This window comes from Ursus americanus, chromosome 7 (assembly GCF_024610735.1).
Source record: "Ursus americanus isolate L20-20 chromosome 7, mUrsAme1.1.p, whole genome shotgun sequence".
NCBI classification, from domain to species: Eukaryota; Metazoa; Chordata; class Mammalia; order Carnivora; family Ursidae; genus Ursus; species Ursus americanus.
This window is the reverse complement of record NC_142133.1, coordinates 85,791,078-86,079,435: the sequence shown is the minus strand read 5'-3', so window position 1 is coordinate 86,079,435 and position 288,358 is coordinate 85,791,078. Positions and strand designations below refer to the sequence as shown.

The 288,358-nt window shown below is 44.8% G+C and overlaps 4 protein-coding genes, 1 long non-coding RNA gene, 1 other non-coding gene and 3 pseudogenes across 12 annotated transcripts; 3 read left to right on the top strand and 6 right to left on the bottom strand.

Moving 5' to 3' along the window:
- Positions 1 to 3,829: 3,829 nt before the first annotated feature.
- Positions 3,830 to 9,071, bottom strand: LOC123786611 (histo-blood group ABO system transferase pseudogene; annotated as a pseudogene).
- A 30,688-nt stretch (positions 9,072 to 39,759) lies between these two features.
- FAM110C (family with sequence similarity 110 member C) lies at positions 39,760 to 47,482 on the bottom strand. 2 transcript variants are annotated; one of them, XM_045788876.2, is made up of 2 exons: positions 46,287 to 47,482; positions 39,760 to 43,084 (listed from the first exon to the last, which is right to left on the bottom strand). In XM_045788876.2, exon 1 carries the CDS (start codon positions 47,282 to 47,284, stop codon positions 46,319 to 46,321), a length of 966 nt encoding a protein of 321 aa, XP_045644832.1. In that variant the 5' UTR covers positions 47,285 to 47,482; the 3' UTR covers positions 39,760 to 43,084; positions 46,287 to 46,318. The 2 variants fall into 2 exon arrangements, with proteins under 2 accessions (XP_045644832.1, XP_045644831.1); XM_045788875.2 differs by having other exon boundaries at positions 39,760 to 42,475.
- Positions 47,483 to 67,878: 20,396 nt separating this feature from the next.
- On the top strand, positions 67,879 to 83,892 carry LOC123786612 (syntenin-1-like; annotated as a pseudogene).
- Positions 83,893 to 91,853: 7,961 nt separating this feature from the next.
- On the bottom strand, positions 91,854 to 119,533 carry LOC148109744 (uncharacterized). Of its 3 annotated transcripts, XR_015725377.1 has the most exons (5): positions 118,916 to 119,533; positions 118,415 to 118,526; positions 118,169 to 118,254; positions 94,642 to 101,864; positions 91,854 to 93,497 (listed from the first exon to the last, which is right to left on the bottom strand). It is a non-coding gene; the product is annotated as an uncharacterized LOC148109744 (long non-coding RNA). The 3 variants fall into 3 exon arrangements; XR_015725378.1 differs by lacking the exons at positions 118,415 to 118,526; positions 118,916 to 119,533 and having other exon boundaries at positions 94,642 to 98,385; positions 101,700 to 101,864; positions 118,169 to 118,404; XR_015725376.1 differs by lacking the exons at positions 118,415 to 118,526; positions 118,916 to 119,533 and having other exon boundaries at positions 118,169 to 118,404.
- A 21,541-nt stretch (positions 119,534 to 141,074) lies between these two features.
- Positions 141,075 to 180,266, bottom strand: SH3YL1 (SH3 and SYLF domain containing 1). Its single transcript, XM_087863904.1, has 11 exons — positions 180,218 to 180,266; positions 179,428 to 179,554; positions 165,459 to 165,569; positions 162,679 to 162,792; positions 160,611 to 160,675; positions 157,602 to 157,714; positions 156,580 to 156,708; positions 154,819 to 154,987; positions 154,077 to 154,155; positions 148,342 to 148,398; positions 141,075 to 141,922 (listed from the first exon to the last, which is right to left on the bottom strand). Coding segments are annotated over exons 2-11 (1,029 nt in total). The 5' UTR covers positions 179,429 to 179,554; positions 180,218 to 180,266; the 3' UTR covers positions 141,075 to 141,731.
- A 6-nt stretch (positions 180,267 to 180,272) lies between these two features.
- Positions 180,273 to 197,118, top strand: ACP1 (acid phosphatase 1). 3 transcript variants are annotated; one of them, XM_045788880.2, is made up of 6 exons: positions 180,274 to 180,417; positions 185,905 to 185,978; positions 186,227 to 186,340; positions 194,419 to 194,480; positions 196,613 to 196,718; positions 196,876 to 197,118. In XM_045788880.2, exons 1-6 carry the CDS (start codon positions 180,306 to 180,308, stop codon positions 196,951 to 196,953), a joined length of 546 nt encoding a protein of 181 aa, XP_045644836.1. In that variant the 5' UTR covers positions 180,274 to 180,305; the 3' UTR covers positions 196,954 to 197,118. The 3 variants fall into 3 exon arrangements, 2 of the variants coding, with proteins under 2 accessions (XP_045644836.1, XP_045644835.1); XM_045788879.2 differs by lacking the exon at positions 186,227 to 186,340 and adding an exon at positions 186,066 to 186,179; XR_006778004.2 differs by lacking the exon at positions 196,876 to 197,118 and having other exon boundaries at positions 180,273 to 180,417; positions 186,066 to 186,340; positions 196,613 to 196,687.
- On the bottom strand, positions 186,573 to 186,940 carry LOC123786592 (large ribosomal subunit protein eL33 pseudogene; annotated as a pseudogene).
- A 1,608-nt stretch (positions 197,119 to 198,726) lies between the features above and the next one.
- On the bottom strand, positions 198,727 to 206,257 carry ALKAL2 (ALK and LTK ligand 2). Of its 2 annotated transcripts, XM_045788883.2 has the most exons (5): positions 205,831 to 206,257; positions 204,411 to 204,464; positions 204,251 to 204,331; positions 201,429 to 201,494; positions 198,727 to 199,356 (listed from the first exon to the last, which is right to left on the bottom strand). In XM_045788883.2, exons 1-4 carry the CDS (start codon positions 206,081 to 206,083, stop codon positions 201,430 to 201,432), a joined length of 453 nt encoding a protein of 150 aa, XP_045644839.2. In that variant the 5' UTR covers positions 206,084 to 206,257; the 3' UTR covers positions 198,727 to 199,356; position 201,429. The 2 variants fall into 2 exon arrangements, with proteins under 2 accessions (XP_045644839.2, XP_045644837.2); XM_045788881.2 differs by lacking the exons at positions 198,727 to 199,356; positions 201,429 to 201,494 and having other exon boundaries at positions 204,196 to 204,464.
- Positions 206,258 to 263,389: 57,132 nt separating this feature from the next.
- On the top strand, positions 263,390 to 263,496 carry LOC123786614 (U6 spliceosomal RNA). The gene has a single exon (XR_006778010.1). It is a non-coding gene; the product is annotated as a U6 spliceosomal RNA (small nuclear RNA).
- The last annotated feature ends 24,862 nt before the right edge of the window (positions 263,497 to 288,358 follow it).

Below are 288,358 nucleotides of genomic sequence, written 5' to 3'. Positions count from 1 at the left end.
TTGCCCCTGACCCAGCTCCTGCCTTGGATCCTGCACCTGCCACTGCTGCTGACCCTGTCCCTCCCCTTGCTCCTGTCCCTGCTCTTGCACCTGTCCCTGCTCCTGTCCCTGCCCCTATCCCAACCCCTGCCCCTACTCCTGCTCTTGCAGGGCTCCCAGAGCCACATCCAGAGCCCACAGCCCTGCAGGAAGAGCTCCTTGTGCAATTACCCTTAGTTCCTTCACCCGAACCCGACGTCCCGCCAGAATGTTTCATCCCCTCCCCCTATGTTCTTTCTCTCTGGTACATATTGACTGTTACTTTATCTTTTCATGTTCTGTATACTGTTTATTATATGTTTTAAGTAAAATTATCTATCTCCTTGGGCATTAGCGTTGGTGCATAGCCTGCTCTCTCCCCTTCCATCCTCCCTCAGGCCCTCCCTCATTCAGCAGAGGATCTGGGGGCCCTGCTGTGTACTGAGCACTGGGGCTTCATCAGTGAGCACCCCCCAACCCATACCATCATGTCCACTGTGGGAGGTGACAGGGGTCACCTCAGGGTGAGCAGGGGTGATGAGCACCAGGAATCTGCTCCTGAAAACAGAGACCAGTTGCACAAAGAATGGAAAGACCCATGCTTAGCACTTCCTCTAGAAAAATCTAGTCCTGAAAAGTAGGTATATCCTAGACTTAACGCAATGTGAGTTCTCATGGCAGGTACGCACTGATTCCTAGAACCAACGAAGAGTAAATCATCCAGTGTTGATGGGGGTTTGTGACACACCTTTTCTGACCAAATGACAGCGATTCAGCCAACATCTCCAGAGCCTCCGAGGCTTCCCAAGGCCTCTGCAATCCTCTGATTCTTCCATCGACCTCCTTGGGAATCTCTGTCCTGTTGTCTTCCTTGTCGCCTGCCTCTTCTGGAACCCTTCTGTGGCCTCCCCACCAGGGCCACCCTCACCGGGATTTCCCGTGACCCGTGGCTAGGTGCCTGCATCCTGTGCTTTGTGCAAGGCCTGTGTGCTCACTCTGGGTCACTTGGCATCTCCCCTTGCAGCGGGCTGCATCTTCTTGCACTGAGTCTCCTCTGAGCAGTCTGTGAGGCCGGACTGTGCCCATGTCACGGGCACCGAAGCGTGAGTCTAGAAGGTCCAGATGACCCACTCCCAGTCCCAGCATGTAGAGAATGGGCCGAGGGTGGTTCCCAAGCAGAGGAGGACTTGGGCCCAGGGGGCCTGAGGGAGGGCATGGCATAGTGAGCCTGCAGAAGGAGAGCGAGCACCGTGGCGGCCTGGGTGCTCAGGCCTGCTGGGAGACCAGGTCCCACATGCACTGGCTCTGTCCCCAGGACTGGAGGCCATCAGGGTATCCACACTCCCAGGCTGCAGGCTGGCAGTGACTTGCAGGGGGGAGGCACCGCTGGTACAAGAGAGAGCCCTCCACAGGGAGGAGGGGGCAGGCGCTCCCCCAGCAGCTAGAGGAACTCAGGGTGTCCACACTCTCAGGCTGCAGGCTGGCAGTGACTTGCAGAAGGGAGGCACCTCTGGTGCAGGAGAGAACCCTCCCCAGGGAGGAGGGGGCAGGTGCTCCCTCAGCAGCAGGTGCACTCCCCAGGGCTGAGGGGGCATCAGCAGACAGCAGTGGCTGCAGCTGGGGTCTCCATACAGGCCCCTGCCTCACGCCCAGCACGAGATTGGATGGCCTTTGTCCCCGAAACACAAAGTCTGGCCCAAGACCCCTCCCTCAAGCCCCCACTCCCAATCCTTTGTACTCAGCTCAAGGGACAAGAAATGGCCAATAGTTTAGGTGGTGTTGGGTGCACAGGGACATTTGCTTTTCTGGCCCATGCTGTTAACACTGCTGGCATTTTAAAGATCTCAAGGCTTTGATTCAAAAACTGTAGGACGGTAGCTTTGTAGCTTTCTGGAAACCTGTCTCTGTGCCTTGCAGCCCTCCCATCCCACCAGCTCTGCTCAGAATTCCTCCAGGCCACAGACCCACAGTCTTGGGTCCTCAGATGGCCCAGACGATGTGATCCAGGTGGGGCAGCAGGACACACTGTGGATTTCAGCAAACCTCCCCCCCCATAAAGTGAGGGTACCACTGGGCGAGCTGTCTGAAAACAGCCAGGTCAGGGTTCCAGGAAGACACCAGAGGCACAGGAGGAACTGGGGAGCATCTGAACGTCAGGTGGGGACAGTCAGAGCTTCCAGGCCCTATTCCCTAACACTCCTCATCACTCAGCCTTTCTTCCAGTGAATCTGCTTGGTTTCTGTTTGCCCCAACTGTTACCCGTTGCCCTGGGCAGCAGAGACTCACATATGCCTTTAAATGTTTAGGACATTGAATGCCCTCCAGTAGCCACCTCACTACAGTTGGTGGTAAGCAAGAAGTCACTGAGGTCTCCAAGGGTCTGGACTTGGTGTTTCCCTCTTCTGAGATGGGGACACCTGTGGAAGGTGCAGGTGGCCGGCTGGTGGGGGTTGCAGGCACCTGACATGGACAGATGGGGTAGATGAGGCCCAAGGCCCCGGGGGTGTGTGTCCAGCATCTGGACTGAACAGGTCTTCAAAGCTGCAGATTGGTTGGTATTATCTGCAGGCTGAGAAAGAAGATGAGGGGAGCAGAGGGGAGCAGAGGAGGCTTAGCTTAGACAGGAGAGGGCTGAGCCACTCCTTTGGGGGAAAAGTGGGTCAGGTCCAGGCTCATGGGGACAGACCTTAGGCCACTGTGTTACGTGAAATAAGCCAGTCCCTAAAGGACAGATACCGGAGGACCCCACTCGTGAGGGACGGAGAGCACTCCAATTCACAGAGGTGGAAGGAGCTGCTGGGTGCTGGGGCTGGGGAGGGGGAATGGGGGTTAGGGTCTCGTGGGCAGAGGTTCAGTTTGTAATGACAATGAAGTTGTGGCGATGGATGGAGGTGGCAGGTGCAGAGCAGTGAATGTACGTATTGCCACTGAATTGTACCCTGAAAAGTGCTTAACAGTATCAGTCGTATGTCCATTACACCACAATAGGAAAGTAGTGAGTCAGGAGGACGGGGCCATCGCGAGTCCCAGGAGGGCCCTGGAGCAGGGACCCTGTATCTTGGTTCTCGCTCTCACGCTCTGCCCCTTGTTGGTGACCGAGCTCACAGTAGGCACTCAGTGAATGCTTGCTAACACATAGTGCAGAGAGAGTCCACAAGTGCAAACCCTCCAGTGGGCACTGAGGGATCCCAACAGGACGCACATCCAGACAGAGCCAGTGCCCACATCTCACAAACACCAGCACAGAAATAGCCATTTAAAACCAAGGCAGGAACCAGAAATAACCCAGAGGGCTCCATGCTCCTGGAGGCCGTGCTAGCGGTCACAGCCTCTGGCGGTCAGGGGACTGGGGGTCTGAGAGGAGGCTCGGCGCACCCCTGACCCTGAAGGCCCATGGCTGCCGCAAGGTGCAGGGACTGGGAGGAAGACCCAGCCAGGGCCCGTTCTGGCTCCAAGGCTGCTGCAGGGCCGCTCCCAGCCCACCAGGCGATGTCTGTTTAGAACCAGGGAGACAACCTTTTCCCTCAATTGTTCTTTTTAAAGATGGTTGCTCAGCATTGACACAGAAAAACATTCGACATAAAACTGGAGCCGTTCGCAGCTGCAAATGACCCAGAAATGATCGAAATGCACTGACCACAAAGAAAGGAACTTGTGCCCCAGGCAGGCCTCCTGTGCATGGGGGCAGCTAGGGGCCCTGGACATGCCCAAGCGGGCAGTGCTGGACTCCACAGTTGAGGGGACAGAAGAAGGAATCTGCTCTTATGGCTCCGCTCAGAGAGGCCACCCTGACAGAGACGGGGCGAGCCCCTCATGTGTTCTGGATGTCCTGGTGATTCCTGGGGACTGCCCGAATCTCAGCATCTTCAGGACCGGGGTGGGGGGAGGACAGCCCAGCAGCCTCAGGTCCCACGTGGCCTCCGGGGCTTGGTGGGCTTGTGGTTCAGGTGGCTCTTGTCAGGCCACATGGCCTCCATCCCATTGGCCAGGTTGACCCCCATTGCCTGGTGACAGGCCAATGTCAGTCAGTGAATCTCCACCACTGACCCCCCCAAAAAGGCCCCCATATAGTAAAAGTTGCCCTGGTGCCTGGGGTTGTGGGCCTGGGACTGCGGCCGGCGCACGTAGCTGAAGTTCTCATTGGCCACCCAGTAGAAACTGGGGTACAAAGTGACAAAGGGGGGGACAGGATCTCCACACCCACATGACGCGGAACTTCACGTCCACATCCGTGCACACCAGGTCGTCCACCTCACGGAGGAAGCGTTGCTCACAGAAGCAGCTGATCATCGCCATGTGCTGCATGGACACATCCTGCCAGAGCGGGGCACCGCAGACCTCAAGGACCACCACCCTCTGGCCTTCCCGGAGAGACACAGGCCCAGCAACTGGTGGTTGGTGAAGACGTACTAGGTGATGCTGTGTCCGCCATGAGGCACCACGGACCTTGAGGAGCACCACCCACTGGCCCTCACGGAGGGGCACAAGAGTATGGCAGCTGGCTGATCGCTGAAGATGTACTAGGTGACGCTGTGTCCGCCATGAAGCACCGCGGACATTGAGGAGCACCACCCACCGGCCCTCACGGAGGGGCACAAGGGTACGGCAGCTGGCTGATCGCTGAAGACGTACTAGGTGACGCTGTGTCCACCATGAGGACCACCGCCCTCCGGCCCTCACAGAGGGGCACAAGGCACAGCAGCCAGCTGGTCAGTGAAGATGGACCAGGTGACCCTGTGTCCACCATGAGGACCACCGCCCTCCAGCCCTCACAGAGGGGCACACGGGCACAGTAACCAGCTAGTCAGTGAAGACGTACTAGGTGACCCTGTGTCCACCATGAGGAACACTGCCCTCCGGCCCTCACAGAGGGGCACAAGGCACAGCAGCCAGCTGGTCAGTGAAGATGTACTAGGTGACGCTGTGTCCACCATAAGGACCACCGCCCTCCGGCCCTCACAGAGGGGCACACAGGCACAGCAGCCAGCTGGTCAGTGAAGACCTAGTAGGTGACCCTGTGTCCCACCATGAAGTGCTTCTTTGCCGTCTGCAGGACCAGCTCCAGGAAGACCACATAGCTACGGGGACAGGGTGAGAGGAGGGTCACTGCCAGAGGCTGGCAGCAGGACCCTGAAACTGAGGGCCATAGACCTGTGTACCTTCTTCAAGGGGTCAGGCCCTGGGCTGCTTTAAGCAACAGCCACTCTCCTGGCCTCTCCTGAGTGAGTCTGCCCATGGGGCCTCCCTACCTTCTGCTCCCAGAGATGGGGGCCATCAGCACCCCATCTTACAAAGGGGTGCCTAAGGCTTAAGAGGTTGGAAGCCCATGCAGCCACACATGGACTCCAGCATGCTGGAGCCAGGAACACGCCCCCTGTGCTGAGCTCCCGGGCAAACCCCCAGGTCCTGTCCCCACCTGCCAGGAGCAGAGCACCTTGGGGCACAGCCCTTGTTTCTATGCCCTACAGTAGAACCAGCAGGGCCGGCCACCAGCCCCATTTTGTTTTGAGTGGGATGTCACCGGCCCCCACAGAGCTGTCTCCACCTCTGTAAGGTCCTCCCTTCAAGGCTACTGGGCATCCTGCTGACAAGGTCCTCAGTAAACCCCTGGTATTCCTAGGAGGGGTCACCCTCGAACTCCCCCAGGTCAGGAATCAGGTCCAGCCCATGGTCAGGGAAGGGGAAAGAGGACCTCTGGAAGAAGAAGGAGCTTGCTTAGGCCCCAGCCTTGAATCCAAGGGTGTAAGCTTCCAGGTCCAGGTCTACATCTCCCCAGACAAGAAGTTGGGAGTCTTGTCCAACCACCTCACATGACTGGTCCCCCTTTGAGGGGACTACCTGCTCCCCACCATAGGGACAGCAGCTCCCCCATCATCAAGCAAGTTTGGTGAGCCCTCTGAGACTGATTTTTTATGCAGACACTAAGGCTACGTCCTTACACCTGCCCCATCACGGGCAGGTTAGCAAATTGCTCACATCGGGAAGGCGGGCACTACATTTAAATAGCGGACAGGCACATTCAACCAGCAGACATGAGTCAGGTCATCAGGGGGCAATTCGGGGCCCAGCCAATGGGGAAACAAGCCAAACATGAAGCAGGGGGAGAGAAGAGTGCTCCTGGGAGAGGGCACAGTGAATGCAAAGTCTTGGACTCAGGCCTGAGGCACATGTGGGACAATCATACCCCTGGGTGGCCCACAGAGGGGCAGGCTGTGGTGGGAGGGGTGAGGCTGGAGAGGATGGGCAGGAGGGGAGCAGACCACAGAGAGGCCCAAATGTAATGTGTCGAAAAGATCACTCTGGTTACTGGAGGAGAATGGGCTCTGTGCAGAAGAGGACAGGGAGACCCCTAACCCTAACCCAACCATAACCCTAACAACCCGTAACACCAATCCTAACCACTAATACCAACCCCAATGAAATCATCACAAAATCAGCAAATACATTCCTACACCTGTCTTAAGATAGATGTAAGAAGCCTGATCAGAAAAATTGCAAAACCAAGAGCTCTTAAATATATTGTACATCATAAGTGTCTCTTCACAAACATCTCAAAGATTGTTCAATATAGTGAAACCAAGCAATGTTATACTCCGCAATAAATTTTTGAATAAAAACATGTGGTCATATTAATTGATGCAAAAAAGGTTCTAACCAAAATCCAAAGTCTGTTGCTGATATGAACACTCATGAAAACAGGAATAAGGGGTAATTTTTTTTTCAATAAATCTATAGCAAACACCATGCTCAAGTCTGAAGATTGACAGCTCTACTCCGAAATCAGGAACAAGGACAGGATGCTGGCTTTCACAGAAGGGTAGATACTGTGTGATTCCACCTGTATGAGGTGTCTAGAGACAGAAAGTTGAACGTGGCTGCAGGGCTGAGAGGAAAGGGGAATGGGGAGTTAGTGTTTCATGCATACAGTCTCCCTCGGGGAGAAAGAAAAAGTTCTAGAGAATGATGTACCACCGTGTGAACTCAGCTAAGGCCAGAGAACTGTGAACCTGAAATGTTTTAAGTGGTAAATGTTACTATGTTTAGTCACAGTGAAAAAATGAAGGACTGATGCATGTCACCACATGGATGGACACTGAAAACAGCCCAAGCGACATAAGCCATCCAGACAGGCCACCCAGATTGGAGCCATCTGTGCTCCTTAAATCCATCAGGGTTGTGCAAATACGGGAAAGTCTTGGGAGCAGTTGCAGAAGAAGAAAACTGGATCCGAATGGAGGAGGACATTTCAGACAGCGGGGCAGGTGGCGACAGTTCAAGTGGACCTGTGGTCTGGATTATAATATGGAAACCGAGATGATTTCCTCGTTCAGGGCTATGTGGTGGTTCCACGGGAGAGTGTCCCTGTTCGGGGTAAAACGCACTGAAGTATCCCGTGTGAAGTGGCAAATGTGGTAAAGAAACGACAGCTGGGGAGTCCGAGTGTGGAGATAAAGCGTATTTGTGCTGCTGTGACAGGTTCACTGCACCTTGAAATCATCGCAGAGTCAAGTACTCTTACAAACAACCAGGTCAGCACCAGGTCACAGGAGCTGAGACCACATCAAGCTTCCTGATGGAGGCCAAGTCCTCCCAGACCCGGTTCACCCACCGCGGAGAGGCCACTCGCCAGTGTAGGAGGCCACAGGTTAGCAAGAGACTCATAGGAGGATGACATCGGGGGCCCCTGTGTCTCGGGTGCAAGAGAAGCAGCGGGATCTGGAATTCGAATTTTCCACAACGCTCCACCAAAAACTGGTTAGAACTGTGAAAATGCATGAAGGGAAGGCTCAGTCAAGTGGACTAGGGTTGCCAGAAGGGGCGCTGGGCGGGGGAGCCAACCGCTCAGTGTCAATTACACGAACAACTGTCAATTACAGACCCCACATTAGAAGCCCCACAGCAGAGACTCATCAGTCACAGGCCCCAAAGGGGAAGACGCGGTTTTACCTTCTTCAAGTCACCACCCCTACAGCTCAGTGGGTGAGAACCCTCCAACACCCCGAACCCCGCTTTTCCCCAGAACAACCCACCCAACTTCCTCCTCCTCCTCCATGAAATGCTGAACAGGGGACAGCCCTGCTCTTGGACACCCGTGAGACACCGACGACAGACGTCGAGGGAGATGGAAAGCCCTGCTCTCAGACACCCATGAGACACCGACGACAGACGTCGAGGCAGACAGACGTCGAGGCAGACGGACAGCCCTGTCCTCGGACACCCGGGAGACACCGACAACAGACATGGAGGGAGACGGACAGCCCTGCTCTCGGACACCCGGGAGACACCGACGACAGATGGCGAGGGAGACGGACAGCCCTGCTCTCGGACACCCCTGAGACACCGACGACAGACGGACACCCGGGAGACACCGACGACAGACGTCGAGGGAGACACGCGGAGACCGGAAGACACTCCGCGCTCCGGAAGAACCGACGCCGTGAGAACACCTGCTCTCCCCACAGCCGTCTGTCTGCAGAGCGCGCGCCGTCGCTACCGAACCTCCAGACGCCGAACCGACAGCCAGGACCGGGTGTGGACGCGGGGAGGACCCTGCGGGGCCGAGGCCGGGGGAGCAGGAGAACCGGGCGGCTGCTCCCTGACTGCAGACTTCCAGCGGAGCCCCCGGAACCGGATCCGTGTACGCGTAAACACGGACCCACAGCACACAATCCACGGAAACCCCACCGTCTACACCGCGCACCCTTCCTCCGCGGGGTCCTGTGAGCACGGACCCCTCGGCAGTCCCCGCTCAGGCGGCTTCTCCTCACCTTCTCCTCCCGCGGCGGGTCCTGAGGAGACCCGGGTCCTGTGAGTGTGGACACCGCTCCGTGTCCTCTAGAAGCCTCCACAGCGGATCCTGAGAAGGCCAAGCTCCTGTCGGTGTGGACGCGCACCCACGTCCTCGACTGCGGGTCCTTTCCGTGTAGCCGTGGAAACGCGGCGTCCTCCACTGCGGGTCCTGTCCGCGTGGACGCGGCCCCATGTCCTCCCGAAGTCTCCACAGCGGGTCCTGAGGAGGCCGGGCTCCTGTCACTGTGGACACAGACCCACATCCTCCACAGGAGGTCGTGGGGAGGCCGGGCTGCTGACTGTGGATGAGGCCCCACGTCCTCCCGGGGCCTGGGGGGGGGGTGGCGTCAGCACAGAGGGTCCTGAGGACTTGGAACACCTGTCAGCGCCCCGGAAAGCGCATGCCCGGCGGGAGTCGCGGAGCTGGACTCGGGTGCCCCCTGCGGGCGGTGGGGGCGGTGCAGGGTGCGGTGCGCTCAGTTCAGTGGAGGCACCTGTCCCTTCTGGGGTCCAGCTGAATCCATTACATTTGGAAAATTCAAACTGAAATGGAGTCCAATTACCCCCGACATCTCCAGAAATAGAAACAATTAATTAGAAACCCTACGGAATTAAGCGAAATGCAGGCACAAGCTTTACAACTTACACCAAAATTCATTCAACATTGTAGATTAATTTAAAATGTAAAACTATCAAAATATCAAAAAGAACATATAAAAGAAAATCTCCATGACCTTGGGTGTGGTGATGAGTTTTAACACACAACACCAAAAGCCAATCCACAAAATAAAAAAGTTGATAACATGAACTTCTTAAAATTAGAACTTCTGCTCTATGAAAGACCTTGTTCAGAAAACTAAAAGACAAGCAACAAACTGGGAGAAAATATTTGCAAAACACATATCTGGTAAAAGATTTGTGCCAAAATATACAAAAAACTATCGTAATGCAACAGTAAGGAAACAAACATCCGAACTGATAATGGGTAAGGATCTGAAAATGCCTGGACAAAGAAGATATGCAGACACAGAATAAGCTTACAAAAATATGCTCGACGTCATCATTAGGAAAGAACAAGTGTAAACGACAGTGAGACAGCACTTCACACCTATTCCAAATGCTGAACTCCAGAAACAAGAATACCAACTGCTGGAAGGTGAGGAATGGCAGCAACTGTCCCTTCAGAAGACAGTTTGGCCATTTTCTCCAAACTTAAATAAGTCTCAAGTTAAGATCCAACAATTGCACGTCTGGTATTTAGACAACTGCTTTGAAAAACTATTTCCAAACAAAAACTCACATGCCATTATGCACACAGCTCTGTATCTAGTGGTTAAAATCTTAAAGAAATCAGGATGAACTTCAATAGATGAATCCATAAGCAAACCGGGGTGTATCCATGTGAAGGAAGCAGAATATACCACCCCAAAAATGCCTCTTTGGCACAAGGATTCTTTGGGGCCAATTAATTTTAAGAAAGAGCAGACACAGGAGAATCTCTGAAAACTGAGCAGAGGTTGCCACTTGGTGAGTGAAATGCACACTTATAAAGGAATGCTCCATTTGTAGGGGTGTCTCCCTCTCTGTACCAGTAACAGAAGAATGACTAAATTTCAGGAAACTCTTAGCGAAAGAGAAGGCACAGACTTAAATCACCAAGGAAGTAAGGTGTTCACTTAGGGTCAGGGGCTGCAGCCACCCATCCAGTGCTCTTGCTGTCCTCCCACAGTGGCAAGATACTCTTGCACTTGCTAAAAAAGCAACATTGGTCTTAGTGGGAAACTCATGGCCCCTGCCTTGGGCATCAAGTCTCTACATCTCAGAGACTGGAAGGCACACAGACCTGACTCATGTCCCTGGGAGGAGGGAGCCCATAAGTCGCACCCCCCCTCCCCCACAGTAATCACCCTTCCCCAAAGAACAAACAGGCTTACTTTTCAATCTTTTCTCTTTTCAATCTTCTCTCTTCTTCACAAATAGCAGAGACCAAACGTGAGGATAGTAAAAGAAATTATTGCTCAGTGAAGCTGTGGGAGGCTCAAGGATTATTTCACAGCATGGAATGCACACTTGGCAGACTTTTAGAGGCTACCTGCCCTGGGACATGTACATGGCTCTTGGAAACCATGCAGCCTCAGTGAGGAACTGCTCACTGGGATAAAGTGGACAGTTGGGGTGGACACGGTTGTTCCGATGCCCTTAATTCTTAACAAGTTGAATGCCAAGGGTTTAAATTACAACTGGGAGGCCAAAAGACTGCAGGGCCAGTCAGTTGTATGGCTGTAGTGGCCAGAACTACATTCAATGTTTGCAGGATATTACCTTTCTTGCCAGGCTGAGAGGCTGTGAGGGAGGAAGCGCTTGTCTCAACCACACAGATGCTGGGAATAGAAATATCCCAAGGGGCTGTCTATACTGCCCCAGGACCTGTTACACTGCCCAGTCAGCTCAATAATGGGGGTTGTCAGGACCTGAGCTGGCCTGAGCTGGACAACCATAGATACCTGCCCCAATGGTTGGAGACCAAAAGCTGTCCTGTCTGAATCCTGATTGTCCACTCCTGATTGCTCAGATGGGACAAAAGACGCAGCTGGTGCCAGGAGGGCCCCGCCAGCCTGCAAGAAGGGGGCACCTGGAGGTTGGCAATTTGCTGCTCCTGGTCCTATATAAATCTACATGTGTTACTGAGTGCCCTTGGGGTCAGGGCAGTGCTGAAGGCTGCCCAGGCAGAGTGGGGACAACAGTACCCTTCCCAGGTGAGGGAGCGGAAAGACCCTTCCTGAGCTCTGAGGCACTCCACACCCTTGACTAAGGTGAAGTTGGATTTGAAACAGTCAGTGACTGGGTGGATATTTCACTGGACTTCTGTCAGAGCCCAACACTGAGGGACAACACAACGAATGCTCTAGACCAACCCGCGATGCATATGTGACCATGAGCAAGTGCATCCTAGAGGTCTAGAGCCATGGAGGAGAAACAGAGAAGACACAGAAGACAGGCAAGAGGGCCACTTCTGCTAAAGCCAGCCCTGCCCCAAGCCCTGACCCAAACACTGACCTTGACCCTGACCCAGAAGGTAAGGCCAACACAGAGCCAGACTAAGATGCTGACACAGAAGCTGACCCAGACCCTGACCTTGAACCTGACACTGATCAAGACCCTGAACCTGATCTCAAGTCTGACCCTGATCCCAAATTATGACCCCAACCCTAACCCCTAACCCTGACCTTAATTCTAACCTGTCCCTAACCTTGGCCCTGACCCTTACTCTAAACACTGACCCTGTCCAACAAATGAAGAATTTTGAGTGGGAATAATGAGAATCTAGATTGTAAAAGATGGGTCCAGGGTGGATTGTGGAGAGTCAAATGTCTGGCTGAGGACTGGGGGCAGTGATGTTTGAGTAAAACTACTAAAGGCCCTACATGGAGGTGAGGATGTCTCATATGCCAGTGTTTCCAACCAGGGATGGGTGGAGACCTGGACCAAAAAGCCTCTAATCTGGGTGGCTTCCAGAAAGATAAATCAGCCGTTTCCACCAGCAACGCACAAAGACAGACCATCTTACAGTTGTGACCTAGGGGCAGCTCTGCTCTGCCTCATTTTCTTCTCAATGTCTTAGGAAAACATACTGTGCTCTTTTTAGACTTAAAATTATTACGTGGTCCTCGTAAATTTGAGGAGTCTAGTGACTAGGGAATCCGAGGCCAAGAGCAATGCTCGAGCATGCATGTTCAGCAGCAAAATGATTCATACTCGCCAGGGCTTGTTCAATGCAGATTTTCTGCAGCATGGGTTACACATAGGGTTTGACCTGCTGGCTTGTTCCCTTAACTTGGGGTGATTCAGTGAGTCACAAGGGGGCAGCTGAACTTCAGCAAAATAAGGACCCATAAAAAATCCGTTGCCTGGAGGGGCACTTGGGTGGCTCAGTCTGTTGGGTGGCCAACTCAATTTCAGCTCAGATCATGATCCCAGGGAAACGGAATCAAGCCCTACATCAAGCCCTCTGTCAGGCTCCATGCTCAGTGGGGAGTCTGCTTGAGAATTCTCTCTGTCCCTCTCCTTCTGCTCCTCCCTCCACTCACATGCTCTCTCTCGCAAATAAATAACATAAATCTTTTCGAAAAATCCATTTCCTGGAGATGACTGTTTGGGAGGTGCTAGAACATGTCTGGAGGGTGGTGGGGGCAGGGAGAGGTGTGTGCCTTCACAGAGGGGTGAAAAGGTTAGGTCACAAAGGTCCTATTGGAGAATGTCCACTCAGAGCCCCAGGAAGACAGAGGAGTGGAGGCCACCAGCCCCTGAATGAAAGCTGATGTTTTCAGATCTGTTGTAATGAAGACAGAAACCAAAGCTGAACCTTAGGCTATAACTGACCTGACAGTAAGTCAGGAGAGAGAAGGGCACTGAGATTCGAATATGCATTCACTAAAAATGTGCTAGAATTCACAAAATTGATTCCAAGTAAAAACCGTTCACTAATAATAATAACAAACAGAGGGATGTACAGTAGGAACTGAACGGATCTCCCAGCGGGCATGAGCTATGAAGGAGTGTCTCTGGCTCTACTTCACCCTCACATGTGTGGGTTGTGTGTGTCACAAAAGAAAGCCGACTTGGCTTGTGAGAAAGTCACTGGATTCTCTAAGCAGAGTCTGCGACTCCACTGCTGGAAAGAGAAGTTTGTGAAGAGAAACGGTTGGAGCAGATCATCTCTGGACTGAAGCAGAACGTTCCCTCCACAGTCTGCTTCTCTGCATCCTGTGCTGTGAGCTGAACCAAAGGTCAAAGCCATGTTATCAGTGAGCGGGGCTCTCACTGCTCCCTGACTTCAGTGGACAGAGAAGAGACTAGTTTTTCTCCCTCAGAACACAATTCACGTCTACAAATACCCAATCTTAGAAGGGATGTGGCTTATTCAATTTCAAGAACTCATTTTTTAAAAATAAACCTTCTCCTATTGTTTCCCTTCAGTAAAACAGAATTTAGTTGCTTAAGAATCAACGGATGATTAAGATGGGCTTTTGGGAACAAAATAACACCAGAGAGGTAACACTAAGATGAAAGAGAATGTTATTGTGTTTTAACTCTAAACTTTAAATAAATTTATAGATACCTATTTTTGAAAGAAATAAAATGTTAGATGTAATTTTGCTATAAAGTCAGAAGATACTGGAAATAGAAGCGTCTGGGCCATAGCTGGAAATATACTGAGATTAGAACAGGGAACCACCAGTGAAATCCTCCCGTGCAGGAGGAGGGACCCAGAAGGCAGGGATGGCCAGGTGCACGGGGGCTTCAGGGTTTGGACCACAAAAAAGCACTTCCTGCACTTCTGGGTGCCATGTGCAAGGTGGAGGCTGCTGCAGGAGAAAGAGGGGATAACAGTTCCTCTGTCCTTTCCACTTCTGTAGATTGTAAAGTTTCAGGCTTGTTACATTTCTAGTTGAGGTTTATTGTACATTTTTGCTTAAGAAAATAAAATTCTCAATGTTTGAAGTGACAAAATCTGCCATGTCCAAAAAGCAGGGAAGAGGGGAAGAAAAGGAAGAAACAGTTCAATCATTTGATGGACTTGAACCCTCCTTCCCTATCATCATTGAAAACAGAAGGAAAGCTGTGGGGAGAAAGTACCATTATATGTGATTTGTGCCTGGAGAGAAATCATGTCTGCTTCCCTCCTGTTTCCTTTTTTTAGTGTCTTACTTTGTTGGTGGTCCATGAAGTTCCCCTTGTTTTCTAGCACAACTATGCATTCTCTCTCTTTCATCTTTTTTTCCCCCTTTAGTTTTAGGGGCAGGGGTCAGGCAGGGTAGATCTCCGTGTACACCCACTCTACCATCTTAAATCAGGAGCCCTCTCAGCCATCGTCCACCGTGCGCAAATCTGCGGTGTTGGAAATTACCACCCACGGGCCAAGTCTGACCACCACCTGTTGTGTGTAGATAAAATGTTGTTAGAATGCAGCCACACACATTAATTATATATGCTCTGTGGCTGCTTCAAGCCACGGTGCAAGCGTGGAGAAGTTGTCAGAGAGACCACAGAACTCTCCATATTTTCCGTTTAGCCCTTTACAGAAATTCTGGGTTGAATTGTGAAAGATAAATATTATCATGTTACTCCTTTAAGTAGAAGGCTCCATAACACCTTCAGGATAAAATCTAATATCTTCACCCCAGTAGGCAAGGGCTTTCATCCTTTAGCCCGACCTCCATATCCATCCTTGTCTATTTCCACTTCTTCCTGTTACTTTCCTTCTAGCCACATGGTGGAATGTGCTGTAAGATCTCACCCACTCTGGACATTGCTCTCTGCCTCCAAAGGCCTTCCTGTTCCATGGCAAGTTCCTTCTTCGTGCTTGAGGACAGAGCCCGTGCAACCCCACTTCAGAGATGTCTTCCTCTCACCCCCAGGATCTCCCAGAGCAGCCAGGGCTCTCACTACACTTTTTCCCCTCTGCTCCCTGCATCTCCAGACTTGACCCATCTCATGAGTAAGCTGAGCACAGACATGACAGGATTGGGCAATGGCAGCAGCAGGAACCAGCTGTTCCTCTAAGGTATTTGCAGCTTAAAATTACATGAGGACTGTCCTGAGCATGAAGTCCCTTAACATGAAGGGAATGAATGGTTGTGTGAGCTCTTGAAGACAAGGCATCCCCACCTGTGCGTTTCTGCATGCAGCAGTTACTCAGCCCTGGATCGAAGCTGTGATCCTGCCCTTACCTGCTGTGGTCCTGGGAGGTCCCTCAGTGTCCCTCAGCTTGAGGCCTGCTGTCACCAACACCCTTCCTCCTGCTGTTGTCTGTTGTACTTGCTGACCAAAAACAACACAAAGCATGCGACTCTCTGGAAACTTGTGCAAGGTCAGCTCTGTTGGTAACATTACATGGAAGGGAGCTTTCAGATTTGCTGACAGTGTCGCTAAGGCACAGGTGCTAAATGTTGAAAGGTACATTTCATCAGTGAATGCTTGTCCTCACATGCATGTAGAAACTGAGGCCATCCTTCAAGAGAAACATGCTCTAATAGCCTTTAAGTTATTTACATCATAATTTTTCCAGGGCTTTGTACCTGGAATTCTGAAGAAAAGGATCTGAGTGGGATCAAGAGAGATGACTCACATGTTTTGATCTGCGGTAGAGAAGCCATGATTCCTGCAGTTTGTGGAATTTGAGTGCATTGCTGGGATCCATCAGGAGCACGTTTTCCTACCCCCAGAAGTCCAACCAGCTCCTCTCCTGAGAGCATAATCAGCAGTTCTATTCACTCATTGAGAGACAAGAATTCTGCCCATGTAAGCAATGCTTTCGCTGTAATTCAGAATGACACTATTTATCTAAGTCTTACTTTGGAGAATACTTGTTCACATAGTTCATTTTCAAATTTTTCTCATATTATCAGGGCCTTAGCTAATGTCAATGGCATGTAAGATGAGAGGTGGTTTTTTTAAAGAATTTTGTTTATGAGAGGAAACACCACCATGTTACAAATTTTAATGTCTCTTGTTACAAACTGGTAACTTGAAAAGGTGTGCGCTCCCCTGGCCAGCCCCATCATAGGTAACAACCAAGATCTACCTGAAAAGTACCTTTCCCTCTATTTTTTAGACCTGGCATGTGGTGGCTGGCTGCGGGCAGCCAGTAAGCATCCTCATCGCTCAGGCCACACAGGTGACCGTACAGCCTGGGGCAGTGTGGGTGGTGAGGGGGCAGCAGCCAATCTGGGTTCTAGGCTCTCTCTCCCTGTCTCTCTCCCTTTGTGTTCCTGTCTCTGTCTCTGTCTCTCTCTAATTTTCACATCATCTGGGCATAGCACAGGTGCCTCAGATGCGGGGCTTGGGAGGGTGTCTCGTTGCGGACCAGCACACTGGCTTCTCTGAGCTTGTTTACGATAATTATGCACCTGCAACGAAAGAGTGGCTGAAGTGAGAACCCTCCTATAGCGTTTTCCTGTCTGAATATGTGACCCTACGTTTATCCTTCGTTTCTGAAAAATCACCAGTCACACAGTCGACACTGTGAACTACTTTGGTTTCTGTGGTCTGTGGGCTTCGGAAGACGGGCGTCTACACACTGGAGGCAGGTGGTTCAGCAGCAGCAGCACATGTGTGTGACAGCGGCTGAGTCTCCGCGCTGCGGGACCCACAGCCAGTCGCACACAAAGAGCTGTGGCTGGAACACCTCCCAGCTCCGCTCTGGGAGAGAGCCCGCAGGTCTTCCGTGGCTCTTCCTGGGGTCAGCAGCTGCTCTTCCTCCCTGCATTTTTCTCAGGGTAGACCATGGTGGTTTGGTTCTACTCAGCGGTTTGTGCAATGCAGGTGTGACCAGCCGCCAGGCTGCTGTAAGGGAGGACTCAGCGGTCACGGGTCCCCCAAGGCAGATGTAATCACTCCTGTTCAGCATCTCCAGCCAGGCATTCTTTACCACCAGCCCAAGTGACCAGGAAGAAAAGTTTCTCCTCAGAATGTAATCTCAGAAGATAATGGGGATTCACAATTGTGTCTTCCTAGTCACATTCGTACCAGGCTTTGAGTCTGTTGGGGGCAGAAATCTCTGTGCTCACTCTAGAATACCACGGAGCCATTTCTGGTTTCCAGGTGCTGTTCCGGGGCCAGGTGTTCGGCAGAGAGCCACTCACCTCCAGTGTAGGGCTGCAGGTGATGCACACAGGTGAGACCACACCCCCCATCTCTGTGTCTGTGCCAGACGCACTAGGCTGGCACCTAGAAGGCACCAACTAATTGAATGCCAAAAACAAAACAAAATATATGTCTCCACTACTTTTGATAACCACTGTTATCTAATGTTTAACTGATTTAGGGTTAGGGTTAGGCTTAAATGTATTTTATGTGTTAGTTTGATTTTTTAAAGACTTATTTATTTAATTGCAGGAGGGACAGAGAAAGAGGCAGAGAGAATTGCAACAGACCCCAAACTGAGCCTGGCGCCCGATGTGGGGCTCGATCTCACTACCCTGAGATCAGGGCCTGGGCTGAAACCAAGTCAGATGCTTCACCAACTGTGCTACCCAGGGCCCCCAGGGTTAGTTTGATTTTTTTTTCTATCATTTAATGATTTTAAGGTAATGAAATTGAGAAGTCTGTGTTTCTTAGAGTCCTTTAATATAAGTATTTCTGCATTTTGGAAAAAAAGTCAATATATCTTCTATTGTGGATAGATGTCAGTTAACTGATACTGATAACAAATGGAAGATTTTAAAATGGCTTTTCTCCTGTGATAAATTTCCCTGGGCTACAGTAGATCGCAAGCCCTCCGTACACCAGGCAGGACCAGTGCATCCCACACTTGGAGGGGCACATGGAACATCTCTCCATCCAGTTCACACGCACAACCCCCAGCAAGCCTGTTGAATGTGCAGGGACGGTCCCTGGGTGACAGGAGACGCTGGGATCATGAGGGAGTGGATGGCGAGAAGCATCAGGGACGCGGATGAGCTAACCTGGGTTGTGGGGTGGTGATAGCCCAGACGCGGGAGGAGACAGTCTGTGGGACTCCCCTCGGCTGGGCTATTTTCAGGCTCTGGAGGGCCTTTGATATATAGAAAGAGAGCTGCTAAAAAATTATCGCCACTAAAATTTTGTCAAGTATTATTCCTGTTTTTTAACCATACTTAGACATCTAAAATTATACTATAAGTAAAAATTTCAGTCCTCTTTTTTCCCCCAGTACTAGATCATGAACATTTACATGCCATTTAATGTTTGCGTGCATCAGCAGTTTCCATGGCTGCATACTCAATTTAACCCTTCTTATGCTGTTAGCCATTTACATGCTTTCTCCTTTATCAATGTGTTATTATTCGTATATATAAACCGTTCATAATCTTGCTAAGCATGTATTTATGAGTTAGTTAGATATGACTTGAGCTGATGTGGTTATATGTTCACATGTTTATTCCAAGTAGGGTAAGACTCAGGACAGAGTGTGTGGGCTTTGAGACGGGAAGGAGCCGGGCTGCATCCATGTTCCCGTTCCTGCTACGGCTCATCCTCGGTGTTCTGACCCAGAAAATGAGGACAATGACATGTGCCTCCTAGTGGTGGAAAACCTACAGGGGAGACTGCAGGTGTGTGCTGGCAAAAGGCATGGTGAGCACAGCTGGGTCCCTTCCCTGCCTCTAGGACAGACTGTCAGACACCCTGAAATCGCATTCATAGGGTCTTACATGCACTATGTGAGATTATGTTTTCAGCAAATGTGGCTTTCCTCTAGGTCACTCTTAGCTGCTCTACAGCCCAGTCGGCATTCCTGGGACCTTCATGGGGAGGGGAGGTGTTGGTGTTAGTGGGGAGTGACCCTCCCAGGTCTGTGTCCCTGCTGGGTTGCAAACAGCCCACTGCCTTTGATGTCCCTAAAGGAAAAGGGAAAAGCTGTGCTTCCAAGCTTGTGCAGCAAGTCTTTAACTTGTGGGCATGGCCCTCCCCAGTCCCACATGACAACCTGATGCTCGATTCACAGCCAACAGGCTCCAGGGAATGGGGTACGGTTCTTACCAGTAGGGAGTCGGCTCTCACAAGGCCAGTGAACTCAAGCTAGCTGTTGTGTAACGAGGAAACAAAACATGAAACTCCAAGTTAAATATTAAACTAGAATAGAACAGGTGTTTAAGCATGTCCGCATCCCACGTAGAGCAGCGCCTGGCCATGGCCTACATCACCGAGCCGCAAGGAGCCGCCGGGGAGAGGCTGCCATAGGAGATGCGATGACCACGGCTGAGTCAGCACGTCACCAGGTTCACCTCCTTCCTAAGTCAGGATTTTCTTTGAAGAATGAGGAACAGCTCAGTCCAGTCCCCTGCTTTTCAAATGAAATATAAGGGAGCCCAGACGGTTGATGGCCTGAGTCACTGATGCCTAGTCCATCCATCCAGTCTTCCTTCATCCATAAATGGCAGAAAGTGGTACAAGGTCCTGTGGTGGTAGAACCTGGACCCACTGCTCTTAGCTCCCATCATCTGTCCAGCCCACCAGCTCCTGTGGGGCCACCTGGAGTCCTCGTCTTGTTTGGGGGTGGTTAGGAAGGGACTAGTTCTCAACAACTCGGGATGGAGCTCCTCTTCTAAACAGTGTATGTTTTAGTTTCTTCACTCTTCTGCTTTTTGTGCCAGCAATGACCAAAAACAGAGTACTTTTCACTTACCTTGCAATATTTTGGATCCTGTTTATTGCATTACAGTGCAGTTTTAGTTTGTTGATAGTGACATTTGAACACGTAAAGTTCTAGTTTTAGATCAGAGTGAAAGTAAACAGGAAAGAAACACTGACCCACAAAGGAAATGGGTATGAGCCTGTCCTGGGTCACATTCACCTCTGGCAGTGCCCAGCCCCACATCTCACTCCTGTCATCTGAGAAAGGCCCTTCTTCGTAGTGTTTATCTGGCTTTTGTAGCAGGGTAATGCGGGCCTCGCAAAATGTGTTTGGGAATAATCCCTCCTCAATTTTTTGGGAGTGTTTGAGAAGGATTGGCATGAATCCTTCTTTAGATGTTTGGTGAAACTGCGCTGAAACCATCAGGTCCTGGGTTTTTCTTTGGAAGTTTTTGATTTGTGACTCAATCTCCTTGGTATTGATCTGTTCAGGTTTTCTATATCTTCATGATTTAGCCTTGGCAGTTGTACGTTTCTGGGAATTTATCAGATTTTCTCCAGGTTGTCCACTTTGCTGGCATGCAGCTGCTCCCACAAGTTTTGTGTTAACCATTGTATTTGTGTGATGTCCTCAGTGGCCATGTACCCTCTTTCAGCCATAATTTTAGTTTTTTGGATCCATTCTCTTTTTTTCTAGTCTAGCTAGAAATTTGTCAATTTTGTTGACATTTTCAAAGAACCAGCTCTTAGTTTATATTGAGATTTTTTAGGTGCCAGCACTATGATAATTATTTTATACACATTTATACACATTGCAAATACTACCCTTTATAACCCAACTATGTAGTCGTATTCCCATTTTTGACCTGCACAAGTGTTTCATGTTAGAGAGATTAAGCAATTTAATGATATCATATCTTTAATTACTGAGGGGATTGGGGTTGGGATTTAAATCTGGGTCTGTGTGACTCAAATGCTCATGTCTGTAACCATAAGTGTCATTGTACCACCTGTATCAGAATCTAGATTCTAATCCAGGTTTACCAACCTAGACTCTCTGGTGGCACGCCTGGGAACCTTCATTGTAACAATACCTTGTGCCCTTGCAATGCACACGGATGTGCAAGAACCAACATACCGCCTGCCCCGTAGAACATCAGGGCTGTATGCTTCTCTCTGCCTTGCATGGCTCCTTCCAGCTTGAATGCCTCCTCCCTTCACCCAGTACTCCTCCAAAGACCTATCATCTTGATAACGCCCCACCTCTCTCCTGCATGGGTGACCTGTTGGTGGAACTCATGTTCTCCTGTTTCTTAGGTTTTTAATTTATTTAAGGGATCCCATCTTCTAGTAGTTTCCAAAAGATGCTGTACATATCCAAGAATGCCTTTATTCTCTTCTTACACTGGATTGATGGTTTGGTTGGGTTTAGAAAAATAGATACTATTGCTTAGAAATTGAGACCAAGTTCCATTTTCTTATTACATGTAGAATTGCAGGGGTACCTGGGTGGCTCAGTCAGTAAAGCGCTGCCTTCGGGTAGGGTCATGATCTCGGGGTCCTAGGATCAAGCCTCGCGTTGGGCTCCCTGCATAGCGGGAAGTCTGTTTCTCCCTCTCCCTCTGCCCCTCCCCCTGCTTGTGCTCTCTCGCGCACGTGCACGCACACGCAAATAAATAAAAAATCTTGAAAAAAAAGAATTTCTATTGGAAAAGTTCGGTGCAAGACTCTTGATTGTAGGTGATCTTTTTCTTCTGCCTCACTGGAAGCTTTTCAGATCCTTATGTCCAATGTTCTCCAATTTCACAATAATGTACTCCAGTATGAAACTCCTTTGACATTTATTTTGAAGAGCAATCAATAAATCTCTGTAATCTGGAAACTCATAAACTTCATTTATGGAAAATGTTTATGATTTTTTAATTGAGATATAATCACGTAACACATAACTTGCTCATTTAAGAGACATAGTTCACAAGGTTGTACTCAATTCTAGGATGTCCTCATTGCCCCATGAAGCAACTTCTGACCCATCTTCCTTCCCCTGTTTGGAATCAACCTACTTTCTATCGCTATGGATTTGCCTCTTAAGCACATCCCATTTCTATAAATGGAATCATGCAGTATGGAGCCTTTTGTGTCTGGTGTCTTTCACTTAGAACATATGTTTTTCAGAGTTCATCGCTGTTATAACATGGATCAGCACTTCATTCCTTTTTATGGTTAAAAAATACTCCATTATATTGGATATAACACATTTAATGTATCCATTCATTAGCTTATAGACATTTGGGTTGTTTCCACTTTTTGGCTATTATGAATGATACTGCTATGAACAAGTTTTTGTGGGGCATGTGTTTTCAATCACCTTAGGTATATACTTAGGAGTAAAACTGATGGGTCAGATGGTAATTCTGATCGACTTTTTGAGGAACTATCGGACTATTTTTCCAAGAAACTCTACAAATTTAAATTTGACTGATATTAGACTATTTTTTTCTCTCTTTGTGAAAGTCTGTTTATTAAAAAATGAAGATGAATCAGCAAAATCAACATAACCTCAATACATAAATTACCAAAAACAGGAGACAGCGGGGAAACTTACAAATTATATAGACCAAAAAAAAATGTCAACTAATCACACAGTGAGGTCAGGGGCACCCTGTGCTCTGAGAATGACAGTGTCCTTCTGGGTGACCAACCATCCTAAATTTCCAAGACAGTCCTGGGCAAAGCAGGGCAGTTGGTCACCTCCTGTGACATAACCACCACTTATACCACCAATGGAAATTTAACTGGATCAGAGTGTTTTCCTAGTCTTTATATCAATTCTGTTATGTACTGCACCTGTATTTCTGTTTATCAGAGTGCCTTCAACCCCACACAGTGAAGTCAAATGAAGATCCACTGCCTGTGTCCAACTGAGTAAAGTAGCAAATATACATGAAAAAAATGCTGAGTGTATTTGAAATTCCACCTCAGTGGAGACCCTCCTTTTCCACACTGCGGTATCTCCATAGAAGTGGGAGGTGTTAACACCTTAATCTAACTTGAAAATTAGCAGATTAAAGGCCAAAGGGGCCATTTGAACTCCTTGAGGTCTGAAAGCTCTTTATTTCCTGGTTGGCAACCTGCGCACATGGCCCCTGGGGCACCACTGCCTGCTGTGTTTTATTCCGTAATTATTTTTTTAATGTTTTTTTATTATATTATGTTAGTCACCATACAGTACATCCCTGGTTTCTGATGTAAGGCTCGATGATTCATTAGTTGCGTATAACACCCAGTGCACCATGCAATACGTGCCCTCCTTACTACCCATCACCAGTCTATCCCATTCCCACACCCTCTCCCCTCTGAGGCCCTCAGTTTGTTTCTCATAGTCCATAGTCTCTCATGTTTCATTCCCCCTTCTGATTACCCCCCCTTTCTTTATCCCTTTCTTCCCCTACTGATCTTCCTAGTTCTTATGTTCCATAGATGAGAGAAACCATATGATAATTGTCTTACACGCCTCCGTTAGTTACTGGGATCCAGTCTGGTCTTGTCACAGCCCTGTTCGAGGTGGGTTATCTGCAAGAACCTGACCACGGCTCTCCTGATTAAAGATAAGTTCTTTCTAAATGCTAATAGTGCGTGCAAAAAGCTGGGGCTACAGGGAAATCTTGGCTCCTGGGATTGGGAGTACTGCGGGGCTGGGTTGAGAATGTTGGGTGGAGACAGCGTATTCTCATGGATTTGGCTATTTAACTTAGGGGTGTGATGACATGGGCCTTTCAGGGCTTCTCTCAGAGAGTCAGTGAAGAGCCATGTCCTTATTCTGAGTGTTTATTTTAACTCTGTTCCTTCACCTCTGTCAACCGAATGTGGGAATAAGATGGGGGCAGGAATGTGAAGGAAGGAAAGTTAAGATGAAGTCATCTTCCAGTATTTCTTGAACCTCCACTAGAAATAATCCATCATAAAATCGTCATTGCCTGAATGATCCTGAAACTGTCTCAGCAGCTGGGGTCCCATTCCTGGAAGATTCTTTTCAACCAGCCCTATTCTGCAAGCATTCTCTTTCCATTTCTCCATTTAGTGTACACTTCTCTCTGTGTACACGGGCACACACCTGTATACACACTGCTTCCTAGCAGGTTATAGTCTTATCCTGAGAGTCAGTGTCACAGTCAGCTCAGACAAGTGTGTGACCTTAGGTTGCTTTACACATTGCTTTCCAAATACACTGTGTTATCTGTCACTCGCTACATGTGCTAAAGACCCCACACCTGTCAGCTTTTGGAAATACAATTCCTCAAATGCAACTTTCCCCTTCCCTCAAAACTAATTTCCCTTTATCCTCTTGGACTGAGAAGCAGTACGTGGTTGTGGTGGGCGCCCACAATTTGGAATGAGAGAGCCTCGATCTGAACATGGTTCTGTGGGTCAGTAGCTGTGTGACCACAGGCCATTGGCTTCACCTTGGCAGCCTGCCTTTTCTCCCTTACTAATGGGTGATTGTAATAGCTGCAGCTAATAGCACAGCTGAGTGAAGCACTGTGAGGGATTAAAGAACACTAGGCATCTCTAGCTTTGGCACCTCAATACACCAGCTCCTGTGGTCTCATCATCCTGTGTCTCCTCTTGTTACACTCAGACTGACTGTTCAACATTATTACCTTTGCAAACTTTGCCTCAGAGTTTCCTCCACAAAATGTCTTCATAGGAGCACTTGCTCAAAACGGGAGACATCAAAGTGCAGTCTGGGGATGAGAGGTCCCATTGCAGGGGATGGGGTAAAGGGAGCTCGCTGCTCTAGACGACACCAGAGAGGGGAGCCCAGCAGCCTGGTCTGCAATTGGCTAAACAGGTTGAGTGGGACCAGAGAAAGGACCATTTCTTGGAAATCTTTAATGAAGGTACAACGCATCCAAGAAATTGATACAGTAGGACTTGATTTAACTTGAACTCATTCTCATGGTCTCTGTTTCTCCATGGACATCTCTCATCAACAGATGTGAGCCTATTCCTTGAGGCTGAGAACACCTTTGTACAAACATACGTATCTAGGCAGCTTTAGAGATCCTCCTTGATTTCAGTAAACCATTAAACTTTTCAGACTTTCCTATTCTTTTTTTTATTAGTTATGTTAGTCACCATACAGTACTTCGTTAGTTTTTGATGTCATGTTCCAGACTTTCTTATTCTGAACATTGATCTATTTAACTTTAATTGTGATCTGAGTAGCACCAAGTGGGGTAAAAGGCATGCCAGAGAGGGTTTACCTTTTCTGGCTGATAATCAGTTCAGGAAAATGAACTGCACCACCCACAGGTCTGAGAAAAATGAGAGACACTGTCCTTATCTGCATAGGAATACACTTCAGAACCAAAAGGAGGAGAATGAACTATAATAACAAAGTAATACTTGCAATGCACATTGGTCCCATTATGCAAGGGAGAAACAGCTCGCAAGAGCAGTTAATCCCTTTTGCTTTTAATAAATGCACACAGACACACACACACTGGATCAAAATCTGGGGTATACACAATGCTGACTAATCATTTCCCAAATACTTTATGATGTGGGTCTTGTTTTGAGCTGTCCTAGCATTAAATAAGGGTCTCAGCTTTGGGAGATACTGTTTCTGGCTCTTAAATTGTAGTAGCCCATCCCTTTAAGTGAGGTTGGAATCCTGTCACAATGAGCGAGGCTGGCACGATTTCTCCTAGGTGCCTTCACTGGGGACACTCAGGAAGTACACAGTATGCATGCTTGGATACACACACCACAGAGAATACTCTGACACTGCGAAGGGGCCCGACACATACCACATAGACCCAGTGAGTGAGGTAAGATGAAATTGAAGGAGAATACGAAACTGGAAGCTCAAGGGAGGACACGCTAGGAATTTCCTGAGTAACTTCTATTAGGACTCCACTGAGGTCTAACTGTTGGAGCATTTTCTTTTTTCATCCCAAAGGAGGGAAGAGGAAGCCCTGTATCTTTTGCTAATAGATATAAAATAACACAAGGAATTGGCATTTGTGGGTGGAACAAATTCAGTTCTATTTCTAAGTGAAGATTTTTTTTTTAAACAGACTAGCAGCAGCTGTTAAGGGAATAATTAGGTTTCCTCATCACTGAGACTCTTACTTGCATTTTCTACACTTTTGTCTTTAAGCTCTGCTAACCCAAAAATGAAGACCAAGCTATAGAGCTTCAGCTGAACATGTTGTGATCATGACAAGGTGATGTCGTGAAGGCCACGAGAGGAAGGAGAGGGCTCAGAATCCTGTGGACAGAAGTAACAGAGCAAAGCTTCACATGAGTCAATCAAGAGAACAAATGGGGGGAGGCATCTAACACCTGCTCTTGATGTATGCACTAACCCGCTCTCTCTGAATGGCAGGGCCGCTAGCCAAGTGTGCCACTGTTGGGCATAAAACAACAGAAGGAAAGTCATACCACGTCTACTCCGGGTATGACAAGATGAATCCAAAGAGTCATCCATGAACTCCACAAATCAAAGGAGAATTCATTTCGTAAGTGGGCATGTTGTAAAATTGTGAGTAATGAAAATGACCAAAAACAGTGCCCTGAGGGACTGGTGAGGATACATTTTGTGGGAGGGAGTCTTCATCTATCCTTCATGACTTCTGACTAGTTCACTAATTCGTTCATTCAAGGGAGTCAAATTCACTTAATAGTTATATAGTGTTGGTATTCTTAAATTCTTATTATGAAATTAGTTTTAAAAATCATAGTTACCCAAGTCTAAGGGATTTTTCCTCTGAAATATGACATATTTTGGATGTTTTGGGGGCATGCCATACCATGATGATTTCAATCTCTTTCTCGTTCATCCTGCTTCCTAAGGCTGGTTGTTTCTTTTAGGGGCCCTTTCAGAAAAGTGCTTGGGACACAATATTGTACCATGACTTCACAAACTGAAGTTGGTTGAATTTAAAATCAACTTAGTACAGACACTTTGGAAAACAGTGTGGAGGTCCCTTAAAAAGTTAAAAATTGAGCTACCCTATGATCCAGCCATTGCACTACTGGGTATTTACCCCAAAGATACAGACGTAGTGAAGAGAAGGGCCATATGCACCCCAATGTTCATAGCAGCAATGTCCACAATAGCTAAATCGTGGAAGGAGCCGAGATGCCCTTCAACAGATGACTGGATTAAGAAGATGTGGTCCATATACACAATGGAATATTACTCAGCCACCAGAAAGAAAGATTATACAACATTTGCAGCAACATGGACATGACTGGAGGAGATAATGCTAAGTGAAATAAGTCAAGCAGAGAAAGACAGTTACCATATGGTTTCACTCATTTATGGAACATAAGAAATAGCAGGGAGATCGGTAGGAGAAGAAAGGGAAGAATGAAGGGGGGGGTAATCAGAAGGGGGAATGAAACATGAGAGACTGTGGACTCTGAGAAACAAACTGAGGGCTTCAGAGGGGAGGGGGGTGGGGGATTGGGATAGACTGGTGATGGGTAGTGAGGAGGGCACGTATTGCATGGTGCACTGGGTGTTATATGCAAGTAATGAATCATGGAAGATTGCATCAAAAACTAGGGATGTACTACTGTATGGTGACTAACATAATATAATAAAAAATTATTATAAAAAATAAATAAAATTAACTTAATAAACCTGTTTCCTGTAGGAGTATTCACTTTAGAATCTTACATTTATGATAAAATGATAGTAACTTAATTTTTGTGTCATGTAGTCTAGTTCTTTTGCACTTTCAAAGTTATATTTTTGATGCTTCTTAGAATACTCTTAAATTGGCATCTGGATATAGAAATATGTATTTGAAATGTCAATCCAAAAATAAACAGAGTGTTCTTTTTACCATATGTTTACTTTCTTTTTAACAATCACGAGTGTTAAACCAAAAATCCAGCCAACCAAACATGCAAAACAACCAGGCTTTACTTTACATCGGAGAGGAGAGTTGATTATGCACCAGCCGCCCTGAGGAGTCGCTTCACAAACGGCCGACTTGCGACACTTGTCTTTGCACTGGTGGATTTCGGCATCTACAGTAAATGTTTGTGCCACGGCAATAACAATAGCATGCACATTATTATTTAGGTAAGCGAATATTACACAACAACCCAAATTTCAACTACCTACCTTTTGGGCGCAGAAGGATTGCGCGTGAACCTATCGAAAGTAGTTGGAGGCCGCGTCTGTACCGGAGGCGTGAGGGGAGGTATTGTGGCAGTCACGTGCCCTGAAGCCAGGAAGGCAGTTCAGGGGCTCTGTTCATCCCAGTTCACACAGACACTGGGTCTTCGGCAGCCCCTACAGCTCAATTAAAAAAATTCAGTAGTGTGTGCACCCTCCAGGTGCGCTGGACTGTTAATAAATCCAGTCTGAGGGACAGTGAACTTTACTTTCTCCGATCAGCAGGCAGTCTTTCTGTTTCTCTAGTTTCAACCATGGAAATAGGGTACGGTACGCTGCTGGAATAAAGAATCCATTAAAGTTACTGTGTAAATTCATATACATCCAAACCCAGCTGGTTTCCAAAGAGCTCCCCTCTGAGCTCAAGGCGTAACACCACAGTCTCCCAAAGGGTGAAGCATGAGATCTGGATCTGCATGTGGCCTCTGCATTTTGTCCTCCACCCAAAGCCGAATGTGTCCCCTGACCTCTGGCAGCCCTCAGCCTGACTTTGAGTCTACCTGTATGGATGGACGCCTCAGCCTCACTACCTCTTTGGAACTGCACTCGGGCTTTGTTCCTGTTCTCCTTTTGCCCCTGGCCAGGTAGTCAAGGGCTGGTGCCTGATCACAGACCGCTGACCTGTTCAGGCTGTTGGTGCCCTAGGCCTTCGCTTCCATAGAAGCTTCTTCTGTTAGCAGATGCATCTGGCCACAAAGCCAGATTAAACCTCCGCATGCCTCTCGGTACGTGCTTCGGTTCCGAATGCCATTGGCTAATATTTTTTATTCCCAAACATGATTAAGAATGTCATGAGCTGCTCAGCAGAATCAACGCCAGGACACCACAGAAAGACGGAGTCCACGACGAGGGCCCCTAACTGCCCTATTGAATAGACTTTCAGATCAGAGGGTGTTCTCCACCCCCATGGTAACCGCAGGACGCTTGCAGTGCACACTTTCTCGTGCTTGGGGGCAGCTGTCCAATCACGGGTATGCTTCAGCCGACATGTGAGGCGAGGCGTGTGATCACCAAAGGCCAAGAGTTTGTCCTCGTGCTTGTTTATGCCAGATGTTTTATACTTACACAATGCAATTAAAGATGCTACAAATCAATTTTTTTTAAAGATTTTATTTATTTATGCTACAGAAAGACAGCCAGCAAGAGAGGGAACACAAGCAGGGGGAGTGGGAGAGGAAGAAGCAGGCTCCCAGCGGAGAAGCCCGATGTGGGGCTTGATCCCGGAACACCGGGATCACGCCCTGAGCCGAAGGCAGATGCTTAACGACTGTGCCACCCAGGCACCCCCGAGATGCTACAAATCAATTAAAGATAAAAGTGGAAATGGCATTGCTATCTCCCGGAAAACTAAGTTTAGAGTTTTGTAAAACCAAGTCAAGGTGAGATGCTGCTGAATTATAAGAGGGATAAGAGTGTGAATAACAGTTGTCAACTGGGGAGAAATGGAAGGGTGTGCACTCACATTACCAAGCAGGTGTCTTTAACTCCTTGTTCTACATTATAAATCTCAACCTGGAATTCACAGACGAGGCATCGTGGGTGTGGCATATGCAAGAAAGAAAATGCAGAATTTGAAGAGGACTTCCACTGAAGGATTAGCAAACAAATGTACATTTTTGTAAACTCAAATTAAAGTACTATATTTAAAGATGCGTTAGTCTATGTATGCCTTTTTCCCTATGACTGGATGTTCAAAATATAATTTTAAGTGACTGGATAGTTTCTTGCAGGAAAGCATGTGCTGAATTGGAATCCCTGAGGAAGGAGGGGGACCTCTCTGAGGTGGCCTCTATGACAAGGGAGTGGTCCTGATAGCATCTCGGTCTCGGGTAGAAAGGTTGTCTCACAGGAGAGACTTAGAGACTTGGGCTCTCCCACATCGAACTGCGGTTGGGCCCAGCTTAGGTTGCCTGCTGGCCTTCTTCTTCCCATCTCTTTTCGAGATCACATTTCCCTCGGGCTATTCAGAGGTTTATTTTGACGACCTAGATGTAAACTAGGTATCTACTGTCCTTAGGAGACTATTCCTGGGTTCCAGAGCAGCTCACCTACTGTTCAGTGAATTTTTACTGATTTTATAGAATATAGTGCTCCCGTGATTGGTGTTAGGATATCCCCAAGGAAGCAGAATCATGAGTCTGTAGTATGGCAAAGATTCAGGAAATAATTAGAAAGATTATTGCTTGCATCCTGTTCCTTGAGCGGGACCAGGTGGCAGTGGTTCTTACTTGATGGACACAGTATCTTTTCCAGTAATTTGATGCTGGATATAAGCCATCTCTCCCCTTCTTCTCTGCCCTCTGGATTAATAGTCCCTTTTGTAGTGGGGCTAGACTCATGTAGGCACCTCTGCTCTTTATCATCTGTGGGCCTGGGCAAGACCTGAATGGACTTTCACCTGTGAGGGGTCAGGGTGAGGCTGGTGGTCTCCTGGACACTCTCTGTACAGAATCCACTGACTCCGTCAGCCATGAACGTTTTCAATGAACATACCCAAGCATGGTTCACAGGGGCTATTTGATTGGCAACCCTGCCAGGAGGACCTCAGCCTTGGGACCATCTCCCATTTAGGCCTGGGCTTATGTTCAGTGTTTGTTTGTTTGTTTTTGGTTGTCCTTCCCAGTCCAACTTCTCATCTCACCAAGGCTCTGGGCCTCATTACTTAGAGGACATAACCACTTTGTTCTACCTTCCTTTGACCTCAGGGGTCTGGCCTCACATCACATATCTAGGTTTGTCTCTGACCCAACTTTCCACCCAGGCCCTACCCTGTGTATCCAGCTGGTTCTGCCCCAGGGGCTCCCTGGCGCAGTGGGTAACCTTCTTACCAGTGGTCCTTCAGAGAAGGGACAGGACCAAGCAAATCCCTGCACATGGCCAAGGAGCTAAGGCAGGAATCTTCATCTGAAACTTTACGGGGCAGTGGGGAGAGGTGAATAGTGTTTAGGAAGGCTACTTCGACACGAGAATGCACCTGCTTTCCTTAGGCTGTACTGTAAGTGGGCTGGTGGGGACTCACTTGTAAGATCTGTCTCAACTAAACAAACTGGTGTAATAAAAAATGCACGGAGCTGAAAATCTTGTCTCCCTGTTGTAAGTTCTTGCTCTGCCACTGACTCCCTCCTTGCCTTGGGAAATTTAACCTCAGGGAATTTCTGTGATTTCTTTAGTCCTCAGTGTCCCCATCTGTACAATGCGGGCATTAGGCTAGAGAACCCTTAAGGTCCTGTCTGGTTCTAATACTCTATGATTCACTGAGACAGTGTCTAAGTTTTTGGTCATGCTGTGCCTTTGATAAAAGTAAATATTTCTCTGACTGTTGCTGTAGCAAGAATACACAACAGGACTCTTTTCACTTCCATTGTGATTAGGCATCTCTCATTTCAACATAAACATTTTCATATGGTACAGATAAGATGGAAAACATAAACGAAAATGAGCTAGGGAAAGAAGTCTGGGAGTGCCAACACATTGCTAGTCGGGTTATTGCAGCTGACCACAGAGAAGGTCTAGGAAATGGTGGCCCCAGCGGGCTTAATGAAGGTGGCAGCCACGAGCTCATGTACCAGCCATGCCTCACATCAGACAGGAGCATGGCAGGGCCTCCATGGACGTCTGTGTCTCCCCTGTGTTCTGGTTCTGTCCTGCACACCCTCTGAGGGCCCTGTCCTGTTCGTCACCTTGTCTCAAGCACCTTCTTCTCTACCAGGTTACCCGTCAGTGGTAACCAGGGCCTGTCTCTACCACCTACCATGGCGGGCCTACCCTTACCCCACCTCCCTCTTTCCAGGCATCACCTGCCTTCCTCTGAGAACAACCTGTCCCTGGTTCTCCATCTCCCGCATTCCCAAATCATTCCAGTCTGTTTTCCTTCTTTTCAAAATAACACCAAAATCAAACTCCAATAACATATTAAGAGTCTTTGTTAATATATCTTAGTGGGCACTGGCTTGTCAAACCTGATGCTGGCAGTCCTAACTTTATTAAGCACCCCGCCCCTCAAGGAAAAAAAAGAAAACAAAACATCTATCCTCTTGGCTTTCTGCCTGCTTTCTGATGGCTCCTGCATCTTCTTTGCTGGCTGCTCCTTAGAATTATAAACTGTTTCCCCACTGCATTTAAGAAAAAAAAAATCTATGCTGCTTACCGGGTCTGAAGACTACAGTACCTTATAATCTGACTCTCGCCTTTTCTCGGGGGTGGGGGGAGGCCGACTGCACCTGCAGCGCCTCATTTGGACATGTCTAGAGTCATGGAAGCTTGACTTACCCGTGTCCTCCTACAAACGGACCTTGAGAGGGTGTTTGAATATTCTAACAGGGGAGTCCAGCTATGCATCTGCACCTGACCGGAGAGTGGGGAAGGTCTCCGCTTGGAACAGCACGGAGCTTCAGACGGGACTCATGTGTAGAACTGAGGGAGGAAAGGGACACCCGCCTAGCCAGCCAGATCAGTGGAATCAACTCTGGTGATCATGGGTGACAGATGTTGCAGCCAGATGGCCCTCACATCCTCTACTTTTCTGAAGCCATCTTCCCCCCAGTCTCCCTGTCACCCCCTGCGCTCTGGTCACAGCAGACTCTCACATTTTAGCAGATCCAACTCTTTCCATCACAGGATTTTCATATATGCTGTTTCCTCCACCTGGATGTCTTTCCTCAACTGTTTTCCTCTCTCAGTCATTACCTTATTAAGAGGGGGGTCATCAACAAGAGGTATGTGGTCCAGGGAAGGTCATTTCATGCAGGAAAAGACTTGGACATGTTCCAAGCTGCCGAGAAAGAGGCCAAGGTGCTGACATTGGGTGATGGGTTCGCTGAGGATCCGGGAGGCAGGGCTCGGGGGAGGCCGACCCTGCAGAGCACTGAGGCAGGGAGCAAGAAAGAGACTGTTTCAGTGCTGCAAAGGTGAGTAAGACCACACAGTCAACCCTGCAGTGTCACCTTTGGAGAGACACAGGGACCCAGCGAGTTACACATTAACCCGGAACTAGCTCTCTGCAAAGGCTAACTGCAGTTTCTTTTGGACAATCCCCCCTTCTGTTTTTTAATGAATACTACAGAATTTTGTTGCTCTAGACCCTAAAGATAAATTGTTTTGTTCTGAAATGTAAAGTTTTCATTAAGTTACTGAAAGAGTTCTAAATCATTGATTCCAGGATGTTTCTGATGAGGAGGAAAAGCAGGGAGCGGCTCATGACAATACCCTGGGAGTGGACCCAAGAGGCGTGGGTGGCAGTTACTGCCTGTCACCAGGGATAACTGTGGGCCTCAGGTTGCTCATCTGCAGACTGAGGGGTGGACACAGCTGATCTTGAAGGCCCTCCCATCTCATCTTCTCGTCTCTCTCATCCTTTGCATCTCCTGAGCTTAAATCTGTGCTTTAACCCTTTATCCCAGATGGACAACGGAGACCGATTTGTGTAGGAAAGGAGTCCCCTCTCAAGCATAGGTACCATGTCCACTTCCTCACATCCCAGGAGAGTCTGAATCTAACCTTAAAACCAGAATACATTCAGCACAGCACTGAGGTCTGGCTGGACGCCTGGAATACTCCACTCCCTCTACCTCTGCCTGGGGGTTTTGTCCAGGGGGGATGCATATCTTACAAAGTAGGGGGTCTTCCAAATAAGCCAGGGAGCCAGGGAATGGAAGATGACTTTGAAATCGTCTAATTAGTAACAATGTCTTTGAACAGTTTTTATACTCAAGTGTTCTAACTTACTGTAAACAGGAAAAGCTCTCTGATCAGGAATGAAGGGATGTTGGAGTAGGAATAAACTTTCACCTAACTATGAAGCGTTGGGTTTCAGGCTGTAAGCTCTCATGCAATATTAGGCATTTTATGATATTTATGTCTAAAAATTACGAATATAAAAAATGACCTATTATGAAGAACTAGAAAAACAAAACAAATGAAAAATCAGATAAGCACCCTAGAATTGTGGTTACAAAGACTGTAGGATGGAATCAGAGGATAGGAAGCAGTAATTTGGCAACATTCAGAAAGTTGGTCTCTTTTCTGAGTCTGTCTGAAAACAGGTACGACCATTTCTACACTACTTATGCCATAGGGTAGTGGCCTTTCAAATGAGATGACGGTGCACACGAGAACCTTGTAACACATTCTCTGCAAATGTGAGGGTAATCTAAGCTTCCAATAACTCAGCATCAGTGTTCCTTCCACTAAGAGCGAAGAGCTCTTTGTGTGTCTGACACACAAGCTGCTGTGTGCATGTGAGACCAGTCAGAGCAGTCAGGAGGTCATGCCAAAATGGAACACACACACACACACACACACACACACACACACACACACACTTTGCACTCAACATACAACAGGTTTTATGCAATAGGATGAATTTAAAAATTTATTTGGGTCTCTCATTGGACTGGACAAAGTAATTAGTGGGGAATCTCATGAGAAAGATATAGGGATTTTAGACAGAAAGCTGTAGGAAAACCCAACAGTCAAGACACAAAACAGAGCTGCTTCCATTAAACTCTTAAATGAGCCTTAGGGAGAACCTGACAATTTAGTGAAGCTAATGGATTCTTTCCTCCTCCTCCAACGACCCCAGTTCAGTTATATCGCTAACTGGCAGTGTGATGTTGGACAGGCACTTTGACTCTTGATTTCCTCTACAAAACAGAAGCCGTGGTAATACATCCCCTGACTACCTCAAAGATGTCTGTAAAGATCAAATGAGAAAGCTATCAACGTGAAGCTTCTAAACAAGTAGGAGATATTGTTACTTTGCCATTAATACCATTCGTGACATCTAGATTTTTAAGTACACCTGTGAGCAAGTTTTGGAACCCTTCTCCAGAATTCCTGAGTGCCGCTTGGGTGCTTTCTCCAGCTGGAAACAACAACAAGAAAAAGGGGTTTGTTTCCTTCTGTGTTTCCTGCTTTGAAATCCTACCCTCCCTTTGCTGAACCGTGGTAGTGAGGGGACTTTCTCGACACCACTGACTCTTCTGCTGCTGAAAGCAGTCTCTGTCTAGGAAGTGACAGAGCTGACCAGCAAACCCACCCTTTAGAGCTGTGAAAGCTGGAGGCCTCCAGAAAGGAAAAAGCATGAATTGTCATAGCTTGCCAATACAAACTGGTTTACACACACTTCAGACACATCAGTGAATGACAGACATGTATGAAATCTCAGGGGACTGATATGATTAGAATAATAACAGCTACCATGGTTGGGTGCTTCCTACATGCTAAGGGCCTTTAAATACACTGTCTACCATCTGATCTTCACAGTCACCTTTTAATGGACAGGAAATGGAAAGATGTTTATCTGCTCCAAGTCCATCAGCTCTGACCACAGGGCAACTCGGTGCTCCTAAGGCACGTGGCTTCTACAAGCCTCTATTTCAATGGGCACCCACTGTACTGTGTGTGCAGATACATTTTTGTTAGAATGCATTCTTCCTTGGAGAAAGCTCTGTAGCTCTCTGACAGGAGTCCTGACACTCTGGACCACTGCGGGTTTATGATGCTGACCACATGAATACATCCTATGGCCAGGGTGGCCTTAGGTGAGCAATCCTGAGTGATGTTAGCAGAGCAGGCAACAACTTCCTGCTAACTTCAAGTCACAGCTTCTCTCTCAGCCCAGCCCTGAGCCAGCAGGAAACATGAGTCATGCTGCCTTCACCTGTCTCTGCATGGAGGGAGCATGACACTTGACTCACTTTTACTTCTCACCTGGAAAAGAGTAATATTTGTATGGCCTGGAAATGCGCTCAAGAGGCTGCAAGCTGATGTTTTGAATGTGCATATCTTAGCCTTTTCTTTTACTACTGCTGAAAAAAAATCACCCAAAGATGTGCCAAACTTTCTAGTACTTCAAAGTAAATTTAAAGGAGTCCCTCTGCTTTTTAAAACTGTAGTCATTTTCCATTTACCTACAAGTCAATGCTTAGCTACTGAAACAATCACAGTTCTGCCGGACTTCTCTGCAGTGATCTAGAAGGCCTTGAACTTCGTATCCAGCCTCAGAATTCCCTGGTGCACATGCATTTGGATTCGTAACTCTCTGCAGTGGGATCTTCGAGGCAGCAAGTGACTGCCGTCCTGCTCAGCGGGTCAGCCTCTGTGACGGCCTGATCAGCGCTGGTCTGAGCTCTCCTGGCATCGCTTGTTGGCTTCCCTCCGATTTTCTTCACAGTCCTCTTTCTAAAACACATGTCATCTTCCATAGAACCATCCACATAAACTAGACCATGAGAGCATTTCCTGTAATGTGACCGTCCGCACACTGCTTTGTGATCTGGGATGTAGGGGCCGCTTGTTCTCCCTTGAGGCAGCCCTACCTCGCCTGATTCATTCAGCAGATGGTAATCAGGGCATTCAGGTAATTTGGGAGTGGCATCTTGTGTCAGAATCCTGCTTAGGTTTTGACCTGTTGAATCAGTCCATGCCTTTGAGGAATGATGAAAGCTTTTAAACATTCTGGTTGGCATTTACCTCTTAAAAACAGCCTGGTGCACACACATTAGAGCCAGGCACTTTTGAGTTCAGACTCTCACTTCTCCAACCTATTAGTTCTCGCCCTGGGCTGGTACTAACCCTCTCCACTCCTCGGCTACCTCCTACGTGAAGTGATGACCACCATAGATCATTGTGAGGGTTGCCTGGAACAACCACATTAAAGCACTCAGTCCCATCCCTGCTACTGAAGATGCCCGGGAAGTGCTGGCTTCCCTCCTTATCTGAGGTGATAAGCTTCTTCCCATAGAGCCAGGTCCTCCCAGGTGCAGGGATAAAACTGGGCTCCATGCTTCCTTCCTATGAGAGAAACTTCTGGCCCTTCCCAGCCCCGAACACATCATCTTCCCACTATGCAGGAAACACCCTAAGCTGCCCTAATCTGACCTTTATGTCCTCAAGGTGGAAGTTAAAGTGAAATGAAGAACTTGGCATCCAGAATTGGGTTAGTCAAGGCTCCCTGTCTTAGGGTGTCCGACCTTCCCAGGTTACTGCAGACTGAAAGCTTCCCCAGGACATGAACTCAGTGTTAATACAAGAAAGAGGGGGAAACAGGACCAGTGGATCACCTTACTAACATTCACCTACCTCAGGCAGGGCTCAGAATGAACCCTGGACAGATGAGGAAGGGTCCACCTTCTGGGTGCACCAGGCAGCTATGTGAGCGTGGATCTTGAGGTCCCCCAGGAAGCTGGGAGGGTAGAACCACGTGATCTCTAACATTCCTTCCAGCCTTCACCGACTATGCTCCTGACCGAGTGGTCTGTGCCCATATCAGCAGAAGCCCACATGAACCTTCTCTTGTTGGCACCCCCCCCCCCCGCACACCTCCAAGGGAAACAGCGTGAGAGTGCCCTTGGGCACCTTGGACACGTTCCCTTTCTGAGCTGTGGATGCCTCCGTCCTGACTTGCCACACAGCTTAGGAAGGGAACACGATCCTTAAGTGCTGACGGTGTCAGCCTGGCTCTGCCCAGCCTCTGTTTACCTCCAAGGATGGCCCCAGAGGCAGCTTCGGAGACCACTCAGAGGAAACACTGCCGCTTCTCCGGAACTGGCCTGCCCTGGCCTGCAAGAGTCACTGCTTATTTGCTGTGTCACCTTTTTGTATTCTGTCCCTCTGTTTGAAAACTGGACTTCCTCTCAAAGCCAAGAGAAGGCTTGCAGTCCCTTACCAACAAACTTCTGAGTGGGTAGACCAAGCCCTTAAGTCCCATCTGTAATGTGTTCTGCTTTTTATCACTTTAGACTTCAAAGCGTTAGGCTGTAATGCTAGGTTGGTAAGACTTGCCAGCAGTCATCCAAGGTGAAGGGCCTCTGGGGATTAAAATAAAACTCTCGGCCGGGGGAGGGGGGAGTGGGGGGTGTCTTTTACAATTTGCATGTTTCCCTTCTCTCTTGCTTGATTCTTCTAATATGATTTAGACTTTTGAATTCCATTTGTGGTTCAGACAGTCTGGCCACCAAATAGAAACCATAAATCAAAAAGGTCATATTGAAATTTATAAATTGGGGTCATAGCACCGTCAGTATATCTATTTCCTTTCTTTCCCGCCTTCCCTCCGTCTCCTTCCCTCCGTTCAGTGTGCCATCCGTCTTTGTCGTCTGTCTGCCTGTTTATCTATCATATATTTTATCTATGTATCTACCTATCTATCCATCTATCCATCCTTTTGGACTATCCGACCCCCTACGAGAACGCCAGCCCATCGCGGCAGGGCGCTTGGGGACTCCCCGGTGCTTCATGCAGTATTTGGCTCCTCAGTAAATGCCCGTGAGTGAAGTCTGCTTGTTGTCATCATGGGGCTGTCCTTGATGAATGGTCAACAGTGCTCAGGAGCACGGAGGTTTCCATACCACCAGGTGGACAGCAGGACATGGGGTTACTTGGCAATGTGGTGTCCTGTTCTGGCATCCGTAACTAAGAGTCCTACTTAAGCTAAAAACTAACTATACCTCAGGCTACACTGAAGCCAAAATCCAGGTCTTTCCATCTCTGTTCCTATGGTTCAGGTTATCACTCCCTAAGGAAATTAATATTCTATTTTGACCAAAAGATGAATGGTTATTAATGGTCTAATACATTCTCCCCTTCAGACAGAATTCTAATTTTGTGACCATTTTCAAGGAGATCACATGAAGATGACAATCAATTGAAGAATTTGGGTACTGTAGCAGACGTAATGAGGAAAGTATCATTGGGTAGGAACACGTTTTCTGGTGTGTCTGGATTTTCTCCCCATCAGCTGCTCCTGATACTTCCATGGCCAGAATGATAAGCTCTTGGTTGACAACTCAATTTCCTTCTTGTTCAATGTTTCCAATCTGGAACATTCAAATATTATATAAATCTATTCCATTACTGAAAATGCAGGCAAAGTTTAAACACCTCTCTTCGTTGCTTCTGTTTTGCTGAATTTTCGCGAAGGGTAACTGACAGGTAAGAACTCAAGTTTACCTGAAGCAAGGACCTGACAGCTGCTGAATGTTATCTGTCCTGTTTCTGACAGCTACCTAAGACAGCTCCTGTGATGCCTGGGGGGGCGGGGGGGGGGGGTTGTCCATTGTCTTCCTGGAAATGCAGACATTTCTTCTCCAAAGAATGCCTGTCTTTAGCTGCCGGCATAGGTTTGGGCAAAAGCCACCCAGGACTGAAAAGGAAGCCAGTCTGGCTCAGTCAGGGCAGTGATTTAAGGATCAAGCTGCCCTTCCTGCCTCCCTCCTACCTCTCCAGTCCAAGCACATGCTGAGAGCAAACTTGGTGTTCATAGAGTTTGCCTTCAAACTCTTCAAACTCTAATGAGTTAACTAACATGAAAGGTTATAAACTGTGCTTTCTTATTTATCTTTGTGCCCATTTTCCAATATCAATATTAATAAAGATGGATGAAAAATATTTTTAAGCAAAAGACTGATGAAACAAAGAGAAACGGTGTGCTAAATATTCAAGACTGTTTTGATTTCATTCCGTCTGCAGGAAGAGCCAGAGACTTCCATGCCCTCTGACTTGCCTACAATGCTTCCTCATTTCTGCTGATAACCTGACATTAGGGAGAAAGGGAGACAACAGGAGACATGACTGATTACAATACGCACACTGTGGCTTCGATGTGTTTACACCGCACAGATTCATAACCAGTAATAAATGAGAAAAAATACTTTATTTCTTTAATACAGAATACATAATATTGCACTCTAGTTGCAGGGAGTGTGTAGAAAAAACTCTGTTTACAAAACCACCATAACAATTGCCCGGGCCTGATGTTTTATGGTATCTCCAACCGTAACCGTAACTGAACTTTGAACCTACTGAAAAGGGCAATGTTTAATAAAGCCTTCTTTTTATTTCAGTGTCAGTGACCAGTAGTTTAATATATATATATATATATATATATATATATATATATATATATATATATACACACACACACACACACACACACACACACACACACATATATATGGCGAGGAAACTTTACAGTGACATAAACACCTCTCAGTCAGAGGCACTGCTAATCTGTACCCCTAGATTAGTGAAATAGATACTGTCAAGCTATTTTTCTTGCTTTATCAATAATTATTTCTTTTCATTGTGTTTAATCATATTATTTTATGTGCTATTCTTTCATGAACAAACGAAACTATTTCACAGCAGTAACTATGCTATCCCTGTGAAAAACAGTTACAAGCTTTTGTTTTCAGACTACGCTTCAAAGTTTGATTTTCTCAAAGTCACTCAGCAAATTGGGGTAATTCAGGATTAAGAAAGGACTTCTTATCTCCACCCATACACTTGGGACCTGACACTGAGGGAGCATCACTGGCTCCTGTGGGAGCCCGAGGACACCCTGTCCCTCTTCTTCACACCCATCTCTGAGAACTCCTTCTGAATTCACTCCAGCTGAATTCTTCCCTGCACCTCCCATGAAGCACAGCTGCTTCTGGAAGACCTTGGTGCTTTTAAACGTAACCAGTGTGTTTATATATCTTTATCCATTGTGTGGATTATGGGTCTGCACCACTCTGACCTAAGGTAAATATGATCGAGGTTCTAGTTCATCCTCTTCTGACAGTAGGAAGGCACAAAACAGTTTTACCTACAGCACTGACATGTACAATTAACATAATACCTGTAAATAAGGGAACTGGGTATATGTAAAGAGCCTTTAAAAAAAAAAAACTCCTCTCATCCTTGACATTACCTTTTTAAACTAACTTCAATCCATTAAACAGTAAAATAGCAGCATTTTGAGAGGAACAATTGGGGGAAAATTCTTAAAGCATGAATCTGCTAGAGTCTACGATGAGAAAGGAACATTCATGGGCCAGCAGAGGCTCCAAAAATGCGTACATGGGACTTACCTGAAAACCAATCACCATGGTGCTGAGCACTTTACAGAATAGTAAGTACTATGCTTACAGTCAGAAGGGACACCGAGGAAACAACATAACCCAGGAGAAAACGACTTAAAACCACACTGATAAAACTGAAACTATATGATGTTAACGAAAACTACCTGAAGACCAATAACTGTAAAAATAAATATTAAAGAGCTCAAAGACCTACTCTCACAGTAAAAGTTACAAAATAGAACACAATATTAAACCAGTACACGAACATATCAAAATGGATTGGTTTATAAAATGTTCTACCATTCAGAAACCCATTTTTCTCCCCTCCATACTCTTCTCCATAATAATTTTGTTCCTGAGGAGATGTGTTTTGTTAAAACACAACAAGCTTTGAAAGAGTCAACTGGGTTACAACTTTTCTTTGGATAATCATCATCGATATAAAATTTCTCTCCCAAGGCTTTGAATCTGAATCTACGTAGTCTGAGTGTCAGGAGTGGGTGAGGGTCACGGTAACCCCCGCCCACGGCGTTCTGATCCTGGAGTCTGCCGGCTGCCCACATCCTCGGTAGGAAAGGCTGAGCTGGGGTCAAGCCTGGGACGACTGCGAGATCCATGGAGGTGGCAATCAGACAAATGGGCAGGGTGTGTTCTGTGGAACTGGGGCTCTCCTCCGCTCTGGGCACTTGGGAACCGTGCAAAGGAAGCATGCTGCCGTGCTCGTGAGGGAAGAGAGCCCCTGAGTCTCCTGCCAGCACCCCGAAACGGGGCATTTTTAGCGGTATCAACTCTAACTTCTCTTTCACTGGCACGTCCACACGTCTACAACCCAATGGGAGTGGCTTTACTGAAATGACTTTGTAGCCCTCAAGTGATTTTAAAAGCCCTTTCTGCAGTTCAGTTGGCAGCGATGCTCAGAAACAGAGGTGTCAGCGTGAGACCCTGTGTTTGCTCTTTGTTGGACGCACTGTTAAGTAGGACGCGCCTTCCCGAGATTACAGGACTTGGATGTGATTGGGTCCAAAGAGTCCACACCGATGGAAAGCAGTAAATGCTATGACATTCATGCTTGGTTTTCATGCTCTTTGTCTTTTTTCTTTTTAAAATCAATTTAGATATTAAAATGCATCATCATATCTCTTTGTCACCAAGCCAGTCAAACAGATGTCCCTGAAAATATTTCCAAGCAGCTCCCCCTCCTCTGCTGCTGTCTAGAAGCGAGAACAGATCCACCTCAAGCAGGAAAATACCTCCCAGAGTTTCACTTGTCTTAACAGCTGCAGCTCAGCTAATTTCCAAGTTCCATGTTCCCCCCTGTTCTCCATAGCATTTCAAACCTTCTGAATGACGTCTGCTTCTTCAATGGGTGCTTTATTCCTGGGAAAACAGCAATCGTGTGGTCACCTGGGTGCACTGGACAAATCCTGGGGCACTGAGGATGGCCCTGGGGTCCCCAGTCATCCAGGACACACTTCGAGGAGCCCCCACAGTCTGGAAGCCTGGCTTCCTGAGGAGTAAGGAAAAAGCAGTGAATGAACACGAAGTCTAGGCGAGCGTTGTAAAGCCAAACGCTATACTACACGGCCCGATCCTCACAGTCTTCGGTTTTGTGATATTTTCTGCATTTTAAAGTTTGAAAAGAAGTTGGTAGCCTTAGCAAAGACAGCCATCATCTGGTTTCTGTGGCAGAACAATTATGTATCTCCCTGAGGCCTTTTTCTGGACTTTTGACTCTTCTGTTTGCCTCCAATCACTGAGGAGGCAGTAAGAAAATTTCTTTTCAATGTCAGTAAGGCGAGTGCTAACTATCACAGACAGGCAGTCCAAATAAATATGTGAAGGCAAACAGATTCCACCCTTTTCACACATAAATCTCTCTGAAAGGCCCAGGGGCTGGCCTGAAGACAGAGAAGAGTGACCTTCTAGCTCCTCCAGCCACTCGTTCACCTAAAATCCACTCTCAGACGGTGACTGGAGAGCTTCTCAGCTCGTCAAAAACGAAAGGAGCAGAAAGAGAGGAGCGTCGCAGACTGTCCTGTCCCCCTATGGCATCTTTGCAAAGGGTGAGGCACGGTTCTTTCCCAGCAGGTACAGGGGGCTTCTACGGGTGCTCCGTCTTGTATAGAAGAGAAATGTGAGAATATCTGAGCTTTTTGCCTTGAAATTGAGCAACATTCATCCCCAATTAGCCCAAAGAACAAGTTACCACTCTTTTACAACACTAACATCGATAACTTCTATATTCTATGGGAAAGATGGACAACAACACTAACATCGATAACTTCTATATTCTATGGGAAAGACGGACAACCAGAGACCGACTCTGGGCAGCCTGCTGTTGTAATGAACCAACGGACAGGAGATGACCAGCACCAGTGGATGAAGATCAGGCTCACGCATCACACACTGGGACACACAGGGCCCCAGTCTCCCAGGCAGAACTGCTGCTCGCGGATCCGCAGTGGGATTGCACACAGAGTCGATAAGCTGTTTTCCAGGTCTGATAGTCTCGATTTTGAAAAGCAAGCATTTTTACTTTACATGAGTTTGAACTGATTTAATTCTGGATGGGATATTTTTATTTTACTTTATCTCTATTTACCAAAGGGAAAAAGGCCTCTATAAAAATACATTCGTTTTCCTCCCCACTTAGAAAGAACACCTTCGTTCATCTCAGATTTTCTGAATTTTTCATGAAATCCTAAAATGAATCTATATGGATTCTGACACAAATATCGTGATAAACTAAAGAAAAACTACTAGCTTGCATTCTTGCTTCCACAGCTTCCAGAAGTTATGAAATTAATCTCAGACAAGGAACCCTGTGAGGACAGGTCAGCTGCCTCTTTGTTCAAGCTCCTAGATGACCCTCTCCAAGGGAGGTAATGGCTGCTAGGCTCTGTGCTTTGGGTCCTGCCTCTCTCTGCTGGTGATTCCTCGGAAGTTGTGCACAGACTTTGCACAGTCCCATTGAGCTGGACAGAGCCAAGGGAACTCACTTCCTCCATGACCACATAAGCAGCCAGCCTTTTGGTCTCCTGCAATGAATTTCAATAATGCAAACTATGGTTTTAGGGGAGCAAATCTGTGAAGCAAATCTTTACAGTGCTGGTGACCGGCGATGACACACAGAACAGCAGGCTGACTCTGGGTCACAGCCATCTCCCTTCTCTGAGAAAAAAAAAAAAACAGCTCAGAAGGCAGATGACACTGTCTTCCACTGGAACCAGCAGGATTAAGCGAGAGGGAAAACCTCCGCTCTCCTGCATAGATTCACACTAGCAGTTTTCTAAACCTTCTGTCACTTTTTCTCTTGCCTCAACTACTTTTTTTTGCCATAAAAGTGAGTGTTCTCACAAGCTAACCCAACTTCTTACATTTTTCATAGGCTCAAACCTAAAAGGGGCTTCAGAAGTTTACTTCCCAGAGGGAATCTTAGACTCCCTTGCAGGTCACTGCTTTGGCGTGGGAGCCTGGACAGGAGGGTGCATCGGGTCTGAAGGGATCAGAGGGGACAGTGCTGATGTTAATGTTATCGGGTTCTATTTCTTTTTGTCTGTCCATCATCTTGTTATCTCCACACTATTTACACCACCAATTCTACCTGCCCTCTGTGCACAAAACACAGCACAGAGCTGGCAACCTGAAGGGAACTTATTTTTAAGTTTACTGTTTCCATACTCCAGTAGATAATGGTTTTCTGTTTCCCTTTTCTAGGTTCCAATCATAAAACACAGATATACAGATTAGTAACTATACAGAATCAAAAAGAATAGAGGTTGGAAACGATCTGCCTATCTGCCTTCATTTTACGGACAATGGGATGCTAAGGTGGAGGAGTGATTACTAATGGAAGACACTTCCGGATCCCCCCACTTTAGTGCTCTGTCTACTAGACCATGTCCCTCTGGAACCATGCCAGTCTCCACGACTTTCCTCCTTGACACCAAGGCGTTCTTGGTAGCTTGGGGGGAATGTACACACCACAGTTTCAAAAGACAATTTGTGAAAGTACAAGCTAATGTGTTGTTATTTTTAATTTAAGCGTTTACTGCCTATATAGATTCTAAGGCTGGTGAAAAATACAATAATATTCAATAAATTATATGGAAAACCTTTAGTCATGGTTCTTCTGAATCCAATCTATTTCTCCTTGTTAATTTTCAAGTCTGTGCTTAGGCCATGGCTACGTAAGGAAGTCAGGCCTTTGCTCAGTCCTCAAACAGGTGAGCTGTGTACAGTCACGTCTTGTAGCAGCCTCCCCACCACTCTGAAGACTGATACTGCGTCTCCGATCAGTTTATATCAAGGGCAGACAAAATACTTCCATCTCATGAATTTTGTTTTAATCTATAGCAAGTTGTCATTGAAGAGTAAGAGAAAAAATTATGGCGCAGTCTTCAAATTCTTGGTTCCTAAGGAGAACCAGAAAAAGGTACCCGTCTCTTCTCCCTTCACTACCCCCAAAATGCCCTCACCACATGTTCTTGGAAGAAAGAGAAGAGGTCACTAAGGATAAACATTCCTTAGTCCTCAGTGAAAAAGAACTTGAGATCAACCCTGTGCCACTGGTGTCCAAGGGGAAGAAATTTATCTCCTGTATGATCATAAGAGGTAAATAAATGATAGAATCACAACCGTGCAGAGTTCTAAAACACCAGTTATAACTGAGTCCAGCCCCAGTTCAACAAACTGACACCCCTTCTTGTGAACTAAGGCTCTCCTTAGAAAGCTCTCAAAACAACTCAAAAAAATTTAGCCACATGGAGATTTGTGCAAATGTACGAATGCCAAACTGATAAGATCCTGTAAAGAAGTTCTCCCTCTCTTCAAGGTTTGATGAAGGCCTCCAGGAATGAGCTCAGAGCTTTCCCTTCTGTTGGAGAGGGATTGGCAGTCCCAATCTAGGGCTACAGGTGGGCAGTAAGCGCTGATTCAACCTCAGGATGCCCACAGGTCAATTCACACAGACCCTCGGGCTCTCAGGTTAATTTCAATGCAGGAGATAACAGCAGGGGTGCAAACTGCTCTCTGACTGAACATTTTATAACTCTGACTTCTCCTCTTACCAGAATTACATCTCCGGGCAGTTAGAACCAAAACACTCAAAAGAAAGGGTGCTGGACCTGCAGGGGACCTGGATTGGCGACCGTTCTCTCTTTAGCTGTGGTCCCTTGGACGCATGAGCCTCTGTGTCTTATTATCTAGGGTCCCTTGCAAAGATAGAGGACTTGATCCGTCCAACCCTGCCACACCCACCAAGCCCTCACAGACACGCACACACAAAGACACCCCTCCCAGGCTTTCCGGATGCATACCTGGGGTCCAAGTCTCCCCAGAGCGCGAGCGGTCATGCCGGGCCCTGCAGCTCCTGGCCGGGCTTCTCCTTGGCTTTCTTACAGGTGTACAGCCACTTGATGATACGGGCGTTCCTCTCGATGACCGAGGTGGTGCTGGGCACCTGCTCAGTCAGTTCTTCCTCCTGCAGCCCCTCTTCACCACCGCTGTGCCGGGAGAAGCCGCTGTCGGAGGTGGCGACGCTCACGCTGCGGACCTTGAGTTTGACGCGGTCCGACCCCGCGGAGAAGTTCTCCCTCCCGAGAGCTTCCACCACCTCAGGTTCCAGGCCGCAGAACTGGAAGAAGGTGTCAAATTCGGTCAAGGACGCAGAGTAGCGGGAGCTGAGGTCTGACTGCGATCGCTGCAGCCCCCCTCGCCGTGTCCCTCGCAGCTCAGGGCCCCGGGGCGCAGCCGGGACTCTGGTGGGCGTCCCAAAGGGCGCTGGGCGCTCCGGGGGCGCGGGAACGCCGGGGGCCGCAGGGGCTGCTGTAGAGCCAGGCTTGGTCAGGACAGCCTCCTCGCGCCTGGCCCTGACCTCCTCTCCCACCCGGGACGTCTCCAGGGGCACAGACGTCTTGTCCTTGCCAGGCCCCTGGAAGAGCTTCTTCACCAGTCCCCCCCTGGAGCTGTCGGCGCCCTGTCCTCGAACGAAGTCGCATTTCTGCCTGTAGATGACCAGCGAGTCAGGCCTCAGCGGCTTCCGAGCTATGGCCCTGCGCGCCACGGCACCGGGGACGCGAGCTGGAGGCCGAGGATCGCCCGCAGTCCCTTCTCTCGTCCCGGGGTTGCTGCCCTCCGGAGCGGGGCCCGGGCCGGCTGCAGGCGGGCCCCGCACGTACTTGGCGCGGTCGGCCGCCAGCCTCTCCACCGCGCTCCTGCGTGCTGGCACGGCCGCGTCCCGGACCCTGGGGGCCTCGGGGTCCCGGGTCAGCAGTCTATCGTTCTGGGGCGCGTCCAGGGCTGACAGGGCACGCATCCTCGGGGCTCGGCTGGTGCTCCGCGCCCCGTGGAAATGCCCTCCGCCGGCGGTTCCTGTGCGTCTTTGGTCAATTCCGAAGTCCGCGCGGGGTGGGGAATGGCGCCCAAGTGCCAGTCGGCCCAGGTCCAGAGTCTGGGCAAACCCGAGTCCGAGTCCGCACCTATTGGCGACTGGCCCTAGCAGCACCCCCCCCCCCACCCCCGCACCCCGGCTCCTCCCCGCCTGCCCTCACCTCCTTCCCGGCACAGCTCCGGGTTCAGCACCGCCCCTTGTCGGGCTCCAACCCTCACCTTCCGCCGAGCCCCGCCTCTCACCTCCCGCAGGGTAGGTACGCCAGGCTCCGCCCCCAGCACTTCGCGGCCGCGCAGCCAATCGCCGGGAGGAGCGCGGGGCGGGTTGCGCCTAGTGGGCTGCGCAACCAGGAGGGGCTCTCTCTGGCGCGGGAAAGCCCAGGCTGCTCCCCAGGGCGGAGGCGCCGGAACAACTGAGTTCGTTCAGCCCCAGGTATCAGCCGCCTCCTCCCTGCCAAGGGCTGCCTTGGGTCACCGCTGGACGCTGGTAGTTCCGGAGTGGGGTAGGGCAGAGGGACCAGGCTGTCCCCACCCCTGGGTCGGTGCCCTACGTCCTTTAAATTCTTAAAGTGACCTCTGCGTGTTTCGAAACTGTTGACCTTGCTTAATTTTCTAAGGTCTCCTCCTGGGCACGTACTCTCACCAGAAAGGAAACGGGTATAAAAGCAAAGAAGACGCATCGCACCACAGGTTTAGGCTGTGTGTCAGGTAAAAAGAATCTGGGGACACAGCAGGGACCTGGATTGAGTCCAGACTCGGTCACTGGCCAGCCATGGGTCAGACCAGACGAGACCACCAAGTGCGGAGACTCATGGGAAGAGCAGGCTGGTGGCAGAGGGGAGGCTCGAGGGAGTTGGAAAAAAAACCTGACCAAAAACCCAGAATGACTGCTGTTTTTACCGTAACCAAGGTAACGGGGAACCATTCACCAGGGCAGTGGATCAGCTTAAGAATGCTAAAAGTATAAGAGAAAATATTTCCAAAATTCCATTATTTCCAAAAGCTGAACAAAGGACAAAATATTTGCTGGAGGAGTGAAATGTACATTTTATCTCTTACGTTAAAGCCAACTCCAAGATATACTGACCTTTCAAAGCTGTGGTTGAGTGCAGCACAGCAGCCTGTGGATGGCGAACAGGAGGGTCTTAAGGTCTGGGGTAGATTTTGTTTCATCTCCTGAGTGCCAGTGGGCACCAGAAGGGGCTGGTGGTGAGTCAGCTGTTGCAGCGCCGACCGACCACCATCCCCTGATGATCAGAGAACTGCAGCTAGGTTGTGCCAAATGGGTCTTTAGACCTTTAGTCCCTGTGAGGCTAAATCCCATAGTCAGGGATAGAAGCCCAACAAGAAACCAGGTCTTCTGAGAACCAGACTACCCAGATAGCATACTGGGGAAATGTTACAGTCACAGGAAAAGAAGACTGATCCATTAGGTAAGGGGGTGGAGGGGAAGCATAGAGTAAGGGAGAGATTTAGAGAGGGCAGGATGCTGGGTTGGACACGTTGTTTCCCACAGCTGATGGGAGCCCAAAGTCTAGCCTTTTCTCCCCTCAAGCAGCATGGTCTCTTGTCAGTCAGAGGGGGAAAAAAATATATATATATATATATTTTTTTTAATTGCTTTGCCCAAAGTGGCTACCTTGTCTAATTTGTACTTCTTCCTGTGCAATTACAGCAGTTCTACAAGAACTCCTAAGCACGGGGCCCCTGGGATTTGTCTGAGCCCCGGGTGCCTTATTTATTCACCAAGTCCTTATGGACACATAACAAATCTTTCAGGATCTTTATTTTGTCATTTGTAAAAATTCTCACTTTTATAGCTTTTATAGCAACATTCATTGCTTGATATTGAGCACTAAATAAATGTTAATCTGAACAACCTAGGGTTAAGTTTCAGCTGTGTTTCCTCTTAAGCCTGTATGGTTGGACCTCTCAGTGCCTCTGGTTGCTCATCTGTAAATCAGAGCTCATTATGTCCACTTTGATAAGATTTTTGTAAGTTAATGAGATTATGCACATAAAGGACTTAGCACTATTTCTGGTATGGAGCAAATTTTCACTAAATGTTAAATTTATTATTTTGCTGATGATGGTTATAAATTAGCTGCTTATCAAATTTTAAATACAGTTAGTAAATTCACATATGAGTACTGAACATATTAAGAATAAAAGTAAAACTACTATAAATACAGTTGTATTTAAGACATTGCTCCTGGACAAAACTAATTATATTTTTATCCATAATTTTCTACCCATTAAATATAATTTATGGGAAAAGTGGATCTGGAATAGTATGATAATGACAGGAAAATTGTCTGAGTAAAGTGTTCTTGTTGCTCAATTTGTAGCTTAAACTTTGACCTAATTTCCTTTCTGGTATCATCTCAAAAGACTTGGTCAGAGCAGGAGAAAGTTTATGGACGCAGTGACCGACAAACCCTATTGCTAGGAATTTACCCCAAGGAACCAAGAAGAGATGTGCACACAGTGTGAAGGTGTTCATTGCAGACAAATAGTAGAAATCACCCTACATTCAACAAGAGGAGGAAGGGCTAGGTCATGAGTGATACTCCATGGGATAGTATTATCCGACCATTTACAATCATACTTCTACACAGTGTCTTATGGAGTAAGAAATTATCATGATATATGTGGGTTTTTTAAAGTATTACAAATATAGTAGCAGTCTGGATAAATTTCTAGAAACACAAAACCTCCCAAGACTACATCATGAAGAAATGAAAAATCTGAATAGACCTATAACTAGTAAGGAGATTGAATCAATAATCAAATATCTCCCAAAAAAGAAGAGCCCTGGGCCTGATGATTTCACTGATCAACATTTAAAGAACTAATACCAATCCTTCTTAGATTTTCCCCAAAAATTGAAGAGGAGGGAACACTCCCTAACTCACTCTATAAAGCCTGCATTATCCTAATGGCAAAGCCAAAGAAAGACACTGCAAGAAAACTACGGATCAATACCCTATGAACGTCAATGCAAAAGTCCTCAACAAAGTGAACAAAATTCAGCAGCATATTGCAAATAACCATATACACCATAACCGAATGAGATTTACGCTTGGAATGCAAGGATGGTTTACTGTATTTAATTTGATCAAAATATTGTACCACATCCACAGAATGAAGAAAAAAAAACATGATCATCTCAATTGATGCAGAAAAAGCATTTGACAAAACAATACACTTTCACGACAAAAACATTCAACAAACTAGGAATAGAAGGAAACTATTTCAACATAATAAAAGCCATTGGTGAAACACCCACCGTGAATATCATATTTAATGACAAAAGACTGAAATTTTTTTCTCTAAGATCAGGAACAAGGCAGAGATGCTCGCTTTTACTGCTTCTATTCAACATAGTACTGGAAGTTCTAGCAGAGCAGTTAGGCAAGAAAAAGATATAAAAGATACCCAAATTGGAAAAGAAGAAGTAAAATTTTCTCTGTGTGCAGATGATATGATCTTATACATAGAAAACCCTAAAGATGGTGTGCACATACACACACGCAAACTGTTAGAATGAAAAATGAAATTCAGCAAAGTAGGGGCTGCCTGGGTGGCTCAGTCGTTGAGCGTCGGCCTTTGGCTCAGGCTGTGATCCCAGGATCCTGGGATCGAGCCCCGCATCGGGCTTCCTGCTCAGTGGGGAGCCTGCTTCTCCCTCTCTCTCTACCCCTGCTTATGTTCCCTCTTTCGCTGTCTCTCTCTGTCAAATAAATAAATAAATATTTTAAATAAATAAATTCAGCAAAGTAGCAAGATACAAAGCCAATTATAAAAATCAATTTCATCTTTATACACTAACAAACAATCTGAGAAGAAAATTACAAAAACAATTGTACTTATGATAACATCAGAAAAGCAAAATACTCAGGCAATAAGCAAGGAAGTTAAAGACTTGTACAATGAAAACTACATTTCTGAAAGAAATTTTTAAAAAGATGTAAATAAATGAGAACACATGCCATGTTTATGGTTTAGAAAACTTAATCTTGTTAAAATGTCAATACTACCCAAAAAAATCCACAGATTCAATTTAATCCCTATCAAAGTCCCAATGACATTTTTGCAGAAATAGGGAAAAGCCAACCCTAAAATTCATATGGAATCTCAAGGGACCTCAAATAGTCCAAATAATCTTGATAAAGAAGAATAAAACATCAGGACTCATCCCTCTGATTTCAAAACTTACTACAAAGGTGCAGTAATCAAAAGAGTGTGGTATTGCCATAAAAACCAATGGAATAGAATAGAGAGCCTAGAAATAAGCCTGATATATATGATCAAATGATTTTCAACAAGAGTGCCAAGACCATTCAATAGAGGGAAGTACAGGCTTTTCAATGAATGGTGCTGGGAAAATGGTATCCACATGCAGAAGAGTGTAGCTGAACTCTTACCTAACTTCACATACAACAATTAACGCAAAATGGACCCAGAACCTACATCTAAGATCTAAAACAATAAAACTCTTAGAAGAAAACAGAAGATGAAATCTTCATGACATTAGATTTAGCAATGATTTCTCGTGTGTGACACAAAAGGCACAGGCAACAAAAGGAAAATAGACAAGTTGGACTTCATGAAAACTAAAACATTCTGTACATCAAAGGCACTATCCTTAGATACAACAGCAACCCACAGAATGACAGGAAATGCTTGCCAACCATGTATCTGATGAGGGAGTAAATCCAGAATTATAGAGAAACCCTACAACTCAAGAACACAAAAACAAAATAAATATATGCAAACAATGCATCATGGAACACTACATCAAAAACTAATGATGCACTGTATGGTGACTAACAGATCATAATAAAAAAAACTAATGAAGTGCGGTATGGTTACTAACATAACGTAATAAAAAATTCAAACATGGGCAAAGGATTTGAATACACATTTCTCTAAGAAAGATTATAAAAATGGGCAATAACATGTGAAAAGATGCTCAACATCCATAATCATTATATAAATGCAAATAAAAACTACAATGAGTTATCACCCCACAGCCATTAGGATGGCTAGTATAAAAAAAAAGAGAAAGAAAAGAAAAGAAAAGAAAAAGGCAGAAAACAACCAGTGCTGATGAGGAGTTGGAGAAATGGGGACCCCGTGCATTGTTGTGGGAATATAAAATGGTATGACACTATGGAAAACAGAGTGGTGGTTCATTAAAGAATTAAAATAGAATTACATATGATCCAGCAATTCCACTTCTGGTTATATACCCCAAACAATTGAAAGCAAGGTCTCTGATATTTGCACGTCCATGTTCCTGGCACCCTTATTCACAATAACTAAAATATGAAAGCAACCCAAGTGTCCATCAATAGATGAATGGGTAAGCAGCGTGTGGTATATCCATACAAGGCAGTATTATTTGGCCTTAAATAGGAAGACAGTTCTCTAATAACTGCAACGTGGATGGACCTTCACATCGTGCTAAGTGAAATCAGCCAGTCAGAAAAAGACAAACACTGTATGATTCCACTTATATGAGGTACAGAATAGTCAAAATTATGAAGACAGAAAGTGTAATGGTGGTTTCCAGAAGCTAGGAAAAGGGGAGAACAGAGTTATCGTTTAATGGGGACAGAGTTTCTGTTTTACAAGATGAGAAGTTAGGGGATGGATGTTGTTTGCACAACAACGTGAATGTATTTAATAACACTGAACTGTACACTCAAAAACGGTTAATATGGTGATTGTTGGGTTATAGGTATTTTGCCACAATAAAAAAATGAAAAAAAAGACAAAACTGCAGTAAAACTGTACAATGGAGTATACTCAGCAATAGCAAGGAATGAACTATTGATACACCCAACTTAGATGGGTCCACAGGGAATTATGCTGAGTGAAAAAAGCACATCCCAAAAGTTTACAGACTGTATGAGTTCATTTGTATAGAATTCTCAAAATGACAAGTTATGAAAATGGGGAGCAGATTAGTAGTGCCAGGGCTTAGGGCAGAAGTAGTTGAAAAGAGGGTCTTACCATAAAAGGACAATGTGGGGCATCTTGCGTGATGGGCATGTTCCCTATCTGGACTATATCCACATCAGTATGCTGGCTGGGATATTTTATCACAATTTCGTAAATATAACCCTTGAGGGAGACTGGGCAAAGGGCATACTGGATCTTCCTCTATTATTTCTCACATCTGTGTGTTAATCTATCTTTTTTACCTCAAAGTATGTTTAATAATTAAAAAATGAAAACAGTAATATAAATAAGTGAATAAATAGATAGGTGTGCCAGTTATATTTACTCTAATACTTCAGTCCCAGAGAACATTGTAGAGCATAATAAATATTTATTGAGCACTTATTATATGAAGAGCACTGTTCTAGCTTCCAAAGATATAGCAACAAACAATGATAAGAAAAAACAATAAGCTTAAACCATACTTCAATTTAAGCATCTGTCTTCAAATTAAGTTAATATTAGGGTTTTTTTTTGCTTTAATGATCAGAGTATTTGCTAAATTTGTTTCCTGTTATGAGTGTTATTTATGACTACAGATTTTAAAGTAAAACGCTAAACACATCTATTTACAAATAACTACAGTCACTCTAAAGAATATTAATTATCTTCAGACCAAATACAGAAACAGAAAAACCACCAATGTGCTCACGTTTCCTGCACCAACAGAGTCTAACATATATTCACGTAATGCTTGTAAAGTATTCATTTGATTAAAATAACACTGTATTATTTTAATGAATTTCTTAAGAGAAGGTTACATATCTTTTTAAAGTTTATTATTTGAATCAATTTCAGTAATATGTCCTTGCTCAATTAATTAGCTAAGAAGAATGTGGTGATGATACCCTGAAATTTATCAGTCATTTAAAATTGCAAAATGATAGTGATCCAAAGCATTCTGATTTCCAGTGATTTTACGCAATATGTATCACCCACTGACAGTAAGTTACTAAAATTCCTATGGAAAATATTCTTTATTTTGAAATTAAAGCCAAAAAAATGAATACAATGCATCATAAATGCATGTGGAAAGTACTAATATGGCTAATGCTTTATAATAGATGATGGACCAGATAAAAATTAAGGGAAATATCTGCTATTTTTAATATATGTACATAAACTTGATGTGTGAGTGTGTGTATAACATGAGTTCTGTTTGTAATATATACACGGTTCAACGGAAAGATTGTTAGAGTTAAAATTATGAAACTTATGTCTCAATCCTGGGCATTTCCACAAGCAACTGAATGAAGGTGTTCATATCACTTACATTGTTTGAGTCTCAGTTTCCTCATCACTAAAATGGGATAATAATATGTTTCTTCTCTTTTATAGGGTCATTATAAAATTCAAATCAAGTTGGTCATATAGTAAGGACTTTGGAAAATAGAGAGGGTTCTTTGAATATAGCTTTTATTATAGAACACCAAGCAAAATTTTGTGCACAGTTTAACCCAAATCGCTTAATAATTTTGAATGACTAAATAAATACATATTTTAAACGTGATTGGTAAAGACGTCCATAAGTCAGTCTCCAAATGTCTACAGGTACTCCCGTGCCAGTTCTTCCCCTTCTAATTAAGCTTGTTTTGCTTCAATATATGAACAATTAGGAGAAACCAAATTTACTTATCATGGCATTTTGTTCTCCGTTATGCTTAATTATTGAAGCTCTCTGACATCTCAACACCTAATTTAAAAATCATTAGCTTCTATTATTCTGAGACTAAGTTAGGAGGATAGGAAAAGCATAACCTCCCAGCTGCAGTGAAGCATTTTCCCCATAGACAAATTACTGGACATCATACTATTTAATAATAGCCGCAATGCCATTACTAGCACAGTAGCTGAAACTATTCTGCCAACATCAAGTGACTGTCACTCCAGCAGTTCTATTTGGACACTGTTTCAGCTACTTCATGGGCTAAATAGTGGTTGTGGTGGATTGTCCATGATATCACCATATGCAACATTGTTTCTATAAAAAGGTATCTTTGGAGTTCCTTTAAATTTATTTACAAATGGACTTTGGAAACATATCCATTTGTAATATGCCTACTCTCATTGTAACAATATTAGTATCTTTTATAGCAAATGCATTGCATTTATATATAACAAGATGATGTTTTAAAACATTAACAGGAACTTTTTCGGTATTTCCTTTTCCTATGTAGGAGGATCGATGTCATTCTCTGCTCAATACTTCAGAAGAAGGGGATGACACGAGAGAGAGAGATTCAGCAGTGTATTTCCTGGCATTTGGGAATCAGCAGCTCAGCCCTGCATAAAGGAGTGGTTTGGGAGGAAGTGGAATGAGCTCAGTTCATGAAGAAAGCTGATTTAGGGTGGCACATGCTGTTTTAAAAGTCAAACTTTCCTGGTTCCTTCCTACCTCCAGACTAGATTTAGAATTCCCTTGAATCTACATTGGATGAAGAAATCATAAAAAAAAAATTAAAGTAAGTGGATATGGATAATGGTGGGTTTCTTGGCCCTGCCCCCTGCCCCTCTCCCTACAGGTGAGCTCTAGAAGTTATGGGGGTGGGGTAGGGAAGAAACAAAATGTGATGATAGGCTTGGGCTCTGAAAGCAGAGGGTGTCTGTGTGTCATCCCTACACACATGTCTTGTCAGGGGACATGGATCATGGACTGAGGCCTCGGAGCTGCATCCAGAACCCTGGTGCAAAGACCTGCATGGATGGATGGCCAGAAGCCAGAGGGAGCAAGGACAATTCAGCAGATGCAGGACAGAGAGATGTCAACCGTAAATCCACACCGGCCACCCACCTACCCTGTGCCTAATATAACCTCCAGGAGCCTGGGCAGGAGCCTGAGTAATCGAGTGGGCAGAAAGTACAAACTGAGAGCAAAAGGGGAGCTGGAAATTCCTTTCACACACATTGGGAACTAAATGGACATTTGTGAGCAAGGCTGTTGTGATAAACAGGCTAACACTCCTTTTGAAGAGGAGTATTTTGCTTCTGAATCATAGACTTACAAATGTTTCATTTTGCATTAAAATGCATGTTTAAAGTTAGGAATTATATTTATTGTTCGTATGAATCTCATTATCTCATGGAGTCTTTTTCATTTTACTGATTAAAGATAAATGTATTGAGCACCTGTTCTGTGCCAAATGCTCTGCTCCACACTTTCAAATATATTAACTCATAGAAAACTGGGAACAGAAGAGAACTCCCTGAATCTGGTGAAAATAGAAAACTGGGAACAGAAGAGAACTCCCTGAATCTGGTGAAAAGACCCTATGTTTACTTTCAGCAGTCATGATGCTTGACAGGGATTTTCAAAGCTTTTCCTCCAGATGGTAACAACATGAGGGTACTCATGTTCCAATGAGGAATGAGACAGTAAGGGGGGAAAGTAATTGCAGGGTATAAGAACTGATAAAAGAGGCACTGTTGTCCCTGTTTATAGGCAACATAATTGATAATGTCAGAATTTCAAAAGAATCTGCATAAAATTATTAAAGCAAACAAGACATTCAGCAAGATTATTGGACAGAAGATCGACATAAAAATATCAAGCAGTACTTGTGTGCACGATATGCAGCGATCAGCTTGAAAATAGGATAGGAAAAAACAGTCAAGATGTAAAACTAGAAATTCCATAGATATTCCAAGGTATCTGGCAAGGTATCTCAAAAATACACAAAACCTCAATGTGGAATAATACAAAACATTTTTAAGGACGTAAATGAAGACCTAACTGAACAGAGATACAACTTCTTCATGGATGGATGGTCAATATTATAAAAATGTAGAATATCTCCGAAACTTTTTTAAAAAGCAACAATGCAATTGGAAATAAAATTCCAACTTTTTTTTCATAAAACTTGACAATTCAAAAAATCACTTGCAAGAATAAAGATCCAATACACTGTCTAGCACGGCAGCCACTAGGCACACGTAGCTACTAAGCACTTGAAATGTGGCTAGTCTGAATTAAGATGTGGCATAAATATTATATTTTATATTGAAGAAATGATATTTTATATATTTTGGATTTAATAACATATTATTAAGGTTTTAAAAAAGAGTAAATGTACAAAAATAGTTAACACAATTTTAAAAATTGGAAGAAGGAAGGGATTTTTCACTAACAGATATTTAAGACTTATTATAAAATTACAGTAATAAATAGAGTATGATATTGTTGCAAAGATAGATAAATAGGGAAGTTAGAAATAGCCTTGAATTAGATATAATATAGGGAGCATTTAAAATTAGTGCTTGGTAAATGTTCAGAATAGTTTGGGGACAGTTGTCTTTATGAATAGAAAATTACTGTATCTCTTTCTCTCAACAAACACAATGGTAAACTCTGATGGATTAAAGAACCAAAATGAAAAAATATAACTTTACAGCAAAAATATAATGTTTTTAAAATTTTTCAGGGTGCCTGGGTGGCTCAGTTGGTTAAGGGTCTGATTCGATCTCAGCTCAGGTCTTGATCTCAGGGTCGTGAATTCAAGCCCCACATTGGGCTCCATGCTAGGCATGGAGCCTACTTTAAAAAAAAAAAGAAAAAAGGAAAAAATTTTTCAAGAGATTTCTTAAAGAAGGCATAGATAATAGTGATAACAAAAGAAGCATTTGATAGTTTAACCACATCACAATTATAAAAACTTATGTAAAAGGCAAGCCACACAATGGGAGAGGATATGTACAATACAGCTCACTGGCAAATGTTAGAATTCACTTTACATAAAGAACTTCCACTAACAAATTAGGAAACACAAATGTTTCAACAGCCATATGTCAGAGGGTCTGAACAGGCAATTCATCCCTCACTTTTTTCCCCTTTGCAGTGATGTTGAGTTTGGTGGTGATACGGGCAGTGTGCGTGTCTAGAGAAGCATGCTGGTGTGTACTGTTCTTCTGAAATTGGCCACGTGCGCGTGGGGACACACAGGCACCTGTGGAATGCTGTTTAGGGGAAGCAGACGCGAGAAACTAAGTCATAAAGTCGGAGGTGCTCTCTCTGTTGCCCACCCACGGCCAGACTGTGGCTTTACAGTGGAATGTCCTCAGTCAAGAGTGTAGAGTTATATTAAAATGAAACTACTGGCCTCCATTCTAACAGACACGGTGTCAGATAAAAATTGTTGAAAATGCCTTCTCATAGTCAAAAGGCCATCAGTGCCAGAAACTGATCAAATTAGAAAAGCTTTTAAAATATTTCACAAAGATTATAACGAGAAGATGATACTTCTTTGGTGCAAATGGTTTAATAATTACTCGATGGTAGAGACTAGATATTATTTGCATATCTCTTCATCATTTTTAAGTCTTTTTTTCCCATTCTAAATGTAACACAGAAATCTAAAACAAGAAACTACTGCCCATGGTACCTAGTATGTATAAACTCGTTGGGCAGGACTGCATGGGGCCTACTGGTCCTAACCCTCTCCTGGGTTAGGCGAGGCTCTTCCAAGCGGACTCTGGGTGCTGCGTCCTGCAGCTCACCCCAGCACCCCTGCTTTGTCCCATGCACCTTGCAGACTGACCGCTTCTTCTCTCCTCCTTGACTCTTTTGCTCTCCATCTGAAACTGCCCAGCAGACCCACCCAGGTCTACACAGGAAACTTGAAAGGAGATCATAGTCTGCCTGGTATTGTCAAGTGTGTTGTTTTTAAAACTTTATGCAATATTTTCCCAATCCTATGATATAGTTTTTCAAGGCCAGACCTTTCCTTTCTGTATTGAGTCCCTAGCAACTAGCAGAGTGTCTACGTTCGGTGGGTAACCAATAGAAGTTTGTCAACTGACTTGTATTGTTATACTCCTGATCAATTACTGACATTGATCAATATCAATACCTTTTCAGCTACTTCTCTAAATATGTGCATTAAATCATGAATCATTCGGATTTTTATATTAACACATTCTCATGCTCTAGTTTCCCTCCACAGTCAGAAGCTTAATTAGCACCGTCAGTTTTTGTTCTGTTTGGCATCAGTTTCTACGCGCACATAATGGCGGGAGGAGGGAGCTCAATTACAGTTTCTAATTTTCAAAATAATTAAGTTCCGTTCTTTGATGAATGGGTTCTTGCCTTCTTTTACTCACACTGAGGAATTTGAAAAATGACTGTTACTGAATTGCTTTGGTTTGCTCTCGTTAGGGTAACGACCGCGATGCCAGCACAGTAATGACGATGAAGGCTGGGTGCAGGATTTATTACAGTAAATTGCATAAACATTAAAATAATGTTTTCAAGCTGAATTTGTGAAACAAAATACAAATTCTTTGCTCCAATAAAAAACACTCTCCTTTTCAGTAGAACCAGTGCACAGAAGTGCTTCTTACTATTCTTACAAATCTTCCAAGGCTTGTTGTAAGGTACAGAAGATCTGGTTACAGCTACGGGGAGTGTAGGTCCGTGTTTGCCTGGCACTATCCCAGTTTACGCTTGCTATTCTGACCTAATTATTAATACTGTCCCTTACTTTAAAAATTTCCTCATTTGAGTGATAACACCTATGTTCACTCTCGTTATAAAGTCAGTTCTAACCAGTTGTGTGTCATTGTGCAGATTATTTAACTTTTGCTGGGCTCAGTTTCCCATTCTCAAATGAGAAGGTCAGCCTAGGTGATCCTTCAGGTCTGTTTGGCTCTGCCGTTGTGACCTGTGAGGAAAGCATGGTTAGGTCTGAAACGTGAAGTTTCTTCTGGTTTTCTGGTTCTCAGGAAAACAAACTTCTTCACTGAGGAAATTCAAAGAAAGACGTCCTTAAAATAAAACAAAAATGCAAACACTGCTCTCTGACCAGACTCTGGTGTGCTGTCACTTGCTAAACTTCATGGGACTTCTGTAAAGGCTTGTCAAGCATGACAAAGCTCTTACAACAATCGACTTTGTCCTACGTAGGCCTCTAAGTTAGATAAACTTCATGTCTTCTAGGTACAGAATCTGCAGGAGGATGTCGATGGGTGGGGAAAGCTGGAAGAAACAACATGAGCCAACAGCAGGACTGGTCAAGGGGCATGTGGGGCACACTGTGTGGCGGGTGAGGCAGGCGCTGCCCGGGAGCCAGGGCGTTAGGAATGCCTCTACTGCAAGAGGGATTTCCAGCCCAAATCCCAGGATATTGAGATCTTCACAAGTAATACAAGGGATTTATCAACTATTTTCAATATTTTGAAAATCCAAATGGAAATTGTTCATCTACTTGACAGCTGATTAGCTTACCCAGAGCGTCAAATTCCTGTGCTTTCAGCTAGCATTTTGTGACCCTGGTGTGATGATAGCAGGGCAGGACACATAAGCAGACAGAAGAAAGGCTGGTTGAGACAACTGAGGAAAGGAATGGAGTGATCCTGACCTTACTCCGTCATTTACAGACCTCAGAGTCACACGCAGTCCAGGTGTTACACACAACACACCTCGAGTAGTGTCTCTAGCTTGGGAATTATGAAGAGGATAAAAGAACCGAAAGGGTCCTGCAATGAGAACAAGACAGACTTTGCTTCCGTACAAAAAGCGCATATGCAAGATTACGTGACGTAGAAACTGCTGTCAGACATAATTCCTTCTTCTTCATGCTCTGCTCCGTAACTTCCCCTTTCAGGGTAGCTGGGGGCATTGCTCTGGTTTGGGTGCTGTTCCTTCCACAGAAAACCTGTGTGTCCCATGAGGTCTTGCCCTGTGCAATCCCTGCTGCATACTTCCCTTGTCTTGGTTTTTTTATTTGTTTGTTTTTTTGTGTGTTTTTTCTTTTGTTTTGTTTTGTTTTAATGAATGACAGGCAGTTCTTGGATTTTGCTAAGGCATTTTTTCAAGATACGGTTGCTGTATGCAAATTCTTTTTCTATTGTTTCCCATCTGATTTGCTCCGAAATTTGCTGGACACCTTCCTTGCTAGTTACAGAGGTTAGTGTTTCTTGTATGATAAATCTGACTAAATAGAAGCACGCCCTGGGTGGGTTGTGGGAAGCAACACTGGTAAATGTGCAGGGCCTTGCTGGGGAGAGGGCGCTGAAGTCCTGGCCAAGGAGAGGTGTGAAATGCTAGGCGATAGGGTTCATCAAACATTTCTGCTTAGGAGACTGAAAAAATAATGAGGCCCGAAATTAATTAGACTGGTCTAATTTTCTTGGGCCCTAACTTTAGTCATATCTAAAAAGGGCTTTCATTTAACCCCTGATCCAGGAAGAGGAGTGTCTTCCTAAGTGGTGGCAGGAGGCACTTACAGGAACGCCCAGGGAAATGGGCCTTGTCCTCAGAGAAGTTTGGGAAATTACCTCTTAAATTGTCCTTTTGTGTCTAAGATTATACAATAGCATTGTAAAGAAACTGAGCACTCCTACACGACAGAAATCCATTTAATTTTGTTTGATACAAACCTTCTCACACTTACTGGAGAGCAAACCCTTGCTTGAGTGTCCTAGTGTGTAGTTCAGGGTTCTGCCAAACTCTGACCACAGGCCTGTTCAGAAAGAACAGGGTCAATTCAGTCAAGTACCTTTTTAATATTAAAAACAAGTTAAAAAGAGAAAATTGATTTGTTAACTTTTTGTTATGTGTCAGGACCCCATTTTCCGCAGGCATGTCCTATGCCTTAGCCAGAGGGAGACACCGCCATAGCCTGTCCAGCAACGTAAAGACCAAGACTGCCTCTCTCACCTACCGAAATGCCTCTGTTTTCATGGTACTTATTTCCTCCTGCAGACTGTCCTAAACTTTTGGGAAATTGGTCAATATCCCCTTGTGAAAACCCACTGAGTAGTGATGAGAAAACACTCCTTAATAGCCTCTCATGGTCTGGGCATCACTCTGGGTGGCTTTGCTCACCTTTTTGTGACTGTCACCATTGTCCATTCTCTTCCTTACAATCATTCTAGGGCAGCTTTGAAGTTCATCAGGAAACAAGAAACACAGGGAACAGAGACTTCCCAGTACACAGAGGCCGCTGAGTCATAGTTCCTGAAGGAGTCAACTCCAGGCGGCCAGAGAGGAGGTGGGGCAGGGCTAGTGGGGGGGTGCTTACCTCCCCAGGGCTTGAGGCCACAGAAGCAGACAACTCTAGGTTGCCAGAGGGAAGGGGGAAGGTTAGTGGGGAGGGTTAGTGGGGGAGATTAGTGGGGGTGGTTAGTGGGGGGGTGCTTACCTCCCCAGGGCTTGAGGCCACAGAAGCAGACAACTCTAGGTTGCCAGAGGGAAGGGGAAAGGTTAGTGGGGGGATTAGTGGGGGAAATTAGTGGGGGGGGTGTTAGTGGGGGGGATTGCTTACCTCCCCAGGGCTTGAGGCCACAGAAGCAGACAACTCCAGGTTGCCAGAGGGAAGGGGGAAGGTTAGTGGGGGGATTAGTGGGGGAAATTAGTGGGGGGGGGGGTTAGTGGGGGGGGTGCTTACCTCCCCAGGGCTTGAGGCCACAGAAGCAGACAACTCTAGGTTGCCAGAGGGAAGGGGAAAGGTTAGTGGGGGGGTTAGTGGGGGAGATTAGTGGGTGGGGTTAGTGGGGGGGTGCTTACCTCCCCAGGGGTTGAGGCCACAGAAGCAGACAACTCCAGGTTGCCAGAGGGAAGGGGGGAGGTTAGTGGGGGGGTTACTGGGAGGTTAGTATTGGGGAGGGATGCTTACTTCCCAGGTTTTGAAGCCCCCAGAGGAGGCTCCGGGTCGCAGAATTAGCCCTCCCCACCTCCCAGCAGCCGGATGGCACTGAAGTAAAAACACACACAGATGCCTCAGGAATATTGTGGGAAACCAGTCAAAATGATAAAGGGGCACAATTGTTCTTCCTGGACAAGAACCCAGTGTGCGTAGTCTTGAGTTCAGGGCTTCAAATAGTGACATTGTGACCTGAGTGGGAAGACATTGGTGTCAAATTGCAGTGACGTGTTTATAATTCTCTCTAAAACTTTAAAGGCATTGTGTGGATGTTAATCTTCTGTAAATATGATTTTACATAATCAATTGGCAGTTCACACATTACTGTTCTAAGAGGGCAGGTGTGGTTTCTAGAAACTAAAACCTGTATCAAGAAACCTAATGATTTTGTCCATGGCTGGTGAGGAGAAGGCCAAGGCTTGGCCTTGAGTGGCCAGACGACAAACAGTCCTCTGAGACCCAGCGGAAGCTCAGTAATGTTGCACTTGAAGAAACCACATCCTCCTCTGAATCAAAGGGACCCAGAAGTTTCCAAAATCAATTGCTAAGAATTGGATATTAAACAGGAAGATAAACTACCTATATAAAAATATACTTTCAGACATAATTACAGACTTCATTAATTTATTTCACACTTTAAGAATAAGTTTATTAATTTTGAGATAGTTTTTTTCTTTAAGATCTGAGCATTGATAGACCATGGGAGAAACAGCTGCATGGACACGTTTGCACCAATATTTGGTTCCGAGTGAGTCAACACAGGGTTGGGAAAGCACATGATTTTTTTTTTAAGATTTTATTTATTTATTTGAGAGAGAGAGCGCACAAGTAGGGGGAGGGGCCGAGGGAGAGGGAGAAACAGGCTCCCTGTGGAGCAGGGAGCCCGATGCAGGGCTTGATCCCAGGACCACGGGACCACGACCGGAGCTGAGGGCAGTCTCCCAACCAACTGAGCCACCCAGGTGCCCCAGCACACTGATTTTAAAGCCAGGTGGTCTGGGGTCAAACCCTGGCTCTGTCACCTACTAGTTATAAGGCCTGATAAAACTAAGGGTGTTCACTAGAGCTTTATGAGGTCATTCCACCTCCCTCATGGGATTTTACAGGGACTGTGAAGGGCATTATGTGCAAACGTCTCCGACACAATCAGCATTTTTTTCTTCGTCTAATGAATTTTTTCCCCTTTACTCAGATATTCTCTTTCTGTCAGTTCTGAAACCTCGAGGTTCCCTAAGCTAGAAAGTGTGTTTGAAAGCAGCTGGGAGACCGCGGGCCCCATTTCCCTGACAACCTCCTACAAGATTCTTTGGGCAGATCTTTGCCTGTAGTTAAATGTGCTGAGTTTGCTAAAGTTATCGGTGTGATACTCCAGCTGAGCCGACTAATACTGATTTTGACCCTTGAAATTCCATCTCTTGGGCTCCAGTGATGGGAAACCTGCATCTATATAAACCCAAAGAGAGAAACAGCGACACCGGAAAACTCTCTGGACACCCGCTGAAAACCTTGCCAACAAAAGGAGGAAAAGGGAAGGAGTTGGCAAAAATGGGTGACAGCTTTGTACTGTTTGGGGCCTTTGGTCGTGCAGAATCCCTTCAGTACACAAACTCTGATCAATCCAAAGCAAGTCAAAGCCCCAAAGGGCTGTCTTGTTGGTAGTTCCATTTTATATGAATTTAAATTGCATGACAGTTTACTACACACCTGTTGTGGAAACACCTGGTTGGTTAGTTCTCGGCATAATATTTTTTTCTTCTAGATTTTAGAATAGACACCACTTGATGTGAGTCATGAAGAATAAGATGGTCTTTGATTGCATCCCATACATAGCAGTGATTTATAGTGGAAAAGCTTTATTTAGGGATTTTGAATAAGATTATTGTACCTTGTAATGAGGTGATTGCATGTAACACCATCTGAAAAATGGAAAATAAGTATCTCCTGGTAGATTTGGTTTACATTTTTCTTTAACTGTCTCTTTTAAGTCTCAAATGAATCAATAGTAATTTTCTCCCACTCCCCCCTCACAAGAAAACAAAAAACAAAAAAACAAGAGAGTGAGAGAGTGACAAAATGGAGGGTTTTTGAGTCAGAAATGGGAGTTCGAAGCCTGATGCCATCAAGTCAGTAAATGTGAAATCTTGGGCAAAGCATATGGCCTTTCTTAGACTTTGATTCCTAATTGGTGAAATGGGTGTGATACCATCTCCCCATGGTTCATGCCCCCTGAGGCAGATACCACAGCGCCCATACCCACAGATACTGGCTGCTTGGAGAAGTGCAGGACTCCTCATCTCTGAGTCCCTCGGCATTTCAGGTGTTTGGCCGCCTCAGCCTGGTGCCAACACTTCAGCTGGCGTGGAGGTAACCCCTCACTTGCTCTCTGCGTCTCTCAAACTGTAATGCACAAAGCAGAGCATAAAGGCCAGAGCAGCGGATCCGGGGCCACACGGGGCCAGGTTAAACCCCGACCCTGTGACTTGCTGGCGGAGGCGCACTGAGTATGTTACGTTAACGTCCTCTGCTTTAGCCACATGGGGATAGGCTCATCGCTTAGAGGCTATTATGAGGGTTAGATAGGTCGCTATTGGTACTTAGTACACCCGGTTTCTGGCAGGTGCTACACACCCCTTTGATAAATGAAGGAACTTGTTCTCACACCCATAGCCAGGTCTCTTGAAAGACCCACATCAGCTGTTTCTCTACTCTTCCATCTCCTTTCCCTCTACTTCCAAATCTTGGTAGCTGTCAACTGGTAGTCTATGGTTATCCCTCTGAGGCATGGTACTACCATGGGGGTACTAGGTAAGAAAGGAAACCAGCTGTGATAACCAAAATAACCCCACAAAATTATAGGGGCTTAACGTAACAGAAGTCACATTTCTCACATGGGGGCAGGGATGGGTAAGTGCACAGCTCTCCCCCAAAGATTTGTGGTCCCCTTAATGCACATATTGTGCAATATTTTGCAATGTTCCTATGAGGGGCGACATTCGCTAGCAACTGAGTCCCAGGCAATAGAATATGGACAGAATGATGTATATGCTTCCAGGGTCGGCCCATAAACTTGTTCCCACTGATCCTCCACTCTGGCCTTGACCCCATTGGCCACTGGGTATTGTTGGAGCTGACTTCAGTGGATCATAGAAGCCATTCATGGAAGACAGCCAGGTCTCTGTTAGGCAGGGTCCCCGCAAGTTGGCCTGACACCTAGCTCCTGCTGCTGGTCAAAAACACCCACCCTTGGGGATTCTTGGTATTTCCTTCCAAGAACCAAGAGCCAACATGAGAAGTCCTCACTGTCTCCCTCACTGATTGAAATTCATGCAAGCTCACGTCCTTCTACCCCATTAATTTCAATGAATTTGGTAGTCTGAATTTAAGTGCATTTGATGAGAGAAAGCAAAGACAAGAATGTGTTAATGTAAACTATTGCTACATTTTGGAATATTAGTCTGTTGTGTCTCTTTTTTTCTCCCCCACTCTGTTTAGGTTTAAACATGAGACTTGTGTTTCTAGGTTTTAAAAGTATTTTAATTATTAATATTTCTGTAAAATATTGCATGGTGAGTTATTCTGAGAGAATATGTATTTTTGGGCTAGGAAATATATCCCTGCACCCAATGCAGACTTTTAAAAAATTACTTTTATTACAAAATATTACATACATATTTTTTTTCCACAGAAGACATACAGATGACCAACAGATGTGAAAAGATTATCCACGTCACTCATCATCAGGGAAACACAAGTCAAAACTACAATGAGATGTCACCTCACACCTGTCAGAATGGCTAAAATCAACAACACACGAAACAACAGGTATTGACAGGATGTAGAGAAAGGGGAGCCTCTTACACTGTTGGTGGGAATGCAAACTGGTGCAGCCACTCTGGAAAACAGTACGGAGCTTCCTCAAAAAGCTGAAAATAGAACTAGACTGTGATCCAGCAATCCCACTATTGGGTATTTAGCCCAAGAAAATGAAAACACTAATTCAAAAAGATATCTGCCCCCCTATGTTTACTACAGCATTATTTCCAGTAGCCAAGATATGGAAGCAGCCCTAGTGTTCATCTACAGATGCGTGGATAAAGGAGATGGGGTATATAAAAGCAATGGAATATTACTCAGCCACAAAAAAAGAATGAAATCTTGCTATTTGCAAGAACACAGATGGATCTAGAGGGTATAATGCTAAGTAAAATAAGTCAGAAAAAGACAAACATCATATTATTTCACTCATATCTGGAATTTAAAAAACAAAACAAATGGGGGTGCCTGGCTGGCACAGTTGGTTAAGCGTTTGAATCTTGGTTTCAGCTCAGGTTGTGATCTCAGGGTTTGAGATCAAGCCCCACATCTGGCTCTGCCCTTCCTTCTGCTCTCTCTCTCTCTCTCAAATAAATAAGTCTTTGAAAAAATAAAATAAAAATACAGAACAAATGAACAAAAAAAGAGACAAACAAACAAAAGTGGACTCTTAAATATAGGGAACAAACTGGTAGTTACCAGAGGGGAGGAGTGGGGATGGATGAAATAGGTGAAGGGGATTAAAAGTACACTCACCTGGGTGAGCACTGAGTAATGTATAGAATTGCTGAATCATTAGATTGTACATCTGAAACTAATATAATGTGTTAAATTAATTATGTTAATTGTATGTTAATTATATTTGAATAAAATAAAGAAAACACACATAAATGTTCATTTAATGAATTATTACACTAACACTAATGTGCCCACCACTCAGACCAAGGAATGAAGCATCGCCAGCACCTCCTATATGACTTGTCCTAGTGTTACTGTCTTCCTGTCAAACACCACCAGGGCGGGAGTTGGGTTTATTACTCATTTCAGAAGGGGAGAATACATCATGGGGAACGGTGAGGCTTCTCAGCAGGAGGATGTTAGAAAGAAGCTGTACTAGGATGTGGTTTATATTTGGTAATTTGGGGGAGAATCTGGGGGGAGAAGCAGGCTTTGCTCTGGGCTGGATGCTCCCAGGAGCTGGGTGATTTTACGGCTGGGCCCCAAAACATCTCGTGCAGGAGAGGGAGGACTGGGCGAGATAGACATGCAGTTGGCACTCCCTCTGTCCAGGAGAGGGGCACTGGGCTGTTTGTGGCTTGGACAACGTCCATGTTTTGTCTGTTCAGGCGTGACTGCCGAGGGCTCTTGGCTCTATCTTTGTCCTCGCCCAGTGTTGAAGAGGAGAGTGGCAGGCCAGCCCCTAAAGGTGAGGGGCAGTTTCTCTCTCTCTCGGGGGTCACACGCCTCTCCTGCTGCTTCTACAGTGTCCTGTAGAATCTGAGAATGCAGCAGACTTCCTTCATTCTGTCACATCTTCATTTCCTTCCGTTAGAACTGGCACTGTTTCTGCTCATATAACCCATTTCATCCCTGATTTCTGCTGATGTGGCTGACTAAACGTGCAATTCACAGGCATAATCTTATCAAACGGGTGTCCAACCACACCTTTACCGTTCTCTTTAGAACACAATTTCTCTCTTATCTTTGCAATATAGATAAGCAGAGAATTTTCTACATCTCTAAACAATGGTTTCTTTTTGCTTAACAGTTCCTTCAAATCATGTCTCTCCTCTTGCATTTTGCTAAGTAGTCAGAAGGACCTAGGACACACCTTCAACCATTTACTTAGAAATCTTCTCAGCAAATATTCAATTTTATCATTCACAAATTCTATCTTTCAGGAAAAAAACAGAACACTGTTTGGCCAATTTCTTGGCCATTTTAATCCCAAGGATTACCTTTTATCCATTTCCCAATAGCCATTTCTGATTTGCATCTGAGATTCAGCAGAATGGACTTTAATGTTCATATTTCTACCAACACTCTGTTCATGATTATTTATATAGTCTCTAAGAAGATGGAGACTTTCTCTCCAGCTCTCCTTTTTATTTTCTGTGGCTTCACAAGAATTGCCTTTAACATCCATATTTCTACTGTCTCTTTATGGCAGTCTAGGCTTTTTTTCTGGTATGCACCTCAAAACTCTTTCAGGCTCTATCTATCACCCAGGTCAAAAGCCATTTGCTACCATGAAGCACCCCCACTTTGTGGCAGCAAAAAGAAAAACACAGCAAACACTGGGGAAGGGAGAGAATCTGATTTCCAGAGTTATGACATGATTATATTGAAACATCCAGTTTTCAACAAAAACAACAATGATAAAAATACAAAGCATACAAAGAAACTGAAAAGTATGACCGTACAAAGGGAACACCAACAACAGAAACTATCGCTGAGAAAGATCAGGTGGCAGACATACCAGACAAAGATTTTAAGGCTGCTGTCTTAAAGATCACAAAGGAGACACGGAAAATGCTAAGAAAACAATGTATAAGCACAATGAAAATATCAATAAAGATATACAAAACTGAAAAAGAAACCAAAAATAAATTCTGGAGCTGAAAAATACAATAACTGAAATGAAAATTTCATTAGAGGGATTCAGAGACAGACTTGAGTGGGCAGAAGAAAGAATCAGCAAATTTGTAGATAAGACAATGGGAAGTATCAAGTCTGGGAACAGAAAGAAAAAAGACTGAAGAAAAGCAAATGGAGCCTGAGGGACCCTTGGGACAACACTAACCAGACCAATACGTGCATCATGGGAGTCCCAGAAGGCGAAGAGAGAATATTTTAAGAAATAATGGCTGAAAACTTCCCCAAATTGATGAAATACATGAATAAAAACATGCAAGAAGCTCAACTAATTCTGTTAGGATGAACTCAAAGAGAATGACATTAAGACATATAACCAAACCCTCAAAGAGAAAGAGAGAATCTTGAAAGCAGCAAGAGAGAAGTGATTTGTCACATACAAGGAATCCTCAATAAGATTATAAGCAGATTTCTCATCAGAAACTATGGAGACCAGGGGCGCCTGGGTGGCACAGCAGTTAAGCGTCTGCCTTCGGCTCAGGGCGTGATCCCGGCGTTATGGGATCGAGCCCACATCAGGCTCCTCCGCTATAAGCCTGCTTCTTCCTCTCCCACTCCCCCTGCTTGTGTTCCCTCTCTCGCTGGCTGTCTCTAACTCTGTCGAATAAATAAATAAAATCTTTAAAAAAAAAAAAAGAAACTATGGAGACCAGAAGATGGTGGGCTGATATATTCAAAATGCTCAAAGAAAAAAAAAAAGTCCACCAAAAATCCTACATAAAGCAAATTTATCCTTCAAAAGTGGTAGAAAAGTTAAGACTTCTCAGGTAAACAAAAGCTGAGGGAGTTCATGACAACTGGATCTGCAATCAATCAAGTTCAGGGGGTCCTGCAAGTTGAAATGAAAGGATGCTAGACAGAAACTTGAAAAACATATTGAGAAATAAAGATCTCAGTAAAGGTAGGTACATGGTCACTGGACGGTAAGAACTCAGAGACATTCCTGAGGTGTCCTCAACCTCTCTGGTTGAGACTTGGGAGGGCAGATCAGACAGTTGGTTCTTCTGGTTACTGTGCTGTCTTAGACTCAAGCCTGGGAAAGGAAGGCCACACTGACTTCATTTTCTTGTTTTGCTTTTCTCAGTTTCTCCCTTTTCCTTCATTCCCTCCTCTTCCCTCTCCTTCTAACCTACTCTCCCCTCCTCCTCCACTCTTCCCTACCAAATTGATTTTTCTTTTGTTCAGGCTTAAACCTGTGGATGGTTGCTCCTGTAGGGCTTGGGGAGGAGATTGTAAAAGGCCACTATTAATGAATGATTTCTTAAGCTAAAATATCCAGAAGCATTGACTTTAAGCAGCTAAATTCATATGTTCAATGAAATGATGTATGGAAAGATGACATGAACCCCAGGAGCACATAAAAACCAGAACAGGTATGACTCCAAAACAGAATTCAAGGTGAGTTTCAATGACCAAGACAAGGTTAGATGGAGCTTGAATCACTAGTTAAAAGATTTGAATTGTAACCAGATAGGGTTTGTTTAAAATACAGTATTTAATAATATTGTTATTTTTTTATTTTAAGATTTATTTATTTATTTGAGAGAGAGAGAGAGAGCTCATGGGTGGTAGGAAGGGGCAGAAGGAGAGGGAGAAGCAGACTCCTCACTTAGCAGGGAGCTTGGCACAGGGCTCCATCCCAGGGCCCTGAGGTCATGACCTGAGCCGAAGGCAGACGCTTGACTGACTGAGTCACGCAGGTGCCCCGATAATATTGTTTCTGTTCAGAAACAATTCTTTTTTCTAAAATTGTATTAATTTTTTTTAAGAAAATAGGGAATTCTTTATTTTAAATCTATGGTTTAGACCATGGGAACCTCCCCTGGGACTCAATTTTCTTCTTACTAACAGTGTATGCTAGCAGCGTGTCAGTTAAGTAGGAGGAAAGTGCTGGTCTAGCTTCAGACCTGCCACCTCTCATTTATCAGGTTCCAACATCACAGTATTAGTTCTTTTCCTGAAAATCCACTCATGGTGTGGCACTAAGGATGCAAGTATTAAGGATAAAGAGAAATAACTAAAAAGCAAGATTTACTTTCCCTTGGTCCATAAAGAGGTGTAGAGATATTAAGGGTACTGCCTCTGGAGTCAGGCTACTGAATTTTTTGTGCCTCAGTTGCCATATTTGAAACAACTCTACCCTATATGGTTGTTAGGAGGATGAAATGAGATCTTGCCTCCATATCACTTAACCTGGTGTCTACATTACTGTAGGTATGCTAAAACCATATAACTAGCTTCATTAAGGTTGTTTCCATTGGTCTTTTGCCTAGATAACGGTTGCTAAATTAAATTAAAAACAGATATTTGAACACTTGTTTCTACAAATCTTATTATCATGTATCATTTAGTACTGACAGTAAAGTGTCCTCGTAAACTAAACTACAAGACCCATACTTGCCACGTAAATTGTATTGACACTTTTTAGGAAATTTTAAAGCAAAACTCTCCCTAATTGTTAAACTGATATCATTGTGATTAGGAATGGTAGGCAGCTTGTGCTATATTTCATTACTGATCAATAGTTCAAACAAATATTAGTCAGTGAGCCCCAAAGGAGAAGGCAACTGACTTAAAAGAAAAAGGAAAGAAAAAAAGAAATATAATATTTAATTCTTAGTCCAGAATTTTGTTTCTGTAAAGTGACTTTTTTTTTTCTTTTACTGTCTTCGGATCCTTGTGCTAATGCAGTGGTATAACAAGTTGGAAATTTGTAAACTAACCATAAAATGTGTATTGTTTAGTTTCTTTTGTGAAGGAATTGCATAATGCTGACATTTTTACAATCCTATTTAGTTAGTGACTTGAACCACCTGCTATACTTTCTTAGGAAAACCATTTGTAAGCTTTTTGCTTAGTGATTTGATTGGGCATGTAACATTTTAAGAAGTTTTGTTTTCTTTTCTTTTGGTAAGAGAGTGTCCACAGAGGAATAGTATAAACTTTTCAAGGTAAAGGATACTTATGAGCTGATGAAAACCAACGCTGGCTGTGCCAAGATGTTACACTAACAGAAATTCTTACAATTAGGGTAAATGGTAGAGGCTATGTTTGTTTGAAAACCTGGTTATATACACACGTAATCGGTGTGTACTTTAAAGTAATGACTTACAGGTTGACTGTTAACTTACCCAAATACTGAAAGGCTCTTCATCCTTAATTTATCTTGACATTTAGGCTTAGTTTGAAACCGCTAAGAAGTTAGAAAATTGATTATTTTTATGATTTCCGAAAGCAAATCAAACGTGCTAGAAAAATCAGCACCACCTGGTAAGGCAGGACAAAATTTAAAATATTCTTCATTGATATTGATAATTTAGAGTTTCCACATTACTCCAAATAATTCAATGAAGCCTGAACACTAAAACGGAAAAAAAAAAGGAATAAAATAAAATAATAAATTCCCATAGACATGCAAATGTTTCCAAATCATTACCTGTTCAGATTTATAAGACAAAACATATAGACATCTGGCTTGAAATGTGTTCCAACTGTATATTTGCGTTAGGTGTGCAGTATTTTCTTTAAGTTCCAGGATTGTAAGTAGCTTATCCCATAGACTCATTGAAGGAGATGTTGCACTAAAAATTGCCCCAGGCATAAAAATGAAATTCAGCTGATTCTAGCATTTTGGTAAATTCCATTTTTCTTTAGAAATCACATCCATAATATAGTGTGAGTAATATAACCAAGATGGAAAACAGTATGTCCAGGTTCATGTTCCTTGTGATAATGGTCTCTCTATTCATATCCTTATATTTATTCTGTGATTTGCAAAACAAATTTAGAATGGTTGTTGTATGTGTGGGATTATATGGGATATACATTTGTATTTTGTATATTTCTCTATTTTTGAGGACATTTTATTTTTTAAATATATGTGTGTGTGTGCGTGTGTGTGTATGTGTGTGTGCGCGCACGCGTTTCCAGTCTAGAAATATTCACTGAGTTGCTGGCATGTGTTTCCCTGCACTGACATTGTATAATTCATTCTTTGCTCAACTTAGAATCCCTATCAAAGGCTCCAAGTGTTGAAAACCTTTGTTCGTTTGCATCTTGTTATCTAACCTTAGAGGATTGTGACTTAAGGACATAAACCTCCTCACTTGCTTACTAGCTTTTATGGGTCAGGTTTAAGTGTTGACACAAAACCTTGATTCCCCTAAATAAAAGATTAGATATTATTTGATAAATTACACTGATTTGGGCTAGTAATATTCAAGAACTATTTTTCTTTTAAATTCATTATTATATTTTCATCCTGAGAAAACAAAGAAGAGATAATTATAAGACAAATTCTATTTTACATATATTCCTGAGACAGAAATAGTAATAGCAACCTAACATGTAACTTTCGGTATGTAAATGAGATATAGTAAACATTACATAGAATAAAAATTGTTAAGGATGTGTTAGTATCAATGGTATTAATACACCTCAAATGAGCACTTACTATGTGCCAGATAGTTTATGTACTTAATCTCATCCAGTCTTGCAATAATAATTTATTAGGTATTGTATCTGTCGGTTTGCAGATAAGGAAACAAAGACAGTGTTACTCGTCTGTGGTCAACAGTAGTAAGTGGGAGTCTTCCTAATTGCAGAGCGGAGCCCATTTCACCATGACATCATTTGCTCTAGGACCTTGGTAGATTTGCAAAACGAATAAAAATGTAGATGAAGGTATTTTTTCTGACTGTAACTCACAGCTAAGTATTATATTAGAATGTATGTGCTGTTATCTTTTTTAAAAGTCATTTGTAAAACAGTGTGGAGGTCCCTTAAAAAGTTAAAAATAGAGCTACCCTGTGATCCAGCCTTTGCACTACTGGGTATATTTACCCCAAAGATACAGACGTAGTGAAGAGAAGGGCCATATGCACCCCAATGTTCATAGCAGCATTGTCCACAATAGCTAAATCGTGGAAGAAGCCGAGATGCCCTTCAACAGATGACTGGATTAAGAAGTTGTGCTCCATATATACAATGGAATATTACTCAGCCATCAGAAAGAAAGATTACGCAACATTTGCAGCAACATGGATGGGAATGGAATAGATAATGCTAAGTGAAATAAGTCAAGCAGAGAAAGACAGTTATCATATGATTTCACTCATTTATGGAACATAAGAACTAGGAAGATCAGTAGGAGAAGGAAGGGAAGAAGAAGGGGGGGTAAACAGAAGGGGGAATGAACCACGAGAGACTGTGGACTCTGGGAAACAAACTGAGGGCTTCAGAGGGGAGGGGGTGGGGGACTGGGATAGACTGGTGATGGGTAGTAAGGAGGGCACATATTGCATGGTGCACTGGGTGTTATACACAAATAATGAATCATGGAACAGTACATCAGAAACTAAGGATATACTGTATGGTGACTAACATAACATAATAAAAAATCATTATTTAAAAAAAAGTCATTTGTGATTTATTTCCTTTGTGACAAAGCCAGATGGTGGCATCAGAGCCTTAAAGAGCCTGCTCCGTGAGGTAATGAGTCCCAGGGCTGTGGGAGGAGAGCGCGGGACCACCGTGTTAGCTCATTCACATAACTGCAAGACGACTTCGTTCACGTTTTCATTCTTGACATTTAAACAACCATTATTCACCAGGTCATAGAGAATTATAGCACAAATCAATTTTCTGTTTTTTGGACAAGGCTTTAACTTTCTAAACCCAAGAAAAAATATAACTCTTAATACTCCAAAATGTAGTAAACTACCCTTTTGTGATGTTTCAGGGAAAGGCAGTAAATTAGAATTAAGATCATCATCCAACTTGAGTTCGATTAGAATTATATTTGTTGAATGAGTAGAACGAAGTGTTAAGAATATTCTTTGCCATTTTATTGCATAGGAAGATTATAAAATTTGGTCAGCAAGGTTTTTATTCCCCTCTGAGATACTAATATAGCCAAAGGTAACCCAAAGATCAGAATTAAGAATATATCAAAACTTGAGTTTCTCTTTCCCTGTAAAAGGCAGTAAATAATTGTTAAGTTTCTCGGTGCTGTCTGCACTCAAGCATCCTCCAAGCTGGTAGTGAGGCTGAGGAACTCACCAGGGTAGAACGGTGGCCTGGTGTTGACTGGTGGGCAATGATTGGTCAGATTACAGTGGGTACGGACTGACTTATTCTCCACAGAGCTGATTAAATTAAGAGGCTGCTTCACATTAAGTATAATACAACTAGAAGAGATGAGGTCCAGTTGTTTAGGGAAAAGCATAGTAACTAGACGAGGGCTGACTCTTAACACTCAAGTCTGAGAAACGGCAAGCAGGCACAGCATTATTATTTTAAAGAGTATCAACCTTATTTACCACTCTATCCCCAACATTTAGCATAGTACTTGGTACACGGGAGGCACTCCAAAACTATTTTTAAAAAATAATGAATGAATAAATAGACAAATAAATGATTTCAATGAATTATTTCATTTAAACTTTACTCACAAGAATAGGACCTTGAGATTCTACCTTTTTTGAGGAAAGACATAGAAAAAATAGATAGATATAGATTTTAGAGAAATAATTATGTATTCCATGAAAGGTAACACTCATATCAAATTTTGAAATAATGAAAAAGACTAAAAATTGTAGTCAAAGGAAAACATATTTCATATAATTACATAGAATTCTACATGTGGGGACACTGAGAAATTTCAACCAGACTTACCCTAACTGTAATCCCATGTGGAACTGGAAACCCATCTGCATTCATGTCTACCCGCTATTTTTTTTTAGCTGCCAATGGAAGCAATGCAGATAAATCTTTATTTCCTTTCAGAGAGAGTTTTACACAATTTAAGGTCATTCTAATTTTCTCCAGACTGTTTCCAGATTTCCTCAGCCATTCCTAAAATGGTATAGCTTCTAGCACCACCACCGTCCTCGTCGTCATCCTCAGGATAGACTCCAGGTCATTAATGTCCTGCAAAAGGCTAGAGGGACCACAGCTGAACCCTCCAGAACTCTAGATGTAGCTAGATCTGTGTTTTCTTCGCCTGTTTGCTCTGGTCCTTTCCCTTTTCTCTAGCCTGTTGCTCTCTCTGCCAAGAATACTCTGCCCGTGCCCTCTTCCCGCAGTTAAGGGTTTCCTCTGGGGACCCTTCAGTGATCATGATTAATTCAAATCCCCTCATATATTTCATGGCTTCCTGTACGTCTCTTTTTATTAAATTTATCATCATAGAAAATTTATTTATTTGCATTTGTGATTATTTGATCAGTACATATTTCTCCCATTAGACAGTAACATGCATGAGGGAAAGGATCGTATTTGATCTTGTTCCTACTTGCTATCTCATGGCTAGCACAGTAATTGACACAGACGTAATAAAATGCTCATTATTCATTAGTTTAACCAATACTCTGGTAACCAAACTTCTGATCCCATAACTTAAGGTGAAATTTGCTTTGCTTTTCCCCAAGCATTTTTTATTTATTTTTAGCATGGGTTCCCTAAGAGTAACAGTGGGATTTTCATGAGATGTTTTTGTAACTGAAATCATACAGTCCATTAAGTGGGAGCCAGGATCCCAACCAGGTCTGTAAGAATCTGGAGCTCTTATTTCACTCTGCTCAGACAAAGAGAAGGAAGGATTCCGGGTGCTAATGCAGACGCTTGATGGAATCTCTGAGGCTAAACAGTTTCCACCAATAAACCCTGGGTGTGTGTGTCGTTGATGCACGTGCACATGAAACCCAAAAGTCAGTAAGTAGGACTCAAAATGCTTCTGTGATGGGCGTGGCAGCCGCGGTACGCTGCAACCACATGCAGACTCTGGGGCTGGGGGACACAGAGGCTGCCGGTCACACTGCCACAGGCCCCTCTTCCAGATGAACTTCAAGTGAGACGGCAGGAGTGGGGACGGGCTCTCCCTCTGGTCTTGGGGAATGAGTGGCAGCTACCCCGGCGTAGAGCTTGGCAGTGTAAAAATAATCGTGCCCGGTCTCATTTTCACACCACGCCCTGAAGTATAAATAATACTTTCGTCACCCTCTGCTAACAGTCTGCTAATCGACATTCACATTGAATAGATGTCAATAAACTCTTCATGTCTTGCAGTCTGAAATGTCATCTCTCACACAACTATATTTAATGCTGCCTCTTCTCTGCTGGATGCCCAGTCTCTTCCAGGCCCTCCGGCTTGCTGCAGTGAGGCTGCTTCCTGGCTCATGGTTTATATACCCAGGGAGAACTGCTTGTGTTTGGAAGAGAGAGCAACAGCTTAATGAACCTAGAACAGTCACACTGTTTACACTCAGGCGAGGGGAGTTTTCCTCTACCGTCAGACAGAACATTTGCTCAGAGCGGATCTGTGTCTCCTTCCCTCCCTTAGGAAGACCATGCCAGTGGCTGAATTCCCTGATGAGAAGGATTTATGACTAGGGTTGGCATAGATTTGGTTCTCTTCCTGAAGCTTATGGAACAAGATAATCTCCCTGCCTCCTTCCGGTGTAACTCTTGAGGTATTTTTGATTTTCCATCATTGCCAATGTGCTGGTGTGTTCAGAGGAAAGCTGGTGGGACTCATTCTCTGAGTTCCATCATGTCATAGATGGAAGGGCCTGTCATCAGAACACATCGAAGTCATCATGTAGGAGTTACAGCTATTAAGTAGTCCTCATTGTCCCTGGAAACGAAAATTGTCTCATGTCTGTGCAGTTGAGGGAGCAGCTCCTCTCCCAGCCTTTTGGACTAGCCCTGGTAGGGAAAGACTTTCGTCTGCAGGATGGCAGGTCGGAAGCCTAACGTAGGACTCTGGGTCAGGCAGCAACACAGCATTAGCGCAGGTCCACAGATGGTGAGGAGTTGTGGATCCCAGTGTCAGAGAGCGTGGGGCAGCAGCAACTCGGGCCTCGGGGGCAGGTTTCACCGCAGCAAAAGCTCTGGTCCCAGGGATTCTGGACTGCTCCTTCAACTAAGTTCAGCATTGGTGAAGACTATGGGGCCCTTGGTAACGAAGGCTGAAGGTTCTAGTTGGTGTCACCTCCAAAGGTGTTTTTTGTAAAAATGTACTACAACCAATAAATGTATATACATTAAATCATCTATATTGTCAGATGGGTAGTAAGGAGGGCACGTATTGCATGGTGCACTGGGTGTTATACGCAACTAATGAATCATCGAACTTTACGTAGGAAGCCGGGGATGTACTGTATGGTGACTAACATAATATAATAAAAAAATATTTTAAAAAAATAATAAATAAACAAATTTTTAAAAAGATTGTGAAAATAATACAGTTTTCGTATACCCAATATCCAGTTTCTCCTTATTATAAAATCTTACATTAGTATGGTACATTTGTCACAATTAATGAACCAATGTTGATACACCATTATTAGCTAAAACTCATACTTCATTCAGATTTGCTTAATTTTTCCTTAATGTCTTCATTCAGTTCCAAGTTCCCTTCAGAACATCGACTTACATAGTAGTCATGTCTTCCTGAGTTCCTCTTGGCTGTGACAGTTTCTCAGACCTTATTTCTCTGATGGTTTTGAAGACTGGTCAGGTACTTTGTGTGATGTCACTTACCTGGAATCTGTATGCCTGTTTTTCATGATTAGACTGGGGTTATGTGGTTTTGAGAGGAAGACCATCGCAGTCTTCTTCGTCATGTCGTATCATGAATGTACGTGGTCAACATGACATCATGGTATGGTAGCCTGCATGACCCGGCTGAGGTCATGTCTTTCAGGTTTCTTCACTGTAAAGTTAGCTTCTCCCCCTCTTTCCATGCATACTTGTTGAAAAAGGTCGTCATACACAGCCCGCGTCTAAGGAGTGGGGAACATACTCCAGAGTCTTCAGGGAGAAGTACCCTAATGAGCCCGTAAACTAAGGGGGCGTGTTGTATTCCTGAGTGTACTGGAGGGTCTGCAGCAAAGACGTGTAGGGGTCTGTACTACTGGAATGTTTTATAAAGTGGTAGAATGAACCACCCTGCCTCTTGCATGTGGCTGAAGAATTAACCAATGATAGATGTACTTTGAGCTTAGAGTTTTGTTTCTGGATGTTACCAGCCCTGAGTTCAGGGAAATACTTCCAGGATTTGAAATATGAGCTGTTTCATCCAGTATCGTAGTCGTTCAATCTGTTTGCCGTGTCTAATTTCCCCCATCCTAATCCTAACACCCAAGGGTAGGGAGCTTATTAATAGTGGGAAGAGCATCTTTATTTATTTTAATGTAGGCCCGTGGTGATTTGGAAACTGGAAGATATCTGAAATGGTTTGTACCTTTATTCTCATTATCAAAATATGTCATTGTGGACATATAGGAACAGGCTGTTTACTGCTGACTGAGTTTAAAATTAGAGTCGGGGGGCTCCTGGGTGGCTCAGTCCTTGAGCGTCTGCCTTTGGCTCAGGGCGTGATCCCAGGGTCATGGGATCGAGCCCCGCATTGGGCTCCCTGCTCAGCGGGAAGCCTGCTTCTCCCTCTCCCACTCCCCCTACTTGTATTCCCTCTCTCGTTGCCTCTCTCTCTGTCAAATAAATAAAATATTTTTTAAATAAATAAAAATAAATAAAATTAGAGTCAGATTCTTTGATGTTTGCTTGGGTGTCTGAGAAGTATTCTCTGAGCTAAAGGCAATTGCTATAAATCATATAAACATTGGCCTAATGTAGGGAAATTACTGTACAGTTGTAAACTCAAAAGAGATAAATATACACTTGCAGTTTGTGCATGTTTTTTTTTTTATTAGTACGAATCAGCTGCGCATGTGAAGGGAAGGCTGAGGTGTATAGAGTCTGAGCCCACAGCTAGGCCTCTGAAGGACAGGCACAGAGAAGAGAAACAGAGACGAGGGCATCACATAACGTTTTAGGGTTAGAAGTGTTCTCGGCACAACCCTTCAGCAGCATTTGTCTCTCTCATTTCGGTTCATCTCTAATGACTTAAACAGTCTTTCCAGGGGCACCTGGGTGGCTCAGTGGGTTAAGCGTCTGCCTTCAGCTCAGGTCATGACCCCGGGGTCCTGGGATCGAATCCCACATTGGACTCACTGCTCAGCGGGGAGCTTGCTTCTCTCTCTCCCTCTGTCCCTCCCCTCTGATTGTGTTCTCTCACTCTCTCAAATAAATAAATAAGATATTTCTTTAAAAAGGTCTTTCTGACTTACTACAAATACAGTTTAAATAGCCCTCTGCTGTACTGGGTGAAAAGGGAAAACATCAGCTCTCAAAATGAGGTCTAACAAGGACAACAAGAACAACCTGACAAAGCTGCAGCCTGGGAGACAGAACACAGTTCTGGACTTCTCCCTGTGGCTGATCTTGGCTCTGGAACCCTGACCATACTCCACACCGTTGGGGGCCTCAGTTCACGCATCTGCGACTGCCAGGGTGAGGACAGAATACGTAGGCCATCCCTTACAGGTCCAAGATTGTACGTGACTCTAAGTTGAGGAATGATCGCTTTGGGAAGTACAGGGTTGCCAGAAGAATGAGCTCGTTTCCAGATAGGTGGAGAATCTCTGAGTGAGCAGTAACCCTGGAGCGCAGAGGTGTGATGTCTACTCCTTAGAAATATGGTATAAAAACTAAAACATGGATAAAAGCATAGAAAAAATTTCATTTAGCTGAATATAAGAGCACATAGAAATACTTGAGACCATCAAATGGCTCATCCAGAAAATCAAACTAACGAAGCATCATAAACTGGGCTGTCCTCTGTTCCCTCAGGTGGACAAATGGAATTCCCGACGCTGTGACTTGTTCCCTTGAGGGAAACTGATAGCTGATGACCAGAGCTGAGGCACTGTGGTCAGCTTGTCATGTTTGCATGACTTACTCACTTCAAGTTTTCTTGCCAATTTGTTAGTACATATTTTTTGATTAAAGCTGTGTTGAAATTGTATGCCAGCTGCCAAACTATTTTAAAATCAGCTTGTAAAGTTTTCACTCCTAAAGCACATATTTTTCCTGTGAGGATGCAAACACCTACGATTTGCAGCCATGAGACCTATCATTTAAGATATTTGCATTTATAAGCCAGAAAGTGCAATTTCCCATAAAATAAATTCAAGGTGGTCATTTTATTTGAAAGTATGCTATCGGTCAGCCAACTGTAACAATGTGGTTTCCAAACACTCAGTAAATTAGGTCTTTGCTGGGTCAGCACTACGGGAAGTTTAAGTGCAAATCTTGGAGCACATAACGTAGCACGTCACCTGTGTACCTGCAAGTGACTTCTGTCAAACTTCAGAAGACACCTGTCCACCTCAGAGCCCCTGTTCACATGTTCCAACATACACAGCCCAAGGACATTTTCCACATGAGCCTCTGAACCTGTCTTCCTTCTTTCTCTTAGGCTCACTTTAAAATATGAAATGACACCAGCTCCCCAGTCATAAGAAGGCAGGCAAGTCTTGTGACGTGAACGGAGGCCTTGGCACACTCTTGTCTTTTCTCGGCCACAACCTGGGTACAGGTTCAGGTTAGGTGCCAGCCCACTCCTCGAACTTACTCCCTGAGTTACTCCAGCCACATGAGGCGTGACTTGAAAGTGGGTGAATCAGCTGACATCCCTTTGGACAGCTCTCTGGGACAGCCAGCCTCATCCCACAAGTGCCCAGGTCAACACGGTTGGGGGATTGTGCCCACAGCAGAGAGGCGCAGCCGTTGTCACAGCCCACGTACTCCAGTGTCTTCGCGAAACGCGTCCCCACGGCCATTTCTGTCAAGTCTGATACAGCCAACTTGCTCAGATGCAGTGCTGCGTTTTCTCCAGGGGCAAACGTCACAAACATTTTAAAGCATAATTTTCTAAATTCCTTTATGAGCTCTTGGCTAAAACATAGGATTGGGTAAGAATGAGCTTATACCGTAGGGATGTTCAGTAGTCTGATTCTTAAAGCATGTAATTTAACTGACTCTCTGATAAATACATGTAAATCTACTTTGTTATATGTTAGTGGGTGTACTATATTCTATTATGGACTTGTTTCCCATGTTTATCATCCAACCTTCCAAGAAACCGGTTATGGCCATTTTTATGCCATATGTACATAATTGAAATAAATTAGGTTGTACTTCTTTAAAATATCAAATATTCATTTAATACTTAATACACACAGGCTTAATTATTATTAATTCATTTAATCTTGGCAAAGGTAATAGATTATTTTAAAGTCCAAAAACTTAAAATTTTGAGTCACACAGTATATACCTGTAATTAATGTCTTAAATAAAGTTTTATTTTTCTCAAATTACTTCCAGTAAGTTCAAAAGTTTTTAAAACCAGTAAAAGGGGCGCCTGGGTGGCTCAGTCATTAAGTGTCTGCCTTCGGCTCAGGGCGTGATCCCGGAGTCCTGGGATCCCGCCCCACATCAGGCTCCTCCGCTGGGAGCCTGCTTCTTCCTCTCCCACTTCCCCTGCTTGTGTTCCCTCTCTCGCTGGCTGTCTCTCTCTGTCAAATAAATAAATAAAATCTTTTAAAAATTTTAAAAAATTAAAAATAAAACCAGTAAGAGGCACGGCTCTTCTCTCACCAGGTCTCAGAAGTCCGTGCAGGTTACTGGAGGCAGCAGTGGCAGAAAAGGCCTACAGAAATGTCTCTGTATCCATCTCCTACCTGAAGGGAGACAAAGCAATTTGGGCTCAAACCTCCTTTTCTGCAAACCCTGCCAATCCAGCAGTTTTGTCTGAATCTCCGGCCATCTCTCAAGATCCCATCTCTATCCCAAACTGTCTCTGGAGCCCTCTCAGGACATGGGCCTGAGTCTAAATGAAGAAGAAACCCATATGAACACAGCCTTGGTCCCTGGAGCATCAGTTTAGAGGGGGTTGGCAGAAAGACCTTCCAGGATGAACTCTATGGTGGCTCCTGTAACTGGCAACGATGTGGGAATTTGTAGAGCAGAAATTAAGCAAGGGATTCGTGAGGTCATTTTGTGTAAGGGTCAAGATGGAAAAATTGGGCTCAGGCTTAAATCGATAGAAAATGGTTTGTTCAGCTTGTCCAGGCAAACTCTCCAGCTTCTTTGGTTGGTCTGAGATTTGGGGACCCACTACTCCAGATTAGCAGGGAAAACTGTGCAGAGGCTGCTGTTTTGATAAGGCACAAGGTGCTCAAATGGGCTTTTGGAGAGAATATTACTGAGTGTTCGGGACAGGCCCTTTGAAGGGACAATTACCATGCATGAGGACAGTACTGGGCATGTCGGCTTTATCTTTTAACATGGAGAGAGAACATCCATAGTGAAAGATAGTTCTGCAGCCAGCAGCAGTCTTCTCCGGAAACAAAACATCTGTGAAGTCACGGGCAGAATGTCTTGGGCTGAGGACGCCGAACTGCAGATACTGTCAACGTTCGAGACCACACTTACTATCATGCCTGCTCTTCCCTCTGAACAAATCATTGAATGGACAGCACTAAGCATTATGGGTCACACCATTCCTGAGGTTTAGAAATCACGGCACAGTGGAAACTTCATTGAACTTCTCCAGTTTAGCTCTTGAACAACCTACCTTTATACTGTGCACATGAAGCCTTCGAGGAGCAGACGCTGCATGAAGACCCTTCTATCTTGTATTGTGCCTGGGAATCTTATGGCTTTGACTGGATAGCTTGTTCATACTCCAAGATTGTTGTAGCCTTACCCTGGTCTTAGATGTGAGATTTTTGACACATTTACTGACTTTCATAATACAGTGTCTACTGGAAACCTGAAGCTTTTACAAGCCATTATGATTAGAATGCCTGATACAGGCTTAGTTCTGTGTTAGAACCAATCACCTTCATCCTACATCTCAGGTAGTGCTGCTGCATTACTTTAGTTCTATAGGATAATTGCGTTTTTATTGTGTTGCCATGGTACGTGCAGAATGACGGCTTTTGATGGCTGTTTTTAGTTCTTTCTTTGTGTGTGCGTGTGTGCAGAACACCAGTTAATTACCACTGGTTTCAGTCCATGTAAGGGTTACACAGTGTATGTGGGTTGCAAGACGTTGTGTTGACCATCATTAAATTGTAACTACCTTTGGGGCGCCTGGGTGGCTCAGTTGGTTAAGCATCTGCCTTTGGCTCAGGTCACGATCCCGGGGTCCTGGGATCAAACCCTGAATCGAGCTCCCTGCTCCACGGGAAGCCTGCTTCTCCCTCTCCCACTCCCCCTCTGTGCTTTCCCTCACTCTCTCTGTCTCTCGAATAAATAAATAAAATCTTTAAAAAAAATTCTTATAACAAATAGTATAAACTTTTGACTCCCTTTTTTCATTTGTAGATTAAGTGGAATAATACCTAATTTTGTCATGTACTCTTAACATTCTGTAACCTAGCTACTTTGGGACATCTTAGGGTATTTTCCAGGTGATTTGTGCTGTTTCCCAACCCTCCCTGCAAACAAAATGGCTGTGACACTTTGTCCTGATTTTCTTTTCTTTTTGGTTTATGTTTATTCCATTTTAATTAAATATGTATAAAGTTAAAAAAACAATAACAAAGTAGCTTTTCCTGATCCACTTCTCTGCTTCCTAATCTTTTAGCTACTTTCCTGGCGTTTGCCTCCATATTTCACACACACACACGCACACACACACTCTAGGGTTCTGTTGTTCTAATCTGCTCTACAGTTTTGTTGTTCTGTCATCCATACACTCTTGGAATGGCTAAAACTAACACAACCAAGAAAATGGCTTCAGAGTGTTAACTAACGGTTTCCTCGCAAAGAAGCTGCTTGATGCTCCTGTCCCTCCTGTCATGGGGTAGTCGTCAGCTAAGTCCTCAAAGTGTTGGGACAGAATTCCTCCACGGTCCGACGGCCTGATTGCTGTTAGACTAAAGGAAAGAATATGGTATCTAAGGAACTGTTGGCACAGCAGACAAGGCTTTCCAAACTTCTGAAATCCCAAGTTTTTGTTCACTACACCTTCCCTAAAATGTTTGGTTCATGTGGCTGATTAGGTGTGAATTTTCATGAGTCACATAACCTGGAATCCTGGGCAGTGAAACTCTCCTCATCTCACCCATAATTTCTACTCAGATGCCATCTTTAAAATTCTGCTGTGAAATTAATTCAAACCTGAGAAGTGATTCCAAGTCCTGAAACATCTGGTAGCAGCCAGGCTACTGTGAACAATTTCTACTTATTTCTAAGTAAATTGAGAATTGGGAAGAGTATGTATTTCTGCCTCAGATATCCTGATATTTTCTCTATTATTTACTTGTCATGTTAGAATAGAAACAACATTTTAGGTCTGAATAAGAACTCTGATATTGTCTAGCTCATGATTCCTAAATAAGCTGATCATTAATTAGCAATGAGTCTATTTAAAAAAAACACACACACACACAACAAATTATTGATCTTGTTTTCTGATGCAGCATGTGTTTTGAAACTCTGCTAAGAGATTCAAGTAAGCACCCAGGTTCCTGCCCCTTGGAGTCAGGAGACTGAGCGCCATGATCAGTCAGCTCTGAAATCCAGCAGGAATGCGCTGGCGGACACACTGTGTGCTTGGCTGGTATTTAGGGCTAGCATCTCCTCCCCTTGCTCACTGGCCAACCTGTGTCTCTCATGATGGTTAGCGCCCATGGTTGCTAAAAATTTCAAATACACTCACATTTTGCAGCTAAGAAGTGGTAGAGTTGAGTTAGCAGCCAGGCTCCTGCCGTGACTGCAGTGGTGAGTGTCCACTATATGTTGCTGACACCACTTTCCATACAAAGTTTTGTTTGCTTGCTACCCGGTGACTAGAACAAATCTTGTTTGTACTTATTGAATATCTAACAAATGTCTTTGCAAGATGAATCTTATCTCACCTTTATCATTCCCAATAATTAAATTTGTCTGTCCTAACTGGTGTGTCTTGTAAACTGGAAGATTAGCGAGAAGAGGAAAAAATCTAACAGATTAAATGTAGTTCACTCGGGCATCATGGGAGCATGACTTTTTAGCATCAGAACAGAAAGCTGGCAGCTAAAGGTAAGAGGGTCATACCAACAGGTTTGTCCAGAAAGTCCTCATTTATAGCTGTTGTCTAAATGTAATTATTCATGTGGCCCCTTTCACTCTCCGAAGTTTCCAGGTTTGGACAATAAATTATTTGTCCACACTATTCATAAGATATTTTGTGTATTTCAAAATACTCAGCACCACTGACAGGTCTGGGTGTAAAAAATACTCCAGCAGGTTGAGGGACAGGTGCAAGGTGAGCCAGACTGCGGCAGCTTCACCCCACCGATGCCAGGACTCGTTTGGATAACAGGACTGGATAGGCAGGGGCTTCTCTGGGCTTCTTGCTCTGTGCAAATTCCTCTGGAATCATGTGCTTGAGTGGAAAAGACCATTTTCTAAAGTATGGAGGATGACTTTTCAGTAGGAAATGAATGTGGTTCACCAGAGCTACAGTCCTCAACTGGAAACCCCGAATAGTTCTTCAAATGTATTCTTCCAAGCTAGGAGCTAACATGTTCTAAAGCTTGTCTTAGGTTCCTTGGTGAGTACTCACGTGCATGGCCTCATTAACCCTGACAGTGATGCTAATGAGTTGGATACTTACGATTCTCATCTCCTAAATGAGAAAATGAGGCTCAGAGAAGCAAATTGCCTTAAGTCACAGATCTGGTAAACGATAAAGGCAGGATTTGGATGGGAGGGGGTGGAAAGAGAGAGGAAGAGAGAGGTGGGGTGAGGCAGGAAGAAAGATTGGAAGGAAATTCAGTAGATCACAGAAATTGGAACTGAACAAGCAAACTTCAGGAAGGACAGCAATTAGGGCAGAGATGGGGATCTAAACATTCATTCAATAATCATGTATTTGGTTTTCCCTATATCCCATGAGCTCTACTAGGTTCCCAGGCTCTGTCTGCTAAGGAAGGCACAGTGTGTGCAGTCAAGGACAGTCGTCCAGGGAGGCAATCACAGCCTAACTCAGGGGGTGCTGTGGCAAAGGTTAGTGCCAAGGAAGGGTGCACATGCAGACTGAGGTGGCAGCGAGGAGACAGTCGTGGAAGGTTTCCTAGGGGAACTCCCAGCTGAGCAGCAGGAGGGTAAAATAAGTAAAATTTATCCAGTAGAAGACAGGAGGAGGCACATTCCAGAAAGTAGGGTCACCGAAGTCTGGAGATATCCAAAGGGTGCCCCATTCGGGGGCTGCAGGTGGGAAAGTGTGCAGAACCAGAGGGTGGCACAGGGAAGGACGGTGCCGGTGGCGGATGTCCACTGCACGCTCATGCTTGTAACGCCCACACCAAAGACACTATTTGGTGTGGAACACAGGCAAAAGTTTGAGAAATGAACCAACTGAATGAATAATTGAATACATGATGAGAACTGGCGTTCCATGTTAAGACATTAGCTTCCAAAGGCAAAAAGCATATAAACACGTTTTAAAAAAAGGTCAGGGAAAACCAATCTGAAGAATCCACAAGGTCAGCAGCCTGTGGGAGTGAGGCTGCATTTATTTTTATTACTCCTCCATACCTCTGCAAGGTTTATTAAAACTCCTCTAAAATACCTGATCATAGAGAACTGATAATAGAGAAGAGAGTGGTTGATGATTAATACGGGCTTTGCTCACATGTCTGTGCCCCACTTGTGTGGACCCGGGCAAGTGCCTGAGCTCGTCTGTGCTTTCACTGGTGAAGTGAGAGATTGGATTGTTGTTCAGGTTGAGTGAGGAGTGCCGAGAACTGCTCAGCATAGTGCTGGCCCCATAGTAGGCATTTTTTAGTTTTAGCTGTTGAGGGACATATCCTCTGCTTTTGCATGGTTACCATTTCTTCAGTGAATGAATTCAGCAAAAGCATTCCAACGAAATGACAAGGAACCTGTTTCTGTTACTCTCCCCTCCTCTATGTGCAATTGCTATGTGCAGTTTCTGAGAATTCATTTCACGTGAGAGCATGTATCTATATTGTCAGTTATTTTGAAAAGCAGGTATTTGCATGTTTTTATTTTATTTGCCTTTTTAGTGCACCCACTTTCTCCAAACTCAGTGATAGTTGGAGATGGAACATTTTGGAGAAGGGTGACCCCAATCTTGACCCCAGGACTTAATTCCAATACATTAATAAATTAATCTAATTATTTAATGAATCTCAATGTTGAAAATATAAATCACATACTGCTTCAGGATAGTCAGGAATATTTTTAAACAAACCCATTACATCCTTGAAACTTCAGAAGACCAGATCATCCTATCTCTTTTCTCAGAGAGGGCTATTGTTACATCAACAATCCCTAGTAACTAAATGGAAGATCGAACAAAGTTAGCATATTTTTAGTAATTCGGAAACTGTGGATGGGGTGTGGGAAATCCAGTAACTTTTGGCCCGTGAGCTGTGTAGGACTCTTTCCCCACCTCATTTGTGTATAGAACTGTCATGATAATATGGGAAAAAAGAAACCGGTCATTGTAGATAACACGTGCTGTCTACCCAGGAATCGATAATGATCAAAATTAGAATTTTATAGACATAACTGCAGAAAATGCATTTAAATTAAACACATTTGTCATCTGGGTGGGAAATTAAATACTCATATAAGGTCAAACCAAAAATATTTACGACATAGCACCAGAGGCAAACGTGTGAGGCCTGGGGCCTTCAGACTCAGTGGTATATTTTGAAGCTATAATTAAAAATTATAAATGAATCTATTAAGCTTTTGCACCCTCTCAAGTGTCAACCACAGCGTGTTTTTAATTCCACAAATATTTGAGAATCTTACTGATGTCACAGACTGCTGGAGAAAGACAAAGATGAATAAAATGCATAAAATTAATTGAATTGAGCATACAAAGTATGTGTTAGTTCGAACACTGATCAGAATGAGAAGAGCTAAGTTTGAAGGAAGATCTCACACACGTTTGTTCATGCTTTTCTGCTGCAAGTTGTTCTATCACGACACCTGCCTAGCATTGTTGGCTGACGTCTAAACGTGAGCCCCACACAGTATTTTATTACTGTCACTGCTTCTGAAAAACAAACTTAAAAACAACTGCTGTGGGGGGAATACCTTGTTCTGCCTTTAGTTTACAGGCTTGACTGTGGCCGGAAGTCAGTAGGACTTACAGCCACCTCCCTGAAGACACCAGAGACAGCCTGCCTGGGCTGCCACGACTTCAGAACATCTGGAGCAAATCTGGGTGAAGTAAGGTCCTCAGAGAAGACCATCCCAGCACTAGATCAAAGGCTGAGGGATCACGGTATAAAAAAAGTTGGGCCACAGGCCCAGTGAAGTGTGAAGACAAGTGCTTATGGAGTAAGAGAGAACAAGTGTCTGTGATGCTTCTTTGGAGAATAGGCAATTTTCGTATGAAATGAAATATCATGTTAGAATGAGCAACAGAGGGGCGCCTGGGTGGCACAGTGGTTAAGCGTCTGCCTTCGGCTCAGGGCGTGATCCCGGCAATCTGGGATCGAGCCCCACATCAGACTCCTCCACTAGGAGCCTGCCTCTTCCTCTCCCACTCCCCCTGCTTGTGTTCCCTCTCTCGCTGGCTGTCTCTATCTCTGTCGAATAAATAAATAAAATCTTTAAAAAAAAAAAAAAAAAAAGAATGAGCAACAGAAATGTGCCTTTGTGAGCATACCGGCCCCTCCTGCCTCGGCCGGCAACGTTTGTGATTGTGATGCGTCGTGAGTGAGAAGCTTGGCATGTACTTAAACTCCCTTATTTTGCTTTGAGCATAAATAGATCATGTAGCAAGTGTCAACTCTGACAGTTCCCTTTGAAGAATGTCCGGGAACTTGCCGTGCTGTTTAGCACTAAGACTGAAACCGGACACCTCGAGATTAGGCAATGAGCAGAGGAAGTGCTCTGATGAAAGACGGTCAAAACCAAGGTGAACTGTTGGGATCGAAGCCTCCTGCAGGATGAATGATGCAAGATTCCATAGGAAATTCCCAGTGACTGAGAAGTGTCATCGTCTTATTATACGACTGAACTGGGCACTCTGGCTGGCATTTACTATGAATTATTTCATGTCACATGTTATACTCCACGTATATCCCATGTCATCCCGCAGCCACCTGTTTCTGCTCTCCAGATAGAACTCTTTCCAGGAAGTATAGCAGCGATTAGAAGGACAGAGCTTTTGAATTCTGCCCCTTGTATTTGCTTAAAATTTTGGAGCCTCAGTTTCTTCATCTGTAAGGTGGGGATGATAATAGCCCCTACCTCCTAAAGCTGATGTGAAGAATGAGTGAGTAAACATAGGCACAGCCTTTGGAAAATGCCCATCGGCTGTTAGGAGTTACAAGAAAATTGAAGTTGAGACCATATAGGATGTGCCCAAAGTAGCACTGACAGGAAGTAGAAGGACTGAAATTTAAGGCCCGGGCAGTTCAACTCTAGAGAACTCTCTCTCCACCACCACAGTGCTGTGAGAAAGTGTGTAATGATGAAACTACGTTACTTCACATCAACCATTGTTTACTGAGTGCCCTGGACTCTCACCCCTTTGAGGTCAGGGACCATGTCTTTACGTTTATACCCTAAAAGCCCAGGGTAGAGCAGGCACAAGAGAGATGATAAATTGTGACCCAGGATGTGTCAGGTCTTGAGGTAGATATCATGGGATACCGAGAGGAAGACAAGACAGAATTCTGGAAGGAGTTTCAGCTGTGGGCCGGCTTTCCTAGGCTGTGCCCGAGTGTCACCAAGAACAGTAAAACACTAAATGACCACAGGTTGCCGTGACTCGCTGTGTATAAAGAAATTGCTTAATTGAAAGAAGATTGTGCCAGAATTCTCAGAGACAGTCCCTTTCAGCAAGAGGTTCGAGGATTTGCTTACCCTTCTCTTCTTCACTTTAACATCAATAAAAAAGTCCTTCCAACTGATTTTTAGTTAACGTTGTTAAAGGCCTAGAACTTGGAAAACGAGGAGACCTCTGCAAAAGAGCTGCGTGGAAGATGTGCTTCTCGGAACAATCGACGGAGGGCAAACTCTCCTGATTGTAGACCCAGCTTTGTCTCTAAATAATTACAGGACTTTGGAAAACCCCTTGGCACTCCTCTGTTAAAGGAAAGAGTTGAATCAGATTTTCCTCACACTGTCCTCCTACCTAAAATTTCTGGAATTATTTGACTGACAGGCTTCAAAGATTACCTATTAAAATGGCCAAGGGGACTTTGAAAAGAATGTTTGACTCTGGGTGTTGAAAAATCAGAAATAGCTGAGCTGGCAGTTCTGTTTTGTTTTGTTTTATAATAATATTTTTTATTATATTATGTTAGTCACCATACAGTACATCCCCGGTTTCCGATGTAAAGTTCGATGATTCATTAGTTGCGTATAACACCCAGTGCACCATGCAATACGTGCCCTCCTTACTACCCATCACCAGCCTATCCCATTCCCCCACCCCCCTCCCCTCTGAGGCCCTCAGTTTGTTTCTCAGAGTCCATAGTCTCTCATGCTTCATTCCCCCTTCTGATTACCCCCCCTGGCAATTCTGAACTACAAAACCGCCTTCTGTGCTGTCCCCACGAATGCGGGTCTTGTAGGTGTCACTGAATGAAAACAGTTTTGTTCTTTTTATGGTTCTCTGATTCTACAAAACTCCTTCTCTAGATATGAGCCACATAAAATCAGAATTTGAGTATTATCCACATTAGTCATTAGGGTTCTAATTTATCAAGCTCTTTATGTCCTCTGTTTTGCTAAAACTAAGCCCAAGAGCAGGGGTTGTCTTTCTTAAAGACAAATATCATTTTGTATTCACGGCGTAGCAAGCTTACTCAGTGACTACCTCTAGTGGATTTCCTAAAACACTGCTATTCCATCTTTGTCCATAGTAGATGGATTGAAGTACAGAAGGAAAGCACATAAAATGGTGCATTTATGAATTCAGTGCTCCAAATTCTTCCTGCACACGAAACCCTTGACAGCTTCACTTACTTTGTGTTTGGGTGAGAGGGAAGCCTCCCACATTTAATACAATATTTTGCAACATAATATTTTTAATTGTGACTATGTTGATATTTAAATTTCAGGTGTGCCTGCAAAAGATCCTCACAATCTTGGTTCAGTGAAATTGTTAAATCTAGCTTCTGTCCACTTGCTCAGCTCTAACAATAGCCCCCACTCGTTGAAACTCTACTACATGTTCGATGGTGTGTGAGGTATTTGTACCCTTTGTTTGCTCACAGCAACACCACAACTTGGGTACTATTATTCCCATCTTGCTACTGAGGACACGGGGGTTTCAATGATTGGCAAGTTCTTCTCCATACCAGGTAACAGTTGTCAGGAGATGCTGTTGGGATGCTTTTCTGGATTGCATGACTCTGAACCTTTGCACTTCCCCATGCTGTGTTCTAGGATTTAGGATTACCTATTAGAGTCAGGGACACAAACAATATGTGACAAGGTGTTCTCCTATGTAACACCTTGAACAGTTTGGGAGCTGATAGATAAACATGCTTGAAATGTGAAATAAACAGTGGGTGGTAATTATAACTAAGAATCAGAAAACAATTAATTCTGAGGAGGTTGACATGCTGGGAGCTACGGTGGTCCATGAGGACCCCACAGGGGAGGAATGAGCTATCCCTTGACTTCATGTAGGATCTAGACCAGACAGCAGACCAGGCGTCTCTTCAGGAGTGAGGAGGAGAAGGGGGAGGCGGGGTCAGCCTGACGTACCCCCAGGGTCGTAAGCAAACACATTTGCCTTGATTCAGAATTTGTGTTGAAAAGTGAGGCAAATTTGACTAATACTGGTTAGATCACAAATTAGCAGCCTGAAGGCTGATTAGGACTCATAGATGTTGCTATTATGGCCAACACAACATATATATATGCAACTTCTAAAAATCGAATCTCTTTAAGCAGGATGTGTACCTTCTCCTTTGCCAGAGGTCCTTTTCTTCTGTGCATCTGGTCAACTTACTCATTTACCGGCCTGTACACCTAGCCAACTTAAACAGTACTTTACCTGCCTTGGTCCTGAGGACATTTAATTTTGTGACATCTAACACAGACAATCACGGCACATCCATAGACTTGGATATCAACTGGTAACAGTATGAAAAGATCATTTTCTTCTAACTTCCAGGAGATCTAAGAGTCATAAAAATAACAAAAACAATAATCCTTGTATTTTCTTAATGTTTACTTAACGTGAAATATTTTCACTTATTTTTTTTCATTTACAACATAAAAATTAAATCTTTCTTTTAGATACATTTAAGAAATAGGAACTTAGACTCAATGTACGTTTTTTATCTATACTTTCTTTTCTCTTAATTCATATATATATCAATATATAATATATAACTAAGATCCAGAAAATGAAAAAAAACACATGCAATCAAAGTAGATGAGCTAATTCCAGGCTTGTGCTAAACACTCAATGAACATTTCTTTTTTTTTTAAATATTTTTCTGTATTATGCTTTTTTTTTTAAGATTTTATTTATTTATTTGACAGAGAGACAGCCAGCGAGAGACGGAGCACAAGCAGGGGGCGTGGGAGAGGAAGAAGCAGGCTCCCAGCAGAGGAGCCCATTGTGGGGCTCGATCCCAGAACACCGGGATCACGCCCTGAGCCAAAGGCAGACGCCTAACGACTGCGCTACCCAGGCGCCCCTCAATGAACATTTCTTGAATGATTGAATAAGTGAATACACAGGTAAATGAACAAATGAATGAATGGTTAGAAAGATGGTAGGATTTTAGTTAGACTTTTAAGGAAGGACCTTTTTCCTGGAGAAGAAGATGAAAGGCATTCCAGGTTGAGATGCGACACAAATGAAGGCATAGAGCCAAGAACAAAAAGCCCGTGAACATGCTCAGTGATTGATGTGAGGTTTACAAGCAGGAGACTGGTGGTGAGAAGCTCAAAGTGAAAGTTGGGGCAGATCGGAGAAGACCTGGGAACAAGGCCAGCAGTCTGGGTGGAGGTGCAACCACTGGAGCATTAGCCTTGAGTAATGATGAGGATGATACTTAATCGTGTGGACATGACAAGATAGAAAAAATAAACTGAAGTGGGGATGTCTGAGAAGCAGATGACCTGCTAGGACACAGCTCATCAGGGACCCAGATGCAGGTGATGGCAATGAGAAAAGGAAAAAAGATTGACGGCTGTTTTAAAGGAAACACATAAGAGATATTTCAGCAGGAGGAACAGAGGACGCCTGGAGAAATCCAAAGGAAGATGCCCCTTATGTTTCATTAATTGTAGTTCTTATTGTGATACTTACTAACATTCTGTTGTGATTCTTCAGATCTTCATTTGAAGAACTAGAACATACACACATATGGAACACGGTTCTATCTTCTTTTAGCCACAGCAGCTCTTGGCTCTGATCGGCAAATGAAAATCAGAAATCATAGGGAGGCATAATTGTAATTTAGGGTTGAGATATGGAAGGCTTTTTGCCTGATCTAGGCAATCCCATTATTTTTTTAGCAGAATGATTAATAGATGATTAATAAAGGATATTGAACTCTTCAGATAGTTGGCAACACAATGCTTAGATTTCAGCATGGGCAGTGCAAAACTTTGCTGGCGATTGTTCAGAGATTCACCTAAACACGTAAATAACTATATCAGAGTATCTGAGGAAGGGATCTGGGCATTATTATTGTTTAAGTCTCCAGGATAATCCTGAATTGTAGCCAGTTTGAGAACCATTGGTCTATATGTCACCCAGATTACTTTTCAAAGGCAGTGAGAAGTAACCAGTCAAGATGTCATGTTCTGATACAAATCTACTCCTTCCGTTTTCTGAGTCTCTTCTTACTCTTAGGTTAGAAGAGGAACCTCAGCCAGGAACTTGCCACACTCAACCCCAGGTGACTGGAGAGATTTCAGTGATGGCAGCAGCACACATCGTGACAACGGTAGTGTTTGCATAATGACTTGGGGTTTCCATGGCATCTTACCATTTCTCTTTTTTTGCTAATCTCCTAAAGCATATTTTCTTATTATGGAGAATCTGTGTTTTCACTTACCTGGAATCATCTCAAAGCACAGCATTCTGGGAGCAGAAATGAAGTTCACTTGCAGGGCCATTCATGTGAAGAAATACATCTGGAACTAAATGGCTTCAAGCTACTCATGAAGTGGAAGGTGCCCTCAGGGACCCATTGTCGATACATGACCGTTGCCTGTTCCCGACACCTAATACTTGACTCGCACTCCACAGGTGCATTTCAAGCTATGTGATGACAACATCAGGACTGGCTTAGTCGGATGGTGCAGTTCATTAGAAAACCTGTCATCAAGAGCACCCTACATTTTCCTTGGACTGGGTCGCAGAACTACAAAGCCAGGCTGGGACCAAAGCTGCCAGGTTGCAGGTGCAGCATTGCAGAGCGAATTCTGAATGGGAAGCATGTGCTCTGGTCTCACTACCACAAACGCCTCGTCCCTGGGCAAGCCCTTGCTCTCCACGGGCCTCTGCCACCATGTCAGCATTGCTTATGGTTCTAAATATCTAGGAGTATTAACTTTAGAAGTGTGTATTTTCTGAAATAAGCTACAGTAATTCTGAACTGGCTCCTCAAAGTAACTTTCTGGATTTGGGTGTAAAAATATCTCACTCCGTCTGTCTTGTTGAGGAACGTGGGGAACGGGAGCTTGAGCGAGGAGGCGAGCAGGCAGAGTATGCCTCAACAGCAGGGTGTGCAGAAGGGCCAGTGGGGGTTTTCAGTGGACCACGACAACCACGACACTTCTGCCTCGTGAGAGAAGCACAGAAAGCATTGTGTTTAGTCTTTAAAGGACATGAGGGAAATCAAACTTGCAATATTCATAACCTTGTAAAACCTCAAGATTTTAGACTTGAAATACAAGAATGGAAAAATCCTAGCCCTCCTTCTGAGCTACGGCTGTTTGGGCAAGTGTCAGGCGATGGGCATCAGGGCCTGTCTCAATCAGATTAGCGAATAGGAAGGGGTGCTTCCTCGCAAGGGCAGTAAACCTACTGCGGAGAAGCCACCCTCAAGGACAGTGCGTGGGAGCTGCTCAGGCTGAGACACAGGTGTGGGTGGTGTGGCCCTTCAACACCAGCCACGGAGCCTGCACTTAATGGGAGTAAGACATTCTGCAAAAAGTCTCACCGCCTAAACGCATGGACTGAGAAACCCTGCCCCCCTCTGGCACAGCACACTCCCCGGAGGGTGCCTCGGGCCGGCCAGTGAGAAAACCTGCTCGAGTAAGTAGCTCGAGTAGCTATGTTACCAAAGGTCAAAGCACTCTGTGATTTGGGCATTGAAGCTGGAATGGGGACAAGAGAAGGGGGAGACCCAGAGAGGACTCTGGCCACACCCATTAACGGCTGCTACCCATTTCTTGGGGCCAGAAGGAGGTGTGACACCCAAACCTCTGTGCACCCCTTAGAGCTTCATTGCACGCACCTGTGGAGACCTATCCCATTAATTAGGTTCTCATCAGAATCTAATTAGTTTTGGGGCGCCTGGGTGGCTCAGTTGTCTAAGCATCTGACTTCAGCTCAGGTCACGATCTCGGGGTCCTGGAATGGAGCCCGTGCCAGCTCTCTGCTCAGTGGGGAGTCTGCTTCTCCCTCCGCCCCTCCCCCGCCACGTTCTCGCTCTGTCTGAAATAAATAAATAAAATCTTTAAAAAAAGAGTTAAATGTGCTAAAATTTTATTAATCAGGTTCTTAAAATGTGCTAGAGAATGACAAGAAGGACATAAATTCTGAGGCTTTACTTCTTTTCTACTATGGAGTTGTGAAGAACGGGACACAGGCAGAAAGTGAAACTAAGTGCTCCAAGTTCGTTGACATGTGTTCATAATGGTCTTTCATGAAACTTTTCAGAGAGAATGGGGTAAGGGGAACAGGGTTATTTTTTAAATGAAATTTAGTAAAATTATGACATTTCCTGAGAAAAAAGTGATGGAGACTTTCTTGTGGGAAGCAAATTTAAACTCCGTTGAAAGCTAACCCTAAGTACAGATTCTGAGCCAAGAGAAGGAATAACCTGGTAGTTCCTCACTTTGGTTGAAATCCAAAGTGGTTTGGATCTGACCTTAAAAGGGCAGACTTGGTTGGCCTGTTCTTGACTCCTCCCGCTACCCAGTCCTTGAAATTACAGAAGAGATACAATAAAATGAGAATAAACTTGTGACATAATAACAAATGAGAAAGAGTGTGATCAGTGAACATTTAGAGAAATTTCTGGAAGATAAAAAGCAGATGGGATTTGATTTAAAAAGAAATACAGTGTGAGCAAAGAATGATAAACAAAATGGCCATAGACTGCCACTTCTGTGGGAGCCTTATTCCTGGGATTCAGGCACAAGTAAGGGGGAATGTAGGTGGTGGCAGGAACCGCTCTCATAAATTGGGGGCAGCAACCCAATTCTGGTGGATTACAGAGAATGATACAGAAGACAAAAAAATTTTAAGATTACCCAGCTGGAATTATTCACAAAGGGGATAAACCCTTATCTGGGGTCACCAACAGGTAAGAGACACCCCCCCCCCCCAGTGGAAAGCCAGTATGTCGCTATTGTAAGAAGCCAGGACCCTGGGAAAAGGAATGCCCAAGGAGATTTAGGGAGAGTCCGTGGCTCCTCCGACGGCTATTATTCTGTGATGGACTTGCGTCCCCCTGTCTCTTCTATACCTTTCACTGAGGAATCAAAGTTCTTCTTTGTACTTACCTAGAGAGCCTTTCGATGTTTATGGCAATGGGTCCTCAGATTTGCCTGTTGTAATTTTTAGGCACTTACAAGAGAAACAACAGAATTTTCTCCACCTTGAGGGTCCATTCTAACTCAGTATGAGGATGATTTATTGATAGCTGCTAACACTACATGCTTGTAGATAAGATACCTTAGCTTTACAATTTAGCCTCTTTGGATACTTGGCAATATTATCAACACGAAGTCAGGTACGAGAGACATCTGTTCCAGGTTGGCAGATGGAGAATAGCTCAGTCCTGAAGTCAGCCTATTTTACAAACGAAGCACCCTTCCAACAAAAACAAACAAAAGCCTGTCAATTTGAGGGGTTGGTTTTCCTTAAAAGCTAAGCCTTTCTCTGAAATCTTACGTGATAAATCAGAAGAACCTTTATTGTGGCAAAAATGAGCAAAAGAAACCTTTCAAACTCTTTAGAGTGGCCATTGTTTTCCACCTGTGCTGGGAGTGCGTAACTTGGTAAAGGCCTCTCCTGCCATAAGGACAGGAGAGTCACTGGTGGTGTGCCCTGTGAGGCTGCAGGTGTGTGCATAAGTCCAGCTACGTCCCTGTGTTAGGAGACTCTGTTGGGTGCTCATGGGCTGCAGGCAGGTGTCCCTCTGACCACAAAGGCTCTAGCTTCAACCATGAGATGTTTAGCTTACACGTGCTACAGGGGGCTGCTGCTAGTTGACAAGGTCATAAGACGCGGCTCGTCCTGCAGCGCCAGACCAGCTATGAACAGGCCTGTGGTCGACCCTGATGCTTCCTTTTGAACCCAGCTTGTATATTGCCAGATCTTGACCACCTCACAGCCCTCAAGGGAGATCCTGGCCTGGGTCTGGATCCTCTGTCGTTCCTGGTCCCAGTGCTGACTTGACAGTGCTCAGTGGTGGGTCTTAGGTGAAACACATGGGAAAGGGAAGAACATAGTGCAGTAGTCAGTCTCCATGTGGTTTTAGGGGCTTATGTGCTCCTAAACATAAAATCACTATGAAGGCCAGAAATCACAGCTGTTGTGCCAGCTGTTGAATTCGCCACTGGTCTCCGTGTGAAAACATACACTGATGGTTAATGTGTTGGCGGACTGTCATGCATGGGCCAAATTCGGAAGAAGAGAAGCTTTCTAATGTTGATGGGAACTAAAATACCACAAAAACAATATTGTCAACAGTTTAATGGCGAACCATGCACGGGTGCAATACGTCTGAAAAACAAAGCAGCAAATATAAATTTGGACTTTTAAAAAGTTTATATTCTTTGGCTTACTCATTCCATTTCGCAATATCTATCCAAATTAAATGATCAGATTTGCTTACACATTTTTCTATGAAGATACATACATAGCAAAAAGAAAGTGAAGAAGATAGAGTTATTGAAGGACACCCAAATAAAGAAGTAACTTAAATAAGTTTGTTCTTACTAAATGAGATTTGATTTAGCCAATAAATGATGCTAATATTTCTGGTTTTAGAAAGTGTTTATAGCACAGTGCGAAACAAGAAAGCAGAAGACAAAATAGAATACAAAGCCTAGCCTGGAAGAAATCCTGCCAGATGCTGACAGTAATTCCTTTTCAGATGGTGCTGCCAGCTCTGCCTTGGGGATCCCCACTGAAGAGGAATTCCTGCCCTGCCACATCTGGGTGGTCAGGAAGCAGAGGGGCAAATTCCTCCATCCTCCTGCTTTCCTTTTACCCAGCCCTTCAGCAGATTGGGTGATGCCCACTGGAGAGAGCTTTCTGCTTTACTTAGTTCACAAATTCACATGCTAATCTCATCCCGAAATACCCTCACAGACATGCCCAGGAATGATGTTTAATCTGGACACTTCCAGGCCTCGTTAAGTTGACACATAAAATTAACCATCAGGTGTTGTGAATTAGAGAAGCGTTATCCATATATCACATAAAAACCAATGTGGAAAGCAAACAATGGAAGTTCAATTTTTATCAGGAAAAGTGGTAGAAATTATAACACCTGCTAAAATATTCAGTGTTTTCTTCCGTGGACGGGGATTATTTCAGTTGGGTAAACTGAGGAAGAAATAGGCCATGATAGTTAAATAGCCATAAAAACACAAACCATAACCTATAGTAGGTCTAGAAATAGAGTATTTAGCTAATTTTTTTCTATTGGTTCTTATACAGGAATGACATTTTAATTGAGGACAACAACCAGAATGACACATAGAAGCAAGGCTATTGCTGTGATGGAGTCAAGGTCATGAGCCCCAGAGTAAGGACAAGAGACAGAAAGACCCCACGCAGTCAAACATAGGACTCCAAGTATAATGCTGGTCATGGTTGAAGAAGAAAAGTGCCGCCCACCTTTTCCTTCTAGATTAATTTTTTAGCTGACTTTTCTGTCCCGGAAACCTTTTTCCTTGTGAATATACAATGGTGAACTATGTGCTTTTAACTCTCTTTAGCTGGTTTTAATAAACTGATGCTAACGGGAAGTACACTAGATTCTAGGGACAGAAGTTTAAATGGCAATCAGTCCTTGCCCCTCCCCACACTGTGCACGTTACCACATACACACATAAAGTTATCGATTAATTTGAGATGATCTTTGTCCCACCATGTTAAGTGTTAAAAAGAAAGAAAGAAGAAGAAAGAAAGAAAGAAAGAAAGAAAGAAAGAAAGAAAGAAAGACTGTGACTCTATCTTAACCAAGTGAAAATTCTCATTCAAGTAGATTTCGGACTAAACCCCACACAAACATCAGTATTAACCGTGTCCCTGGACAGTCTGAATGCAAGTGAGCAGACGGCCGCGTGCGCCGGCCACACAGCAGGCACTTAGCGCCATGTCTCTGGCGTCCGAATCCCAGCTCTAGATCTTGCTAATGACGGAGACTTGGCATGTCATTTAATTTCAGTGTTTCTAGCTTCCTCAATTCAGGACACATAAAGCATGTGCCTGCACACGGTGAATGTTTTGCTGTTATCACACCTTAATCAAGTCTGTGCCTCAAAGCCCTGGGTTCTAAAGATGAGAACTGACATGGAGAATGTGGAGAAGTTCAAGGTCAGGTCTTAGTTTACTGAAAACCAGCTAAACTGGGTTTAAATTCCAGCTCTATTGCTCAAAACTAAGTTAGTTTGAATAGTATAAACCCATCCTTGGCTGTAAAAGAGGAGTAACAAATAAACAGGTTATGATAAGGACCAAACGAGATCATATTTGCTCGGAATAAAGAACAGGTTAGCACACAGCACGCGTTGTCTTAGCTGTGGAACACACACCACATGCTGCTCCTGATTTGCTCTGCGTGCGACTACTAACCATAAACAATATAAGAAGAAATAATTGCTCCTTGGCTACGGAACTTCAAATTTTAAAGTAATAACATAATATTTTAGACTTAAATAGAAAAATGAGAATTTCTACAAGCCCAGCCACAGGTTAGAAAAGCAGACACTCCAACAAATAGAATACTGCCTCCAATCTTATTTCTGAGTTTAATCTCCATAGGGATTTTAAATGAGTATCAATGAGAATAATATTATACAAGGTATGTTAGCTCCTACCCCTCTCATATGTCGCTACCCCATTTTACGGATAAAGACCCTGGAGGCTGGAGGGGTCCCCCAGGGTCTCACCGTGAAGTGGCAGCACCACCGTTAAGTGATTTCCAGCGTCGCTCTCTTTCCATGGCATCATATCTCCAAAATGCAAAACATCGTTTCCGACATTATTTCGATATTCAAAAATTTTTAGGCTTTTGTCTTCATGCAGTCATATTTGTCGTATTTGCTGCTTTCATTCTGAAAGTGTCAAGTCTCCAAATGAGATGAATAAAATCGTGGCTATCTTCAGCACAGGTGCTCTATTTCAGTGTCTAGTTTCCAAAATAAAGCTAGGTCTACGTGAATCTAGGGTTTACAGTTCATGAGGAATTAAAAACACTAATAACCAATATAAACACTTATCTCTTATTCACTCATTTTTCTGCACATTTTGATTTATTTCCATGTAGTAAAAAGTAGGATTCGTGACCACTATCCCAACTGTTTAGTGTTCTTCAGGCCAAAATAAATTTTAAAGACAGTTTTCTCTAAGTTAAAAGATCTAGAGGGTCTCAGTATCCTAGCTCTATCAACAGCCAGGTACATATGTTTGTTCATTTTGTATCACATGCAAACATAGCACTTGTTGAGATTTACTTCCTATCTTTTTCCAATTTTTAAAACTGTGGTAAGATCCACAAAACATGAAATTTACCATCTTGACCATTAAGTGTACATGTCAGTGGCATGAAGCACATCCTCGTTGTTGCGTAACCCTCCCCACCATTTGTCTCCAAAACTCTTCTCATCTTGCAAAACTGAAACTCTGCCCACATTTGGCAATAGCTTGCTATCCCTCCCTCCCCTGGCCCCTGGCAACCACCATTCTACTTTCTACCTCTATGAATTTAATAATTCTAGGTACCCCACGTATGTAAAATCATAGATATTTGTCTTTTTGTGACTGGTTTATTTCACTGAGTATAATATCCTCAAGGTTCATCCAAGTTGTAGCAGGCATCAAGTTTTCTTCCTTTTTGAATGAAACTTGACCACTCTCTCACACCATACACAAAAATAAACTCCAAATGGATGAAAGACCTCGATGTGAGACAGGAATCCATCAAAATTCTAGAGGAGAACATAGGCAGCAACCTCTACGACTTCGGCCAAAGCAAACTTTTCATGACACATCCCCAAAGGCAAGAGAAACAAAAGATAAAATGAACTTAGGGGACTTCATCAAGATTAAAAGCTTCTGCACAGCCAAGGAAACAGTCAGAAAAACTAAGAGGCAGCCCACGGAATGGGAGAATATATTTGCAAATGACACTACAGATAAAGGACTGGTATCCAAGATCTACAAAGAACTTCTCAAACTCAATACACAAGAAACAAACAAATCAAAAAATGGGCAGAAGATATGAACTGACACTTTTCCAATGAAGACATACAAATGGCTAACAGACACATGAAAAAATGTTCAAAATCATTAGCCATCAGGGAAATTCAAATCAAAACCACACTGAGATACCACCTTACGCCAGTTAGGATGGCAAAAATAGACAAGGCAAAAAACAACAATTGTTGGAGAGGATATGGAGAAAGGGGATCCCTCCTACATTGCTGGTGGGAATGCAAGTTGGTACAGCCACTCTGGAAAACAGTGTGGAGGTCCCTTAAAAAGTTAAAAATTGAGCTACCGTATGATCCAGCCATTGCACTACTGGGTGTTTACCCCAAAGATTCAGAAGTAGTGAAGAGAAGGGCCATATGCACCCCAATGTTCATAGCAGCAATGTCCACAATAGCTAAATCGTGGAAGAAGCCGAGATGCCCTTCAACAGATGACTGGATTAAGAAGTTGTGGTCCATATATACAATGGAATATTACTCAGGTGTCAGAAAGAACGAATTCTCAACATTTGCTGCAACATGGACGGCACTGGAGGAGATAATGCTAAGTGAAATAAGTCAAGCAGAGAAAGACAATTATCATATGATTTCTCTCATCTATGGAACATAAGAACTAGGAAGATCAGTAGGGGAAGAAAGGGATAAAGAAAGGGGGGTAATCAGAAGGGGGAATGAAGCATGAGAGACTATAGACTATGAGAAACAAACTGAGGGCTTCATAGGGGAGGGGGGTGGGGGAATGGGATAGGCCGGTGATGGGTAGTAAGGAGGGCACATATTGCATGGTGCACTGGGTGTTGTATGCAACTAATGAATCATCAAGCCTTACATCGGAAACCGGGGATGTACTGTATGGTGACTAACATAATATAATAAAAAATCATTAAAAAAATGTTTTCTTCCTTTTTAAGACTGAATAATCCTCCACTGTATGTATACAGCACGTCTTCTTTATCCATTCATCTGTCGATGGACACTTGGGCTGCTTCCATGTTTTAGCTATTGTGAGTAATGCTGCTGTGAACATGGGGATGCAAATATCACTTTGAGACCCTGCTTTCAAATGTTTTGGGTATATACCCAGAAATGGAATTGCTGGATCAAATGGCGTTCTCCTTTTTTTTGCAGGGGGCGGGGGACCACTGAAACTTTTTCACAGCAGGTGCATGATTTTACGTTCCCACCAAAGTGTGTGAGGGTTCCAATCTCTCCACATCCTCATGAACACTTGTTTCCTGTTTTGTTTTCTATTGTTGTTGGTTTTATAGTAGCAATCCCAATATGTGTGAGGCAGGAGCTCAGTGTGGTTTTGACTAGTGATGGTGGCCATCTTTTCATGTGCCTGTTGATCGTTTGCATGTCTTCTTTACAGAAATATCTATCCAAGTCATCAGCCCATTTTTTAATCAAGTTTTCTTATCGTTGATGAGTTTTAGGAGTTTTTAAAAATATATTCAAGATATTAATCTTTTTCCAGATGTGTGATTTGCAAATATATTCTTCCATTCTGTGGGTTGACTTTTTACTGTGTTGATAGTGTCTACTGATGCACAATTTCTTTTAATTTTCATCAAGTCCAATTTGGCTATTTTTCTTTTGTTGCCTGTGCCTTTGGTGTCTAAGAAATCATTGCCATATCCAATGTCATGAGACTTTTGCTCCGTTTTCTTCCCAAGATTTTTTACTTTTAGGTCTTATATCTTAATGTTCTTTTTCGAAACATATCTTATTCTCAATTCTTCATTCTTGAAGGGTATTTTCATTGAATATAGAATTATAGGTTGACTTTTTTCATTGAGAATTTAAAGATGCTGTTCATGGTCTTCTAGCCTACATAGTTTCTCATGAGCAGTTCATTGTTCTTTTGAATCACTGTTATGTGTATGTAATGTGTTATTTTTCTCTTGCAGTTTTGAAGATTTTCCCTTTATCTTTGATTTTCAGCAGTGTACTATGATGTCCCTCCTCATGGCTCTTTTTTTTTTTTTAAGATTTTATTTATTTGACAGAGAGAGAGAGCTAGCGAGAGAGGGAATACAAGCAGGGGGAGTGGGAGTGGGAGAAGCAGGTTTCCCACTGAGCAGGGAGCCTGATGCATGGCTCAATCCCAGGACTCCAGGATCACCTCCTGAGCCAAAGGCATACGCTTAGGGACTGAGCCACCCAGGCGCCCCTGTGGCTCTCTTTTTATGTATCTCAATTGTGGTTTGCCAAGATTGTTGAATCTGTGAATTTGTCATTTTCTTTCCTGTCCCACAGAACTTTTCTTATTACCCAGCACTAATGGCCATGAAATCCATGTTCAAAAAATCACAACACTGTAAAAGAGAAAAAAACCAACTTGTTTTAAACTAAAGCAATACTGGTACATAATCACTACCTTGCGGGATTTAGTGAAAGGAAACCCCTCTGGCCAATAAATCTGATATTCTTCCTTAACACTTTGGCTTCCCAAAATCTTTAACAAGTAGGACTTCATGGAGGTGGGCTCGTTGCTCTTCGCAATGCTGTTCAGGGATATATTAGTTATAGCCTTTGACGTGTGAAAGAAGTAAATCAAAATTTGACTTTTGCAAGGACAGTAAACTTTTTTTTTTTTTTAAGTGCAGAGAAAATTTGGAAGAGACTGTGTCTTCACATACCTGCTGCCGTGGAGCCCTCCCTCCACTGGAGTATTCGGAAAAGATGGTGAAATGTTCCTTTCTATTTTGTCATCAATTTCAAAGCAATGATTAATCATTTTTAATGTAATATTCCCCAAAAATATGATTAGTGATTTTGAACATTGTAGTTAAAATTTGAAAATAACTACATATCAACAAATTAAACTCTAAGGTCCAGGGTTTAAATCTGATTTCAACACATTTCCACACTGGAATGGGTGTTTGATAATGCAGTTGAATATTTGACTTTTCAGGAGCATAAACAATGACATTTTTCTTGCAGGAGCATGTAGTCCCCCAACACTGAATGCGCAGCTATGCAGAAAAGTCACATGGACGTTTTGCGGATGAACAGAGGCCTGCCAGAGGGAGCCCAGCTTCAACGCCACGCAAGGAAAATTTCCCAATAGTTAGACTTAACAGAGGTGTCTTTCCTCCCTCGAAATTGCTTTAGGAAACCCTGAGATGTGTGCAGCATATGAGAAGCTTACCATGGTAACCTTAAACAAGTACTGGGTTAAGTTGCACTTAGGTTTCACTGAACTTTGTTTAGAGGTAAAGAAAAATCCATGCGACACTTGTGATAGTACCAATACACTGACGGGGATGTCACGTCTCCCACTATGAAGATGCCCAAAAGAAATTTCTTATAGTTCTTGGTAAATAAATAGAAAATATACAATTCTGAATAAAACCCCACACATTTTAGAATGAAAATTCAAGTTTTATAGTTCAGAGTTCTAATACCTGAGTCTTTTCCAAAGTTTAACATTTTATGATTTCCCTAAATATAAAAATAAAATTTAAAACTTCTATTAAGAGAACGAAAAGACAAGCCATGGAATGGGAGAAAATATTTGCAAAACATATCTAAGAAAGGATCTGTATCTAAAATATGCAAAGAACTCTTAGAACAACAATAAGAAAACAGGTAACTCAGTTAAAAATGGGTAGACCCTGCACAGATCCCTGCAAGATATGCAGAGGTAGGCAGACGACAGAGAAGCCCGTGAAACGGTACTCACATCAGCCGTCACCAGGGACATGCACATGAAAGCCGCGGTGAGATAGCACCGCACACTCTTAGAATGGCTGAAATCCAGAATGTGGACAACACAGATGCTGGCGAGGCCGTGGACCAGCAGAATCGCTCTCTTGTGGCTGGTGGGCTCGCAAAGTGGTGCAGCGACTGGGGAAGAGCTTGGCCGTTTCTCACGAAGCTCGAAGAGATTTATCATATGATCTAGTAATTGTGCTCACACTTAACCAAGTGAGTTAAAAGGTTATGTCCACACGAAACCTGTAGATTAATGTTTAGAGGAGCTTTATTCATAATTTCTGAAAACTAGAGGTGAGGGAGATGTCCGTCAATAGGTGAATGGATAAACCAAGTGTGGTACACCCAAGTAACAGGGTGTCTCTCAGCTGGAAAATAAGCTTTGAATTCACAAAAAGACATGGAGCAACCAGAAATGCATATTACTAAGTGATACAAGACAATCTGAGAAGGTCACATACGATCTGATTCCAACTATGTGTGGGTCACACAAGTGTCCCGTGTTCTGCTGGAGAATGTGAAGAGGAAACCCTGTGAGCTGGAATGTTCCACATCTTGATATGTGGAAGCTTCTGCTATATATAACTTAATTTATATTAAAAAAAGAACTATAATCCTCATGCATTTAAACATTGTGGAATGGTTAATGATCGTAAGCTGGATGTTTTTGATTCTAAGATTCTAGTAACTGAAACCTCATGATCAATGAACTTCCATTTTTCAGAGCAAAGAGAGACCACCTCACAGGAAGTGCAGAATGGCAGTTGTAAGATGTGTTGTGACTTCAGAAATATGAAAAACTGTGTCCTAGAATGGAGGAAATAAAGGGGTTAAACTGTTTTAGGCAGAGTTTAAATGTAAAACGTGTAAGTTATGAAGCTCCTTGAAGTTCCCCCAATACATTTTGAAAACCACTGGCTCAGATGATGTCAGAGGCATCTAACCTCTCAGATCCCCCTAATCTGATTGGATAATTTGCCTTTCTCCGGGAACCTGTTTGAATGGAGGCAGGAGAGTCTAACAGAAGCAGAGGGGTCCTCCTGGCAACCTTGAGCACGTCCCTTTGGCTCTGGGATCCCGGCCACCAGAGGGCCCTCTGCCACTGCCGGGGAAGGACCCAGGCCCAGGCGGGCGTGCCGCACCCTCCAAGCCCCTGGGAACGCGGTCACACGGAGCCCTCTCAGAACCACCGGCACAGCACACAGCAACAGAGGAAAAGAGAGAGAAAAGCATGTGTAGCCTGTTGAGAGCTTGCATTCATCATCAGTCAGCCTCAGCCAAGAAATGCGTGCACAAGGGTGGGTACCAAGGGTGTGAGAGGAAGGACATTAAACTAAAATAGAACATCAGGTTCTACTCTCATAGCCTCTTAAAGAAATTTCTGAAGTTCGGTTTCATCTCTGTGCAAGGGAGGTAGTGAGAGCTACCCTGTCTTGTCTTCTACTAACAAGGCTCCAGTACTTTCCTGCCCGGCTAGACGTTAAACAGCAACAATAGGGTAAATAATCTGGTCATTTTCTTTCATCCCAAAACTTCAAGAAAACCAAGAAAGATACAAGAATTCCCCAATCACATTTTTTCAAAATACACTATCTTCTTTTATATAGAGAAAAAGCATCCATTTTGTCTCAAAGATTTAATGGCGCCGCAAGGAGGGCACTGAAACCTAGTTACGTGATTTCTTCGGAGAAAACACTGTATCAAAACTTGGTCTGCACTTTCTGAGTGTGGATAATACCACGCAAAGCTGCGTAATAGATTTAAAACAAAGCACAGGCTAAATAATTAATTATTCCCTTATAATCATTTTCAAGAAACTCAGGAAGTTAGTGACTTAAGATGTACATATTGTCCCAAAAACTTGAGTCACTGAATATTTTTACTTTTTTCCCCATGCTTTGCTATTAGTGAAAAGAAAAAGACTTCTGAGTTAATGATGATACACCAAGGGGCGCCTGGTTGGCTCAGCTGGTTAAGCATCCGGCTCTTGGTTTCAGCTCAGGTCATGATCTCGGGGTCGTGAGCTGGACCCCCCCCCCGCCCCCCGCCCCCGGCGTCTCTACTTGAGATCCTCTCTCTGCCCCTCCCCCCACTCGTGCTCTTGTGCTCTCTCTCCCGCTCTCTCAAATAAATAAATTAATTAAATAAATCTTTCTAAAAAATGAAATAATGTTAGACCAAATGCTCACACATGCCGCCCTTCCCTCCCCAGAAACCATTTCTGTGACAGTACAGCACAACTGGGAAAAGGAAGCCACAGGCTTGCAGCATCAGAGGCTGACATCGCAGGGCCCTGGCCTAGAGGAGAACGCAGACACCTACCCGAAAATACAGGGATCAATAAAATCTGCACTTCAAGCGGTGCACCCCATTACCCACCTCAGCCCTCTCTGGTACTAGAGTGTAGGACACCAGCCAGCAAGCTCCTGCCTGCCTTTCAGCGAGAAGAGAAAGGACTTTTTTCCAGAGAAAGGACACAGACTAGACCAAAGACCTCACTTTCTGATGTTCAGGAAATCACTAGCCTAAGGATCGACTCCCTATGAAATTACCCCAAAGAAAGCCCCTGAGCAAGCCTTGCTAATGACAGCACAGATTCTGTTCAGCGTTTTAAGGGGCACTGTTAAATGTGAACAGAAAATAAAGGATCGCCAGACATTTGAGGAAAGCTGCCTCCAGGTGAAAAGGACATGAACATAAACCAGCAGATAGGATTTTTCTCAAGAAACTAAGCCCCCAGCAAAACGAGACGCCAACAGCACCCGTGTGTAATTGCTCATCTAGGCATGTAAATATATCACTTCGGTGTGTTTTTAATTAGTAGGATAAACCATATGAAATTGCCACTCATATAGGTAAAAATAGTCAATATTACCAATTTCTCGTGTCCAACATAACAACTTAAAAAAATAGAAAGGCTAGAATTAACTCAATATCTAGGCCAGCAACCAAAGAAGAAGCAAGGAGGGGAAGATTTTAAAATCGTATAAGAATAGCCAGATCTGAGCTTTAAAGTTTACAAAACAGGCTGATATACACTGTCTTATTTGACCTTTAAACAACTGCGTAATTACAATTATTATTAACAAACATAGAAATTTAACTAGTGAGAAATCCAGGACCAAATAAATGAAACTACCTGCTGGAACACAGCTTTATTTCGGCAAGTAGTTAGTGGAGGGGGGACCAGAGCTCCGGAAGACCGACTCCATGCCCTTGACTTCCATCACCGAAAGTAATCAGGCAAGATGGGAACTTGGGGCACCAGGAGACAGAGCCAGAGGGAAGGGCATAGTAGGGGACAATATGCAAACAGGGGTGAAAGAAGAAAGCCTGAAACACAGGAGCTTATGTTCACGGAGCCGGAACTTACACGAATCCATGTAATTAGAGAGCCTTGTGCTGGCAGCAGACTCTTGAACTGACCCAGGGGAAAAACACTCAAGACACTGATTCCAAGAAGGATAAACTTGAGATATTCCAGATGTGAAGCAATTAAACCCTCACTTGGAAAGAATGACCCACATAACTGCAAAATGTCCATGTTAAGAAATTAAAATGTATATACCCACATAAAAATACAGGAAAGAAAAGACCCTAATCAGATTTCTGGAGACTAAATTAGCAAATGTGGCACACATACATGCACACACACGTGCACATGCACACACATCGGGACACCTGTGTAAGCACAGCGTGCACACACTCGAACACACATGTGCGTGCCCGTGCGTGTGCGCACAGTGTCAATACAAGCACGCACACACATACCCGCACACGTGCGCACACCCACAGTTTGCCGTGCAAAAAAAGGTCAAACAAGGCACTTGGGCAGCTGGGGGTTTGCCCTTGGCAGGACGATTGTCTTCTTCCTGTCCTCCTGTTCTCCTTGTCCAGAAATGAATCCCATTCACACACTAAGGCCTGTGTTCCCTGAAACTCATTCAGCTCCCTTTGGAACCGAAGGACACCTGTGTGACCCATGAGACCTGATTTCGTTTTCTCTTTCGCATGCAGCTTCTAGGACAGACAGAAAAAGAAAATGTAGGCAGTGGATGGATGGAGATGGTCCTGGAGTCACTTCCAGTGCGCCCCAGTACCAACTGTTTACAAATATTCACGCGCAGATGAAAGAACCTTCTGCAAACTGAGACTGCACGGGGTGCACTTTCCCGCAACTCGGAGCAGCAGCAGGCCGACGACGTCTTTGAAAGAGATCCAAGGCAGGAGGCACCACCGCGGTGATGACGCTGCTCGGCTGAGGTCTGCACGAATTCCGCGTTCCCTGCCCACCTGTAGACCTCCGACTGCACTGGACAAGGAGCAGTGTCTCCCCGCCCAGCGGGTGGCTGGGGCTCTGAGCTCTTCCCTCGCACCAGGCACCTGGCGCGGCCAGCATGTCCGCGGGGTTGCATGTCCCTCTGGGGAAAGGGAATCACAGCCCACAGTCCGGGGTGCGGGGCAGGGTCCCTTCCTTTCCTCGCGGCACTGGGAAGGCACACCGCCGGATGGTCACCAAAGCTGTGCTCTGACACCCAACTTCGCCTACTCGCTTCAGATTTTTCATTCCAAGTGAATATAAACTTCTTTGATTCTTCAAATGATGTGTTCGGGAACGTGTAAAAACAAAACAAGTTGAGGGGCGCCTGGGTGGCACAGCGGTTAAGCGTCTGCCTTCGGCTCAGGGCGTGATCCCGGCGTTATGGGATCGAGTCCCACATCGGGCTCCTCTGCTGGGAGCCTACTTCTTCCTCTCCCAATCCCCTGCTTGTGTTCCCTCTCTCGCTGGCTGTCTCTATCTCTGTCAAATAAATAAATAAAATCTTAAAAAAAAAAAAAAGAAAACAAGTTGAAATTCTGTGACTCCCAAGAAACAACCATTCAGTATCAGCAGACAGGCCTTGTGACCTGGGCAATGCTCTCATGCGCTGGACACTACTGTAGAACAAGGAACAGGACGGGCCCCTCGCTGATGCTCTTGTAAACTTCGTGAACGTCAGCAAGTCCTCAGGCTGCTTGTTTCTTCTTTTGGAAAAAGGAGGTGCCGTTTGCTGGAGTCTAGATCCTGGGAAGATGGATGCAGGCAAGGTCATAGAGCACACTAACTAAAATGTGCAGCCTGGGGTCAGGCTTGGTTATTTTTAGATATCATGACCTTGGCTTTATTGACACCTTACATTAAACAGACCTACTTGCCAAATGCCACGGGACGCAGGGCTGTGGACGTTCCTTTGGGCCGATGCTGTCGGGTAAGCCAACGGCGATACAAGGAAGGACAACGTCCCAGACAGAGCAGCCACCCCGAGAGCCCACAAATCCACGTGGCACCCTTCTTTCTTTTAGAAATGTGTTTGCATTTTAAAGATTTTTGCTACGTTTTGTTACGTAAGCTTTATGTACTGCAAGGTCCTAATTAAAGACTTTAAAACGTTGAGTAAAACGCTCACCAGTCTAGTTTGTAATATATATAATAAACCTGTCATATAATTTATTTTTTTTAAACAAGCCTCTTATACGAATTGCCCATGGAACTTTTATTTGGAATTTAAGGTCATTTGGGGCTTAAGGTAATGTAAACAAAATTCTCCAAAATGCTAGGGTCTCTTTTTGGGGTGTTGCATTCCTATAAACCATAATCAAGCCAGGTTTGTCAGCTATTGGAAAACAAATCTGTCTTGGTCTGGGAGCTCAAATGCCTCGGGCTATGCCAGATGAAGTTTTCATTACTGAGTCATAAATTCCTAAATGTGGTGTATTCTAGAAAAACAGACACACCTTTAACATCAGCGTTTTGATCTGACGAAGACCTCAAATATTTCTCTTGCAATAAAAGTTACAAAAAGATGCCCTTGATTCAAAGAGGAAACTTGCAGAGGATCTGAGCTCTCTCAGTGCCCTTGGCTTACGGAGCGCGTGAAACGGAGCGGGTCCTTCAGGAAGCAGTGGGACTTGAGCAGAAAGAATCCAGAGCCCCTTTCTACCTGTACGAGGTTCTGGAAGGTGGGCATACTTTTCCAAGCTTCAATTTTCTTCCCGTTAACAGAAAATAACAGTATTTACCTGTTAGGGCCAATGTGTGAATTAAATGTGTTGCTTGTTGAGGTGCCTAGAACGATGTTTGACCCAGAAAGAGAAAATCAATACATTGATTAACTCAGTACCAGGTGCTGGGTGAGAAGGGCAAAGGCAGAAGGTACTAGAACTTCAGAGAGCCACATGTAATTCCCTACAGCAGTGTGCCAAGAGTGCGTGAGGAGAGCTGTGACTGGGAAGCAAGCAGGAGTCAGATGCAGAGGGGCCCAGCGTGCCATTCCCGCCGCTGAATTCACGATTCTGGACCCCGTCTTCCTGTGGTCATCTGTGCACACCTGCGACCCGACAAGGCCGTTAGGTGTAAACATCCCTAATTTGCTTCATTACCCTAAGAGCAACTTAAATACAGGGACAGCCCACCAGGCCTCATTCATGAATTCCCTAAATGCTTGTAGAGTAGGAGAATAAACGGAGGGAATTAGTAGGCACAACTCAATGCAGAAACATACCACCTGTCTCAGAAGCACCAAGGCGTTTGGAGTGTGAGTCCCGAGCGGCCCCCTGTGGGCAGCGTGTTCTGTGGGAGACACGACCCGCCCAGGTCTCTGTAGTTCCGTGCACACTCTCACTGCCCACACAACGTGCTTGTCTTTACACATCAAGCTAAGGAAACGACCCATTAATCTAATTGAAGGGGAGGTAAAGAGGCACTAGGTACCCAACACTGTTTAGTTCTATAAAACTCCCGTTGCTTGTTAACAGGAAACAAACACAATGGTATTTCTTTCAAAGAAAATGTGCAAGTTCTATTACTGTTGCCAAATAGTCACTGTTCTTTACCGGGGAAGAGAAACAGCAATGAGTGGGACCGGTACCCCAGTTCCTCCAGGAGCCTGAATGCAGACTAGTCTAAAGAAGACGAAGATTCCGGGTAAATTATTCATCAGTAGAAATATGTCTCTATTGTAAATATTTGAAAGTACTGTTAGTTTTCATTTTGTTGCTTTTTGTAACATAAAGCACACATGATCAAGCTGACCTGGGATGTGCGGTGGCCCTCAGCCCCCGAATAGTTCTTGCTGGAGATGGTCAGTCAGAACTGACTGAATCCTTTCTGGGGTAGGCAGCCTCCGAGATGGCCCCCAAGTGATCCCGTCTCCTGGTATTCACGCCTTTGTGTAAACTCCGCTCATTAGGGTGGGCTGAACTTACTGACCTACTTTAATAAACAGAACATGGCAAAAGTGAGGGCAAGATCCTTCCAAGCTGAGGCTGCAGAAAGCCGGGGCTCCATCTTGCTTGTGCTCTCCCCTTCTCTGCTCGCTTGCTCTGACGGACGCCAGCCGTCATGTTGCGAGCTGCCCTCTGGAGAGGCCTATGTGTCAGGAAACTGAGAGGGGCCACTGGCAAATAGCCAGAAGGCATTGAGGCCCCCGGTCCGACAGCCCCAGTGGAAGCGAATCCTGCCAACAACCTCGAGTGAGCGTGAAAGCAAACCCACCGCCAAGCCTTCCGAGGCAGTCACATCCCTGGCTGACAATACGATGGCAGACGCGTGCAAACCCAGGGTGACAGCACCCAGCTCTGCCACCCCTGGACCCCGAAAGCACAGGGATGCTTGTTTTAATCCACAAAGCTTTGGGGTAACTTATTGTGCAGCATTAGGTAACAAATAGATTCCTCCACCGAGTTTCCACTGTTGGGAAATAGCTGTCAAAGTACCTGGAGATGCAGTGACGCAGTGTCTCCAACTTACTCCAAGTGGCTCAGGAGCAATAATGTGCACATATGGGGCGCCTGCGTGGCGCAGTCATTAAGTGTCTGCCTTCGGCTCAGGGCGTGATCCCGGCGTTATGGGATCGAGCCCCACATCAGGCTCCTCGGCTGGGAGCCTGCTTCTTCCTCTCCCACTCCCCCTGCTTGTGTCCCCTCTCTCGCTGGCTGTCTCTCTGTCAAATAAATAAATAAAATCTAAAAAAAAAAAAAGTGTACATACATGAAAACCTCTAAAGATGTATGAAACAATAAGCACATGGGGAAAAGGAACACAACTGGTGTGAAAGGGCAAATCGGAGCTGAGAGCTCCTTCTACTATTCTTGGAATTATTTCAACTTACATCACAATAAAACATCACCAATAAGTTCAATAAAAAAGAGCAGTTTAAGAAAGGAATGGTTAAAAATTATAAAAGTGAATATTAAAATTGTGTGAATAAACAAAAAAAAGTCACCAGAAAACAAAATTTTTGTAACCATGTGAGGTGATGAATGATAGCTAGACATACTTCAAAGATCGTTTCATGATGTTTACAAATATCAAATTGTTAATTGTCCACCTGAAACTAATATGTTATATGTCAACCATACCTTAATAATAACAATTTAATTTAAAAATGTTTAAAGAAATCACATTAACAAAACAAGTAAGCTTTTGTGCTTTGATTAGATATGAGTATGTGACAGCTTACGGAATCCCGTGGCCAGTGTATTAAAGGGTAACAAGATTTTCAAAACCCTGCACCGTTATCTGGTCCATAGTAATAATAGCTATTAAGAAAAAAACCTGACTTGGGGCGCTGGGTGGCTCAGTTCCTTAAGCCTCTGCCTTCAACTCAGGTCATGATCCCAGGGTCCTAGAATCAAGCCCTGGGTCAGGCTCTCCGCTTGGCAGGGAGCCACTTCTCCCTCTGCGGCTCGCTCCTCTGCCCCTCCCCCTGCTCCTTCTCTCTCTCTCTCTCTCATTCTATCAAATAAATAAATAGAATCTTAAAAAAAAAAAACTGACTTGCATAAATAAAGAAAAATTATACAAGACAAAAGCATCAGACAGTGTTATTTTATAAAGAAATTATTAGTCTTAGCTTAGAAAATCTTAAAAATCTCTGGGAAACACATGGATATTAGCTATTTCAACTACTTCTTTGTTTCTTGGAGACATTTTTATGAACAAAAATGTATTCACCTTTATACCCATTCCTATATAAGTCTATCAGCTGCGTGCCTCTGTGATTTTTTTGAAGACACATCTTACTAGGAATACATATGTCTACTGAGGTTAAACACATTTGTACAACTTCGTTAAACAGTTTGCTAATATATATCAGAAGTTGTAAAATATAACCTTTGACTTAGTGTTGTAGCCGTTTCTCTGCCCAAGTGGGTGCTACAAGAAAACCCTTAACACAAAGTTGTGCATGACGGTGTTAAATGGAATAACAGAAGCTTGGAAATGATCTATATGTATAACCACAAGAAATTATTTAAAAGTGGGAGAAACATGGGGAAATACTAAAATCTAAGAAGCAATATATAAAATAGTAATGCAGAGTGTGATTTCAATCACTTTTTATTTCATATAAAGACTTGGAAGGAACACTATTTTTTTCTTACTACTACCACATATTCCCAAACCCGCCTGTGCAAGTCTCATAGCCCTGCGTCTGCATAGACGTGTACAATTAACAAACAACACCCCATTCTCTTGGAGGACAAACAGGAATGGCTTATCTGACATTTTCTTGAATAATTAAGACAATTAAGAAGACATGTCCTTTGTGTTAAAATTTTTTTGGTAAACTATAGACGTAATTAGCTAAAGTGGACACCAGGGAAAAATTAAAAAAGAGTTTTTGTTGTCATTTTTAAAGAATATGCATTTGTGCCAAAATTCAAGAGCAATTACATACAAAGTTTATTTTTCTAAGAATATTTATAAATGGTCTAGAGAGATGTTTTATTTTTATATTCTTAGGATATGGTACACATGTCAAATGTAATTGAAATAATACTAAGTTAGTTGTTTTACAAACAAATTGTATTTCCCTGTTGGCTTCAAACCACTTGCTGATAAGATGTTTTAGGTAAAAACAAAGTTTAAATTCCTCCACAACGTCAGAATTTTCCCTCAGAGTCATTTGTATCCCGTAGTTTAACCAACAGACAATCTTCAAAATGAGAATTGTTGGCTGTCTTTCTTCTTTCTTGCACGAGGCATAGGAGACCTCCGCCCCAGGGCACAACATTGCTTGGGTGAGAAAGGGAGCCACGGTCATCACCGTGCTGGGCAATACCCAGACCAGCGATTCCAGGGACACCATCATCATCACGAGGACCACATGACTCTTACCCAGGGTGCTCGCCCTTGCTCCCAAACAGTACCAGTGTCTGCAGACATGTGTGTCACAATGGGCATCCAGCAGGCGGAGGGCATGCCCGGGACCCCGCCCCACACAGAACAGCCCGCACCACAAAGAATTATTCAGGTCAAAATGTCAGCAGTGCTGAGGTTGAGAAACCCTGAATTCAATGAAACCTCAAAATGATACGGTTTTCTCTCTCTCTCTTTTTTTTGAACTTGTGTATACTCCCTAATATCAGATGACAGACTCTAGGCTTACACATCTCTTAAGCTTTCTTCATTAACCTAATTGAGTGTTAATTGTGTGATTTAAAAGCACATTTGCTTCAGCCGCAACAACAACTAAACAATCTGGTTAAAAATGAGCAGAGGACTTGAGCAGACATTTCTCCAAAGAAATATGCAAATGGCCGAAAAGCACAGGAAAGTGTGCTCAACATCATGAATCATTAGAGATATGCAAATAAAAACCACATTGAAAGATCAGCTCACACTCATTAGGATAATGATCAGAAGAATAGAAAATATCAAGTGTTGGCAAGGATGTGGAGAAATTAGAACCATTTGCGCTGCTGGTGGGATTGTAAATTACTGCAGCCACCGTGGAGAGCAGGAAGGAGGGTCCTCAGATGATTACGGATAGATCTACCATATGATCCAGCATCCCACTTCTGGGTATATACCCCAAAAATACACGGCAGGATCCCCAAGACACATCTGCACTCCCACGTTTTCATTGCAGCTTTATTCCAATAGCCAAGAGGTGGAAACAGCCTCAAGGTCCATTGACAGATCAGTGGATAAAGAAAATGTAATCTGAACATACAATAGGATATTGTTCAGCTTTAAAAAGCGGGGGAGGGGTGGTGGGGGTGGGGCGGGACTTAGGACACACACTACAACACAGATAAGCCTCAAGGATCTTACATTAGTGGAATAAGCCCTTCACAAAACAACAAATGTTGGTGATTCCACTCACACGAGGTATGTAAAGTATTCAAACATTCCAGAAACCCAAAATAGAAAGGTGATTGCCCAGGGCTGGGGAGGGAAGGGACGCACAGTGTTTAACGGGCACTGAGTTTCAGTTTTGCAAGACAAAGAAGCTCTAGAGAAGTGTTGTGGACAACGTAGGGTTAGTTAACACGCCTCAGCTGTGCGCTTAGAAATGATTAAGATGGTAAATTTAATGTCACGTGATTGTAAAAGCAATGGGAAATGAAATCTAAAGTTTCTAAAGAGTACACGTGCTTACCCAGTCGTGAGGCATAATCGCGCAGCCCAGGGGAAGCTGTGATCTCAGGTGCAGGGCCAGCAGTGGGACTGAGGGTCCTCTGATACCTGCCCCACAACCGCATTTGTAGATTTTCTGTCACTGCCTATTCTGCCAGATGACAGCCAGCTTTTCTCTCCTCTATTTGCACCTGTTTCTCTCCACCTCCCCTCAAAACCCCACGCCACACCCACCCAGCCACTCCCGCTGGGTCTGACGGAAGCAAACCTGTCCAGTCAGTGCAGGGGAGCAGTCAGCTCTGCGCAGCGCTCCTGGAAGCAGGGTCTCTGCTTTAAGGAATGAACAGAGGAAACATGGCACTGTTTTCTCAGCAAGAGACCTAAGAAGAAAAGCAGAAACGTGTATTATCAGTTAGACACCCGCCTGTTCTAGGTACTTCTTCATAACCTGTGAGAACCTGCCGGTCAACACTGTCAAGAGTCTCGCCTGAGGCTTCCTCGCTCCTTGTCCGCCGGGCTGTCCGAATCCTGCATCTGCGCTTTTCCCACCTCCAGCTGTTGGAACACCCTGAGCCTTTTCTCCATTGTAACCAAATTGCCCCTATCAGACCGGGGAGGGTGCCCTGCCGGTAGCATTAGCATTGAACGCCTGCAGGACCCTGTGCTCATCGGGGAACCTCCGGGCCGGTTGCAATTTGGGGGGATTATGAGTAAAGCTGAAAGAAGTATTTGCGTGCCTGTTTGCTTTTTTTACATTTGTATACACTACCTGATATCAGATGACAGTCTTCATTTTCCCCAGGTAGATACCTCAAAGTGGATCGTTGGTCGCTGGGCTGATGTTTGAGAAACTGCGGGACAATTTACTCAAGTGGCTGCACAGTGCGTTCTCAGCAACCACGCAGGAGAGGACAGCTCTCGTCTTTGCCGTGGACACCCGGTGTCGTCCTGGAGAAAGCCTCCTAGAGACGGCGCATTTCCTCAATGTCGGGATCCCCGGGTCTTCAGAGGGCCCGCTAGCTCTCACACGGCCTCCACCACTTGGCCTTCACTCCCTGTGTCTCAGGAAAGCTTGGGGCTCGCTGCTCCTCACTCCTGGAAGGCCAGCTGTGGACGTCACTTGCTGGACGGTGTCACAGGCAGACCTACCTGCGCCTCAGCCCAGATTGCGTTCCACTCCGTAGTTTGGAGAAGCGGGGCACTGAGCCCATTAACCACACGGTCTTTTCTGCCTCTGCAAAGAACGTAAATCCTTAATCGTGCCTACCAAGGCCTGGAGGCTCACATCCTCATGGCCGCCTCCAGAAGCTCCTTTCAGGGCACCTTCCTCACCCAAAGCTCAGGGCGACTATAAATAGGCCAGAGAGGCATAGCTCTGTTACTCAGAATTATAAACAGTCCTCCCTGGGACATTATTTCCCTTCAGAAAACATCTGACTCCTAAAATTTTCTAGCTTTGGGGGAAGCAAAGAAAGAGAGGGTTATTTTAGAAATTATTTTTAACCTTCCAATTTTACACAGTCTTGGCCCTTCTGTGGCCCATATGGACATTTTCCCATAACTAATAACATACCATGAGCCTGAGGAGAAGGTTGGTTTAAAAAAAAAAAAGCACCAAGACTTAAAATGTATTTTCTCTTAAAGCTCACAACCTGTGTTTAATGAATAACAAACTCAATAGAAATTGATTCTTAACTGGGACCTGTGGCTGTTTTGATTGGCTCTGGGCACACAGCAGGGTCTGGAGACGGGAAGCACAGACCGTGACTCTCTCGGCAGGTCTCAGACCGGACGGAACTGGGCAGGACAACGCCTCAAGGATCAGGAGCCGGCTCTCGTCTCTGACACGGTCTCACGACTATTAGTCTTCGAAGAAAGAAGCCTGGGCAGTGTGGACACAGACGGGGGCATTCCTGTGTAGATATCACCGGGCGTCACTGCTGTGCCCGCCGATCACATGCACCTTTGACCAACCAGAGAGAGAGAGCACGTAAAGCTTTAAAGAGCATCTAATGCAGAAATAATAACGCTAAAAAAAATCCCCTCAAAATTCCTTCTTATTGCTCACATTCTCTCTGCCCCAAATCATTTGTTCGTATTTCCATGCACCCTTCTAGTCCTGTTCACGTGGATAAATCGCGTTCGCCTCCCCTTCACCGTTGCTTAGAGGAAACGTCGTTTCACTTCCTGCTCTGATGCGTTGCTACGCGGTAGCATAGACCCACATTCCTGCACAACTTTCTGAAGACTGACTTTCCATGATTCTCTCACACTCGCTGCCATCACTGGCGTTTAGGTCACATTACGATGACCCATACGGAAATGAGTACCTGTCATTATCATTTCATTCTCCCTTTACTTTCTTGAGATGCTTGTCCCTGTCAGAGATAGTCTAGCTTTTACAAACTAATGCACATTTAAGGGCTTGAAATACTATGATTTGAACCATCCACATACCTGGGTGAGAGAAACATGGGGCTTCTCTGTCTCCCAACACAGCTCTTCTCCAGCCGCCTTTCCTCCCCTTCCCTGCGCCCTGAACCCTGGCTTGTCTCCAGCCCCACAGCCAGGCCTCGCGTCTCTCCCACACTTGCTCTTTTCTCGCTGTCTGCTCCTAAATGGGCCTCTAAGCTTCTCGAAGCAGAAGCTGGTCCCTGCAGGAGGGGCTCACCAAATAACACATAACCAAAAATCAGCTCTGAACTCAATCTACACAGCACGCCTCAGTGCCCCACATTAATCACCTAGAATCTTCCTGCTGGATCAGGGCTGGCACCCCTTGTTGCAGGCACCCCACCCTGGGCCTCCCCGGGCAGCCCAGTGAGGACTCAACCCCAGACCGTCACTGACAGCTACACTCCATTTCCCTAAAACTGACTCCCAGTTTCCACAGCCACCGACCACGCTCCGCTCCCACCCCCCCGCATCTCCCACAGAGACTGCACTCCTTCTTTTTTATGAGAATAGAAGTCAGATAGGACAGCCCCGGTCTTCTGAGCTCCAAACCTATCGGTCTGTCAGCATTTGAGCTCAGCCGTTCCTTTTGCTTCCCAAGGCAGGAGATGGACCTGGTCTGGACGAGCTGCCCTTGCCCGGGCCTCCATCCTGGGACTGTGCCCCCACCAACAGCATAGAACCCCTGCAGAAGGGCCTCCTGGTTCCATGTCCACTGCTTCTGCCTTCCTTTTAGCACCTCCACAGCTGCCTCTCCCTGCTTCTCATGTCTTCCTCTGTGAGATCCCCCATCCTGTCCTCAATTCACCCCTGGAATGGCTGTTGCAAGACCGTCAACGGCTTCCACGCCAGTGACCCAAGGGCCTCTCTTCCACCTTCGTCTTATGGGACATCCCATGGCAGCTGGTCCCACTGCTGTCGCCTCTCATTTTGACTGTTTTTCTTCCCTAGGTTTCCTTTCCTTAAATCTTCTGCCTTTTCCCTTCTTTGCTGACCACTCCCATCTGCAGTCCTGCTCAGTCCAGCACAGAGCTCTTGCCAGGAACTGCCTCTCTCTCTTCCTCTGTATTTTACTTCAGGTAAATGAAAGTGTCCTGACCTCAACTCTTCCTCAGGCTTTAGATTTGCAGACCCAGCTCTCCCCTTGAGATCCACTTGCTAACAGGCATCCTCAGAGAATTACGGTACAAGTCGCCATTTAAACACACACATTCCCTTCCTCCCACTGCTTGGGTCCTTACCCTTACCTCCCTCTGGTCTTCACCTTTCAATCCATTAGGAATTTGGGGGTTTCCACAACAACTCCTCTGTGGCCTCTACTCACTCACCTTTGCCCTTCCTTGACCACCACTCCCCAGCTGGGGTCAGTCACCTACCTGGAATCTTGTAAAGGCGTGAAACTCAAGGTCTTGGCCCGTATGAACCTAAACCTGGGCCATATTCACGGCCCTTTGTCCCAAAGAGAATGTGTGTTTGCTGTGCCTGGTACCAGGCTTTGCACTTTAGAATTAGGGTTTGGGGGCCACGATTGTGAACTGAAACCCCAAGTTGAAGCATTGTGTGATTTTTTTCTCTTTTATCCTGTTTCCCTTCCACTAGAGAGAGGTGTGTACATCTGCAAGGTCGGCTTCCTTCTCAGGTGCTGGAGGTATCCCCCTTCGGAGGACCTGAATTTATGAAAACCATTGCCACCTCCCAACTGTAAAATGAAATCCACACTTCTGGCCACTGAGGACTAATGTTCTCCCTCAGCCAATCAAGACTTGCCTCTTCTTGCAGATCAGACTTCCAAGTCTCACTCTATGTTTCTACGTGCTCAGCCATAAGTTTTTAAATGTTTTGTTTGCATTAATTTTTTCTGGCATCTTTGCATATTCTGTGCTGGGGAGGGTTCCCTGGTCCACAGATATTGGGAGTGAGCCCTCTCTCTGTCATCTATTGTTCACTGTGATTAAGGGCTTTGTGTGATTCTCAACCAGTTTAGTCAAATAAAATGCAAAACAAATACGAATATACTGTATATATAGTATATATATATATATCTAACAGATATGAGTACACCCTATAGAGAGCATATATCTAACACGGACATACTCTACAGAGAGATACATATAGCACATATGAATACACTCTCTGTATAGTATGTATCCATCCCTAAGCAGGTAAGGAGAGGCTTTATTTGAAAAGCCTCTTTCACAAAGCAGAGGGGTTGTCATAGCAATAGGGAGGGTCTCTGGCCCCGACATCGTTAAACATCTCATGGTCCAACACACGGGGGTTCTTCCTTCCTGAGGAGGAATAAACAGGCCAGGAAGAACAGAGCGGGGCGTGGACAAGCCTGATGGGCAAGAGGTCAGAGACTGTTGTATCCCCAGGTCAGCCCTTCCCCAGGGAAGCAGTAGGGGGATTGTTCCTCATTCCAATGCTCAAGGGAAGGCCAAAGGCCCTTTCCTAAGGGAGAACCTTAGCCAAGGTTTGGCTAAGAAGCATTTTGTTCCATACATCGGTGGAGAAAAAGCAGTTCAGCTATATCGTTTATGGGACCAAGAATGGGAACTTGGAGGGTGTGCGTCTGGCCTTGTCGCTGGTGACCAAGAGGCACTGCGAGTCTCATCTAAGAACGTGAGGAAGGAGGCAGCTCTTTCCTGGAACAGGAAGGGGGCTGCCTCACCATTGCCCTTTTCCGGGAACATGGGCTGGAGTAAAGAACAACATCAGCAGCTACAGAAATAACTTTTGTCCAGGGTGGATTTCATTCTGTGTCCAAAGTCTAACTTTCATGGACTTCTCTGTGCTACGATTTTGTTGGTTCTCATTTCAGCTCCCTTATCAACCAAATAAGAATTAACCCACGACATGTCTGTAACCCTGTTGGTGGGTGCTTGACCCCTGCAGGGTCGGCTGTGCTCACTGCAGAGGTGGGTGGAGAGAGCATCTTCTTTGGTGGAAAGAACACTGCTTCCCTACATCTAAACTGAAAATGGATTTCATTCAGCAGAGCACGGGAACCTTAGTGAAACTATTATAATCCCTGGGAAGCAGAAGTTAAGGATTTTAATTACTTTGTTTCTAGAATTATGTGGCGTGGGCCTGTAGACATGTATCGCACACTCAATCTTTTTCAACTAAACGTGTTATAGCTTTGTAAAGTCCTGTGTTTATGAAACCCTTCAAATATAGTTGAAGATTAAGAACCTGGTCCAAGTGGGACCTACCCCAGTCAGGCCCGCGCAATAGGCACTGCTCGTTTCAGAAGAGGGTCCGGACAAGGGTTCCTCCTTCAGTCCACCACACAAGCCAAGGAGTGAGAAGGAACTCCCGTGACTCTTTGTTACTTCTATTGGGTAAAAGATACTTGCTTTTAACCATTTAAAATTAAAGGCTATCAGGGTGCCTGGGTGGCTCAGTTGGTTAAGCACCTGCTTTGGGCTTTGGTCACGATCCCAGGGTCCTGGGATCAAGTCGTGCATTGGGCTCCCTGCTCAGCGGGGAGCCTGCTTCTCCCTCTCTCTGTCCCTCTGGCTCACGCTCTCTCTTTCTCTCTCTCTCTCAAATAAATAAATAAAACCTGTAAAATAAAATAAAAGGTTATCTGTTGACATGTGCTCCAGGGAAGTTATTCTGCAGTGTGTGGACTGATGGGGCGGCTTCCCGGCTTCGTTTTAGTGCTTACGTAGCACTAGCCTGGCCGTATTGTAGTGCACTGACCCTGCTTCTACGGGGTCGCCGATTTCAGGGGAAGTTCTCTTTTTCAGGATTTACATTATAATCTCCTTAGAGGTGCTAGGGGAGACATTCCGGCTAGTTCGGCGAAGGTCAGCCAGAGCAAAGCAAGAGCACGTGATACCGTGGTTATGTTTACCTTAATCCTTCAGAAAAAAATTAATTTCTACTTGAATTCTTATTGTAGCTGTTACCATTACTAAGAAAATAAGACATGCTATAAAATGTTGGGCAAGAAAAAGTCTCAGTGCACAACCTCAGCACCCAGCACACAAAACATGTCCAGCTCCACTTTCCTTCCAGTTCCTGAACGCGCACAGTTTACTCAGCGGAGGCCAGAATGCGCATGGAGTTGTGGGATCTTGGTTTCCTCTGGACAATGAGCACTTGTCTATGCTGGTATTTGGTTGTCATAATCATGATTTTAATGGCTGAGTAATATTTCAGTGCCTCAATACTGATTAATAAAAGGTTAGGATGGCTGTGAAAATAACACTGTACCATAGTGGAAGAAATAGAGCCTAAAGCTTTAGGCGTTTAAAAAGTTAAATGTCATGACATGTACGGCCACAATAGCCTATGCTCATATATTTTAAAATTCATTGAATATATTAGAATAAAATCAGTTTCTCTCATTGTTGCACCCTTAATTTCAAGTCGGCAACATGAACTCCCCCTCGCCTGGGTCCTGCTGCGTCAGCACATTAAAACAGAGATATTGAACTCATTCTCTCTGTCATTCTCAGGGTCCCCTGCATTCCCACAGTTTAAAGTTTATTTTAGGCTTTATCCTTTCCCACATTCTTTGGTTTTTTTAGATAACGTGCATGTAATTAGGAAAATAAATTCAGATGGACGCTGCCTTTGCAGGGATGGGTACAGTGCAGAACAGCGAAGGTCCGTGGAAGGGCACATTCCTCCTCTGCCCATGCTTATTCTTTGGGGATAAAGCAGTATCATCATTTTAGAATAGTTAGGGAAATGAAAATCCAAAACACTGAGTAGAACTTTGTCCTGCCAACCTGTTGGTTGTCTTTGAGTAGCTCAAACATACCCCCACGTGCATTTAGGTCTTACTCAGCCTTAACGTGGTTGTCGCCTTTTTTGCAAGGACGCAAGCAAACTACAAGACTTGCTTCAATTCAGTTGAGCATATTGCCGACCTGACATGTGCACTGGGACGAGAATGGAGAATGGGCACAGCCCTGCCATTGGGAGCCCAGCCTTGGGAGGGACACACACAGGAGAAAGGCTGTCAACTGGCAGGTTTGTGCCTGGCTTCCGTGTGTCAAGGACAGGAAGGAGACGGTCCTTCCTGGAGGCTAAGACCTAAGTGAAACCAGATGAGTTTCACTTCTATTTCATAGCATGGCATCACCAAGTGTTAGTTCCACCAAATATTGCTTCTAAGGCACTCTTGTGCTACTTTTCTAGGCCCTGGTAAGTGACAGGAATGAAGCAACTTCCATTGTGCACCAGGTCCACAGCCTCCGGGCATTTCCTCAGTAACCCTCACACCATCACACAAGGGCAGGAGCGTTTGTCTCTTTTATTCTCTGCCTGGAATGGTGTCTGGAGCATAGCAGGTAATAAACACATGTCAATCGAATGAATGGATGATTGAATTGGCATTTCACATAATAAATTCTTAAATTCTTATAGGAAGTGGTCTTAATATATGATGTAGGTATAAGATTTTAACATGGGAACTATAAAACTTACCCAACACCCAGTTATTAACTGGCATTTACTGCTCATCATTGAGCACGCTGAGGTCAGAGGGCACAATGACACAGCCGCTGTCCTTGCAGGGAGCTACCGCTGTCTGCTGGGAGATACGACATGGAAGCTGGCACAGAAAATACAGTGCAAGCTAGAGGTAAGCTAAGTTAGAGTGAGGACCTCCAGGGACTACGCTCATGGACCATCCTCAATAAATGTGTGACTGAAAGTACAGTTAGAATCCTTGGTACAGGGGTTCCTGAATCAACAGCCCTGTGTGATGCTCCATGGGCTCCTCCAACTTGTTCTGGGAGGCAAGAAGTTCTATCGATGACCACACCAGAGGGTGGCAGAAGATGAATAAAGCACCATGTCTCCATTCGTGCCTGGAGTCTGAATGACCCGTGTGTTTACGCGTGTTGGTGATCACCAGCTCAAGTTGGAAATTTATGTGGCAAGAGCAATAATACTTCAGTAATGCTGTTTGGGCATTTCCTGTGCGCCAGCCCTCACTGAGATTATCCATATTCATTTTCTTGTCTTGTACCTACTTTGTAGATGAGAAACCAGGATTCAAAGATGGCAAGTGGTCTGGATGAGCCTTGGAGCTGGTGGGCAGCAGGGCCGGTGTCCCACCCAGGGTTTGCGCTCCAGATCCCGTCTCTGTCTAATCGCAGCCTATCATGTTGACTGAAAATGTAGGTGCATAGACTCAGTCACTCCAAGCGCAGGCCCTGGAAGGGCTATGGTGAAACAGCGCCTGGAGGTGTATGGCTGAGAACCGCAGCTGAGAAGAGCTGGTCCCCATGGTGTCCCAGCTGACCAGAGACAGCTTTGAAACAGCCCGGCAGAGGGCTCTGCAGCTCTGCTCTGTGCTCACTGGTGGTTTCCTCACCACCAATATTTGCACAACAGTCCCACACTCATTCAGTCATGAAGGCTCAAAGAGAATGGTTTTAAAATAATGGGTAAGCCATGAACCCTGAAACACACATGTAACACTTGTTTGATTGAAATGATACTGTAGACATTTTTACGTGTTAAAGAAAAACATTGCTCACCATTTTTAACTAATACAATTACATAAGTTTTAAAATTTTGTTTTATTGGTGTCTTACTTAGATTACTTGGTCACTTTCTTCTTGGGATGACGTAAGTCGTATTGTATTGACTTAAACTGTGACCAGTAGGGACTTTTGAGGCACCTGATGCAGAGATTAGACTATCAGAATCTACACTGGCCCCACAGAACTCAAGCAAGTGTGGGTCTTAACTAACAAGGAATGCCAGCTTCTCGTAACTGCAAGCCAGATGAAGTGTGGAGAGACGGGCCAGCAGGACCTTCTGAGCAAGGGACAGTGTGTTCACAGCATGGCTTTGACCCGGCCGAGAAAGAAAGAAATCACTCAAGACTGGCTTCTTTTTCTTTCAAATTTATCACCAAGTCTGGGTAGCTTTCCCAGAAATATTGTTTTAATATTTGCTGAGCCAACAGCCTAAGGGCTGGAGACAATCTTCAAGTGGCCCTTGCGAAACCCGGTGAGAAGGGCCCCTCACCTCAAGCAAAGTCCTTGGTGTCTCTATTTCCCATCCTTTGCTGACGTGGCCTATAGGAACTTGTGTCTGAAGAGAGACAGCTTTGTTTTCACTGTTATGATAATAAAAATACAATTACGAAATAATGTAAATGTGCATATAAAACACACAGAAAAGCCAAACACAATAGTGACCCAGCCAAGTACAGCAATTTAGCCATGACCCCCAAGAATGCCAAAGAGAGACTCAGGCCTGAAAGGCATATTCAAACAGCACTTAAAAATATGCACACTTAAAAAAAAAAAAAACACAAAAACCTCTATGCAAAAATGTCAAATGCAATTCTGTATTTTTTCATTTTGAAATAATTTTAGGCTTATAGGAGATTTGCAAAAATAGTACATAGATTTCCCACATTCCCATCTTCCTCTCACATTAATATCTTATGTGACCACAGTACAATTATCTAAACTACTAACTGAATTACAGATTTTATTTGGATTTCATGTCTTTCCACTGCTGTCCTCACTGTTCCGGGATCCAGCTGCAGGCCGCACACGGCCTCTGGTTACTGTACTTCCCTCGTCTCTCCCTGTGTCAACAGTCCTCAGTCTCTCCACGTCTCTCATGAGAAGAGCGGACTTGTGGAGACTGTCCTTCAACATCTTACCATTGAGGGTCTAGTTCTGACCACTTGATAAAGGACTGTCTGCTGGGTTTCTCTTACGCTCAGGTTACTGTTTCTCCCCTTGTAATCAAGTGTGTTGACTAACCCATTATACACATATTTGATGCCTCTGATTCTAATCCGAGACTTGGGTTTACTCCTTACCCTGGCCTGTATTTGTAACTTCTCTTTCTAAGGATGAGAAACATGGCCCTCATATCTTCAGTGCATCTTCCTGTTTCTTCAACCCTAGTACAAGCATGAAGTCTTTCTTAACGGCTATTCCACACCACTCAACAGATAATTCACCAACTAGAATATAGTACTTAGGTACAATTTTTAATTTCTCTGTTACATTTGCACTACCTGAACAGAATGCTGTCAGTGATGTAGGTAAGTTCCTTCTCTTCAGCCCTGTGGCTCACGTAGGCCATTCCACTCGTAAGACGGCGAGTGTACTGTGCGGTTTTCTGCTCAACTTATGTCGCTTTCGTGATCTGTGATTCTGTTTAAAGTGAAGTTTTATTTACATGGTGGCTCTCCAAAGACCTCTGGTGAAGTTGGTGGAAAACCGCCCTGTGAGGTGAATGTTGGCTTCAGGGCACCTCCAGTGTTCATCTGGGCTCTCGTGTGGTGCAGAAGCCTTTCTGAAAACACTCTGAGCAGAGACTGGACTCCAGACGGGCACAAGGTCTAATCGCAGATCATGCCAAGTCAGACACGTCCCACCTCTTCCTGTTGCACAGACACTCACAGGGACGCTTTCGTGTACGTGGTTTGTTTCTGTGGTCATTGGCCAAGGGCAGCTTCAAGTTCCAGCAGAGACTAGAAGGGTGAAGTCCAGGGGTCAGCGTGAGGCTGGTACAAGAGGAGAAAGTGTGTTTTGTGAAGGTGGACACGAGCAGACTTTCAGATCTACAGGAATATGTGGGGCTTACCAAGGCTCTGTGTCCGTCCACAGACCCCCCTGTGCATGTTCTGGACTTGTCTGTTGTTCTCACCATTGTCCCGCCTTGGGCACCTGGGGCCTGACCTCCCTGATGGCTTTCAGGACAGTGCTAGACTCCAGCTTTTTCTGAGGGCTTCCGGTGGCCACTTGAGGCCCTTGGGGGGCAGGACTGGCAGTGTCAGTCCAACCCTCTGTTTTTACCAAGGTTCAGTAGTTTTCCTTGAATAAACGCTTCTTAGCCTGTCTTATGCTTATGGTTAATTTTCAGAGTTCAGAAATGGTTGTTTTGGACAATTTTGTCAAGCTTTTTCTTTGCTTTTTGGAGAGAGAATTATGCTGAGCTTCTTACTCTGCCTTTTTGTTAATCCCTGGCCAACACAAAAATGTTTTCTTTTCTTTGCCTAAAATAGATATTCCGCCGAAGACCGACTGTGAGTTAGGGGTATGGAAATTCCTAAACCCCCACGTTTGCTTTTTTAAGCTACTCTTTGCCACTCTAATTTATTCAATTCAGGGAGTGGGCTGTGGGGAGGGGAGAAAATGTTGACTTGTTTTTTCCTTAATTAGATCATGTCAGGTTGGCCTTGTGCTCTAGTTTGTGAAGATATTTAGAGACTGAAATATCATTTTACACATTTGTGATCCCTGCCAAATCTGCTTAATCTAGGAATATGGTAATCAAGACTTTTATAGTGAAACCCAACATGCTAATGGAAATTTTGACCAGGAATAGGCCTAGGAAGGCCAATTATTATTTCAATTTTCCGTAGTGTTCGTGCTACAATGTAGCATTCCATTTCTCAGATTAGGTTTATGTTACAAGCCTCCCAAAAGTGATGTCAGTGAAATTAAATCAGCAATAGTTTCATAGATTGTACACAGGACTATTCGTTTTGTAGCTTAGAGAAGATCAGTCAAACACCGAAGCGGACTTCCAGATTCATCTATACGGTCCGATTTGTGGAATCTCCGAAAACGGCTCTGCTGCCCTAGCAGCCACCCTTCTCCTGTACCGGGAGCTTCGAGACTCGGCAGATCACAGACAGTTGTCATATTTGCATGAAAGTGGGTGTCGAGCTCTCCTACATACTATTTCCCAAACATCAATCATTTCAGAAGAGAGTTCAATTTTTTGGTTTTGATGTTAAGCCATTCTCCAAAAACCAACTCATGTGTTTGAAAAATCACAATTATTTTCTCTTCTTATTATTAAATTTTCATTAATTTATAACCAAAATCAAGAACATATTTTTAAAAATCCTTCTGTTTCCAAAAGCCTTCCTAAATCTCTGTTTCTAGGAGCAACGGATTGTTCTTCTGTTGTACCATGCTATTTTGTTATGTCTAGAAAAAAAGCGGAAAAGGCCTATTTTTCACTCACTGCTGCCACCTGGTTTGAGAAAATATTTATGAAGTAATGAAAATATTGAAAATGTTTCAACTTGAAATATTTTCAGTGACTTTCTATAAAGCTGAGAACGTAGTACTCTGCTCCTAACATAACTCACAGTGGTCACTGTCACTTTAAATCTTCAGCCTGCTTCATGGTACACAGCTCAGGGTGTGAGTGGAAATGAAGCTTAGAAAATACAGTTTTTCTTTCGTTTTATTCATATTACCCAAAATTCAGAACAGAAGCAGCAGATGATTTAGTTACTGAAGTCTTTAAATATTTATCTGTATCTGTAAGTGCTCATGCCTGTATTTTGCATAATCTAGACAGTGTGGATTTTTACTAAAAGACACCTCTTGTCTTATCCTAACTAATGCAACTTGTGAAACAACGTGTTTGGTTTGATAATTCACACAAAAATACTGACACCGTAACATTTGAACAAGTCGATCCAGACTCTTGGTTTGAAGGTAAGTGAATAAGTGAACACCCCCCCTTTCTCCCCTGGGAGATCACTAAAAAGCCACAAGGGCAATGCATTTTTAAAATTGATGAAAACTCCATTTTCAACAAAACACGGCAGCAGGTATGATCTGCAGACTCCACAGGAATTCTACGGAATGTCAAGCAGAACTGACGTCAGACCACAGTGCACAGAGAGAACCCGAGGGCAGGTGCAGACCCGCTTCTTGACGCTGAGGAGCAAGACCTAGACAGGAGGCCACTGGGGAAGGTTCGCTGAACACCCAGCCCAACCCCGTACCAGCTCTTTCACACAGCAGAGAAGACGCGTGTGCACACGGAATCAAGAGACAAACCACATGTGCAGAAAGCAGTGCCCTTCTGTGGCAGAAGAAAAGGTGAGTTTCTGCATCTTACAAACCATGTGAGGGACAGTACAGCTCCTCTCACCTGACAGGAAACTCTAGAAAATACTGGCTCATGAAACACCCACTCATTCAACGATTAGGAACATAGAAGAAAAGGGACAATCATAACAAGGAAGGAAGGAAGGAAGGAAGAAGCAGCTGAGGGAGGGAAGGAAGGAGGGAGAGAAGGAAGGGGGAGGGGACAGAGGGAAGGAAGGGAGGGAAAGGACAAAGGAAGGGAGGAAGTAGGGAGGAAGGGAAGGAAGGAAACTCAAAACTAAGTAGCATCCCAAATTGTTTCCAACAGAGTGGCATTGCAACTAAACATTTCGTCCATCCCAAACATCAGTGCTATGGTAAAATCTTAAGGAAGAGATAATGAGAGAGCAGAGAAGATGAAGCGTGAATGGGCAGAAATCGGAAAAGCAGATTCCCTCCAACATGGTGGCAAACCCAGAAGCAGCATCAGAGCGATGAGGCACCTCAGGAACTCCATAGAAAGCAGAAAATTTAAAGCTGAAAACAAGTGAAGAAAGGTTTAAAAGACTCTATTTCCAACAGTGAGTCAGGCTCCAAACTCTTTGTGACCATGTGGATCAGAAAGAGGAGAAACAGGAGTGCCGTGGAAGCAGTGCTGACCTGGCACAAAGAAAGGATTGAGCGGGCAAACAAAGCGAGGGGTCCTGCTGGGTGGGCCACCCCCGGGCTGCCTGGACCCACACTGGACTCCACTGGGAGCCGGAGTTGCACGCGGAACACAGGACAAACAGCCAAGGCGTGGCCCCGAGGCCGGCAGGAGACCCCAAATAACTTGAAACTCCAAATGGTTACGCATTGCCATAAGAATAAGTGAGAAATGAGGTCTGCACACAGAAGGAAAGGAGCACCTGGGTCATACAGCCAGGCTTGGGATCCAGGCTCACACCACCCGCGTGATCCAAATCCCTCGATGGGGCCCTTCTGTGGAAAGTGCTTCTGGACGGTTAGAGCACCCAGGCCATCAGCAGACACAAATTTTCTCTAGAGGTCTGCAACATTAAGCCAAGACACAAATACAGTTGCCAGGAAATTGATCTGTTTCCTAGCAAAAAATGCAAAACCAGGTCAGAAACAAGGCATTGCGGGTGAGACACAGCGAAGAACTGAACGAAGTGAAGAACTTACGAAGGACTTCCAGCATGGGGGTATCAGCCACGAGATAGAAAGTCACGAATGGCCACACAAATAAAGCGGAAACTAGAAGATAGAAGCTAGGCCAAGAGACAATAAAGAGAGGAAGCACATTTGAAAATTCAACTAGTAAAAACTTCAATAAATAAAAAGGGGTAAGAATTGAAATTTAAAACTTGATGGTGCAATAGCAGCATTTGTCACAACTGAGAATGAACAGCAAACAAAAGGGTGTGTCTGAACGTTATTCAAACGACAGTCTGATGAGACCAAGAGATGGGAAGATGAAGGAGTTTAAAATATGGTCACAGTGAGGAGGCGGGTGCTCCCCGAGAGCTCAAGGGAAAAAGCGGAATGAGAGAACATGACAAAACTTTGAGGAAATTTGCTCAGAATTTTTTCAGAATTGTTGAAAAGGCAGTCCTTGGGTCCAAGGAGCCCAGCGTGCTATTACTACCATATAAGGAAAAGAATCAACACTGAAAATAAATGAACAAAAAACCACAAGGATTTTGCTCCGTCCATTCTCACTATATACAAAAATGATCGCAAATGGATCATAGACCTAAACGTAAAATCCCAACCTATAACGCTACAAGGAAACACTGGAGAAACTCTGAGGCGGAGGGTTTGAAGACTTCTCAGATTCACAAAAGAAAACCTGACGAAGAGGACTTCATCAAATTAAAGCATCTGCTCTCTAAACTGCATTGCGAAGAGAATGAATACATAAGCCACAGACCGAGAGAAAATACTTGTAAATCGGATATCTGATTTTACCCAAAATATATAAAAAAATTGCAGGACTCAATAATAAAAAAGAAACCCAAATTAAAATGAGGAGAAAATTGAACTGGAGAATTTACTGAGTATGAAGCATGAAGGGAGGTGAGCACATGAAGGTGTTCAACAGGACTGGTCACGGGAAAACGGAGCGGAGGCAATGACCCAGGGCTGCAAACCTATCAGCGTGACCGAACCTGTGACCCGCGATGCCCGATGCCCGGTGGGGCTGGAGCCCGGGTCACCGCGGCTGGGAGGGGACCGCGCACCGCCTGGTTCGCACGTACTGACTCCAGGGAAGTCAGGGACGTGCCCGTGCAAAGCACTGGGCTAACAATGTCGGTAGTGTTTTCGTTTTGTTCTCTTGAAGCCAAACCCAGGAAAGATGTTTATGGCAAAAGGGTGGAGACTGCCTAACCCGCAGTGAAGCGGGGGACCCCCGGTGGGCACGTCTGAAAAGAAATCGCGCTGCCTACACCCAGATGGGGCCACAAGAGTTCCTTCATACGAATGATTCTCTTTATGAAAATTACCAAAAAACCCGCAAAAGTGCTCCATTGTGACAGAAAGCAGAGGAGCGGCTGCCCGGGGAGGAGGGGTCAGAAAGGGCAGAAGGAGAGATGACAAAACCCACGGGAAAACTTGGAGGGGTGTTACACCCTCCACAGGATGCCTCTTGCAGGCCTCCCCTCTGCTTTGCTCTCTCACTCACCACTGCGCACACCTGCTGGGGGGCTTCTCACACACCTGAAGGGCTCCAAGTGCCCCCCCCCCCAGGCCGGGCTCTGAAGAGCCTCCTCCCTCCCTGACTGGGGATCCGCCACAGCCCCCCCCAGAAGCTGACACACTGTAGCTGTACTTTTATGTTTGTTAATCCTGTGTGTGTTTTATATTTGTTTTCCATCTATTTTTACTTATTTATATTATAAACGTTTTACATTTTAAGCATATTTTTAACATTTTAATGTTTATTTTATTTACTGTGTGTCTTTCCTGAGAAGAATGAAGCTCCGTGAGGACATTTCTTTATCCACTTTGTGTCCCCAGGAACACACGGTAGATACTAACTGAATAGGTGCTGAGCGATGGAAACATGAGAAGTGCGTAGGACCAATGCGCTGCCTCGGTAAACTCTGAGACACGGAGCAATGGAGAATGTTCCAGGGCTTCTGATGCCCTCAGTGACTTTGGACTTTTACCCCCGCTTCTTGTCATTCCAGAAAAAGGAATTCCGATACATTTAACCCAATATTTCCATGTCTCCTGTTATTTGCTGTCACTTGCTGTGGCAAAATTATTTAAGCACAAACTTTCACCATTTCAGAAGGTGTTTCTTTGCAAGAGTGACTGCGTGGTATGCAAGCTCACGAGGGTCACAGGCAGGTCGTGCCTGGTCAGAAACAGCGCCGAGGCAGAGAAAACCTGCCCGAGAAGGGCAGAGTCTGGAGAAAGTACTAGAAGGGGAGGCGGGAGGGAGGTTCTGAAGACAAATGGTGCGTTTCCCCCAACCTGATGTAGGAGGAGGCCTCCGCCCCATGACCAAGCAGCGGTCGGTCTGTCTGCTACCCTTTCACCCTGTGCTCGCCCGCTCTCCTGCTCGCACGCATCCAGATGAACGCCCGCGCTCAGGGCGCCTCCAGCTCAGCTCGTCTCTGCTTCCTTCACTCAGGTTTCCACCTCCCTGATGTGCGTTTCTGCGGGTGTAACCAAGCCCGCAGCAGCTCTTCCCAAGGACAAACCTCGGAGCAGCTGGGCCCTCGTTCGGGTTGTTTCCTCTCAAACCAAGGGGCGCCCCCACCCCCGCACCGCCTGCAGACCAGGCCTCGTGCGGGGACGTGACCACAGCGCAGAGCAGTCCGGCCCGTGTGCGCCCTGAGCCTGCGAGGCCGGTCCGCAGGGACGGGGCCCAGCGGCAGCGCTGCCCGGGCTACAGGTGCCCGCCCCGCGCAAGAAGGGGCGCCGGGGCAGGGGCCCGAGAGAACCGATGACCCCCGCTGGGTTCTGGCCCTGCTTGGGCGTCCTCCTCCGCGCCCTGGGGTCAGGCCGCGCGAGGTGGGCGCGTCGGCGACTGGGGTTGGGGCCTCAAGACTGTCTGCTCTGAGGAGCTGGGACCTGGAAGCATAAGGGTTTCCCAGGAAATCCACGCGAGCTGTCAGTGCGCCAGAGGCCTCGGGGTCGGACACACAAGGACCGGATCGCGGCGCAAACTTGCCGGCCCGGCCTCGCAGATCCGGCCCTCGGGGTCCCCGACTGGGAACAGGCTGCCTGCCCCCCAGCTCCCGACAGTGCGGGCCGGGCCAAGGCCAAGGCCGGTGCACTTGGAGGCACAGCGGTCCGTCCCCATCCCCCTCCCCCTCCCCGACGCCCTGGGTGGGGACAGGAGGCCAGGCTAGTCGGATTTCTGTCTTTCAGAGAATTCCTGTTGTTAATAAACGTTGACCTCCAGTTGATTCCGTTAACAGTTTTCACTTTCCTGTCATATACTTTTTTCAAGTAAAATGGAATCGTATTGACACACCATTTTGTATTCGGATTTTTTAAATTCAGTATTATAGTGTAATGTTTTTCTCAATTGTTGATTATTCTTCCTCATTTTCATAGGTGAACGTGATGTGTGGCCAGTCCTGAGGACCGCAGGTGGCCGGTCTTGGTGGCCCTCGCCTGGGCACACAGGGAACCCCGGACTCCACCCCACTGAACCTCACCCATATTCCAAAACCACATCATATGAAAAATGGTAGTTTATTAAAGCAGGAGGACAGGACCCGTGACAGAAAGAGCTGCTGCCCCTGGTTGTGAGGGGGGCAGATTATATACTATGGGGTTGGGGGAGGTGTGGAAAAGGGAGGTTTCAAAAGGATTTTCATATGTTAAAGAAGACTCACAGGATCCTGGAGCCCTGGCCATTGTCAAGTTAAGGTTGTTTACCCCTCTAGGAAGGCATTAATGTGAAGAGAGCTGGGAACCTCCTGGAGGGACATTATAGTCTGCCCTCCTCAAGTATCTTCAATGGGCTGCAGATTATAAGGACATTTAATTGTATCTGCATTTCCTTCTGGGAGCTAGGTTATTGATAGAAATGCTTTGTTCTTGTAAATTGCTAAGACATTTGTAAACTGAGGGGATTCAGGTCCTGCAGGATTGTGATCTCCATAAATTATTTGTTTTTCCTTTCTAATTAGCTTTAGGGCAGCCAGGAGTGCCTGAGGAATGTCACATACATCCCATGGGGTGGGGGATGTCAGCGTCTGATTTGTGCTCAGCTTGCCTCTGTTCCCTCATCATTACAAAAGTCTAGGGCTGAGCTGAAGGTGGCCTAATTTAGGGTGGTAATACAGGTCAGTTTGGTATAGAGTGCAAGATAAAAAGAAAAGTCAAGAATGGCTCCTAAGTAACCATGTGGCCGAAGCAAATGGATTAATGGAATTCTCATTGACTAAGAAGGAATGTTGAGGGAGGATGAGGCCTAGAAAAGGGGAAAGCAAGAGTTCAGTTTTGGACAAGTTAGGTTTGAGATGCTATTACCTGTCCAAACAAAGCCGTCAAGTGTGTGGTTGGAGATGAGTTTGGAGTTTGAGGAAGAAGTTAGAGGGACCAAGATAACACAGGTAAGCTCCTGAATTTCCCTTCTCCCACAGGTGCACTGAACACATAACTATTTATAGAGGAATCCCTCTGAGAGAAATCCAGAAACTAATCCTCCACATTGGGGAGCTAGGAAATGTCCACATCAGAACAGGTAGGAAAGGCTGAGACACATTGTCACCATGAAGCCTACCCCCTGGCACAACACCACGCAATCAAGGGGGAAACCCCAACTCCCAGCTTCTCCCTGAAGAGCAGAGGTTTTGGACCAAACCTCAAGCACCCCAGCTTTACGGCTGCCATTCAAGGGATGAGCTCCCAAATCAGTGAGCTCTGAAAGCCAGTGTGGCTTATGTTCGCAAGTCCCACAGGACTGTAGCACACCAAGAGGCAGTTCTTAATGGGACCACGAGCACTCAGGGCATCTATTCCCCCAAGGGCTCGGCTCGGAGGGAGCAGGCAAAACACCCATCTCCCATGTTCTCCCATGTTCCCCTTTCCTGGAAGAGACTTGATTGCACACTTAGAAGGTGCTGCCTGAGGGCCTAGCATCTAATTAGCTCACACCTGGGTGCTGGCTGTTGTCCTCTCTGGGGCCCTGGGGGGCCAGCGGACACTACCCCTGCTTTCTCCCTGTGGTTTATTCCAATAATGAAACAAAGCATCTCTTTGGAAGACTGTCCACGCATCAGGCACCCCAGCTTTTAAAGCTGCCATTCAAAGGATGGACCCCCAAACCACCACCTCTGATAGCCAGCAGGGCTTGCATTGACGTGTCCCGAAAGACTGTAGCAAACCAAGAAGCAGTTTTTAAGTGGGCACAGGAGTACTCTGCACCCCACACTAAACATCCAGGCTCAGTGCAGAGGGAGCAGGTAAAAATGCTTCCTCTCTCAGTTTCTCCACAGAAAGAGATGAACTACATGTTTTCTCGATGCTGCCTGAGGGTCCAGCTTCCAATCAGCCTGCATCTAGGTGCTGACTGGAATCTTCCCTTCTGCAACACTAGTGGTGGTTGGCACGCCCTCAATCACTAGAGGTCACCAAGAACGAAGTAGGCAGTTTGGACAACCACAGAGTTTTTAGAGATGACCTGGAGCTCTGGTAACAAGGTTCAGCTCCTACACGAGACCATCAAAACTGGGAGAGGGGGTGTGCAGAAACTAGAGACAGGGAAGACGAAGAGGAGTCAGGGGAGTGTATTACAAAGAAAAGAACAAGGTACATCTCCAGAAACTGAACTTAATAAAAAGATCTGTATAAACCCAATAGAAAGTTTAAAATAACAGTGGGAACGACGCTCACTGAAGGCAAGAGAGCAATGACGAACAAAGTGGGAATTTAAATAAAGAGAGAAAACATAAACGTACAAGACAGAAATCACAGAACTGAAGAATGATGTGATGTGGGGCCCAGCACTGAACAGTCAGAAAGAATTCTTGAGACATTTTCAGTGCAAAAAGCTGTTTTTATTAGAGCACAGGGACGGGACCCATGGGCAGGAAGAGTTACACTGGGATTGTGAGGAGCAACTGATTACACGCTTCTCTTACGTTGGTGCGGTAGAGACAAAGGAAGTTTTCAAAAGGGTTTTCCTGTGTTAAAGAGGACTTACAGGACCCTAGAGATGTGACTCTTGTCCAGCTAGGGTTGCTGTTTGCCTCTGGCAAAGCATTAACGTGGAGACAGTTGTGAATTCTTTGAGGGTTATCATACTCTGCTTGTCTCAAGTATTTGTCAATGGGCCGCAAGTTGTAAGGAAATTTAATTTTAACTACATTTCTTTTACCTTTGTTCTTCTCATCAAAGAATATAACAACTGAACCGAGAAATTCAGCAGAGGAGTTCAAGAGCCAAGTACATGGAGCAGAAGGAAGAATCAGCAAATCCGAGGGCAGGGCAGTGGGGTCCATCCAGTCAGAAGAGTAGAGAGAAAGATAATGAAAAAGAGTGGAGACAGATTAGGGACTTACGTGGGCCAAAGAATGCATTAGAGGGGTCCCCAAAGTAGAGAGCAGGAAAGGGGGAATGCTTATTCCAACAAATAATGGCTGAAAACATCCCTCACCTGAGAAAAGAAACAGACTCCAAACAAGATGCATCTAAAGGTCCCTGCACTGAGAGACTTCATGTTTAAATTGCCAGAAATTAAAGACAAGGACAGAATCTTAACAGTAGCAAGAGAAAACCAACTTGTTATGTAGAAGGGAAACCCCATAAGACTATGAGCAGATTTTCCGGCAGAAACACTGTAGGCTAGAAGGTCATTCTTCGGGTGATATATTCAAGGTCCTGACAGGAAAAACAAAAAACAAAACCCAAAAAAACAGAAAACACCTGCCAACCAAGAATACTCTACCTGTCAAAGTTGTTCTTCAGAACTGAAGGAGAGAGAACGAGCTTTCCAGACACACAAAAGCTGAAGGAATTCATCACCACTAAAGCAGCCTAACAGGAAAGATTAAAGGGAGTTCTCAAGCTGAAATGAAAGGGCGCTAATTAGTCAGAGGGAAACATGCAAGAGTACAGCTCACTGGTAAGGGTAATTGTATAGTTAAATTCGGAATATCCCGATACTGTAATAACTCCAGTATAAACATAAAAGAAAGTATTAATAACTATACAATAGTGTTAATGGGTGTGCAGTGTAAAAAGATGTAAATTGTGACATCAAACACAAAACAAGGGGTGTAAAAAAGCTTTATATGCATTCAAAGTTGTTACCAGCTTAAAATGGACAGTTGTAACTCTAAGAGGTTTTGTGTAAGCCTCACCGTAACCACAAGCAAAAACCTATAGGAAATGTACAAAAACAACGGGGGGGCAGTGAGGCAGGGGGTGGGGAACTTCAATCGCCCACTTGCAACAACGAATAATCATCCAGGCAGAAAGTCAGTGAGGAAACCCTGGACTTGGGCTACATGTCACACCAGATGGACCCACAAACACATGCAGAACGTTCCATCCTATGGTAGCAGGATGTAGTCTGCTCAAGGGCACATGCAACATTCTCCAGGACAGATCAGGTCACAAACCAAGTCTTAATAAACTTTAAAAGGCTGAAATCCTATCAAGCATCTTTTCTGAACACAGTGGTATGACAGTAGAAATAAATTACAAGAAAAAAACCTGGAAAATTCATCAATATGTGAAGATTAAACAACATGCACACATCTGATCAACCCACAGCTGTTATCATACTCAACAGTGAACATCTAAAAGCTTTTCCTCTAGGATCAGGTACAAACAAGGGTGCTCACTCTCGCACTTCTGCTCAACATAGTACTGGAAGTCCTATATGTGCAATGAGGCAAGAAAAAGAAAGAGAAGGGGGTGAAGGGGAGTGAGAGATACAGGCTTCCAGTTAGGGAATGAATAAAAGGCAGCCACATTGGGAAGGGACAAGCACAGTTATCTCTGTTTACAGATGACATGCTATTATATATAGAAAACCTAAGTGTTCATTAACAGATGAAAGCATAAAGAAAATGTGATATATATATAGATACAGATATACATGGAGACCCTGGGATTTGAGAAAATATGGATGTACCATTATCCTAAGTGAAATAAGTCAGTACCAGACACTGGATGTCCTCCCTTACGTGGGAGTGTAAAAAAGCCGAACTCAGAAACAGAGTACAGTGGCGGTTACCAGGGGGAGGAGGTGGGGAAACTAAGAGGGACTGGTCAAAGGCTACAAGCTTCCAGTGTAAGAGGAACAAGTTTTCCATGGTCTAACGTGCAGCATGGTGACTAAGTTTAATAATATTGTTTTATATAATTGAGATTCACTAAGAAAGTAGAATATCAGTGTTCTCACCAAAAAAAAAAAAAAAAAGGTAACTGTGTGCAATGATGGGTGTGTTTCACACCCTTTCACAGTGTGCATGTATTCCAAATCATCACATGGTAGCCTTTAAATATTCTACGGTTGTGTTTGTCAAGTATATATTAGTAAAGCCAAAAAGAAAAGTTAGGCAGCCAATCACAGTGGTGGGTTTTAACCTTCAGGCCAAGCACAGGGCCGCTTGCTTTACACAGAGAAAGTAAGAAAAACAAAATTAAGACATTAACTTATCATTTAAAAACACGTTTATTTAGGGACAACAAGGCCATGTCAACATAAGTCGATTCTCCTACTAGAAATGACTAAACATACCCTCACGCAGAAGCAAAGTTAACGTCATCTTTGTTCAGCGCAGAGAGGCTGGGCTTTGCAGCAGCATGTTTCTGCCCCCAATATACACACGTGTGACGTTTGAAGAAACAGAGATCATTCTTAAGGGTTCATATTCTAGCTTGTACCTACAACTAGAAGGGTTACTTAATACCTTTGTTAAGCTGATTCCTTCTCTAGTCTCTTTGCAAATAGAAATACATGAGTTGGGATTCATGCCCTTACCCTTAAGATTCTCAAATTAGAATAAGCAATGACCATATACGGAGCCAATCACAGGTTTAGTGATGGTTGAAAATGAACACAAAAGGACTGTGACCATATGAATTGGAGCATATTAAGTAGTATATGTGATAAAATTAGTACAAAGTATTTAAAGATATGTAAGTTAACCATTTATAGAGATAAAAAATCTTTTACATATTAGATAAAAGTTTATAGAATAAAGAGAAGTATTTTAAAACTTATATTAAACACTGCTTAACTGGAGAGCAAATCCTGCCAGTGGAGAAATAAATGTTTTATAATTCTCAAAGAAGAAAATAATATAAACTTTAATTCATGGTAACATAGTTGGCTGGAAAAATGCCAGTTTGACCTCGGAGCTTTCCTTCCCACCAATCAAAATGTGAATCTGTTTTTGATATAACTGTGATTCTGTCTCCAGCTTGAAAATTCAAATCCCCTGGCTGTTGTCCTTCAAAAGAATACAATGCAGTCACTTCAATGGGTTGATTCACATGGCCTAAAACAAACAAAGTATTTACATTATTCACAGTTTTAATGGGAAAACCTTGGAAGGTTGTAGGTAAAGATATAAATTAACTTCAGTACTTGATATCCTAATGCCTTAGAGCGTGTGGTCTGTGTGATTTTCATCATATTATTAAACTTACGTTTTTCTTCTTCGAAAAGAGCAAATGTTTGGTAATAACATTTCCTAAATCCATACAAGTCGAACTGCATATTATTATATATTTAACTATGTATTTAGCAAATATCCGTGGTTATAACCATTTGAATAATCTATAATACTACAAGTTAACCCTTGAACAACACAGTTGTGCACTTACACATGGATTTTTTTTTGATAAACAGTATGATACCATAAATGTATTTTCTCCTTTTCTTTTTTTTTAATTAATTAATTTATTTGACAGAGAGAGCAGGAGAGAGCACAAGGAGGGGGAGCAGCAGAGGCAGGGGGAGAAGCAGGCTCCCTGCTGAGTAAGGAACCTGATGCGGGACTCGATCCCAGGACCCTGAGATCATGACCTGAGCAGAAGGCAGACGCTTAACTGACTGAGCCACCCAGGCATCTGTCTCCTTATTTTCTTAATAATATTTTCTTGTATCTAGCTTCATATGTTATACGAATACAGAATATGATACATACAGCATACAAAATATGTGTTAATCTACTATTTATGTTTTGGTAAGGCTTCTGGTCTACAGTAGGCTATTAATAGTTAAGCTTTGGGGGAGTCAAAAGTTATATGTGGATTTTCAACTGCATGGGGTTTGGTGCCCCTGAACCCCCCCACCCCATGTTGTTCAAAGGTCAACTGTATTTACATTTTTCCCCTTTTAACAGAATGGTCATCATGGTTTCCATGAAGTGTAGCTGTTAGAGAAAAACACACTCACGGTCACGATTATATCATAAAAGATTAATTGAAAAGCCACGCTCCAGGATAGAGCTAGAGAGTATTAGGCTATGGGAAATCAGTCAGTCAGGGAAAGACAAATACCATATGATCTCACTCACAAGTGGAATTTAAGAAAAAAACAAAACCAATGTGCAATGGAAGAAAAAAAGAGACAGAGACACAAACCAAGAAAGAGACCCAGACTCCTAACTATAGAGAACAAACTACTGCTACCATAGGGTAGGGAGGCCGCAGGATGGGGATTAAAGCATACACTTATCATGATGAAAAATAAAACAAAATGTTAAACAAAACAAAACAAAACAAAAGCCAAGCTCTGTAGCCTTTGGCTTCGAGGGTTCCAGCTCAGATGCATTTTGCCGATTCGTCAGCAGACATTGTCTCCATAGGCTTCATGGCTGTTTTTATTTCTGTGCTTACTTTATACTTTCTCTCAAAACAGATAAAACCCAAATTAGCACAAGAAGTACATTTGCATAGGGCTAATAAGAGTTTCAACACGATGTGTAGAATTTTCTGTACTGTATTAGGGAAAAAATACCTTGGGAGTTGAGGAGTTAATAGGAGTAAAAAACATTAAATACTATAAACTGTATAATGTCATAAGAAATATAAAGAAACAGATACTCTCTGTGTATTCAGCTACATGGAATGTTATATTTGTTTCACATATTTTGTGCACATATTAGACAATTAGATGCTTGTTAAATGCATCTTAGTGCAGATACACTGAAAACATAAATAACCGAATTCTAAAAACCAGTTACTCCTTTGAACCTATAATACTATAATAATAAAAGATAAACCAAATTTGGCTTGTCAGTAAGAAATAAAAAGTCAAGACTCTAATTACACTACGTTGACGGAAACACGGAATTTGTAGTTCACACAAGATGGTGCTACAGTTCTTTCTGTAAAAGCACGTGCCGTGTGGTTCTCTGAGTTCTCCTAAAGAAATAACCCTAATAACAACTAATGGAATTACATGAGAGATATTCCTGGTATCATTACTTTTTTCTATCATACAAACATGTTCTGCCTGTTTTTATATTTTATACTATATTTACTTTTAGTCTATCAATTTTAAGGAAGATTAGAAGTGTATCACGGAAGTGTAGAATTTTGATAAAGTCGGGATATCATCGAAACCAGCTGAGTAACAGCCAACACACATGAATGAGCAGTCATTACCGTGTATGTGACAAGCAGCTGTGATCCCGCACCGTGATGGGACACACAGCAAGTCCTCACCACCGGCCTCTTTGTCATTAAATCAGAGGAATGTGAGGTAATGTTGGAGGAAAAAATCATTCTGAACATCATTTTCTAATCAATACTTAATAAGTACCACCTCCATTCATAAAGCTCAACCTCTTTCAACCAAACTTAATTAATGAAAACCCTCAAGTAACTCCTCCTCTCTCCTGTCTCCCAGACACCTTGGATAATGCAAAGAAGCAAGCAAGAAGAGTCCTAGTGACCATCAGGGAATGTTCTGGAAGTCACAGCTATCTTAGCAGCCATACATGTGTACAGTTGCGGCACTAGGTACAAAAGTAAAACGCATGAAGGATGATCACAATGATAACAGGTGTCAGCCCTGAGTATACAGCAAGAGCAGCCACTGTGCACAGTCAGACACCGTGACAGCACCTGCCGTGTGCTCAGCCCGCCCCCCGTCAGCGAGGCTGTCACCCCACTTTACAGAATGTCAGGCAATTTGTCCTGCTGTCACCCCACTTTACAGAATGTCAGGCAATTTGTCCAAGGAGGTGAGACCCGAAGCTCAGAAGTCTGTCCCCAGGGACTCATAATCACTACTGACATCACACCCCAAGGGTCTCTGCAGCCACACAGGTACCGAACTGCGTTCGACAGACTGAACTTAGGGTTATCAGAGCATTTCACTTTTGTTAGGCAAATTTTCAAGGAGAATTAGCATATTTTTCTGCATCACTGAATTATCTAGACTCTATAAATTATAAGAATGTTGGATGATGATCCTGGTTAATCGCTGATAACTGACCTGGTTCTTACTGGTTTTAGGAATATATTTTGTGATGAATAACTCGAGGAAGAAAGATACTATGAACTGAATGAAAGGCAGACAAGGTCACAGACTTGGTTCAGTCCCTGCCCTTCCCATGTAGGTGCTGTCCAGCTTCCTCCGAACCAGAGTTTCTAAGGACGGAGTGGTGACGGGAAAGGGGGTCTAAGGACAGGGCAGGTGGTTTCTGAGATGCAGCAGAGAAGAAGGCAGTCCTGTGGGCTTCGAGGAGGTTGGTATTCAACATTCCTCCTCTCCCCATCCAAAGTCTGAGCAGAGACGAGCAAAGTTTGAGTAGAGCTGGGGAAGAACACAGGCAAGACAGGCAGACAGGGTGTGCCCAAGAAGAGTCAGGAGTTGGAGGGGTTTGGGCGAAAATTCACCCACGAGAACACCAGGCCTCAATGAAGACCAGTGCTCCCTGGGGGTAACGGTCTGCAGGCCATTTGACACCATGCTCTACTGTTAGTTTTTCCTTCAAGCAAAATGACTCAAAGTTCTTTACTGTAAATATTAGGGATACTTTCCATAAGGAAAAGTTTAATGCCCACAAATAGCTTATTAAAAAAAGGTGGGCCTTTTTTTTTTTCTTAGAGGGAAGTATGTCCTTCCAGAAAGGGAGAGCCCCCTGGGGACCGGGAAACAGGCCCCACTGCTAACTAAAATACCTGGCATTCACAGATCCCTTCCCTTCTGAGTAATCTATGCCTTCAAGTTTTATGTTTCTATGTTTAAGAAATATGGGGGCTCTTGGAAGCAACTAGCCATTTTCATCGTAATATTCAACTTTAATTCAAATACGGGTTCCTTTTCTCTCCCGAATCAGGAGTATACTTCACAGGAAACAGACTAGGTCTATAGGGTGTCACTCCTTTACTCCCAGCTGCTTTCTCCATGGAGTCCGCTAATATAACCCACATGTAACCCATGTATCTGGCCCCAGACATGATTCAGGAAAGGAATCGCAGTCTTTGGAAGGTCCATTTCCCGGCAGAAGTAAGAGCACAAACGCGTCTTGGTTTTGTGTACATTTAATGTAGTGGTGAGTTGCATGGCTGACTTAACTCTGGTACCACATTTCCCCAGGCCGGGTGTGGTGCCTGTCACTTTGGGGACCACGTCCTCCGGAAGACGGTGAGAGTCACTGGTGAGTGAGGCAGGTAAGGCCACTAGGGGAGGTCGCCAGAAAAGCAGTTCTCAAAAGGTGAAGTGTGCGGCATGTGTGGTCGCTGCAACGGGGGAGGGAGTACCATTGGCACAGAGTGACTCGGTCCAGGGCGTCCACGCAGCACGGGGTGGCCCCACAGTGCATGTGCCCAGACTGTCACTGAAAATTACAGGGTCGACAGGAGGCGGGTGGTGAAGCCTGCCACAGGAGGACGCGGGCTGCGACAGAAAGGTATGGTAAACGAGGCTGTGTACTTGCAAGTCTGTCTGGCTGAGAGGCCCACGTACCATGTACCTGGGGAGCTTCCAAAGTGTGCAAAACAAAAGTACACGCAATTTGGAGAATTACTGCTTTGCCCAGCAGCCCATGCAAAAGTGAATCTGGTCAGTGGGTGTGGGACAGGCTGAGAGCAAGCCCATGGGGGGCCTGGATGTCCTGGTAGGACAGGGTTAACTTGAGGCTCCGGACTGGGCCCTGTGCCTTTTCTCTGCAACAGTGCTTGGCCAGGATGTGAGAAAGTCCTTGTAAGAATTTAACTGGTTCCACAGCTGCTTTTTAAAAAAACACAATCATGTAAAGTAAGTTTTATTTCAAAAATAGACTTTTTAAAAATCTTCCTGTCCATTTTTTTTCTTCAAAATCCCTTATATTTGAAGAAAGGACTAAAATAAATTAATATTATCCTAGTACCTACTGTTTACACAATTTAACTCATCCTACCCTCAAATATGAAAACAAAACCTGACTAACTGACCAACCACGGGCTGGTAATTTCTGGGAATCGCTAGTGGTCAAAGTATCGAGTTCAAGTCCGGTCCTGTTTCCAGAGCCCACCCAGGGTTTGTTTCTTATAACTTCACGCTGCCCTCAGCACCTTTTAGAGTATTGCTAACATTCCCTAGGCACCAAGCCTGTGGGCACACGCTCTAGAGAACCATGGAAAAGCAGCTACTGTCCCCACTGTCACCACAGCCTCTGTTGTCCCTTGTCCCTCAGTGCCCTGCTGGCCCTTCTCCCTCAGCAGCTCAGCTTGTCTGTTGACCTCAAATTTAAGAACTGCTTTAATTGCAGGATACCCAAGTGTAGGTCTAGTTCTAACAGAGTCTTTAAAAGACTGCTATATAAAATTCTAGATGCGTATGCTACTTGGGTATAAATATTTACATGTTAACCACTTTTGCTTCTGAAGGGTGTGTATCCAAAGGTCCAATTATGACAATCTCAGTAATCTCTACCATGGTCGTAAATCACATTCACGAGAGCAAAATACATTTTTCAAAGCCTCTCAGAGTTTTCTCACTGTGCCTGAGACCGCAGCACAGCATTCTCTCACAGTTAAACCCAGGCCATCAGACTGCCTCTGAACACGGGACTCTCTCTACCCGAGCTCCTGCGGGAACGGCCGGCCGGAAGTGGGCTCCACACGATGGGAGCCAGGCTGGAAGCAAAAGGAACGTCAGAAACCCTAATCCATCAGGAAAAGGTCAACTTCTGTTTAAGGAACTCTGCTTAAGAGACATTTTGAAATATCTTTATAAATTTTAAAAAGAAATGGGTACTTAGTTACCTTGACATTCTGTTTACATGAAACAGGTAATGCCCTGTAGTTTACTTACCCAGGAATGTATGGTTCTGTGACTTCAGTGACAAAAGACGATGTGAAAAAATAAACAGGCTGCTTTACAGCTGGTTAACCTTTGCTTTCATTCCGTGTCCCATTCAGATTTCTAAATAATGCTTAACTCTTTAAGGAATATCTTCTAAAGAATATTGAAGTAAGACAGGTTGAGGGGCTGTTTTCATCACAGCAAATCCTAATAAGCTTTATGAAGTAGTTCCCAGTAACAGCAAAATATCAGAACATGAGAAATAAAAAATCCCTTGAAAATATAAAAATATTCATGGGTCTAAAGCCCAGGAAAAAATGTGATGATGACTATAATTCACAATGAACAAACCTTGTCATTCTATCATGACAATATTTTAAAAGATCCTGTGGTTTGGTCCTCGGACGAGCCCCTGGGGGTCCGCGGCGCGTACTGCCAAGCCGGGTGCCCCTGGCAGGCAACTGTTCCCCATCGCCCTCCTTACCCTCAGATTCAAAGCAAGTAAGAGAGCAAAAGCATAGCATTTTTTACATGAAGTACTTCTCATACCCTATAAATCAAAGGGGTGTTCAGCACCTTCCCACGGAGTTTTACAGACCGCCAGACTAATTAGAAAGTCTGTGATTATGCCATGGATATGAATCATTTTTAACACATAGATAGGTTAGTTACCGGCTCTCTCCTGATAGCTGGCAAGTTCAGGGTACAGCTTATATTTGTTTCTGTTACCTGCAAAACAGAAAAAAAGCAAAAGGAGGGAGGCATTTAGAAGACTTATTAGCATATCTTATATAAAGTAGCCAAGAATGGCCAAATCTTGCTTTTGCGAAGCAGGTATTTTAAATCTCTAAGATTGATAGAAATATCATTATTTTATCACACTTTACATCAAGAGGAACGCCTGAGTAAACCCAGAAAGTACCCCGAACATGAGGCAGGGGGTTAATATCTGATACCTATAGGGTTAGAAGCGCTGAAACTACAACTCATGACCTTGGAATTACACGCTCACGGGTAAGACACATACATCCTTTTTTCCAGAAGCAATCATATGATACCTGAATTTTAAAGAAGTTTGTAGCCCCCAAGCCAATGATTTTCAAACATCCTTGTTTGCTTAACCCCTAAAATAACTTTTAAACAGTGTGTATTCACTCCTATATTTTTAAATTAACACCTAAAATTGTTCAATATAAGCCTAAAAGTTGTAAAGGACACACTTTGTAGCATATTTCAGTTTTGTTGTTTAAATTAAATAATTATATCTCTTTCTGGGATAACAGAATCTAAATATCATAGCATAAATATGAATCATCATTATATCTATACTCTCCATCATGAGTTAAAAAACAAGTTTTTTTAAAAGTCAGAAATTATGTAATGTTCATTTTAACCTTCAAGTCATATATCCATTCCATTTGTCCCAAAGATTTTATACTAATGTGTTAATATTATATTTTTATGTAACAGCTTCTAAAACAAAAATTTGTACATAAATTTATTTTTTATATGTTATTTGAAGTAAGTACAAGGCTCTATTAAATAATTTCTTATAGATTGAATTATTATAGTAATCATTATTGGTACACAACTGATCAAAATCTTAAATATACTATTATTATCTCGTTAACTTACTAAACATGAGAGTCAATTTTTATTTGAAATGCATCTCCATAAATGGGTAAGACATTTAGCTCATATACACAGAATGATTATTTCTTATTTCTAGAATGACACAGGTTCAACGTATTTTAGTATTCTTTTTTAAAGATATAGGTGCTAGAAAAGCTGGTCCTTATAAAAACTAGAGAGGGGCAGAAGGGTACATTTTACAGCCGTGTAACACAATTATTTTATATTCCTTCTGAGATGGAGGTAAAAAAAATCACACTTATCTCTAATTAAAACAACAATAATAAAATAGTACTTCTATAACTTTTTTGGTGATACCTAGCTATGTGATTTTTAAAATAAGAAATATATAATAATAATAATATTAGCTACCATGGTTATTCTACGTTATATGACAATTCCATTGTGTCTCTTCAGTTTTGTTGAAAGCAGAGAAACAAATCACAGATTGACAAAAGGATCTGGTACTCGTCAGAATCATTCACTAACTACGTCAACATCTGTATTTCAAATTGGGTCACTGTTCTTACATTTTGGAGGCAATGTAGCATAGTACGATTCAGGATGATTTGGGGGCTTTTCTTACTCAAGTGTGAAAAAAAACACTGGGAAGGCTAGAAGACAGAGAGGATAGCCTGCATGTGGTGTTCTGAACGGAGCCAGCTTTCACAAAGAAGGTAAGTAGGAGCGAGCTCTGGAGATGGGGTTCCCTACACTATCTGTGCCCGCGAACCCTGGGGAGTGTCTGAGTACCCCAAGGACAGATGCACGCCAACAAGAAGGCTGCTGGCCTAAGAAATTTATGACCTAAGAATATACGAATAAACATTGGCAGCATGGGGAAGGGGGTATAAATATTCCCAAAGAGTCTATTTTTAAAAACTGACTAGAAATAACAGATTTGGGGTACTGATCAGATACAGGACAAAAAACATGTAAATTAGGACTTTCTCAACATAAAAACAAGCACTCTGCAATAGAAATGGGAAAGTACAGGGTTCCTGGGCGACCCAGTCAGTTAAGTGTCTGCCTTTGGTCAGCTCAGGTCATGATCCCGGGGTCCTGGGATCGAGTCCCACGTTGGGCTCCCTGCTCAGCAGAGTCTGCTTCTCCCTCTCCCTCTGTCCCTCCTCCTGCTCATGCTGTCTCTCTCACGCTCTCTCTCTCAAATAAATAAATAAAATTTTTTTAAAAATTTAAAAAAAGAAAAGAAATGGGAATGTACATTCCATTCACCACAGCAAACCAAAATTATAAAGTACTTAGGAATAAATTTAACAAAAAAGGCACAGAAAACTATGAAATCTTAGGAATGACAGAAAAATACCTTAACAAATGGAAAGCATAAAATGGAAAGATTATCACACAAATGCCAAATTAATTAATTTATACATGTAACGTTATTGTAATTAATATCCCAAATCATAGAATCAGTATAAGTTTATAATATTATTTTTTAGAGTTGCATGTTGCATACAGTAGTCCCCCCTTATCTGCAGTTTTGCTTTTCAGTCTCAGTTACCTGTGGTTATACAGCCCAAAAGTGGCTGATTCTCCTTCTGATTTATTGTCGGAAGGTCAATAATAGCCTAATGTCACAACACATGCTTGTATCCCTCACCTCCTCTCATCTGACCACGTAGGCGTTTCATCATCTCACGTCATCACAAGATGATGGGTAAGTACAGTACAGTCAGATATTTTAAGAGACAGAGAGACCACATTCATATGACTTTTATTACAGTATGTTATAATTATTCTATTTTATTATTATTTATTTGTTAATGTCTTACCGTGCCTAATTTATAAATTAAACCTTATCATAGGTCTGTATGTATAGGAAAAAACATAGTTTATATAAAGTTCAGTACTATCCATAGTTTCAGGTATCCACTAGGATCTTGGAACATAACCCCATGGATAAGGGGGGACTATTATGTATGAAAAACAAGACCAACAGACAAATGCTACATGTAGAAAAAAAATGTAACCCAAATGATAGTCAAAGTTCTTCTTCAAATGGAAAAGACAACAAACACTCCAACGGAGAAAATGGACCAATCAGAAAAGATTAAATCTAAAACACCAGCAATTATATGAAGAAATCTTTAGGTCACTAATAGGGGCAAACACAATCTAATTAAAAAGGAGATACAACCAACCCTCAGACATGGAAATACTTCAAAACACTCTAACACTAATAGTGGTGAGGAATATACATGGTGGGAAAAGCTATGGTCAGGGAGTGTGCATGGTGGGGGGTGTGCCTGGTCGGGGAGTGTGCATGGCAGGAAGCACTACAGTGGGGAATGGCCGATGAGTCTCTGCAGCAGTAAAAGCTCAAAATATAATCTACCAAATCTGTTAAAGTTTAAAAATATATCCATTGACCTATCACATCCACTCCTGGTAATTATCTCCAAAAATAAATAAAAGTGCCAGGATGTAGACACATCAATTGAGAAAGATGTAAATTGTGGAGCTGGCTGGCATGGAAAAAAGCTGAAATAAAGAAGTTAGTACCTATTAATAGGAGAGTGGCTGAACAAAATATGTTCATTTGTACCATGGAATATTAAAGAGCCATTCAAAAGAATAATTAGAGCTGGACCAGTTGACTCAGGGATTTCTGTGAGGTGTTGTTCAGCTAAACAAACTAGCAAAACTCACAAACAAGACAAAGTTAAACATGTGTAATATGGCAGCATTTTTATAAGGCAACAAAATATTCTGTCCATGCGTATCTATGTGTTTGTACGTGTGCCTGTGTAAAGGAATATACAAGAAAGATATATATGGGGGAAGTACAGACGTCTACACTGCATGTCGTCAGCATGGGTTTCCTGGGATGAGAATGCGTACAGGTGCCATGTGAGTTAAGAGGAGAAATCAGGAAGGGGAGCAACACATAAAAGAAAAATTAATGCATTAAAAAATTTACATGAACCATATATTCATTTATGTAAAATGATATGTGAAGAAGATATGTAAAGAAATTAACAATCAAGATTCAGTTTTTTAATTAAAAACTTAGGAACAGGTGAGATTTAAAATAAAAGGTTAAAAATAGATACCAATTTTTAACTTTCCTTTTACTGAAACAAAAACTGCTGTTCAAAACTTGGGATGATACGTTGTCTGAGAAAGACGGTATGCGTGAAAAACGAAAACAAATGGTAGGGACCTAATAGCAAATAAAGAAACTGAAAAAGCCAAGGGAAAATGAAAGTATTCACGAGAAGGTGTGGTAAGGAGAGCTAGTGTGCAGAAATGTGGACAGTCCAAAAGGTGAACCGGCAAGGACACAGTCATCACTGTGCAAAGTGGGGAGGGCACCATCTGTCTGCACAAGAAAGGTCCAGAAGACGGGAGCTCCTAGTGGGAGACAACAGCCCAAGCTGGCACAAGCAAGGGGCCTGGGGACCCCAGGGGATCTTCAGGCGTGTGGGTGTTAGAACACATGCTCATGAGGAACACGCAGGAGAAACAAACCTTCTGAGATCTTTCCGTTGTGTGAAAGGGGTTCCTGGAGGTAAGATGAGTAGTTTTTTAATCTACACTGACAAGGAAGCGACATAAGATTTTTATACATGCATCATACAGATATCTATTTTCCTAGTGAGGACACTTCAGAAATATGTATTTTAAAACTTACACACAGGTCCAACTTTATGTAATCACTCAGGTTTAAAATAAAAATAGATCCGGTGCCCACATTTGTTACTCCCTGGAAATATGAGTGTATGCAAATGAATCACCTGAACATGAATCAGAAAGAGACCGCTCTTTTGGAAGAAGAATGCGGCACCCGGAGAGGAAGGTGCAGACCAAGTTACAGGAAGTGTGGGCCATGGAGAAGAACAGGGCCAGTTCCTGAGCACTTCCCGGGGCAGGGCGGGGGGTGCATTTAGGCAAGCTAGAGGTCTAGCCGGGAGCCAGTGTGAGGGCCGTGACTCCGATTTCACGCCCAGGTGAGGGCCGGCGGGATACAGGGCACCAAGGAGGGGGCCACCCCCCTGCCCTCTAGGGCACTTCGCTATTTCTACTCCTCCTCCCACAACTATCATGTGCTTCCTTACAGTAATGGCTGTTACTTTTCCACATGCGGTATCTCCCCTCCTAGATTGACAGTCCTTCAAAGACAGGATAGAAGTCGGACTTGTGTCTACACTCTCAAAATCCCCAGCACTGTGCTCGTGAATAACAGTGGATTATTATATGAAACATCACCTACTTTAATATATTGCTACTTACTGTTACCCTCTGTGCCTGGAAAGCACAATTCCAAGAATGACTGTCCTACAAACGTGCAATGGAAAGAGGGGTAGAGGCCAAAATCTCGTGCTTTATAAATTTGGTCTATTTTAAAACCACCTTATGAAATCCTGAGCTCCCAAGAATATATGGTAAACTTAATATTCGGAATATAAATCCATGAGTATACAAGAAAAATAGGCTTATTTTGTTCCCATTTCAATTCAGCATGATAAATGTCTTTGGAAGAAATGACAAATAAAATAAATGAAAAAACTTTAAAGATAAATCTCCTTGTAAATTGGAGAAAGCATCTTCTGAATGAGAACAGAAGCTTTCACAAATTATAGCAATGACAATTTGTCTTCTGTATCTAGAAGAGGCTGAGCATTTATTTTTCTCAACACCCATTAGTTCTTCTATTTTACACTAAAGTTTAACAATGTAGCTTGACTTCTTATCAATAATATTTAATAATTGCTTAATTATAATTGTATTTGAATTGCAACAAAAATATTTACCTTGGGAGTCAGAGTTCGGCAGGACTTGTGCAGACGACTGCTGTGGTCTTGACAAGGGTTTCGGGGGTAATTCTTTAGCCTGGGAGGAGCAAAAAAATGCACATAATTTTAAAATACTTTTTTACCTTGGAGCACATAAGGCTCTTTTCTTCCGGTGAATACATGTGGCCAGGTTCATCCCACGCACCTACGAGCAAAGCGCCCTAAAGGAGCACGCGCACTGCACGGGCCACACTTAGTGGAAACGGATGCCACGGGCAGAGATCGGCAGAGATCGAAGGGGATGGTCTTCTGCAACGGAAGCTTGCCTCATCCAGGCACCTCAGTCACGCGGTGACCGGCTCAGCGGTCCCTGGGAGGGCAGTCACAACTGAGGCTTTGTGCGTCGGTTTTCACGTTGTACCATGGGGATCACTCAGCTCCAAAGGGGTGTTGTGGAGCTCGGAGCACAAAAGCCTTGAGGCTACAGGGCCTCAGTATTAGCCGCCATTGTCAGCATCATTATTTAGTATTACAGAGTCATACCCTTGGAGAGACGCAATTATGGAAAACAAGCTATGTTTCCCCTTGAAATCTGTACAGATGACATGTCAAAGTTATATGACATTTTCACAAAAACTTAATGTATGTGAAATTATGAGGGAAGTTTGGTGGTTATTGGGAACCTGGTATCAAGGACAGAATATTCTATATAAAGAAACGTCCCGGGACCGCTGAGAGAAACGTAAAAAGCAAGCATTACAGCAGTCTTCCTCTGTTCCCTCGCTGCTTTTCTTGCATTGATCCGTTGTCCTTCGTTTTCGTACTTTTCAGTAAAGGAATCAAGAATTTCATAAAGATCTTCTGCTTGAGCAGGCCGTGGTATTTCTCCAAATAAAATGTCATAAGCTCGGATGTCTTGACAATAAAATCTAATAAGGAATATCAGATTAAGAGCATTTACAGACATAGGTCTTTTCTAGAGTTAAAAGTAGGACATACACTGTGTGTAGGCATTTACTCACATCTAGTAATTCAGATATACTATTTCTCAAACACTAACTACAAACCATAACCCATGTTAAATCCCTAAATTCATTCCCCCAAGCTCATCTCTAGAGCCAATCACCATAAATAGTCTGATATGCATATCCTTCCTCCAAAATATAAAAAGCAAATCACATATACATAAAACACCCACACATACAAATGTATATATATAAACATATATGTGCAAATACACCTGCACTTATGCAAATATACCTAGAAGCATATACATTTTTATAGATTTTTATTTTTTAAGTTTCTTACAAAAATGGTGCTTTGTAATACGTAATAAGTAATAACAAATATGGCTTTGTAATTTCTTTAAAATGTTTATTTGTATCAAAATTATATAAAGATTTGCCTTACATATTTAGAAGCTCTGCAACTGAATAAGAAGTATATTTGTTTTAGTTTATTCAGGATTCATGTGAACTTCAACGAGAAAGGTTGCCAAAGGCCTAGAATCAGAAGTTTCTAAAAGAACTCTTCATTTTAATTCTAAAACCAGTGGTAAGAACATCTCTCTCGACTATGAGACGCAAAGCTCTGCAAACATTTCTTTTTCCCTGTTCCTTCTATTTTCTAGTTGCTGTGGCTTGCCTTCACTATGGTCACCTGTGCTAATGAGCTCTTGCGTGAACTGGCCCAGTCACCTCTGCACAGGTTCTCCTCAGGAGCAGGGGTGTGTGTCTGCCAGAAGCACGCTGCACTCCCAGCTCCCACCAGGCTCACAGCTAGTGGGAATCTGCCAGGTTCTGGAAGAAGTTACTCTGTCAGTCAGCCTTTCAGCCAGACATATTTTAGTGGAAATTTAGAAGAGCAGTTTGGGGAAAAACTAGTCAGATGCCAGTTTAAAGTAGAAGTTCTTCTTCACCTGTTAAAGTACTTCTAAATCCCTTTTTTAAAAAATCAAAATTTGTCTCTATTTTATGGAAGAAAGACAAAGTCAGAGTGTAATAATAGACAACCTCTCATAATAGGAATATTTTGATTGACCTACAAGTTGTAACTGTTATGTACCTTTACAGATGTTTGAAAAACACTTAATGATACAGCCAACTAACAGAATATTATGTAGCCATTAGCTAATACTCAAGAGTCTTATAACGCTAAGTGGAGAAAAAGGATTTATAATTGGATCTGTTATGATTTCAATCATATGTGGCAAAACAAGGGGAATTATGCTTAGGAAAACATCATAAGGCAATGAAGCAAAATGTGAATAGTGTTAATCTTAAAGGGGTAGAATGCTTTATTTTTCTTGTAATTTTTTTTTGTTTTCTAGATTTTCTCTAAGTATTTATTACTTTATATTGAATCTTTAAATAAAGAAATAAAAGTTAGAGTCAAATGCTGTGTTAAAAAAGAAGATACAGGGTTACTCTATAAACTCTGAACAGCTATATGAATCTATAAGGTATTATTTTTCTCATCCCACTTTCCTGAAGTCAATTAAAATTATTTGGCTTGCACTTACTTTCGATTAGTTTCTTTCCTTTCAATCAAACAGCTGCCTTCTAAAGATATGCCAGCAAAGAGTCCTCTTGATTTGCAGTATGTAAAGACAGCAGCAGAACTTCTTAGGGCAACATTTCCTTCTAAATTCCTGCAGAATAGAAGATTTTGCATCATGGAACCATGAGAGGATGGGCCCTAGGATGACTATTTGAGCAGCACTGCACTTCTCACTCAAAAGAGTGATCTTGTCCCATACTGACTTCACTTGTTTTTATGTTTTACTTCCTGTTGGCCTGAGCTAGTTGCGTGGAGAGTGGTCTAGAGCAAGGACAGGGCACGGGGAAGGACCCGTTATTTAAAACCGTTATAAAAGGGTGTGATAATACAAAGGACCACATTGCACTGAATTCATGGAAAGCTGATGCTTACCAACTTTGTCTTCCTTTCTTAAAACAGGAATGTACCTTTTAGGAGTACTAAAGACTATGGGTTCTTTTTACACTGAGTATTTCCATGGACTTTAGAAACCTTTTTGGATGATTGTATGGTCTGAGTTTTCAGTATTTCTACGTTGTTCAAATGACCCAAAAATAGTTGTTTGTAACAGGGACGTAAAATGTACTATACATACTGTGAACAACACTCTAGTGAAGCACTTGTATTTCAAATTTTCCATAATTGAGTTTGAAGAAAATCTTTTTTCTTTCATGATCGATGCTGCCCTTTATCAGTTAATTCAATTGGACTTGGCTCCTTCAGAGCTTAAAGGTAAATTTTATGTTCCATCCCAGTAGATACAATGGCCTACATTTCGGAAGTGTTTAGTTTCTTTTTGTGTGTTCCAGCTTCAAATTTTCTCATTTTTCACACTGGCTGTGCTTTATAAATTTCTTATTTCCAAACAACCTAAACCTTCTGGGACATATATAAATCATAAATCAGTTTCATTTCAATTCAAGCTTCCTCTTGTTGCAAAACTGTGTATAATTTTTAAACCATTACTATCCAACAGTTGTTCAGAAAGTACTTTAGAGGACTCACCTTCCCAGGGGCCCAACTGCCACAGTAAAATTCCCTCCAAGTGTCAGGTTACCACCTTTTGCAAAAGCTTCTACTGCTCTGTCATAATTCAAAATTATTACCAAATCTGATACCTGAAAATGAAGAGATCTATTTATTTAAACATAATTATATATAAATGTCATTTAAAATATATGCTGATTAAAACTCAAATACATACCATATAATGTAGCAAGAATTTCAGTGTAGACAGTGAAAGAATATGAGAGAAGAATCATTTTTATTTTGAGCTGAGGATGTAAGCAACGGATATTTGCACAGGTAAGTACAACAAACACCTCTGAGCATTCACTATGCACCAAGCATATAGTGTGGGGCTCTGTGCATACCCCCCAGTCTTCTCAACAAGCTTGTAATGTAGGCAGTGACAGAGGTCTAGCGAGGTTAAGTGGACTGTCACAGTGCTAGCCAGAAGAGATCCAACAGAGGTAGGCCAGAAAGATTACAAGTACTGCCTTAAGCTAAACATGTCAAGAAAGCCAAGCTAAAGACCGTACAACCAGGAGTAAGGGCATAAGATCCGGGGTTCTCAATGACATTTCCACACTGAATTCCCTGGCATGGCCATGTGTCTACCACTAATAAAGTGCACACTGTCCACTTCCTTTTAGGCACAGAAATTCAAAATATCAGAAGGAAGCTAGTTAACAATTAGTTAATGCCTCCTACTGAGTTAATTCTCTAAGTAAAAGCAAAAACTAGAATGTGGGAAGAATGCTCAAGACCAACATGGACAAGGCCACTGCTGTCCACAAGCCCAGTGAGAGCCCAGAAGTACGGAGAGCCCTCGGCGGTACAGGCCTGAGCTTCAGCCTAGCTCCCTCCTCGAGAGCGGTGTGACCTGGGGTATTCTGACTCCTTTTGGATCTTTCATCTTTTCATACGTGAAATCTGAAAAATAGGACCCACCTCACTCATCTCTCTGAAGGTCAAAGATGCGTGTCACACATACCTCGAAAAGGGAGGGTGTACTGACTGATGCTAAGAATTTGGGCCAAAAATTCTACTTCTGCTTCTAGCATATTGTGTGATCTTGGGCAAACAATTGAGCTGTTTGAAACCTTGGCTTGTTTCTCTGTTTTAAGGTGGGTGTAATAATAGGGGCCACATTTGTAAGTAGACTCTGCATACATGTGTATACGTGCACAACATACATATAAGGTTGGTTAAAGGACTAAGTGAAATCATTTGTAAAGCCTGGCATGTTTACCACAACTCAATAAAATATGCAAGCAGACTGATGTTTAAAAGATTACTTAATTTATTTAGTTCTTTAATGTTTTATGAGTGTTTTAAAATCAATGTTTTCATTTGACCCACAGAATACTTATGACCAAAAGAGATTGCACTTGAAAAGACCTAATGTAGATCCTGATACAACTAGATTCTTTAAAAAATGTTTAATTTGAATCATTTTATGAAAAAAATGCACTTAAGTTCCATAGGACAAACTAAATTTATCAGCTAATTGACCCATATGAAATACTTTACCTTGACTCATATCAACTGTTATTTCCATTTTATTTTATTTTATTTTTTTAAAGATTTTATTTATTTATTTGACAGAGACAGCCAGTGAGAGAGGGAGCACAAGCAGGGGGAGTGGGAGAGGAAGAAGCAGGCTCCCAGCGGAGGAGCCTGATGTGGGGCTCGATCCCAGGACTCTGGGATCACGCCCTGAGCCAAAGGCAGACGCTTAACGACTGCGCCACCCAGGCGCCCCTGTTATTTCCATTTTAAATATGGACAATTTCTGAAGATTGTGGTGTTGAATAATACAGAATTACTTAGCATTTTTATGCAAAATTAAGTAATTTTGCCAGTGATTGTATGAGCTCTATCTTATATACATTTTTAGGTAATATACATAAAATTGCTTTGCATGATGCTTGGTATAAACACATGCAGGAAGTATAAATCCCCTGCCATGACCATGTAAATACCTCACTGATATTGTCCCCTTCTGCTTGGTACTTCTTAGTAGAATTAAGTAAGGTAAAACCCTAAGAGTCAACTAAAGAAAAAAGTAATCCTTTAATTTTCTGTCTCATCTCAATTCAGTTCTCTCTGAAATAAGAGTAAAATAATCCTGTGTTCTTTGGTGATATTGCTAATGAGAGAACCAGGTCAAAGCTCTGCACGATTTAAGGAGCAGGACAGGGGCCAGCAGCTCTAGATTTGTTTATGCACCTTAGAGTAAAAGCAAAACAGATTCCCTGAGAGAAAACAGGAGCAATAGAGCAAAGAAACAGTATAAGACAGACTTTTGAAAATTTGATAAGGTTTTCTAAGAAGTTTGCAATGAGATGTAAGTATAAATAAGACGTCAGTTCTGTATTAAAATTCAATTCTTACACAAAAGAATGAAGAAAGCACAACTACTCTGCAGGAAAAGCTCGGAGAGGAATGTTAACCCCTGGTCACCCTGAGTAACAGACCTCAGCAAACCGGTATAGGGTAGTGTAGCCAGGAGCCCACCCCAGAGGCCATAGTCATTAGAAGCAAAGTTACAAAATGAAACAATGCAAAGTCAGCATTTGAAGTAATTTGAAGATGGGATGTAACACAACTGGGTGTTGCCACACGTGAAGATACACTGTGTTAAGCCAGGTATGCCCAGGATCTGAGCTCTGGTTTATTCAAAGCCCACTGTGGAGATAAGCAGCTTTGCAATCAGCAAGCCATACGTGGCCAAGGACAGTCCGTCCGATTTGAGGCATATTTGTTCTACAGATGTGCCAAAGATAGAAAGAGAGCAAAGGGTGAATGAGCAAAATTTTACTCTCAATGAAAGAACACTGGTAAACATCAGATAGTTGTAGGTGGGGATCTATCCAGAAAATGAAATATGTGGAATAAAATATATTTCGTTGGTGGTGAAATAAGGACAGTAGCTGGTCTCTCAAGTTCTATGGAGTAAAGTTTCAGCTGCTTTTAGAGAAAATGGCAATTGTATGTTTACACACTTACCTCAATTCCTATTTCAAATCCTCCACCAACCCCAGCTATCCCAATGGCTGAAGGTGCAGACCATTCTAATAAAAATAAGAAACAAATGTTACCTTAACATTAAACCCCTTAGCACACACATATGGGAAGGAAAAATGCTACACTGAGAATGAATAGTGTTTCTTTTAAAAATAACAAGACTTTGGCATTTCCCCCTGTGTTTTTAATATTCGTTAATAAGTTTATATAATTTTTAAGTTAAAAATGTTTGAAAGGAATTAGATATCGAGGCTCACAGACTCACAAATCCATGCCCCTAATCTTTCTCTATAAACGTGTATAATATATCAAACTATTGAGTCCTTACCTACTAAACACACACAGCATTTGATCATTTCAACTCTCAATATTTATATAATGTTTCACAAAATAATTGAGCTGTATAATTCGAGTTTTTAGTTAGAATCTCATCATAGATATAAGAGAGCAAAAGGGTTAAAAAAAGTTTATTATAATCACTTCTAAGGGGTAACATGATAATAAACTGTTTCTATTGTAAATCTGAAAGCAAAAACTGGTCTTTTTGTACCTAGAAGAACAAGAAATAGGTTATAAATTCAAGATTACTAAGATTTTAACAAGATAAATTTCCTTATGTTTGAAAACTAAGTACAATAATTCCATTTGAATTAGGAAAAAAATAAATTTTATGGGGGAGGGCGGGATAGTATAGATAAAGTACTTTCTGAATGCTTATTAGCTTCCTAAAGCTAATTTTGTGTTCTAGATAACAGGATATTGCTTGAATATATTCAGAACTAATCCACCCAGGCTTAGGAGAGTTTTGATTACAGAAATTAGTGTCATATAATCCCAAAGTTGTTTTCCATTTCCTATGTTAGGAACTGTCCCTGTTTGAAGACTGCCCATCTGGCCAGGATCTGGGGAATTTGCTGATTCATTTGGGCAATTACCCTCTGCAGACTGAGCGGCTGACACTCAGGAAGATGGGAGAGAGAAATGTAGGTATTCGGCCCAGTAGAAATGTCTCCCCAAGGTTCTGAGAGACCCCAGGCGTTGTGAGGCCTCCACCTTTGCAGACAGCCTCTGGATCAGCCACCGTGGGGCACTCCTCACAGACACTGACGGGCCTTTGAATGTGCCTCTGCTTCGTCTGGTTGTGCTGCTGGAAGTCTGCTCAGGAAAATGTGGGTAGTGCTTGAGAAGAGAACTGTGCTGTTTTCATTTCATAGGCAAAGACTGAACCACGAAATGCTGAGCCACACCTTCAGGGAGAGGCTCTAATTTACTGTGGGGACACATCACAGGACACAGTGGACCTGACCACTGAGGTTCCGTGGCCATGTGCCCCACAAACACCCAGATGTATCTATTGTCATTGTTTTATGTTCTCTTTCAGAACAAAATGAAATTATCTACACTAAAAAACATCTATTAAGAGAGAAATACGTTCAATTATATGAGTGAGCTGAGGTGTTAAATTGGTATTTTTTTACACCAATTGGTTGGTTATGACACATCTACATACATTTCAAATATTACTATAAATGTTGGTTAAATATTGGGAATTAAGGGAAATATATTTTGTTTTCATCTTTGAAAAATCAAGTATTAGATTTCACCCCAGAAAGTAAAACCAAATTGTGTTGATCTTGACGTGCTTCTACCTTGGGTATGGGCTTTAAAGAAAAATTTTAGTTTTTATGGTTTTCTACGGGAACAGTAGAAAGATTGCAGATGCTTCTGAGTTTCTTACCAACTTCCATGTAACAAAAGAAAATTTATACCACGAAGCTGAAAGATAAGATTTTATATTTAACATCAGAAATGCAAATATTGTCATGTTCAATATTTGCTCCATGGAAGAATTCCAAGATGTGCATACGACAGAGCCAGATCACTGCCCCGAGTCTTGTCTAACAAGCTAAGAGGAGGAGAAACGGGAACGCTCGCTGTCCTTGTTGACGGGACATCCAGAGTGCACATTCCAGGATGACAACGTTAGGGGCATGAGGAAACCTATCATGTTCCCTGCCAAATGTGTCCAAAACGAAAATAATCAACTTACTTCCATCTGGAAGACGTGCCAGCACGACCCCACTGCCTCCTCTAGCAGTTACCAGAAATCCAGCTTTTATCACAGACAGAATCGCAAGGCCCTTGGCTTTAGCAATTACGTGGGCTGTAAAACGAAGACACGAGCAGGTGAGCATTTTTGGTGGACTTGCCTGAACAGATGGGCAAGTTTAGCAGATTGAACGCACACAAAACTCTGCAGGGCAGGATCCCGGGTTCTCAGTACCAGCCTCAACGGCACGTATAAGCCGAACACACTGGCGTAGCCGCGGGCCACGCCCTCCACGCCACCTGTCTTTGGGGCGTGTTTCCAATGCTGCCCACAACACATTGAGGGCTCAAAACTCCCTGCAACTGCTATAGCAAAGGAGATACGTGGGTGAGATTTTTTTTTTATTGACATCTACTAGCAGGAGAAATAATTTGGAAATTTCAATGAACTGAGAATATAACTCATAAAAACGAGTTATTGAATTAAGATCCATACAGAACTAAGTACTAAAGAGAAAGCTGACAAAAAGACCGTCATCCCGAAAACAGCAGAGCTTTGGTCTTAAAGCCCTAGGGTTAGTTCACCTTTCACGAATATGAAAATTAGATTCAAATACAGAAAAACCAAGTGATTTTGCCACTTTAAAGGATTTTTAACTTTATAAAATGACCATTCAAGTATTCAAGTAACACATAACTACTAGTGTACTGAGAATATAATTTAATTTATACGATATTGGTTTATTCACATTTCAGGGAAGTTCATTACATAAAATGAGTTATTAATATATGTACCCCCCAAACACTGCACCTCCCTTTTCACAAACAGTACATCTTTCAAATAACAAGGGAAGCTCGAACATCGGAAGTTACACTTGGTCCCCGACATCACTTTTAAGATGGTCTGATTTATTGTCTTTAGTCAAATATTCCATCAAGAAAGTCAAACCAGACACCATACTCAAATACATACAAATGGTTTTGTGGGAATCCCTAGAAAAACACTAAATTTCTAATATAATTATGCACACCACTTCAAAATTTTAATTAACAACAGGCTCTGGGAGAGAACTCATCTGAGAGCAGGCAGTTGCGTGCAGACGTGTGGAGTTACTCGTAGTGAACAATGCACAGGACACGAGGGTGGGCTCTTAGACCACTGTGCCACCCACGCGCCCCTCATTTTGTATTTTAAATGGTTGTAAGCATATTGTGATGAGGTTGAAAGCTAATTGTATATCACGTAGGTTTATTTATACGACCACGTTTGGGCAGAACGTCTTCCCCTACTACCTCACACTCCACTCTCAACGCGCGTGTGGTCAGGATTGCCTCTATTCAGATAGAACAAAAGGAGATGAACATATTTTAAATGTCAGGCTTGTTTTTATAGATTTTCCACACAAATTTGGAGACACTAAAATACCAATAATGCCTAAATAATTTGTGAATTAGCCTTTCACTTATGATATAGATGCACTGATTACAGATTCCCTGATGGAATTTTACTGCACAAAATCCATGAGAAATGATCCATACTGAGATGTTTCCATGTCAGGAAATAGAATTTATCCATAAACTGGGCTAGCAGGCTGTGTACGCAGATGCTGATATGTATCAGGAAATTCCTTCTACCTCCTGCTTCAGAATATTGCTATTGAAAATTCAGTTTTTCTGGTTGAATTTTCTTCAAGTCTTAAAACAGTACTTATCAAACTGGTATGTGCATACAGATCACTGGAGAGTTTGTGAAAAATGCAGATTCAGACTCCGTAGGCCTCAGTGAAGGCTTGAGGTCCTGCATTTCTAACAAGCCCCCAGGTGATGCCAGCTGCTGGTCCAGTCTGCACTTGGAGTAGCAAGGCTCCATGAAGCACTGTTTTCTCGATGGGAGTAGTGGCTGGACAAAATAATAATAATAATAATAATAATAATAACAATAATAATTATTATTATAACAACAGATTAAATTTTTTTAACATTTAAAGTTCTGCTAAATAACTTAAAAAACTGGCTTAAGAAATTAAACTAGTTTTTAAAAAAGAAGTTAAACTAGTTTCTGTAATGCAGGATCAGTTCCCCACGCCCATGATTAATTAAGACCGCAGCAGCACCCAAGCTAATTTGCATATGAATCTTTGGCAAAGAGGAGTACTCCTTGAACCACCTCCTAGAAATAACGGGGAGTGGCAGAACAGGTAGTGCTTCCAAAAGCCCATCCCTAGACTCAGGTCTTCTGTGGTCCACCTTGCATTAGCTAGAATCCCATGAGAAACAGTCCCAGCCACTCTGATCCCAGGGTCTGATTCGGCACATTTTGGGGGGGAGAGGGCGGTTTAAGCACTATATTTTAATGACCCAAGGACTATGACACACAGCTTGGTTAGGAATTATTGATTAATGCCTTCTTCAACCACTATAAAAAGTAAATATCTTACCTCAAAAAAGAAAACCCAAAATGAAAATTGGTTTATGAGATTAGCTAGTGATTTTGCAAGATAAGCTTCTAAAGGCCTCAGGAACTGAGGACCATGATAGGTGAGTTCGGGGAAAGCCAAGGGCGCACTAGGAAGGGGAAGCAGGAAAGGGAGCCTCCACAAAAGGTAGAGGCAAAGGGAGGCGAGGGGGCCCCAGGAGACCGGCTGGGAGATCAGCCGGGAGGAAAATGGTGCTCTGAGGGCTTGCTGCTCTTAGGGGGTCCTCTGCCTGAGGTCTCGGAGTGCACCAAGTAACTTAGACAACAAAACAAATTTAGAAATGAGAGGTACATATTTTCTTTACCAGGAATGATCTTATCAGGTCCATTTCTGGAAGTTATTTCCGTGAATTCTCTTAGAATTTTAGCAGCCTTTTTTGCTTCTGATTTCAAATTGGAAGGTATAGGGTTATTCACTGAAAGATCAAAAAAAAGATTTCAATGAAAAAATCTAGTAAATAGGAGTTAGAAATTTATAATAATTTCATTTTTTTCTCATGCAAAATTGAGCACTAACCAATTGTATCCTTCTAGACAAAAGAAATGAACTGTAAATCCTCAAATTATTGTCTCATCTCTATTTTCCTGATAAATTAAATTCATTCTGAGATTGGGAAACACTAAACTCTCAAAATCCCAGAAATTATAATATCCTGGGATTGAAAGACCTTAAACAAAATCTGGTCCAATCTCCCAATTATGCATCTGCTCTCTGTAATTCTTAACTTGCCTCAATACTAATTAAAAAACTTTAAAATTTAAAGAATTAACAAAAGATGTAACTTACAATGGTCTATAATAAAAATATAAAATGTACTATATCTAGGTATTTTTGTCAAAATATTGAACTGTCTGTATGGATTGTCCTTATCAGTGAAATTCTAAGAGACTCGGAATGGAGTGATTACTCCATGTGTTTGTCTTGCTTGGGTGTCCTCTAGTCATACAAGCACGAGTGTGACCCCACGAATGCACAGATAACCCTCCCAGACCTGAAGTATGTGGGGACGGATCGTCCCTTTCTCACAGGAAAAAGGAATCCCGAGAGTCAAAGAGATCAAGAGGCTTCAATGTCAAGTCTGTGGTTTAGGCCATCAGATGCATTTTTCATTTCAAAGATGATGTTTTCAGCTCCGAAAGTTCCATTTGTTTTGGTTCTTCCCATTTCTGTCCTCAGTAGATTTATGTTATTCTTTAAATACTTGAGCATATTTGAAAAGGTGCTTTATCCTTGACTGATAATTGCATCATCTCCGGCCTTTCAGGATCTGTTTTTGACAGATTTTTCTCCTAGTTATGGGTTAGATTTTCCTATTTCTACCCATTTCTAGTAAGATTTAATGGTTGCTAGAGATGGTGAATTTCGCCCCACGGAGTGTCTAGATCGTGTTTCTTCTTTCGGGTTGATGCCCTTGGTGGCAGGCACTGTGGGGAGTTACTTGCTTGTCACCTCAGTCTTTTCAAGGCCTGCTTTTGTGTTTAGCTTGGGTGCCTGTAAAGTATTTTTGACGTGAGCCCTACAATTATGGTGTGACTCTCTGGGTTCTCTCCCAGCGTCCTTGGGTTTTAATGAGCTCTCTCCCGTTTGGATGGTGGGAACTGCTTCCCCTCAACCCTCACTGAATGGAAGACCGTTCACCTCATGGCTTCCTGGTAGCTCCACCTTGGAAGTCCCACCCATACACACAGGGTTTGGTATGCGGCCAGGGATTCGTGGGGTCCCCTTGCACATTTCTTGAGCCCCTCTCTTCCGGGACCTGCTTTGTAGGTTCCAGTTTCACTGGGCTCCCCAAAGCCTGTGGTCTCTTTCATGCAGCGAGAGCTGCCCCTGGAAGGTGACTTCGGGCAGGAAAATGGGCAGGCATGGGCTTCACCTCACTTCTCCCTCCTCCCTGGGGCCCGAGACACACTCAGCCGGCGTCCAACATGTGAAAGCAGATCCTCGCTGTATTTTGCTCAGTTTCTACAGGTTTACAGTAAGTGGCAGTAAGTCTTTTTTGTCATGAACTTCTCAGTGTGCTTTTATTTGTTGAGTAATGTAACATATCTTTCCATTCCTGTCAAATCTCTCATATTTTCTATAAGGGGGGTATTTCTCTGTTTCTTATTCATTTATAAAGTAAGGGAATTAACCTTTTTCTAGAATATAAGTCACAAATATTGATACACTGTCATTTGTCTTCTGAATTTTCTTATGATGGTTTCTTTTTCTTTTTTTTAAGATTTCATCCATTTATTTGACAGAGAGAGAGAGCGTGTGAGCACACAAGCAGGGGGAGGGGCAGAGGAAGAGGGAGAAGCAGGGTCCCCACTGAGCAAGGATCCCCACTCGGGCCTTGATCCCAGGACCCTGAGATCATGACCTGAACGGAAGGCAGACGCTTAACTGACTGAGCCACCCAGGCACCCCTTATGATGGATTTTCTACTTTTGTCTTAATGGAATCAAGGTCATCTTCTCTTTTAAGTTTTACAAGTATCTCTAATTAAATGAAATGACTCACAAGTTCACATGGAAAATAAACAAGCAAGAAAATAGAGGGAGGGGCGCCTGGGTGGCGCAGTCGTTAAGCGTCTGCCTTCGTCTCAGGGCGTGATCCCGGCGTTCTGGGATCGAGCCCCACATCAGGCTCTTCCGCTGGGAGTCTGCTTCTTCCTCTCCCACTCCCCCTGCTTGTGTTCCCTCTCTCACTAGTTGTCTCTCTCTGTCAAATAAATAAATAAAATCTTTAAAAATAAATAAATAAAATAGAGGGAAAAAGTATGTAAAAGAATAGTAATGAGGGGGGACAAGTGCTCTGCCAGAAGCTGCAACATATTATAAAGGCTCCACAATTTATAATAGATACAAATATAGGCAGAAAATTCAACTTTACAAAATGGAAAATTCAGAAACTGACTCATATAAAATAATTTAGTATATAATAAAGATAGCACCTTAAATCATTGTACAAAAGGTGTATTACACAATAAATAGTGATCTTTTGGGGGAAAACGTTTATCCCCTGCTTGTTACATGGGGATAAACTCCAAATTCATCAACGATTTGAAATGCCAAAAAACAAACCATAAAAGGACCAGATATTATGTGAGAATTACTTTTCAAATTCTTAATACAAAAGGCCCAAGTATGACAAAAAAATCTCTATTTTTAAATGATCAGAAATTATGGCATAAGCATACTGTAAACAAAAAGGAAAATGTATATATATGCAAATATTGAAGGAAAAAACCACCCCTACTGGTAATATCCACCAGAACTACGGTCTGCATTTTAGTGTCTGCTTCAAATGATCCCTATTGCTACATAGGTAGATTATTTCCATTTTCAGCTTTTATAGATACCACTGCTGGCTGGCAATCATCTTCGGATAGAGTCTTAAGAGTTGGAATTGATGAATCAAAAAGACCCAGAATTTGTTAGCTTTTTATTACATTACCAAATTGTCTTCTAAAAACACTACCCAAGTTAAACTGAGCCACCCAGGCACCCCAAAATACTACCCACGTTTAGAACCACTGGGTATTACCATAAAAAATTCCACTGTTAAGGCGACATTGGGGAAGTCTGTACATCAGAAAAACAGGATGACAAATTTTATTTGAATTTATCTGAAGACTAGTGAATTTTTCTTTTGCTTGATTGCATTTCCTGTTCTGCGTATTTCTGCTTCACATTCTTGGACTGCTTCTCTGGTGCCGTACTCCTCTTGTCTATAATTCTAATCATGTTGCAAGTCTATGTCTCTGCTTGCTTTTTAAAAAATTATTTATAGTTTTTCAGCGTTTGTTTTTATTTATATGGCAACATTTCTCTGGGCTTTCTACTGTTTTCATCTTTCTGTTACTGTGACTAAAGGCCTTGATTAAAAAAAACAAAAACAAAACTAATACAGCCATTACTCTATATTCTCTTCTAGAGCTTACATTTTACATTAAATATTTGGCCAACCTCAGACTTGTATTTGTATAGGATATGAAGAACCTAGTATTTTTAATATACACAACACAATTTATTGAATAATCCACAGTACTTAATTAAAAATGTCACCTTCATGACAGAAGCAAGAAAAATATATTCATATATATACTTGCATATTTAAATATATATGACAGAGATGACATGGTAGTTTAATAAATTATTCTGGGACAACCGGTCATTCAAATAAAAACAAAATGAGATTATAATATCACATCATACACAAAAAATTTCAATAACTGATCTCCTTAATACTAAAGGCAAAATTTAGTACTTTTAGAATAAAAGTAATAGAAAATATCTTTATTATTTGGGCAATGGAGGAATGCCCCAGACGGTGCACAACAACAACGGGAAGCCACAGCTATATTCAGCTACATTAAAGTCACGACAAAGTTGGGTCAACATACATTTGAAAATAAAAATATAAGTGACAGGGGCGCCTGGGTGGCTCAGCCGTTAAATGTCTGCCTTTGGCTCAGGTCATGATCTCAGGGTCCTGGGATCGAGCCCCGCGTCAGGCTCCCTGCTTGGTGGGAAGCCTGCTTCTCCCTCTCGCACTCCCCCTGCTTGTGTTCCCTCTCTTGCTGTGTCTCTCTCTGTCCAATAAATAAATAAAATCTTTAAAATATATATATATATATAAGTGACAGACTGGAAGATACTTGTCATACGTATAAACGGCAGAGATACAGGGTCCAGAATACAGAGAGATCTTCAAAAATCAATAAAAATACAAGTAGCACAACAGAAAACTGGGCAAAGTGTTCAATTAGTTAATTCACAGAAGAGGAAAATTCTGTGGCACACACTCAAAAAAGGAAACAAATTTTCCTCAAGAAGAGGATGAATAAATAGTTTGGTGTAGCATTAAAACTGTATTCTGTACAGAACTTCAAACAAATTAGAGACCCATGCATCAACGTGGGAAAATGGGAATAACACAGAAAGGGAAAACCAGCTGCATAAAGATATGTGGAGTATCATAAGCTCACGACACTGTTTCAAGGCATGAGCAAAAATAAATATATATATTTTTATATAAGATTTATGCATAAAATATAAAATTTATTTATAATAGAATACACATAATATTTATGTGTAAAAATTATATATAAAAATAAATATATATAATAAAAGTATAATGAGACTTGATTTGGGGGTGGGGTGGTCTTGGGGAAGGCTTCTCTAGGGGGCCTACTTGATGTTTGCACTTTTCTTCCTTAGGCTAACATAACGTGCACATATGTTATGTTATCCTCAATAGTCCCTTGTGTGTCTGAAATATTATATCACTAAGATTGTTCAACATAAGCTGAATATTAGGTAATGAAATATTTAATAAATTAGTGGCCCCTTATACCACTGCTGTAAAAATGTACATAATGGATAATGACTCCATAGGGTGTCTATCATTTCAAATCTGACCTCTCTGGGCCAGCAACATTTGTTGCACGAAGAGGCATGGAAAAGTAAAAACTGTATGTTTACCTTTTCCACATTCCTGTGCACACACGGCCTCCCCCTGTCCTGCACACATACACGCAAATAGGCACCAACAAAATTCAAAGGCCAGGGATGTGGTGAGAGGCTGCACATTAAATACTTAATTGTTACGGTCTGCATCTGTCTAACATAGCTACTTCTGGAATTTGAATTTCTAGGAGCTAATGTAAAGTTACTCCTCATCTTCTCAGTCATATACTTATTTAAAAATGGAACTATCCCATCTTGATGACGGTATTGAGAGACTGAAAGCCTCATACTCTTTTGGTATTGCTCCTTTTACGGGCAATGGTTTCTTTTAAGTACAGAGATGAACACAAAAAAGTTTTCAGAAGCACGTAATTTTTCTATAGGGAAAGAATCGTAAGACAACCATCCAAAATTATGTCAATTTACTAGTAACCTTTGAATTTGTCCTATTATTAAGGCTTTGATTATACAGTTTGGATTTAGAGGGTCTCAGAAAAAACTAGAAAAATTCCAATTTCCATGGTTATAAAGACATTTGGGCCTTTAAAATACATTTTATGGAGTTAGTTTTTAGCTATGATTCCAGGTGACACACTAATGACATACAATTGTTTTTTGGTATTCCCTAAGATCTAGAAAATAAATATATGGCGAGGGGCATTTCCAATTTTCCAAATTTCCAGTACGGTATTGGTACAATTGATAGATTTTAAAAGCCATGTTTGGGGGCGCCTGGGTGGCTCAGTCGTTAAGCATCTGCCTTTGGCTCAGGTCATGATGAGGCTCCGCTGGGAGCCTGCTTCTTTCTCTCCCACTCCCCCTGCTTGTGTTCCCTCTCTCGCTGCCTGTCTCTCTCTCTGTCAAATAAATAAATAAAATATTAAAAAAAAAATAAAAGCCATGTTTGGTGAGCATACACTGAGATAGGAGTGGCTTCGTTTCCATTTTGGCTGCTGAGGGAGAGGAGGTGTGAGTCAGCAAACGCGAGCACACCTGCAAAGCTAACACAAATTTGTCTGCTCACAAGGTACATGCATTGACTGTAATTTGCATTATAACTAGATGAGATTCTCAATTTCTGTTGCTGTCTAAGCCGAGGCCCCATACCCTACCTTTCATAGGATGAATGAATCGCATGCAGACGTGCAACTTTACAGGTTGTGTGGCTGGGACAGCGGGTTGCCCACCCACACTGTGCGTCTATGCTGCGGTGCGGCACTGTCCCCGGGAGGCAGCTGCCCAGAGAAGGTGACACGACAGTGGAGAACTACATTTTTCTCCACCCTCTCTCTCCTGTCACCATCACAGTCCCAAGAGAGACGGATGGAACATCACCCCATGGGGAAAGCCACCCACTACCTACACTGGACTATATTATTTGAAGGAGAAGAAATTCTTACGGTATTAAGTGATTGAGACTTGGAGGCTTTTTATGGCAGCTAATATTACCCTAATTATTACATTTTAAAAATTGTCTCTGATCTCTGAAGAAGTAAGATGGTGGAATATTTGCGATTTTCATTTTCTGACTTCAGACTAGATTTGACTTGTTTTATATATATTCTAATCACTTAATTGGTTTGGAGAGGTGGAAACATGGGTAAAAACACTTTCAAGAGACAATCATACATATGTTAACATTCTTATCTCTTTGATTACATAATATTCACAGTACACTATTTGCAAGTCCTTCTAAAAAAAGCAAAGCAGTGGTTTTGCCTTTCTATTAAATGTTAAAACATTTAAAAAGACGTACCTTCTCTATACCCGTACCTCCTGTTAGTGTACACCGTAAAACAGTTCAACGCTCTGGGGCCCCGTCTCAGCTCTCCCGTACCCCAGCTGTGCTGCCCCTGCAGCTGTAACCCCTCCTGCCGGGCTCCAAACAGGACGTGGAAGGAAACAGCAGATTGAGAGGCTAGTCTGCTGTGAGAATTATTTGTTCTGGATGGCACCTGAGGCTGAGAGAGCCCCAGCAAGGATGGGTTTGGAAGAGTGCACACTCCGTGGAGAGGACGGCAGAGGGCTACGTTCCCCCAGGCCGCACCTGCTCAGGGGCTCTTGGGACACCTTCCCGGGTGCAGGCAGTCAGCAGCTGGTGGCGAGGGCCACGGTTGGAGTCTGGGTGCTGGCAGGAGCTGTGCAGCTCTGGTTTCTGAGTAGAGGGGCCTCTCCTGGGCCTCTCCTGTGGCTGGGTGCGCTCCCCCGGTGTCCTCTCACCACATGCTGACACCTGCCTGTCCCTCTTGCAGTGTTCCTCCCACACCCACTACTGAGGAAGCTCATCACTGGGCCCGTTTGAAAGAAGTAATACTTTGAGGAACGCTGTTTCCCACAATGGACCCCAGAGCCCACAGTGAAGGGCGTTTTCAGAGGTGAGGGGCGATAAATTGAAAAGGGACCCCCGTCCCCCCAGGGGTTGGCTGACTATGGCCCTGGGCCAAGTCCAGCCACCACCTATTCACCTATGGCCTAGGAGGTAAGAACAGTTCTTACATTGTAATGGCTGAACAAATTAAATCAAAAGAATAATAATATTTTGTGTGAAAACACATTTTCAAAGATGTAACCAGTGAGATCACATCACAGACCAGCGTTAATAGCTGACATTTGTGATTTATTTTGATGATAAGGAACATGAACCTTGAACCTCACGTAGCAAAATGTTCTCCCATATAATCACATTTGTCTCATCACAAGACTTGTATTACAAAAAATAAAAAGTTCTCAATTATATTTCAGTTTTTATCCAATAAAAAAAAACTGTGGTCATTGTTTTCTGTCTGGTTAAGTGTCTACATACACCCTCAAAGCCTAATATATGTACCATCTGGCCCTTTAAGAAAAAACATTGCCGACCTCTGCCCTCTTGAAATGCAGCTCATTCTTCAAGACCAATTTGAAATGCTGCTTCTGAGTGAAGCCAATGTGCACACCCCTTCGGATCACTGAACTGTTGCCAGGGCTGACCTCATGGGCACACTGTCTGAGCAGGCTTACGGGGGTAGGTCAGCAAGGTGGCCTCCTGTCTCCTGCGGCTTCATGACCTGTCCCTTCCTGGGGCAGCAGAGGGGGGCTTCTCCACTGTGGCTTTGCACAAACCAGTCAATGACCTGAGGAGCTCAGGAACAAACCTGCCCCCTGGTCTGGTTTCAGGGTTCTCACAAGGACCCAGAAGCCACCAAGGCTGCTAGCACTGCCTTGATCCACCTTCTGGACAGCATGAAGAGGCAGAGGCCAGTCCTCCTTTTTGGTTTCCTACCAGGGTCCTCTTGTCCCCCAGGCCCCATTGTTTTCCTCCTCCCCACCACCAGCCTGGCCCAAAGATGATCAGTTCGGGTGGTGTCTATTCAAAGCCTCCTGACTGGTTTCTCTGTTCCTACTCTTGAACCCCTATGGTCATTTCTCCATAGAAATGTTCCATTTAAGTAATAGCTAAAATAACAGTACCCCATTGCTTGCATCCCTCAAAGTTTTCCCATCATATTTAGTCTTCACCATAGCCTATATCCTTACTCTGTTAACCATATAGATCTGTCTGCATCTATATCTATCATATCTGTCAATCAATTATATCTGTCTGTCTGTATCCACCATATCTACCTACCTACCTACCTACCTGTCTACCTGTCTACCTACCTGTCTACCTGTCTACCTATCTACCTACCTACCTACCTACCTACCTACCCACCTACCTACCTACCTGTCTACCTACCTGTCTACCTACCTACCTATCTACCTACCTACCTACCTACCCACCTACCTACCTGTCTACCTACCTGTCTACCTACCTGTCTACCTGTCTACCTGTCTACCTACCTACCTACCTACCTACCTGTCTACCTACCTACCTGTCTACCTACCTACCCACCTACCTACCTACCCACCTACCTACCTACCTACCTACCCACCTACCTACCTACCTACCTACCTACCTACCTACCTACCTGTCTACCTACCTGTCTACCTGTCTACCTATCTACCTACCTACCTACCTACCTACCTACCTAGCTATCTATCTCAGTCTTCCTTGTACATCTCCTTCATAACAAGGTCAACACCATCGGGGTAAGTACATCGACTATTTTATTTTATGAACTGTAATATCGCCAGCACATACACCATAATGACATATAGTTAAGTGCCCAATACATGTGTTAAATGCATATTTGTGTGGCTTTTGGGAATTAGAGGTTAAATCCCTGTGAGGACTAGACAGAGTCCATTTACATACAAAATCCAATGGATTTAGAAGAAAATGTGCCGAGTAATAGAAAATTTCTCTGCCTCTCAGATGCTATAATATTTCCCAGACCTTATGAGAGACAAGAGCCAGAGGGAAGCAAGGGACAAGTCGATGGTGCAGCACCCTAAAGCAGTCCTTCCCAGGTCCTCTAAAGAAAGGGAGGATGAAAAGAGAAGGAAACCCAAGGAGGTGTGACTGCCATGAGACCAGTGCTGCAGCCCCGTGCACGCCCAGCGCCAGCATGGCTCACCCCACGAAGTTCCTGTCAGCCCAGGAGGCACGAGAGGGCCAGCAGTGCTGCCCGCAGGAGGGTCAGCCTGGACTGTCGGAGCCTTGTGAATGCAGCAAGGGGCAGCTTAGCAGAAGCTCCTGGACTAGTAGGCACTGAAGGCCAAAAGCAAATCTAAGTGGGCAGTGCTAGCCCAGACCTGGCATCACCCTGAAACATGACTGCCTCCAGGGAGAATGAAGACAGACAAAGTTGATAGAAAACAAGGGTTCATGATACATTTTCATATTTTTGGCACTTGAGTTTGTGATTTCAGGCTCACACCCACCCAAGTGTCTTTTCTTCCTACTTCCTTTGTGTTCCCAACTTTTTCTTTTTGCACCACTAAACTACAACCCTTGCAGGGCAGAAGCAGGACGTTTTACTGACCTCTGTGCTCTGCAGTGCCTTGTTTGTATGTCTGGACGCTCAGTACAACTTACTGAATTGGATTAGCAAACTGTGGCAGAAATGTGTTCCTTCTCCCCCTGAACACCTATGTCTTATTTCAGAACCAGCACGGTTTGCACCTTTCATTGATGCTACCCCTAGAATGGAGCAGGTGACCTGAGTGTGCAGATAGGAACAAATCTCATGCCACAGCAGAGCTTCAAACCAAAGCGGACCTATCAGCATCTCACCAAGTGCTTGTGTGGAACTGCCAGAACTCCTCTCTCCCAAGCACTTCCGTTTGGACGTGCTACAAGATTTTGTCCGCACAAGGGGAAAGCCTGAGAGCAAAGCTACGCAGAAGGGCACTGGACAAGAGCTGCAGAGAGAAGCTGGGCTCTGCGGCCCTGCTGGAGCCCAGGACTAGGCAACAGCTGAAGCCACAGCAGCTCAGGACTGTCCAGTCACTTGGCCCAGCACATTTTCCCTTTCTGCTAAAGCCAATTTGGATCAGATTTTCTAACACATGCAACTAAAACTTAGTAAATAGTACATAAATCTTACCCCCAGAAGACTTTCTGCTGTGAACCCTATCAAGCAAGCAGAATCGAACCAGTCAAATAAGCAAATTCCACAGTTGAGAGCTGCTATTGCAAACATCCTGCTGTGGAGAAAGGTCGCAGCCTTTTTTATAAACACGGGAAGGGGGCTATTGGACTTGGGATTCAGACATAGCCTCCAGCGCACCACAAAGTGCAGTCTCTAAGCCCTGGTCACGGTCAGGATGCCTTCGTGTTCAGCTCAACTATACAAGACTCTGTTTACTTTGTTTTAATAGCACAGATTTTATTAAATTTCTGATAAAATCATATTGCCTGGTCATAGTTATGTATAGTGAATTTCTCTGTCAGAGCCAACAAATAATAACAATTTAGACATAAGCCTCAGTTCCCGTCCTCAGCATCAAATCATGGCTCACCCACTTTCCCTCTCCTGTGCCGTAAGGGATGTAGAGAGCGTGGTCTGGTCAGAAGTTATGAAGATACAGGTCATTACTAAAGAAGCCTTTTACATTTTAAATCATGGGTAGCATCTGAACATTCATAAAAGTCTTGAGTCTTGAATCCCAAGGCAAAGCAAATTCTCTAAGAATATTTGAGTTTCCTCTTGAGAGTGAATGGCTGCCAAACCTCAAGCTAGGAAACTTAGCTTAAAACTTTCTCAAAAATGATTAAAACTTTTGAAAATGTCCATACTAAGACAATTTTATTGTAAATTAAGAGTTTCTAAAATACTGGGAAGAAAATTTTTACTTTGGAAACCTCAAAAGCTTGAAAGGAGCTTAAGCTGTGGAAAAAATTTACATATGGGCAATAAACTAGGGGCTGGGTCACTTTGGCAAACTTGCCACCTGCGGGGAGAAACTGACCCCGGTTAAGCACCCCCCACCCCATTACTCAAGGCCAGGACTTCCCAAACTTTCCTTCATATCAACAAGCACCCACGATAATATTTTCCTCAGTGGATGCTCTTCTCTGAGAGAGGTACGTACAGGAAAAGTTTAGAAGTTTAGAAACAGTTTTCCAAATGTCCATTAATTAGATATTAACCAAATTATTAAGCCTTATAACTTACATGAAATAAAGGTTAATTCACTGAATTGATAAAACCCTAACCCAAATCAAAGGAACTAGAATGCTGCTAAGGAAATATATAGAAAAATAGATTAAATCTTAGTCAAAGTAGAAGAAACTTCATACATCTATATAATTTTTTAAAGGCTTAGACATACTGCCCTTAGCTCAGAAGCTTTATTAGAACATTACCATCTTGAACGCCACTGTCCGACAACGATGGACATTGTTTCTTAAGTGGACTCTTACCTTTCTGTGACCTTGGTTTAACTACATCCTTTGACTGAAGCAGACAGAACTTATCAGTTTCAGAAATCAAAACCGGTCTCTCTGGTCACATCAGCAGCCTTCATAGTCCAAATGTTAAACCAGACTGGCCATTTGAACCCCAGATACTGGTGTACCCTGTGCTTCTTTTTTCCTCCCCCTGACCCCAGGCTGCAGATGGGGGACAGAGTAGGGAGTGGTGAGAACTTAGCTTTCAGCATAAGGAGACTCTTGATTTACACTCACTTTATCTCTTCTTAAACTGAAGAGTGATCCTGGCTTACAGCCGGACTACACATGCCACTCTAGTCGGATCATGTGGTGTAAAAAATGGACTCCTCCCAAAGAAAACAGAAAATTCAGCATGCTTACGTTTGAAACTGCATAGGATTATGTCTTATCACGACACAGTTGCAAACAAGGCAACAGGTGACCAGCAGTCAGTCCAGCGACACAGCCAGCCAGATTGCCCTCTGACCCATACCAGCTTTCCATCTGAAGCGCCACATCCTCCTTCTTAAGTGGAATAAAAGCATCAAATCACTCTTGATGAGCAAAGACTTATTATCTTTTAATCTTACAAAAGATAAAGGTTAGTATTTTCTCATTTTACAGGAACTTTGTTTAAATAGAACATCAGCAAACCAAGCAGCCAATTCTCCTTAATTTAAACAGGATGAACAGGATGGAAGTTATAACTGATGTTGATTATTCTAACCTCCAACATAGTAATTTGCAAACACCTCAGCAGTCAGGCACTGCACAGGTATTCCAAGAGCAGGCCCACACAAGAAGTAAAGGCTCCTGGGAGACCTGTGATTTCTCTGGAGTGCATGTATACAGATCTTCTAACTTATTATTAATTAGGCATCTCCCACATCTCAATAAAAACATTCCTGAGAGCAAGAACGCAGGAGAGGCATGCTCTGTAAGCAGAGGAAAACCTGAAAACCTTCTCTCCTACTGGTAGAACTTTCTGGGCCCATCAGATTCTGACTCCCTGGGGGCAGAGGGCCTTGTCTGTCTCATTCTTCCCAACTCAACCCTGGCAGCAGCAGTGATAACATGGAAACATTTGTTGAAGTGAAAAGGATACATTTCTGGCCAGCAGTACATCTCCTCTCCTTGTGGTCACCCGCCAGTTCACAGCCCTTTCATAACTTGTTTCAATAGGGAAAATCCACCGCAGCCACTAGATCCACAGGCGTCCTGCACTCTCAGGGCCAGAGAAGCCACCCCACCCAGCGCTTTCTTTCTCAGAGACCTCTTTACTCCAAGTGGTTCCCCAAACCGCCTGGCTGGTCCCAGGGATGGCCACGTGAGTGTGTGGAGGGCTTGGCATACTTCAGGGGAACTCCCAGGCTGCATCTTCCCGACTTCCTGCCCCCACGAGTCAAGCGCACAGCACACCCACACCACCGTGACAGAGCTCTAGTGTCATTTATTGGAACAAAGTGGAACGGAAAAGACAGTAACTAGTAAGTGGCTTTTCAAACATTAGATAATTACAAATAACATAAAGTGAATTACAATTGTTAAAGGTTGGGGGCGCCTGGGTGGCTCAGTTGTTAGGCGTCTGCCTTCAGCTCAGGGCGTGATCCCAGCAGTCTGGGATCGAACCCCACATCGGGCTCCTCCACTGGGAGCCTGCTTCTTCCTCTCCCACTCCCCCTGCTTGTGTTCCCTCTCTCGCTGGCTGTCTCCCTCTGTCAAATAAATAAATAAAATCTTTAAAAAAAAAAACAAAACAAAAAAAACAATTGTTAAAGGTTGGAAAGAGCTGTTCTGTGATCGGAAACGCCCGTGGTCGAGTCCAGAGACCTGGTTAATCTTTGACAGTTTGCGGGGCGACCTGTTAATAGGTGCGCAGCAGCAAATCCCAAAGACACCCTCGTTTCTCGCCCTCCTTCGCCAAGGATTTACCCTCTCCAGCAAAACTTTTTTCAAGGGGAAAAGGGTGGAAGTGACCCCGATTCTAGGTGAGGCTCAGTGGCGTGACCGACACCTCTACTCACTTGTGACCCCCGAGCCTGGTCCTCTGCGGCGCCCCTCGAGCTGCGGACACCCAGCCAGGAACAGGAAGGGCGCTCTCCGCTTAGCCCCGCCTCGCAGGGCAGGGAGGGGCCCGGGCGAGGCGCACACCTGAGACAGGTAAGGGAGCAGGTAAACACCCCGCTTTTGTCCAGTACAAAGCACCTACGTTATACATATTCTCTGGACAAAAACAACACAGCACTCGGGGTGGCAACCAGGAAAGGTCTGCTCTCGACCTCGTCAGTCCCGCGGCGGCTTCTAAAGCAACCCATCTTAGAATCGGGATAACCTAGGCCGACTGCCCCTGTCCCAGAACGGACGGTTGTGGGCGGCAGGGGTCTCGGGGTCCAGACAGGTGCCCCCTGGTCCCGTGCGGACTCCGCTCACCCCCTGATCGCCCGCCTCGCGTTTGGGCCGCGCGGTCCAGGTCTGGGGGGACGTTCACCTGAACCCCAGGAGGGAGAGGCCTAACCCTCGGGCACCCGTTCAGGACCCCGCCCCTCGGGTATCGGTCAGTAGTCCCACGCACCCCTCGCCCGGTTCTTCGGGAGTCCTCCCCCGCCCTCAGGTGACCTGGGTCCAGCCCCCACTGAGACCCTCCCCTTTCCAGGTGACTCACGGCCCCGCCCCATTCCGCCCCTCTCCTCGAAGCCCCTCCCTCTCCCCGAGGCCCCTCCTCCGCCTCCTGACCCTGTGCCCCCACCCCCACCCCCACACCGCCCCCGCCCCCGTGGCGCCCCTTCCGTCCTCCGGAGAGCTGCTGTCCCTCGCCTCAGTACTGCGCAGTCGCAGGGCCCGGGCCCTCGCTCCGGGGAGGGGCTGAGGCTGTACTGCGCAGGCGCGCGGGGCGGGACGCTCGATGTGCGCATGCGTCGCGCAGGAAAGGTTCCGACGCGCTCAGTGGGCGCCTGAGTGTGCGCGCGGGAAGATGGCTGAGCAGGTGCCGAAGTCTGTGCTGTTCGTGTGTCTGGGTGAGACAGCGCTGATCTAGCCCCACTCTGGCTTTTCCGAACGGTCGGGGTGGGTCTCGTGCGTTTTGGGCTGCGCCGCTGGGCCAGAAACGGTGATCGGGAGGAGACCGGGGACCGGGAAACAGGATGGTGGGATGGAGCGCCCTGGGCTCTTCCTCCGCGCCGCGCACCTGCTGGGCTGCTTTCCAAGCTGGGTTCCCTCACCAGCCCAGTCCACTCTCCAAGCAAGGTTCTCTCTTACCTGCCCGTTCTGCAAGCGGGGTCCTCTTTTACCCTGCTTGGTCCGGTGCAGGCCGGGTAGCCTCTCACTTGCGCAGTCTTGTACAAGCCGGATTACCTGTCACCTCAGTCTGTTCACGTAGCCGTCCTCACCTGCGGCACCGACACTGCAAGCCAGGGTCCTTTGCATTGCATCCGCCTAGCATCCCTGTTTCTCCTTCATCGAGTAGACCCAAGGCGTCTGGACTGATATACTAGTCTTAGGGGTTTCCTGATGCCCCCAGACCCGTTACAACCCTGGTTTGCTGGCTCATTTTCTTGGCCTCTGCTTACAAATGGATGTAAGCTAAAGGCAGATGGAATGCAAGGATTCTGGATTTCTTACCTATAAAAGCCGAACCAAGGAAAGCCGATTCTCCAGGTGTCTATGTAACCAGACTCATGGACCAGTGTTCCAAATTAGAATTCACTTTCCCTTTAGTTGTCGGCATTCTTCCTTTGGAACAACACCACAGGGTTATATGCTCTCAGTGTTTGCACTCTATCTCCTTAACCTCCAAGAGAGGAAGGCCTAAATCATCAATAGTCCACTTATTTAAAATCTTCTGATGAGTCTGCATTCCCTATGGACTAAAGTTTCCCCTCCTTTCTATGCTGCCCCCTTCAAGAAGAGGATGGAAATCTGCCCATGTGTTTCTGCTTCATCTCCATTACCTTTTCCTGCCCATACCCTGTGATTTGCTGTCTCCCAGCAGTTCAGGTGCTTACTGCACCTTTGTGTGGTTGTTTCTGGGCAGCCATATTGCGTTTTCCCTGGAAAGACTTTCTGTAAGGTTAGGTCCAAATATTCTCTTCTTTGCTTTTCCCAGATCCTCTAAGTGGAGGTAGTTTACATATAATCCTTTATAGACGGCTTTCATTACATGAATTTTATTATAATTACTTGATAGCCTTTTGGGATCACACCTAGGTTTAGCCCTCTTGACGGCATTACCTGCAGCTTATTTTTCTGTATTTTCAGCTTTAAGACAATATGTGACGATACCTAGGTATTTGCAGAGTTGAATTTTTGTCAGGGGAAAAGTAAAAGGGCCGCCGTGTTTCACTTCGGTAGTGGGCATCATTTGGTTTTTAAGCTGCCATGAAGGCTGACTTACAGAATCAAAAAATTGATTAAAGTGCAGTTCAGTTCATGTTGGGCATCTAACAGGATTCCATTGCCTTGTTTCTTTTACTTGTTGTTGTCGATTATGCTGACATAATGCACCATGGTGGTTATTAACAAGGGATGTATACCTGTGTATATTTATCTTCCCTACAATGTTTTTCTTAAGCAACTGCTATGTTACTAGGCCCTCTGAGTGATAGGGTGTGGTAATGAGCAAAACAGACAAAAGTCCCTGCCTCTGCGGAGCTCACTTTCTGTCACCAGCAACCCAGTACTTGGTTACTTAATAAGTTGGTGATGTGTTAAGAACTGTAGAATGGGGAAGGGGGTGGGGGTGGAATGCACCTTTACGCAGTGCAGTCAGGGATGGCCTTATCTATAAGGTGACGTTTGGGCAAAGACTTGAGAGTTGAGAAAGCAAGCCTTGGGTCTTTGGAAAAGTGTCGGGCCTCAAAAGAAAGTGGGTGAACAGTTTTGAAATGAGAGTGCTGGTCCTATTCATATTGGCAGGGAAACTACTGTGGCCTGGCCTAGAGACCCAGTAGCCTTTTTCAGCCAGACCTTCATCTGTACCTGAACTCGAAGGTAATTTGAATGACTGTTTTCTCAATGCCACCAGAAATACGTAACTAGAACTATTCTGGATGTATAGGAAAGTTAATTCCTTACAGAAAAATGAGCACTCTGGGGCAGGAGTCTGTGAACTCCTTATGTAAAGAGCCAGAAAGTAAATATTTGGTGCTTTGGAAAAGCAGGCCTAGACAATACATAAACAATAATGCTTGACTGTGTCCCAGTATAACTTTATTTATGGACACTGCAGTTTGAATTCCATGTGATTTTCTCATGTCACAAGATATTCTTCTTTTGAGTTTTTTTCAACTATTAAAAAGGTAAACATTATTTTTGGTTTCGTGGGCTGTACACAAAGGGTGTGAGCAGTGGGTCATAGGTTTCAGATGCTGTTTTAGGGCCTACAGAGGACATGTCTGATGAGGCCATGTAAGGGCACGGGCTTACTCTGAAGGAGATAAGCCACTGGAGGATGAAGCCATTGAGCAGAGGTGGGACATTTAGAAAGAAGTGTTCAGCTGCTGTGTTGAGATTAGACTGGGCAGGGGCGAGGCCGCAGGGGTGAGGCCAGGGGGTGCAGAGGAGCATGTGCTGGGTCAGAGAGAGCATCCCTGGTGGGGCTGCTAAGTGGTCAAGTTCTGGGCAGGTTTGAGGAGTCTATGAATAGCCTGTATATACATAGAGCAGTAGGAACGGTATATTTTTGAAATGTAAAAAAATCATTCCTTCAGAGCATTTATATGGGCTCTTTTCAGACTGAAGTGTAGAGAGGAGTGTCAGATGTTTTCCATTGGTAAGGCTAATGGCAGGAAAGAACTGCACTCCTTATTTTGGCAAGATTATTAAACATGTTGCGTGTTTTGTGCTATAGAGATATACTGCTCTGTTGAAGGCATTGGTGCCTCTGCGGAAGCCAGCATGGTTGGGAATGATAACTGGTAGTGGGGTCAGGTCACCTCTCTCCTACCATTAATTGGTATTTATTGATACTTCATATGTGCTGCACATGGTGGGGGGTAGAGACACCATCCCTACCCTTGGAGAATTTCATTTCTTCCTTTTGTGAGTCTCAGCCCTTGAATCACAGATATTGAGTAAGAGGGCGTATTAAGCCCCCTAATTTGGAAAAAAACAAACTTGAGACTTCACAGATTGAGCTTTTTTCTGAAGAAATCTGAAGATGACATTTTAAGTTTTTAGAACTTTTCCAAAGGTGGACCCTGAAGTACTTTGTTTTACTATGAGCTCTATTTTTAAATAATGCGTTAATTTGGTGATACCAACTTTTGAAATCAAGAGAGCAAGTTAAAAGGAAGCAGGATTCTGCTAATTTTATAAGTATGACTTCTAATTTTTGTAGTAGTAATTTTTTTTTCCCATCTGTACTTATACATACATCCTGCTGTAAATATAACTATCTGGGAAAAAGTTAAGTGTGGATGAATATGCCTTGACTTTAAGGCAGTAAATAATCCTAGTATTTGTCTTGTGGGGAAGCTAAGCTGTTATTTTGCAGTTAATTATTTGTTAAGGGATGAGACTAGTCTTTTTATTATGTCTTTAGATGTGAGATTATAAGTGTCTATTCTAGAGTTTTAAAATAATAACAGTTGTCTTGAATAGAGTGGTTGCAGATGAAAGTATTTCCAGAATGTATGGGAACAGATAAAACAATTACACATCTATTGGAGCCTTTCAGTAATTAACATAGTGGGGATGATAATACTTGTTTTAAAAACTAAACAAAAATTCAGAATGTGGTAAGAAGAAACTTTACAACACAAACTAGCTTATAGAAGACATTGGGAATTAATTCCTGTCCCTTTCATGGTTGAGTAGTTGATAGACTTCACTGTTGTGGAAACCACAATGTCTGTGGGGAAAAAAGTACTTTATAAACACAGTATAAGGCCTGAGACTAATGTGGACAGTGAAGAATATTGTAGTAAAGTCAGTGTTGGTTTTGTGTAACAGCATTAATTGTGTCTCACAACACTTCAGAAGATACAGTTCTACGTATTTATCACAAACATGAAGATTCTAATGTGGGTAAAGAGTGACCCGTGTCTTCTTAACTTAGCTCCCGTCTATTCCTAGTGTTTCTTGTGTTGGCCTCTGTAGGCAGAGTCTCCACCTTGAATTCCAGGCTCTCCAGCCCTGCAGTTGTTTTCCTAACTTGTGGGAAGGGTCTTTCTCTTCAGGCCCTTGCAGAGTGCTGGGCTCCTGTGTCACAGACATGTGGAATATGTTTGTTGAACATTCCCTTCCTACTGGACCCACTAAGTCCATATCCTGCACGCAGTTACGGTTCCTGTAACCCAGACCCACCAGCACACGTTCATTGCTCTCTTATTCATACAACCTCCTAATTTAAATGCCCAGTAAAGTCCTCTTCCTAAGAGATCAATTCCAATCTTCCTTTTTTTACTGTAAGTAATTTTCTTATTATCTTGTTTTGCTTTTAGCATAATTTCTTAGGGTAGTGGGCATGTTTTGTTATTCTAGGAGGTCTTTACAGAGTTCGTGCACGTAGGGTGAGTCAGGGTGGGGTCTCTGAGGCACACATTAGGGCCAGGGTGGGGGGGGCTGGACAGTTAGTTCAGCGGCAGGCCCATAATTCCATCACTCATGCCTACTTCATGAAACTCAGTGAACCCTTGGCATTGGAGCTCTGGGGAGCATCCTGGATTGGCAATACCCTGAGTATTGTCTCACATGGATGACAAGAGGGTGACGTGTGTCTGAGGACCAGAAAGCTTTAGGTTCAAGACTCTTCCAGAATCTGCCCTATGCTTTCTAACTTTGGCTCTTTCTGCTTTGAATCTTTTTGTTATGATAAAACTCTAATCCTAAGTCTGGCATTTCCTGAGTTTTACATGTTCTTGTAGAGAATTATTGAACGTGTGAATGTGTAGGGACTCCTGGATCTGTAGCCAGCTGCTCTGAAGTGTGGGTGGCCCGTGGGGAATCCCTGAACTTGCAGCCAATGTTGGAAGTTCTGGGCAGACTTGGCGACCTGGAGGGCAGCACCCTTAATTCAGCCGACCAAATCCCAACAGACTGCTCCCCGAAAGTTTGTGTCAAACTACTGTTAGGCTGAAATGTATTTGTGCATTTTATGAAAACAGTATTCATCCTTATGTGCAATATACTTGAAAATACATTTTTTTAATCCTGTTGTATTTCATTTTAAAATAGGCTCGTTGCAACCCACTTCACTGATTTCGTGAGTTACTTCTAGGTTACTGATAGCAGCCTGAAAGACAGGGATTTCAGTTGTAATTGATTTTCCTACGTCTTGGTTATTTGTACTTCAAGTACTTGGACAGCTGGTGTCACATCATTGAGCTTGGGTTTGGTCAGCTGTTCTCCAGAGGTCCTACTGTGCATGCACTGGTAGGATGCTGGCCTCACTTTCCCTAGGGAAGTGCTGTTGCTGTGTGTCTGTGGTGAAGTGGTCGCTGGAATTCAGCATTTGCCCCAGCATCAAACCTGACGCCCACTCTCTGCCTTCCCCTCTCTTTAAGGTAACATCTGTCGGTCACCCATTGCAGAAGCAGTTTTCAGAAAACTTGTAACTGATCAAAAGCTTTCAGATCATGTAAGTACCATTCTCTGTCTTAAAGAGGCCAGCCTGACTGCCTTTGCAGCAGGAAATTGCGAAAAAAATTCTTTTTTTCTCCTGCAGTGGAGGATAGACAGTGCAGCGACATCCACGTATGAAATAGGAAACCCCCCTGATTATCGAGGGCAGAGCTGCATGAAGAAGCATGGTGTCCCCATGAACCACACTGCCCGGCAGGTACTGTGCTGGGACTTGAAGGCATATATGTGTGTTCTGTGTTGCAGTGGGTCACTGACAGCGGCGCTGTGTCTGACTGGAACGCGGGCCGGTCACCAGATCCAAGAGCTCTGAGCTGCCTCAGAAATCATGGCATTAACACAGCCCATAAAGCAAGACAGGTAGAAGAGATCTCATTTAATTTCTAATACTGGAGTCCCCTAACTTGAGAAGTTGTGAGCTTAGCCACACTGACATGCTAATGGGTGTTTACTCCGGGTCCGTTTACATAGCCACAGCGTACCCATTTTGTTTCACTGCTGGTTCCACAGTTCTGAAAGGTGGGCATAATCTTGGCATTTATTTATTAAAATGCATTTATTTTTAATTAATTTAACAAAAATACACGAGAACAAATCTACACCTTTATTTATTTACTTTTCATTGAGTTTAAATCCTTGAGGGGTACAGCATCACACGGACTCTGTGGCCAATGGCTTTAGCAGGGAGGTTGCTTCGCGGTTTGGCACGAACCATGCCACTATCTCCGTGAGCTCGAGTTCCTTTTCCCCAGATTACTCTGGTTTGTTCGGTTTGCCACGAGGCGTCACTGTGGTGTCCTTTGCTTTGTACACATAAGCACATCTCTTGCCTAGATGGAATTCAGTTTCATCTCAAGCATAAACACCTTCGATTTTAAGAAGAGCTGTGTGCTCCCTCTGGTTCTGGAGACCCCGCATATAGCCAGCAAAAATGGCCTTGGACCACAGCCTTCCAGACATAGTTGGCGTTTTAGGAGTCCTTTTCCCAGCAGGCTTCTGTAGGCTCCAAGATGGAGGAAAGAGAAAGGCTAAAATGCATTTATAATCACATAAGTGATCCTGGTGAGAGCCTTGCCTCGGACCTGGAGACCTGAGTTATAATCTCCTTTTTCATTTCTGTCTGTGTGATTGAAACATTTAAGCCCTGGTAACTAGTCTGCTTACATTACAAGTTTGGTGCTAGAATAAAGTTCTATAATGTCTACAAAAATGTATTTTCAACCGTGAAGTGTCTTGGAAATACAGGGTAGCACCGATCCTATTATGGGTGCATAGCCTGCATCCCAGCCGTTGGACTTCTGGGTTTGGATTCTGGAGTCCTGAGCAGTAGAACATTCTGGGATAAGGCAGGTGCACTGTATCTGCTCCGTGCAGTGTGGAAGCCACCAACGGCTATTGTACATTTGAAATACGGCCAGTGTGACGGAGGAACTGAAGTTTACATTTTAACTTAAGTAGCTGCCTGGAACTGGTAAGCAGCTCAGTGGGCCACACAGTTCTAAGAGTCATGCATAAGCACCGGGGAGAGCGTGAGGGTTGTACCACCACAGCCTCAGTGAGACGTCGAGCTCAAGGGCAGGCGCGTAGAGTTCCATCACTAAGAGCATGCTGCAGGGGGCGCCTGGGTGGCTCAGTCGTTAAGTGTCTGCCTTCAGCTCAGGGCATGATCCCGGGGTCTTGGGATCAAGCCCCGCATCGGGCTCCCTGAGTGGCGGGAAGCCTGCTTCTCCCTCTCCTACTCCCCCCTGTTTGTGTTCCCTCTCTCGCTGTGTCTCTCTCTGTCAAATAAATAAAAAAATCTTAAAAAAAAAAAAAAAAAGCCTTAGAAAGGCGCGTGCTGCAGTTGCGCCCTCCGGCACCTTCTAGAACCCAGGGGCTAGCCGCTAAAATGTGCTTAGTTTCTGATACAAAACGCCTCACATGCCGTTATGCAGGGAAAGTTACTTTTATCACTATCATTATTTTATGGAGACTCAGTTGAAGGTTTAAAACTTCTGGCTGGGGTGCTTGGGTGGCTCAGTCAGTTAAGCATCCAACTCTTGATTTAGACTCAGGTCATGATCTTAAGGGCGTGAGATTGAGCCCTGTATCAGGCTGCCCACTCAGTAGAAGTCTGCTCTCCCTCTTTCTCTCCCTCTGCCCCTTCTCTCACTCACTTTCCCTCTAAAATATATCTTTAAAAAAATTAAAAAAAAAAATTAAAAATCTGACTAAATCTTCTAAGTTCTTTTGTATCCAACCTAACAAAATATGCAGGCTCTGTAGGCCAAGCAAGTCTGTGGATTGGCATCAGAAACAACAGGCTATGTCTGGTGATGAGCTTTTGAGGCCTTTAAAATGAGAAGCTGCCAAATGTTTTGAAAATGAGTTGTCAGATATATTATGTATTTAGAAGTATGGCTGGCAGTGTGAGAGCTACAATATAGTGTTAGTGTTTGAACAAGAACTTTGTATAAGACTGCACAAAGACTCTAATCATTATTATCTTAAACCATGTCTTTACTGAAAGCTTTTCAGATTGCTTTGCCATACAGCATTGCATTTTTATTTTTGATCATCTTGATTTTTGTTCTCTCGGTTACCTTGTTAGGGAAGGGAGTAGTTGGCAAACCTGTTTTGCACATGGAGAAACTGAGTTCTGGAGAGAAAATAACTTATCAAAGGTCATCCAGCTTCAAAGTGGTAGAACTGGGATTTGACATGGGCTTATTTGTTTGTTTTAATAAAAACATATACAGGTGCGAGCCAGAAAGTTCACAGAAGTGCCACAGAAACACTGCTGATGCGTTAGTGATGTCTCAGAAGCTAGTAATACACATGTTATTTTGGCTTAGACAAATTTACCCTGGAATCTGTGAATTTCTCATTTCTGGCTGCCAGTTGACTCTGTATGTTAACAACTAACTATTTAAGTTAACTGCCTTAGGCCTGACCTGTTCTTACCTCGAATTCTCATTGGACAGAATAGTACACATTTTTTAGGTCACATGTCCTAATCTCCAGGATTTGCACACCTTGTCCTTTTATACTTTCTGTGTTTCAGAGAATGCGGATTTATTCTGAGTAGTCATTCATGATTTCAAGCAGTCACACTTTCATGTTTTCTGTTTTTAAGATCGGATTATTTTTTGTACACAAGTATGTAATTTGGGTAAAAATGAAGTATTTTAATATTTTAAATCTTAAATCTTAAAAACTAGAAACTTGTAATTTTTAAAGATCAATTGTAAGTGTTGGTTTTAGAAGTAATATTCCCACACAGTCTGTTTCTTTCCCTTTTCTGTTTTCCCTGTTCCTTTTTAAGAAAAATTTCTCAATGATGTTTTTATTTCAAAACGCCGACAAGATGTATTTTATAAATAAGTATCATTTAGATCTTTGTTACCTTTTAGCATCTTGTGATCGTTCACAGGCTTTTTTTTTTTTTTGAAGATTTTATTTATTTATTTATTTGACAGAGAGCACAAGCAGAGGGAGAGGGAGAAGCAGGGTCCCCGCTGAGCAAGGAGCCCCACTCGGACCTCGATTCCAGGACCCTGGGATCATGACCTGAGCCAAAGGCAGACGCTTAACTGACGGAGCCAACCAGGCGCCCCTATAGGCTTTCTCTTTAGCAGTTGTCAGAATGTGTAAGAGAACTGTTCTATTTCTTAAAATTTTGATTTTCCTAATACTTTCAACGTGGGTTTAATAAATATGTTTAGGGTGCTTCGTGTTTTTTGGGTGCGCGATTGCACATCCAGTTAGTTCTGTGGAGATACTTGCTTTATTATACACTCGTTCTTCTTTTCAGCAGCCCTTTGACAGCTGACAGGTTGTCGGTGGGTACTTGGGACCAGCGCCGCTCCCTCCACTCCAGAGGTCACTACTCAGATTCTTTCTACTTTTTAACTTTATGGCCTTGGAACCCTACAGTGTGTGCTTTTTCTGTCAGCTTTTCTCTGTGAGACTCTCCACGGCCTCTCTTGTAGCTCTCCCTCTGATACCTTGTTACAGTCGTGCTGCCGCTGTTGAATCCATTCTACTCCGGATGGACAGGTGGGCTGTCTCTCCTTTGCGCTGAGGGCCTTGGTGAATATTTGTGTTTCTTTTGGGGAACACTTGTGTGCGGTTCTGTTGGATGCACACCCGGGGTCACACACGTGTCAGGGTCACACATGTGTCAGGGTGGGATGCACACCTGGGGTCACACACAGTGTCAGGGCCACACACAGTGTCAGGTTCACATGCACACCCGGGGTCACACACAGTGTCAGGGCCACACACAGTGTCAGGGCCACACACAGTGTCAGGTTCACATGCACACCCAGGGTCACACACAGTGTCAGGTTCACATGCACACCCGGGGTCACACACAGTGTCAGGTTCACATGCACACCCGGGGTCACACACAGTGTCAGGTTCACATGCACACCCGGGGTCACACACAGTGTCAGGGTGGGATGCACACCCAGGGTCACACACAATGTCAGGGTCACACACAGTGTCAGGGTCAGATGCACACTCAGGGTCACACAGTGTCAGGGTCACACACAGTGTCAGGTTCACATGCACACCCAGGGTCACACACAGTGTCAGGTTCACATGCACACCCGGGGTCACACACAGTGTCAGGGTGGGATGCACACCTGGGGTCACACACAGTGTCAGGGTGGGATGCACACCCAGGGTCACACACAATGTCAGGGTCACACACAGTGTCAGGGTCAGATGCACACTCAGGGTCACACAGTGTCAGGGTCACACACAGTGTCAGGTTCACATGCACACCCAGGGTCACACACAGTGTCAGGTTCACATGCACACCCGGGGTCACACACAGTGTTAGGGCCACACACAGTATCAGGGTGGGATGCACACCCAAGGTCACACACAGTGTCAGGGCCACACACAGTGTCAGGGGGGGATGCACACCCAAGGTCACACACAGTGTCAGGGCCACACACAGTGTCAGGGGGGGATGCACACTCAGGGTCACACAGTGTCAGGGCCACACACAGTGTCAGGGGGGGATGCACACTCAGGGTCACACAGTGTCAGGGTCACACACAGTGTCAGGTTCACATGCACACCCAGGGTCACACAGTGTCAGGGTCACACACAGTGTCAGGGTCAGATGCACACTCAGGGTCAGATGCACACCCAGGGTCACACACGTATCAGGGTAGGTTTTAGACTCTGGAGCCCACGTGTCAGGGTTGTTTAGCCTCATAAAACTGGTCAGTAATGTCCCCTCTTTCTCTTTTCTCTGAAGAAGTTTGGTGATTATTGAAAGTATTTCTGCTTAATGATTTGGCAGGATTCATTGAATCAGTTGTCTCTGTATCTTGAAATTGCTCTTATTTTCTTCTGCTGTCTTTAGGTTTTTCTTTTGTATTCTTTTTTTTTCCCCAGCAGTTTTACTACGATAGACCAAAGTATGCTTCCTGAATTTCATCTCGATGGTTTCCGTCAGTTTTGAAAAATTCTATATTGTTTTCTTTTTATATTTTCCTTCTCTTCATTCTTTTTTCAGAGATTCAACTTACCTGTAGTTTGAACAGAAATTTCTCCATTTTCCATCCTTTTCACCTGCTGGCCCTGGCTTTGTGAGGCTTGGACTGTGTTGGACTGGTCCTCCCTCCTGGGCCGAGCCTTCCAGGGTCCCCCACCTGAGAGCCCCTGGTGTGTAGTGGACAGGGCTCCTCCTCTTTGGCAGCTGCTCCCTCACTGAGTAGCTGCAGCCTCCCTGTGGCTTCTTAGCTTTGTGCCCTGAGGAGTTTAAGAACTTGGCAAGGGCTTTGAGAAGAAAGCTTGTGAGTGTCAGGCTCACTGCTTTCTGGGGTCTCTGTTCTGCCTGCCTTTATGTGCTGTTTTTCTCTCCAGCCTATGAGGTTGCTGACTGGTCCTCGGTGCTTCTCTTTTCCAGCAGTGGCCCTTTGCCCAGGCTTTTCAGCGTAGAGCAGGTGCTCGGCCTTGGCACTGCTGACTCTGCGTCTGGGTGATTCTTTGCTGTGGGGCCATCCTGGGCACCATACGGTATTTGGCAGCACTCTTGGTCTCTACCCACTTGATGCTGGAGCACCCCTTTCCTCTCCATCCTAGCAATCAAAGATGTCTCCAGACATGGGGCGCCTGGGTGGCTCAGTCGTTAAGCGTCTGCCTTTGGCTCAGGGCGTGATCCTGGCGTTCTGGGGTTGAGGCCCACGTCAGGCTCCTCCGCTGGGAGCCTGCTTCTTCCTCTCCCACTCCCCCTGCTTGTGTTCCCTCTCTCACTGGCTGTCTCTCTCTCTGTCAAATGAATAAATAAAATCTTTATTAAAGAAAAAAAGATGTCTCCAGACATTGCCAGCTGCCCCCTTCTTTGAGAATCACTGCCCTCAAATTCTCAAAGTGTCCATGAGGTCAAAAGTGTCAGACTGACCAGTGGACTTGAACAGAGGAAGAAAAGCTTACGGATGTTTTTCCTATCCTGTAGTGCCAGTCACCTTTAAGAAACCACCACTTACTGAGTTTTGGTGTAGTACCAAAGATTACCCATAGCTATCTACAGTAGCTGTAAAAATCCTCCTTGTAAGCTACATACTTGTGCAAGGCTGGGTTCACTTTATATACTTCGACTCAGGTGGCAATTTGCAGGTCAGGTACAGAGGCTCAGAGGAACCCTTCTGTCCTCCAGCAAGCAGACGTTACAGAGATATGCAGAAATGTGCAACAGGGCCACTCCTTAGGGACTGTTCCCATTTAGAAAGTATAGCTGTTTTTTTATCTTTAAAAATGTTATAATAACAGACAATAAAGGTTTAAAACTTTTCAGTTAGTTTTTTTTTTTTTTTGGTAGCGTCCTCACCCAGTGTGGAGCCCCACGGGGCTCGAACTCACAACTGTGAGATCATGACCGGAGCCGAGATCAAGTCAGATGCTTAACTGACGGAGCCACCCAGGTGCCCCTAAAATTTTTCAGTTTTAGTAATGGTATTAAATATTCAGTATTCAGTGGTAAATACTGCCATGTGTAACCCTGGGGGGCTCCCGTTGGGGTTCTGCTCTCCCAGGCCTCCCCAGGCCACGTCCCCACAGCAACGCACGCACGGCTCTGCAGAAGTGCTTGTTTGTTGGGCGTTTGCTCGCTTCTGGCCGTGGAGGTGGTTCGTCACAGGTGTCCGTGTGTTGTTGCAGACGTAAGTCCTTCGCTCCACACTCTTCCTGTTCCGTTCCTTCTCAGTCATTTTAATATCTAAACATCGCATATGGTTTTTATAGATGGCTGTCAGTTCTAAGACTATCTTCGACCCATAACTGCAGTAATTCTAAGATTAAAAACAATGTGAATCCAAGCACATTCTCGTAAACTGTTTTGGGGAAATAGCTAGTACCTTGGGAATGATGACAAACCGCAGTCCTCAGTACTTGATGAGCGCGTTACGTTAAAAGCTCGTGCAGGTTGTACTAAGAGCCGCCAGTTAGAATGTCCATCAGAGTAATGAACAGATTCATTGTTCGTCCGCTACACTGATTGTCAGTACTCTGTTAAATTAAAAAGTTAAAGAAAGTACACTGTTTGAAACAAAAGGGTTTCAATATCTTCTTTGTAGTTTCCTGGCACTCCTAGATTTTAGATGATTTTTTTAGTGGGGAGGGTTATTATTGAAAAATTACGTTGTTAGAGATTATTCTCGCCTTCATTATGTGGCCTGTTTATGTTCCTTCCTTTCTGTGTCTGCCATTATTTATAAAGGCAGAAATCATCAAATAACTTTTCCATTTACGTTTTAGTGGGCTTATATTGATAAATTATGATGTCAGAAAACTGATAGAATCAGTAAAAATACCGAGTGGCCTCTTCTGTATTGTGTTCAAATTGTGTGTGCTCAGGGGAGAGAAGAGCCTTGTGTCCAGGTCCTTGTGTGTTTCCTTCTTAGGGACTCTTCCTTCCATGAACACCCTACCTAATATTTTATCTTCCTCTCTGCCCCCAAACTCTGCACCTGGCTCTGCCTGGTTTTTATCTCTGCCAGCGTGTTGCCTGCCCTGCACAGGAGGGAGGCTTCACAGGGACAGCCATCCATCTCTTTAGTTTGGTGTTTGTCACTGGGGCCTAGGATGTTATGTTCTTGCAGAATGAGAGCAGAATGAAAAATAGGGTAAAACAATGAAGGGGGTTAAACATGTGACATTTTAATATGTTAAGTGAATTATACTTTTTTACTAAGAAATTGCAGATGGAGTATAAACTTTGTGTTTACATATTATACTATTAGAATTATTCCCAGGAACTTAATAATGTAAAATTTCTTTGCAATATAATGTTACAAAATAGGTTAACTCTATTTTAACTTTAAAATACCCTAAATTATTTGAGTAACAAATTCAAATACAGCAAATTTTTTTTTTGACTGCTTTGGATCCTCTAGGCTTGATTATTATAAACAGTATGTTTTTGACTTATTTAATTTTAGGTTACCAAGGAAGACTTTGCCACATTTGATTATATACTGTGTATGGATGAAAGCAATCTGAGGTAATCATATTTTAAAGGATATTTCCGTTCAACTCTCAGTTCAGTAATAGGCCAATTGTTTGTTGTCAAAAATGATTTTTTTATTATCTTTAGGTTTTGAAGGTAGCGATGGTCAGAACATACAGAATTATCTGTTTAGAGTAGTAAGAAACCACGGGGGAGCTGAGACCTGTCTCCCAGGTGTGTTCCTGCAGAGACGCTTTCAGGAAGGGAGAGCCTGGTTAGGGTATAACCGGAAGACTGGCTGGGCGGCAAGCAGCTTCGTTGAGGGTGGGGTTTGTTGTACAGGAGAGCAGCGATGTCACTGCTGTAGCGATCCATGGGCCGTGCGTATTATTTTGTTTCTCGTGTTATCCCCCCATGACTGCTGCCCCCCAGCCCCCCAAAAGGAAGATGGACAAAGAGGGAAACTTTTTACTCTGTGACTATGTTGATTGCCTTAATGGATATAAAAACACCAGACAGACTGGGTATTAGGTGACGCTGGCTGACTACGCTGTGGTGTGTGTTACGTGCTCTGCACACCAAAGCACTTAACCCTTGTTCCGCATCTTATCAGAGAGGCACAAGAGGTTAAGTTACCTGCCCCAGCTCACAGATGGAGCAGATTGGTGTGGTAGAATTTTAGCCTAGGCTTTGTGAAGCAGAGCCTGCTGTGTGTCTCTCGTGAGCCGTGCTCCCCACTGTGCCCTGTCGCCTTGCATGGGGACCTGCATTTGGGCAACAAGGAACTTTGTGGCGTTTCTTGAGTGAGCTTTGTGTGCCTGGCACAGTGCCGCGCACTGGGAAACAAGGGTGAGGAATTGTTGATGCTGCTTACCCTTGGAGTATACGGTCTGGCGTGGGCCACCTGTATTGACACAAAATTAACTGTAACAGTGATACAGTGTGATGAGGCCAGGAACAAGTGAACACAGTGTGCTCTACAGAGTTGAAGCTGTTGCAGCGTAAGTGACCCAAGAGAATGGATGAAGTTCCGGTTGTGAGGCCAGGGCCCCGTGGCCCTTTGCCACGCGGCCGGTTTACGGTTTACGGTGCTGAGAAGCAAGACTGCAGCCCTCCTGCCACCCTCCGCACTCTGCCAGCACAGAGAAGGGCCAGGACGTGCTCCCAGTAGAGCTGCAGGGATTCTTCACTGAAACCGTGCTAATTCACAAGGATGCCACGCGTTTTATGAATAGAAACGGTTTCTGCTTTTAATTGCCTTTGTAGGAGTGCGCAGATACGGTGCACAGCTCTACTTTTGTTTTTATGAATCAGGAACATCACTAAAATACATACATTTTCTATTTTTGTTTTTCAGTTGTTGCCTTGTTTTGTTCCCATTTTTCTCACTTTCCACAGTAGCTGACAGGTGTTGCCAGGAGCGGGACTCCGTTTATTAGCGCGGTCTCCAGGCCGGGTGGGCATCCAGAGCCGGGTCTCTGTGGAGAGCAGGTGAAGCCCACACTTCGGCCTCGGTTGCTCTGGGGACACATTCTGTTGCTCGGAGGCCTGGCCAGCCTTTCCCCCACACCAGCACTGTGTCTGACTCATCCTAGGTGCTCAGTGGAGGGTTGTCAACTGAGTGGAGGGCTGATGAGAACGCAGCTGAGGAGCCTGCCGCTTCGCTCGCTGCCATGTGAGCGCCGGGGGCGGAGGCGGCGAGCAGGGGCTGTGTTTCCAGCTCGGGCAGAGGCTGGAGGAATAGGAGCAGGAGAAGCGGTTAGACAGGGAGGCTCGCTGCGTGACGTGCTGTGTCAGGACACTTTGGGGTGGGATTGGCAGCCCTTTGGGACTTGGTTCACGTGGCTTTTTGAGTTCCATTCTGCCACCTTGTGTAGCGTCTGAAATAGGAGCTTTTTGATTCAGTTGTGTCGGTGTGTGTTTCACAGGAGGGTACATGATTATTGTCTGATGCGTATTTTGTGTAAAGTGTTTGTGAGAATATGCCGCTGTCGCAGACCCTCCTGCCGGAGTCGGAAACCCGTGGCGCGGAGGGTCACACAGGTCTGCCGAGGGTTGGATTTCCTTTTTAAATCAGGTCACTCTTGCTGGATTTTGATATGGATATTTCATAAAACCCTAGCAGATGTCCCTGTTTAACTTGAAACCATAGATCAGAAAACTAAGTTCATGTTTCAATTTTACAGAGACTTGAATAGAAAAAGTAATCAAATTAAAAACTGCAAAGCTAAAATTGAACTACTTGGGAGCTATGATCCACAAAACCAACTCATTATCGAAGACCCCTATTACGTAAGTACACCTCTCGTTTCTGTCTGGTGCTGGCGTGTAGCAGCTGTGGGGATGAGCCTGTGCGCGTGTCCTGCCACGTGCAGCAGCAGACGAAGGTTCTCCCGAGGGCATTTTGTTACACAGGTTTTGTCATTTTTTTCTCCCCCTGTGCTTTCAGGGGAGCGAGTCCGACTTCGAGACTGTCTACCAGCAGTGTGTGAGGTGCTGCAGAGCCTTCCTGGAGAAGGCCCGCTAATGCCACGCCTGTTCTCCCTGCAGCCCCCGGTGGGCCCCGCAGCCCGGGCTGTAAGGCCACAACTGTTTCTTCAGTTGACCCTCTGTGTCTTACCGTACATAATTGTAGATGGAAATCAGTTATTGTATTTGACAGACAAATAAATAAAGATGTTTCATCCAGACAGTTTATGGGGTTTGCGAAGTGTTCTTAGACCCGTTGAACCTCCCACTTTGCCCCAGTTACAAAAACGGTGGAACACACAGAATAGAACAGGCACCGGAGCATGACGGCATCCAGCGTCCTTCAGGCACAGGAGCTCTGCCTCTCCCTTGAGTTTTCGGGACGACCAGTGGGGACCACGTCCTCTGCTGTCTGTACGGCCTCTTCTCGCCAGGGCCCCTCCACCAGCAGCAGCAGCCCATCCACGGGAGCTCACAGCCCAGACTGAACCTTGCTCACAGCGCACACTGTTTACATAGAAGAGTTAGGGTGTAAGTCTGCAGAACCTTTCCTGCCTGCTGGTTTATTGATAAGTGAGGAACAGTTAGAAAACAGTGCCTGTATTGTCCCTTTCAGATGGTCTGTTATGTGCATATTTACCTTCAGCGTTAGGGAATAAAATGACAGAAATAAGTATACTGCTTCCACTTCTTTGTGAAAGAAGTTGGAGGCCCCTGTAGCCGTACGTGTCCTTGCCTGACCCCACCATCTGTGGAGTGTGGCAGTCTCCTCCTTGGAGCTGGCCCTCCAAGCTGGGCCTTCCTGGGTGGCACGGCCACATGAGTTGAGTTTGCTGCACTCCGTCTTCACCCTGAGTCACAGCTGGAGGCCCGGAATCCTGGGAGGACCCCTCAGTCATGGATCAGTCTTCATGCAGAGCCTGAGTGGATCCTTGCTCAGAAGGAGGAGTTTAGAGGAACAGCTGCCCGTCCTCAGAACCTGAGGGTCCCGGGTGGGGGGTTGGGTGGGACCATTCAGTCCTAGAGGGTGAGCACGGTGACTTTGCCAGCACCTCTTCGGGACATGTGTCTGACTCCCTGTGGGTTTCCCAGAGACAGTCCTACCTGAAGGACTTGCCTCTTCTCAGGCGAGTAGGACCCTCGCGAGGTACGTGGATCGAGAGATCGGCGATGATGGTCCCGAAAGTGAAGAGCTCGGCTGCAGAGATGACGTCAGTAGAAAATAGGGCTAAGGAAGAGCACTTTAGTTACTCTCTGCCCTCATCATTCAGTAGTTGCTTACTAATCTCGAAGTAATTTCATACTCTGTTCCTTCGTGATCATGAATAAATCCCTACACTTGGTTTTCTGTACTGTTTGCATCTGCGTCTGAAATACGCACTTCAGAAACCTCCTGGGAATCGTGTCTACTTTACCATTACAGCTGCATCCAGACTAGAGGTCCTGTGAACAGAGAAACTCGGTGTTGAACTCACTTGTCATGAATTGGATGCGTTCAGATAACCTGTAAAAATCAGAGCTGCTTAGAAGTCTTACCTGTTCGTGTTTTCATGATTACGAAGTCAAACAGGAAACTGCAGACGCAGCCTTACTTGAATATTCTCCACCCTATCAGGCTCTGTCTTAAGACATGCCACCATCACATAGCAGCATCTCCTTTTTAAAAAACGCCAGTTCAACTGTCCCAAGAACTCGTCGCCTTCCCCTTATGTATTTGTGCCTTTTATACTCCATGACGTTCTGGCAGAGTTGGGGTCTCTTCGTGGGTCTGTAAATGAGGAATTCCCACCGGCGAGCTTGTTAGAAGCGAAGAGTCACTCTGAAGACCTCGTTATAACAAACACTTGGTTTATTAAGTGTTTTATTTACAGTATTTACATATTGCACAATCTCTGGGTACTATCTTACATTTATGATACAAAAGGACAAATGAAATTAGCCTGGATATGTTCACAGACTTACACTCCACTGTCTCCAAAACATGACAAGTTTTTGTGTGTTTTTTTTTTTTTCTTCATGCAGTTCCAAATAATACTCTGGGAATTTAATTGTAAAAGTAACAAAAATATTAAATCATACCATATGCTATATGAAAATATAGTTTCCGATTCTATTTATGTTTCTGAAGAAAACTCTCAGATTCCGCCTCGTCAGGAGAATGAAACAGCTTTGTCTGTCGTTTTATAGCACTGCACCTCGAATGTGGAGCATTCACTCCCCCAAAATCACGAATGGCAAGTGTTACCGTCAGGTACGCTGATTTACTGAATAGGTGTCTGCCAACAGTGTCGACAACATACAAAACTCAAGTGAAAGGAATTATGGAAGAGTCTGTCTGCAAAAATAAATCTCTTGTCCACAAGGGGATGTGTTCGTGAAGGGTTGGGTTCTGTTCTCTGATGATTTCCAAGGCACTTCTCATGGTTCGTGGGCTGTTGGTCCTTTGCAGCTCTGCTCACTGCTGAAAAACACATTTGGTTTCATATAACGTCACACTTTCTTACCAATTCTGGAAGACCTACACATCGAATGATAATCTGAAAACACAAGGGATCATAGCTGCATGTGTATTTCTCTGTGTTCCAAAAAGTTCAGTCTGTTTTATTGTGGAAATAACCAAGTCTACAGTTGTTACATGCCTGCTATGCTAAAGGAATGAAAACCATCATCGATACAACTGAATGCTTACTAAAGTCTAAAGAACAGCCCGCACACCTGACGTGTGTTGTCAAGTCCTCTAATTCGGACCATAGTGATTGACAATCTGGCAGTCCTGAGAAACCGCTCATTGGCCCTCATGCCTCCATCTGCACGAGCATTTGCAAAACTAAAAACCAAGAATAAACCCTTTTTTCTAGCACTCCATGCAGTTTACCCAAATCACTGGTACAGTGTTCATTAATTTTAAAAATAATGGTAAGCTCCAGGGTTACTAAACTTAAGCTGCATTTTGTGGACTGAACTAGGTACTTGTTACTCAAAACTCCATTTCTTTGGAAATATGTTCCAAAGCTCAGGCTTCAAACTTAACTGAGCCTGCAGGTGTAGGTAATGAAGTGGTGTGTGTGAGAGGTCTCGAGTATCTCTGACTGAGGGGGAGTAGCTGGGAATCTAGTTTCTCTTTGGCTGGAGATGAGTTAGTGAGACAGGGAGTAGTTGTTTCGGTGGAGAGGACCACAGGGCATTTGGTCTTCCCTCCTGTAAGAAAATGGAAGTTGTTTTTCCTAGGGTGTGCCTGGTTCATATCTGGAAACAGTGCTTTAACTATGAAGGAATGCTTAAGAAAAATAACATTCCCATCTCCTGTAGCATACCACCTTGAGAGACTTATGAGAATCCATTCATTGCTTTAAAAAGAAGTCTTTTCTTCTGTGTGCATTTCTCAGCTTTGGCATTAAAAGCTATGCTTGTACTTCCCCCACATAAAAAGTTCCCTACAAGTTTCTGTGAACCTTCAAGGATGTGGGTCTCGTAATCCTGCACTTAACCACATGCTTCACTGAACCGCCATGTTTCTCTCATCATCAGTGGGACTCCGGCGGGGAGAAGACGGTGCCCATGATGGCGCTGGCTGTACCTGCGTGGCCAGACGGCTGCCAGGGTTTGGCTCAGCCCCCTCTGCACTGTCTAGACCTTTATCTCACAGGCTTTCCCACAACGAGCATGTCTGTGTGAGAAAGAACACGACTCCCACCTCCACTCACACGAGACGAAGAGGGTAACACGGCACACACAGTATCCTATCCCCTTTCTTAATGTTCCCGGACAGCCATCGAGGACCAGAAGCATATCTTGTTTGTGGGGGTAAACGTGGCCTCTGGCAGTGCCCAGCACACACAAGACCCATCGTAAATAGATGACGAAATTACTGTTTTTTGACTGAAATCCATGGCATTTGTGTCAGGAAACAAACCCTTTCCACCATCAGTAGGGCTGACAGTTGGTGTTACATGTTGCTCATCAGCCCTCAAGAGGCCAAGGCTAAAACCTGAGTTCATAAACTCTCCACGTGCATTTAGATTTTACCATTGGAGGCTGTGGAAACATAACTGATAGAAACAGAGAGCACAGCTATTCTTAGTTGTTCCTTATAAGCTTCCTGGCATAATGACAGATTCCAACTCAAACATTAGCCAGATAGGTCTATAAAAGTTGCATGGATATGGTTAGTCATATACTCATTTTTGAGTGTAAATGAATGAGTGAAACCCTAAAAGTGAACAGGCATGATTTTAGATATGTATCCTAATTTATGCGCTAAGTCATGTGCTGAAATTAGTCCACTAATGGGCTGTGTTTCAAATTAACACACACTCTTCCAACTGAGTGCTCACCGGAATATTCACAGCAGCTGCCCGGGTACCTTTTGTCGATGGCCAATATTTGGAGATATTTTGAGTGTTATGTTAACCTTACTCAAAGTAAGGCTACTTTAGCCAAAGAGTGAGTATTTCTAACTCCCATGAATTTTTCATGTCACAAACGGGATTTGGGTCTTTGGTGTGTGTGCCAGCGAGGCTGTGGTCAGCTTACCTTATCCCTCCATGCACATTGGACTGACAGCCAGCCGGGTAAGAAGCCGGGCACATCTTTTATAGTCTGTGGTGAAAATAAATCGTGGACCCTTGTCAGTGACATCAACAACTCCTAAAGTATTTTTTAATATCAACTGCTAAAGCCATTTATTTCTTTAAATATTCTGAATTCCCTGGAAATGATGCGGGGACTGTCATCTGAAATCCTGAGCTTTCAGTTGTTGACGTAATAATTTACGGTACTTGAGGGGCTTTCGAGTCACCTGGCAGAAGATAAATAATGGGACTGGAGGCTGTGCAGGGAGGGGCAGATGCAGGGTCTTCTCCTGCCCACTTTCTTTTCCCAGCGGCTCCTCACGCTTGTCAAAACGACTTTGGTTTTGCTCCCTAGCAGACAGTCTCCTGTGCCCTGTGTGACTTAACTTCCAGGGCACGTGCAGGCTGGATCCCCACTTGGGTCGATCATACATAACAGTGTAAAGAAAGTGGGTCAACAGGTAACAGAGAAGAAAGACCCGGGTTGGATGGTGAAAGGAAGCAATACGCTAATTTCTGAGTACAGACAGGTTTTCTTTGATATCTCACCTAATTTCCTATTAAATTATTGCATAGGTGCTAACCTCAGAGAAACAAGTGAGGTTTGGTGATCGTGGCCATAAAGGATTTCATCAGTTTGAAGTTCTGTGGAAACCTACAGCAGTTTATAAATTACTAAAGTTCACTTCTCAAGAGTCTCAAAATCCTACTTAAGAATGGAAGAATTCATGCTCTTAACTGAAATTCTGAATGAATAAGTTGACAACAATGAATTTGCACAATATGTCAGACAAGCCGCCAATCCTCCTAAAAATGCAGCTCCTAAATATTTAGATGACGTAATAGTTTGTGTTCAAAGGGGAAAAAAAGCCTAACAGCTGGAGGCTGGGTCCTCTGGATTCCCGGCATTTTCCCCCTCTTCCCCAGTTGCACCAAATATTTTAGGAGGCAGTTTTCCTAGATAGAGTACGTGTGGATGCAGTGTTGTGTGAGTTCAAGGTAAATACTTGCATTTGCAGCACATCTAGAGACCGTGAAGTTGACCACCATCCCACCCCACCCACATGCTCTCCAGCCCTAACATCATCTGGGCATCTTGTGAAGGTGGTCTGGGGAGACTCTGAAGAGCTGCCCTTGGACCACACTTTGAGTTAGAAGGCTCTGGTTCCTTTCAGTCCTGACCTCCCAGGGTTCTCGTTTTCTTTCCTACAGCCTGAAGCAACACAGAAGTGGTCCGGCTTTGGCTCTCCACCTCCATATGGGTAAAGTGTAAGTAGCCACTCACCCAGTGCACGCAGCTGTGGGCTTCATGTCTCCCAGGCCCAGGGGAACTGTGATGGACCCTGATGGCCACCTCCCATAACGGGTGAGCAGGGATCTGGGTGGCATGTGGCTGAGTTACTCTGAGCAAAAGGAGGCAGTGAGTGTGGGCACTCATGGTGTCCTGGGGAAGGGTTGGCAGCGTCGAGTGTGTGGTGTCTGTGTCAGGGCACAAGGAATTTAAGCATGTTGTCTGTTTCCTCATCCATATATGAAAAGATTAGTAGAAGTAATGACCCCAAAGATCACTTTCAAATTCAGAGTCTGTGATCCTATTATTGTAAGATGGCAGTTAAAAATACACATTTCAGCAATAAAAATGAGAAGGTTCTCTGGCCTCTGGAATAATGAATAACTCTCAAACAGAAGGCGATTCCATTTCAGAGGAAGGAAGGGGGAGAGGGACGTGCCAGGAGCATAGGGCATGGATGGGAGGGTGGACCAAAGCAGCCAGTGCTTGAAAAATAAGAATGCGAGCTCTGTGGGACACGTGTGCTGCTTGCCGTGGCTGAGCCCTGGCAGCGGTGAGAGCCCGAGGGCCTTCACGCGGAGCAACCCCGCTCCCTGCGGAAGGTGGTGCTCCCCGTCTTACCGGCCAGCTTCGGCCAGCTTCCTCAACGCCTCTCGACAAGGAGCTCCACACACGGCCGCTGCGATTATCTGGGGCAACCCTACTGCCTAAGCGGAAAAACTTCCATACAAAGTGGCTTGTTTTTTTTACTTTTCGTTTTTGGAGGCAGGGCAGGGAAGTCTGGTCTGGATAGTCTCTGAAGGCAGCTAGGAAGACACACAGGGTGTCTGCACCACCTTCCTCCTGCGAGCCTCATCCGAAGTGAAACCTGTAGTCCCTACGAGGAAACCTGGTTTAGGGCCCTAACCGATGCTGCTCTAGCTCGTAAGCCACTTGTCATCAGCACGTGTTTTCTGAAGAGCGGTAGCGGTAGCGGCCATTTGGGGGATGAAATACCTTCTCTTTCAGATACAATCAGAGAGCTATCGCTGAGCGCTAGACCGAGAGGGAGCTCCGTGTTTCTGGGTTACTGGAGAGCAGCGTCCGGTCAGGGTCGGGGGGGCCCAGGTCCACAGACTGTCTCTACTCCAGAGCACGCAACACCACGGCAGTCATCCTAGTAACTCACTCTTAACGTTTGTTTGTCCTATTGCGTAGATACAAATATAGACATCATGCCAGAATCCATAAACACAACAAGAATGTGAATGGAAGAGTTCAGCCCATTCCAAGAGTTGATTAATTCCAGTGAACATAAATAATTTTCCATTTGGCACTAGCTGCTATAGAATGCATCACCTTCTTCTATGGTCTGGTCACCCTAACCCTTAACTCCATAGCTAAGAGGGAATATATATTAGCAAAGAGGAGATTTAGAAGGCGGCGTGGAAGGACACGAGAAACACATCGACATGTGCTGGTCTTTCCAAAGCAATCAGGATGCTGTCACTTACATGCAGGGATGGTGCAGTCTCTGGTGTTGTGGTAAAGTCTGTGAAAGTGCTTGCTGCACTTTGGACTGAAATAAAGAGGACCTGGAACATGGAAGAAGCAGATTGTGAGGACTTGCGGGATGCCAGAACTGGGCACAGGTAAAGGAATGAGGACACTTACCTGTAAGATGTTTTAGGAACTTGTCCTTCATCCTTAGATCTCGAGGAACAATTTCTGTTTGAAGGGAAAGAGGCTAATTATCGCATTGCTTGAAAGAACCTTTTTTTTTTTTCATGTGATCTAAGTGAATGTTGAAGAAAAGTTATTGGAACCTCTTCGTTAGCCATGTTACATAGCTAAATAAAACAGATTGGAGCCCCCCTTGATTATTGTACACGACATAATGTGAAGACTTGTAATCAGGATCACATTTTTCTTCAGATAAAGTATGAGCTATTCACAAAGCTTCAATATTATTTGTCTTGTCTCTGCCACTAGTGTAAAGACAGTGACCGTAAGTTATGTAAGGGTGAAGAGGGGTGTGTGTTGACGGTAGCTTCCTGTATATAAATCACTTCTAGACATTTTCATTTTGGACAGCTTGGTAATCAAATACCAGAAGCTCTCAAAGTTCTAGAATGAAAACCCAATCCTTCAAACAAAAAAAAACTTGTTATAAGACTTTTTTTCTAGGTATGTATTTAGCAAAAGGATTAAATGCCTTCAAAACCACTGTTATGAAGGCTGGAGTAAATGCATGGAAGTAGACATTTACCTGGTTTGCAAGATTAAAGTACAATTCCCAGGGAAAGACAGCGCTCAGCTCCTACTTGGGAACTAGCAATGCTCCCACTGACATTCTTTCCGACTCCAGGCCTTGTTTTGCTTTTTTACAGTCACCTGTAACCAGTTTTCACTCCCTTGTTTTGGTAGTAACTTCTGCTGTGATTGCATGTGATGGCACTTTGTTTTACCAACCATAGCCCTCATCTGAGGAGGGAGCGTTTCCTGTGGACCTCTTCACTTGCAAGGCTTAGACATCTCTTGAATGTCAGTCTGTATGAAATTGACCTTATCACATTTGACCTAATTGTGTCATGAAAGCATTAAAAGCTTGCCTGCTTTCTTTGGAAATTTCCCATGGGGCACCCACTCTGGGAAGGCTCTGCCATTGGCAGAGGGGGGTGGAGGGGTGACTGTCTCAGTTGAAAGTGCTTTGCTGAAAATATTTCCATTTCCTAAATAACAGATGACAGTTCTGTGCCAAAGCTCCCGACCTAGGTAACAACTCATGTGTCTTAGAAGTGGAGTAGGGACAGTTATACTAGAGGCGGCGTCATTGACCGACCTCCTGTTTTCTTCTTTAAAAAAAAAAAAAAGCCTAGTTTTTTTTTTTCAAACAATCGAAATGGTTTTATCTTGTTAAAAATATGTATATTTTCTCAAAGCCCATTCTATTTCCAAGCAAACACGAGTTCTAGTGTCTCCTGAGACATGACGGATACGCAAACATGTCGGACGTTCGGTCTACACTGCACACACCCAGGGAACCCTCGGAGGCAGGTCACTCGGTCCGCAAGCCGGAGGCAAGGGCACTCACCCACTCTCTGCTCCTCGGGATAAACCGGGTAGTCCGACACCTCCCTGCGGCCCAGAGTGTAGTCGTGCTGGCCCGAGAGTTGCAGCCTCTTCGACTCGCCCGAATGGTACTTCTTGAGCTCCTGGAGGATCTCCACGATGAGCCGCAGCAGGGTCTGTCTGTCGGCCGCCTCCCGGGGCTCGGCGACTCCGGCGCCCGCCGCCCCCAGCACTAGCAGCAGCCCCAGGAGGAGGGGGCGCCCAGGCCCGCGCATCGTGCGCTCGCTCGGCCGGAGGGAGCTCGGCTCGCTGGAGGGGGAGACCGGGAAAGAAAGTCGGCGGGTGCTGGCGGAGGGGAGGCGAGGCTCTCCCGCTGAGACCGCGGCCCCTCGCAACCCCAGGCAGATGCGGGGCCGGCGGCGGAGGCTGGGACACGGCGTCCCCGGGACCCGGGGAGGCCCCGCTGCGGTGATGCCGAGAGCCTAGCCTCGGGCGCCGCCGCCGCCCTCCTCTGCGCGCCTCCTCCCGCCCGCGTCCCGCCCCCGCGCCGGCCCTCCCAACTTTCGGAGGAATGGCACATCCGCCTGCGTTTCGCAGCGCACGGCATCGGCACAACTTTCTTAACCTCTAAAGCCAAGCGGCGCTGCGGCGTCTACTCCGCCGGCGGGGCGGGCGCGCACCCACCCGTCCAGGAAGGCTGGAGGACGCTAGGAGGGTCCTGCCCGCGCACCTATCTCCTCCCGACTGGGCAGCGTGGCGCTCTCCGGTGAGTGGGGGCCGCGCGCCCCGCCCGAGCGGCTGCGCTCAAGTTTGCAGCAACGCCTTTGTGTGGTGGTCGCCCCCTCCTCCCGCCGCGTGTTCCCAAAAGGCCCCCCGCCCCGGGACCCTCGCTCCAGCAGCCCGCGGTGCCCGGTTTTGGAAACCCCCCCGCCCTCGGGGAGGGGAGGGAGTCCGGCCCACACCTGCCCGGCGCCGCCCGTGGGGCCACCTGCGCGTCGCAGCCCGGCCAGATTACCTGTCCCCGTCGGAGCCCGGCCGGATTACCTGTCCTCGTGTCCCGGAGCCGCGGGCGTCCTTCGGCTTCTGTCCCGGTGTCTGTCCCCGCGTCCCGGAGCCGCCGCGCGCCCCGCTACTCCATGCCCCGCGGCGACCCGGCGTGCGGAGCGCACAGGACGCGCGGGGATGGAGACGCGGTGGCTCGGCCGCTCGGAGCGCTGGACGCGCGGCTGCCTGGGCTGCGCTCCGACCGCGGCCGCTTCTTATCCCCGCGCCCGCCGACGTCAGGCCGGTCCCCGAGGGCTCCGCGCGGGGCTTTAATTAGAAGCCGCTGAAGTGTTCGTACCCCTGTGCGGATCTTCGTCAGACACCCCCCCCCATCTCCTCCCATCTCTCCCTACCCCCGTCTGTCTCCCCCTCTTCCCTCTCCCCCTCCCTCCTCTCTACCCCGTCCTCTCTCCCTCTGCCCCATCTCCTCCCCTCCCCCATCTCCTCCTCCGTCATCTCCTCCGGCTCCCTCCCCTCTCTCCCTCCCCCATCTCTCCCCTCTTCCCCTCCCCCGTCCCTCGCCTCCCTCCCCTTCGTCTTCCCCTCCCCCTTCTCTCCCTCAGTCTGTTTCCCTCCGTTCCTGTCACTTGTGACAGGATGAGAAGAAACGCCTTTACCAGGAACTCAGATCTGTTTTTGTCTAAATGTAGATCTTGGGCTATTAAAAAAGGAGCTGCCTGATTGCCTCGACATTTAATAAGTCAATTAGAGTCTATCCTTTTTGGAGGAATCTTCCGGCGTGGCTGGGGGCCACTCTCAGGACCCCAAGAGGTCTGCACCGCCCCACGGCCTGGAGCAGCAGGCCAGGTCCCCGAGGCCGGGCAGCCCCCAGGGCAGGGGCCTGGGTTCAGGGTAGGACACGGGCAACGCTCTGGTAACCTCGGGATGCACACAGTTACCTGGCAGGACACGTGACAGCCCCCTCCTCAACACGCTCACCCCCCAACCCACGCGGAAGGTGAGCCGAAGCCCCTCCCGCAGGGGACTGCGCGGCCCGCACTCCGGGTTGTGGGGGCTGGTCGCTTGCTCGCCTTCCTCAGAAACGCCCGCAGGAGACCTCCTGGGGCACCCCCTCCAGGCCTAGTCTTTCCGAAAGTTTGAGTTCTTTGGATGCAGGCAGGCACATTTGTGAGGCTTCAACAGTTTATCTCCTTTAATTTTTTTTCTTGTAAAATGTATTATCAATCAATTGCGTGCTTTCCCATTTTATTGGCACTTTCTGGGCAAGAGCTGGACATCCTCCAAGTCAGCGATCTGATGGGGAAAGGTGTTCTCAGTACAATACCAGAAGGGAGGGTGCGTGCAGGAATTAAAAGCCTCCACCCTTAGAAGGACCAGCACACAGGGCCCCTGGGCAGAGATGCCCCGGGCCAGCGGTGCGGACCCCTGAGCCAGGCCTGGGGTTCCCAGGGGCGGGAACCCCCAAGGAAGAACTCTCAATCTGTATCTCTTTGTCTGTGTCTCTGCTCTGTCTCTGTGTCCATCTCTGTGTCTCTCTCTATCTGCTCTGTTTCCGTCTCTCTGTGTCTCTATCTCTTCTGTTTCCATCTCTCTGTGTCTCTGTCTCTGTTGTTTCCATCTCTGTCTCTCTGTCTCTGCTCTCTGGTTCCATCTCTGTCTCTCTGTCTCTGTTTCTGTCTCTGTCTCTGTGTCTCTCTGTATCTGCTCTGTTTCCGTCTCTCTGTGTCTCTGTCTCGGCTCTCTGTTTCCGTCTCTGTCTCTCTGTCTCTGTCTCTATCTCTCTGTCTCAGTCTCTCTCTGTCTCTGTTTCTGTCTCTATCTCTCTGTATCTGCTCTCTGTTTCCGTCTCTCTCTCTGTCTCTTCTCTGTCTCCCTGTCTCTGCCTTGTCTCTCTGTCTCTGCTCTGCCTCTCTGTGTCTCTCTGTCTCTATCTCTCTGTCTCAGTCTCTGTCTCTGTTTCCATCTCTGTCTCTCTGTCTCTGCTCTGTCTCCCTGTCTCTGCCTTGTCTCTCTGTCTCTGTTCTGTCTCTCTGTGTCTCTGTCTCTATCTCTCTGTCTCAGTCTCTGTCTGTTTCCATCTCTGTCTTTCTGTCTCTGCTCTGTCTCTCTGTCTCTGTTTCCATCTCTGTCTCTCTGCCTCTGTTCTGTCTCTCTGTGTCTCTGTCTCTGTCTCTCTGTCTCGGTCTCTCTCTGTCTCTGTCTCCCTTTCCTCAGAAACACAAAGTGAGTTTGTCAAAGTAAGGCTGAAGTAAATAGAATGGAGACAGAAGATACTAAAATGTAGTCATCTAAATCCCCTCCCCACAACTTTTGGGGGGATGTGTTTATACTCTGTTCTCTGTAAAAGAAAATGGGTTTATTTCTCAGTGAGCACTTCTTTTGGCAGACAATATGACTGAAATGTGAGCGTTTCTGTTAAGATATACTCCAAAAAAAGGGGGGGAGAATTCTTATCAGACAGTTCTTAGGCAGGGGAAGTAGGATTTTTTCTTTTCCCTTTCCCCCAAGGTGGGGTGAGCTTCTTTTGCGGGAGCGCCCCCTAGTGACAAAAGCCTCCCGCTGTGGGCACCCCGCAGTGGCCCAGGGGTTCAGGAGCCTCTTTCCCACCCAATAGAAGGAGCACGGGGAGCTTCTGTTGTTAAACATTTTGGTGTAAAAATTGCTTTTGGAAATAAAAAATATTGCTATAGTAAAAAAAAAAAAAAAAACCAACCCACAAGAATTTAGCCTAATCACATATTAAGTTTACATAGAGTCTTTCATTTTAAATACTGTTTTACAAAATCAGGTGAAATCAATGAAGAGGATTAAGAGGTACAAAGCTCCTGTTATAAAATAAATAAGTCGCAGGGATGAAAAGTACAACATAGGAAGTACAGTCGATCATATTGTAATAATTTGTATGGTGACAGATGGTAACTACACTTATGGTGAACATTTTCTAATGTATGTCATGTTAAATCACTATGTTGTACACCTGAAACTAATATTATATGTCAACTGTACTTCAATTAAAAATAAGAAATTAATTTTAAAAATTAATTTTTTAAATTAGGTTTTTCTAAAAAATACCTGTTAGAACTATTCCCCCCTCTCCAAATTCTACCAACCAAGGAAGCCTTGCTAGTAATTAATATTATCCTTTTTCTCTTTTGTGGTTTTTAATAAGACAAACGGATTTTTTGAATGACTCCATTCTACCACCCAGTTGTATATGCCAGTGTGTTAGCCCAGCTCGTCAGATGCTTACATGCGTGAACAACAGCAACAAAACTAGTGCTTGGTCAGTGCTCAGTTTCATGAGATCTGGCAATTAGGAATCAGACCAGCATGTTTTAATTCATTCATTTTTGCAAAGCTCTGTACTGAAATGATTTCAGGAGCCACTCATTTTGTATAAACCATTTTATAGACTTTCTCAACTAAATAAAAAAGTGCACTGAATTATAATCTCTACTGAGCTGTCCAGTTTACGGTATTGTCAGGAAGAACACCTGGGAGTTCTCCAGTCACCAGAAATATGGTTTATGTATCCATTGTTAACACTTTCTTATCGGCTAAATGTCTGCACTGGTTGATGCAAAGCAAAGTATATGTGAACTGGCTTACGTGAAAATATAAAGTTATATTTGACAAATGACTTGGGCTCTCCACTTCTTTCCTATAAAATAGGGCGGTTGAACTATATGGTCTCTGAAGTCTAAAGCTGTGTAATTCTGATCATTACCAAAAAAGTCAGAAAACAAAAAATGCAGTATTTCTTCAAAGAGCTGAAGTGAATTAATTCACTAAAATAGTCACTATGAGTTTCATCATCTGTTTTCGTGCAAGAAGAGGTGATATATTCATCTTACATAATTTAATTTCCTACGTTAGTGAACAACTTTCTATTATGAAGGGTCCAAAAGAGATAAGTTAGCAACACTATATTCTAAGCATTATTGGCAAAGGTAACTTTTGCTAGATTTGGTTTAGTTGTTTCCTTTTTGAGAAAACGATGTTAGATCGTAGAAGACTAACAAGAGAGGGGAGAGTTGTGTTTAGCCCACTTTTAGTATAGATCTGTGTTGTAAGATGGGCAAGTTATTGTTTTTCAATTTATAAATAGGATAAAGCTCCAGTGTTTCAATTACAATGACTTTTCCCTCTTCCTCAGAAGGTATAATTTTTTTTTGAGAGGACTATTAACTACCTTCAAACACTTCTAAAATAGATATATATTAGCTACATGTTTTTAAATGAATTATTATATTAGTTCAACAATTATGTTGATCATTTAACAATCTAAGATCCCATTAGAGAGAAAAACTATTACCTTTCGTGAAGGATAACTTTATGTGCTATAAAGAAATGTTACTTAATATTTAACTTTCATCAGTTCTGTTATTGTTGCTATCAATATATTATTAGTACACTGGGAATGTATTAGAAAGTATATAAAGCATTTAGGAAGACAAGATTTCTAACAGGACCGATCTTTCTGGTATAAAGGTAATCAGTGTAATCTCTTATAAGCAATAACATGCATGCTGTCTAGCAGTTTATTCTAGATGAATGAAATACAGCCTTCTAGCAAATTCTTTCTCTCATATGTAGAGGCAGCCCACAATTGTAAGGGTATACAGGTCATCCACCTCCTTTTCACTTTTCGATACGCGCTTTTGCATCTGCAAACCCGGCTGCAGTGCAAGTCTAGGAGAGCTATGAGCCCAAGGTTCTGTATGAAGGCTTGGGATGCTCTGTAACGTGACTGATTTCCTCTTGCTCAGTTTTCTTATCCCGTGGCCAAGAGGAAGAGGACCATTAATGGGCAGGCTTGAAGGGAGCATGGACTTGACCTTGTTCCCTGGCACTGGTTTAGTTATGAAATCCAGCTAGAGAAGAGGTCTTAAAGCTTAGTGACACTTACCTATCCCTTAAGGGTCCAATATCACACTTTTTTTTTTTTTTTAGATTTTTAAAATTATTTGAGAGAGAACATGAGCGCAGGGGGGTGGGTGGCAGAGGGAGAGGGAGAAGCAGACTCCCCGCTGAGCAGGGAGCCCATCATGGGGCTCAGTGCCAGGACCCTGAGATCATGACCTGAGCTGAAACCAAGACTTAGTCACTTAATCGATTGATCTTGTCAGGCTCCCCAGCTCTGCCCTTTCTAAGAACCTGCAGGTCCACACTGGGTCCTCTGCCTCCGGCCTGAGAGGAGGTTGTAAGAGCCAGGGCTGGGGGTGGCCTGTGTCCCCTCTGCCAGTGCTCCACTCGTCAGCTGAGTGCCCCTCAGCAAGCATACAAGTAGGTTTAAATCAGTGTAAGAGAAACCCGCTTTCTTCAGAAAACAATACTTGTTGGGATATTTTCTTTTCCTTTAAGCAATGTTGGAAGGACCAATTCCTAACCCCGACCAAGAGTCGGTCTGGGACACTGGCCCCTGTCCTGGACAGCTAGGCAGGGAGAAGCACGGACAGCAGTTAATCCCCATGGCTCCGTGTCCGAGTCTGAAGGGCAGGACTGCGGGGCTATGCGGCCTCCCCGAAGCCAACCCCAGTTTCCAGATTTGTGCTCCAGCTTCACGGAGCTACTCAAATTCTTGCCCCCAAGACTTTTATTCAAACGGCTCTTTTTGTCTGGGACAAGTTCCCTTCCTTCTGCCACTTGCTTTCGTTGAGTAACTCACCCTATTTCACCATAGACGCCAGACCTTCTGGGAACCCTGCCGATCTCCCTCCGCTTTGCCTCTCGTGCTTGTTGCCATCATGGCAGCAACCCCACTTACTCAGTTTAGTTTCTGCACGTGTCCCAGGTCACTGTTCCGGACCCTCCGTGGACTACCACGTTTTTGGAGGCAGGAGCTGCCTCTTGTTCATCATTATATCACCAGTGCTTCGTATCATGTAGGGAACATCGTATACACAAAGTAAGTAATGTTGAAGAAATGAGTAAGCGTACTCTTTATGTATTTTTACTGAGAGATGCTCAGGAAGCATTACTGAGATGGATATTTATCGGGTACTTGTTTTTGAAAACCAATGTTTGTAGAATTACAGAGATAATCTGAGCACGGATCAGCCCTTTGGATAGTACCCGATCATACGGTAAAGATAGGGTCGGTGGAGTGTTAATGACAACGACGATGTCCGGTCGGAGCTCTCTCAGAAGATAGCTGCAGGAAGTGTAGACTCCGTAGCAGAAGGGGTATTTGTAGTGATGGGGACCGTCACGTTGGGTTGGGGCCGAGCATCCTAGACAGAGGGAGACGCGTGTGCAGAGTCCAAGTGAGCCTGTTTGGGAAGAACAGACTGTGTGAGAGGGGGACGGACAGACTTCGGAAGGACAGCTTTACCAGTGTCCACTTTCTTCCAGGAAAGCAGCATACAGAGTGAACGTGGACGTGGCTGTGGATCACAGACGCTGGCCAGTGTTCTCACTCCCGCTCACCAGCATCTGAACTAGGGCAGGACGGTGCCTCTGAGCCCAGTTTCTTCATGCCTAAAAGGGAAATGACTTAGTATTGTGCGTACTGGGTCCTTTTCAAATGCTTTAAAGATCTAAAGGGGTCTAAAGGCCATAGGTTGCCACCCTCATCCTGCTGTGGACACCTGGCTCATTAGTTGGGCATAATGTGCCTTCATTGGTCGTCCCGACTTTCCTCTATTTTTGAGCGTTACTGAAAACCTGAATGCTGTGATGATGACTTTTGCCCTTATGTGTATGATACAGTTGATAGTGTTGTTGCCTCACATGTAACCATCAGTACATATTTATAAACACACCATTAGAAGATACCCGAGTGGGGACAAGAAGGGCCTAGTCTAACAGTGTTTCAGGAAAGATTGAAACAATATCTTGTACAGCAGGATTTTGGCAGATGGCAATGGGTGATTATTTTCTCCCCACAGAGTAGGAACATTTGAGTTTGAGAAGAGATCCCATCTTTAAAAAGGGCATTTTATTTTTGTGTCCTTAAATTGCTATGACTTTACTAAGATCAAAATATATTTCAATGGCCTTGCAGTTTTTTGTTTTTGTTTTTGTTTTTTTAGAGAGAGAGAGAGAATCTTAAGCAGGCTCCACGCCCAGCACAGAGCCTGATGCGGGGCTCGATCCCACAACCTGAAATCATGACCTGAGCTGAAATCAAGAGTCGGACACCCAATCCACTGAGCCACCCAGGCACATCCTGCCTGGCACATTTTAATAATTGATATCATATTGTGTTTATATTATAAAATAAAATCCAAATATGTGTATAGCAGAAAGTGAGTACAGCTTTCATTACTCAGAATCTTTGACATCTGACTTTCTTCAGATAGGGCCCTTACTAAATGTTATCAAACATTATCAATAACGAGCATGTTAATGAGGATATAACCAATGTAATGGAAGTCTGGATTGAAATAGTCATTTCTGGAATTGGCTGGTGTCATTTTAAAGGCATTTCTAGTTGAAGTGTTAGCAATACACAGTTTCAAGGGATCTTTTTTGCTAAAATTAACAGATAGATGCTGAAGGGGTTGGCAGTTCTTATTTCCTGTGACTGTGTTATTACTCAAGTCCCGATGAACGTTTCTGACAAGGAGTTTCATGCACACATCACAATATGAAGAAATTCCATTTATTGTCAGCATGCTGAAATCACAGAGTGATGGGATATAGTGGATATAAATTTACATCAATCCCAAAGCTTTCACTGGGCCCAGCTGTTTTCTAATATAATTTGTATGTACAAGAAGGAAAGAGCTCTTTACATTTTTGACTTTGATTTGAACCCTTACATTTAGCAGGTTTGTGAAAGAATAGTCCCATATGTAGGGGGTTGGTAATTATAATTTCCTCCATCTTTTAAAATGCATTTAATTTTGAGAAACTGAGATATACTATAGCAATATCTACTCTACAAAAGGCAAAAACATTCAGATGAAAATGAAAAATGGAATCAATCATTCAGATGCTTCCAAATGTTTGGCATCTGTAGAAATTCCATCTGAATGACTGGCTCAATTTTTTATAAAGTATTTTTGCAGAGCTGACCCTGAGGATATGCTTGTAATTACTAATGTATATCCCTGAGAATATGGGTGAAATTTAAGTTGAATTGAATCTTAAATATGCTAAGGATGTTTGTTATTTAAAGAATCTGTGGTTAATATATTTTTAAAGCAAATAAGCACTTCATAAGGAAAATTCATTTTTTCCTTCATTTTTTTGGTAAATTTAAATTTATGTCACTGTACACATGGATATTTAAAACACTTGTGGATATTTTAGAATTATTTTCGTTATTTCTTTTCCTTTTATAATAATTATTTTAAAACTAATTTGAAGCTACAATAAGCTGCATAAGAACATTGTGGTATTTGCAGATAAGCAATAAGACTGTGTTTACTGCTGTGGAATCCTGCATTTCCAAGCCTCATCATCACCAAGCTGACTCTAGCTAGATTTGAGCTAGGGCTTTGGGGAGTGAGGGCAAGAGGTTTTGGAAAAGTCTGTCGAAGTCTGCTGTAACCATTTATGTTGCTCAAGAAAGATGCGTCTTTCTCATCAGCATCATCATCACTTTCTAGAAAATCTTCTCTGAAGGAGACACTTACTTCTACACTGCTACCCGCTCTCCATGCACACGCTGTTCTTCCCAAAAGTTGTTGACTTGTATCAGTCAGATCAAGTCAGCGAGTCTCAAGGAGTCTAAACCAACACCCACCCTGATGCTGCTTACACTCCCGGGGGCTGAGGGACCGCTCACGCCGAGACTCCACTCCCACAGTGTAGGGGCTCCTGCCAGCGCTGCCGATGCCATGGGCGCCTTGCTTCCCCAAACTCACCGGCCAGCTTGGCGTCCTCTGGGAACTGTTAGAAACGCAAACCCGACCCCACTCACCTAGAGATTCCGAGTCTGCATTTACTGAGATCTTGTTCCCATTAAAGGTTTGAAGCACTGATTTACATAATTTTAAATACATTAGATGATGTTAAATGACGCCCCTTGATTTCTAGGTATGGTCAAGACCCTCATCAACTCTCCTCCCCTCTGTCCAATGCAAATGTAATATTTCTTTGTTTCTTTCTTCTCCATTGTTTCCACTGAAGTTTCCACAACACACACAGCTTAATCGTACATTCAGTACAGATAATATTACCTGGGGGCGCCTGGGTGGCACAGTCATTAAGCGTCTGCCTTCCGCTCAGGGAGCAATCCCGGCGTTCTGGGATCGAGCCCCACATCGGGCTCCTCCACTGGGAGCCTGCTTCTTCCTCTCCCACTCCCCCTGCTTGTGTTCCCTCTCTCGCTGGCTGTCTCTCTCTCTGTCAAAATAAATAAATAAAATCTTAAAAAAAAAAAAAGATAATATCACCTGATCTTTCACCCCATACACATTTTATCCCCTTCTGTTTATTTTCAAGGTTGACAACCCATACCACCGATGAGAATATCGTGTTCGGACTCTCGCTGACCTAGTTGAGAATGAATGATTTCGCGATGATTTTTAAATAAGTTACAGGAAGTTCAAAAGTAGCTTGAAAGTGTATATGTGAAATACACAGACACACATACAATGTCACAATGCATATACATACACACACACAGCCACGCACACGCACAAGACGTCAGGGCGGTAGCTTCCGGGGTTCGTCAGCGGCTGGACGTTAGGTCCAGCACCCCGGTCATTCCTTTGGACATTTCGTCATGGTCACAAGTTGGCTGCGTCAGACTGAGGGTTTTTCTCGCCATCACCAGGGAGAGTCTTCTGTCTGACTGGGGTTCATCGTGCGCTTTCGTGCTGTTCTTCCTGCACCAATGTGAGCTGGGTATGTTGAGAGGGCAGCTGGTTTTCTCTGTTAAGCTAATGGGTTAGTGGAGTGGAGGCGCCTTATGGGCCTCAGGAGGGTTTTGAACTGAAAGCAATGTGCAGGTGAGAATTTTGTAAAGGTTGAGGAGGAATGTGTGTGGGTGCCTGTTGGTCAATAGGGGACACTATGCTAGAGGCAGCTATTGACTTACTATCTTATTCATCATTAGAATCGGGGGGAGAGTTCGATGATACGGTTATTTCCCAAGTTATGGACAGGTTGTAGGGAAATTGCAGCGCCATTGCCGTACCCAGGGCTTCTCCTGCCGCCAGACCCAAAAGGGTGAAGTTGAGAACAATGAGGAGGGTATGACTTTTGGTGGGAGGCAAATCACTCTGAGGGGACTGCACAGGGAAGGAGCAGAAGACTGGTAACCAATCCCTATTTTCCTTCCTCCCTCTGATGTTCCGTTGGGCTTCCCACTGGCTGGACCTCGCTGGAAGCTGGAGAAGGGGTCACGAGGTGCGTTGTATTTAGTCCACTGGAGCCGACATAGGGAGAAAAGTTTGCAGAGCCTGTCGGAAGGTCAGACAGAAGCTGTTTGGTGCACCTGCCTCATGCGTATTCTGCGCCTCTTACTAACTGACACCCAGTTGTGAGCAGCTACGCACATATTTCTTATGCTCCAGGAAAAAGCCAAGTTGAAGCCATTAAAGCAAAAGTGAAATCCAGGGTGTGTGAAGCAGAAAAGCAGCGGGACCTTGGTGGCGCCGTGGGCTTGCCGTCTGCATGGTGGGTGCGCAACCGTGGCCTGCTTGTTTATGCAAAAGTACTTCCCCACTTCGCCCCTGGCCTTCCTGCTGCATGCAACCAAACTTAGCCCTACCAGAGATTACTTGGACGTATCAGTGAACCAACCTGCCTGCCAGTCCGTGAATCGTGGTGACTTGGGGCTGCTACTGTGAATGTAAATCTAGGTTATTCCCCATGTAGATTACAATTTACTCTTGCCTTTCACGTCCTTCATCAAGAACTGAGGCATCTCCATTTTACAGACATGTCTTTTTTTGTGTGCTTGACACGTCTTTGTATGAAAGTCTCCGTTTGTTACTCTTGTTTCTGAGTGAATTGATCAATTGTAGAACATTGCCCTGGAACTAGTGTCCACGTTTCAAGTGCTCCAAGGAGCACCATGATTTACAGGGAAGTCTGTGCATTCTGATATTAGGTCCTTAACCCTTGCTTAATTTTAAACAACTCTGCTTTCATTTTTAAATTGGGCTTCTGCCTAACTTTACACTTAGCAAAAAAATTTAGAAGTTTCACTGCTTAATAAAAGTTGAAAATTACTGATCTAGTCTCACGCGCTCCCTGAATAGAGAAGTTAAGTTTCTTAAGATCACACAGTTTATTACGTAGGAGATTTGAGGCCAAGATTCAAGGCTTTTGACGTGTGCTCCTGTACCTTCCACTTGGCTCCGTAGCTCCTTATGCTAGTTTTAAAAGGTAACTGTGTAAATAGGCTTATTTTACCAACAGAACAAGAATTGGGCATCTGAGTGGTTAACAGTGTTCCTGGGGGACCAGCTGCGTAAAAGATGGATGAGGGGCCGTGCCTCCCACACCAGTCTCACAAGGCGACGGTGACAGCCGAAGCCCCTGGATGAGCTGTCGTTGGCCTGATCCGGGCTCCGGAGACCCAGCCTTGCGAGCAAATTCGCCCAAGGCCGCAGTGCCTGCTGGAGGTCAGTCATCACTGACATTCAGTGAAATGAATGACTTTTCAAGCTGAGATTGCCTGGGAAATCTCAGTGCTCTTTGGTGGCCAACAAAAATTAATCTGTCTTATATGTATTTGGTATTTTATTTTAGTTTATTCCTTACTGTAATCTATGAAATATGCTTTGGTCCCGTGTGGCCCAGTCCTACCCAGACAAAGTGATCAGGTGAGAATCTTGCAGTGAATTGTCAAGATACATTTATCCAACAAGTATACCAACCGCGACGTTACCTGTTTTTAACGCAGGGCACTCTGGTCCCTTAGACTCCCTTCGTTGCCATGGTAACCACTCTGTTAATTCATCCTCCCTGTTAAATGGAGCTTTAATTAGCATTCAATTTCAGTCTTTCTGCTAGCCATGAGTCTTCAGTCTGGGGTTTCATAGCCAGCCATTCCTCTGCTTACGATTTTCCTGATTCTTTTTTTTTTTTTAAACAGATCAGCAGTTTTTGTGCTGTTAATGGCTAACTTTCACTATAATATATCTAAAAGTACAGTATGATATAGTATTTCTTTTTGCTTTTCACTGTGAAAGAAAAACACAGTTTGTGTTTATATAGAGTAAATCAGGGTCCTCTTCCTGCCCCACTTGCCTCCAAAGTAGTTTGGAGGGTCCCTGATTGTTTTGATGCATTTCCTACAACCTGAGAGGCAGATACAGCTCTCTTGCTCTCTGTCTCTGGCGCTCTCTCTGGCGCTCTCTCTAGTATAAACCCCTGAATCTTTTGTACATTTTTAAATAAAACACAGCTCCTTTATTTTGCCTAAGGGTTTCTACTGAAAGCCTCTTGCTTATCCAGAGATCAGTACTTCTCCTTGGCAGGCGGTCACTCAGAGTCTGATTGGAAGTCCATGTTGAATGAGATTGACCACTTAATTGAAGAACACATCTTTGATGTACAAGATTTTCCTCTACTAGAGGCTGAATGTCTCCTTAAATAATTCCATAAAGATTTCAAAATAATAAAATGAAAAGTGCACTAATTGCTCTATGCTAATAGTTGTGTTGATATAATTCTGTGGGTTTGACAAAGTGAAGAGATTCCTTTGGGAGCACGATGGTGGACCTGGTCTAGGCATGAGGCATTGCTACACTTCCCAGTTTATTTCAGATTGTCAGTAGCTATAGGAAGCGGCTTGTTCTCAACAAAAATGTTAGCCTCCTTCTCCAGAATGAGAGACTGGGATGTTTTTCTTAGAGTGGATCGGAAACGGCCAATGTTGGTCTTAGGAACTGATCAGCAGTACCAGGATCAGTTCAAGTATGAGATCGTCAGCCTGTGACAGAGAGTCTCTCCCCAGACGATGAGTGGCACGACTCCATTGAAGGACTGCTTGTGTCTTTGTAAACTACGAGCCCCTATTGTGAAGTGACCGCCTTCCTGAGATCTTTGCGCTGTGTGGTCGCGCTGACGGGTTAGCCTGTGTGCGACAGCTGGCATACTGTTAATTCAATGCTCATAGTTATTAATGACCTAAATTATTACAAACATAAAAATAAATATGCCTCCAGAAAGGTATTTTTAAGAATTCTTTACATTTTTATCAAAGTTCTAACCACCCAAAGTGTTCAGTTGTGTTCCCTTCAATCCCGCTGAGGGAATAGCCCGTCTTGTTGGGAAATGGATACCTTTTGCCATAACTTAGTAACAAATAGTTACTATAATTTATTGGGATTTTTTTTAAAGATTTTATTTATTTATTTGACAGAGATAGAGACAGCCAGCGAGAGAGGGAACGCAGCAGGGGGAGTGGGAGAGGAAGAAGCAGGCTCCCAGCGGAGGAGCCTGATGTGGGACTCGATCCCATAACACCGGATCACGCCCTGAGCCGAAGGCAGACGCTCAACGACTGCGCCACCCAGGCGCCCCGGGGTGATCTTTTCTTAGCTTTCCCTAACGCACATGTAACATTATGGCTGGTGGCTGGCTGTTTGATGATGCATTTCTGGCTGTGGATATGGATGAAATTCTTCTAGAGAATGAGGCTCCTCGTAAGAAAGCAGTGACCGAGGTGTTGACTGTGTTTCAATGGTACGAACTGGTTCATGATCTCTGCAAAGTGGGGAAGATTGAACTGGGGGTAACTGTAGATCCCTACGGCAGATCTTTGCTGCTTGTTGTTGTGAGGCACCTGGGACACCTCTGTCTGCGTCCTGTGTCTCAGCAAGACCCCGATGACCCACACGGGGGGGGCAGGTGAGACACTTCTGCTCACAGGCCCAGCCTCCCAGATGGCCACGTGGCTGGTGTCAGCGTCACCTTCGAGAGGAGCCGCGCGACTGCCTTTGGCGCAGCTTAGAGTCCGAGCCGGCTGTCGGAGACGCGTCTACGGTCTTGTACGCTTTGATCAGTCACTTCTCTGCTCCGATTAATTACGGTGATTCTCTTGTTTGTGAACGGGAACAAAGAATGGTATCTTTTAATGTAAAACGGTTAACAAGTATTCATAGAGTACCTTTTACACAGAACATTGGAACTTTTTAAAATGTGCTCTGACAACCATTAGTGTCAGATAAATTGGCAGTTTTTAAATGCAGATTTCTAGGCCGGCGCAGAACTGCTGAATCAGTGTCTGGGTACAGCCCAGCTCTTTATTTTTCAAACAAGCAGGTCAGGTGATTCCTGTGTAAACTAAAAATGATGTGAAAGAGGAAGAGGTCGCGTTCTTATCAACAGTGAATTCAAACATATATATTCTTCCTTGCTGGATAGACAGGTCTTCAAATCTACACCTCTATATCTCTATCTAGAGAGAATGAAAGAATAAGACAAGAGAGAGTTATTTTTATACTAATAATACCATTTAGAGAAACAAATGGTGTGGCTTTGGTTTAAGATGGCCAGGTGAACCCATGTATTTATCTTCTCTCCTTGTTGGTTTCCCCTGAAATGGTAGTTGAGGTTACACTTAGAATGACCCTCCAGTCGCAGAGAGCATGGTGTTTGGTCAGATGCCTGGGAGGCCCACGGCGGTGTGGCCACAGGGGTTATACCGCGTGGGTGACCTGAGGCCCTAGAGAGACACCAGCTTGTCCAGGCAGGTACCAGGGATGGAAGAGGCAGGAGTGGGCAGCGGGCTTGGACAGGGGACCGACTGAAGTTCTGAGCAGACAGGTTGCCCTTCACCTTCTCCTGCCTCGTCCAGTCTGCACGGTTCCTGTGCGGAAAGGCCCGGTGGTTCTTCTGTCAGGGAAAGTGGTGAAGCATGTGGGACAACAAGAGCAGCGACAGTGGGTGTCAGCTCCATCCTGACGTCTACCTCATTTTGGCGGGTAAGTCACTGCCTTCATCTGACAACCCTGAACAGAGGACAAAGCTGCCCGTGGCCAGGGCACCTGGGCTTCCACGAGGCCAGTCTGGCCCTGTGACTGAAGCAGGAGGTGTACCTCGACTCCGAGAATGAATACAAAGTGTTGCAGCTGGACGATGATTGTGTGGGTCTGGGTATAACAAGTGCAAGGACCTCAGGTTCCCTGGCCCGGTTAGGGGCTGAACCCCACTGTTGTTCCACAGCCCCAAACACTCACGGGTGTGGGCTGCATACCAGCAGCTGCTCGAAGCTAGAGACAGACGAACATCTACTGAGTGCCCTGTTCGGGGGGCTGGAAATACAGCACTGAGTCAATGGAGCTGGCATGCTAGGGAGGGGAGAATGGTGATAAACAGGTAAATGAAATCATGTGTCGGATGACGAAATGCTGTGAGCACAGAAACGGAGGGGTGTGTGCAATTTGAGGGGGTCACGGGGTCTCCCTTACAGCTCCATGCGATAAGTGTTACGATTATGCCCGCTTAGAGACACGGAGATCCTGTCCGGGAGCGTTAATGACGTCCCCCGTGCTGCCTTAAGCAGCCAGTGGCAGAACTGAAATGCCCCCCCACCCCCCCGTGAGTCTAAGAGGAGCTTTAGCGCTTGAGAAAACGGAATGACCCCCTTGGCAGTGACTTTGTCCAGGAAGATGTCACAGAAGCAGATGGGACACATGGTCGTGCTGTGTCGCCCTGGGTCTGAAAGTGAGTGCTTGTGTGAAGACGATCTGCGCTCAGTCAGCTCGTGGACGTCTCATGGCTCCGGCCTCCACACCATCAGCTGCGTCCCTTTTCTGACCAGAGGACAACACAGATCTTTTGTGCTTGTAAAACATCTGGAATTGAGTTCAGATGGAAAAAACATACGCGTAGGCCATATTTGTCAGCCAGTTGGCTGTTTGAGACAGTGCTCGTCCTAGGAGAGTTCTTACTGAAAGTAGCCTTTCGTGCAGTTCAAAAATAGCTGACGATCCCCCACTTAAATGAGTCCAGAGCGAACAGAAACGTTACAAAGTGCCGCTGAGGCCCAGGGTCGGGAGGAGCAAGACAGCGTGCTTTTGTTCATCTGGGCAGGAGCCCCGAGTGACCCCTACCTCCTCGGTCGCCAGGTTCAGGTGAGCAAGCCTTCCGGCTGTGATTGCCCTGGGCCGTAGCCGGCTGGACCCTGCGTCTCCCTCATCACCTCCGCTCCCCCTGAGCGTGTCCAGAGGTGTGGTCTGCTGCCTGGAGAGGGCACAGGTATTCCCAGCTTTCGTGGCACGTTTCTGTTCCCCAGACTGAAAACACATCGAGGGGCTAGTCTGCAGCTGGGAGCCTGGCCTGGCTGGAGCAGGGTGCCCTGGCCCCTTCCTGCCCACGCAGAGGCCTCTCTGGTGCCTGGGCTGCTCCTGCTGCCCCAGATGTCACTTTGGTTTCAGTGTTCAGCTTTTATTCCTAAGTGCATTTGCTTAACATTTGTTTGATTTTTCCCCTTGTGCTTTATGGAAAGGATGTCTTTGAATTGAGGGGAGGAGAAAGAGGACAAATAGTAATTTTTGCACATAAAACTAAGGTCGTGCAATGCCCTCCGTAGTGAGCCTTATTGTAAGTTTTTGCCCCAAGTAACTCGTGGCAGAAAATGATGCCCTTCCATTCCTGTTGGACTCACTGAGGAGTAGGAAGGTCTGCCCCCCCCACCCCGGCCAATAAGCCCCGAGGAGCGGGGCGAGCCTTTGGGGTGTGCTGGGGGCGTGTCGAAAACATCAGAGCCCTTCTCTGTACCTGTTTCTGGCCATCACCCCTCACCTGCAGGCGTATGTGGGCTACAAAGGACGAGTGTTTCGGCTCAGCCCCGCTTAGGTTTACCTTCACGTAAGTGCCCACAGCTTGGGGTTGCTTGGTGGCAGCATGGGGTGAGAGCTGCCGGTTTTCGCTCTAGACTGTGAGTGCGTGAAGCGCAAGAATGAATCTGTTTTGTTTTCTAGAGACTACTCCATGTTCAGCTGAATATTTGAACATAGGAGACGCTCCATAAATGTTTCTGAGCGATTGAATCAATCAATACCTTTCCTCAGTTTAACCATCAAGAGTGAAAATTTTCTGACTTCTAATTCTTTTCAAATCGAAACCACTTACGTAGGTGATACTGGAAGTGCTACCCTGATTTAGGAAGAGGCTATTTAAGTAGCGTCTTGATGGCTATCACAGAAAGGTTCTGCAAACTGGCCTAATTAACCAAAATGACAGTTGCATTTGAAGACGAAGGTTCTCTTTGGGACTACGAGCAGGTGCTTTTCCAAAAGATACCATATGCCCCGATTTTTGTACTTGTCCCGGGACCAGACCACACACCTGCACCAACACTGAGTGAGCACTGAGCGTCTAGATCACGGCTGGTGCTGTCGCTGTTGCCTAGTAGAGTTCAAACAGGTGTGTGGCTCATCGCCGGACAGGTATTCATAGAGTGGGAATGGTCAGTGCTCCAGGAACAGGTCCCTTCACCACCCACCCTAGTCTGAGAGTATCGTAGGGAACTTAAATCCAGATTGGCTGAGGAAAGCCTGGATGTTTTTTGTTTTTGTTTTGGGGGGGGAGGGGGAGAGAGAGAATCTCAAGCGGAGTCCATGCCCAGCACAGAGCCAGAGAATGGGCTTCATCCCACAACCCTGAGATCACGACCTGAGCCGAAATCAAGAGTTGGACATGTAACCGACTGAGCCGCCCAGGTCCCCAAGTCCTGGATGTTCTCAAACCACCCATCTCGGGTCTGAAAGGATTAAAAGAATAGTGAGCAGTGGATGCGTTCAGCTGAGCACATCTCTTAAGCGTTGTGGGATGGCGCCTGGGCGTGAAGGGAGAGACAAGGTCCACGTTTTCAGAGCTGGCTTGTCTCCGGCGTGGGCAGCCGCGGGGCCAGGGGTCGCCACGCTCAAGCCCAGGTGTGGGTCCCAGGGCCACTAATTAGCTTCCGACCCTGACGAGTGGCTTGCCCTCTTTGGCCTCTGTGCCTCTATGGTGAAATAAGAAAATGAAATTGGAGCATCTCTTAGGACCCGTTCAACGGTGCAGTCTGATGACTCACCACTCAAGTAAATGGCATTTTTCACTTTTCAACGAAATGACCTTCTGTTGTAGTCAGACCTGTCACCCACACAAGAGGCGAGGGTTCGAGGCTTTCGTTTGATTGACCCCTTTCCTGTGATGGAGCAGAAGCGGGGCTGCTGCTATCAGCCCTGCTAGCGGCAGGTCTATAGGGGCCCCGTGGCCAGGGGGCAGTTCGGACGGTGAGATCTGGACTCCGCCTGTCAGGTGGGGCCGCTCAGGCCTGGGTGTGCACGTGACAAGGTGGGAAGGGCCTGCGGCCTGTGCATGGGTGCTGGGGCCGCGCCGGAGCAGGCAGGGCCACACGCAGCTTCCCGCCGCACCTCGGCTCGGCCTCCGTCACGGGTTGTGCTGAGAGCCGCCCTGCAGAATGTTTACTGAGTCAGAGGCCACAGCGAACCGTGTCGCATCAGGACCTTAACCCGGGTCAGTGCAGGGGAACTTGTCTCTGTCATTCTGGCAAAATGTTTTCTTATCTTTATGAAAAAAATTCTTTTTGGCTTTTTATCCTCCAAGATTCAAGTTTCGTATTGCATTGCAACTTGTCATGGCTGCAAAAGTGATAATCTGGGGAGAAAAGGCTAAGAGATCTAAGTTTTATATTGTTTTCAGAGAAGACTTCAGAGCCTGCTGTTGGCCACGAAGAGAAGCCTCTTCTGGGAGCAGGTGTAATGGACCAGGAGCCCCCGCCTCTCCCAGCCGCAGGGTCGTCTTAGGCACACTCCCCAGTTTGCCAGCCCCGGGGGAAATCAGTGCGGAGGCATGCCGCCGATAGGAAGGGTGGGGTGACCCTGTGTCTGGTAGCCCTTAGATGTCCATGTTGAACCAAGGCTGATTAGAGGACTCTTGTGTCATCAAGCCTCCTGTTCATAATAGAAGTCATTGTTTTGTTGTGTTCATGCACATGGACCAGGGCCTTTCTTTCATTGGCACCAAAATGGGAGGATAAAGTCCTTAGCCACCAAATTCAAAATTCAAAAAGGAATTTGAGCTATTCATCAAGAAAGATATTTTCAGCCTCCATTCATCTTGCTTGTTCATTTTCTTTACTCATCTGATACCCAAATAAAGGCAAAATTCCACCATCAGTTCTGCGTGGAGGGCCACTGGCCACTTGCTCGGCATCTGGCCAAATTACTTATGCATCGCCGCTACTAGAATTTTTCATCTTCCCCATGGTGGCTTAGTAAGTGACAGAAAAAGCACAGGATATAAACAGCCTCTCTGTGTTTGCAGGGAGGTTGGAGAAAGGCCAGCCCCCCCGCCCCCATGCCCCCGACACAGCGTCTCTTGATTTGACCCAGCATAATTCAGGCTCTTCATACTTACTCCCCTTTTGGACACATGCAATCAATACAGAGCGAGCTAGTTATGAAAGCGTGATTAAAGCCTGCGATTTTGTTTTAGATCGGACTTAGACTGTTCTCCAGGGACGCCGAGCGTCTAACCAAAGGCAGGCGAGGTCGCCCACTCCGTCTTGTTCAGAAATTCTCCACCTCGAAGTGAAGGAGAGGTCTCAGAGTCAGGAAATGTTTAAATTTCTAAAAAGTAGAATCCAGGTGGGAAACCCTGATGCCCGTTGTTCAGGCCAGGGCATAGTGCTGAGGGTGCGGCTGGAGTCGGGGACCTAAAGCAGACGAACAGGTGGCTGTGGGACACAGGGCTGCTTTGGGGACGTGGGGTGGGTGCCTGTGGGTGCAGGTGGTGAGGGGTTCTTACCACACCATGTGGTGTCTTGTGAATTCCATACCACAGGCATTTTTTAAAAGTTTGATTCATTTTTTTAAATAAAAGTAAGAAAAAGGGATCTACAGACTCTTGAGTAATAGGAATCCCCCTTTTCTATAAACTTGGGCAACTTTCTCTTCTGCCATTTGCAGAAAATGGAAAAGAAAGACACAGAAGTAGGACTTGATTGTTTCCATCTCCTGTTCCTCTGCTCAGATGTCCTTTGTCCTATGGGTCTGGGGGTCATGTGTATCTGATTCTAGGGCGAGCAGACATCTTTGGACTTGATTCAGTGACACGAATGACTGTGCCCTGTCCCCCTTCATTCATCCCTGGCTGTTTTCCCTGGTGGGTTTCACACTGGGACTTGTGCTTGGCTGTCAGGAACCACGTTAGCCTCCTGCGGACCCTGTCTGCAGTGCGAAGTGGGTCCCATCTGCTTGTCTATAGGTTCCAACTGCCGAAGGCTGATCACTTAGGATTATTTTTGGACACACCTTTCTCAAAAGTAAGTCTGGTGTGAAATTGCCATGTTTAAAATGTCAGAATCCGCCAGCTTTCCCTCCTTCCCTTCCCATGTGGTCCCAGTAGGACTTGACCAGTGGATATAGTTAGACTCTCCAGCTACAGACGAGGTGAGACCCAGCCACCGAGAGCCTTGAACAGGTGGCCCCTCCTGTTGAAGTTTGGGTCAGGAACCCCCCACGGTGCTGAGAAAGGCTAGAACAGAGGGTCTGGAAGAGCAAAGCTCTGAACCTCTTCCGTATGCTGGGGATAGTCTCTCCATGTCTGTCTGACAGCAAATTTTGGAAGGTGTGTCTTCACTCCACGGAGCTAACACAGGGAACCCAGCAGTGCACACAGCAGCTCTCAGCCTCTGTGGATGCAATCCAATCTCACCAAGCTTGTGCTTGGCGCTGGGCTTGGGGACCCCGTAGGGGCTGAAGGATTCACCGCAGGGACGCAGCTTCTGGAGCCCACAGGACCCGTGTACACCTGGGATCACCCATCGCTGAAGCTTTAGGTGAGGGATATCATACTTTCAGTAGCACATCTTACATTCATATGCAATTTTTATTATTTATTTATTTATTTAAAGATTTTATTTATTTATAACACAGGCAGGGGGAGTGGGAGAGGAAGAAGCAGGCCCCCAGCGGAGGAGCCCGATGCGGGGCTCGATCCCAGAATGCCGGGATCACGCCCTGAGCCGAAGGCAGACACTTAACGACTGGGCCACCCAGGCGCCCCTTTATGCAATTTTTAAACAGATAAAGTAAAAGATGTTTTATAGAAGCTTCACTCAAGTAATACACGCAAACACTGACACCATCTCCAAAGGAGAGTGTGTTCTCCCTCATGTGCAGGACGTTGGACCTCCTTCTGTGTGGTCGTAGTATGACCTGGTTTGTCCGTGATCACAGAGAGGCATGCTGGAAAGTCCTAGCTTTGCTGCTAATGAACAACATGGTCAAGTCTCTCGTCCTCTGCAGTTCCTGACCTCTACCTGTGTGAGTTGGAAATGTGCATATGTGTCCCGGCCCCAGGAAAGTCGAGAGAAAAAGGCAGCTGTCATATGGGGGCTCACTTCTCTCCCTATTCATTTCTGAGAGTTTTATGTCTCCAGGTCAAAGAGGCCACGACCATCAAGGTGTGAAGGGCATGCCCACTGGGGACAGAGGAGGGGGCGAGGACGGGGATGCCAAGGTGAGGGTGTGGCGTCAGTGTCCTAGAGGAGCCTGGCCAGGAGTCTGGACGTGGGACCTTGAGCGAGTTTTAAAGCCCTGCTTTCCTCATTATAAAACAGGAATGACACCCCCTAACACATAGGGTCATGTGAGCATGTGCCATCTCATAAAGGAAACATGATTTACACAGGGTCTGATAGAGGAGGGCAATTAGTGGTGATTTATCCCCTTTTTCAACATTACTCAGAGTGGTGTTTCTCAGTAAGGCAAAAAACTGCTTCAAAAAAATTTAAAAATATATGAAGCATCTAAAATAGTATTAATTTTTAGATATTAAGATAGATTAAGTTTGGATTTGAAATGAGATTAGTATACAAGGTGCCCCTTTAAAAGGAGGAAGCGCTTGCAGCACACCGTGGTTCCGGGCAGGAGCGGCCGGGCAGCTGCACACTGGGCGACACATCAGCCTATCTGGGAGGAGGTACTAGCCCGTTTGAGCATTGGCTGCTCTCAGCACCATCTTAGAAGGCTGAACCGGTCCATACAGAGTTGTGGCTGATCCAGAATGCTCTGGGTCCTGAGCCACAGCGTAGGAAAGAAGGACTTCGCATCCGATGTTTGATTTTTGGATCCCAAGAAGCAAAGAAGAAAGAGTAACATGTTGCTACTTTGGGATATGGGGGCAAAGGATGAGACTCTCAAGATGGAGGGAATTGCCTTAGGAGCCTGTTCCGAAGGGGATTATCAGCCCTGGGAAGATGTGTCTCTGGCTGTGGGACCACAAAGAATCAGCTTGATGTGTTATGGAAGAGAGCATTCGGCTTATCTCCACTGGGCCAAGCCTGCCAGTCACCTGGCACTTCCACTGGCCCCCAGGGGAAGCACTCAGAGTTCCCCACATTGGATACTTCATCGGGTCCCCTGATGCTTTTTCACTGGCCACCGTGGGCCTTTGCTTTTTCAGATCACAGCACCAGGGGCCTCGAGGGCTGATTCCATGAGTTTCAGCCAGAATTCTCAGGCTCTTTTCAACAAACGGTCAGTGCTTCATGGAAGGACCTCTGAGGCAGTTTCTCGGTTGAGTGTCCCGGTGACAGTGAAGCTTCAGTCATGAAGCTACACTGAATTGTTTGGATGGAAAAGGCGGTCAGACCTCTGTCTTACCACAGGGTACCAGGCACCGGTTCCTCCCAGGCTCCTCCCAGGCCCCAAGGCAGGGTATGAGCAACAGCATTTGAGAAGAGAAACCTTTAGAGCGATAAGGGAACCTTAGAACCTCTAGTCTGTTCATTTTGAACTAGGGTTTTTTTTGGAGGCCTAGGGATATTCAGAGTTTCTGGTGGGGTAGGAGCAGACTGGCCTGATCTTCAGAGCTCCACGTGCTGGTGCGATTCTGGGCTAGCGCAGTGTGCTGTTTCTGGTCTTGAACCAGGAGTGTGGTGCTGGTATGAAGAAGCCACCTACCTTGAAAACTGTGGGGATTTGTGTGAAGGATGAAGTGTTTGTGTTTCTATCCTCTGCATTTTCCAGAGTCCACATTTGTCTGTCACCTGCCATTCCCTAGATCTTAAAAGGAAATGGAGGAAGAGAGAGGTGCTCGGAGAAGGGTGAGCCGCGTAGTGAGGGAGTGGGAGACAGCACGCGGGAATCCTGACAGCTCAGCTGAGAGGACAGTGGGAAACTCTTTCGCTTTAAATTAAACTTTTGTTTTCTTTGTGGTATTAGTTGTTGCCTAACCATGAGTTCTCACGCTCTCCCAGAGTTCTGCAGTTTGGCCTTTTGTTCCTAGCACAAGACTCTAAAAATGGTGTAAACTGACTCTACTTGTCTAAGGGAAATTGGGACTACCTTCAGTCCTTGTGTGCATGTCTCCAGACTTTCCAGGGCTACATAAATAATTAGAACCTTCAGAACAGAATCTATGAAGGTAAATATGAAAAACAATCTTGGGTTGCTAACTGTGGCTTAAGTCCTAGAGTTCCATGGTTGTGCCCAACAGCTCTCATGAGTAGGAGATGGATGGGGCGTGAGTTCTTCCTAGAGCCAAGCTGGCTGGCAGAGGTTGCTCATAGGCCTCTGTCAACTCCTCCACCTCTGTCTTGCGACACACAACTCAATGTTTCCAGATGTTCTGAGTTTCATGGTTTATGGATTCAGGACCTAGAAGCCAGAAATCTTATTTTCCACACCCTTGGGATGCCTCCTGCTGAACTGGAACTTGGAGTTTCTAACTATGTCAGGTCCAAGACAACAATTCTACTGCTCAGGTAAGAGTGACAATGGCATGTATGGCCCATCTTGGCTCTGTCTACCCTGATGTTGTTTTAGAAGGTCCTGTGAACACACTGTTGAACTGGTAAGTTTTGAACTCTCATGACTCAAAAGACAAACCATATCTGTTTGTTTTTGTTCAATTTTCCAAGTTTTATATAGAGTTCCCATAAATAAAACATTGTGCTTTGAGAATGTGAGGGCATGAAAACAGAGTTTAGCCAAAAACAGTACCTAATATTCTAGTCTTCTGGGTTGTTTCTTAGGAACCCTGATTTTTATATTAGAAAATAATTTAAGGCTCCAAAAGGTTACCAAATTTAATTTTTCATTTCTTTTTTATTTATACATGAAGTGTTAAAAATATTTATGTATAAATTCTTCTTGTTCCATATAGTAATAAGTAAGGGCATGGGAACTCCTACAGGTATCAGTAACATGACCACAATTTAGTGCCCCCTTCACAGGCTGTGGCAAAGTTGGATCCATATCCTGACTCAGCTGTATGGTGGAAGTGAGCTTCAGGGTTAATTTTTTACATCAGTGATACATATTGATGATGGTGTGCCCATGAGATATATACAAAAACTTGTTATATTTAAGATATTTGTGGATTAATGACCAATAATGTTTTTGATGGGCCTCATTCTTTCCCTGGTATAATTTTATTCTCTGCTAAAGCAACCTCAGGACAACCATATTTAAATATACAGATTTTTCTATATATTTTGAGACTAATCAAGAAAAAGAATAAAAACAGAAAATATCAGAATGGAAGTGGGAATATCACTGAATTTTAATATAATTTAGAATGAGCATAAGGAAATATTATAAACAAAGTTATTCCAATAAATTTGATAACTTAGATGAAATGGACAGTCTTTGACAGAGCTTGCCAAAATTGACACAAAAATAAATATAAAATTTAAATATCTATATGTCTAATTTAAAATTTAAGCTTCTATATTGAAAATTATTTAAAAAAAGCCTTACCTCAAAGATAAATTTGATCCCAAATGATGAATTCTAGAATGATGAAAGAAATAATATTACAAAAATAGGAGATGAAGGAATACTTTCCCACTGATTTTATTCGCATAGCCCACACAGCCCTAATACAAAACACGATAAAATAAAAGGATAGTATAACATTGCTAAGTAAGATATATTCCAGAAATCCAAAGATTAATGTTTGAAAAATCCATCAATATAAAACAACATATTAACAAAATAAAGAAAAAACCTATAAGATAATTTTAATAAATGCAGAAAAATATTTGACAAAATTAAACATTTATTTGTGATAGAAAAATTTTTAGCAAATGCAAACAAAAAAATAAAAAGGAACTTCTTCAGTCTGACAAAGGGCATCTATGAAAAACCTACAGATCACTTAATGGTAAAATATTGAAGGCTTTCCCCCTAAAATCATGAACAAGGCAAGGATAGTCTTTCTCATCACTTAAATTCAACATTGCATCAGAGTAGCTAGCCAGTGCAATCAAACAAGAAAAAGAAATAAGGCATATGAATTGGAAAAGAAGAAAGAAAACTGTCTTTATTTACACATGGAACAATTGTTTATGCAGATAATTCTAAGGGATATATGAAATAACTACTAGAAATAGTAAGTGAATTTAGCAAGGCCATAAAATACAAAGTAAATATAAAAATTAATTGTATTTATATTTCTATATACTAGCATCAAGCAAGTGGAAAATAAAACAAAACTTAATTTATAATAGAATTAAGATAGAATATAAAATATTCAGAAGCATATTTTATGAAAGTGGGAAAAAATTATTCAGGAAATTAACAAATATTTAAATAAATGGTGGGAAATACTACTGTCATTAATTTAGAGATTCATTTGTTAAGACTTCAAATACCCACAAACTGTTATTTAGATTCAACACACTCCAACCAAAATACCAACAGGCTGTTTTTATAAAAATTTACAAGTTAATCCTAAAATTTATATGGAAATACAAAGGACCTGGAAAGGCCCAAATACTTTTGATCATGAGGAAGAATGAAGAGGAGTCATCCTACCTAATTGCAAGACTTACTAAAAATCCACAGTAATAAAGACGGTGTGGTCTAGACAATTAGATCAGCGCAACAACAGGTAGATAGCTCAGAAATAGATACCCATGTAGATGATAAATTGATTTTTGACAAATTTCTAAAGAAACTAAATGGAGAAACGGTGTTTTTAAAAAATGGTGTTGTAACAACAGAATAAACAAATGGAAATAACCAATCACTTCTATCCCTACCTCTCACTACACATATAAATAAATTATGGTTCATATACCAAATAAAAAGTAAACTTATAAAGCTCTTTGAAGAAAACATGGGAGAATATTCTGCAAACTTCGTGTAGGCAAAGATTTCTTGAAGAGAAAAAAAACAAGCGCTAACCCAAAAAGAACAAATGGAAAATCAGACTGCATCGAAATTTTAAAATCTTTAAAAAGTATTATTAAGAAAATACAAAGGCAAGTCATAGAATGGGAGAAGATATTCATAATACATATATCTGACCGAAGACTTATAAACAATATATAAACAACTCAGATGAATCAATAAAAAAGAGATAACCAAATAGGAATGATTCAATGACTCCTGCTGATGTTCTATAAAGAAGATATACATATACCAATAGAAACATGCAAAGGTGCTAAAAATGTTAGATATCAGGGAATGTAAGTTAATATCAGAATGTGACATTACAACTTGCTAAAATAAAAAATTTAGACACACCAAAGGTGGAGGTGGTTGTTGGGAAACAACCTAAACTTTCTATACGTTGCCAAGGGAGGGAGAAATGGCTTGATCACTTTGGAAACTTTCGGCAGGTTCTTACAAGGTGAAAGTACACCTGCTGTATGACTCAGAGGTACCCCTCCGGTATTTACCCAGGATGTAGGAAAAGTCTGTCCACAAAAGTCTGGCTCAAGAATGTCTGTAGTAGCTTCTCTCATGACCCCAAAGGCTGTAAGCAATCCAAATACCCACCAGTAGGAAACAGATTTTTAAACATTTGATGCAATCATACTAGAGCTGCCCTCAGCGACAAGAAAGGAGATGACAGTGATTCCCAGCGGCAGAGATACCCTAGAACGCTACGCCGGCTGAAGGACACACGCACAGGACAGTGTGTGTTGCCTTGCTCCCTTCACAAGGAAGGGGAAGAATGGACAATCCGTGTTGATAGAAATGAGAAGCGTGGCTGCCTGGGGGGGGTTGGTGTCCATCCCTGGTAGGAATGATACAACTTTCCGCGTGATAGAAATGTTCTGTATCTTGACTGGTGTGGTGGGTTGAAATGGTGGCCCCCAAAGATACCCAAGTCCCAATCTCTGGGCCTGTGTGTGTTATTTATATGGAAAGGAGACTGCAGATGAGATCAGGTTGGTGAACTTGAAATATGGAGACCGGTGTGGATCACTGCGTCCTACAAGCGTGGGCGGAGGGAGGTCTGAAGACAGAAGATAGCAGACGAGGTCCTGGAGGAAGAAGAGCGATGTGGTGCAGATGGGGACACCCTCCAGAAGCTGGAAAGGCAGGGAAATGGGCTCTGCCCCAGGGCCTCTGGAGGGAGCGAGGCCCTGCCCACACCTTGACTCTGGCCCCGTGAAGCTCGTTTTGGATTTCTGACGCCAGCCTGTGGGAAAATAAATGTGCCGAGGTGTAGCCACCGAGCCTGTGGTAACTTGTTGCAGCAGAATCAGGAAAGTACTGCACTGGCGTGTGGTTTGTGACTGTGTCGTCATCAAGATATCAAAATGCACCCCTAGCAAAACTGTGAAAACAGCACGACAGGCAGTGGTGGCCGGGGGTTGGGGGCAGTGAGAGGAACGACAGGTGGAGAGCAGAGCATTCTCAGGGCAGGAAACCACGCAGCATGAGCCAGTGTTGGGGACACACCACTCTGTGTTCGTGCACACCCACGGAAAGAACAACATCGAGGCCGAGCCGCAGTGGAAACACCAGACTCCGGGTGATGCTGATGTGTCTGCGTGGGTTCATCCTTGGTAACAAATATGCCTCTTGGTGGGGGTGTTGATTGTGGGGGAGGCTGTGCATGGCAGGGGCGTGGGGCCAGGGAGAACCCTCGAGGCCTCCCTCCCGTTTCTGCTGTGAACCTAAAACTGCTCAAAACATAAAGTCTTTTAAAAATGTGCCCTTACGATCTGTGAATTTGTGCGAAATTTACCTCGATTTAAAAACCCTCAAAAACAACAATAAAAAAAGAAAAAGGAATCTATTCCATGCTCAGACACAAAAATCTACGCACACACAAAATGGGAGTTCATATTTGATGTGCTCTTCTGGGGAGATTCAAATGTATTTTTTGTGTGATTCTTATTCTTTAGTAAAATAGTCCTCAACAGAGCCTGTCAAATCTCTCAATCGTTCCTCTAAATTAATGCAACACAGACATTTTTCCAGACTCCTCTGAACTACTAGTTTTGATGTCACTTTCCATTAACTGGTGAACCTTCTGCCCCCAATAAGCTTGGGGGACACCTCTGTTCTGCCTCATCCCCTCTCCCACTGAACCTGCCCACTGCCCCTCCTTCGTTCCACTGTGGCCCAAGTCCACCACATCTCTATACTGAGAAGAAGCAGAGGAAGAATGAAAGCAAGGTCAAGGAAGAGAGACTGCATACCGGGGGAAGGGCAGTTCCCTTCAGTGAGAGGGACACAAGGGAAGGACTGAGGAAGACAGGGGTGCATAGAGGCATACAGGGTTGCCTGGAGAAGGACAGAGGTGCGTAGAGGTGCACAGGGTTGCCTGGAGAAGGACAGGGGTGTGCAGAGGTGCACAGGGGTGACTGGAGAAGGACAGGAGTGCATAGAGGTGCACAGGGTTGCCTGGAGAAGGACAGGGGTGTGCAGAGGTGCACAGGGGTGACTGGAGAAGGACAGGGGTGCATAGAGGTGCACAGGGTTGCCAAGAGAAGGACAGGGGTGCGCAGAGGTGCACAGTGTTTCCTGGAGAAGGACAGGGGTGTGCAGAGGTGCACAGGGTTGACTGGAGAAGGTCAGGGTGCATAGAGGTGCACAGGGTTGCCAAGAGAAGGACAGGGGTGCATAGAGGTGCACAGGGTTGCCAAGAGAAGGACAGGGGTGCATAGAGGTGCACAGGGTTGCCTGGAGAAGGACTGGGGTGTGCAGAGGTGCACAGGGTTGCCTGGAGAAGGACAGGGATGTGCAGAGGTGCACAGTGTTGACTGGAGAAGGACAGGGGTGCATAGAGGTGCACAGGGTTGACTGGAGAAGGACAGGGGTGCATAGAGGTGCACAGGGTTGCCTGGAGAAGGACAGGGGTGCGCAGAGGTGCACAGGGGTGACTGGAGAAGGACAGGGGTGCATAGAGGTGCACAGGGTTGCCTGGAGAAGGACAGGGGTGCACAGAGGCACACAGGGTTGCTTGGAGAAGGACAGGGGTGCATAGAGGTGCACAGGGTTGCTTGGAGAAGGACAGGGGTGTGCAGAGGCGCACAGGGTTGCCTGGAGAAGGACAGGGGTGCACAGAGGCGCACAGGGTTGCCTGGAGAAGGACAGGGGTGTGCAGAGGCACACAGGGTTGCCTGGAGAAGGACAGGGGTGCACAGAGGCGCACAGGGTTGCCTGGAGAAGGACAGGGGTGTGCAGAGGCGCACAGGGTTGCCTGGAGAAGGACAGGGGTGCACAGAGGCGCACAGGGTTGCCTGGAGAAGGACAGGGGTGTGCTGAGGTGCACAGGGTTGCCTGGAGAAGGACAGGGGTGTGCGGAGGCACACAGGGTTGCCTGGAGAAGGACAGGGGTGTGCAGAGGCACACAGGGTTGCCTGGAGAAGGACTGGGGTGTGCAGAGGCGCACAGGGTTGCCTGGAGAAGGACAGGGGTGTGCGGAGGTGCACAGTCGTGCTCCGACAGAGGGCCAAGATGCACAGAAAGGAGTGCCAGGGGACCAGCTGATGGGCAGGCAGTTTGCAAGGCAAGAAGGAAAGATGAGTATACAGCACCCAAAGCTCCGTTAGGTGCATCTCACCCGGGCACACTCACTGTGGGCGAAAATGAAGCGGTTGCCTGTGCCTAAGTCAATGTGGAGAGAGGACACCAAGGGGTCACAGCGAAGGGGAGACATCCAGCCACAGGCAGAGGGTCCCAGTCTGGGGAGGTGCTGGTGGGTAGGGTCTGTGCACAGAAACTGCCCGTCAGGTGTGCCCTCCCTCTTCTCAGCCCACAGGCTTTTCTTCTTGTGGGGGTGGGGCCCCTTTCTCTTTCATTCACAATTTGCAGTAATTGTCCTTGTCTCCATTTCCAAATTTAATAAGAAAAGGTTTAAAATAGTCTCTGAACAGTGAAAACCAGAAAGGACTATAAAAGGTTAAAAATAACTTTGAACATGTTTAAAAATATAATTGCTTTGGATACACAATCTGTGGCTCTCAGCTGGCTCTGCTAAATGCCAGCACTTTTGTACTTCGAGCTGACGTCCCTCCATTGACTCTAACTGAACGAAGGGCAAGCACATTTATTGCCAATCCTGAGTCAAAATGATCACCAGATAACATGATTTTGCTGCCTGGTCCACACTGAGAGCACACCTCCAGGCCATGATTCCAAAACCCTTCGTGTCTTTGTGTTCTTTGTGCATTTTGAGTTTTATGTAAAATTAAGCCATTTTTTATTTTATTCCCCTGAAGGAGGACAAGCATCTAAATCTTCCCGTTGGCAGCATCTCTCTGCAGGTGCTGCCTGGGCTCTCTGGGCAGGCTGGCATGAGTGCCCAGGACTTGGGCAGATAGGCAAAGTCCAGTTCTCCCATTCCTGGAGGTGCCAACCTTCTCTGAGATGTTTGATGCCATCACATTCCCACCCCTCTCCCACTACACCCATTCTCTTTACAGAGTTTAAACTTGCAAATTTTCCTTCTTTAGCAAGAGAGGTTGTAGGCTACATCACATGACACTGGGTAGAACATTGATGCAGCTTTACTTGGACAGGCAGCCTTGGTGGAAGTCATTGCATCAGGTTTAATGACAGGCTGCCTATCTCTCAGGCATCTGCACTTCCAAGGAGGATGAAAGCGAGCAGGTGTAAGTTCCCCCAGCTAGCCCTAGAGATGACTGGGGAGAAACAACAGTCCTAGAATGCAGAGCCCGTTAGCAACTGGAACAAAATCCAAGCTCAACCTCTGAACAGGATTAGGTTGGGTCCACCGCAGGGATGATGAGTGACATGGAATGGGGTGTTCTATGTTTAGTGCTTGTCTCTTAACTATGAAAGAACAACAGTGATAACCAGGCATATTACCCGGAAGGATAGAGAACAAATAGACCAGAAGCAAATACACAAATCTGAAGACTTTGCAAGCAGAAGAAAACAAAACAATCAATACCATCTTGAGGGAGGTTGGAGATGGTATCAGAGCCCCCAATGAGAACAAGATGATATTACACAGAATCATTCAGAGGACAACATGAACCCTAAAATATTGCACATATATAACATATATGTAATATATGTGACATACATATAATATATATAATTTATATATATTTGTATGTTTATTGTCTGTATATAACATAACAGATAATTATATATAGCATAATATATATTATATATAATTATTATGTATATAAAACTTTATATATATAATTACATAACTTTTTACACACATATAACATATTCACATATTTACATATATAACATATACATAATATATATAATTTATATATTTGTATATTTATATGTCTATATATAACATGACATGTAATTATATATAACATGATATATATTATATGTAATTATTATATGTATGTAAAATTATATATTATATAAAAAATTATATAACTTTTTTTTTTTAGTTAACTCAGTAAAAGTTAACTCAGTGAAAGAGCTGGGAAGTATTGTTGAGGAAATCATCTTTGGAAGCTAGAGCTAAAAGAAAAAGATGGAAAAGATGACAGAGAAACTCAAAATTCAGACAAGTCCTGGAGGCTCGTTGTATTATTAAATCAGAACTCTAGAATGAGAAGGCAGAGGAGTTAGAAAGAAGGAAATAACTGAATTGGTTAAATAACAAATTTCCAGAACTAAAGATATGACTTTCCAGGTTGAAAGAAAAAACTGAGGGCCCTAGCACAGAGTATGGAAATCTAGCCAAACCAAAGCACGACACTGGGAAATTCCAGAACAGTGGCAAAGCTGAAGGCGCTAAGATAAAACACAAAAGGCCAGCCATAGAACCATTTACATTCCACACAGCAGCACTGGAATTGTAAGGAAGGCAACTCAAGTTCCCGTGAGAAATGATTTCCAACTGAAAGTACCATAACCAGTCAAACTATCAAAACTGGGGACAGAACATAGGTATCTTCAGATATTATCAAACATGTTCAGACATAGATATTTGCCTCCTAAATGCCCTTTCTAAGGGAGCCACTGGAGCACACCCTTCACCAACCGGGGAGAGCAAGCAAGAAGGGAGCAAGGATGCAGGAGAGAGGAAAAGGCATTCCCTGGGTGGTGGATGGGGCCACCCTAGAACAGCACTTGTGCGTCCAGTTTGGAGGGTACCCAGTGTAGATAGTTCTGTCTCCAAGAAGAAGACATTGGGACAAAACTTGGTGTGTCTGAAAGCCTTGAGAGAAGATTTAGTATTATATTACTTGAGTAACAATCAAATAAAAAGGCAATTATTAACTCCAGAAACAACAAAATCTTCTTTTAAAAACAGATTCATAGTTTATTGTATGTCTTATGTCAGTTGAATTTGCAGTCACTAAAATGTGAATACTAAATATTGATTTGGCCGCAAGTACAAGACAGGTATTTGAGGAAGATGGGGAGTTCGTGTTGGAGTCTGGAGGGGGAAATGGGTCCAGTGCCGATGATGCAGTAGTGGGAAGGCAATAGGACAGGCCTAATCTGAAAATGTCAATGGTATGCATTCAGACTTGTGATGCAGAGATGTGGGATCACTGTGCAGCGGTGTGAGCTGAAAGGGGTGAAAAAAGTTGCTTCTGTGCCTGAATAACCTTGATAAAAATAAAGAATAAAACTAACAATTAATGAAGACAAGATACAGATGCTCATGGTAGAGCTGCTAGAATCTGTATGTGAGGGTCCTTCACCATGAACTTTCTGTTCTTGCTCTCAGGAACACTGCACAGGACTTCACTATTCTTAGGGGCCATGCAAATGGCAAAATCTCCAAGAAAAACACAAAAAAATGCCGAGATTTGACACTACGTGTGCTGTAAACAGTACGCTGTCCTGGGGCAGGAGCTGAAACACAAGGCAGAGGGCAGCGTTGGTCTCAGCTTTGAACATGGGCCTCGAGAGCTCAGACTTCTTGCCTCTCTGGGTGTATCTTCAAGTGGCCCTGCAGCAAGTGCTGAAGTGTGGACTTCAGGTTACAAGTAAATTCTGGTGAGTGGGTGAGTTCCTGAATGCTTTGTAAGAAGTTTTAAAATTAGGAAGTGTGAGTCTTCCTACCTGGTTTTTCTTTTTCAAGATTGTTCTGGCTATTTTGGGGTTCCTTAAAATTTCATATGAATTTCAGAATCCCCTTTTCCATTTCGGCAAAACAAGGTCATTAGAATTTGGAAAGGGATTGCTGAAATCCATGGATCACTTACCATATTCACAATATTGAGTCTTCTAGTCCATGAACGTGGGATGTCTTTCCATTTATCGAAGGCTTCGTTGATTTTTTTCAGCAATGTTTTATAGTTTCAGTGTCCAAGTATTTTATTTCCTTGGTTCAATTTCCTTCCAAATATTTTATTCTTTTGGACTCTATTGTAAATGGAATTGCTTTCTTAATTTCCTTTCAGATTATTTAATGCGGTGTATAAAAACACAGCTGATTTCTTGTGTTGAACTTGTTCCCTGCAACTTTGCTGGATTTCTTTACTTGCTCTAATAATTAGTTTGTTTTTGATGTGGATTCGACAGGATTTTCTATATAGAGAATCATGTCATCTGCAAACAGATACAATTTACCTTTTTCTTTCCAATTTTAATGCCTTTTATTTATTTCTATTGCCTGATTGCACTGGCTAGGACTTCCAGTACTAAATGGCATGAAGTGTGAAAGTGGGCATCCTTGTTTATTCCTGATCTTCGAGTGAAAGGTTTGTTCTTTCACTAACAAGTTAGTGTGGGTTAGCTAGCTAGCTAGCTAGCTGTGGGTTCTTCAATTGCCCTTTATCCTGTTAAAGATGTTCTTCTCCATTCCTAGTTTGCTGAGTATTTTTTAATGAAGAAAGTGTGTTGAATTTTATCAAATGCTTTTTCTGTGTCTATTGAGATGATCATGTGGGTGTGAGTTGTTTTCTTCATTTTATCAATGTGGTGTATTACATGATTGATCTTCTTATATTGAACGGTCCTCGCATTGCTGGGATAAATCCTACTTCGTATAATCCTTGTATCATGTTTAATCCTTTTAATGTGCTATTGGATTCAGCATGCTAAAAGGCAATGCTACTCAGTAAAAATGGTCACACCTTTGTTATGTCACTTAGCTGTGATGAGTCCAGGTCAAGGTCAAAAGCTGGAGTTACCTTAACTGTTGGTTAATAACTGTTGGTTATACCTTTGCTAGTTGGACATTTCAGAGAAGTGGAAATTAATCATATTAAGGTCAGCATACAAAAAGTAGATTTCTGTTTTTAGGAGTTTTTTCAGTTCTATAATAGATTATTAACTATACCTGGTCAGCAAGACTGTGATTCTGCAAGGAATTTATACCAAATTATCCAGGTTTTAAAAATAAGAATAGTAAAACATTTGTCATTGTTATCTAACTTCATATTTAAAACATAGGAATGTTTGAAATCTGATTTCATACAACAACAGTATCTCCTTTTTTCTTTTTACCAATAGTGATTTGTAATCAAATTTAGTTTTGAAATGTTTTTCTCTCGATAAATATTTCCGAAGGATATTGTGTTCTTGTTCGGTACGATTCATTGACTCTTCGTTGACTCCCGCATTTTCTCTATAATATTGCCTCTAGCTATTGAGTTAATTTTCTTTTTGGTGTTAGTTTTTATTTTTCATTTGAATTACAAAAGTAATAATTTCCTATAGTTATGTCTTTGTCAATAATATATGGGGTTATTACCAAAAAATGGTATAATTCTTGAGATAGTTTTTATGTTTTTCCAAGATGTTCTTTAAAAATTCGTGATACATGTGTATGAAGTTATATCCATTTTTTGAAAATTCATGTCTTTCTTCTCTCTTCATTTGCTTTTGAAGATATTAGAGGGTAAAATTTTTATTTCACATTTAAAAAATTATCTCTTCCATTAAAAGATAAAAATCCAAGACTTTTAAATTTCCTCTTATTTTAGATAATCATCAATAAAAATTGATTTATTGTATTATAAAACTTTTGCTATCGAAATAATTTTAATAACAAAATTAAATATATATTTATACAAAGTCTATTTTAACCCCCCTTTTTAAAAAAGTCTATTTTTAATACTTTTTGGTATTAGCACAGTGTATTACAATTACTGTCACATCTGCAAGGGTGTGGGCTCCATCAGGGGTTGATCCTCTTGCTCTCTGTGTCAGTGGCCCCGGCGAGCGCAGAGCTTGGCATGGGCTAGTCCCCTCCTTCCTCCTGTTGTTCCTTCTCCTTCTGGTCATTTTTCCTTGCTTCTTGTTTTGTTTGTTGGTTTTTTTCTCTTCATTCTCCTATTTTTCCCTTTTTCCTTCCTTCCTTGTTTCCTTCCTTGCTTTTTTCTCTTTTTTCTTTCTTTTACCCACATTGTTGAATAAGAAAGCGTACAGCCTTAAGTAGTGATTTTACATCTCATTCATCTAGATAACATAATTTCAGATATGTGTGTGACCATACCCTGAAATACTATAGTAGCTGCCTGCTGGAGTAAGTTGAGTTGAGGAACTCTAAAAATTCTGCTATGCCCTGGAGGTCATTCCAGATACGGTTTGAAATACCATGCACTCCTTATACAGTATTTTGCCAAAAAAACTAGCATAGGTGAGAATATAATGGGTGCACTTTGATAATTCTGGTTTGTTACCAGAAGAAAACTTGATGCTGCTTTACGTTTCTGGTTGCATCCCTCTTAGGTTGGCTATTACTTGTTTGACAACTGAAGTATTGCTGGTTTGGTAGTAGAAGACGGTAAAGGCAGCCTATACCCGAGAGGGCACTTAGGATGGAATGGGCACCCTCAAGCAGAATGTACTTTCAGTAATTCTCCAGCTTTTCTAGAAGTGAGTCATGGCCAGCAGCAGCATGTCCAGGACATCTCGTCTGGTCACTAGGACTCTGCGTGACACACACTTGGACTTCACGAGCTACTCAGGGCTTGGGAGACCTCCGTCTTCTCCATCAAGTTGCTTCTTAGAAAAGGAAGTCCCGAGAACGCACACCTCAGTGTCGGAGTTTGCACTGGCAACTGGAGCTGACCGGGTGTCAGACTCCATAGAAGTGTTCCCCACCCCCCTCGCTCCACTCACTTTCTCTAAGGGCTCAGGCTTGATAACGTCATTACTTTGTCAGGTGCAATTTACCAAAGTCGTAAAAAAATCACACCTACCCATATGTCTTTTGAAACAAGATTAAATTCCTTCATGAAAATACTCTGCAACATGAGATCTATAGTTCTGGAAATAAATTCCCAGATTTCATCGCTCATATCTGAGCAGGGAAGACTCTTTTTCCAAGTCTGGCTGAGGGAGAGGAATTATCTGATTAATCAGGAATATAATAATTCTTTTAGAAGAGTAGATTTTATGTGAACTCTAACAGGACAGTAGAGGATGGAACAAGGAAAGAAGTACTGAAGGGAGGCCAGTGGCTGAAGTTACCAGCTAGTCTTCATCACGGGTCAGTTTCTAAATAATTTAAATATATTAAAATACAGGGAACACAAATTTAGTACATAATTTAATCTTGCCTTGGTGATTCAGAAACAATTCAGCGTCCCGCTTCAGGGTTAGGGTTAGATATTCATGTCTGTGAACATTGAGTAGTTCTGCACTTGAGAAATTTGCTTAATCGTCATTGACTAATGGAACCCAGGAGATACCACGTCATCTAAAACCCCAGTATCAGCCTGCGTGTTTACTTAAAATCTAACCCTTCAGTGGCCAAAAGGTGCCAACTTCCAGTTATGAAATAAGTAAGTCATGGAGATGTAATGCACAGTATAGTGACCATGGTTAATAACGCTGTATTGTATATTTTAAAGTTGCTAAGAGAGCAGATCTTAAAAGTTCTCATCACAAGAAAAAATCGGTACTGTAGTGATGGATGGTAACCACACTTATTGGAGGGATTATTTTGCAATACACGCATCTACCAAATAATTATGTTGTCCGTCTGGAACTAATACAATGTCGTATGTCCATTATCCCTATATACATAAAATAAGGTTTTCTATTATGCTTAGTGCTTTAATTCATGTTACTTATTGGAAAACATTTACCATGTGAAGGATATTTGTGTATGCCTTGAGTCTATTTTTAGCACGATCTCTTTATGTATTCCTCAGTTGCTGTACCATTGTAATACTTTCTCAATTATTAAAACTTTAAAACACATTTTAATGTCAGTAATACAAATGTCAGCTTACTGTACTTTAAATATGTTGTTAAATTAACTTTTCTCTGTTTCTGTAAATGAGTTTAGATTTGTTCTGTCAGATTATATGGGAAGTATTAATATCCTTCCAATATTTTGCTTTAATTAGAGACCTATCTCCTTTTTTCCAGGTCTTGTAGAGTTTTTCCCATCAACAAATGACAGATTTACCATATAGGTCCTCCACATTTATGGGTGTGCATTTCTAGGTACTTTATACTTTTTGTTGCAGTTATAAAAAGAATCTTTTCCACCATATTTTTTGATACCAGCACTGAGATTTTTCACATTTACTTGTGTCTGATCACCTTATTTCATTACTAATTTCCAATAGGCCCCCTTGGGCTTCGCAGGTAAACAGTCTCATCATCTACAAGCAGCACTTGGGCTCCTGGTTTTCCACATTTGCTTCTTTCTTCTTTGTTTTGTCTTTTTTTTTAAGTTTATTTTTTTTATTTATTTGAGAGAGAGAGAGAGTGCGCGCATTGGGGAGGGGCAGAAGGAGGAGAGAGAAAATCTTAAGCAGACTCCCTGCTGAGTGCAGAGCCTGACGCAGGGCTCGATTTCATAACTCCAAGATCACGACCTGAGCTGAAACCAAGAGTTGGGTGCTTAACCGACTGAGCCGCCCAGGTGCCCTTCTCTGTCTTGTCTTATTTAACCAGGTAGAAGCCAGAACAAGGAAGTCAGTGACAAGTGGTCAAAAGTAGTGGACTTAGACTAGTTTCAGTCCCAGCTCTACCGTTCACACCTGAGTGACTTTCCCCAAGTCATGTCCCTGTGACGGTGTCCATGCTGTGTTCATTAAATTGGGGAAATAAAATCACCTTCCTGGGCCAATGCAAGGGTTGGAGATAATTTTTGTCATTACCTTGGGCAGAGGCCAGAATATACATTTCATTATAGTTATTGTTTATACTAAATAATTATGATAATGGGCCTCCTTGTTTATTCTTGATTTTAAGAAAAAGCATCCTCGCCTATTCATTTTTTAAGAATGAATTTCTTGTATTAGTCTGACATTAAGGTTTTTGATGATGGTTTGCAACTGATTTGTTTTAAATCCAATTTTTGTATAAACAGAAGATTTTTTCCCCATAAATAGATGCTGGATTTTATTATAAGGTGGCTTTATGATATCTGTAAATAATATTTTTCTTCGAACAAGGAATGTGATGAATTTTGATATTGCATATAATAGTATTAAACTATCCTTGCATTTTTTTATATAAATACTACCTGGTCAGAAAGTATAATTATATTAACATACCTGGTGTGAGATTAGTAAATACATAATATATAGGGTTTATGTTTCTAGGATGGAAAATTCTTCTTCATAACTATGTTTCTAATGTTGCGATTTTGCATTTTCTTTTTTTTCTTGAATACTCTCAGAAAATAATTATTTTATTTCTTGTTTTTAAAGCATTAACAGTTGAATTATACAATTTATTATTTTTCTGTCTTCTAATTCTTTATTTTTGTTTTATTGTTCAGACTCCTGTCCTTATTTTCCACATAATTTGTTAATTGCATGCTTGCTTTATTTCCACTTCTTAAAAGTAATAATAAAACATTACTGACCAGTATTTATGTGCTATTTATTGACTGTATAATTATACTACTGGCTATTTGTGTTAAAATCATTTTAGCCTATGTTCCCTAGTTGTCACATTCAATTTGACAACATCCTATTCTTAAAATCTATGTTTAAAAAATAGAAGTCACTTTAAGGCACATTGCACTGGTCTGTCTGGCAGCCCTAACCATGGATTTGGTGGCCTGCACACAGACATGCATGTTCTCTTGGTTCCGGAGGCTAGAAGGCTGAGATCAGGGCGTGGGTGGGGCTGGTTTCTGCTGAGCTGTGTTGTCTTGGTAGGCCAATCAGCTGCCGCTTCGCTGTGTCCTCCTGGGTCTTCCGTCTGTGAGGGCTTCCTTGGGCTCCTCTTGTTCTTGTAAGGACACCAGTCCTCTGAGAGTAGGACCATGCTCTGTGGCCTCGTTTGGCCTTCATGAATGTCCACAAGGCCCCCTCCAATTACAGTTATATCGGGGGTTAGGGCGTCAACCTATGGGTTTGAAGGGTGCAGTTCCATCCATAACATACGTCACTATATTTCACATTCCGTATCTTGTGATTGAGACACAGTTTGATATCTGAGTCTGTTTTTGTGAACAGATTTCTTTATTTTTTTAAAGTTTTAAATTTTTTATTATGTTATGTTAGTACCATACAGTACATCCCTAGTTTTTGATGCAATGTTCCATGATTCATTGCTTGCGTATAACACCCAGTGCACCATGCAATACGTGCCCTCCTTACTACCCATCACCGGTCTATCCCATTCCCCCACCCCCCTCCCCTCTGTAGCCCTCAGTTTGTTTCTCAGAGTCCATCGTCTCTCATGCTTCATTCCCCCTTCTGATTACCCCCCCTTTCTTTATCCCTTTCTTCCCCTACTGATCATCCTAGTTCTTATGTTCCATAGATGAGAGAAATCGTATGATAATTGTCTTTCTCTGCTTTACTTATTTCACTTAGCATTATCTCCTCCAGTGCCGTCCATGTTGTAGCAAATGTTGAGAACTCGTTCTTTCTGATAGCTGAGTAATATTCCATTGTATATATGGACCACAACTTCTTAATCCAGTCATCTGTTGAAGGGATCTCGGCTCCTTCCACGATTTAGCTATTGTGGACAATGCTGCTATGAACATTGGGGTGCATATGGCCCTTCTCTTCACTACGTCTGTATCTTTGGGGTAAATACCCAGTAGTGCAATGGCTGGATCATAGGGTAGCTCAGACTTCTTTAGACACGTCTGTGTTTAATTGCCGTCAATGCTTTACCGTATTTTTCCATTCTTGAACTCCTCGCTAGGATTCCTGTTATGCTGGATCAGAATTACTCTCTGGGGAGATTTTTCCGGAAGGCTTCACGAGTGGGATTTTTCTGAACTCAGCTATTTCTGTTTATTAGCTCAAACACACCTTGATGATCAAAACATCATGTAGTCATGTGTTCTCTTTCAAACACTGGTAGGCCTTATTCCATTATATTTTGACGTTTAAGGTTGAAGAGGAGAATTATATTTTGCTTGCTGAGTAGGCAAATTCCCTCTCATCTTATTGCTAATAAAACTTAGGTTCTTTTTTTATTCTGTTGTCCACACAACTGTAACTGTTGTCACTATTGGTTGATTTTTTTTTTTTTTTCGGTCTGGAATGACTGCATTCGCTGCTTTTCAGCTCAGGAAACTTGTCTTATATAAATTTTTCCTATTGTGCTTCTATATTCCTGCAAGCTCTCTTTGTATCACGAGAGATCTTTATAAAGCTCCTCTGTTTTCTGTTCTCCACAAATATCCACTTCACCCCCAGACTTTCTTCTACCTCCCAGTCTAGAGCAGAGCACAGCTCTCCCCTCACACCTCGGAGCGGGTTTATGAATGATTGTTCCCAGCATGCACTGGTACCAGGAGTCTTCTCTGCCCTTTGTCAGAGCTTTTCTGTGACATTTGTATCTCCCTGGGGTCAACCTACTGTGGCCGACTCAGTCCTACCCTCACGGCGTTAACAACCAATTTCCTGAAAACACAGTTTTGCTTGAGGTGGCTGCTTCCGCTAGCCCAGGAAAGCCTGTGTGGACGAGGAAGCTGGCAGGACCCGGCAGCCATGAGAGCCCGTACACATTCTAGAATGATGGATGGGCAGCAGTTTCTGGATAGTACTGCACCTGCATTCCTAATTTGGGGGGAGTTTTCCTAAGAGCTTCCAAGTTTCTTCTCTTGTGAAGGGAGTCCTCAGTCGTCGAAAGCCGCTCCTGGGCACACTTCTTTACTCCGGCTTCCTCCATTATCCAGTAAGAAGAGACTGTGCACGGGTCAGGCGTGTGTGGTAGGTCCGTCTCAGCCTGGGGTGTGGTGCATGGTCAGCTTCTCTTCAAGGCTTGGTGGGGAGAAGGGAGGTACGTGGGGATGGTGGAGGGTGTTGTGCCTGCATTCGGATTTCCCCCTGAGAGTCCCCGTCTTGCTGCTGCTCGCTGTGTCTCTTACCTCGCTGAGGGGCAGCACAACTTGGAGGAGGAAGGTAAGGAGGTTCTGTCAAAACTCTATGTAAATTTAGCACAGCCTGCTGATGCGTGATTACTGCCAGATCTCAGTTTATATGACTGAGCTTAAACCCTTTAAATATTTTAGTGCGTAGAGATTTTAGTGTGTAGGAACAGTGACATTTTTAATTTCCAAAGGATATGAGAAAGACTTTTGCTACATTTCACTAAAATTTTGGGCGTCTAAACAAAGTGCTCCAGTTGTTCCAATTTTAGAAGTCTAAAATTCGGGTTTATTTGATAATCCAGAAAGATCATGTGAATTTCCACAGATTATGCAAACAACTGGAATGTGTGACATTTGGCAAATATATTAACATCTCTGGACATTTATTAAAATCTTAGCTATAGGCTGCCGCGGTTGATTTATTCACGTGGGTGTAGTTTAGTTCCCTGGGAGACAGGTACTGGAGTAGTTTGCCAGCCATCTGCAACAGTGAATGGTCTTTTTACCGTTCCTGCAGGGATGTATTATGCTCACTTTTGTGGGTTCATGGGAGGGTAAGTGAGGGCCTTCTTTCCAATGTCATGTGTGCTGTGGACATTCCATGTACTCTAGGGTTCCTACCCATGGGTGAGTTTGGCACTGACAATGCAGTTGTCGCACCTCGGGGGAGGCTGCTGGCATCTAGAAGGTGGAGGCCAGGGATGCTGCTGACACCCTACAATGCACAGGATGGCCCCCACAGTGAAGAACTCTCCAGTCCAAAATGTCAATAGTGCTGAGGCTGAGAAACTGAGACACATGCTGTTGAACTGTGATGTGGCCCCTCCTGCCTTTGACGATGTTAGCTGTCTGTCATTTCACAACTCAACTGATGTCTTTGAATTTACCCTTGATAGAGCTACAAAGCTTCAATAGGCCTGAAGACATTTCATTTTTTAAAGCACATATATTTTTTGCCTACAAATGCTCAAAGCACATATAATAAAAGTGCTTTAGTTGTTCCAAAAAGAATGCTGTATTTGTTCCAAAATCTAAATACTGCACTTGAAAGAGATTTTAAATCCATATGGTCCACATGGAAAGGCTCTTTCATGAGTACTTGTTGGCTTGGGACATTACCAATATCATATTTCAAATGACAATATTCCTAAGAATCTTAAAGAATAATATAATTAGAATCATAGAAATTTTGAGCTGGAATGAATTTTAGGGACCATCCAGAATTTGAGATTTCAGCCAGACTGTCTCCAACAGTTTAGAGGTGACATCTGGGGCCCAAAGAGGTGAGCCTTAGTGATCCCCAGGTACAGAGCAGCTCCCTGGCTCCTGGGCCAGCAGGTCACCGTCGTCGACAGTGAGCTATTTCATGGGCTCAGTGTTGGTGCGACAAACACTTCATGAAGCAGCCTCATTTCTACCTCTTTCTGAAACAATGCACATTCTCTTTTTACATAACATCTCCAGTATAAATATAAACGAGTGATTGCTGAGAAGAGATAATGTCACAGCAGATGCAGTGAAATTTGAAACACGGCTCCCTACTGTACGGATCTACACAAGTGGCCTAAACCCTGTCCCTGATGCTACTTTCACGCACCATCCATTGCGAGCGTCATGTTCACCAGGCACTGTACTAGAGCAAGCAACTGTGAGATGAGAAACAAGCACTTTCTTAGGGGCGCCTGGGGGACTCAGTTGGTTGAGCGTCTGCCTTCGGCTCAGGTCACGATCCCAGTGTCCTGGGATCGAGCTCCCTGGATCAAGCCCCGCGTCAGGCTGTCAGGCTGTCAGGCTCCCTGCTCAGTGGGAGCTTCTCCCTCCCCAGCTACCCCCTGCTTGTGTTCCGTCTCTTGCTGCTCTCTCTCTCTGTCAAATAAATAAATAAAATCTTTAAAAAAAAAGAAAGAAAGAAAGAAAGCGAGCACTTTCCTGACCTGGTGGGGCTCACAGTTTGGTGCACGGCGACTGCATGGAATAAAAACCTGATAGGTGAATGGTCATTATCTCTCAGACACCTATGTTTAATGTTTCAACAGGGTTTCACTATATTGACTTATTTCACTATTGTGTATTTCTGCACACGTTATTAAATTCTCTAATTCTTCTGGATTATCCGTTGTATCCCTGGGGCCATGACAGGCACTGGGTATACAGTTGGAACACATCGGAGTTTGGCGCCTGCTCCTTAGACATTTACAATCTCATGTAGAGGAAGACGCGAAGGAAGGAGGCAGAGGTCAATAGAGAACCAACAGAGAACATGAATTGGGATAAGAGTGATAGGCGATACCCAGGGAGCTAGCAGAGGCACTCATGGGCGCCCAGTTGGCCGAGTGGTCAAGAACGGCCTTTCTGAGGAAGCAGCCCTGGAAGGATGAATACAGGTTACTCGGGAGGGTGGGTCAAAGGGCCACTCCAGGCAGAAGGAATAGTAGTGTCTGCTGTTTTTGCTGCTGGAAAACAGAAGGTGTGCTTCACTCTGCCATCAATGAACACACTGACCTAACCAAGGTCCTGAAAAACTCACAGTATTCCCATAGGAGGGGCTGATTAGTGTGGTGTAGTGGTAAGAAGCAAAGGTTTTGGGGTCAGCTGACTTGGGTTCCAGCCTGTCTGTGATTTGTTACCAGGGGGACCGTGGGTGTGGATGACCTCCCTAGGCTCTTATCATGAGCGATGCCAGAAGTGGAATGCCCTTCCTTCTCGTGTCCCTGGGCTCAGCTCCTCACTGATTTCAGTCTTCCCTCAAAGTGGTCTTCCCCTTGAGGCTTGGCCCTTGCATTTTGAATTGCAGCCCTTCATTACCCCAGTAAACCCTATACCCTTTCCTTAGTTTACTTTTCTCAGCATACCAATTACCTGTAATTCTACACATTTTCTTTGTTTATTATATGTCTCCTCCACAAGAATTAATCTTTGTGAAACTGGGGGTTTTCATTTGCTTTTTTTATTCCCTGCTAAATCCAGTGCTTAGAAAAGTAGCTGATATATCAGACATAGAATAGATACTTGTTAACAGCATAAACCTCACAGGCCTCTTTAGAATCTTAGAGATAATGCATGCAAAGACTTTAGTATATTACCTGGCATAGAATAAGTGAACAAAAAATGGCAAACGTTTTTGTATTTTAATATAAAAATTAGTGTTAAATTGAAAAATGTTAACAATGCTTCCTTTTAAGATTTTTTTTTTTTAAGTGAGGACTTTCTGGACAATCTTTTCAACAAATTGTGTTGGGAAAACTGGATATCCACATGCAAAAGAATGAAGTTGGATCCTTACCTCACACCATATACAAACATTAACTCAAAATGGATCAGAAATCCATCAATTTAATCAAAAATTAACTCAGAAAGACCTAAATGTAATAACTATAAAAATCTTAGAATAAAACAGAGGGGAAGTTTCATGATATAGTATTTTCAGTGATTTCTTGGATATTATACCAAACGCAGAGGTGGAAGAAGGAAAATGAAGTCGAACTTCATTAAGATTAAAAACTTTTGTGCATCAAAGGACACTATCGACAGAGTGAAAAGACAACCCACACAATGAGAGAAAATGTTTGCAAATCATATACCTGATAAGAGATTAGTATCTGGAATATAGAAAGAATTCCTACAGCTCGACAACAATAATAAAACCAAACAAGCCAATTAAAAAATGGGCAAAGACTTGAGTAAATGTTTCTCCAAAGAAGCTATACAGATAGCCAATAAACACATGAAAAGATCCTCAACATTATGAACTGTGAGGGAAATTCAGATCAAGGCCACAACGAGATACCCCTCCACACCCATTAGGACGGCTCTTACTAAACAACAGGAAGTAACAATAGTTGACAAAGATGTGGAGAAATCAGGGCCCTCATGCTATTGTTGGGGATGTAAAATGGAAAACAGCATGGAGTTTCCTCAAAAAGTTAGATACAGAACTATCCTACGATCCAGTAATTCTACTTCTGGGTATACACCCAAAAAAACTGAAAGCAGAGGCTCAAACGGATATTTGCACACAATTTTCATGGCAGCATTATTCACAATAGCTAAACTGTGAAAACAATACAAATGTCCATCAATGTGTAAATGGAGAAACACAGTGTGATACATAATTACAATGGGGTAAGAGCAGACTTTGAAAGGAAGGAAACTCTGACACCTGCTCCAACACGGAGGGACCTTGAGGACGTTCTGCTCTGTGAAGTAAGCCACCCCCAGGAGGACAAGGCGCACAATCCCATTTAAATGAGGTACGTACAGTAGTCAAATCCATAGAGACAGAAAGGAAAATGCTGGCTGCAGAAGAGAACAGGGGCTGGGAGGAGGAAGAACGGGGAGTTAGGGTTTCATGTGCACGGCTTCAATTTGGGAAGATGAGAAAGTTCTGGGGCAGGCTGGTGGGGATGTTTGCACAACAACGTGGACGTACCAATGCCAGTGAACGGTACATGGACAAATGGTTAAAATGCTTGTTATGTAATATATTTTTACCACAATAAAAATGAGGACTTTCTGACAAATACTACCAATAATTCTAAAGATATTTTCAACATTGCACAATTTATATAATTCATATTTTCGAGGTTGTAATATATAAGGTTGTGACATCAGGCATTTTGGCATCTTTTCCCTAATGTTTGCCTCCTGTATTTATTTTCCTATAAAATAATCCAAAGTTTTAGAAAATTTGCCATTTTAGACTCTCCTAACACAAACTATTGGATATATTAAAAGAAGTTGAATATAATAATGGGTGTGGGGGAGTAGAGACAGCTGAAAGTATTTTCACCTCCACCAGGTGCCTGTTTTAGGTTGTGTTGTCGAATTCTCGTGACCACCCCCTTGTGACGGATGCCACTTTGCCACATGTTAGAGAACCAAAGATCAAGGAAGATGAATATATTTGCCAGGGTTGAGACACATAGACATGCTGGAGACTTCTTGCTCTTTTAACTTTGGGATGTTAACATTTTATAACCTTCATATTCAGACATCAAAGCCTGTTCATTTATGACCCTTTCTTTTTTACTGACTTAATCATTTAAGCGCAGTGTACTGAGCTCCTAGCCTGTCAGGCTCTCAGGGATTTGGTACAAACCATCCCAGTTTTGTCCTGTAGGAGCTGAGGACAGGAGTTTGCAGAGTGAGGCCTGAATCATACGATTCCTTCCTGCAGTACAATTCCTGCTATCCTCTGGGAAACACTGTTTCAGTTTTAAAATAATGGCTTTTTTGGACAAAATTTATTGAAATTCATTGGTCTAGAGTGTAATTTGTCAAATGAACTCCTAATCTGCCTTAGTTGATAATTCTATTTTATGATTTCATGGTTTTCCCCTTAAGGGAATGAAGAGAGAAACTTGTATCACGATTGAACTGTTGAACATTTTGTTTCTGCTATACCACACTGCCTGCATTCCGTCCAGGTTTTGAAAACTGTTATTTGTCAAGCAGGACTAGAGGCGGAGCACTGGGATTACAGGAAGTAGGCTGAGATGCTGCGTCCTTCAGAATTCACCTAAGGCTTTCGACTTTGAACAGTGAGAATATTGTCACTCAGTGACTCACTTGTCTCCAAACTGATGGAAATACATACAGCAGGTATCAGGGGACTGCAGAAACGGGTGAGGGGCTGGCTTCCCCGCGGGGCAGCCAAGGCTCACTAAGACCTGCAGAGATGGGGAGGAAGGCCAGCCCGGAGCAGCTCTGCTGGGAAGTCGCCGGGACTCCACGCACTCAGGGCACTTCAGAGTAGGCATGCCAGTGCAATAGCATCATACAGTGAGCACCACTGAATACGAAACACACGAGTTGTATTGCAGCTTGTGTAGTTAACATGAAAAATGGCATATAATGACAGATGCGTTCATTTCAATTTTTTAGTTTCTTTTCACATTTTGGAGCCATTGTCTTTGAAACTTAAAGTGGTTCCAGGGACAACTGTGCTTATGGTGACTACTGGTTAAAACAAGCTTGACCTGAAGAAGAGGTTAAGTCTTCCGCAAGATCACCAGTTGACTAGTGAGCTGGGCACCTGCTGATTCCAACAGATGAGTACAGCTCCTGTGAGCACAGTCGTGATAGCGATGGCTAATGGGCATTTATTAGCTCCATCGATACAGTAGACATGGTAGCAAACATCATTTTGAGCTCTGATCAATAAGATTGTAATCTTAATTAATCATGGAGACAGGACACAAATAGAAAATGAGGGTCCTCAGTTTACAGAGAGAGAGAGAGGAAATGTAATTCATCGATAGGGTCTTCAGGGGCGTCTTATTCACTGCTTGGAATGTCAAAACCCCGATAAGTCCAAAGAAGATTTGGAGTCTCATAAATTGCACAGGGCTTGTCCTCGAACAGAGGTGAGGAAGGTGATCCCAGACATTACAGGCGGGAGAGGACATCCAGGCAGAGAGGTGACTCCTCTGGGGCTGGGGCTAACCTGGGGCCACCATCACTCCCTCACAGAGCTCACTATATTTTCCTGCTTACTTGTTTTTTATTTCTATTATGTCAGGAAAGAAGGTATGTTCAAACTTCATTTACTGCCTTCCCGTAAAAAGCTGTCAGTACACGTGTCCCCGCTGTTTGAGCTCATGCTCATATGTGAGGGATTGAGAAATGTAAGAAGACTTGCCAAATCACAGAAGTTAAGAAAAGATCTAATTTGGCATTTTGAGCAACACTGGGAGTTCAACATCTGAGCAAAGCCTGAAGACATGTTAAAGGCAGGACCTCGGGCAGAGGCCATGCTGTCATGAGCCTGACCTCCTATAAATAAAACCAAAAACCTGGTCTTCGTGTGACTCTGACAGATCCCCTGGAGCGTGCCTCCCATGGACAGTCGAGTACTCCTGGAACGCATCGTGTGGGCTGGCAGGAGCAAAGCTCGGAGCTGAAAGATTTCCCTGGACTTTCTCTTACGCAAGCGTGGGATCCAGAAAACATGTTTTCTCCTTGTGGAGCATAACGCGAGACTGTTGGTTGCAGAGAAGATGCCGCCTGGCAGCCGTCTCCCGAGGTGACCTGGAATCCAGGGTCTGAGGACCTGCTGTGGAGCATGGGGCACCATCACAACGATTGCTCGAAATCTTAGGTATCGCAGTAAAGGGTGTGTGCATTCCATCACTCACTTCAGAATGTGACAGCTCTTTAGAAATACAAACACAGTAATTTGCCCCCTTCTGATTACTTTCCTTTCAGCAGTCAGTGAGGGAGACAAACCATGAGAGACTCTTAACTACAGGAAACAAACTGAGGGTTGCTGGTGGGGAGGTGGGTGGCGGGATGGGGTAACTGGGGGATGCGCATTAAGGAGGGCATGTGATGTGATGAGCACTGGGTGCTACACGAGACTGATGAATTGTTGCACTTACGTTGGCGAACTAAACTTAAATAAAAATAGTTATCAAACCCCAAGTCATCATTGAGATTCATTATAACCCTTTTTGAAAAATAAATGATGTATTTGTTCCAAAAAAAGTAATTTGCCCCCAATATCTTTGAGTAAAAGTGAGATTCTAAGAAGATGTAATAAGCAGTCTCAGAATTTGGGTCCTTTCAGCCACACTCTTCACCACACGGTCTGCACACCCAGGCCCCCAGAGGCTGTGCGCGTGGGCTCCGGCCCCTACGAGAAGAACAGAGGAGATCTCCCCCTGCCCTTCTCCACTGTTGCCCACAGGCCTTCAGCTGTGGCCCGAGGCCCAGGTGGACCCTAAAGACAGGATTTGTGCAGCATGCCCGGCGGTCGAGGGGAAGGAGAGGGTGGTGGGCAGAACTGGAGGTGGACAGACACATGCATCCTTTCTGGAATCCCTTATGCACGCTGCACTTCCACAGTCTCCACGGGGCCAAGCTGGTAGACTTCTGCCCACATCGCTTCATCCGAGGGAAAAACACAGGAAGTGGGCAACTTACACCAACTCCTATGAACGAGACACAAGCAAAACTAGACGCGTGTTTACTGGCTTGCGTGTGGATTAGTTCCCCTCACAAGAGGGAATATTTTAACAGCCTGATGTCTGGTCCCCAACAGCCAAAAGCGTGCGTTTGCTTGGCTGCCCTGTGCTGTGCGTTACTCTGAGGAAAGGTGCAACATTAGTTCTCTGTAACCCCTCCGTTTCTTCCTGCTTGATCAGTGTTGGCTGCTGTTGCCTTTTCTGCAGAACGGGAGCGGAAGCCTGGGGAACCCTCCCAGGCAGAAAGGTGACATTCCTGTGACCTCACAGCCCAGGGCTTGGGGCCTCGTTCCCAGGCTCAGCCTGTGCAAGGACTCCACAAGGCAGAAGAGACATTCCAAAGGGCAAGGAGATCTGGCCATGCTGGGCCTGCAGCTGCCCTGGTGTGTGAGAGCCGACTCTGAGAGCTGGTGCCCTCTCAGTCCTGCATCTCCACGGTGGCCAGCATCGGGTGAGTCAGGACATTCAGGTCCACCCTTTGGGACCTGAGTGTGCGAGCCGTCCAGTAGGGACCCAGTTGTCCAGCGAGCTTTCCCCTGTGGGGACAACAGGTGCTCTGACCAAGCACGTGCCTACGATCTCGCACGCTGAGATTTTATTTTCTTTCAGACTGACCATGATGATTGCTGGGACGTGGGGAGAGCCGCTGGCTGGGCAGAGGGAAGAGGCTCCGGGTGCCCCCGCTGCTGGCCTTCTGCACCGCTGCTCGTCTGTTCCACGCCGGGATTGTCAGACACAGCAAACGTGGGGAAGTGACAAGACAAAGGTGCGTCAGAGTCACAGAATAAGCAGTTTAGAAATAGAAAATTCATAAGACGGTGAGATATACAAAGGAGTACGTTATTTTAAAAATAAACGTTAACATAAATTTCGAAAATAAAAATAAGAATTGATAGTAATTTGAAAAATAGATATTTAGCAATTAAGATAAACAATATAAATATGAAAACAGAAACTAATAGGAAAAATGCTGAAGTAATGTCAAAAACATAGCGTTGAATATTACGAAATTCGTATTTTGGGCATCAAAAGTGGTCAAGTATCAACAATTTCATATGGTTCAACCCACGTGTATTATTTTTACTGGGGCAATGCTCCTCGACAGCTGGAAAGACATCCACGTGGGCACCTCTTCCCTCCACCCGCTCCTGCTGCCCTCTCTGCGCCGCCACCTGCCTCTGTCCGCCATCTGCGCACCACCCCCGCTGCGCACCATCCCCCCCCATGCACGCCCCCCACCATTCCCCCCACCATCCCCCACGCCCCATTCCCCGCACCAGGGCCGCTGGCTCCAGTCTCTGCAGCCCGTGGAGGATCTGAACTCGGTTCTTGGAGAACTTTGACTGTGGCGTCCACAAGACTCACACTTCCTCTTCCTAATACTGATCGGTTCTCACCGCGTGATTTGGACGCATTGCTGCGGAAATACCCGCTTCCCCTTAGGAAGTGTCCCTCTGGCCCCCGTTCCCCCTGTCCTGGCAGAAGACCCAGACCCACAGCGGCTTAGGCACGGAGGATTCGCCCCTCACGGAGGAGGGCCAGAAGAGGGCAGTCACGGGCTGCGGCCGGGACCCCAGCTGTTTTCAGCTGCTCCGTTCACCAGGCTTACTGCCCATGCCATCCTCAAGGTCACAAGGTGGCTGCTAACGCTGGCCATTGCGTCTGCCTCCAGCCAGGAGGAAGGAAGAAGGAGGGGTGGCAAATGGGCTTTATTTAGCTTCCTGTCATCTTTCAAGAAGGCTTTCTGGTTTTCCCTCCCAAACCCTCCCATTTGAGGTCCCGCCAACCGGAGACTGACGGAGTAGCCGTCGTGGATGCAAGGGGGGCTGGTGAGCAGGGTTTTTAGCGGAGCAGATTGCTATGCCTGGCAGTGTAGGGAGCTCTTAGCAAGGGAGAAGGCAGGTGGCTACGGGATGGGCGGGCAGCAGTCACAGCCCTGGTGGCCATCATCATTATTGTTATTATTATTATTATTATTTTGCCTGCGTTTTCTGTCCCTGTCACTAAATCCCAGGGCGTTTCTGGAGTGAAGAGCTTTTCCGTCTCGGACGTTCCCGCAGGCTCGGCCCGGAGAGAATCAGAGTGGCCGAGGTGCGGTTCCGCGCTTGTTGGGCTCAGGGTCCGGGGCGGTGCCGGTTTCCAGAGGCTCTGGCTGCTGCACCGTGCGGAGTCTAGGGCGCTGCTGCAAACCGGGTGGTTCCAGCCCTTACGTGACCCCCTGAGCCAGGAGAATGACTTGCGGCGTCTCCGAACCAGGACGGAGCAGCCGGGAACATGACCATGTTCGCGCATCGTGAATTCCGCGATGCACAGGGCTTCGCAGTACGGAGTTGGGCAAACGTAAGCACATAGGAGGTAGCGTGAGAGCACGACTCCGGACAGCCTCGGCTCTGCGGTGCTCCGAAGATGTCTTTCTGATGTGTTCGCAGTCGCCACGGGACGAGGACTGGGCTGTTCTCTGCAGCACGGCTGGTGGGACCGTCCTGGGGGATGCTGTTGGCGCGGCGTCTTCCTGGGTCTCAAAGGCGGCCCCACTCCCCGTGATTTCGGACCTCTGCTGCTGTTTGTAGGAAAGTCACCGGTTTTCAAAGAGTCACCAGCTGGGTTGACTATCTGGGATCAGGTTTCACTTAAAAATTAACACAAATTAAATACAAAATGATGTGCGGTCACGGTGCAGTAGAAGGAACGTGGGTTTTGGCATTGCGTAGACGTGGGTTCAAATCCCCTCCTCGCCCCTTCCTAGCTTCATTACATTGGATGATCTGTTTGACTTCTTCATGCTGGGGCTCTTCCCGGAGCAGTTTGGGAAACTGAGGCAGAGGTGGGTGACCAGGAGAGAAAGGGGCCTGAGGCGGTCTGAGAGTGGAGTCAGGTCCCCCAGGTAGGTCTTGTTGAAGACGTAGCTGGTGAGATTTTCACTGCGTGCCCTCAGGAAGTAGAAGCTGGGTGCTGTCGTAGCAGAGTGTCCCCGCAGAGACATCTGGAGCCTCCCGTCCAGAGGCAGTGTGGACTTCACCATCTCCTCACAATCGTCTGACCTACCAGTTACCAGGGCATAGACAATTTACATCAAGCCGGTTAGATGGCATGCGTGTGCGTACACATGGCATTAAGGTTGGTTGTTTTTGACAAATAGCCTATTTGCTTTATTATTCATTTCTCATAGTGACTAATACAGAATGGCATGGACGTCTGCAAAGCCCAAGACCCCCCCCCCCACCTTTGCTTATTATTCTTATGTTCCTGGCTCATTAGGGACACTGTCAACTAAATGAAACAGGTACATTTCTAGAATTAACCTGAGGCCCACGGCCACCACTGAAGTGGAAGATGGAAAATGTGGGCATGGGCACAAGCATGCTGGGGACAGGAGGAAAGGTCAAGGCCCAGGAGAGCCCCTCTCAGAGTGTGACCTGCACAGAGTCGTGCTTTAGTTACTCTGAGTTTTGACATTGCCTCTTTTTAGACTGTGGACAGAGAAAATAAACACCATACTTACATAAGAGGAACTAAAGCATGCACTTAAAACATCAACTAGAGGCAGAGGCTTGTTTCATCCGAAAGACGAGGCACGTGTTCTAGCCTCTGAGGCTTCTGAACCCAAGAAAACCAGAGTTGATAAAAGCTCATAACCCTAAGGCAAAACACATGAGAGGTGACAACAAGTAAGAGAGTGTTAACAAAAGTTTCAGCTGTGGGGACAGTGGCATCTGAGGAGGGTTCGAGACAAGTGACCATGGACTGGGAAGAAAGAGGCAGTCAGGGTCTCGGAGGGCTCAGCAGTCGAGGCACCGAGTACCTGTGAAGTCGGGAGGACACACTTGCTGAGTGTCTGTGTCTCTGGCATATGATCTTCAGAGCCCTGCAGGGCCCCAACCCCACGGGGCCAGTGCAGAAAACGACCTTCTGCCCTCCTCACAGGAGCCCAAGGCCACTCTGGGGAAGCCAGACAGCTTCTGGGCTTGGAGCCCCAGGACACACAAGGGCAGGGGTGCCGTGGAGGAAACAGGGAAGAAGCAAGATCTATGGACCTCTCCTCATCTCCTCCCAAGGATGCTTGTTGTCAGGCTCTCAACATCTGGGCGGGAAGCTGGAGGATCGCTCTTCCCACGGGGGAAAGAGACATTTGGTGCAGGTTACCTAATGATCTGGCTCCTTGTCGCTCGCCATTTACACCGTCATTCTACAAGCTACACATATAGTCTTTAAGCAGCTTTATTTTTAAATAACAGAAGTTTCCCAAAGGAAATGGGACACCCAAAAGATTAAGATGAAATGAAAGACTGAGAACAATGTGCACAGAGAAAGAAAGATAATAAATATGGAGAACACAGAGCCGCGAAAGGCAGAAGGGAAGCTGTGCTCACCAGACGCGGGGTGCTCGGGCTCTGGCTGCTGGCGGCTCTGACCCCTGCTTGTCTCGGAGGCTTGCATGACAACTCGTTGCTTGCTTTTGTTGGAAATACTGTCCACAGATCTCGGTGTTGCTGTCGGGTCAGCTGTCTGCTCTTATGTTGGATTTGGAGAGACTCAAAGACTCTGCCAGTGTTGCCGGCATTTTTCCAGAATCCTCAGGTCCGAAGGAACTTCGAAACAAACAGAATAAAACTATAATTACTATCTTCAGAGAGATAAGAGAATTCATTGTATTCAGAAGGGAAGAAATGGTGCTATAAAAAGGGAGTCACTCAGAGAGACCTCTGAGACTTGGAACCAAGCAGACAGCAGGGAGAAGAGTAATAAGGAAGTGTTGCAGTGAGAATTGAGGAAATTTTCCAGAAAGCAGAGAAAAGAACAGGGACTTAGAAAATTAGTAAAAACAAGCATGGCGTTGAGATGCTTGTGTTGACGTAAATGTTCGTGTCCCCTCAACATTCACATGGGACCCTAATGCCGGCACGTGGGCCGCGGCATGATGGTCCTCGCGGTGGGTCGGTGCCCTGATAATGGGGTGGATGTGGGCGCTCCCTTGGGTTCTCTGCCGCAGGAAGACACCGTGAAAAGACGGCTGTCTGCAAACCAGAGAGGGTTCTCACCAGACCGCGCGCGGGACCCCAGGCTCAGACTTGGAGCGTCCGGAACTGTGAGAGGTGAGCGTCTGCTGCTCAGGCCTCCCAGTCTGTGGTAATTAGTTACGGGAGCCCCAAGTGACTAATAAAAGGCTCTTTCAGAAGCTGCAACATTCGACTAATAGAAGTTCAAAAATAGCAAACAAATTATGCATGAAAGGATAATACAAGACAAACTGAAGGGCAGGAATTTCCACAGTGAAAGCATCCGCTGGGTTTTCAGGCAAAGAATGGAACCAGGACTCATAACAATACCACAAGAAACAACATTCAAATATCTGACTTAAAAATATCGAGATAAATATTACAAGAAAGGGCTGACGTGTTGAAAGTGGTTACTTGTGAAAAGCGGTTCAGCAGCAACGGTGCAGAGGCGTGCTGTGTTTCTGTGGGAGCCCCACAGTTGACTTCTTCTGTTGGCCATGCTTATGTATTAGCATAAAAATAAACAGACATTACATTATGAAAATGCAGTTGAGGGTTATGTGCTCTCGTAATGGCTTTGATCGCTCTCTGCCGTTGCACCTGTACTTACGGTGTCAGGGCTGCATTCAGGTGTTGACCGCCATGAGTCAGTGCTGCTCTGTCATCACAAGCGTGAAGAGCTAACCACAGACAGAGGCAGACAGGTGCGCCAGCGGTCATCCCCAACCCTGCAGGGACCTCTCTGGCAGATTCGGGGTTCTAGCTTCGTGCAGACCAAGACCAGGTGCTGGGGGTGTAACTGTAGCCTGAGTCTCTTGACCAAGAAACGGGGTAGGAAGTGCATGGTTGTGCACACCCTGGGTCCCCATCTTGTGGTCAAGCAAAGACTGCCCTGCTAAGAGTCAGTCTGGATTCCAGGTCATTTCTGCTCTTGATTGGAGCAGCTTGGGTTGGAAGGTGCGGTCTTTAGGAAATGGGGTAGATTGTATCATCATGCCGCCGAATCTTCCACCCCCTCCCTGTGCCTTTCCCTGTGGGAAGCTGTAGTTCCCGCTCTGTGGGGGTCAGACTTGGCATGTATCACTTCTGAGCAGAATCCTCCAGAGTGAGCTCAGGGTCCACCATCTTCCCTGTTCCCATCCCATCAACGTGGCAACACCCCTTGTGCGTTCAGAGCAAAGACAGCACGGAGCAGAGCTTCAGCCGTCCCGCGATAGGCATGTGGCACCGGGAAGAAATGCATCTTTGATGCTGTTGCCATAGGGTAACAGGAATGAAGCTGGCTGACGCTGTGCCCGGTGAGGGCCACCATGCCCGATTTCCCTGGTGAACCAAAGTAATCTGCACTTAAATGAGGAAGCCGCAATGGAGGTTACGCTGTGGTATAACACAGTCGTGTTTATGCTTGAAAAACATTCTGGCTGAAGCATGGAGATGGGGGTGGGATAAAGGACGAAATGGGTGTGGGGATCTATTTTTGGAGGCTTCTGAGGAAACGTAGGCATGAGAGGATGCTGGCATGGAGGTGCAGGAGTAGAGAAGGGAGCAAGCGGTGGGTTATGGGATTAAGGCAGAGGGAGGGGCGCCCACCTGGAGAGCGGGGAGCGCTGACAGAAGGAGGGGGATCTGTAGGAAGGGATGCTGGGGATCAGTGAGAAAAGGTGAAGGTCATGAGCTCTAGCGAAACAGTCTGAGCTGAGGGGGCTTGCGACAGCTACGCTGCTGTTTCGGGACCCTTGCTCTACCTCCTTTGAAAAATGTCCGTGCAAGACAGGAAATGCTGTCTGCAAAGTTACTCGATGTGTCCCGACATTCGAGGGAAGCCTGTGCTCAGGTGAGTATCCTAGCAACACTCACTCAGTGTTTTTCTTATTCCTGCATTGAATAACAGCCATGAGCAAGTCTATTTTTTCGAGCTAGACAGTAAGTACGTGGCCCACCCGATGCTCATGTTCACGTTCCTGACAAACAAGTGACGAGGGTCCCTTGTTCTACGACCACATAGCAGACCAGGAATTTAAACGACCGCCCAATTATAAATGAGCCTTATGGCATGTTACAATCGACATCCCGGCATCCACGCTGCGCGGAGCTATCAGATGGCAGTGCCCCCGCGCCTCGGGCTGTCACACATTCAGTACGGCGGGGGGGGGGCAGGGTGCAGATGTTCTGTGGGGGCATTTCCTCCCCTGTGCCCAGGGCTGCCGCACTTCAATCTAGTCAACAAAGCAGAGATAACGATCCAGATACAGACCAGTCCCAAATTATTAAACAAGTCCTCATCTCGGCAACACACTGACTAAAATTGGAATGATACAGAGAAGATTAGCATGGCCCCTGAGCAAGGATGACACACAAATTTATCAAACAAACCAAGGTACGTCATTTAAGACTTCTGGCCTGTCCCTTTTTCATAATCTCTGGAATGGTGACCATAGGTGAATGTGAGGTTGGAAAGCCACCGTTGGCTGGAAGACATGCCTGAGGGCCTCAACAAGTAAAAAGCAAGAAGGAGACAAGGAATATAAAGAAATATGTGAATGGAAAACATTCTGCCCATGAAAACTAATGAGGTGAAACACTGATCCCATTATATGTGGATTACGTCCATGTCTAATGTCACTTACACAGTGTACAAGCACCCCTGTCCGTCCGCACGCACGCTCCAGCAGTCTTGGACCTGCAGTGCCCTCTAAGGACTTGCACATTCTCGGTCACCCTTTATCTGGCTTTCCTCTTTCCCTTCCCCTGCAAAATACCCTCCTTTAAATGCCCAACCCCGTCTTGCATGCTGTTCTGAACCACATGTCGGAGCAGCTCAGGATTCCGAGTTCCTTGGAATATTCCTTTCTCTCAAGTGTCTCTGCAGACAAGCCGCTCCCTGGAAATTACTGCCTCCTGTAGCGTAGCTGCCTTTTGAGACGGACAATTTTCTCTTTGGGGATACGGGTTCTGATTGGGCTGCATGCTTCCATTCTAAGCTTCGGAGCAAAGAGAACAGAAATGTTTTTCTTCTAAAATGTTGCTGTTCTTGCCTTGGGCGGTCAACAACCCCAGCCTCAGCTGGGTCCCCTCAGTGCTGGCTCCCTCCGTGGACTCCGCACATGTGGGCATGGAAGGCAGCTTACAAGAGCAGTCACTCTGGAAAACGAAGAGTTGTTGCAGGAAGATGGACGTCACCATGTTTATACTGGACTCCTTGATATAAGCCAATTCTGAGATCTTTGAGAATAACAGCCTACCAGACATTTACGTTCCCTGAGCGTTAATTAATGGTTTTTTTTTTTTGCAAAGATATCTATTCTGCTCAATGCGCTCAGAGATTTGATTTAATTATAAAACCCTAACAAACCAAATTGTGTGTTTTCCACATGGTGAAGGACCACACACTCACTAAAGCCTTAAGCAGAATCAGTTTACTGTGGCTTCTGTCCAATATTATGATGTTCTGTTGTCCAAAAATACAGTTTGGAAAGATGAGGTTAGATTTATTCGTGCCGTTTGCCTGAGATTTCATTAAGTGAGAAGGCTTTCACGGTCTTCTTAGACCAAGCAAATTTTATGAGGCCAAACTATTTTTGGGTATATCTATGGAATCTCTCCAATTTATTATATGTCCTAAAATCTTGGAGCTCTGAAATTTTGTTTTATTTTCACTTTTTAAAATTCCCTTGCCCTTTCTGATGTTATTCAAAGTAAAACCCAGTTTTGTTTCATATGTGACTGAGGACAGTGGAATTTCAGAATGTGCTTGGAGGGTTAGTGCGGGTTACAGAAGAAAAGTCCTCCATGGCCCCTTTCCTTGGCCACCGCCACGGCGGACACGGGATGAGACCCATGGAGCCGTGGCGTCTGCGGCTGAGGGGTCACCTGTCTGGCACCCTGGCCTCTCACCTGCATGCCGAGCAGCTGTTAGACATTTTCTTAGAGGACAAACGACATTCAGATTTCTGGCATTCATGTATTCAGTGGTTCCTTCCTTCAGTTTCTGACAAACCTTAATTTAGGGCCGATTAATGACAGCCACGGAGCTGAGTGTCACAGCTCAGACCACAAGCAGCCAGCTCCCAGCGTTCGGTTCACGACACATTTCTCTGAAGTTCCAAACGAGGGTATGTTCAGGGTTTCAGTGCAGCACACAAAATGTCTCCATATCCTGTTACCAATCCCCTGAGCCGTAAACTCCCCAAGTAAAAAAAATCTTTTTCTAAGGAGACTGGCTTCCTTTAAAGCTTATGAAAATCAGCCAGAGGACTAGGCTAAGTTTAGACAACTAAAAATAAAGTGAAAACTTGGTTTTTAAAATTATTATTATTATTTTAAAAGCCGTTTTGAAATATACTTGTATCGTGGTACGAAATCAGATTTGAAAAATCTCATTGTCATCATGACAATAAGTCTGTCTTTGGCTCTGATAAGACGACGAACTTGTGTAATGATGTTGCTTTTTCCTCTCTTAAGAACCAAAGATGTAAACACTGTATGAGTCCACTTAAACGAGGCACGAAGAGCGTCAAAATCATAAAGACGGGGGTGGGATGGAGGTGCCAGGACAGGGAGGAGGTCAGCGTTGCAGGGTCAGAGGTTTTGGTTCACGCGATGAACAGCGTTATGGGGACCGAGGGCTGCCCCCGTGCATGGAGCCGGTACCACCAGCTGCATGCTCGGAAACGGTTCAGTGGTGAGCTTTATGTCATGTATATTTTACTACGATAAAAAGAAGAAAAACAGAAGCAAAACCCAAACGTGCACAGTTCTGCTGGAGAGATGACAGTAATTGTGAACGTCACCCACCACGCCACCCCCTTGTCACCCAGCTCTTAAAAACGATCTTTCCCCTTAAAACACTGGATACATTATCAGACGTACGTACTCTTATAAATGGTGTTTTTCTGATATATATGGATTTGCCTGTTGATATTTGGCTTTGCTTTGAATATTACACTTTTTAATATACACTAAGAATATAAAGAATGGAAAAAGACTCAGAGAAATGTCAGCCCCGGATCCCCTCGTTTCTCTGCTTTCATGGGGGAAATGCTTGGTTTTTCTGGCAGCTGCCATTGTCCGAACACAAATGTAAATTTTCTGACTCTCTAAACAGGAAGATTCTTACCAGAACTTAATTGAGGACAACTTGGTCATTTTATAAAGTGGAGTTTGCACAGGTAAGTTCTACGACAAACCCTGAAATAGAGTGTTTCGCAGAGCTTCCTGGAGACAGAGGCCTCTGCTCGCGTGCGGACTCAGTCTCTCCCCGGCGTGAACTGCCGGCTGGTATCTCCATCCGTGGTGCTTGGCGGACCAGAACCAGTGCTCACGGCTGGGGGCAGCGCTCTTCTTCACCAAGGCTGGGGGCTCCGTGCTTCCGTGGTGAGAGGGGAGCAGTGAAAGCAAATCCCAGGAACCTCCCTGTGTGAACACAGCCCCACCCTGGAAACTTCCCGACGACCGCAAGCCCAGGAGGGGGAGGGCAGACCCTTGTCATTTTTCTCTCAGCAGAAATGCGCATGAAGCTGGGTGAGTTAGCCCAAAGTCCGCTGTGCACGCGTGTCGGTCCCTGCAGCTATTTCTGTGCCCCGTGGAGCGAGCGTGGCTGGGCGAACCCCCCTTCTCCAGACCTCAGAAGCCACGGCCGATGTGGAAAGTTACAGAAAGATTGAAACACACGATTAAAAAACACAGCAAAGTCTTGCTGAAGAAGTGGAGAGCCACTGGGGAAAACGTCCAGAATTCCACAAAGTGGGAAAACCAATGGGACTGAGGCCGCCCGTTAGCATCAGCTCGGTCCTGGGGTAGGTAAGACACTGCACCCATTTTCCTGTCCTGTGCCCCAGAGACTCTCAAACCCAGGAGGTGGCCGCACTTGTTCCCTTGGAGCAGAAGGTAAGCATGCAGGGACATGAGACGCCCCGTCCCGTGCATCAGACATGCAGAGAAGAGAGCCAGACCTTGGGGAAACCATGTAAACTGACCGTGGCCCGGGATTAGGAAGTGACATTAAAGGGTCTGACCGAAATGTCTGTTCAACACCAAAACCTGTGTGCTTCCCACACCGCCTCTCAGGGACTTGTGCATACAGCAGTGAGGGTCTGAAGATGGGGTGTGGCCGACAGATTCGGGGAGTACCCATCCGTAGTGTGCCGAGATGGGTGAGAGATTCCACCCGTTACCCTACAACAGAAAAACATGTCTGAGAAAACAGCTAAGAAAACCCAAAGTCAGATGTGCAACACGTGGAAGAGAAAATACCTCTCAGTGTGGCCGTGAGCACGGTCAGAAGAGAGCACTGAGCCGTGGACGTTCTGCTCTGTTAAGTCACGACATGGGAAACACTGACCGAGGCGCCCCGACCTGACAGGCTGACTCACCTCTCCAGGGCCCGGGGGGCGGCCCTCTGCCCTGCACATTCCCCTGCGGTCACCGTGCACTGGACAATATCACACAGCCCTGGAAATGTGCTGAGAGCTACGACCAATTATTAGCAGTATTTCCCTCGGCCTATTATTCTCTGTGAAAAGAAAGAGAACAGGCTTCATCTTGGCTTTCCTTTCGTACCCTTGGCCGTTTTTTCTTTCTCCCTAACAATGTCTTTCTGTGTAATTCAGTGTAGCTTAAGACACTCTTCAGCATTCGACAAACATTGATTGCAAGATGAATATGTGGGACTGAATTGAAAATACTCGAACGCACACACGCACTCGATTCTTGTGAAAGCCTTTTAACAACACTCTCTTGCGAAGAAAGCCACGCGTTGGTGCCGGTTATAACCACCTCTTCCGCCGACCCGAACAGAAGAGCAAAATCAGGAAATGTGTTCTGTGCCACAGCTAGTGAGCGGCTGTGTGCAAATTTCTACTTAATATGGAATGTTTCTGTCCTTTAAAAAGTGAGTACAAAGTTATAAAATTATTAGAAGCAAGGTTTTCATGCTTTCTGTGTAAACATCAAAGAGGGCTTTTTCCACCCTTGGCCTGGCAGGTGCCTGGGCCGGCAGCCCGTCCAGCAGGGCAGGGGGCCGAGACCCGAGACCACTGCAGCGTGCACGTAGGCGGAAACAGACCCAGGATGGAGGAATGTGGGACGAGGGCAGCGACGCGGACGATCCCGGGGTCCCAGGACCGGGAGGTCGGGATGATGCTTTCTCCGGGCAGACCTCACGGGGAGATGGATGTGGTTTCAGGGCCACTGACTCCGTGCTGCCGACCTTCTGTTGCCTCTTACTCTCCACTTCATGCAAGGAAGCAGGCGGCTTCGATGGTGCAGAATCTGGACAGGATTGTTCTCGCTGTGGATGATAACAGAGCGTGATGCTTGGATTTGTGGTTTAAGTGGGAGTGAGTACAAGTAAGCGGGACCCTTGATGTACCTTTCACTAGGCTGTCTGAGGGGCTGCAGGAGCTGGAAGGTGTCTCTGAAAGAAGGAACCGGAATGTAATGCGAAGGATCACGATAGTTAAATTTAGGAGATTAATGAATTCATCTGAGTAAATTAATCAATTTGAGTGGTGTAAGTATCAGGTAAAGCCAGAGAGAAACCCCGTTGGCCTTTGTTCTCCTTTAAATGATGGATAGGGTGTCGCTCTGACTTAAAGCCTGGAAAACAGGCCTAAATGCAATGGAGCGTAATGACTGTAAGACACGTTGTAGGTGAAAGAGGTGGTGAGCCTCCCGTAGGTCCTGTCCTCGTCTGAGACGGGCCATCCAGATGTCGGGGTCTGAGCCCCAACACAAATGTGAGCATGAACACAGGCGACGAGGAACTTTCCTCCCCCCTCACGGCGTCTGCTTTAGCGCCATGACCCCACCCACGCCCACCAGACCCTGCGCTTTACGCCCCACTCTGCACACACAACCCGGGGGGCTCAGTCGGTTGAACGTCAGCCTTCAGCTCAGGTCATGGTCTCGGGCTCCTGGGATTGAGCCCCACGTGGGGATCCCTGCTCAGCCGGGAGCCTGCTTCTTCCTCTCCCTCGGCTTCTGCCCTCCACTCCTCCTCTCTGTCTGTCAAGTAAATAAGTAAAATCTTAAACCAACGAAACCAAGAACAGCCCTGTCGCGCATGCAGCACCCGGTAGCCGGTTCTGGCTCTCCTTCGGGAGAGCCTGGCCTTCCTCACCTCGCAACCGCGAGATGCATGGGTAGGGGTTTAAGCGCAGACGTTCAGTAAACAGTGCAGACTGTCCTGGACAGCCAGGCTGCTGTCCCATGCGTCCCCCTGAGCGCCGCGGCGAGCTACAGAAGGCTGTCCACAGAAGGGAGAGAGCCCTTTCAGTCCAGGTTCTGCTACTGGCTGGAATTTCTTCATGGAATTCCTTTAAGGAGTCACTCTGGAGCATGTGGTTTATTTATTTATTTTTATTATTTTTAAAATTTAAGTTCAATTAGCCAACACATAGTACATCATTAGTCTCAGACATAGGGTTCAACAATTTACTGGGTGTAACACCCAGTGCTCACCACATCACGTGCCCTCCTTAATGCCCATCACCCAGGTGCCCCATCCCCCACGCCTCCCCACCAGCAACCCTCAGTTCGTTTCCCTCTCTGATTTCTTCCCATCCAGTTTTCCCTCCCGTGTGATTTATTATTGTAACCGGGAACTTGATGGAAATACTATTTCTTTGTCTATAAATATCGGAAGTCCGACTTTTCTGTCATGTTGTCCTCCTCTCTCTGAGTGCAGAAGTGGGATAAGAATTTATCCTTAGAGATAATGCGGCCAGTAATGTTTAGAAAGTTGTGTAATGATTTACAAGCCATATGGCCGTGGTTGGGGGCTCAGCTGGAGTGAGGCTTTCTTATCCTCTCCAGCTGCAAGAACAAAATCAGGGTGTAGCCGGGAGTCGTGAGCGGCAGCTGGGGTCCTTGCTGCAGAGGGGAACAGACTGCTCCCTAGGACCTCAGTTACTGGACGTTACAGGCTGCAAAGTGCTCTTTCTGAACGAGAAGGTAATTACAGTGTCTAATAGCCACTCCAGGAAGAGCACATCCTGCAACCTCTCCTTCCCTTTGGCTAATAGCAATGCACAAGCAGAGCCGTCCAGCCCCTCCACTGATCAGGACCGCTCTTGGACCACATCCCCGAAGCACCAGTCCCCTGAGACACCATTTACACGATGAGAACGTGGAAGAAGAGACCAGGCTTGCGAGCAGCAGAGAAAGGAGAAGCAAGGATAAGGGGTGGGGCAGAACGGAGAACCACTTAGGCACTCCTGGTCCAAAGAGCCGGCGTCCTGCAGGGCTGTGGGGGGAGGGTCAGCTGCGTGTTCCGTCTGAAGAGAAAAGCGCAGCCTCCCTGGTTCCAGGACGGACACAGCGCCCGTCAGGATTCGGCTGCCGGTGTCCGCTAGTGACCTCCGTTTTCTTCCTGTGTGAAGTTCCTTAACGACACCTTTATCTTCGGGGGAGGACTGTCGAGAGCACGAGTCCCAGTGGCCAGCACTTCCATACACTCCACGGATCTTGTCCGTGTCCTCCGAGTCTCCAAGCCACCCCCCTTTCCTCCCACCCCCAATACGTGGCCTAGGGCCCCCATTTCTTCATATCTTGGCATTGTCCACAGTGAGCTGCTGCCTGTCGTGGACAGACCTGTGTGGGGCTGTCGCTCTGCTGCTGCCCCAGACAGCACACAGCTGTCCTACCATGGGGCAGCCACGTGCCATGCGCCATGTGCCGTCCACCTGTTAAAGCCCAGAGACAGGGCGCTTGCTGCATGTGGAGGAAGAGCAGGTGGCTTCCCTGCACTGGCCAACCTCCCCCCAGGAGAGCAGGCACCTGGGCACAGGGCTTGGTTTCGATTCCGCTCTCTGTGAGGCTTCCCGGTCTGCACTTAACACAGGTGTTACGGTGCCTCCTGTTTGTGGCGGGGTCCCTGCGTGACCTGCCCAGAGAGCCTCCTTCCACGGCCCTCGGCTTCGGCTCCTGCCTGTGCCTCGCTGAAGCCCTGCGTTCAGACCCGCGTCCTGCAGGGTTTTCTCCAAACGGTGAGGAATCAGAACAACACTGGGACAATAATGATCGCTTTATCTGATTTCCGGTTCTATAAAATGCAGAATACGAAGTGGAATCGGCCCTCATGTGCGATCCCCTGTAAGTATATAATAGTTGAATTTATAACTAGAAGCTTTAGTTCAGTGTTAGTTTTTGTACCTCACCCATTTGACCTTGAAGTAACAGGTGACGTGCTCCTCAGATGTTTCGGGAAAATGTAAAATATAAAAAAGGACATGATTCTGAACGAATCGTCACCAACAATGACTAAAAACACACTTATTTCATAATACCAGATAGGGTTTACTCAGGCATGCCGGTTTCCAGTCTAACCCATTCCACATGCCGATCTCCCCATTCCTTTCACATCACACTGCAAGTCCGGCGGTGAGCGGTGGTCTCTGTCCTTCTCACCCCTGGGCAGTCAGCACAGACGGAGCACCTGGCCCGCGGCACGTGTGTGGCCCAGGGTGTGGCAGGCTGAAGTTTCCACTTGCCACTCATGTTCCAAACACCTGCACTGACCATCTGTTCCATCCTCTTGTCCCAAAGGCCGTGCTGAATGCCTCTCACAGGCGTTTCTTTCTCGATTGCCATGCCAGCCCTGAAAGAGTGGAACGGGAGTCGTCAAGCCCTCTCTCAGAAGTGCAGGAGGGGCTGACCCCCGCCGGGAGGTGTCCGTGTGGACACGTGGCTCTGGGTTCCTCCTGCACAGCGTGCAGCCTCTCCTTTGGGAGAGCCGTGTCTCTGAAGCAGAGCTATCGTCAAGAGACGGCCAGACTCCGCCAGTGTCCTTACGTGCCAGCTCGTCTCACTTCCAGACCTTTTGCGTTCCTCGAGTCTGGTGCTGAATGGGCCACGTCCACACTGTGAGTCCAGGCCCCCTTTCCCCTGGAAGCCCCGTCGGGGGTGCTCCTGGTCCTGTCAAATCAAGCTCTGTGGGGTTGCCCACAGGCTTGCTTCCTCAACACTCCCTCTGAAGCTACTATTATTTGGGACCTTATCACCCCTTGCCTGGACTGTCCCCCAAATGGCGTCAATGTCTTCCCACTGCTCAGTTCTCTCTAGTTTATCTGATAAAATATACACAGTACAGCTACGATCACGTCATTCCTTTCTCAAAACATCGCTGACTTCCAATCCCTTTTAAATATAAATATAACCCGACTCCAAAGTCGTTCTCGGGGGTTTTAGCCACCTTTTGAACTTACGTTTCCTCCACTTTCCTCTAACTATTGTGCACTTCGTTAGACGGGGCTATTTACACGGCTCCATACCTCTCCCACATTTTCCCTCCTTGGGAAGATTCCATCTACTCTTCAAAGCCCAGGTCACGTCCTTCCCTCAGGAAGCCTTCACTGGCCCTGTCCCGCGTCACCTGGCCCTTTCCATCTTGCACGCACGGCACCTGGGAGCCAGTCTCTTCAGCATCCCGCGGGGTCTCTGCCCTAGCACAGCGGCCTGTGGGCTTGGCGCCCAACAGCTGGACTAAATGGGTTGCTTCTTTTACTCTTGTCCCATCTGCTGTTTTGGGAGAACGGTGGCTCTGCTTGGTTAGTCTCTATTGCTACATTTTAAATGTCCAACTTCCAGGCGGGGTATTAAGTCCATCACTGGCGTCTTGGTGGCAGAGCCGTGCCTCAGCGGCCCCTCCGCGGAGCAGCATCCAGAATCAGAGAGCTAGAACAGATGCTTAGGCTGGGCTGCCATGGAGACGAGTGTTCTCTGATCCTCTCTGTGAAGAATGCCTTCAGGGTTGCTGGTTATAGAAATGACTGCTGTTAGTCAACAGTGCAGCTCCCCCTCCATCATGAGAAAACCCTATTTCCAGTACCATGCCCGTCTGAAGCACCAATTAGTTTTGCTTCCAAAATCAGTTGTGTTGCCACCAAATTAAATCCGCTGTGAAATAATGGTATCTGCCAACACGTGGGCATTCGGTTAATTACTGTCTTTTTATAAAAGAACTATGCTTTAATTGATACATTTTCTTTTACTTAAGCCATTAATGATGTGCTATTCTGGCCTTGTCATCAGGCTCTGCAAAGAGTGTATTTTTAGAATGATAATAAATGGCATTTGACAAGTGTTAATGCCAATATCCTAGTTGTCCTAAGAGAGTCAAAACCTAATTAAAAAAACAATGAACACCATCACAGAGGCACACGGGTTGGAGCTGAGTTTGGTAGGAACTATGGAAAATTAAAACTGAGCTTTCAAGTTTTTGCTATGATAGAATTGTTCTTTTGAAGACCTTGGGTCAATTGGGAAAACAGAGATTTTTATCCTCTTACGATTAAAAAAAAAGAAGTTTTCTTTTTCTAGTAAATAACTAGAAGGGAAATCTGTCCTTTAGTGGACAAGTATGGATGGACTGAATGTTTGTGTCCCCTCCAAGTTCGTAAGTTGAAGCTCTAACCCCCCAATGTGATGGTATTTAGAGCTGGGGCCTTTGGGGAGTGATGAGAGCTTGATGTGGTCGTGATGTTGGGGCCCTTGTGACGGGATTAGTGTCCTTACAAGAGAGCTCTGTCTCCCTCTGCCTGAATGAGGAGAGGTCATGGGAGCACACAGCAAAATGGCGGCCTCAGACTAATACCCACCTTCCAGTACCTGGACTGTGGGCTTCCAACATCCAGTACTAAATGTGAGAAATGAATTTCTAGTTTTTTAAGCTGTCCAGTCTACAGCATTTTATTATGTCAGCCTGAAATCACCGTGACAGATAACTTAGAAAGTTTCCCATTAAAATTCTAAATGAGAAGAGTAACAATGAAAATTAAAATGATCTCTAGAAGATGACACGTGTGTTACTCAGCTTAACAAGACATTTGCAGATACAGTATCAAAACTTGACTATCTTGATTCTTTCATAAATTTTGGGTAAAATAGGGCAGATGGATTTATCTCTGCTTTATACATGAAGAGACGGAGGAATGCAGTGTTGACGACCACCCCAAAGCTCCTCTGGATGGAGTGGGCATGGGAACCCTCATTTCCTCATTTTGTATTGTCCCCCATCTTCCTGCTCACTGAGGCCCAATCACCAGGCCCTGGGCATTGCTTGGACACCCCCTCAGTGGCAACTAAAGGAGGGCTTGGTTAAATGAATTATGCACATGCAGACATTAGGTTGGCATGAAGAAATGACCCGGGCTGTTGCAAATATTTTCGATAACAAGGCATACTGCTTCTCTGTTACATGTTTTATGTCCTGCACCTTTTTCTTTTGAGAAATTTAATCCCCACCGTGTTCTCGTGTGTGTGCGTACATATGCGTATGTATTCCATTTATTTATTTATTTATCTTTTCAATGAAGAAGCTACAGTTTAATTGTAATACTCTTGATTAAACATAACTTTTGAATTATGAAAGAATTCATCGCACTATGTAAAACTTGGAAAATTCAGAATGTGTTAAAAGAGAAGGAAAAGAAAAATAGGAAAGAAAAACTAGCCATGAGTTAATTCACAGCCTAGAGCAGTTCCTGGAAATGTTCTGGTACGTGTACCTCCAATCAATGCTACCTCTAGGACCAGCGTTGCTAAAGCCACCGGCGCGTCCTAGCCCTCAGTTTGCACACAGGCACGTCCACAGCAGACTCTCACAGTCCGCTCCGTCACGGTCTGCTCTTCCAGGCTGTCCCGGAAGCTTCGTTTCTCCCTGGCCTCTAAGTGCTGGGGTTCATGGGATTCCATCCAGGGGCCTCTGTTCCCCGTAACCACGTTCCCCTCATCAGTCTCATCTACCGCTGTTTCAGATGCCACCTTCACGTTGAGGCTCCTCCGTGTTCACACGTCCAGGCAGACGTCCCCAGGCTTGCGTCAGCAGCGTCTCCTAACTGACTAAGTGGCAGTCCAAACTCGGCAGGTGTCCACCCTCATGCTCCCCACAAACCTGTTCAGCCTGAACTCGTCACATCTCAACCAATGGCAACTCCAGGTTTGCCCAGTTGAGGCCAAATGCTTGGTGAGATCTGTGATTCTTCCACTCGCCCAAAGCAGGAAGCCCTTCCCGCCGGCCTGTGTGTCCACAGTCTGAGCACTTTGACCTTCAGCTCTATCTTGAAGTGTAACATAAAGAACTACAACCGTCCCAGCCCAAGGACGGCTCTGAACTGTCTCAGACTGAGTGCACACCACAACCCCACTCAAGTTCAGGAAATAGGACTTTCCAGTCCCCAGAAATTGATGAGGAGCCCTCGCCCCTGCCCATTACTAGCCTCTCATCCCCTCTCCAAGTTACCACTCCCTCGATTTCTAGCGCCGGAGTCTGGTTTTGAACTTTATATAAACATAACCATTGAAATGCATGCCTGGCGTCTTGTGCTTGACATTCTATCTGTGAGGTTTTCTTTGCTGTCACATGTAGCTGTCATTCGTTCCTTCTAATCACTGCATAATATTGCGTCGAATGCTTATATCGCAATTTGTTTATTCACTCTATTGTTGGCGGGTGTTTGGATTATCTCCAGTTTCAGGCTGTTATGAATTATACTGCTGTGAATATTCTTGTCCAAATATTTGCACGTGTGTCCTTGCTCTGAGGGCGTGTGTATCTGGAGCGAAGCTGCTGGAGCACGGTGGCGTCCAATGTTCGTCAAGAGTGTCAGGCGGTTTTCAGACCTGCTGTGTGTATTTCTGCCCCTCTGCTGGAGGAGATCTTTATATATTCAGAATATAACGCTTCTGCTGGTTTGAGGGCTCCAAATCTCTTCTCCATGTGCTTTTAAATTGTTTCCTCTCTTGCTGTTGTCTCTCCATGAACACAGCTCTTAAGTTTCATATAGTTTGACTAATAAATCACTTCTTTTATGGTAGTGCTTATGTGTCCTGTTAAATTTTCCCTAACCAGCCTGAAGATATTTCCCAGGATTATCTTCCAGGATCTTCATTTTTTCCACCCTTCCTATTTTAATCTACTTCTACCGAGGATGTATTTTGTGTGTGCCTTTTTGTCCCAGGATGAGTGCCCAAGGGTGGCTCACTGTGTTCTCTCTTCCTTCCCATCATCTGGTCTGTCTACCTTTGAGCACACAGTATACTGTCTCCACGTTATTCCGTAGCTTTGTAGTAAGTCTACCAAGTGCCTTTTCTTTATGCTTCCTTTCAGAGTTGTCTTATCTATTCTTGTCATTTTCATATAAATTTCAGATTTAAAAAAATTACAACATATACCATCAATTAATGTGGTGGCATATTAATTGATGAGTCATTGAGTCTACGATTTATTTGGGGGTAGTTGACATCTTTACAACATTGAGTCTCCCTCCATTTATTCTATTTTTTTTTTCCCCAGGGGGAGCAGAGGCAGCTGCTTTATGAGCGGCCATGGGCCAGCTGGCTTCCACCAAAGGCCATGCACTTGATGTTGATGTTGCCATCGGCCGCCAGGTACTTGCTGGCCTCCAGGTTGGGGGGGTTGGGGGCCTTGAGTGTCCATTCCTCTGGCAGCTTAGTGGTCAGGTCAGCCTGGCTGAAGGAGACGCACAGCTCCACACAGCTCCTGGCTGGGGGGGAAGGCGCACTCCGCGGCGCGGCACGCCAGGCCCCTCACCCTTGTTGTCGCACACGGTGGGGCTAGCCTCCCCGTGCGCATAGAAGCCAGGGTTGAGTGCTCTTTGCCCTCTCGGCTTTGGGGGCTGCCTCGCCCTGCACTCCGAGGCGCTTCCCAGGTTGGAGATGCAGGTCCCAAGCCACGACTGAGGACAGGAGGTGCTCCTGCGGCTGTGGCACCCACTGCCTCCAGGCTCCGCCAGAGAGATAGCCCTCCATTTAGCGTTGAAGGAAACACATAATTTTATTCATTTTCTGATTAGTGGCCATGCACATATTTTGTAGATTTCTTCTACGTATTTAATATTTTGTGATATTTTGGGGTGTTATTCTATTTTCTGTTTGCTTCTGTCTTGTAGAAATAAAATTAGTTTTAAGCACTTTTTTGGATTTCCACATATAGTCTGTCTTCTGCAAATAATGACGAGGTATGTTTTCAATCTGATCATCACGTCTGAGTTACTTTTATTGCCTTTTTGGGTTGCCTGGGATTTCGAGCACAACGTTGGGTGTCGACATGCCTGTTGGCATCATGGCATTAGTGCTTTGACCTCTCACTGACAGGAGTAATGCTTGCGATGGTGTTTTGATTTTCTTTCCTGATGACATCCTTTAACACATTACATACTTCCTTTGATCTGTTGTTTGCTAAAAGTTTTTATTTTTTTCTTTATCACGTATGAATGCTCACTTTCATGAAACATTTGCCTCCATCTTTTGGGAAGATTATGTGCATTTTCTCTACAGCCTGGGAATCTAGAGGGCCCCTCGTCTATGGCAGGTCACAGACTCCAAATGATGAAAAATATAATAACAAAAACTTGCCAAAAGATTTGGCACAGCAGAACTTTGGATAGGCCGACCCCCACAAGTCTCTGGAAAGCTTGCTGAGGCATCCGTGATGCCTCCAGGGGGAAGAGGTGGCCTCCGGGCCCCACAAGTACTCAAGGTCTTGGAGCCGCTCTGATCTCTTCATTCACACGCATATATACAGTTCTGGTCTAGTTCTTTTTCTCTCCCCGACTTTTTCTGAGCAAAAGAATTAGTGTACCCATGTAAAACCATCCCACTGCCTTTGGAATAAAGATAAAAATTGTGAAGGCCTAATGTCTTACACGCTTCTTTCTCTTCTGTTGAGGTTCAGTTCATGTAATTTCTACACTTTAATTTTTTGCTGTAGATATATTTTATCTGTGAATTTATAAGGAATGGTAGAATTTCAAAGTACCTCATTCTGTTCTGTAGAGACAATAATCAGCATTGAACTAGCACAGACAGGAATTCCTTTGATGAAATGTCCTGTGAATAAATATGATTTTAATCATAAATTTATTCTACATAAATCAGCACGATGGCATTCCCGTCACTTCAGCTCAGTAAGAACTGAGAACAGAGCAGGACCTGAATTTTGGGAGTTTGCGGGAGTAATGACTGAATCACAAGGTTTGTTTCAAGGAATAAATGAGAAAAAGGTTTTCGGTGTGAATGGTATAAAATGGGGTGTTCCAAAATACTTTGCTTGGACCTTAGTTAGTAGGGTACACGAAGGGTTCATCACTGATTTCAGCATAGAATCGTTCCCATGACACCGGAAGGGATTCCACGTTCATATGCTTTTCTCTGCTAAGGCTTCCTTGTTACGTGTGCGAACGAATTCAGAAGCCAACTCGGTTGGGGTCTGCAACGAGTTAAGTTGATGGGTTTGGAGCGTTCTCTTCAGGGATGGCGGAAGCCACTGAGGACCTTCGCCCTCTGGCCACTTCCTGGTGCATCCCTGCAGGGGGGCCCTGGGGCAAGTCAGCCGAACTGCTGGGAGAGGGAGTTTTCCAGGGTGAAAAAGAAAGCCAGAGGACAGAGATATTTTCTTCATTTCTGTAATGTCAGACTTGTGCTGTGAGGTTGGTTTTTTTTTTTTTGTTTGTTTGTTTGTTTGTTTAATTTTGGGGGAAGTAGTGCAATTAAAGAAACAGACCACTTTGCCAAATGTTTACAAACTGCAGTAGCTCTGCTCGGATGTTCTGTGCTCAGACATGAACACCCGACTCAAGGCGCCAGCTGCACCCTCGGACTCCTCTTCGGTTAGTGGGTCAGATACCACGGAGCCCGAGGCCGGGGGTGGGCTTCCTGCGTGTCCTGAATGTCTGTTGACCTCGGTCTCCAAGTGTGTGGATATTTGCAACACGACCAAGGAAACATTTGGTCCAAACTCAAGCCGTAGTAGGTTCAATCGATCAAAGGCTGAACGACAAGAATTGGTGTTTTCATTATTTATTCATTCCACAGATAGGACTTGAGCGCCCACAGTATCCCAGGCGCTGAGCTAAGTGTAGGGTTTGGGGGAGAGGCCCCATCGCTGCCCATGGGACAGGGTCTTCGGGGCACACAGACACGGGCTTGCCTTCCTGTGAAACAACGTTGGGATCCGAAGCCCGAGGGAGCCACCGCGTCTGTCCTAGGAGAGGCCGCAGAAGGCGCCCCGGGGGGTCGGGTTCTGAAGAGCAGGAAGAGTTAGCCACGCGGAGCCCCGTGGCACAGCTCACCTCTTCTGCATCCTGCTGATTGGCCGCAGTGTTCCCAGCGCCACGGTCATCCCTTGCCTCTCCCACTCCTCGCGAAGGTCTGGAGCACAGGCACCTGGACTCCCCGGGCGAGAGCGGAGTGAGGACAAAGTGTGTCTGCAGACTGTGATGGTGAGTCGTCCCGGGACCGCCCACCTCCGCTCGGCTGTGCCCTCCGCTGCGCCTCACGGTAACCGCGGGGTGGGCACCAGATCACACGCACGCATACACACACACACACACACGCAGAAATGGCGCTCCGGTTCCAAACCGTAATTCTAAACCATGTGTCGGTGTGGCAGGTGGAAAGTGAGTGAGACGCCCTGGGAACGAGGGCTGTTTTCTGGCGGCTTCTCCACCTGTCTGCTGTGAGACCAGCGCTGCTCCTTAAACTGTTAGGCTTCGGTTTCTTTCAATACAAAGGGGCTGATAATACTCACCCTGCAGCATTGTGGACAGGATTGAAAACGTCCTTGTTTAAAACCACTGGGCCTGACACCTGGTCTGAAGAAGAACCCAAACAAACAGTAATGTTTCCATCATCACTAACGACGGTCACACAAACGCTGGCAGCCCCCACCTCCCTTCTCACGTCTCCACCGGGGAAAGCGAAGCTGTACGGTGAAAAATCAAACGGGATTTCACAGGCTGTGGAGACAAAATGAACTGTGTTCACACCTATGGCTTGCCACCTACTCATGCTTGGCTTCGGGCAAATTCTTTAACCTCTCTGGACCTCGGTCTCCCCATCTGTCAAGTGGGGAGACTAACACTTACTCGGAGGGATTCACACCGGACCGGATGAGGCCACACGAGAGCAGGTCCTGACACGGTGATCGCCTGAGGGGAAGCACACAGGCTTTCCCTCTGCTCCCGCACGAGTAGGAACCGTTTTACGAACCCCGCAAGAAGAGACCCAAACACCGGAAGACAGACGGAAATGCCCCAGTGTTTCACCATGACGGCCACACTAGAAATCCGTCGTGTGTTTGGCAATAATGCGGGAGCAATGAAGGTGGGACCCCAGCATTGCAGTTTGGGGAACCCACAGCCTCCGCTGGGCCTTCCCGGGGGGGCCTTGTCTCGGCCTTTACCACGGCAGCAAATGGCTCTTTCCTGTCAACAGGATGCGACAGGGCAGGGACTCACGGCCTCCAGGACTTCCTAAATGCTTGTTGAACGGACATCTATCTGAACGAATATCAGACTGTACTTAGTTATCAAAACAGCCTGTGATTCTGGGAATAGTCGTGAGTGGATTTCCCTGGAAGCTCTCAGAAAGCCCAGGGAGAGAGGAAGAGAGAAAACATGCCTCTGATCAAAGTACAATTGACCAGTTTCGGTCAAATTGAAGATCAGAAGAATGTGTGTGTCACCTGATCAGTTTTCAATATTGAGGGAGGAAAGAACAAGTTTTGGGGAACCAGCGAAACGTGTGGCCGTGCGAGCACATTCAGTCAGGGGGCCTTCCCTTCCGGACCCACACAGCCGCGGCCGAGCCGCCTCCGTCCCAGCCTCGGTGCCAGAGCGGGAAGAGCCCTGGATGTGGTGGGCCTGCAGGCTGCGCGGCCCGGGAGCGGCAGGGGCTCAGGGGACAAGCCAGCCACAGCAGGGAAGCTTCCCTCCCTGTCTACAGACGGCTGGGGAGCTGAGGGGACGCCCTGCAGCTGGACACTCGTCCTTCTCTTCCCGCGGCTTGGCGAGGCTTCCGAGTCCAGGCTATCCTGGCTGATTCTGCCGAAGGCTGACTTTCCAGGGAGCCCCGGGGGAGCAGGACAGCCCCGAAGTCGACCTTGAGCCAGAGTCCCAGTGATGTGGTAGCAGGACCAATGTGACAGCCTCTCAGTTTCTTTCCAGATCCACCCCCACCTGATGGAAGGCGCCCACAGGCCAGGCTCCCGAGCCCTTACCAGTTACAGCAGGCTGTGTATTCACGGAGACAGTGGTTCACAGAGCCAGTCCTCAAACTGAGGTCTTCCAAGCCCAGACCCTAAGCCAGCGACTGGGTCTAACCCAGAGAGCCTGATTTAGAGTTGTCCCTGGGCCGATGTTGGGGGACAAAGCCATGAAGAGCCGTACAATGATGAGCTAATGGAACCAGAGGCCATGAGGCTGTAGCACAGAAGAGGTCATCCTCCAGCCTGACGTCAGTGCGGACACTGGTGGGAGAAGGACGGGCTGCTGGGGACTCTGGATCTCAGGCCCAGGTGTAAGGTCCGACCTTCCACATGTCACTTTGCCTCTTTTGGCCATCATGACTCCATAGTTAGCAAAGTACATGGGTTAGAATTTACACTTGTGGGTCTCACGGACGGCTACGGCCAGGGGGACGCTCGCCACAGGGACGCGCTGGACAGAGCACTGGGAAGGGCCCACTGCTGCGTTCACCCTGCTTTAGCTGAGGTAGTTTGAGCAGGCAGGGCTTTGCTCTGGGCTGGAGGCTCCCGGGGGCCGGGTGATTTTACAGCTGGGCCCCGAAACATCTCGTGGAGGAGAGGGAGGACTGAGTGAGGCAGACATGCAGCTGGCATGACCTCTGGCCAGGAGAGGGGCACCGGGCAGTGTGTGGCTTGGACAAGGTCCGTGTTTTGTCTGTTCAGGCGTGACTGCCGAGGGCTCTTGTTTCTGTCTCGATCCATGATGGACGACCTGGTACTGTGTCCTCTGAAGTTGCTCACGGCCACAGGGAAGCGCCCGCCCTGGGCCAGGCCAGGTCCTGGATGCGGGGGGCTGCTTCTTCCTTCGTTAGGTCCAGTCGGTCTGGGCGTCTGGCTGGAGCAGCTCAACAGCGAGACCACAGTGGAACTCCTTCGGATCGTGTCACCCACGCAGCGCTGGAGAACAAGCCCTGCGCGGAGGTGGCTCTTCCCTGCCAACGCTGACATCGCGAGGGTGAGCAGTTCCGCATTTCAGCAGGAGCTTCTCGCTGATCAAGCAAGGTTCCATAGAAATAGGTTTCTTCCACTGAGCACAGGAGGTAAGGCTCCTTGGAATCTTCGATCACTGCGTGAATGGCCGTGCTTGACTCGACAGGGAGGGAGCCACTTTACAACATGCCCACAGCAGTAACGTGGAGTATTAACACTGTTGAGAGACGTTGCCAGAGGCATAGCGTGGTGGTCGGCGTGGCCAATACCTGTGCGGTGCAGACGTCACCGCTGATCCAGTGTACCAGCCTTGCTCTCGGTTCAGACCTCGGGAGGATCTCTGCCCCGTCTCTGGGTCCCGCCAGACAGAGCCATCCTGGGAATAAGGGTGGGTTAGCACAGGGAGGCCGTGCTGGGCTTGGCTGCCTCTGGTCTCCGAGGTCGTAGGCGCCCGGCCCGTGGACAGCAAGCAGGAGCACCACGTGGGTGCCGTGAGAGGGTGAGGGGAGGCCGGGCACCTCCTCGAGGTGCTCGACTGGCTGTGCCGGGAGCCACGTCTCATGGCAGCTGGCCCGCACACACCACCCTCCCTGGTGCGCGTTCCCTCAGCCACGCCGGCTGTGGAGGGGACAGGCTGAGGGCCTGGAAGGGCATCACTCACCAGGGCCATGTTGGCATTTCGGGCTGCATTTTCAGAGACCATGGTATTCCTCCAAAATGGGTCATTAGACAAGAACTTCCTTCATGATGGTGGGCTTCCGGAGGGCTCCACGGTGTGTGCAGGCTGGGGCTTGGAAGGGCGGCCTGTAGCTAATGTGTCCTGGGTGACCGTCTGGGTCGTCCAGGTTCAGCTCCAACTCCAGGGTGGGGCTGCAGGGCTGGGGAGGGAAAGGACGTCACTGATGAATTTGAAGGACAAACCTAAGCTTTGAGAACGTTAAATGCAGAATTTGCAAAAAGCAAAATCTTCTAGCTTATGAAGTGCCGTGTTTTTATGATCATAAAGCTGTGGATGAAACGCAGCTGCATTTTAGAAACTTGCTGCCTACACTGTCACTCATGTAATGGACAGCAATTAAATTATATGTTGAACTCAAGTGCTTCCAAAGGAAATAGTTTTCTAATTATTGAACCCATCTTTTGATGATACTGGAAATTAAATCTTTTCAATTTCTTGTAAATGAGAGTTTTTTAAAAATAGAATTCTTGCTGAGTTTATGGAATCTTGCTTCTTTTCCCTGACTTTTAAAAAAAAATTTTCTTTTTAAATCTCCCAAGTTTTAAATGTGGAAGTGTGACTAGGGGCATGTTTCATTGGTGGCTCGACTGCGTGGGTGGAGATCCGGGTCTAGTGTGAGGGGATTGACGTTGGGTCACCCAGGGCCCTTCCTCAGCTCTGGCTGCTGTAAAGAAGACCCCAGGCGGGGGGCTAGATAACAGGCATTTATACCCTGTCCCACCGCCAGCTGTTTCCTTGCTGTGTCCTGGCACAAGGAGGGGCGAGGAGCCCCCGGGGGCCTATCCAGAGGGTTCTACCCCTATGGCCTCGTCCCTTCCCGAAAGCCCACCCACATCCAGTCCATAACACCAAATGTGATTTCCCGTTCTTTTCCTTTCCTTTCCTCTTCTCCTCCCCTCTTTTTTCTTTTCTTTTTTCTCTTTGTCTTTTCTTTTTTCTTCCCTTCTTTTCTTTCTTTCCTTTCCTTTTTCTCTTTCTTTTTTCTCTTTCTTTTTTCTTCCTTTTTTCTTTCTTTCTTCCTTTCTTCCTTTCTTTCCAAATTCCAAAGGAAAAATCAACAGGGACGAGATCGAAGACGATCAGAGAAAGGGGCATCTTTGGAGAAGCAAAGCGAATCTAACCACAAACGGGAGCCAGAATGAGCATTATCTGAAAGCTCTCGTGCAGGAAATGTGCTAAAATATAAGAGATGCTATACCCAACAGCACCTGTGTATATACATTTTTGATAAATTTGGATACATAGAAACATACGTTCATTCCGTGTCTATTCAACATGTAGTGTCTTCATGTAGGAACATGTGAGATACTTGGGTCAGCGATGAAAGGACACATCCCCCTTTCCTGGAGGCCCACAGTCTACGGTGGTGGACGAATTAACAGCCCACCCTAACGGAATGTGGGACGTGGAAGCCTGATGTCTCACCTGAGACCAAGGCTTCAGGAAGAGTGAATTTATATGCAGAGATGTCTTGAGCAGTCATCGACGGTATCTTATTTGAAACAGTGCTGAAGAAAACACGAATTTTACTGAAAAGGGCAGAAAGTCCTTCAAACGAAGGCTCGTGTAAGTACGTGTGCAGAGGTGTGGACCCCCTTCTCTTTGGAGGATGCAGGGAGCAGTAGCATCAGTGTCTCACTCCAAGCTGAACCCAGAGTCAGTGCGTCGTGCCCTTTTCTGCCTCTAACCTGCCTCACCTGTCAGCAGGACCTGCAATTCTGTCTCCAAAATACCTATGAATCCTGCAGAATCCTCCTTGTCCACACCACACCATCCTCCATACCCACGCGGCGCCGCCCTCCTCGTCCATGTGGCGCCACCCTTCGTCCACGGCATACTGTCCTTGTTCACACCCCGCCTTCTCACCCTGGTGCTGCTGGTTGTTGCCTGGGGACCCAATAATCTGCTCAGTGTGCCTCCTTCCACCCTGAGTCCTTCCGCAGGGAAATACCGAGTCAAACGTCTGTCACAACGGTTGAGTGAGTCCCCTTCCAGGGCCTCTGTGTCCCCTGAGCCTCCCTGCCCATCCTGACTGGGTGTCTGTAGGGTTTGATGCAGCCCCAGTGGGATGTGCAGGGACAGGACCCGCTCTCTGGACAGTCCTTGCGTTCGTCCCTTTACAATGACAGGCAAGCTTCCTATCATACGGTTACATCTTTTGATCTTTTATTTTATCCTTTTTTTTCAGCATTGTTTAAGTTCAGAGGATTTTTCAAGTTCAGAGATATGATGAATTATAGTTTCTTCTAGGTTTTATTTTTATCACTTCTTAATTCTTGACTTTTTCATAATGTGGCTTTTATTTCCATGTGGTATAAAATGCTGATCTAAACAGGTTTTCCCACAAAACCATTGATAAAAAATACCACAGTCAGTCAGGAACGTTTTCATCCATTTCCTAGTGAGGAGCAATTAGAGGCTGATATTGGAACCTGTTCATCGGATTCACAGATTACTATCTATGCGAAAAGTCAGCTCTGCAGGGTTCGTGTTATGAAAAGGGGTTTCACATTTACTATCAAGTACTTGTAGGTTTTCATAAAGCTTCCAGATAAACGAGCATTTCATGTCTTTGCTAAATGTAGATTCTTAAAATTATTGTTGAAGTTAATATTTTCAGGCCAGGACTGTACAAAATAGGCAAAAAATGTGTGTTAAATAGACACAGTATATCCGGGTTTGCTCACAATATATTAAAAAACTAATAGTGTTGTATTCTAACGAGGCCGCATTGCTGTAAGTACAGATTGGTCGGTAAAACCCAAATGCATCTTGGATTGAAATTGAAAACAAAAACCAGGAAGACTTCATATTTGTTAATATATATATACGTATATATACACGCCTTCCAATGTGTTAGTATCGTAAGTAGTAGATCGTACATGTGAAGTTGGTGTAAACGGGTTTGCCTGCAGAGCTCTGGGGACGCGTGTCTCTCAGACTTCTGCACTTCCCTGCGGAAGGGAGGCCAGTCCAACGGGGCACCGATCACAACCAAAATACACGAATCTATTTTGTCAGACTTTTTCAAATAACGTTCTTGGGAACCCAAGCTTGAGCAAGAGTCGTGTTGCTTTGGGGAAATAATCTGTGCTTCAGACCTTGAAACGACGTTCCGGGGAGGGCTTGTTTCCTTCCGACGCAGTCCGCGTCTGTGTTTTCCTGGGCTCTCCTTCCCCTAACTGTACAGCCCGTTTGAGAGAGGACAGCATCTCGTGTATTGGTCGGATCACAGGGTGAGCCAGCTCATTCACTCCAGCCGCACCCATAATCCCATTCTTAGGGCCGCTGGCTCCTCAGTTAAGTCGGGTCCTTTACGCACGGAACATGCTCTTCCGGGGAGGGAGGTGTGCTGACTTCAACGTTAGCTGGTTGCAGACTGTGGCGGCTACGCTCATTTCCTGCGGACGTGTGCAACCACGGCTACGTGCCAGTGAGTCTGTAGGTCTCGTTCCCGCAGGCTGTAGCACACGCCTGCTACATGCACCTCTTCCCCACGTTGAGAGACGATACAAACGCAGAGCCCCTGAATCACTTCAAGGTCCTGGTACTTCCCCCCACGTCAAGCCATCCCTGTGTGTGGCTTCCCATGCGCTCCATGGTTTGGAAATAATAGCTGAGCTCACGGTGTGACAGACCTTGGTGCTGTAATTTGCATGTTTGCTCATCTATTATTTTTATTCATCAGAACTTTGTACTCACTATGCACAACTTCTACACCTTTATTTTCTGTTTGTGGTAGTATTTTAAAAACAGCACAGTTATTTGCATGAAGACTACTATTTCTCATGAACTCACAAATGGCTGCGTGGATAGTTAGCAACACTGTCCAAGCCTTTTCCTCCTGCAACGACTTTGCATCCCCTCCCATGGAAACTTGGAGTCTGTCCCCATCTCCTGAACCCCTGTGGCCTGGGGGCCAATGACTGGCTCTAGCCCTAGAGGAGTGCCAGCCCCGGGCCTCACATGGTTCTCTTGCCTTCCTCAGTACGTTGTTAGAGCCACACGGAAAAGGCTGGCAGACCTGATGGGTGAAGGGGGCCACTGGCTCGGTGGCTCGTATCCATGCCCTGCCAGCCTGTATGTGAGGACTCAGCCAGATCAACAAGACAGCTTTCATCAAAAACAAAACAAAACTGTTAGAACTAATAAATGAATTCGGTAGAGTTGCAGGTACAAAATCAGCACACAAAGATCTGTTGCATTTCCATACACTAATAATGAATCATCAGAAAGGGAATTAAGAAAACAATTCCATTTTCAATTGCATCAGAGAGAATAAAATACCTAGGAATAAATTTAACTGAGGAGGTGAAAGATCCATGTATTGAAAACCACAAGACAGTCATGAAATGAATTGAAGAAGACAAATGGAAAGACATTCCATATTCATGGGCTGGAAGAATTAATATTGTTAACATGTCCCTATTACCCAAAGCAATACACGGATTCATTGCAATTCCTATCAAAATTCCAATGGCATTTCTTACAGAAATACAACGAAGAATCCTAAAATTTGTGCGGAAGGAAACATAAAAGACCCCAAATAGCCAAAGCAATTTTGAGAGAGAAGACCGAAGCTGGAGACATTATGCTCCCTGATTTCAAACTGTATGACAAAGCTATAGTAACCCAAGTAGTGTGGTATTGGCATAAAAACAGACGCACGGATCAAGGCACCAGAGTAGAGAACTCAGAAATAAACCCATGCATATGTGGTCAACAAAGGAACCAAGATTATGCAATGGAGAAAGGACGATCTTTTCAATAAATGGTGTTTGGAAACCTGGTTGAGCGTCTGACTCTTGACATCGGCTCAGGTCATGATCTCAGGGTCCTGGGATGGAGCCCTGCACTGGGATCTGTGCACAGAGGAGTCTGCTTAGGATTCTCACTCTCTTCCTCTGCCTCAAGCTCTCTTTCTTTCTCTAAAATAAATAAATAAAGTCTTTTTTAAAAAATCACTTTCTTGGGTACCAGTGTTAAAAACCTTAGAAGTTCCTCCAGCCGTTGTTTCACATCCAATGGGCCCATGCCTTCTGTGCTGTGGGACTGCAACCTCATGGTCCTTCCCTCCTCCTGAACCCTCCGTCCTGGGCTGCTGTTGCCTTTCCCACAGCATTCCCTCTTGCACTGTCGTGTTCAGGGCGATCTGCTCCTAGTCACCAGATGCAGTGTCTTTTCACACCTGGACCTTCCCTGATGATGCTGGGAAGACCCATTCTTTGTGTCAGTGTGTGTCTGTCTTTGGAGGTCAAGCCCCGATGCTACCCCTTCCAGAAAGCTGGTTCTGTCCCTGCTGAGTAGACTCCCCTCTCTTGTGGGTTCTTATCTCCCCCCAAGCCAATCCCCAGAATCACAGTACTGTCTGTGTTGCTGGGCTGCCTGAGCCCCCAGGAGGCCGAGCTCTGCTCGATCAGGGTCCCCCATCTGTTGGTCTGTGCCCAGACCATCAGCTGTGCCAACAGGTGTTTGCTGAATGGAAAATTGTGTGGGTGGGTGGTACCTGCCGGGAGAGGCTTGGGTCAGCA

What these genes read in the sequence shown, in the direction of transcription:
- FAM110C (XM_045788876.2), bottom strand. Translation starts at nt 47,284, where the DNA reads ATGCGTGCCCTGTCAGCCCTGGACGCGCCCCAGAACGATAGACTGCTG.
- SH3YL1 (XM_087863904.1), bottom strand. An exon ending in GGCACGTCTTCCAGATGGAA is followed by an intron (nt 160,676 to 162,678) that starts GTAAGTTGATTA and finishes TATTTTTATTAG; the next exon opens with AATGGTCTGCACCTTCAGCC. An exon ending in CAGCTATCAGGAGAGAGCCG is followed by an intron (nt 141,923 to 148,341) that starts GTAACTAACCTA and finishes TGTTTGTTTTAG; the next exon opens with GCCATGTGAATCAACCCATT.
- ACP1 (XM_045788880.2), top strand. Translation starts at nt 180,306, where the DNA reads ATGTGCGCATGCGTCGCGCAGGAAAGGTTCCGACGCGCTCAGTGGGCG. An exon ending in CAGCCCATAAAGCAAGACAG is followed by an intron (nt 186,341 to 194,418) that starts GTAGAAGAGATC and finishes ATTTAATTTTAG; the next exon opens with GTTACCAAGGAAGACTTTGC. An exon ending in ATGGATGAAAGCAATCTGAG is followed by an intron (nt 194,481 to 196,612) that starts GTAATCATATTT and finishes TCAATTTTACAG; the next exon opens with AGACTTGAATAGAAAAAGTA.
- ALKAL2 (XM_045788881.2), bottom strand. Translation starts at nt 206,083, where the DNA reads ATGCGCGGGCCTGGGCGCCCCCTCCTCCTGGGGCTGCTGCTAGTGCTG. An exon ending in TCCCGAGGAGCAGAGAGTGG is followed by an intron (nt 204,465 to 205,830) that starts GTGAGTGCCCTT and finishes CCCTTCAAACAG; the next exon opens with AAATTGTTCCTCGAGATCTA.